This window comes from Opisthocomus hoazin, chromosome 4 (genome assembly GCF_030867145.1).
Source record: "Opisthocomus hoazin isolate bOpiHoa1 chromosome 4, bOpiHoa1.hap1, whole genome shotgun sequence".
Taxonomy (NCBI): Eukaryota; Metazoa; Chordata; class Aves; order Opisthocomiformes; family Opisthocomidae; genus Opisthocomus; species Opisthocomus hoazin.
In genome coordinates, this window is record NC_134417.1 from 4,441,424 (window position 1) to 4,685,216 (window position 243,793).

Here is a 243,793-nt window from a genome sequence, read left to right on the forward strand (position 1 = left end):
TCATGGACCTTCAGTGTCCATATCAGAAAATCACACTCATTCTATTGAAAATTCTAAGAGGTTCAGAGATTTACAAACACTTGGGGTGTTTCAGCATGCTTGCATACCTGCCTTCTGTTGTGAAGCAGTACAGGAAGAGCATATGGACCACAAAAAGGCTTTTCAGTAAACAAAGAATAACAAGATCTTACCAGAGGAAGCAATAAGAAAAGCTAAAACTAGAAATGAGACACATGGACTGAACAGCCAGCATAATTAAAAATTGGAATTTTTAGCAAGGAAAACGTTGCATGTACACGATGTAGATTCTTTAGGTTTAGGTTGGATGTTGTTCTGCAGGACACGTTGTCTTCCACCTGAAAGCTGGTAGAGGTGTCATGGAGGAACGTCGGCAGGAGCGGTAGGCCAGCAGTCTCGGTGTTACAATCCCTTCTTTACGTGAAACCAGTGATGGTGAAAACTGGGAAGGGAAGGATCTTCCAAGCACTGGCCCAAGTGCATGTGATAAGTTCTGCTGTCTGTGGGGCCCTGGCAGAGCTGCTGGTGGCACGGAGGGAGGTCCGAGTGCTGGGAGACCCATGGGGCGGCAGGCAGGGGTGGAAGCATTTGTGTTGCCTGAGCGATGCCAGGTAGCAGGATCTGTGAATCAGTGCTGACAAAGCTACTCCCTTTGGCAAAACGTGAGCCTAACACAAAGTCCTAGCGATTTCTGGTTCTCGTTTTCTTCTTGGGTGTTTGGTTTATCACTGCTGTAAAACAGAGTAACTACTCAAGTACGTGCCGAGAAGCCATGTGCATCTTCAGGAGATTTCTTGGTTATGATAGAGGCAGTCCCAGCTTTTCACATCGGAGAGTTCTTTTTCTTCTGTAAGTGATTTGCTGTTTCCATGCAGCTACTTGCTGTATGCTTATGATTATGCTCCAGTATCTTATGTTTTGTTTTCATTTGTTTTTGCTGGTTTATTTTGTTATATGTAAAAAAAAAAAAACCTGTTCATCAGGGTACAGCATTAATTCCCCCAGGTCACAACATACAGCTTTCCTATTGAACGTGCCGCTTCTGGTACCCACATTTAAAACACGTGTCAGTTGTCTCTAGATCGAGGTGATCGAGAACAGTCATTCATTTATCTTTTCCACCCACAAATCCTTCTTTCTCCAGATCAGCAAACCTCCCTCCTTCTTCCATAACTGATCAGATTTCTGTGATTTGCTGTCACATTTCACGGGATAATGTTTTTGTTGAACTTGAGATATTCAGTGGTATTTTACTTTTTTCTTCATGTTGCTTTATCTGAGGACAGATTTTTTTATAAACCACCAGGTAGGCTGACCCTGATGTATTAAACTTCTTTTTCTGAAACATTTACAGTTTACATTCAATATAAAATACAGACAAATAAACTCAGGAATGTATTGTTTTATTATTATTATTTATTACAGGGAAACTCGGAGTCATTCCTCTGAAAATTAATGACTTGTTTTACTCTGTGAATAGCATACTTTTTTGCAGCCTTTTTTTTTTTTTGGCTAGTTTATAAGATTAAATGTATGGAATTATCACCATCTTTTTATTTTGCTTTTTCCCAGCAACCTTTTGTCAATATTTATGTATTATCCCTTTTTAATGTTTCTTCTAGGAGGACTTGTTGGTATTGAGGAAAACTGTGAAATCCTTTCTGGCTGTCTGCCAGCAGTGTCTATCAAACGTCAACACTCCAGTCAAAGAACAGGTAAAGGAAATGTCTGTCACATGCTTTTAGAAAAGTGTGAATATTAAACTGTAGTAAAACTCAAGACGACACTGTATCAAACTTCAAGTAAAATCATCTGTGCCTTCCGTGTAAATAAAACTGAACAAACACTCCATAACAAGCGCTCTGTTAAAAGCACTTTGAAAGCACAGCTAATGTCAAATTCGTTTTTGATACAACAGTAAGGATTACCTGGATGTTTAGGCTCATGGTCAGCTGTCGTAACTTCAGGCATCTCACTCAATCACCTAAACCAAAAGCCTGTTCCTTTAGACACTTACTGTACTAACAGATGGAAATAGGCACTTCCACAGGGTGACTGAGATCTCAAATGCGCTGAATTTTTCTCTGTATATTTCTGCTTTTTTTTCCCCCCCTATTATTGACTAATAGAGAGTCTAGAGTGCTTCAAAGGCAGATGCCTCCAGCCTTGATGATATTTCATTATTTCGTTTTCCTAATAATTCAGTTAAATATAGTGGTGAATACTAATTATAGTATCGCTTTCCCATTGTGGCTAACAGCAGAAAATTGGGGCTTCTAGCAGTACAGGTCATACTACTGCATATTTTCTAGCAGAAAAAAAAATTTAATCCATTTTACAAAAATACTCTGAATAATCACTAAGAATGTAGTGTGCTCTTACGCTATGTAAAAATCATCACTTCACAAATATTTGTGTCTCCTTGAGAAATCAGAGTAAAATAGCTATTTTAGCAGTGTCTTCATTATAGAAATATAAAGATCTGCAGGGTTTTTTAGATTCTTGTCAGTATAACCATTACAGCTTAGGTTGCTGCTCTTCCCTGTTCGGTAGGCTGACGGAAAACTTAAGTGCGTGCGTCTCTGCCTCTGTGTGTGTACACGTATGCCAAAATTATACGTGGGAAATATGATTGCATAATAAGGTATCGGATTTTTTAATGGTTCAGTGTTGTTATCCAGTTCTCTGGTTTAGATTTTTGGAAAGCCACACGTGCATGGAGTGGGAAGCTTCTGCTCTATGTATTTAGAAATTGAAATAGAAGAAGTTAAATCCAAGGGCTTGTTAAAATAACTCCCAGTCTCTGAAAAAAACAATAGCTGGTTTGTTTGCTGAGATTTTATGAATATATGCTGATATATATCAAGTCTGTTAACATCTTTTAGTTGTCTATAAATTGTATTTTCGTCAGACCTCCCAAGATTTTGCAGAGACTGTGGGTTTTGCCTGTTTTTTCAAAGCTAATAGTTCATAAAAGACAGCTTTATTTTTTTTGAAAGATAGCTCTGCTTGGTGTTTACACTCTGTTCTGCAAGCTGATAAATATAAATATTAAAGGCTCAGAGATGTTGGTACTTTATGTATTTTTAAAAGTCTCTGACATGCCATTGTCTTCCAGCAGATTTAACTTCAGTAATTGTTTTTTTAATATTCTGAGTAGTTACTCTTGGCGTATTTTATTAATATTATATGATGTGAAAATGTCATAGTTTCAGGAAAATACCAACTGTTCTATCTTAAGCTAGCACTAATGTCTTTTCTGCATCAGCAAATGGCAAATGATCTTTCCCATCACTGCAATGTTTTTGTTCTTGATATATATTAACATGTTTTTATTCTCTTATCATTAGTGGCCACATTTTTTTTTCCATTGGTAATGTAAACTTTTCTTAGAAGCTCCTTTGCAGTTCACGATTCTGTGGAAGCTTTCAAACCTCAGCTAGACAAAGCCATGACCCACCAGACCTAGAGACAGCAAGTACCCCAATCAGAGTAGGTTGGACTAGAGACTGCAGAGCTCCCTTCCAGCTAACGCTTCTATGATTTTTTAATTTTCTTCCTTTGAAAGTATATTTCTGCAAGTGCAAGACTGTTCTTTAAGCCTTTTGTTTTACTGGATTTTTTTGAGAATTCTGTGTAAATTATATTGTCTCCCTACCATACTTGATGTTTAGTCTATTCATTCTTTCCAGAGAAGATCAATGTACATATCAAAGAAGCAAAAAAAGTGTGAAGTATTTATCAAAACAGGACTCAAACATTTCAAATTTTCCAAGACTATTGGAGTGAAATAAAACTCCTGTGACTAGAGACCTCTACAACATATAGACATCTGTATCCGAGTCCACTGCGGTCTTCGTATTGGACACTTTATATTGCACTTTCAGCGCATAATTCATATACTCTTTTTGTAGAGGTCCACATTAGAATGAGATTAAATTCTAGTGAGTATCAAAGGAGTTCAGCGCAGCTGAGGTCATCGCTGAAATGAATCACAACTGTTTGGATCCAATGGGGAAAAATCCCAAATACTGTCATCTGTCTCCAAAGTCTAAGTAAAACATGGTTTGCAATGTTACACGTTCTGTTCCTGCCCGAGTATAGCTCATTCAGATTTTATAACACACTCCAAGAAATCAGCGAGCCGCTGTGACGGTCAGCGTTCACAAAGATTTCATTTTGCAGGTTTGTGAAGCAGATTGCTCTCACTCACTACTTGTCCTTAGGCTCGGTTCAAAAATGTGTTTAAACACATATTTAACCATCTTTCTGTTCAGCTGTTTGTAGAGGGGCAATATAGGGCGGAATCAAAGCCTACACTGGATTTCATGACTCTATCAGAGCTATTCTACGATCTCTCTTCAGTTGGAAACGCCTTTGGCCTGCCACGTACCTGGGAATCATGATAGACACTGCCCTGAGTGAGACTCCTGCAGGCTTCTACGGGAAGAGACAGCACATCCAGCATAGATCTTCTCGGAGTCTTTTTGGCATTCATACTTCGAACCTTCCTCTCTTTCTCAGTTTTCAGAACCTGAGGTTAAAGATAGAGAAACTAAGATGATTAAAAGTAAGGTGTGAAAAGTGCTCAGGCGTTGAATGTAATGTAAATGGATCCAGCTGGCTGTGACACCCTGACCTGAGCCATTGGGGGAAATAGTGTTATTGTCATGCAGGAGAGTATGCAGACGAGCCCTTGAAAGAAATAAAGTTATTAATAGCTGCCTTCTTTCTGTGTTCTCAGGTAATAAGAGTATAACAGTAATGAGCCTACATCATTGAAAATTCCGCCCTGGTTGGCTTTTATTTAGATTTGAAAGCTGTGGAGAGTTACTTGATTCTTTATGTAGAAAATTGTGGATTAAATTCTGCAAGGATTTCTTTGCTTACAGCTGCTTCTCTGTTTTTGGGCTCTGACAGTGACTCAGCTTGGATTTTCCCTCATAACATGATTCATTTTTTTGCTTGTTTAACTTTTCTAACTGTTTATCTGAAGTGGTGTTTTTTCTTTACTGCGAATTTGGATACAGCCTTGGATCAGAGGTAGATTTAGAGTTCTTTTCATAGAGGAGAAATGGACATTTAATCTGGATCATCTGGACATGGAAGAGGTAGCAAATAAAGTTCCCTACATAGGATTCAAAGGCATTGTGTTTTAAAGTTAAGGGGAAACCCTCAGGAGCACTTCTCGCAGCACACAAACAACTACAGCTGAGTACAGTTATAGGAGGACATTTCATAATAGCAGGGGATATCTGGAAATTAGATAAATGGTATTTTGTTTTTTACTTACTTGACTTACGCTTCTTACTGCATTCATTTTCTTTTGCCTTGCAGGCTTTCATGCTGCTCTGTGATCTCTTGATGATTTTCAGTCATCAGCTGATGACTGGAGGTCGAGAAGGTCTTCAGCCTTTGGTGTTTAATCCAGATTCAGGCCTCCAGTCAGAACTTCTCAGTTTTGTGATGGACCACGTCTTTATTGACCAAGATGATGAAAACCAGAGCATGGGTATGTTTAGCTTTCGTGTTTTCTACTTAGCTTTTTTTCGTAACAGACACAGAAGAAGAAAACAGAATTTTCAGATCAGATTGCTCAAATGTTTTCACATTATTCCTTCTTTATTTTTGGGAGGTGTGAATATGAAATGTTCAATATTCAGTACTCCTTACGTTAAAGAAGAATAAGAACTTACAAAGTTCACTTCATGAAGAGATGTTTTCAGAAGGCATGGGAGTGGTCTGTATCTACATGCTATAAATCTGGATAAAATTATTCTTCCTTTACTGATCTATATTTTTCTCAATATTTATTTCCAAAACAGTACAGTCGTAGTTGTAGTTCAGCAGCAGGCTTCATTTAATATGGCTTCAAGGGAGGAAGTATGGTGGAACAGTACACGGAAGAGAAATCTTTTAGACTTACAAATAGAGTTATAGGATCCTGACGGCAAACCTCACCAGCAAAACTCTAGGCAAAGACAGCCTGAAGAAACTAATGTTACTAAATAAACACTCCTCCTGCTCCTCCCCCAAAATAATCAAATGAAGCTCAGGACATCATTGCTTTGCTTGGAGACTAGGATACTTGGGAAAGTATCGTGTGTGCTTGCTTGCTTCCTTGCTCCTTCCTATGCATGGGTGCGTGGCCATGCTTTGAGAGGCCGGAGCTTGAGGTGACCCCATCTCTACCTCCTCACGAGGATGACTTGAGATTTTTGGCTTTCAGTCGGGGAGAGGCAAATTTGTCATTTACGTCTGGTTTTAAATAACTCGGTGCTGCTGGTGTGTGTTATAAATGCCTAAATGCAAGTGCAGAGGTACCCAGTTTCTGAGTCCTGCATAGCTTTGGGAAGGAGGTGGATTCCAAGATAGTCAAACTATGTGAGAGAGCTGCTGAGTGCCTACTGCAGTGCACTTTATGGCACATTTCTGAATTTCCCCTGAACTCGGTTACTTGCACATTAGCATGACACGTAAGTGCTATTTTAGATCTTTTAAGATCTGAAATATCTAGTGATACATAGAACTAGGATCTCAGAGAACGTATTCTTGCTCTAAAGGTGCTTTCAGTCTTCTAGCTCCCCAGTAGCTAACATCTTCATTGAGCGTCTCTTTAAGGATTCCTGGGAAGAATACATTTTGAAACACTCCTGCACTAGAAATCTGTGTGCAGTTAATCATGCTTTATGAGTTCAATGTTCAGAATAATACAGCAAGGATAGATTTTAGGAGGACAGTGTCTGATTTTTTCTGCTCTTTAGCAAAACTGCTGTTCTTTAACATCCTGTGATTGGACTGGGAAGACAGCACAAAGATGGATGAAGATCTTTGTATGTAACCTCCATTCCCGAATGCTACTCTCACGCCGTGAAGTCAGTCTGACCATTTATAACTTTTGGTATTCAGAACACATCGGTCATGATGAAAAGAAATTAAGAAAAAGGAGGGAGGGGGGAGAGAAGGGGAGTGTGCTAACGGGCTTCAGTTCTGTGGGTTAAAGCATCTCAGGATTAAAACGTGCTTATATTAAAACGTGTGGATATCCACAGTCAACTCCACTGCTCGTAAGAGATTTCCTGTGATCAAATAGGAGACTTAGGTACTGTGGCTCTAGTAAGAGCGCAGCAAGAGAGTCTCAGTGACACTATCTCCCTTCTCCCGCCACCACAGGCTCTGTACTTCTTCAGACTGGTTAAAAGATTCCTTCCAAGAACAAGCTTTTCTATATAACACAGAATATTTACTTTTATCACAACTGTTATAGCTGATTAACTTATACAAGTTGTGGAATATACTTTTATTATATGATATTATATTTAACATTTTATGTGTGTAGTTTCGTTTTTGTTCAGAGTGGAGTCTTACATGGGGACTTACTACTTGGACACTGCCATTCAATGTTCATGTTTCTTACAACTGAATTTTACTTCCTGTTGTTATTGATGCTTTAGAGCCATTGATTTCATATTTGAAAATCCAAGGCACGCTGTGGAAGTATTGCTGCTTCTAATTTTCCTTATGTGAAATATTTATAGCTTAGTCATGTTAAAGACGCATCTCCAAATGTCCTGTGTTCAGAAGTTAGGCAAAAAGCATTCAGTAAGTCTTCACTGTGGCCTTTCACGGGGTAAAGAAAACAAGCGATTCAGGTCCGTGTGGATTACACTCAGTACCTACTCAGGACTACAGATAGCACCCTTGGTCAGCGGTGTGTCATGTTCCTGAACTTTCCTGGAGGTCCTAACATAGGCAAGACTCAAGAATTATCACCTTTCTGTTTAGCTTCTCCTGCAGCAGTCCTTACTGCATTTTAAAGAATTGATTTTTCCTAAAAGCTGCTCTTTGGTAATGTTGCTTTAGAACATAGCAGTTACTTGTAAACATTTTTGTTGTTGTTGACACTTTCAGAGGGAGATGAAGAAGATGAAGCTAACAAAATAGAAGCTTTACATAAGCGAAGAAACCTTCTGGCTGCCTTTAGCAAGTTGATAATTTATGACATTGTGGACATGCATGCAGCAGCAGATATCTTCAAACACTATATGAAGGTACAGCTCTGTGTATTCTCCTCTTCCTAACTGAACACAGATTGCAAGGTCAAGTCTCCTGTTCCTCTCCCTTCCAGTACAGTATTTAAAGGTTGAACGCTTTTGAAAGCTTTTCCAGCCTTACTTGATTTCTGGTAGTAGTTTGTCCTTTCTAAATTACACCTGCCACTGAGAAGCAGTAAGCTCTGTGCTGCCTCTCCTATGTAGCAGGAGTGCCTTATTAAGGGCAGCACTGAAAGTTGGTCCTACAAGGTGCTGAGTGTTTCCAGAGAGGCACCACTCTACAGAGAGTTTTTGATCCTGCTCCTCAAATTCATTCCTGGAATCCACAATAGCAGTTATCTGTTCAATGTCGTGTTTCACCAGGAGTCTCCCCATCTTGGTGCTTGCCATGTGGATGCAGATTTTTTTCTGTGGGAATGCACTACAGTATGTAGCGTACTACAGTATTTAGGCCCAATGAAATTCAGAACGACTTGCTGCTCAGCTACCACTGCACCCTGTACTTGCGAATTTACCTGCCAGAAGACAGGCACATCAGCAGTCCTGACGCTGCCAAGCAACCCAAAGCCCCTCAGGTTGTATCAGATTGCCAGGTATCCCTCTCCTGTCTTTCTGTAAGGGATTGTCATCATAACGACAACAATCAAGGAGGAAAACCTGGAGTGGGGAGCAGGTCCTTTACTATTACATAGTGTTTGAGATGTTGATGCGAAATATAAAGGATTTTATATATCCTCCTTCTCCTGTTCATTAGGAGCATGCAGTACAAGGGGATTTTTTTCCAGAGCAGGAGTTTCAAACTGAAGCTGTCACAATTCACATTAGTTTCCTACCTGCTGTTCTAGCTTGGTCTTCTCCTCTCTCCACACCCCACTTTCTCTTGAAGCTGGGGGAGAGTGAGAGAAATTGAATTTAAATTAGGATATAAATTAGAAGGATCTCTGTACCAAAGAAGGTAGGAGCAATATTTAAGGGAGAATGAAAATAAGTGGTTGCAAATGCATAAATATTAATCTGGTTATTAAATACAGAAGTATTCAACTGGTTGGTGGAGAAATATTCTCAGCCTGGAAGTTTTAATGATTATACAGGCTTTTCTACCCAAATGGTCAGTACCATAGGCTGGGGTTTTCAGCAACCGTTCTTCTAACACAAAGAAAAACAGCACTTCATACTGACTAATTCCTTACCCAGCTTTCTGGCTCCAGTGAATTCCTTTCTTGGCCACCTGACTCCCCGTGTGTTGTATGTGGAGCTTCACAGCTGTGTGGCAGTGTCTGTCCGCACCTACCTGTTGGAGGATGCGTTGGTTCAGGGTAATGTGGTTTCTTGGAATTAGCAGCCACGGGTCACTTTCATCAAACATTTCGTTTGGGGTAGGAAATACTCTTTTGTTTGGTTTTCAACATACTTGTTACAAAAGATAGTAACAAACACAGAAGTTCCTTACCTCATCACTGGGTGCAGGCTACCAATCAGTTTAAATTTTGCTATTGAAACATTACCTCCCACTCACACAAAAAATCTGGATTTGAGACTGGGTTTTTTGGCAACTACTGCGTTGTTCGAAACGAGAATTACAAGTAATCTTTCTATCAAGAAAACTGTAAGAAATTGTATAAGAGGTTCAATTTAAAGATTTAAAGAGCGTTTTTTCCACTTTTTTTTTTCTAGTACTACAATGACTATGGAGATATCATTAAGGAAACCCTGAGCAAAACAAGGCAAATTGATAAAATCCAGTGTGCAAAGACACTCATTCTCAGTTTGCAGCAGGTAAGAGTATTGATTTTTGTTAGAAATGCCTCACTGCACAAAAAATACTGGACAGGATTTTCTCTGGTGCCCTTTACAATGAAGCAAAAAATACCACCCTGCTGTTAAGAGATTGTCTTGCTCCTCAATTCAGGCTGTCACCGTTCATTTGTCCTGTAATCTCTGTCTCCTTAAGCCCACACTGGCAAAGCTTTGGTCAGATTAAAATGGAAGAAAGGGAGAGAAGAGCCTTGAAGGCCATGTGGTCCAGGCTGATTCATAGCATTTGTTTCCTGGTACCTAGTGAACAATAAGAACTAAGATGTCTTTTTGTTTTTATAATTCACTGGAAGTAATGCATCTTCTTGACATTTTGTCTAAATACTGATTGATTTTTTTAAAACTTCAGGCTAATTAGTTGAAGTCTTCCAATATTGTTAAACATGTTTTTTCCCTGAAAAATTTGTTCTACATCAACAATTAATTATTGGCTTAATGATGAAATCCATCCTTGTTCTGCTAACAGCACGAAGTCTGTGCTTCCCTAAATACCATTTAGGCCCTTGAAGTACCAGCTATATATCCATTACATATAGAAATTACTTCTATAAATTAGATGTTTTCAGATCAGCTGGACCTCCCAAAATTCATTTCAGAGCACTAAGGGATTTCCTGTAGCAATCTGGAAGCTGAGCGATATCTCTGAAAACTGGAGAATTCCAGAAGAATTGGCGAGTGTCAGAGTAATTCCTGCCTTTAAAACATGGAGAGAGGAAGAAGCCAGGTGCCATAGATCAGTCAGCCTAATATCATTCCTGAAAAAAATAATTAGACAAGCTATTTGCAAGTGCCGAAGTGATAGGTAACAGCCAGTATGAATTTGTCAAGGAGATATCATGTCAAATTAAGCTGCTTTCATTAATTACATGGTAACAGAGCTTGTGGATAGCAGAGAAAAAGTAGATTTAATGCAGCTTGATTTAATATTGTCACTGACACTGTCTCCCTTGGTATTCTCATTAGCAAGTTAGGAAAATGTGATCTAAATGGCACTACCAGAAGAAGATACAGAACTGATTTGAAAACTACCGAGTAGTTCATTATTGTACTGAAAGGGCATTATCAAGCAGGCTCTGAAGGCATTTACCCAGTAATGCTGTCCAGTTATTCATTAAGTCTTGAATGACGGAATAGCAATTTTGCTTCCTCAGTTGATAGAAGATGCTGATCTGATGGGTGATGTAGGTGTTTTAGAATACAGCATAAGAATGCAGAACCATCTTGATGAGTTGGGAGAATAATAGATGCAATGCAAGGAAGGTAAGTGCAAAATTCTGTTGAAGAGTTCTCGTCCCCACAGCAGAAGATGGGGGACAAATGGCAAACAGCAGTGACACAGAGGAAAGTCTGGGAACTGAAGCAGATTAGAAGTCGAATGTAAGAGAACTCCTGTTACATGTCTGCAAAAAAGTCATGGTAATGTCCACTCTTAGCGGTAACAGGCGAAGAACAGAAGTCTTTCTCAAGAAAAGCATTCTCTAGCTCTCAGATTTTAACAGCTGAATTCTTTCTCTAGCTGTTCAATGAGCTTGTTCAGGAGCAAGGTCCCAATTTGGACAGGACATCTGCCCACGTTAGTGGGATTAAGGAACTGGCTCGTCGGTTTGCCCTCACTTTTGGCTTGGATCAGATCAAGACAAGAGAGGCTGTGGCGACACTACACAAGTGAGTGGTGGTAAATAAACCAGATTTTTGTATTACTTCAGATCAAAAGTTTTGTTCAGCATAGCTCTTCTAAAGTTACATAATCTTAGCAGGTCCTGGAATAATGATATATTTTTTTCTAGTTTATGTAGAAAAATGGTGGGGGATGTACATGTATGAAAGAAAGGAATTAAAACGAGCTGCTGCCTAATGATTTGTGCGATCAGAATGTTTGTGTGCACGGTATCTAGCAAGTGTAGATAGTTTTTTGTACCACACCACTGTGGATTCAGTACGCACTGAGGGCTTTTATAAAAAGATATTCCAAAAATATTTCGGAAAACTTAAGTGGATTTAAGCTTTTTATGTAACTGCTGTGTAGGAAAGTGTAGAAAGGTGCTGCTAAATTTAAATTACGACTTTCCCATGACATAGAAAGGTTAAAATATTAAAGTTTGCTATCTCAGAGACTTAAGTCATTAAGGCTAAGATTAGCAAAGCATGATCAAAATGCTACCAGACGCTTTCCTGTGCCAAGCAAGAGAGATTTAAAAAAAAAAGAGGCAAGGATAAGGCAAAGATAAGGCAGAGATGCATGTATCAGTATACTGGTGCGTAAATTCTCTTGATGCAGAAGTGTGATACCTAGTTATTATCTTCCATATTATTCTTATTGCAAGCTTCTGCTTCATGCAGAAACAAGAGCGAGCCAACTGGCCACTCCTGCTAAGGCGGTGGCCTTCAGCACCCACCAAGTTTCTGAGATTGTGGTAAGTTCCTCCTTACCATCTGACTGGCAGTGTGTTGTCTTTGAGATTCAATCCTCAGAAATGGAGGGGCAACATTTGAGTCCCCTTTGTCCAAAAGCAGCTTTCGGCTAGTAATGAAAATAAAAGGTTATGATGGGACATAAAGATACCAAGAATTTCATCACAGTTCAGATTCTGGGCAGCATTTAGAAGCCATGGATGACTTTTTAAAATTTTGTTACAAATGTCTGAAAATTTTAATATTTCTTTACTGTAGAGATGGCATAGAGTTCGCCTTCAAATATCAGAATCAAAAAGGACAAGACTATCCACCTCCTAACCTTGCTTTCCTTGAAGTGCTTAGTGAATTTTCTTCTAAACTCCTGCGACAGGACAAAAAGACTGTGTAAGTAATGCTCCATTTTCTTCTGTGGGTTTTGCTGGGCTCTGTCAGTCACTGTAGTAGCGTGTGTTTAAGCTCTCCGCTTTGGGGATTTCTCAATCTAACAGGGCCTATTGGAAGTCCCAGTGAGACGTTTCACATACATAGTTATTCATTGTTTTGTGTTTTAAAGTAATAAAAATAAATGAGAAAAGGAGAATCAGCTCCAGTGATGAGGTGAGCTTGAGACCTCACAAAACAGTGTTCCTTAAAATTTCCCATGGGGCACTGAAAATAAAAAAGAATGTTTTTTTCAGGCTAGAAGAGAAACGAAATGAAATGTTAGCAGTGCAGGAAATTTACAGGCCTTTAAAATGCTGCAGTAACACCTGTTTGTGTTAGATATTTACATAAAATGTAAATATATATTTGTTGTTTATTTTAATATATTGAGTTAAACTGGGAAATAAAGGTTTGTCGAAGCTTCTGTTACTGGCACAACAGGGTAGAGAAAGAGGCTGAGAGAGGACATTTGTTGGTTGGGACAGAGCAGGGTGGTAACAGTCCTGGGAGGGTAAAACGAACTTGTTACGGCGGGTAGTTACTGCAGATGAAATACTGGAAATTAAATAAATCAGAGGTATTGTTGATAAGATCTGAATAAAGAGCAAGAAATCCTGTTTTATGAGCAACATTTGAACAGACTGTCAAGAGGGGCTTGCAGATATCACAGAATTGGCGAAGAGAAAACTGCACTAGTAGGGTCAAATCTGTAGTAAAGACATGTTGTCAGCATCACTGCAGAGATAACACTCTGCATTTCTACCAAGTTACGTAGCCAATATCTGGGATTTGGCCACAGCGTGGAAGTAGTAAGGGAAAAAGGACGAGGAGTGCAGTCAGAAATCAGCCAAGCACTGTGTGACCTCTGTAGAACTGAATTCTTTGAAGAACTTCATGACCAGTGAAAAAAAGCAATTCCCAAATTTTCTGATTTACGGTTATAGATATCTTTCCAGTCAATTCTGACCACAGTGAGTGTAAGTTGTATGTATCTGCTGTAACTACCTCAGCTGACTCTGTCAGACCTTTCTGTAGTTTTTCCTTGAAGACATTTGTTTTAAAGGACTTTTCTATTAGGGTTAACAAGTATGAATGCTATAGCTTTATCTGTGTTAGAAGAAATGCATCTTGGTTAACTTTGTATAATTTTTAATGTATACGCACTTGAGCCAGTTTGAGAATTGGATGGTCCAGTTGGGCTAGCTTGGCACTCCATTTTTGAAACAGGTCTTCATCATTATATCCTTGAATCTTGTCAACCTCTGTCTTATTCTTCAGGACAGGACATAAGAATAATAGGATTTTATGACTGTCTTCCCAGCTGAACCGTAGGTTCTCCTGTATCTCTTAGTTTAACTGTCATTAGCCTGATTCCTGTTTAATTTAGTGAAGCTTGTCCTTCCTGTACAGTAATCATCCTTTCCACAAGTTTCTGCAGTGTCAAAAATTTAAAGTGACATCATTCTGTACAGTTTACGTGACAGCTTAATTTCACCTGATCCTTTGCATGAAATTCAGTACTTCAGGAGATCTTGGTTTTCAGTCTTCTATGTTGCCATTTAAAAATTTTTCTCAAAGGTCCTCCTTCTCCCCTCATTGGTGCCCGCATACACAACCGCTGGCTTTATTCACAGGACTGTAAGGGCTGCTGTGATGGAGTCCATGTCTCCTGGGCTTAGCTGTCCGTATTGTAGTCACCAGAGCTATTTACTTTAGCTGAATTTGAAGATCATGAAAAGAAATAGGCCCTTAAGGACATGATGTGTGTGACCTGTGCTAAATTACTGCTTTAAGATGAGTTCAGTCACGCCCTAGATTCTGTTGGCTGTGGTTACCGTGAAATGAGTCAAGATAACTTTCTTCTATATGAAGATTTCTTGTGGAGGTGACTCCATTCCTTCCCTTGAGGGCTCTGTGGTGTTTGCACCCATCGGGCAGCGGCTGCGTTGCCCGTAATGCTTCGCTGACGCTCCATGCTGGGCTCTCCCGTGGGCAGCTGGTTTGCCCCTCTCTGTAGCGTGACCGCTTCAACCCCAGCCCCAGGGACCTCTCCCCCTCCCTCCGAAGGGGCTGCCCGTCCGCAGGAAGGTGCATGACCACCATCTGCTGGAGAAGGCCTCTCTGCAGGAGCGCTGGCCTCCCTCCCGGCCTCCGTCTCCCCAGACTCAGCAGCTGGCTCTTCGTCTGGAGGCAAAAGTGCTGCAGAATAACCCTGAAGGTCTCATCAGCGTGTGTCTGCCTCTCACCCAGAAGCCCTCCGACTTGGCTTCCCAACTCAAAAAAACGAATTACCTACGTGATACATCTGCATCCGTCATCTGCCCCGGGTGCAGAACACCATGCCGGCACAGTTCAGCAGGCACTGCTCCCATGCAGGGCTTCTGCTTCCATTCTGCTTTACTGCTGCCTTTTGTATTTGGAAGGAGAAAAGGGAGATGTTTCCAGTTTGGGAATGGGTCAGCAACAGTGGTTGAATTTAGTTTTCCTATCCTAGTTATTTATTCAGCTTCTTATTTTATGAGTTACCTCAGAATCGGTGATAGCCATTTATGGATTTATTTGCATCTATGGAATGAATATAAACTATACATTTAAGGTCCTAGGCTCTTCCACCTAGCAGAAAAAGATTTAGACTAGCGCAGTTACAAACAGACGAGGCGGATACGGGCAGGGAAATCCCGAGGAATTCCTCTAACACAGTATAGAGGTGAATTGCCCTGTGCAGGCATTAATTTCCATTTGTTTCTCTCAAATAGAGACCGTTAGCTTAGATTAGGCAGCTGACTGCTGGGTGTCTGAAGTCGGATGAGATGGAGCCTCAGCATGGTGTGCTTACTTCTAGGAGTTCAGAGTTTCTGTCCTCACTGAAGCTGGCGAGAGCTGCCAGCATGAAGCTCCTCTGAAACCCTGAGCAGAAGTTGTCTGAAGTTTGCCATCTACTTAGTAAAGAACCCCCAAGTGGTGTAGTTTTTCCTTCTTCACAATTTGGGCATAACCTGGGCACTCTAGTTTTATAAACATAAACTGGATGCAGGAAAAGTTCTTACTGTCCAAGACTATTCTGCAGATGAAGTCACGAAGCGCTCGAGTGCTGTACTGTTTGGTACTGTGAAAGAGAGAGAGAGAATGAACCAAGAATCTCCCGTTTGGTGCTAGGTGTGGATGTTACGCTGTACACACATGAAAAGGGGGAGGAAGAAGCGGTCACAATGTTGAACAAAACAGCAGACAGAAAAACTGCGGTTTCTGGAGCAAAGTCGTCCTATTCACTGAATCAAAACAAAACCCTGTTAAAAATTGGATGTGATTGTTACCCAGGCTTGTACAGTGTGGTTCCTTGTCCTGTTGTGATACCTAGGCCAGGTGAGAAGTTTGAGCCTGCCATGAGCTAACAGAGGAAAAGGGAGATGGCGAGTTCCTTTCCATGCAGAATTTGTGGGTTGGACTCCCGCTGAGTCAGCCCGGCAGTGTGGTGTGAAATGAAACCTGGATCGAAGTGTGCACCCTAATGTATTCGTGGGAAGGGTAGAGGTGATGTTGAAGAATCTGAGGTCTTTTGCCTAAATTTGGAATGCTTGGTTCTGCAGCTTGAAATTCATTAGAATCGCTTTTACGTGGACTTGTATATTCATTCTGAGGATTACTTTTAATACCATAATTAAATAATCAATGGAAAAAGAAAACAACCCAAATGCCCTCCAGACCATATACAGGAAGGAGACTGGTTCCTCCCGTAAGTTAACAAGTGTGCACTGGACTTCTCCATGGCAGTGGAACAGATCTTCCATTTTTTTACTGAAAAATAACTGCTTGCATGTGAGGAAACCGTTTTTCTTGTTCCAAGAAGCAAAAGGATATGCTGCATCCTCCCAGCAGGGGTTCTAATTCAGCCTGTCTGTTGACACAGTAGCAGTATATAGAAGTGGCTTCCTCGCTATGCAAAACAGAAAAGGAATTGAAGGAGAGTGTGCTGTGAGTGATCGCAGACAAACGTGGGAGGAAGATGTTGGGGAGAGAACGTTGTGTGTGGTTGATCTGTGAGTAAGGTGTAGGTGGTGAACTGCGTTACTTTGTTTTGAGGGAATGACGTGTACGCTTCGTCAGAGATGCAGTGCCCTATCAGCATACGCTGTGAAATTAAAATAAGGATTTGTGTTAAGCTCTCAAGAACGTGAAGAGGGCTTACAAATTAATTAGAGAAAACAACGTGCTGCTCCTCTATACTCACTGTCTGTTACTTTCAGTCACTCCTACTTAGAGAAGTTTCTGACAGAACAGATGATGGAAAGAAGAGAAGATGTGTGGCTTCCGCTCATTTCCTATAGAAACTCACTAGTGACGGGTGGCGAAGACGACAGAATGTCCGTTAACAGCGGAAGCAGCAGCAGCAAAGCCTCTTCAGTAAGGAATAAGAAAGGACGACCACCGCTCCACAAAAAGAGAGTGGAAGGTTTGTATGGGTTCAGGGTGCCGGGCAGAGCCATTTCTCTTTCTGTACATCTCTTACAGCCTTCCTTCTTAGGAGCCCTTACGGTTTATCATTTAATGCTGAAATATGTGATTCATTCTGCATGTAGTAAAAACAAGATGTCTGCTCTGCAAATTCCTATCAAGGTTAAACACTTCTTTATGAGAAATATCATCGTGAGTCCCTGTAAGAACAGGGACAAGACAGACAAGAGTCTGTCTTCACTGAGATCTGCAGATTCAGAACTATTGAAAGCTGTTGCTGAAGTTGGAGACAGGAGGTGTTTTGTGGAGTTACCTGCTCTGTGCCTTTCTCAGTCATGGACTTCTGGTTTTCTGCCTGTGCTTCAGGCCGGAGCCGTTGTTAATTAACAGGGTGTTAGAGCAAACCCAGGGCAGAAATGCTGACAGAGATCTGTGTTTCTGCAGGACCACTGGAGAACACTAAAAAGACACCTGTTGTCATTTAAAATAATGTTGACATCCAGTGTCTGTATTTACTTTTTCTCTGACTTCAGGCACGTTTATCAGGAATTTGGGTATGATAGCCCATCCCTTACAAGACTGCATCTGTTCCTGGTCGATCTGTGTGATGTAGTGTGTAAGTCTGTGGATATAAATTTACTGTTTCCCTACAGAGTAGGTATAAGTGGGATCTTGAAACTCCAGGGATTTTTCCAAGTTCAGTACCTACGATAGTGACTCCTCATGAGGAATCTAATGCCAGTTTGTCTGAATGTACAGCAGTTTCCAAAAATACTCTTCAAAAGTTTGTCCGTATGCATTTGTACAATCAGGGACATTCTCCACTACAGCTTACGTTGAGCAGTGCGTGCACCAGGTCCTTCAGTTTCTTAGAGCCAGCCTGGAGTTTAGGTAGATAAAATACTGCTTCCTTTCTTCAGACACTGTTTTGCTTCCTCCAGGATGCCACGTTTTGGGGGTATGGGCATGTCCTTTGAACATGACAAATACAGCTCTGGGTCACAGTGCAACATACTGGGACAGCACATTGTGAAGAACACGGGTTAGGAAGTTCTTCCACTCTCCTTTCTTCAGTGTGAAACCTATAGACCTTAAATTCATAGCTCACTATGCAGACCTTCGTTATTCACGAAAGCTTTGCTGTACAGCCTCACTAGGTAGGTCCAGGAAGGATGTATAGCTCATCGTTGTTTGTTTTAGCCCGTAACAGCATAACTGTCTGTTCCTTGATCGATGCCTTCATTGTAGAATTTGACTGCTAGATGACAGAACTGAGAAGTTACCAGCAAGTGCTCTCTAATGACAGCAGCAGCACAAGCTCTATGGCCTTTCCCTATATGGAAGGATATGTGGTGCAAGCACCAGAAGTCTCGGTTTAGACGTGTGTTGATACAGCACAATTGATATCATACGTTAAAAAAACCCACTCACAATAACATAAACAGTTGGAAGCACGCCACTTAATTTTTGGATGCTTCTTGGTGTGCAGTAGGCATTACTGTTTGCATTATGCCCTAGGTATACTTCCTTCTGAATCGTGGCAATAGGAAAGCCAGGAAAATCTGGAGTCAGGTTGTCTGTGTTTTCACAGGAAGACATAGATTTCTGTCTTATTTTCCATCTACCAATGATAAGATCATTAAATAATCAGAGATTTAATCCTCAGAAATAAGTCCTTACTGTTCACTCGTCTGTATAACCTGAGCTATGAAGAACCAGCCTGAACAAAACAGCTGGTTGCCTGCAAAGTAACTGATGCTCTGTACGTAGTCTAGACACAGGTCTGTGTTGTTTTTTCATCTTTACATATTTTTTAAGTCTTCCAAAAGTCATAGCTTTAGTCTTAATCTGGCAGTACAGTTACTAATTTGGACTTCCCTTTAAATCCTGCTAAGGTGTGGGGGTTTTTTTCTTTAAATTCCGCTCTACAGGAACTAAAGAAGGGCAGGGTCGCCACAGAAACTAGTCTTGCATCAAAAAACATAACTAGTCCCCTGTGGTTCCTTTCTCACCTCAGTCCAGCATATACTGGGTTCAGCAGACTGTCTGGGTTGGAGAACAGTCCCTGTTTCTAACTGAAAGTAAATCTGCTCTGTGACCTTTCTTCACAATGCCTTAAGGAAATCAAGCATAAATAGGATTTTAAAAAAGAATTCCCTAGCGTTATAAAAGGTTCAAATTAAATTCAAGAATAACTAGGCAACTTTTTAGACAACATTCATGCCCAAAGGGTAATGAAAGGCATAGAAAAAATGAAAAGATCCATTGGGATCCCTATCTACTTTCCCACCACGCGTTTCCTCCTGTTAGTAAATCCATGATCTTGTCTTCCCCTCTCTTGTCATCTCCACTGTCTTTCAGCTCCTCCAGCAACTTACGTGGTTTTTTTACATGTCTCTTGCCTGCACGCGTGTCTGCTCTGTCACATTCTCCTCAAGTCCCCCCTCTTCCTTCCTCTCGGGTTTGCTCCCTTCACAGCATGAGCACAGCATCCCACTTCCCCCTGCAGTCGCCTTCCATCTCCCTTCCTTCCATCTGCTCCAAACTCGCTGGCTGAAGTCACTCTCCAGCATCCGCACCAGCCAGACCACTCCTCTTAGGTAAAATTCCCCCTCTCTACTCCACCAAAATGGTTCTTACAGAAGTTTCTAAAGAGCTGTGCTGGCCACATTTTGGGGTTTATCCTCCACCCGAATCTGTATCTTGTTTTCTGTATGCATATGAGATTAACAGTCTTCTATTCAGATGGTAAACTCAGTAACTGGGAATTATCTTTGTTATATGTGTGCAAGACACCCGGCAATTTTAGGTAGTGCTACGATACAGTATTTGTTTGCAGCGTTGGGTTTGTTTAATATTTTTACTTTGATTTATTGTTATTGCTCAGAATCGCTGGTAGTATTCCTTCCTTAAAAGAGCATAAAATAACATTAGAGTGGAAAATTTATCATTTTGAGTGTTTGTCCAGCTGATCTCTTAAAGGCACCCTTGCTTTAAAAGACATGAAACTGTCGGAAATACAAATTTGGAGAAGGTGCCACAAGTCATGTGAACTGTACGGAAGCGTGTCGGTAGACGGAGGGCTCTCGTTGCTGATGCACGGTGGCCGTTGCGTGAGTTGGCTGCCCGAGCCCTGAAGGCAGTAGTGCTGCGCTGCGAATTGTCAGAGCCGCGTCGGTGATCTGAAACGTTCTCTTCCTAGATGAGAGCCTGGAAGGCTCCTGGCTGAACCGGAATGAAAACATACATACTCCAGGGACACTGCAAGCTCCGCAGCTCACCTCCACTGTCTTGAGAGAGAACACTAGACAAATGGGAGAGCAGATCCAGGAGCACGAGTCGGAGCAGGGATCTGAACAAGATTTTTTACACAAGTGAGTGCTGGAATTTCAGTATCGAATACAGTGAGCCAGGCAAAGGAGTTGCGTGTTATTTGCACAGGTAGTCTCAGCCTGTGGCTCCATATATGCAGTGTTTAGTAGCAAGACCAGCTGGAAATGTCTTGGCGGTAGCTCAGCAATAGTTCGGTTATTTTCAGTTCTCAGGAAAAATACGTTGTAATGAAATAATGTTAGAAATTGCTTATGTTAAAATCGTCTCATAGCATAACCATGCCATGATGGTTAAATCTTCCCAGGGTTTGTGGCCCCAGGCTGGATTGAACTGTTCCTCTAAAGGCCTGTTAGATGTTCGCTCTGCTTTCCCTCTGTCCTACGTCATAGTACCGTTCAGGTTCTCCAGACGTCCAAACTGATTTCTTGTAAATTAACTCTTCCATTCAAGCTGCTGAGCTAGTCACTCCTGTTTCTGGGGTAATTGCCTGCAGACAATTTTATTTTGCCCTAAATTATCTATACTTTTTGTCACTCAACTCCCATTTTACCACCTCCATTTAGAGGGGGAAAAAATGTTGGCTGTTATCTGTGAGCAGTTTATTTAAGAATAGAGATGTCTTCAGAGAATGCTGTTACGTGCTATTTCTGTTCATTTGAAGATACAGAATAACAATATCTGTTTTGGAGACTATTTTTATAACTTTTATAGCCAAAGTTACTGATCTGATTTATCTGTATAAAAAGGTCATATTGTGCTGGCCAGATGAATTGGGTTTCCACCACAGTTATTAGAGTATCAAATAGCCAGATTATGCCTCTTGGTTTTCCCCCAGCTTTTGTCCAGCGTGTTTTTCTTGATACACATTCCCCAGCTTCCCAGTTCTTCCTGAATGTGCCCTCACCCTGCTCGATCCTAAACTTTACCACTTCATCCTGCATTCTTCAATCAGAGTATTTCCTAAATGGAAATAATTAATAATGGTCGTTTTGCCTGGGAAGGTGAAATGTTCTCCAGTCTCAAATGGCAAGGGTAGATATGTGTACCACCGTGTGGTACATATCCACTATTAAAGTTTGCCAGCTTGTGACCGTGCGTTCTCATACAATCTGAGCAGCTTCTAAAGCCATGTCCTCTTTTGAAAGCACAACCTCTGCTTCTCCCTTGCTTGTGTGTGCAGCAGATTAAACCTTGACACGATCCATCAGTCAGTGCCCACCCCAAGGGATACTCGCAGCTCAGCTGGCTACAAATACCTACTAATCTTTGGAGCACGTAATATTTGGCATTTCCATAAATGAGTTCCACCAGCTTCCTTTCCCCGCGTTAGCCATCACCGTAAGAGAGCGTGGGCTGGGGTGCAGGGGCAGGGATATGTGCGGTCCCACGCGCAGGCCTGACTCGGGCGTGTGTGTTCCCAGCCGGTGCTGTCTGGAAGGGAGGAGGGCCGGCGTGTGAAGAGGTGAACACGAGGCAGGCCTGGGCGTGGATGTCCTCACCTCCACGGTTCAGACTGGTGGGGAATCCGAGCTGGCCACAAAGACAGCAGCGCTGAGGAAGAGCCCCTGTTCACGTCGGCCCCAGAGTATCTTTGCACTTTCATCCCATGGGGTGTGAGCTCTGGGTCGATGGCTCTGACTTGGCTTTCTGAGGTCAAGGATTTACCTCCCGATCTCCTGCCTCCCCAGATGTTGCCAGAAATTCTAGATTATAAGGAGGACGTTGTAGCTCTCAGTTTCTCCTTAAAATTTTTCTACTCTGCAGTAAAAACCAAACAGGTTTGTTTTTACGTAAGATTTTCTTCCAGTTAATATTACAGAAAGCGTGCTGGCTTTATATGAAGGCGTTAAGGGGTAGGATTTGTGCATTCTTTCTAATGACAAAGATCATGGTTGGGAAAGAAAAATGCCAAAGCAGAGCTTTTTTTCCTGACCCTCTCTGATCTCACCTATCACTAAGCTAAATCTCTCTCTGTGAAGATGCAGTTCGTTATGGAGAGAGGAACAGCTTCCAGTCACTGCGTTTCTCTCCTGAGCCTGGTGAGCAGGCACTGCCTTCAGCCGTGGGAGAACCTGCCCCTGTTCTGGGGGGCAGCTGAACCAGGCTCTTCCCCCTGGGCCTGAACCTCTGTTTCTGCGATCTCGGATGAACGCGGCGAGCAGAGAGCTGTTGTGCAAAGGCAGAGAGCATCGCTCTCCTCTCCGTTACTTCTGAGTCGAGTTCCATGTATGCGTTCACAGTGTGAACTGGCCGTGCAGAGTGCTTTCCTTTCAGCCTGGAGTTAGCTGCCACATGCATCTCCTGCGGGTCGGCTTAGGAGAGCTAAAAAATAAAATAAATACAGAGCAGGCAGTTGCTGAACAAATGGGGTTAATCATGTCTGGAAGAATATTTTTTTCTAGGTTGTTTTCACATGGGTTATCCCAGTTCATTATGTCAGTCTTCTTTGGGTACGAGGCTGCATAATGGAATAAAAACTGGTGTCGCTCTTGGAGAGCTGCACTTGGTTTGCTGCTGTTTCATGTGGCACGCATTGCTTTCTGCTGCTGGATGTAGGTGGTGGTGGAAGTACAGCCTTTCCGGTGTTCCCATGTGGAGATGCTGACTGGGGTATATATTTAAAAGCAATTTGGTTTTCACTTTGTGTGACATTTTTGTTTGACAGTGTATGTCAGTGATTAATGTGCATCCATTCTTGCTCATGCTTTGCTTGATCTGAGACAGCGAAGGAGGATTTAATGAAATGAATTTTAGAAGTGCTCCCACTTCAGGCGCGTGCCACACTAACGAATGAGTAATGTTAGCATTTTATGGAGCTGGTTTTATTGCAACAATTAATGGATTTTTTTGTGCACATGCAGTGAGAGGAGACAAGTTGTGGAAGGGAATCCAGAAGACATGTACCATGATGGATGTGATTTAAATACCTTCATCTGAAGCATGGCCAGACATGAAACTTGGAGACAGATACTGCCTAAAAATCGCCAGCTCAACACTGCTGGCGTTCTCAGTCCTAATGCTGCTTTGTGTTTGTTAGTCCCCAGATGCAGATATCATGGCTGGGCCAACAGAAGCTAGAAGATTTGAATCGAAAGGACAGGACAGGAATGAACTACATGAAAGGGAGAACTGGTGTAAGGCATGCAGTGTAAGTGTGCAGAGCATCCTCGTCTCCGCATCAGAACCGTTGTAGATGACTGTGCCGCATTTTGTGCTACCTTTCCTGGGTTGTTGCTGGTAATTTCTGTGACATATAAACTCTTGTTGATGGAGGCAGTGTAACAGCTTTGTACTGCTGCAATGGATGCCAGGCCGTGGGGCCCTCTAGCCCAGGGTTCTGCCTCGAACCGTGGCCACAAGCGGGTGCCTCGTGAACAGGGCCCACAGACGTGGCACAACTCCCTGCAGTTCTCTCTTGGCTTTCAACTGCTTTCATTTCGGGGGGGGGGGTTCCACGAAGCACTGTGCCTTGGCTGTGAAGTAATTCTCAGCAAACCCTTCCGAGGTGTCGTCCAGTCTTCCCGTGAACCTGTTTAAGGTTCTTTCATCCACCTCATCTCTTGCCAGGGCGTTCCCCTGAGCAGCTAACGGAGGGCACACGCGTGGGTGAATGCTGACGTGTTCTGCTGGGGAAGGTGCTGCGCGCTCTGGTGCCCATCCCGCCACGTCTTCCGGCACAGAAGCACTTCTCTGGGTGGGGGCCAGAGTCTCTAGCAAGATCAAGTCCTTGAAGTATTAGGAACTGGTCTTGGATTCACTGCCGGATTCCCTGGGGATTACCAGTGATCCTGGCAAACAGTGTAACTCCTTTCTGCAAAAGGCAAGCAAACACAGTGAGGTTATTGCCCTTTTCTTGTTAGGGACAAATTTAATTACTGTTTATAATGATATTACATGGGACTTCCTGCTTTAGCCTCTGCAAGTGCCAGGTTTGTTTCTACATAAGATTTTCTTCCAGTTCCTATTACAGAAAGTGTGCTGGCTTTATTCTCAGCATAAGGCTTTATGTGAAGGCATTAAGGGATAGGATTTGTGCATTGTTTTTAATGACAAAGATCATGGTTGGGAAATGTAAATGCCTGGAAATGACTTTTTCTTTCTCTTTATTTAATCAGACGAGGTCTAATGGAAGATGACGCTGAGCCCATCTTTGAAGATGTAATGATGTCCTCACGAGGTCAGCTAGAGGATATGAACGAAGAATTTGAGGACACAATGGTCATTGATCTGGTCAGTAAATCTTATTAACAACAAGTTTAAAATGGATAAAAGATAGTTTAAAAGGAATTTTAGAAGCGCAGACAAAAACTTAGAAAATTTTGAGCCGCTTTCCTGTTGTCTGAACATTAAAGAGCGGAAATGATCCGAATACTCCCTAGAACCTACAGCTGCAGTCTCAGGCCCAATTGATTTTCTTCACAGAAACGCAAGGAGCGTTGCTCAGCACTCTTCCTCTCTGATGCTCTGGTCTCGGGCAGCAGCAAGGGCCTGAAGCACCATCGTGCACCTGGGACGTGTCAGGCTAGGAGAATGAGGTTATGATTTACAGCGTATGAGGTGTCTCAGCGCGGGCCTCTCAGATGAGCGCCAGCAAAGTCGCTGATCCGACTCGCCGTGCAGTCAGCAAGGGTACGGGGAGGGCTGGTGGGGGACAGCGGCGAGACCAGCTCACCCCACACAAAGCCGCTGCTCGGCCTCGTGGAGTACCAGTGGACTCTGTAAAGCCCAGTAACGATGTTTGGTTCAGGTTGTTGGTTGACATTAATGAGGGGTTTGCAAACAATGTCATCTAAGGGTGCTCTAGGTGGAGTTGCCTTCCCTGTGACAGTGTCACGGCCATCATTAACTCGTTGGCTGACACAGCTCTGCCTGCAGCCACGCTCTGGTCAAACCGATGCAGCCAAGTTGCGGCTCCGTTTGTGCTTCCTGGTTCGCTTGGCCGCTGGGAGGTCGGTGGGCAGCGGGTCCTTCGTCAAGGTCTGGTTAGTGTACAGCCATGCAGAGCAGTGCTGGCACAGCAGAAGGGCGAGCAGGCAGCAGTGGGTAGGTGTGAGGCGGTGCCTGACACGGGGTTGCTCCCAGACGGGTCATCTCATCAGACGGCAGCCTCCGGTCCTGTCGTGGTAGTGTACCGACTGCAGGCACCGCTTCCTCGGTGGAGACCGTAACCCTCCTACCCTCTCCACGCTGGATGAATGCTCTCCGTGTAAAATGGGAGAAAGGATCGGTTTGCATTACACGCTTCACCGTTTTTATGCTTTCATATTTCTCCTTTCATATCCAAGCAATAAGGCATAGGTTACCTTAGGACTGGGCTATAATGCCTTGGGAAGAAAAGTTAGGCAATAATTCAGTTGCTGCCGCTGAGTACTGAGATTATTACTAGCATTCAGATGAGTATCAAGTAAGTAAAATCTCTCTTTTGCTGGCAATCCAAGGCAAGGGAGTGAAGGACTTCAGCCAGCCAGTGAAGCTCACGTCTACTCTTGTGTTCCTAGGGAAGGACAACACAGGGGCTGTAATCCTCAGAAACACTGTGATGTCTTAGGACCTTTTTTTCCAAATCCGCCTTTTGCCCACGTCAGAGCTAGAGTTTCACCATAAACTTGAAAGCATAAAGACAGTTTAAAAGACAGTTTTTATGCAGTCTGGCCTGCAGTCCTAATACAAGAACACCATTAAGTCAGCAAGAGCCTTAAGCAAGTCCTTAGCTATAAGCACAGACTTAAAATTACTTTAGAATCCATCAGCTTTTACCCCATTCCTTAAATAAAAGGTGAATTTCAGAAGTGCTCTCCTACATCAGGGCTGACACTTACACCTGAGCTTTTGTGGCAGCCCAGGCGCAGCTGCTTTGTGAAGGAACAGGGAACCACGGCAGCGCCCGTAGCTGCGGCGTCACGCGCCTGCGTCGCGCGCCGGTAACCGAGGGGCGTTCTAAGCCGTCTGACTCCTCTTTCCAGCCACCTTCGAGAAACCGGCGCGAGCGGGCTGAGCTGAGGCCAGACTTCTTTGACTCCGCAGCAATCATTGAGGACGATTCAGTAAGGCTTTACCAGTATCATTTGCTGTTTACCTGAGGTTCTTTTGATTATTATACCACCTAATTAATGAATGTCTTCTAAATCATTTTTCTAGGGATTTGGAATGCCTATGTTCTGAAGTCTGGTGAAGACATTTTACAAATTTGGAACTCTATTGTTTAGAGCTAGAGGCCTATATACTGTGATAGCTTGTATGAAAAACCACATTTTTGATGTGATACGGTTTGATTTTTAACCAAATGATTGAGGTCAATCCCTTTTTGTAGTGACGGGCAGAAGAGGAGCTTCTTAATGACACAAAGGAATGTTGGCCAATCCAGTCACCTCAGAAGGGCTGACCTAAAAAATCATTTGTATCCCTGTTCTTGACTGTCCTAATACAGACTTTTTTTTTTCTGGATGAGGAGGAAGTTTTAAATTGTTAAGACAGCTGTCAAAATAAACACTGTTCTACATACGTTTTCTGAAAACAACATTGAGTGAAAACAGAACTTTTTAACTTTATTTTTCTGCTGTACAATTTAAAACAGTTTTAACATTTGCCTTTTTATGTTTTAAAAGCTAGCCATTTTTATGAAACCTATGCCTATCAGCCATTGACTAGCAGTGACGCTATAAGCAGGTCGTTCTGGCTACGGAAAAGTGTTTTTGAACACACTGGATTTGGTTAACGTTATGGTACGCTTATATCCTCTCATAGGCATTGAGAAGAACACTCTTATAGAAGAGGGTAGAATTCTAATGACGTGCATCTCTGCCAAAAAATTTCAGATTCTGATATGATAAACCCAGATTTTATACTCTTGAGAAGATTTATTTTTATTTATAATGGGACATAAAGTAAGAGATGTCCATGAAGCCACTTTTCCAACAGATGCTGTGTAACATTCATTTTATATAGCACATGGGGACACAAAAACAGTAAATTTTCTATTGGTACTTGCTCTGTGCATTTTTAGCAACTTATACCAGCAAATAAAGTATTCTCAGTAAAACACACAAATGGTTCTCAAGTAATCACTTTGCTGTTTTTACTACCTACTTCAGAGCCCTGCCAACCCAAGGTACATAAACAGCAACTTTCCTATTAAAAAAAGTAATTCCAGGGTGGGGGAAAGGAATCACTTTAGCATACTGAAAGCAATTTTAACTGTACCATAAAACAAAGTCTACTTTCCATGCCGTAAATACCCTTTTGCGCTATTTTTGTAAATTAATTTTGCCAGTTAGAAGTACTGTATGTGCTGCATAGAAATTTGTGCTTAGATGGTGAAGTTCTTAAGCTTACAATGGCATACAGCTACATTATCAGTGTTAACTGTGCATCTTGAGAGTAATTCTTTCGAGAAGACATACGATTTTTCAGAAAAGTTAAAAACATCAGAAAAACCCCAAGACATTCTCAGCTAATTCATTGTAAGAAGAGATTTTTCAATGTCTTCAATAATTTGGAATTTCATTATGCTTCGAGTTTATGACTCTGCCTAGTAGCTGCTACTTAGTTAAAACTGGCCCGCTGTCAGAGGTGCTGCCATCCACGACTTGCACTGACTCCAGTATCTCCAAGAATCCGCCCCAAAATGTTCATCTTCCTGATTTTAGCATTTGAGATACAAAGCAGATTGCCTCACTTGGAGCACAGCCATTTTAGAGGTGGGTTTTGTTTTTTTTTAGCAACTGCAAAATAATCACGGAGCTTTTTTCTGTTACGAACTAATTGAAAAACAAAACAGCGTTAATGCCCAGTGCTTACTTGCTGGGAGGGAAAAGAATCTGATTTTAAAAACAAACCAGCGTTTCATTCGGCTGAGGTTTGTTTCTTACAACACGTGCAGTTCTTGGACATGGTTGCCAAAAATGTTTGACTGGGTAATTCAGCCATTGCTCAGACATCGGCTGGGTGATGTGCAAAGCCTGAGAGGTAGCTGGAAGTTCATCAAAGAACGTTACCTCCCTTCCTCTGCTGTCCACCCCGCATGGTGGGCAGGAATGGCTGCATTAAATTGTCGTCACAGTAATTCTGTGAGCATAGTAGCATAACACATGCTGCCCGGTTTGAGTCGTAGTCTCAGACAAACCTTGTGCTTCACAGTCCTCTGTGTGGAAAACTGATTCCTAATTTGACATTGTAGAATACTGTATAACAAACATTTACTATCACGGTACCTGCCATGGGTTTCCAGTTCAGTTTGCAGTCAATAGGTTTTTGTATTATGAGTGTCTCCTTGATTGGTTTTGCTAGTAATTCTGTAAATTGTACATTTACAATATGAGGTTTTTTTTTTCCTTTTGTACAATTTAAAACTGATGCTTCACCTTTCATTTAATAAACTATTCAAAATCACGAGTACGATGAGCACCCTCTTCACTATAACTTGCTTTTGAATGCTCGTTTGGGCCATCCCACCTTGTCATCCCATCTCTTAGCCGCCAAAGGAAGCACTGAAAGGTGGCTCTCGCGTAGTCCAGGCTTCCCAGCCAGATTCCACACCCTGCCCAGTCAGCCATCGAGCGCAGGAAAACCCTGTCTGGTCTTTTTCTTTTTTTCCCCTCCACTGCGGTGTATTTTTGGCTGATGTGGGGAGTTTTACTGCGAGATTGCTGTAACTCTGATCCAGTCATCACACAAGTTGAGTTGCATTGTTAAAACTTACGGGCGTTTGAACTGTCACGCGTTTTGAGAAAAATGTCCCTCTCCTGCCCTGTGCACCTCACGTCATCTGCACCACACGGGACGAAATGGACGTGGGGAAGGCTTGGAAGGGCTAACGATCCGCTGTGCTACGGGAAGTTGTACAGATCCCTGAAACTACACGGCCTCCTGTGAGTCCCACGTCTGGGAGAAAAAGGTGCGATTTTTGTCCAGCCTATGAATGACTTCGTCTCTGTAGCGCGAAATAAAACTGACTTGCTTATCATCTGGCCCACTTCCTAAAGAAAAAGTCGGAAAAAACCCTTTTCCCAAGTCAGAAAAAGTAACAAGATGCAGCAGGTGAGGAACAGGGATAGGATTCGAGGTCTGCACTGCACCCCAGGACTTCTCCTGAGACACAGCCCAAATGCTGGACCTCCAACTGCTCGTAAGTTACGCTCAACTCCTGCTGTGCTGTGGAACACAGTAAGTAACTTGTCGGGCTTCTGAGTTCAAAGACTGCTCTCTGTTGAAATGAAAGGCTTTTATTTCACATCTGTTGTTTCTGCAGGTGACTGGAATTCAAGAGAATCGAGTAGCGAAGCCAGAGCAGCGTGCTGGGAGAGCGACCGACTGCTTGGAAATCAAGAGGACAGAAAAGCCAAATTCCTGTGCTGGCGAAGGACAGACGAGAGAAGGACATTTCTAGAGCTAATGAGGTTAGGAGACAATTAAGAAATGCTGTGCTTTTTTCTTTGTGACAATGATGATTGGGTTTCCTATTTAGTGTCTCCTCCTGGCTCTGGACAGCCTGAAGAAACTAAGTGTGTATCACTTCACGTAACACAGCGTTTGCCTCTACCTCGGGACAGCCACCAGCCACGCCCAGCTACCAGTGACCTCTGAAAAATCCTCTTGGGCCTTAGGAACTCTGCCTCCATCCTTCCTCACAACGAACTGAGAACTCACTGCACCGCAATGACCCCCAACAGCGTAACGTTTCAGTTTACCTTCCCTTCTTGCAGCCGGCTTGAACGCGTTTTCAGCCAGGGCAGACAGTCTGTCGGTAACCTGACGCGTTGCCTCCAGCTATGACAAAACCCGCGGAGCTCCTCCCGCGCTGTGTTGTCAGATTTTTGTTTGGGTTTTTTCCCCCTCCAGATCCGGACTCCAAGCTCCATGGCAGGACTCGCCGGGGCACCAGCTGCACGCGCCTGGGAAGAGATGCTGCCGGGAAGTCGCCGTCTTTTCTTTCTTCCACTTCAGGCCCGTCCTTGGGGTGTGAACAGAAGCAGCTGCGGTGCGCAGGTAGGATAGTTCTCCGTCTTATAATTAGTGCCGTTAATTACTGAGGTTACTTACAACAGAGAGGTCATTACAGGACTTCACGTGCTTGGCAGCTGTTTGCAGTAGTGCTGAACTCAAGGGTAACCGTTACTCGCTACCTTCTGGGGCTGCAGCTACAACGCAGCTTCTAATGAGCGAGCACAGGCCCAGCGCTGATCAGCATTAACATCTACTGCGGTGATTCCTTGCCAGTCTGGCAAATAATCACAGAAAATATTATGCTGGAAGGGGCCTCTGGAGGTCTCTATTTCAGCCCTCTGCCAAGGAAGAAAAGCCCCTCACGTGAGCGCGAGAAGAATTTTTCCATCCCATCAGAAATGCTCTTTTCCAATTTGGGCGCATTGTCTCTTGTCCTTCATGAGGAGGTGGGCTCCATCTCCTCTGTCCCACCTGCACCCACAGCCTGGGGGTCAGTGATACCAACCTGAGACCAGCTGTTGCTGCAGCCAGCACATAGCCTTGCAACTCGGGACAGCCCAGTGGAGGAACAGAACGGGTCAGTCAGAGCGGCAAAGCCTGGGCTCCAGGGCACCGAACTCCAAGCCCAGGACTGTTCTCTCTGCGAGTCTGTGGTGCAGGAGTGGAGCTGGACCCATGGCTAGACCTGAACTCCACAGAGGTTGGGCTTCCCAGCTGTGCAGCCCAGCCTGTCCGAGCCACCTCCAGGGCCTATGGAGAGCGTTCGACCTTGAGCAGTCAGCAACAGCTCACTGGCAGCAGGCACTGCAGGTTGTGTTGATAATTATTAACCCACCAAAACGGGTTTATAGAGATGAACTGACAAGACCCCAAATTAAATGATATATCTACTATGATTTATTGATTAGCAAAATCAAAATGAAAAATACTAAACAGAGAGTATCTGTGTTCAGAATACGGCCACGTCTTCCAGCATGGCCAAGCCCCTCCTCACACTCACAGCGGGATATTAGCATGTTTCTTCCAGGGACTGGACTGTGCTTTACTGGCCAGCACATCTAGGTCATGGCAGATGCGCAGGCGGGTGCTCGAAGGTTGGATGATATCATCAACAAACCCTGTAAAAAAACCAAACACAAAAAAAAACCCCAGCCAACCATGAAGAGTTTGCCTCAGCCTTCTCTATCTAGGTTGTAATGTAAATTAGCAAAATCAAAACAGTATTTGAAATAAACAGTTAAATTACAAATTAACTTAGGAAAGTAAGTTACAACAGCCTGAAAAGGGAACAGCCAATAGTTTTTAAATTGGAAACATCTACTTTTTTAATTTTTGCAGAAGTTAACAAGCCAGAAAATGTTAAGGAGGGGGCTTTACACAAGCGAGTACCGCACCTATCACTGCCGAGCTGTAGACACAGCATCTCCTTCCATCTACTACCGTTAGTCTGGTTTAAAGGTTCGGAAGCACTGATGAGAAGAGACACCCTGTGACAGTGCAGGAGCCTGGTTTTTCTGGCTCAGGCAGCAGTAACAGAGAGTGTACTGCAAAGCCAGAGGGAGCGACACTGCACACAGTGGCCGTGGTGGAAAACAGCTTGGCTGTGTCTTCCTAGCTCTGTGGCAGTATTAACGGGACTTAAATGAAGCACAAAACCCATCAACGGTGTAAGTCAGCAGGAGTGGAAACAGGGAGCGCCGACTCAGGAGTCTACAGAACGGCCGCCCAGAGCACTGTTAATGCTTCAAAGCTAGAGTAAAATTCAGAAATAAGAACAGTTGAAAAGTTTACTCCAAAGAGTCCTGGGAACACCACTGAACTGAACCGGACTCTGCCCCTTTCATAAGGCCACTGCTCTGCAGCTAGGACTGTCAAACAGATCGTCAAAGCACCTGCACTTTTAAGGAGACGCTTTCCAGTATCTACAAAATTGAAAATACGCTTTTTGGTACAGTCCCCACATCTCACCAGTCTCCTTCCAACAGAGAATGTGTTTGGTGTCTGGCTGTGTTTTTCCTTCACAGGCACAAGCTATGGTTAAGCATCACCTTTCTGACTCAGATGCAAATGTCTTGCCAAAATAAATTGCACGTTAGCAAAAAGCTGGGTAGCTGCAAATTTTCCACATGCAATGGCAGACTCAAGCAAGGGGCACAATGTGGGAGATCACCGTACCTCTCACGGCTGCGGGAAAGGGGTTTGCAAACTTCTCCACGTATTCAGCCTCTGCGTTTGCCTCTTTTCCTCTGAAGATGATCTGGACGGCGCCCTAGAAAGATAAAGTCGGCAGGTTGGTGACAGGAGTGCAGCCCGCAGAGAGGAAAGCTGTCTGCTTGGCAGCCCCCTCCCCCCCACGGCACACCAACATGCGCTCAGGGAAGCCGCTCCAGGGAAAATCCCGGCTGTCTTCACCTTGCGAGGCCACCCCTGCGCCAGTGCGAAGCCGCTGACGGCTGCTGCACGCCCGTGCGAGCGTCAGCATGGATTTACCTTTGCACCCATCACCGCCACCTCCGCAGTAGGCCAGGCGTAATTTGCATCTCCTCTTAAATGCTTTGAACTCATCACGTCATAGGCACCCCCATAGGCCTGGAACATAAAACAAAGGGATTAATTTGTGTGGTGTGACCTCACAGCGGCAATAGCCTACATTCCTCCTGCAGCCTTTCAACGCCAAGGGGCATTGTATTTTACCTGCAAGAGAGCATCAGTGTCTCCGTTTTGCTACAAGAATGTCCTACGAGTGGAGGTCTCTTCAGCTAGAGCCACCAAAGAGCAAGGAAGGGGGCTGATGGAATCTGAAGACCGTTCTTGATGGCAGATAAAGAGGAATCGGCGTAGACCTGGAGCGCCAGGCCACGAGCTGCACCCTGCCTGTGCCCACAAACCAACCCGTCAGTGTGCTTCTGGCCAGGGACTGCAGCCCTCGGACTCTGCAGTGGTCCACTCTGGAACTGGACATGGTCCAGACAGCAGTGACAAAGAGGTACTGCACAACGGCAGCGCAAACTGCAGTAGGGTTGTTTCCAGGCATTACTGGAAACTACAGCAAGGCTGCACGCTTGGGAAGCAAAGGATGGTAATACTCAGAAGAATCAGAGAAGGCAAAGGGACAGAAAGAAGGAAAGTTCTTTCTTATTTTTGCTGTGGTGAGTCGAAAGCCTATCAGCAAAACAAAAAAAAAAGCTAAGCCTTTTAGCCTTAAGCTAAGCACAGAAGGTCCCTGGAGCTTATGGCGGCATGGTGTCAGGTACCTTAGAGAACAAGAGAAAGGAAGAAAATCAAGCAGACTGTAGCAAAAGTATAGGGAAGAAGAGAAACCATGCGAGCGTTAAACCTGCAAACAAAGCAGAAGAACGAGATAACCAGCACTGGCTTTGGAAAAGGAGGCTGGAGTGGCAAGAAAAGAGAAAGATCTGCCGTGTGCAGACAGCTGGCGTGTCCTCAGCCAGACCAGCTGGGTGACGGCGGCCGAATCCCTGACTGAAGGCATTCCAGGGAGGAAGCAGAGAGCAGCAACATGCGCTTGCAGAGGAGTGCAGAGACAAAAGGAACGAAGGAGCTGAGGTCACGTGCTGAGAATAGAAGAAGTGGCCTCTTGCGACCCGAGGTAAGAGGTGTTACCGGATGGGACAGACAGAGACGTGACAAAGACAGAAAGCAGAAGTGGGACAGATGGACGAAGCTTTGCGTAACTGAAGTTGCTACTAGCAAGAAGAGGAACTCTGACAGAACGTCATGGAGCTGCGCCAGCTTACCTTTCTGGTGATGATAGTAATTTTAGGCACCGTTGCTTCTGCAAAGGCAAACAGTAGTTTTGCACCATGGCGTATGATTCCACCGTACTCCTGAGCTGTACCTACAAGTGATAAACAATTTGTCTTACTCCAGGGAATTCACAAAAACCCCCATGTGCAGGTGGGCAGCTGTTACCATCCACTACCAGCAGCAAATCTAACAACAGCCAGAGCCAGGTCAACATCCAGGAGAAGGTAAGAGCCAGGCAATGTTCTTCATAAGATGCTGAGCAACCCTACGACAAACCTCTTGCCAAAAGCAGGATATATCTGTATGTAAGGTCACAGAACCAGAACACTCACCAGATGGTCTCTTCCTAGGAACAAAATACAGTTACATCACTTTTAAGACTACAAATGTGACCAGCAGTGAAAAACGCCACCTCGATTCACTTCCCCAGAAACCCACTCTTCCAAAACCCCTTTTTTCTAGGCCGTACTTAAAAGCTGCTTGGCTACCAGGATTTCAGAATTTCAGACCACTGGGTATAACTCTACAATCACTTTCTCACAGTTTATCTACCCCCTGACTTTTGCTTTCAGCACCTGAGATAACCTCTTGGAGTACTTCAGGATCTTTTTAATGGATGATTAATTTTTTTTAAATGTAAGATTTTTAAGTAAGAATTCTTCTGTGAGGTTTTTCTTTTACTAACTTAGTTGGTAGCCTGTTTGGTGGCTTGACTTTAGTGCTTCCCCTCAAGTGTAATTTGAGTGTCTAATGATTTATGCCTACACTTACAAATGTCTGTTCTCAAATGCCATTTCACTTTTGGTTCTTACATTTCCCTCCAGCCAGTGGGACTTGTGAAGCCTGCAGAACCTTCACAGCAGCAGCAATCAGAGCAGCCACAGCTTCTCGTCCCACGCAGCAGCCTGAACACCGCTGGGATGCTCAGCCTCCACCCAGAAGCTGGGGAGCACTCGCAGACCCTGTCACCTCGTCACAGCCACAGTTTCCAAGTCACACTCCAAACAGAGTAGCCAGTCACTTAAAATGCTTCAAGTGGTATTTGAACTATTCATGTTATTTGAACTACTTACAAATATCTGCAGGGTGGGTGTCAGGAGGATGGGGCCAAGCTCTTTTCAGTGGTGCCCAGCGACAGGACAAGGGGCAATGGGCACAAACTGAAGCAGAGGAAGCTCCAGCTGAACATGAGGAAGAACTTCTTCCCTCTGAGGGTGACAGAGCCCTGGCACAGGCTGCCCAGGGAGGTTGTGGAGTCTCCTTCTCTGGAGATATTCAAGACCCACCTGGACAAGGTCCTGTGCAGCCTGCTCTAGGTGACCCTGCTTCGGCAGGGGGGTTGGACTGGGTGACCCACAGAGGTCCCTTCCAACCCCCACCATTCTGTGATTCTGTGATACTTATGCTGTTTCTGGCCATAGATTGTCCCAGACTTGTCCTAACTATGTGTTTTTATCCAGCTGTAGGTTATGAATCCTTAAATGTCATCTCTGTGCACACCTACTGAATTGGGGGCTATTTAAAGTGTGGGGGTCACTAACACAGTGAGATGTTTTGTGCACCTCTGTGAGCCCCTGGAACAGATTCCTCCTCCTCCACTGAACAGGGAGATGAGGTGATCACCACCATCTGATTTTATTACTTAAACTGAAATTTCTAATGCTAATGTACTAATCTTGCTAAACTCCTTAAAATACAACAGTTTAGGATCGCTATCAGGCCTCGGATCTCCTCTCTTACCTTTCTCTGCTTTTACTTATCTTCCATTTATCTACCTTCCAACCAACATTCTGTTGTGCAACACTAAGTTACTGCTTTTGACTGGCTGTATGGAAACAGCCTTGTTCTTGGATCCTGAGCGCCTGCCCAAAGCTAGATTCTGCAGTGGCCCCTGAAGGCCAGAGGAGCCCCAAGGAGGGTGGTCTCTGGAGCAGGGGAGGGGGACGAGAAAGGTTCCGTTAATGCTGTCTGTATTGCCTCATTAATACAATGTATGTTGCATGTTTTAACATTAGAACTGGAATGTTGACAAGTGACGTTGTGATGCTTTGGTAACTGTAGGGGCCTTCAGCTAAACCTTGTTTTATGCAGCAGTTTTAATCTCACAGTCAACTGTAGGGCAGACTTACCACGTTTATCAGCGTAGCATTGACACTCCTCACACAACCTGCTTTCTAATAGGTCATTTTAACGTTAACTGCTCATATAGCCTATGCTGAAAAAAGTCTAATCTTGGACCCTTCCTTACTGATTCACCCAAAGCTTCTAAATCATGGGCATTTTTATCTGAAAAAAAAGCCTTGGAGCTTGAAGGAACCTAGGCTTTCAAAGACACGGGGGGGTGTATTATAGCTGAATCATTGGCAACCACGGACATACTTTTTTCCACCCCTGTAGCTCCATCCTTTTACAGATGTGGGCATCACGCACAGCAGATGAAGCTGGCGGGTGAGGCAGTTTCTCTTCTGCAGAGCCGCTCCCCAAAGCCCGGCCCGCGGCACGGCCCTGTACGTGCTCCGTAACTCCAGCGCCGAGCAGGTTTTGTTGGAAGGCATCATCACAGTGCCCTCATCTGCCGCTCCCTGCGCTGCTTTGAGCAGCAGCCTCCCTGCCCGCGGGAGAATCGGCAGTAGCCCTACCCGGGGGGCTCGGAAGCAGCATGTTGGACTGCTTCCCACCGCCGCTCAGGAGGCCACAGCCTTCACAGACCCTTCGGGTACCACACTATCCAGCACAGAGATACACGTATAAATAAAACAGCATCTAAAAAAACCAGCTGAGCCTATAAAGGGAATTGGGGTCTCATTATAATAAAGAAAACAGCGTAACTCCCACACCATTTATGAGGAGGGCAGCATCTCCAGGGAATGCAGTTTTCTCATGGCCAGGCCACAGTCACAGCTTTGCAGCTGTGCCGGGACTCCAGACAGCAGGGCACAGCTTTCCAGAGCGGGATACACCCACGCCGGGCATCCTAGCGTCTGTCGGACTGCTAAATACTGCAGCACTGACTTACAGCAGGAACGGGCCCTCTCCGCAGTGAAGCCCAGCAATGTGATCTCAGAACACACCAACAGCAACATCAGTGGCTTAGTTAGGCACTTACTTCATTTTTCTCCAATTTCTTGCATGTTTCAATATCCTTTTGTGATGATTACTGTACTTAGATCACAGAGTTTCTGTCCCAAAAAGTGGCATTTTAAAACCTGGATTATTTAAGTCTACTACAGTAAAGGTTGTCTTGCAGAGGTTTTAAAATGGATTTTTAACACCACCATCCTGCTGAAATATAATGGCAAGGCATACCTGGCAAAAATCCAGGAACATCCACAAAAGTTATCAGAGGTATGTTGAAAGCATCGCAGAAACGAACAAAGCGGGCTCCTTTCACAGAAGAATTTATGTCCAAGCACCCTAAAGTGTAAAGAAACAGGGCAAGGTGTTAACCATTCCACTGATCTGCTACTGGCAGTCATTCAGCACTCTTATTTTAGCTATATTGTCATCTTAAAACAAAAGCTTAGCTGCAGGTTATGTGGAAATAATCTGCCATGAAGTATTGCTGATCTTTCTATGTTCAACAGGCACTCATTTCATTTTTCTGACCACTGTGCATAGAGACTTTCTATGACAAAAAAAACAGCAATTTAAATTATATTCTTGTAATTTAAAGTATTACTCTGTAGTTTTCTCTTTACTGATATTTTTTCAGACCAGTCATATTGAAAGGCTAGAGAATTCTCCATTTAAATAAATAAATGAATAAATAAAAGGGCCACTAATATTTTGAGAAAGATCAGTATTTTTGGTAGACATGCTACAAAGTATTTATGTTCTGTTTCAGAATGTACTTTTTTTTCATCTATATATATTTTTTCATTATATTATATGCTATTACATTAAACCTAAACATATTTTGTATGAGAGTATCTATCTGAAACATTGAAAAAGTCTGTTAAAATTGAGAATACCAAACGAAGACTAAAGTAATGTTAAAACCTGCTGACTGTCTAGTATCTTGTAAAGATTATCAAAAGAATCGAACATCATACTGGGTCATCTGACTTTCCCAAACAAAAAGGCACAAACCTTAAGAACAAGGGGCGAAACAAAAAAGTCCTGATTAGAGAAAGTCACTTCAGAAATTACCTAGTTAGGAGAGAAAGCAAAATCCCTTGACAGTTAAAAACACAAGGATGACCTCAGCTATAGCTCCATCTTGTACCTTCGTCTCTCAATTATTAGAGGTCTCTTGACCTCTTGACCCCACACTCGTGTGTCTGAAAGCTTTGTGGTTTTCTAGCTACAGCCCAAAAAAGTTCCCCTGACCTACAGAAGTTTTGGGCGTGTTAATGCCGTGGCAGTACGTATGTCTTTTCCATATTATGCTTAACCCAGCCGATGGCAGGCTGCTGCCGTCCCCCCGCGTGTGTGCTCCCACCACTCCTCCTGCGCGGGACGCTGCGATCCTTAGCTACCCACGAGCAAGCTCACCATCGTGAGCCACTGGAGACATTCACTCTTTCACAGTTAATTTTAACACCTCATAGCTGCATTGCCATGAGTTTCGAGACAAAGAAAGTGGTGGAGAAACATAATGAGAATGAGTGGGGCACCACACACACCATGAACAGTCAATCTCGGAGCCGTCAGCCTTACCAAGTGTGGAAAAAAAAAAAAGACAGGAGACACAAACACTGTTAAAAACTCTCCCATGGGACTCACGCAGCCAGCTCTCACCTGATGCTACTTTGGGTTGGTTGCCCACGATCCCAACGGTTCGTCCGTTCATCCGGGCAAATCCAACAACAATGTTTCTGGCGTAGGAAGGCATGATCTCAAAGAATTCCCTTTCGTCAGCGATCTGCAAGAGTGAGAGTTAGGCAGAGCCCTTACGAGGACACGCACGTATATTTATATACACAGGCAAACACAAAGCCAGCTACGTTAGAAGTTTTAAAACATTTCAGAATTTCCAGAATTTAAAAAAAAAAAAAAGGCAGCAGGAAACCTTTTAGTCATGTTTGCAGCCTTCATTCCAGGACGTAACTAGTGCTGCACCTGTTATCAAAACTGCCCCTTAAGTATCCCATTGGAGAGCATCTTCATGGCATTTCCGCTGTAGTGAGCCTTTTTCCTAGCTTATAACAAATTAAAACTTCAAATCAGATGTTGAGAACGTCTTTCTCACAACTGAATTATTGGCAGACTGCACTTTTAAAGACCAATTTCCAGTGAGAGAAAGCCAACAGCACTTTCTGGAGCTCAGAAACTCTCCATGATACAATTAACATAGACTGATTCTGTGCAAGTTCAGAGCACTTGGTTATCGGTGGTGTTGGTCTCCCCCGAGCCACTGATGGTGCCCGCGGCAGGGCGCGCAGAAACACTTTCCTCTGCAGGCGAGGAACACGTGCGCTACGTCCAACACGATCTGGAACCGCGAACCCTGGGCAGCTGCGCTTCTCTCCAGGGCTGAAGTTCCAGCGTGCGCTCTGCAAAGTGACATCCGCTGGCGTATAAAGCGGGATCAAAATTCACACGTTCAAAAGAGATCACAATGATCCATGGAGCAGTAGCGACACCTACACATGGCTGCCTAGTGTTTCCCACTAGAATTCCTTGGTTTCAACTGTTTACGACAACTTTGCCTGTGCAGACTGCAGCGTGCCAGTCATTTCTGAGACTGAGGCAAGCGAAAAGTTGTGAAAAATCCAAGTATTATTAAAGTAGGTTTATTTCTTTCCTTAATACTTCTCAAAGTCTGCGGGAGGGTTTGGGGTTGGTTTTTTTTCCTAATTCACTTAAGAGGTTTTTTTTAAATGCCACCTTTTAACTTGGAACGGGAAGTACTGAAATTCAGAATGGAAGAATCTGGAGATTAAAAATATCCTGAGCTTGCTTTCTCCACTAACTGAGTCTAAACGCAGCCAGCTGCAAACCGGAAGGTGTTAGCTGAATGAGCGTCTGGGGAGAGAGAGTCAAATACAACAGCAAAAGGGAGAAATCTGTAAAGGTCCTACAAACACAGCTGAACTCTCGCCCATTTCTAGGCGCTGCCTGTGAAGTGGAGCTTCGTCACCCACCTCAGGACGCGGGGTCAGCTGCCACTCAACAGCCGAGTGGTAGAAGCAGTGGCTGCAAGTTTGAATAGTCAAAATTCGGACTCTCAGGGGGCTCTACAGGGGGCTGTAACAGTTTCATGTGACAAAACTTCTTATAATGGATTAAGTTGTTAAAACTGGAAAAGTGAAGTACTCAAAGTTAGGCAAAAGAATTACCTGCATTGCCTATGCTGCTTTAATAAAACCCCCATTATTTATACTTTGCAATACAAGCTTTCAGGTTTTTTTAAAAATAGGATGATGTTTCCATCCCTGCCACTCTCCCAAGAGATCTGCCTCACGTAATGAAACTTTAACATTGGAGTTTACAACCTTCTGAGTGCTTGACTTGTAATTAAAAAACAAAAAAATTCTTGTACTGTCTCGGAATAAATAGAGTAAATCTTTGAACGCACTCTATGTAGTTGATTACCTTTTGTAAAAAAATTACAGCACTCAAGACATTAATAACAAGGTGCAGGGAGGGAGCAAGTGACAGAACTCAAGACAAGGAGGGAGGAGATTTCGACCCCAGAGAGAAAACTGAATTACAGCACTTTTCATCTGTACAGTTATGCATGCAGCATAAGACGACGTATCCTGAACACAAATCTCAGGATTCCTTTCATCTGCTAAAATGTTTTTTTCCTGCAGTTTTTGATGTCCATTCATTCGTGGCTACTACAAGGACAAATATAGAAACTCGTGAAGACTAAAAAAATACATCTTCAGTGCCATTCTGTTGGTTTCTTTCAATTATTTAGACACAGAATCTAATATATCCGTATCAATCTCAAGAATGCGCACACGGGCAGACTTACGGAGTGTATGATATCCAGCATATCGTAGGCTTTTGTAGATTCAATTGGAACAACCGTGTCCAGCTCAGGAACCAAACGGTCACTGCAGAGAAGAAGTGTGATTAATAATATTTACAGATCAGATTAACACCAAGACAAAAAACTCCAGCAAACAATTCCACCTCTCCCGAGAATTCATGGAAGCTGCTGCTCAAACGCAGGAAAAGGAAACAGGCCTCTCCACCTCAGCCAGCTGCAGCTCGGGCCACCGAGCCCTCGTGCACCAGCGGGACAAAAGCCTGACCCATCTCGTCCCAAAGGAGACATCTCCTCTGCAGGCCCCTCTGCTGATGAAACCATCTCCTGGAAATGCCGTTTCTCCTCCTGGACTAAAGGAGCCAAACGCTATGCAGGCAGAGGATCGGCAGGAAAGTCGCGAGGCAGATGCTACCCACGGCAGTCTGCACGGGACACGGCAGGCAGTGGGACGCTGCGCTGGGGCACAAGTCAGCCATGGGGAAAAGGATTTGGCAGAACGAGGAGCAAGCAGCAGAAGCAGCAGAGCCTGCTCAGCCAGCGGCTCCAGTCCTTTCAGCCGCATGGGCAAAACGGTTTCTCCCAACGGCAGAGCAAGGTTTCCCGCCATACACCTGGATCTACCGCACCGTCACAGCGCCGACACCTTCCCTGCCCACGCTGTGCACTTGCAGTTTGGAGCACACTTAACTTTCCTCCGTCACCAAACAAGCCAAGATTCATGGGTGGGGAAGACACATCCGCCCTCAGCTTCTTCAGTTTAACGGCCGTGTTTGAAGAATCTTTACTGTTACTCCGCTTAACCCCACAGCGATGCGCTTCCTGGGGAGCTCTGCGTTTACCAAAACTGCTGCCTCCCTGTTGGCAGCCGACACTATTGGCCACCTCCATCTTCGATCACACTGGCTTCGTTAAGGACCTACAAATGCTAGCATGTGCTGGGTCTTTGGATTGATTTGATCCCAACAGGGCGGTGTCAATTTTTATGAGCCATCACTGAGAAGACTTCAGGGAGTATTGTATTTGTGCTATTCCATAAAAATACTCATCTGTATTTGTTATAAATGCTGTTTCTGTGGAGTTCTTATTGAATTACTGTTTTAACAGTGCTGTGATTTAGTACATTTAAAACAAGACAACACAAGACTCTAGACACCCAATTTAAAACTCAAGGAAGTGATCTGCAGTTTGTCAAAATCGTGCAAAAACTAATAATGCAAGCCCCAAGGCTGTCGCTGTGCTCCCTCACACTCACAGGACTAGGGAGGCACGACCCCTTGCCGACAGATACATCTATTAATAGAATAAAACTGACAGCAACACTTCAAGTATTTTTTCCACATGATTAAGAGCATTGCATGCAAATATTTCCATTAAATGATATAACAAAACCTTAATCTGATGAAAGCAACCAATTTTAACAGACTACACCCCAAGCTACAAAAGATTGTAAAACTTATTCTTGTCCATAGAGTAGATAGAAACATGCTCTAAGTTCTGTCCATTACCTGTGGTATCCCAAAGGATAAGAAAAGTGGAAAAATGAAATTATTACTCCCATAAATTCACAGTGCTGGAGAGCACTGAGGGAAATTATAACGGCATTAAAATGAATGACCACCATCAAAATGAAGAGATTACCCAGGACATCACAAGTTTCAAAACTTCCTTCAAATCATGACAGATAAGGGACATCTGGAGGTTGCTAGTAGAGTCGCTGGACTTAAGAGGTTGAGAACTGTGTTTCTTACAGATCCCAGTTACCAGGAAGGAACTGCTGCGCATCATCAAAGCAGTCATCTGCAGCCCATGATAGCCTGAGACACTCCCACCCAGACCGACGCTGGGTTTCGTTCAATAGAAAAGGGAAACGGTACTCTGTTACCAAGGATTGATAATAACCTCTCCCAGAAATGTGTATGCGTACTTCAGGCTTAGAGGAAACGGAATTTCTTTACAGTCAAAGACACATAAAGGCAAAATCACACCATACAATATATCAGATGCAATACACTAGACACCCCTCAAAGGCAGAGGACACATTCACCATGAGTCAGCTCGGTACTACAAGGAGCCTTCTAACTCTTTAGAACCCAGGCCACTGGCATCAAAAACCCCAACTGACAGAAGTTTGCAGCAACCAAGACCAACATTTTTCAACACCACAAAGCACCTACCTACCTAAAGGAAACCAACCAAACCAAACCAACCCCACCAGCTTCTCGACTTAATGGAGACAAAAGTATGTTACATTTAATTTGTATTATTCGTGCCAATTTTCTGTGGTGTGAAAATGATGCGGGAAGAAAGAAATTACTTCAGAGGAATGGGCTTTGACTGGAGCAGTGGTAAGGATCAAACACGTCAACTCAAAGCAAAAAGACTCTATTAAGAGGTCAGTATGTCCAGATGAAATAATACCAATGTAAGCATTAAGACCACAAATGAGAGAAATATTGGAGATGCTGCTATAAAACCAGACCAATTTAAAAAAACGATCTGTCTTCACATGTAGAAAGGCTACTAAATTGAAGTTCTTAGAACAGATTATTGAGCACTTATTATACTGTGATCTAATAATGTACCTGGTGCCACGTGAAAGATTGTCTCCCTTCAGCAAATTAAGAACTGATCTCTTACACATTAGTAGCTGCAACATAACTGACAGCTTCTCACAGGAAAATAAACTGCCTATTATAAGATACACTGATTAAAAAAATGGACTGTTTTTTCTATAATGAAATTAAAATATCACATTCAAGTCTATAGAGGGTAATTTTCCCAGTACAACTTGTTGAATGCTTAGAAAGAACATGATAACCTCAGAGATAATCCTCCAAATGTACCAAATAATAGAAGACATTTGCTTTGGTTTCTCACTATCAAACCAGGCCAGTCTTCCAGTTTAATAAACTCCTAAAGGTCAACACCTTTAAAAAAATTAGGACCAGTAACTAACTGACCCATTTGACCATTCTCTAAAAGCAACTGGCAAATTTATTCCTCTAATAGTGAGAAATGTATTTCAGGTACTGGAGCAGTGATTTGTAAAATGGATCCAAAAAAACCTCCCCAAACAAATTGTTTCAAAGACATTGCAGAGGACAGTCAAGCATGAAGAGAAGATAACCTTCCAGATTCGCACGTTAAAACCTTCGTGCGTGCAAGGACCACAAGACCTAGATCACACCCATCCATAAAACTGAAATGAACAAATTCAGGAGCAGCTCCCACACAGGAGAGGGTAGACAACCTCTCTGGGGTTCCCTACAGAAAGGGCTGAACTGGGGGTGCAGCTGAATCTCGGGTCAAAATGCTCTCCCTCCGCTGGAATCTCTGTCTTTAACACTGCTAACAAGGCTATCTACTCAAACACTCCCGTGCTGGCTCTCTGGCTGTCCCTCTATCTCTTGGAAAAATTCTCTGATAAAAGTCCAGACAGTTACCGTTGTTCTCCTCCTGAAATGACTCAAGTCCTTCCTTTGTTCTGTTGCCAACTACACAATGAGCCCAAGAGACAAGTACCCAACACATAAAACTTGCTGCCTGCTTTGCCTCCTTGTTGCTTCCCCACCTCTAACCTTAATGAATAGAACTAACCCAACAGACACGTAACTGACAAAGCAGGGCAAGTTCTCCCCATTTCTGTTCACTCTGCTATCTTCTGCCTCGCCTGCTTGTTTCAGGGGACTGTCACATCTGTACAGAGATTACTTTTCCCCATATTCTGTACACAGGCTGCATAACACTGCTTTCAGAAAATAAAAAAATTGAAGCTAACAGTGAGCATGTGTGTATGTGAACGTGCATGTTGAAACACCTCCCATATTCACACACTGCAGGGCAGATTTATCAGCCAAGATCCCAGATACAAAACACTCATCTCTCTACGGTCCTTGAGCCAGAGAAGCCATGAAATTCAGTGGTCAGAGACCACAGACCTCAGTCCGTCTCCTCTTACCTGGGATCGTGGCATTCACGGACTGGTGCTGGATCACGGTTGCTAAGAGGTAAATAATTAAAGAACTCTCGGAGATTAAGTAAAGCATCTATATCGTTCTCAAAGGCTCTGTGTGCAACTCCTGGAAAGACACAGTTAAGCAGTTGTTGAAGTTATTTTGCAAAGTTTCATTTTCAGGTATGTACCAATAAAGATACAAAGAAGTAACAGCAAGAATTTTTAAGCCTAGCTACTAACAATCCAGAGTTTTAAGCCACCAAATTTGAACAGCTAAAAATATCTAGAAAATGTGCAGCTGTATCAGACTTCCTAATTAAGAGGTCTGGACTGTTGATCTCATATTTAAAATAACGTAAACTGGTTTATCAGCTATGACAGACCTAGCTGGATCTCAGCCTTCTGGAATTCAATCCAGGATACTGCGCTGCACTCAAGCTTTGGACACAAGTTCTTTTATAAAGGCTGGATCTGAGCAGCATCTCTGTGTGTGGTTTTGGTGCATCATCAGTTCAGTTTAGACAGAATTTCAGATCCCATAGTCCTTCTGAGCCTCAAGAAGATTCATAAGTCAACAAGTTTTTCCAGAGGAGAGGAAAAAAAAACCCAAACAAACAAAAGAAAAGGCACTTCATCTCACATTGCCACTCAGTTTACAGTTAAGAAGTTCAATCAGTCATGTTAGTAAGCAAACAAGGGATTGTTAAGAATCTTTCAACCCATGCAAATTTATGGACAACAAACAAAAAACCTCAGACCACCCCAAGCCTGCTTTGCTAAGCCCTGCCCTCTGACAATCTTCCCACTTCTAGAATCTTTTGTGGATTTACTATTTTCTCTTCCAAATTCCATAACTCTCCCACACTCCCATTTTTCCTATTTTGTTTCCCATTACTAAAAAGGACCGGCAAGAGAGCCTTACACAGAGTGAGAGCCTGTGCTTAAGGAGGGTTTTATCACTTAGACTCAAGTGACACTCAGGAGTACAAAAATCTGCATTAGACAATCAGCTGTTTAGCCAGAACAACCATGTCATTTACTTTAAAGAATGGTTAGTACATTAATTGAACAATCCAGCTCTCACCAGATACAGCAGTGTGTGTCTTCGCACCCCCAAGCTGCTCTTGGGTGACATCTTCGTTGGTAACAGACTTAACTACATCTGGGCCAGTGATGAACAGATACGATGTATCCTGGGGGAGGGAAAAAAGCAAAAACACACAGTAAATGCCAGACCCAAGCTGAAAAAGCACCTAAGGAAAAACCACAGTCTTAAGAGACTTTCCCCACAATAAGCAAACAGTAGAATACGGGCAAATTTCTTTAAAATTCTTCATTCATTATATTAAAAATCCACAGAAAATGCAACTATCCACATTTTTGGGGGGGAAAGTTATTCTTGACTTTTCATTAAAAATAACCTTTATCCAAAGCAGGAGAACATCTCAAAAAAAGCCTTCATGTGGGGTCAGTTTGTGTCTGATCAACATTACCAGCAGCAGGTTGGTATATACTCCACCCTTACCTTCACCATGAATGTGAAATCAGTTAAAGCAGGCGAATACACAGCTCCACCAGCACAAGGACCCATAATGAGGGAGATCTGAGGAACTACGCCAGAACACAGAACATTTCTCTGTAAAAGAAAAAAAGAGACATCTAGTTTTACCAAAAAAACTGCATCCTTAAGTCTGTGCACAGATTCTGCAAGAATTCACAAACAGGAAAGGACGGCTTGCTTTATTTACTGGGAGACAAATATCTGGAGAGAACGTCTTGATGCAAACAGACCCAAAATAATTTTGTTCCTACTGTTTTGCTTCTTTCTGTCCCCATACAATTGATTTCATACACCATGCAATGACTGCAAAGGAAGATGGAATGTGCAACCTCCACAGATGCTGCAGAGGCAAAAACTTCACTGAGCCTGGAGTGGGAAGAAGTGTACGTATCTGAAATTTGAACATATAGGTACACTATCGCTCAGAGGTAGAAGTAAGCTTTACTAACCAACTATGGCAAATATTCTTTTAAATTCAGATTCCTGCGCCAGCTTGAGTTTTACACAATGGTGAACTACTGCTGTCCACCAACACGGATGGCATGTTGTCCACACAAAATGTTTACATTGCTCACCGCTCAACTGGATTACAGTGACTTCTGTAACTGTTCAACTGCATCATCCCAGATTGCACTAATCCAAAAGACTGTCAGCATCTGACTAACTTGTCATCCCACCTGCTCGCATTCCTACTGAAAGCACAATCATCAGTTTATGTTTTGTGTACTTACTTGAAAACTGTGTGGTTTGGTAGGCATAGAAAATAATGTCACTTCAGTGAAAAAGTTATCTGTAGCATATCTTTGGATTTTCATTGGATCCCAGTGTTCTACAGGGCTCAGCATTACTCGTTTAACACATGGATAAATGGAACTAAGAGGCACAGTAATTTGCCCAAAGTCAATGCAAGAATCAAGAGGACAGTCCAGGTCTCATAAGCCCTCATATATACTGCTTTATCCACCAGGTAACACTGGCTGAAATAGGATGATGATAATCTAAAAGTTTACTTACAAGCACAAACTTAAGAAAGATTTTGTCCATCTTTGTGGATGCCAAGCTTCCTGGTCCTCCAGCAGCTTACTTACCAAAAATATATCTGCGTAGCCTGCCAAGGACTCCACTCCCTCCTGAATACGGGCTCCTCCAGAGTCATTCAGCCCAATCACGGGTGCTCCAACCATGGCAGCTTGATCCATGACCTGGTGATGAACACACACTCCCTCATTATTGATCTAGCTAAGCTAAAATCCCAAAGCAACCAACCCCCAAAATGTGTACATCCCCTAGAAAAAAAAAATCGGTACGTGCCAGAATTTGAACTGCCTACATTGCTCTCAGCTTCTCCTTTATTTGTATCAGCTATCACAGCCACTAACTGCTTACTGAGGTATCATTTTTGACTCTTCAGACTGGAGGCTAAAAGATACACATTTAATCCCTCTCACGACCTTTAATATTAATCTGCCTTACCAGCTGTGCATCTCCATACTCGCACTGCGTTATCCAAACCCCGTGCTAAGTGACACAATCACAGGAGTTCGGACCGGGGAGGCCCAGTCTATCTCTGTTCACAAGAGTCTCAACTGCACCTTAAGCACTCCCTCATACACGTCTCCTCTGATCTTAAACGTTTATTGCAGTGGCGACTGTGTAATCTCCCTAAGCAGTATATTCTAATGCTTGATTATCCTTCTTAGAGGTTCTTTGAGAAGACTAAACTAAATCTTCTTCCCGAAAATTTAGAAAGATTACTTCTTTCTTGATATATAGTAGACAGGGACAGCAATTAACTCCTACTTTGCCTGCGCCTTCATAAACACTTAACGTACTTCAACCTTCCCTTCGGTCTTCTTTCCCTTCATGTTTCTAGACCAAGCACCATCAATTCAGTCATGCTGTTCTTTGCACATCCCATTTTCTACATCTCTGATCATTTTAGTTACTTGCCTCAAGGTCGCATGCAATACTCCAACAGAGGCTTAAGTGGGAGGACTGAATTCCTTACAAAAAATAACCCTTATTAGATCCCAGTGAAATATTTGCCATTTTTATAACACTACAGCACAGGCATGTTATGTTAAGATCTGCTTTAGCTTCTAAATAATTTTCTGTAAAACTACACATTGTCAGTCAGTCCCCATTTTGAATTTCGAAGTTGCTTTTCCCTGCCTGGCATTAGCCCTTTCAATCGTTGTTAAAAAACTGTATCTTATTACAGATAATATTTAACTTACTAAGATTTTTAAAACTTCAGCCCTGTCTTTCAGAGTGCTTGCAGCATCAACTTTGAATTTTGTCTTGCCTAGAAACGCAGTAACCATTCTCGGTTCCATTCAAATGAACAGTATCTTAGCAGTACCAAGACTACAGCCTAAACACCAGTCGGTGATAGCCACCTCTCCGTAGTTCTAAAGCTTATTCCTGCTTGCAGTCATTCAGTGTAAAACAGCGGTTCTTCACGCTTTGTGCCTGGGTGTCCATGGAAAAGCTGAAATATCGCTGTGGCAGACACACGGATACAATCTCACATTTAAAAAGCATCTGTGTGGATTGCAAACAGAGGCTCTGTGAGCCACGAGTGACCTCACTTGCTTATGTGAACGTTACACAAGGCATTATCAAATGTCTTAATAAAAATCATTGAGTTGACATTTCTTCCTAGAAAGCCTGTTACCCTACCAGGACAGGTTAGTGAAGCAAGTTCACTGACACATTTTGATGTTTCCCAGGGCCTTGTATACAGAATAATTATTTATTTCAAGGTTTTTCCGGACACTGAAGTTCTTCCTAAAACACACATCAATATGCACATTCAGGCTACTGAAAATGTGTTCATATATTACGACCAGATATTTTTTTGCCTTGCCAGTATTTGTAGGTAACATTTCAGGATTCATTCTCAAAAACACTTTTCTTCATCTCATGGACTCAACAGTTGTTGTGAAATACATCACAGATGCACACATAGGCTTTGAAGTCCTCCTCACCACAAGTGGGCAGATACTACTCTCGAAAGAGCCACATTGAACCTCTGCTGCCTCAGGGAAACCATTACAGGTACTTAATGTGGGCTGAAAGACCACAAGGCTCTTCTGCAAAAGCAACAGGCAATGTATAGCCCAGACCTACCTGGCTTGGAGCTTTGCTGCAAGACGCCAAATATTGCTGCCTCTCTGCAACTCCAGGAAAAAGTCCCAAATGGGAAACGATTACCACCAAAGGGGCAGATCTCCAGGGAAGTCTAGCTAAGGGAGAGCAACTTCATTTCCACGTTCCATGGCATTTTACACCCTTTAAGCCACCACTAAGCTTTGCAGGAGCCAAGACTGTCTCTCAGATCAGATTTCTACTTCCCAGAACTCAGCCCAATAAGAACAACTAAGAGAAGTTGTTCACATGACTCAGCCAGCCTTTTTTGAGCTCGCCACTGCCCAGGCTGCAGCCTCAAAGACTCTGAGCCCCAAAGGAATTAATGCATCCAAAGCCTTCAAACTCTGCAGGCCACCACTGACATCGATGCCAACCAAGACCAGAACCAACCAGGAAGGACCAACATTTTTTTCTAGTTCTGCTACCAGCGTTCTCCCTGCATCTTTAGAAGTAAGAGATCAAAAAACCAGCAGAAAGCATCCCAGTACCAGGACTTCAGTACCACTACATCTCTCCCCAACACAAAGAGACACTGCAAAGCTTCAATGTGAAAGGGTAATATCAAGTCTTTCCCAATATTAAGACTTGGTAAAGCCAAGTAGTAGTTATCCAGCCCAAAGTCTTTGTGTTTTCTAGTTTTATACCTTCTCACTGCTGAGGAGCCTATGCCAAAAAGTAGTTTTGGAGAGAAAAGGAGAAAAGGCCTTGCGCACCAAAAACCTTGTTTCTGATTCCACAGCAAGAAAATTCAGGAAGCTTTCACCAGCCCACACCACTGAACACTCATGCAAGAAAAAGTTTTGTCCTCCCCACCCCTGGGATTCAAACACCAGCTTTTCCAGCGAGACAAGCGGACAAATGAGAATAAACAGCCACAAGTGCCTGATAACAGAAGCTCTGAGTATCAAGCTGACCTCCAAGTTATAAAACTGTTTATCTTCACATTGTTTACTTGTTACATTTGCTTTTTATAAATATTACACACTTTCACATAGCACTGTTTATAGTCAAGTCATCTCACATTTCTCCAGTAGACAACAGCTAGTTAATTTACGTTTGTACTTTGCCAGTCTCTCTTGTCTTTTGCAGCACAGCACAAAAGGCAACTTAATACACAGTTTGTTTAAATTACTTGGAAAAGCTCTCCCATACTTGAAAAGCTTCCAAAGGGTACCTCTCTGCTCACCTGTGCTTTAACATCTTAACTGCCATGAGGAGACAGGTGTTTACAGGTTACCATGACATATGCCACAATCCACCACAGTCAGTCATGAATAATTTTTTCCAAAGTTATTAACACAACAGATCGGGGGAAAAAAAAAGGATGCTGACAATTTTTTGTTTTATTTTCTCCTGTGAAGCATTACCTTGCAGATCTTCTGGGCATGAGCGCCAGATAAACTGCCTCCAAATACAGTAAAATCCTGGAGGGAAAACAAATTTTCAGATTAGGGAAAGAATCACTTCAGTAAGATGTGGCACATAAACGATATAATCCTAAAACGCTCTATATTTGGTATGCTGCTCCAAAACACCCCGACTCCCTTACTGCAGCCTACAGATCAATCCTGTTCAATCCAAGCCTCCTCCATAAGCAGAAGGATCTTCTGCACTCATTTGCTATGTTTTGGATTCTGTGTTAAAATGATTCTATGTTATGTGGATTCTATGTTAAAATCACAAACTTACTATGTCTCATTTGCCTTTTTTTTTTTTTTTCTTCACAGAACCATTCTCTCTTTCTACAAAGGTATGTTCCTTTTTTGTGGACATTATCAGTACTGGAGCAGTCTGGAGAAACTTCACCTGTGAGGAGAGCCTCACTGCAATGGGCAGCAGCACGATATGCCTGCAAACAGGCAGAAATCAAAAACTGAAAATACACCATTGTTCTATACTCATGAGTTATGCTCCAAGAGTTGACTGTTCTTTCATGGGTGCTGCAGGGACTATGTCAGCCAAAACTGACTGCTTGTGCTACCCCTGGGGCCGAGCAGTAAGATCTTGAACAAGCATTGACACCTACTGGCACCAACAGAGCCCAGAGCCAAATTCTGGTGAGTTTCTCTGACGGATTCCCACCACGTCTTACTCTCAAAGAAGCCCTAAAAGCTGCGTGGACAGAGAACAGCATGACTGTGACCAGTAGTTGGATGAAACAGGGAGGAACATCGCAGGTGGCAGCTCGACTTGGAGGGCAAAAAGGTCTTTAAATATATATATATATATATATATATATATAAAAAGAGGTGTATCATGAAGGGGCACATTTAAATTCTTTTAATATAAAAATCGCCCTCTACTTGTGTTCTTCTAAAATGAAGGTCTGTGTTTGGCTCCTATCTTATGTTCACGCCCACACAACAACATCGTTCCTTGGAAGAACTACATATCCAAGACAAAAAAGGCAGGGTGTACGATTTGCTCCAAGGTCACACAGCAACAATCATTTTGGCCATGACAGCAAATTGAACAAAGGCTGCTTTGTGGCCCAGAACAGAGCAGCAGTCACCAACAATCTGAAACACAGCCTTTCTTCCACTGTGTTAAGACTAACCAAGACAAATCTCCAGCTATGGTGTGTCCTCTAAAATATTTTTATTTTACCATTAGAAGCTAATTTTAACATAAAAAGTGTATTTTATGTACCTATTTATACACTACCTATCACAACCCCTTCACCTAATCAGAGAGCTCGAAGCTGAGAAACAATTCAAGGTTGCTCAAGTGCCGTCTATCACGAATTCCACTCATTGCAACTCTAGTTGACGTCTCCAGCAGACAACCCCCATCTTGCAGCTCGAAATCCAGAAGATGGTTCTCAGAACTCGTATAGTCCCCACTGACACTCATGGGTCTCCACACACTGGCAGGAGCTCAGGCACACACATCCAACTGCACAGACAGAGTCAAAGCTTGCAATTGCTTTAAGCACACAGCGCTCAGTGACTTCTCCATTAATTCACTTCTTGGTTATCAAAAACATGGTTTGGGGGCATTCCTCCAGTCTCTCAGCATATCAACACGCAATGATGTTGCACCAAAATAAAAACAGATTGTTTTTTCAAAACATTCCAATATTGCACCAAAGTAAAAAGAGATTGTTCTTTCAAAACATTCCCACTGGCTCTGTATTCAGCACTCGTTTCACCTCACCCTTGTCCACAACTGCACCTCATGCCCAACAAAGTTTCTAGAAATGCTTTCTCGCTTTTTCTTGTCTGCAGGTGTCCTGTTTCCTCCAAGGATGTTATGTCTATCTTCTGCTTATTGGTAAAAGGTAAACATGTACTACATGGCCACACTGAACTACTGTGAATTTATTTGGAAGTATAAGTTCACGCTATTTCAAAAACAAGTAAAACCATACCTGACTGAAAACATAAGCTAGTCTCCCATTAATCCGTCCACGGCCAGTCACCACACTGTCTCCAGGATACTGCATTAGAAAGCAAACAAATTAAAAATAATAATTAAAAAAAATCAAAGCAACAATGATGTCCACTAAAAACCTCACAAACTTATATTGAGTACTAAGTCAAAGCATAGACTGATTCTCCGAGAGGACCGGGCTTTCGTGTTTGGCAGTGGAGGCTCCACAAAGATCTCCCCCAGCCCTGGAAAGGAAAATGGGACGCAATGCCACATATTAGTTGTGCATTAGTGCAAAGATTAGTGAATTTGGTGGTTTCCCCTCAAAATTCAGCACATCTGGAGCTAAGACAAATCATGTCCTGAGAGACAGGATGTACCTTTTATTAGGATCAGCTCATGTTTTTGAAAGAATGGGCACAGCACACAAACTTTTCTTGTGGTGTTCACACAGGTAAAAAAACAACCCTGCAAAGGTCAAAAAATATAATTACAGTCACCCCAGATACTTCAACTTGACCTGTCCCATTTTTCAGCCTGTAAATAAGGGAACAGCAAAGAGCTGGAAGAGGAAATGGAGCCTGTGAATCTTTACATCTGGTTATCTATGTTGTCTCACTTTTTAGTAAAGGAAATATACAGAAGTCTTTCAAGACAACAGTAGAAAAGGAACTTCACTGGGCTGTGATAAAGGAATTTCAGGCACTTAAATGCTTTGTGCTGTTTGGGGGCGGGGAGGAAAAAAAAAAAAAAGAAAAAACACAAGTACACTGTGCACTCTAAGGGCCATTTATTCTGAAGGTGATCTGTTCTGAGGAAGGCTATACCAGGCTGGGGACCTTTCTTGGGCTGCACAGGCAGCACCACTACCAACTCTTGGCACAGAACAGCAGGAAACACACCTGTAGTTCCAGCCACTGTCTCATACAGACGACTCCTAAAAGCCCAAGCAGCCTGTAGAGCTCCTGGATGTGAGTCAAGTCTCACTCTACCTTCAGAAAGTTCCAGGAACTCGGGGAAATTCACTGCTAAACTAATATTCCAGCTCACTGGCCACAGTCAGGTCACCTGTTGTGAAACTGTACTCTGTGAACAAAATCTGCAGCTCACTGAAAGGTGAATTCTGAAGGACAAGGAAAAAATTAACCCGCCTGTCACTCTCAGGAGTTTGATGCTCCTCATTTCTTCAGAAACAGCAATTTGTTAACAACGCTGTGAGATGCAGCACTGAATAGCATGATGCAAGGCAACACAGCAGTTATTTCAGTTTGCTTGTGGAACGGAGTACAAAATTACTTAGAGAAGAAAAGATGTTTGCCTCTACACTCACTGAGATGGGAGAAGGTCTAGCATGACGTCCTTCCCAGCACCAAGTCCTACCAGTCTCCTGGCTACTACAACAAAAACAAATCCTTCACCTTTGTCGGTTTCCAATGCCCCAGCTGCTCATGGTGGAAACCTGCTGATCCCTCCCTCATCCACAGGGTGCAGCCCTGCAACTTGAAGGACTGAAAACTGATGAACGGATTTAGTAATCGCAAAACCAAAGCTGTAGCCATTGTGCGCAGCATGGGGCAGTGGCACATACGGAGCAGCTTCTCACCACACCCAAACCACAATACTCCACAGCAAACAGGGCCTTTTGCTACTGGCACATTCACACTGAACAGCCACAACTGCACTAGCCACCCACACATCCTAGCACGTTCATTGGTCCTTTCTGTATTAAATCACAACAAAATACTTTTCCCATGTAGTGACTTATCAGGTAGCTGTGTTACGGTGAGAGACTTTGGGGAGCCACAGATTCTCCCTCTATATGATGAACCTCATGTACCATGTTGGTTTAGGATACATGACCATGTATCTGAAAACTGCGTAAGCAAGCAGACTGCAGCTTGCTAACAGACCAGTAGAAATGCTTGAATTTCCAAACAGATCAGAGTTCAAGGCCCTAAAGGATTTTTTGACTCTATAGTTTAGCAGATATAAATATGGATCCTGTAACTCTAATGTTACCTGTAGGGAGGCAGAAGTATCTACCCGTATTTGCTCTTCATATCTGACTTGACTGACACAGTTGTAACAACAAAACTCTGCAGCTCTCCTCTATTCTTTAAAATACAAATCTAAGACAATATCCGGGGAGGTATTTGAACCAAACAGATGACCTTAGAAAAATGGTATCAAGTTTAGATAATGGAAAAGTAAACCATGTAAGCTGTTCAATAGAAACTAAGAGTAATAAAAGGAAATTGGCAAAACAAAACAAAAAAATAAACAAAATAAATACAAGAAATTACACGTGAACAGAAGAGCCTATTTTCAACCAGCTGGCTGGCTAAACAGCAGAGGACAAAGAAACAAGAGTTACATAAAATAAAAATACCTTGTTCTTATCAGAGTCCATCCCAAAGTCAGAACATCTGTGTTCCACAAACATGTCATATTCATCAAAACTGTTGGGGTCCAACAGCAGCAGAATTCGTTCTCTTGCTGTCAGCTTTCCCTGAAATGGAGCAAGCAACAATTCACACAGCCATCAGGTGGTTCCGGCGCTGTTTACTGACCACCAGCAGATGTAGTTTAATCAAACATAGCCTCACTTGATCTGCTACATTTGGCCCACTAAGCAACCACATGCCCCCATAGCTGGAAACAGCCTATATAGCGATGATCCTCCTTAAAAACAAACATAATGCAAGCCAGACTTCGATAAGAAGGCTGACTATTGGAGCAGCACTACCACAAGACAAAGGAAACAATCTCAGAGCCTTTTCAACAAGATATAATAGCATCACAGCTATTTTTGCCTACACATTTAAATGCCACTATTAAGGCCTTTGTTCTATTCTTAAACACGGAATCCTTCCACAGCTAAACCAGTCCTTACCAACAGTTCAAGGCTCAATTCGCCACGCTCGATATTTGACCACAGCAAACGAGAAGAAAAAAGGAAATATAACAGCCTGCAGGGATTTACTGACAAAGTCCTTTTGTTCTTTTTCTGTTGGCAACTGGTATAGGTATGGGGTATGGGCCAAGAATGTAATCAATTGACCAGATACACGTTGTCCCTTGCTCAGTACTAATGATGCCATGCAGTAATAAACGATTGCAAAGTTCTTTCTAACTTAACCTTCAAAAGAAATGTGTTCTTTCCAACCCAGGTAAGCATGTCTACAAAGGTCAGGGCACCTGGATTGTCTTCTTTAGGGGATAGTGTGACCCTACCTCATCATGTTCAAAACACAGTTCAGCTTCTCTGCAAAACTTCTGACCGGTGGGTCAAAAAGTTCGTCAACATCAACAAATGCAGGAAAGATGAATGTAAGCCATAGATTTAAGTTATATAAAACACGGTGTAAGATGTTTGAGGCCCCTAGACATACAGTGACACTTGCGTATCGGTATGTCAGTGTCCTAAACGTAACTCGGTGAGCCTGCAACGCCTTTCAGATGTTGTGTAACTGCAGGAGGGAAACCGCTGATGGGCGATCACTCACATCGTCCTCAAGTGAACAGCTCTGGCTACCTCCTTGCTGCCTACAAGCCTTCCTGGTACCGCTAGGTCCTTGCACTAAACTGAAAAGACGTCCCAGCAAGAAACAATAAACGGAAAGAGGAAAACTATGTTGCCACCCCGCTCCGCATTGCCTAAACTCTGAACAACAGAGGTAAGAGACTAAAAATCCAGCTGTTGCCATCCTTCCCGTTCGTCTTTCCCACTCTTCCGGCTCTCTGCTCTCACCTCTCAGCAGACGGGCGTAGGTGCCGCACTGGCTGGCGCGCCTCCGAGCCCCGCGAAGCGTTAGGCAACCTAGAACTTGCCATCACACGACAGACAGAAGTCGCGACTTCCGTCTAGGCTGCCCCTCGCAGCCGGGCACCGCAGCCAGTCTCGGCGACAAGGGCGATGCAAACCCGCTACTCTCTCTCCCGCCCGCAGCACCGGGTAACGCGGTGTTTCACGCCGCTCTCCCGAGAGGGCCCCCGCAGCCGAATGGCAAAGGCGCCCCGGGGTAGCAGCGCGCCCGCCGGGGCCGCGCCCCGCAGACAGCGAGTCCCTCGCCGGAACCTGGGGGTCGCCGCGCCCGCCCGTCCCGTCCCCGCCCCGTTGCGGGACCCCGCCGCGGGGGCAGCGGGGTCGGGGCTCCCCTCCCCGCCGCTCACCCGCCGGTGCTGCGCGTCGACGCGGCCCTGCCCGCCGCCCAGCAGCGCGGCCCGCCGCTTCTCCTCGATGCGCTCGGCCACCGAGGGCGCGGGGCCCCCCGAGGCGGCCCGCCACAGCCGCGCGCCCGCCGCCCGCCGCGCCGCGCGCAGCGCCGCCATCTCGCGAGCCAGGCGGCGGCAACGGCGCGTGCGCGCGGGCGGCGGGCCTGGCGCCGGGCCCCGGGTGCCTGCCGCCGCCGCCTCCTCCTCCTCCTCCCGCGCCCGGGCGGCCCGGCCCCGCAGCAGCGCCGGGGGAGCGCGGGAGGACGGAGCACGGCCCCGCGGGTACCGCACGGGCGAGGCCGGAGAGGAGCCCCCGCGAAGGGACACTGTGGGGTTACGCAGCGCGTGTAACAGCGCGGTTTGGGAGGGCCCTCGGGCTCCGGCCGAACGCGTACGCGTTTTCACAGCGCTTCGCCGGTCGCATGGCGGGAGCCTGCAAGGGCAGAGGCTGGCACAGCTCTCCCAGTGCCCGGTCCGGCGCTTGGCTGGCCTCACCGGGGACCTCACTCCCCTCCCAGCCGCTGTTCAGCAGCAGTCTGCCCTGTTTCCCTGCAGGACAGCTGTCTCTTGTCCGCTGACTGCACGGCGGTGAAGAGAGGTTGGGGAGGAGACGGACAGGCTCTTCAGTACCAGAAAACAGCTATTATGGGCATCCCTAAAGTGTTCCCTTCTCCAGGCTAACAAAGATAAAGGCCAGTCCCTCAGCCTCTCCTCCTGGGGCAAGAGCTCCAGCCCCTCACCATCCTGCTATCCCTCCTCACCATGATGTCCCAACCTGGACACAGCTGTACAGTAAGAGACCCTGTCAAAAACCTTGCCCAAGTCAAGGTAGATGACAGCCACTGCTCTTGCCTCATCCACAGAACGAGTCACCTCATCATCAGTAGGCACTGAGGTTGGTCACACATGATTTACCCTTGGTTAATCTATGCTGACTGTTCCCAGTCACCTTCTCCTTCACGTGCCCAAAAAAGGCATCCAAGAAGACTTGCTCCACACTTTTCCTCAGAGACCAAACGGAGGGTGACTGCCTTACAGCCCCCCAGATCATCCTCCCCACTTTTTGTAGGTGGGTGCAACACCCGCCTTTCCCCAGCCATCAGGGATCTCCCCTGATCCGCACGACCTTTCAAAGATGATAGTGACCTTGCTACGACCCCTGCCAGCTCTCTCCGCAGACTTGGGTCATCCTGCCTGGTGCCCCACACTGTACGTGTCCAACTTTCTCAGTAACTGCCGACTCAGTTGTCCTCCACTACCGGTAGCCCCTCTCCTTGAACCCTGCCTCTAGGCACAAAGGCCTGGGGAGATCTTGTCAGCGAAGACCAAGACAGGGCAGGCACTGAGTAGCTCAGCCCACCGCCCACCCAGCACGTGGCTGTTTCAGCCTGTACGGTGTCCAGCCCCCAGCCGGAGTAACTGCAAGCTGTTAGCTGCATTCTTGCCTGTCTGCGAGACAGCTGCTCCTCTGCAGCAGCTAAACAGGCCCTTGGCACTCCCCAGTCAGGCTCAGTCAGTCAAAAACCAGGAAGCGTAGGTTCTCCCCCGTGGTGAAATCGCGCAAGTACGAAACAGACAGCAGGGATGTTGGAAGACAAAAGCCTCCACTGTCCCTCGGTGGGAAATACTTGTATGCTGCAGGTTGGTTAATTATCATTCAGGCTGGCTACAATAGCTTCTTCATGGAAAAGAAACGCAAAGAGCAATTCTGCAACTTTAGAAATTAAAGTGATGACTATTCAGAAGAGAGGTTACATGCAAAAAGGTTGGAAATCTGCATTCTGGGAGCAGGGAGGTTTCCAAAAGACCCCATCCTGGAAGCGGAAGGTGGCACACCTCAACAGCATGGCAATGGGGGTTACCACAAGCAAAAAGGCATTCTTCTGACAGTTCAAGTTCTGCACTATAGAGGAATACAGGGGAAAACAGAATTGTAAACTGTTGCAGGTTACATGTAAAAGACAGAGTGAAGAGGCCGAAAAATACTTCTAGGAACAACTTGCTAGAAGTATGAAAACTAATAAATTGTTTTTTCAAATACATGAGGAAATGGAAACACGCCAGAGAATCTGGCAATGAGGCAAATCAAGATTAAAGGGATTACTTGGAGACCATACAACCATTGCAGAAAAAAATTTTTTTGCTTTGTTTTACATCTGAATTGGAACTTAAGACGACACACTAACAAGTCTCCAGGACCAAACTGTTTTCACCTCAGTGTTACAAGATAATTCAGAGATGAACTAGCTTAAATATCAAGTCTCTTGCGAAAAACTCATATGGCAGGTGGCTATTGCAATGCCAATTTTTAAGACAGGCATTAAGGGATTTAAGAAAACTATAAACCTGTAAATCCAACATGAATTACGAAGCAAAATAGAAAAAATAAAAGAAAAAGAAAAAACCTACACAAAAACCCCACACCCAACCAAAAACCAGTATTTGTGAACATGTAAATAAATAGGACACTCTGGGGAGGAGTCGACACAGGTTTTGTACAGAAATTCCTGCCATGGAGATCTAGTGGCATTATTTAATTAAGTCAAACATACTTCCTTCATTCAGTTCATAGAATTACTAGGATTTCCAGAGGCCTCTCAGAAAGTTTCAAGAGCTTCCAATAAGGGACAATGTTGTCATTGGACAAAATAGAAGGTCCCTGTCATGAATGAACAGTTATTTAGGAAATAAAGAGTAAAAAGTGAATTTTCACAGTGAAACAATTTCACCAGCAAGTCCCACAGGACTCTTCAGCTGGGTCATCTTCCGTTCCTTGAGTTGGGACCTATTCTGTTCATCACACCTGTGAAAGATCTGGAAAAGGGACTTAGTAAGGTGCAATTTCCTGTAGAGACCAAGTGATTTGGTTAACAACAGTTATGATGCTTGACTGAAGAATCACCAAAGGACCTCACAGAGCTCAGAGAGATGAAATTCAAGTAGATGTCAAGTGATGCACCGGGGAAAAACAATCCCAAGAATGCATACATGTCAGACCCTTGAACTGTCTGTTACCAAAAGGAACAAGTTCATGCTACCTCTGCAAAAACATCAGGTCAACTTTCAGTAACAGTCAAAAAGCAATCTGAATATTAGTAGTGATTACAAAAGAGCAAGACAGAAAGCACATTAGGCCACAGAATACCTCTATGGTAAATCTGCATCTCTAATGCTGCGTGCAGTTCTGGTCTTCCATCACACTTTGTGCCCCACTCTTGAAAATATATTCTCTAGTGCATATATACATATATGTACACTCAGAAAGACAGAGAAAAGAACAGGGTTGACTGAGTGTATGAAGTGACTACTATAAAAGAAGCAAATGAATAATCCTCAGCCTGGAAAAGGGACAGCTAAGGCAGAATGACAGACACCTGCAAAATCAGGAGTGGCATGAAAGGAGGGGCTGGGGATTGACCATTCACCAGCTGTTCCAACACAAGCATCACAGGCTTCAGCTGGAACAGGCAGATGGATGATTTGTTAGGAAGAGGTGCTCCTCCACACCACACAGCTGAACTAAGGAACTGCTTACCACTGGGTACCCTGTATGCCAAGAGGGTTTGCAAAGCACCTGGACGAATCAATGGAGGAGACATCTACGACTATATAATGCAAAGGTGTCACTGCTGTCTTTGGAGGGTCCTGAGACACAAATTGCTGGAAGATTACATTAGGAAAATAACACTATATGCTTAGAATATTATTAGTGTTCCCTAGATATTTGTCATTGCCTGCTTTTGGAAGCAGGATACTGGACTTAGTCGTGACACAGTTGTTCTTGCAGTCCTATATTGTTAGAATTATTAAGTTAGATATTGTCTCAGAGATGCAACAGAAAGCAAAAATTCTTGAGGCAGTTTCTCAGGAAGCCCCCACAATGCCATTCAGTGAATAGAGGAGAAAGGATTTTGAGGCCCAATCCAGTTACAAAAGGACTTTAAACCCTGAGAAAACAGTCTCCTGCTATTAAGTTTTTCCATGTTCAGTCAAATAGTAATTTGTGTATACTTTTGGTGAACAGAAGTAGTCAATAAAAACTAATTCCATCATCAATTTGTATTCCTGTAAGAAACAGACTGAGTTCATCAATGTCGGTTGATTTGTTAAGTCAGAGAGGTAACTCAGGTTATAAGAGGTAGATTCTTGTTCCCAGAAAAGTACATACAGCAGCATTCTCACTAAACCCAAATTAAACTGGAATACGTGCAGAGCTGAACCAGTATTTCTACATTAGCAGTTTGGCTCAGAATCAGCTTGAATATTTAGCGCTAATCCCAGATCATCTCTTCTTGTTTTGTGCTGTTCCAAACCAAACTGAAGTCAAAGTCCTGTTCTGACAAAACTCCTGCACTCCTGGAAGCCCAGGTGCTGAACCACCTCACAACTCGCACCAGAGACGAGCTGAAGACTCACAAAAATAAGCAGACCTCAGACAAGATACAAAGCCAAAACTGGATTTGCAGATACTGAAGCCAGAAGGGACTGCTGTGATCATGTCAGACATGCTGTACAACATGAGATTGTCTCAGTAAAATATTGTCCGAATTGCATATTTTAATCGACTATCAAATACTGGTATGACATGGGGGGGGGGCAGGGAGAGAGAACTTTACATTCTTTGTCTGATACAGTGAAATAATCAGTCTGTACTGGTTTCTCAAAAAAGCCTGTCAGAAGACCTCTGAGTGAAGATAAAGAGTTTGTCAGGGAAGTAACTACAAAGTATCCGTTGAAAGAGGCAGTTGTCCTCTTCCAGCTTCCAAACAAGAAAAAGCAGCAAGGGGATTAACAATCCATCTGTCCTCAGGCAGAAGATTTTTCATTACAGAATGCCGGAAACGCTTTGGTCAAAGAAAAGTTGCACAGAGGACATACAGATCTAAGAAGTCAACTTTAGGAACTCACAGTAATACTTACTTGCCTGGATTGGGAATGAGGCAGTCCAGGAAACAAGTAAGACCAGGAGAGAGGTCAGAATATCCCTGCTTAAATAATAATAAAACAAACTACCAAGCTACAAACAATCTATTTTTTGAAAGAGGGGCTCCCTGTGTGAGCTTCTGCAGTACTTCTTAACCTCACAGCTCAGTGGGCAGCTGGGAAGATGGTCAAAGAGAAAGGGAAGGACGCTCCTGGAAGCAAAACTCAATGGCCAGTTCTTATGCAAATATAGAATTTGCTCATGCAGACACCCCAAATCATTAAAATTTAATAAGCTGTCCAAATTAATTTTGAGCTCTTGCTATGTGATTTGGAAAGAGTCATTATCCTGAGCTGGCTAGCACACGTAAGAGCTGGAACAGGAGTAAAGTGGTACTACATCTGAATTGACAGAGGACCTGAGATTTTCCTGGCATGCACAGAAAACAACAAGAACCCTCAGCCTAAACAAGCAACACTTGATTTTGGATTTATGGTACTATATCGGGGGGGGGGGGACACACAAGGGACAGACAAAAAAAAAAAAAAAACAGAGTCCGGAGAAACTTTAAATTTCCTTGTTTGGCAACTGCAGAAAAAAAAGAGACAGCTTCAGTGAGGAGATGGACTGCTGTGAGGTCTATCAATACCCTTCTGCCTTTAATATGCATGTTGGGAATCTGTTCTGTGATGCTTTTGAAAGGTAAGGTAAACACATTTTTTACATTAGCCACAATATAAAGTCTACTCACACAGCTTATGTAAATACCACTACAAGGAAAAAATAACTGAAAAGCGTACTTCTGCAAATAGAAAGCAGATCAACACAGAACATGTCTAGCATCTGGTAAAAGCTCTCAGGTCCAGTTCTGGAAAAAAGGAGGAATCGATCTCATCTGACAGAATTTAGGGTTGCACAGATCAACCCCATGACTTCTGCTTATACCTACAGAATTTACTAACAACAGAAGGAAGCTGATTACCAAGGATCTAATACGATATGCAAAATGCATGACCGTACTTGATGGTGATTCAAATAGAACAATTACTAGGCCAGACATGCTCACACAGCTGGAGAAAAGCTATTGCAGCTACACCCACTAGCCTGTTTCGAATTGGTGAAGTGCTGGGAGAACTAAAGGAGAAAGCTGGTCTGAATAATGAATGCTGGGGAACATGTCCTACAAATTCAGCCTATGAAAATTCCCTTTAAACATATCACCCAAATTAAGTGAATTGTGGGTGACTGGCTTGCAGAGAACAATAAGCAAAACCCATAATAATAGTGACTTAGTGGGTGGTTTTTGTACTGAGATCCCAGGGATCTTAAAATTGTTGGGGAATATTCATTCTCAAGTCCTCATGAATCTGAAACAGAAACAGGTTCTTGTGTATTTGCTGGGTGTTTCTGAAAAGTAGCAGACAGTTAAAAAAAAAACAAACCACAAACAACCAAACAAATAAAAAACCCCAACAACAAACCAAAACAACCAACCACACAAAAAACCCACACACAGTTGCAAAGAACTGGTGGACATAATAAACCTTGTTATAAAACTGTTTGTACAGCATTGTATATTTAAATGTTCAGCAACAGTGTAAGAAACTTGCTGGTTTAGAACTGGAAATTTCTCTGCACCGGTGAAGATACAAATTGTACTGACTACTCCAGGTCTCAAGCTTGATAACGTAGATGCCTTTATTCCCCCAAAAGGCTACTTGCAAAAATAGACGCAAATAAAAAAGCAGGAATTGGCTTCTTCATATGTGAATGTGTACTTGAATGAAAGGGGGGCCATCGCAGCCACTTCTATAATCTGTAAAAATAGGATGTCCCTAGACCTGGCAATGTAGGCACGAACTTGTCAAATCAAAGGTAACAACTCTCAGAGAGAGATCCTGATGTGAGATTACTCAGCAACCGAAATACCGTTTAGAAAACATGGCCGCTCTGGAATAACATAAGAGAATACTTTTCAACACAGAGGGGAAAAAAAAAGTTATAATGGGAGAGTCTACAATTCATTCATGAACATAAAATGAGGGAAAACCCATGGAGTGGAGGGTGCCAGTATGCTGTTTTACCAGGATTTTGAAGCCATGTCATGGTTGGACGCCCCCCTTGGACATTTGGGTGTTGCAAAACTGGAAGTACAATCCTATGAGACAAAGTACAGGGAGAATTAAAAATAAAAAGGTACAGACAAGTTAATTGATGCGGCCCATATTGCAAGGAGAGGTCCCTGCAGCTGTGGCTCATTGGGATGGTAACAAGGGTGAGCAGGTAGCCCTGGATCACTTAACAGAAAGGCCCACAGGCTTTGCAGAGTAATGCTAACAATCTTCAGTTCTTTCTGATTGCTGTTTGGCCAAATTCAGTCTTTGTCTCTCTTAGAAGCTGTGGGGAGGTCTGTTGTTGGTCCTTTCTTCTGTAGTTACTGCAATTTTGTATTTATTAGTGTTTGATTTGTTTTGTTAATTCACTAATAACATCAGCCCAGAAAACACAAGCACCCGACTATTCTAGAACTGTTACAATCACTCCAGTCTTATCGTGAAAAGAGAGGCAGAATATTCAAAATGTAATGACATCGAGGAAAACACACGTCAAGTCAAACAAGCAAGCAATTAGAAGCAAGTTTTCCATTGGCATTTGTCTTCTATTTGTGTGAGGAGAAAAACCAAACCTCACACCAAAGCAACAAGAAAAACCTACCAGTTTCTTCATGTCCAAGCTTTCAGAGGCTGCATATGTGGTGACCAGTATTTTTTTTTTCTTCTCAGTTGATAACTTCCCCTGAAAGATGCAGCACTGTAGGAATTACACACTTTAGGATGCTCCACTTCCACACGAGGAGAATCTCTTTACACAGGGAGCTCCTCCATCACTGCATGCTCTATGTAATATAAAGAGCCATCCGTTGAGATCTACATGGTTATTCTGTTCAAGCACTGTAGTAAAGAATCAAAACCTTACAGCAATCACCCAAGGACTTCGGACATTGGTGCAGATATTTGTGTGTGGCAGAGCTCCTAGGCTGTATTCTAACCTAAATGAAATGTCCCAAATGCAGCCATGGGTAAAATGTTGATAGGAACCGGAAAACGAAATAACATCCCTATTCTACCCTTATTCAGATTCATCTTCCACTGGAAAAAAAAATTAAGGGAGGTAAATCAAAAGATTAGCATGCAAGCTCAGACTGTAAGCGACCGAACTGATCCATGACCACAATCATCTGAGCATCAGACAGACAGACAGACAGCTCTACTGAAGGGCAGGGTCTGCAGTTGTGGAGTTAACTTAAAAGTGGTCTGAAATCTCCAGAATGAAGAAAAGGCACTTGTTTGCTGTCCAGCACCAAGGAATTCCATATGTTGAAACAGCACCAGGTTTGAAATATTGAACTGATTTTCAGGCACAAGGAAAACACCTTAAAAACTTTTTGCCTGGCTTTTTTTTTTTAAGTACTATTTGCATTAAGTTTTCTTAACAAATGTCCCACCTGTCCTGTTTTGTACTCTCCCTTCCCACTTCTGCATCTCTAGAAACACTAGTTCTCCTTCACTGATTTGAAGTAGAGTCTTTGCTTCCTACACAGGTCTCTTAAAATGGTCTCCCAAGGCAGGTGGGTTCAGGGAGGTAAAAGACATGGCACGGAAGTAGAAATAAAACCACAGTAGTTGGAACATGAGAGGAATCACACAGTAGGCCCTTCTTTCTACCACTCTCCCAGCAGAGGAGAGGGGATGGCTACTGAAAGTTACTTCCACTGGCATATGAAATAGTTTATTGTGCGTTTCAGGGCTTGTTCAATGTTAAGCACGTACCACTGGCTGGAGAGTAAATGAGCAGTGAGAACACTTGTGCCACAAGCCTTTTAGTACCAGGGAGCAGCAAAAGTGGCTACTGCACAGGGGAAAATACGCCAGGAGCAGCGTTTGTCACAAACAAGAAACACAGTCCCACAGTACCGGGACAAGAAAAGCAGAGGGGGTCCAGCAGCAGTAACAAGGGTGAGTCCAGCCATCATCAGACATCCACAGCAACAGGGCAAATCCAAGGTCAAAGTGGAAAGGCAGCAGGCCAGGCACAGCATAGTTCAGAAAACAGCAAGATCTTGTGCTTAAAGGCAGCTCCTAAGGCACAGCAGAGAGGGCCCAGATCAAACTTCTCACAGCTTGGCTGTTTCTCAGCAGCCTGATCCAAGGTCACACAGCTGCACCACATCAGAGCTGGCCTGATGCACAGGCAGGTGGCCAAACACCTGAGGGCAGGGGGGAGACCTTGCAGAGCCTGTTGGTGCACTCAGGACCCTAACATTTAGTCTTACCACTCTATTTGTCCTAGTGATCACAAACAGCTGAGGACCTAACCCAATCTGTTTGGATAGCAGGACTCATTCTCCAGAATAGTGATGCTGATAGACTAGAAGAAACAACCAACAGAGGTAGGAAAAAATTCTGTCTGTTTCTTGGACTCCACTACTAGAAATACAGACCCTCAACTCAAGGGTCTGACTAGAAGAAAAGTCAAATTCAGCAGATCAGCCAGCAATAGTGGAACAAAAAGCACTATAGGCTTCCTCTGGTCAAATGGGTACCACCTAGTCAGTCTTGCTACTCTTACAATTTTGTTTTTGATTATTCAATTATTACCATAATTTTGAAGAGTAAAATTTACTTAGAGAGTTTATAATATCTGTCCTGCTAGGATTGCAGTTGTTGCTAGATGGAATGCAAAGCTACTTATTTAGCTCTATCAGGGAATGCCAGAATAGCGCAGGTTAATGCTGTGGATAGGGATATTGAGATTTGGTCCTGGAACACTACTGATGGCAACTGCTGAATCCAGCTCTTGCACGGTACCCAGAGCATATCCCAGAATTTAGACAAAGCTGGTAAAACTCTTTGGACATCAGGTGTCAAGTTAGTTCCTTGCGTAACAGCCAGAGCAGTGTGAGATAAAGTTGGCAGGGGTTGAGATGAGAGGGTTTGGGACACTCTGGAGTTTGGCAGAGGGTGTGATGCAGGGAGGTGTATATGAGAATGATGTGTGCCTGGTGGGAGATCGCTTGAATGTTATTTCAGTTTGTTGGCTTGGTTCAGCACATAAGGTGTTTCTGCCAGTAAGCTGAAGAAGGAATTGGGCATTTCACAGGCAATATACATGTAGGCTGAGAGTGAGAATGAAGGTGCTGTGCCATGAAATGAAGTCAGCTTTAGGGATTGAACGTGTGCAAGGAGTTATGGTCCAGAGATGGCATAGTGAGTGTTTGCTGGGAGGTCGAAAGGAAGACCCGAGGTGTTGCAGGTATGCATATTAACACGGGAGATGCACCCAGTGAGCACACAGGGGCTGTATCTGGGGTGTGTGAAAACACTGTCAGGTGGGGAATGAGCTGTACAGCTTGACGAGGACCAGAAGTGCTAAATATGTATTTGGAATCAAGACCCACATTCCTGTATTTTGTATGCATTCTCATTTTGAGTTGGGCTGGAAAGCTGTGGGGGGATTCACAAGAACAAGGAACAGAAAGATACAGGTGGAACTCCTGGGTTACTTTAATACAAACAACTCTAGGGGAACACAGAGAGGGGCAAGTGGGAGGAAGGAGAAGTTCTGTCAGACAGCTCCCCAAAAGGCCACAGAGAAGGGAGCGGGCTGCCTTGATGGGACTGGCAGAGTTGCGACACAGGATCTGGAAGCGTGTGGAATGGCCTCAGTAGTGTTTACAGCGGAAATATCAGAAGTTCTCTCCACACGTCCCTGGTGATCTTAAACCTGGAGCAGGTCAAAAACCCCCTCCTGTGCCCATGTCTTGGTCATACCTGCCCCAAGCCTGAGAATCCAATGCCGTGCTACACACGGGGGTCTCCGAGTGCCGGTGTGGGCAGGGAGAACTCTTCTGACAAACCTCCATCTAGACAGCCGTGCGTGGGCAGCTGGTGTCCACCGGGCCATCCAAACCCCATCTGCTCCTGGGCCAGATCTTCCGAGAACCTCACGGGCCCTGCAGCTCTCTCACTCTGCAGGCAGACACACCGGGCGTGCTCCATGCCGGGTGGGACGGGGGGCCACTCGGTACCCGAGAACCCGAGCTATTCGACAGGCCCGGCCGCAGGCTGCAGGACGGCTTCGGGCAGAGGCGGGGTCCGGTTCCTCAGCCTGGGAGGTGAGCGGAGCCGCTCGCCACGACAGGAGCGCGAAGCAGCGCCCGGGCCCACCCGCTCTAGAGGCACGGCCTCCCGTGAGATGCCGGCGCGGGGCACGGAGGGGCGTGTGCGGGAGTCCCTGCCGGCAGCCGACCCCGCCCGCCCGCCGAGGGATCGTTGTGGCGGCCGCGCTGAGGCGAGGCGACCGCGCTGAGGCGACCGCTGCGGCGCGCGCGCGCCCGCCCTCTCCCTCCGGCCGGCGCCGCGCCCAGGCCGAGGGCGGCAGGGCAGCCTCGCTCCCCGCGGCGGCGCGCGGGGGCCCCGCTAGAGGGCGCCGCTCTCTCCCTCCCCCCCCCCCGCGCCGCGGGATGGGCCCCCGCTGCGGGGAGGGAAGCGGCCCGGCCGCGCATGCGCAGTGCCGGGCGGCAGACGGCAGCGGCGATGGCTCCGCAGTGACGGTCGGACCTAACGGTTGCTATTGACATTGCGGCGCGGATCGGGCGGCGGATCCTTGCCCGGCGAGCGGCCCCCTGCCCCGCGGCCGCGCAGCCAGCAGCCACCGGCCCCGCGGAGGAGGCCGCGGCGGCGCCGCGGTGATGCGGCCGCGCTGAGGCCCAGGTGCATCCGCCTCCCTCCTTCCCTCCCTCCCTCCCTCCCTCCCCCGCTGCCGGATCGGGCAGCGCGGCCCGGCCCGCCGCCGCCCTGAGCTGCCTTCGCGGTTCCTCCCTGCGGCCGCCGCCATGCCGGGCCGCCGCTGAGGCAGCGTCCGCTGGGAGAGGAGCAGGGCCCGGGGGAGGGCGGCCCGGCATGGCCCGCAGCCTGGAGTAGCGCCGCCGCCGCCTCCCTGCGCTGCGCGGCCGCGGGCGGGCCGAGGCCGCTGCTGGGGAGCCAGGCCCCGCTGGAGGCGGAGGAGGAGCCGGCGCGGCCCCTCTGACAGGGCCGGCGCGGCCTCCGCGCTGCCGCCGCCGCGCGGCTCCAGGTGGCCCCGGACCAAGGTGACACCCGGCCTGCCCCCGCCCCGGGGCCGCCTGCCCCCGCCCCGGGGCCGCCTGCCCGCTCGGCCGGCGCGGACTCGGCGCCGCGCGTTCTTCTCACCCCGGAGCCGGCGGCGTGCGAAGCGGCTGCGATGAACCCGGTGAATGCCACTGCTCTCTACGTTTCAGCGAGCCGCCTGGTGCTCAACTACGACCCTGGGGATCCCCAGTCCTTTACAGAGATTAACAAGCTCCTGCCCTACTTCAGGCAGTCCCTCTCCTGCTGCGTCTGCGGTGAGGATCTTTCTTTTGTTCCTTGCACAGTGACCCCCCCCGGGGCTCGTCGCGGTCGGGGGGCTCCTCCCGCACCGGGAGCCGGGCCCACGCACGGAGGCGGCCCGGGAAACTTTATTATTTCCCTCAGCCTTTGGGATGGGGGGGGGGGTGGCGGCGGCGGCGCCCACGTGGGCGGCCGGGGGGGGCTGCGGTGCGGGAATATCCCGCGGGCTGGGCCCGCCCCCTCCCCGGAAAAACACCCCGGGGAGGGGGGGCTGGGTGCGGGTGTAACGGGCGGGCTGTGAGGAAAACGTTGCGTTTGCGGAGACCGTTTTGCCCCCGACGTCGCGCGTGGTGGCTGTGGCTGGGTGCCGCTGGGGGAGCGGGAGCTGAGGGGGCTGCGGGAGCACCCCGGTGTCGGGGAGCCGGCTGCTTCACAGACGGAGCGAGCGTGGTGAGGGATACTCAAAACAACATCCAGGCCATGAAGGCAGGAGGTGAGAACTTTGTACTCCCCCCAGAAAATGTAAAGAACAAAAAAGTAACTCGGGTTGAAAGCCAGGAATTTTAAGCACACAGTGTTTAGGTTTGGGGTTGTGTTTTTTTTTTTTTGCACATAGCAGACAGTTGTCTTATAACCTTAAAAATTAAATAGGCTGAAAGTCTGCTAGGATTTCCCTGCTCCCCAAAAAAAGAGCGTTCTTCATTCTGCGGGCAAAAGCAGATGCCCAGAATTTCAGTATTGGGTCTGGGGAACACCGGGGAGGAATTGCGTTCTGTGGTGTTGGTGAAGTGGGGGCACGTGTCCGTTCCTGGTAGGAAGCTCTGGAATAAGCTGTCAGCCTTGCCTTAGCCTTCCCTCGAAGCCTTTGTCGGTGTTGGGAGAGGGAGTTTGAGCTGTTAGACTTCTCAGTTGATTAATTGTGTTAATTCTCCTTGTTTTTCCTCTGGTAGTTTTAAGTCCCGGCCCTGCATGTGTTTGTATTCTCTGTAACAGAGGGGACTTAAGTCCACAATATTTGCATGTGTTTTATCTTTACTAGTGTGTGTGGTCATGCTAAGATTTAATTGAATTACTGGGGTTTATAAAGTTAAATATCGTATTTATTTACAGGATCAGGATTTCAACTGTTGAGGCTGCTAAACCACCAGTGTTGGATGCTTCCTATCCTGTAGCTATTGGCTCCTCCCATTTAAAGTCTTAGAAAATAGAGATCTGTTTGTACTGGGAAAGAGGGAGCCTGTTCCCAGGATCACTGCGTCGTCATTTCCTGAAATAATTTGTCTAAGGTTTTTTTTTCTCACGTAACCCTGATGTCAAGATCGATGCACCTCTGTTCTTTATCTCTTGCTTGTTACCCTGTTAATTCCAATCCCTAACTGTGCTTTTTTTCTGTAAATCCTTCTTGCTTTTGGTCATTCATCAGACTGCTTTTGCCTAAAAATATGCTAATATTTTTCTGTTTTTTTTTTTTAATAAGATATTTACATGGGGACTACGTGTTTCTAACTACTGTGCTATCTGGCCTCTCCGCTTTAAGACTGGTCTTCTGAGATGTGTTCTTTGTTCTCCTTGCCTTGACTTCTTCCCTTCTTGGCCTTTTGCAATCTTGCTTTTACACTCCGTGCTATTGAAATCGTCTATCTTTAATTTGTCCCTGCCCAAATTCCTAAGCTGTTTTCCCCCACTTTGGCTTTTCTTGCTTGGCTTTTCTCTCACTCTCAGTTTGGTAGAGCAGACCACCCTTTTTAGTTTGTTCTCTCTATTGACTTGTGCTTCCGTGGCTATTCCTACTTAGAAACTACTTCCTGATGTTTCCACTTTCTCTCTTCATCCCTTCTTTTCTTTGAATTTTAAGGGTACTTGTATTTTTTTCCTCCTGTGATTAGCTTTCAGGTAACTGTAGCTGCTGTTTGTTTCAGGTATTTTGTCTACGAGTGATTCCCCAGTTGTCGCTGTGTCTTGGGCTCCTGTTTGTGGCGTGGCAGTGTACTGAGGCCTCGGTACATACCAGGCTCTCTGTGAAGCTGTGCAGTAAAAGACAGTTTCTGTCCTGCAGAGTTAGTAAAGTGTCTTTCTTGAACCTGCAGGCAGTTAGTCATGGGAGAGTGGTCCTGCCCGACACAAACTGTCCACTCTGATGTTGACTAGCAGCCATAAATCTTCAGCTCAGACTGGTAAAGGCAAATCGACTGTCTTTTTGTTGTTTGCTGTTTGTGTTCCGTTTCTTCCACTCTGTCATGGGTGAATATTGGTGCCTCTTTCTCTCTTTGGCCCTCTGGCCTTGCTATGAGATTTTTTAAATACTTTTTTTTTCCTCTCAGTACACGTTATTGCCAAGAGCTGTTACACCTTCTGCATATTTAAGGTCGTTTAAAGCCTAGCTGACCGTCAAAACCTTTTTAACTTTAGTGTTTTAAAAGGTAAGGTTTAAGTACTGAAGTAAAGATTACCTTGTGAGATGTCATGATCGCAAGAGTGAGTGCTATGACCACCCTAAACTTTACGGTGTGCGTTTTTTTAAATATGTAAAAACGTTTCAGATGCTCACTTCTTCTACCCTGTTTGTCTCTAGACCATGTGATCCAAATACCTGGGTATGGCTGCAGGTGCATGGAACTTTGTCTGGTAATTTCCTTGCACAGATCTTGGTAGGATGCGGGCTTGACTGTAAATGTTTAAAAATCATGCTTTGTTGGAGAAGTGCTGCGTGAATTATCAGTAATGCATAAAACCCCCACACTTGGTTAAAATCTCAAGTGTTGGAGTTCTAGGACTTCCCTTGGGAAATTACTCCCCAAATTAGTGCTCGTTATGTCATCAGCCTTTCCTCAGTATTTAATCTCTCTGAATGCATTCTGTAATGCTTTGTTATGCTGTAGGTATTAACTCCACAGTCAACATCATCCCTTTAATTTTAGAGAATTGTTTTTAGAAGAAATTAGTGACAGCAGTATAAATCAATTAACGTTATTGTGCTTTCACTGTTTTCTCAATGCACTAGACAGAAGCCAACTCATTTTCTTTTGACCTGATAAGTCTTTTAAACCTGCTCACACAGGAGGGGTGGCAGAAGTTTTTGGAAATTATGAAATTCTAATTAAAGCTCTGATTCTAGATTCAGATTGGCATATATGAAGTTCCATCAGCAGAAAGTCATAACTGTAAGTCCACTAAATCTGTTCTAGGTGAATTTGAGGTCTCTGCCTTACCTAATGGATTGTAAAGGTTAAATTATGTTGATGGTGTGGTGGTGCATGTTTCTAGGATTTAAGTGTGGTCATGTGATAGTTTCCTAGATGGTGTTGTAGGTAATGCATCATCCTTTTACAGGGATTTAGAAGACGGTATTCCCTAGAGCTTTTAAAACTTAAAAATAACTGCTCCCGAGTGTGCATTAGGCAGAAGGTATGTGCCGTATGTGTTCTGAGCATCTGAAATCTGAGTTTCAGTTTCTGGACTAAAGTGATGATTATTAAATTGCATGTTAATACCACATTTCATTTTAAAATAGCTTAGTAGAATTTATGCAACAAACTTCTGTGTTTTAAAAGTGCCGCCTATTGGGGTGAAACTCTTCTTAAAAGTGCCTCTCTGTTTCACATAGCATGTACGTTACTGCAAGTCATGCAAAGGTTCACTTGGCTTTTCAGCATTAACAGCCTGTTTTTGAAATACGGTTAAAGTGCTTGTAAGGAATTGCCAGTCAGACCAGCTTAGCTTTTTATCCATGGAAAACTTCATCCTGGAACCTCTGAAAGGCATTTTAAAAGTGTGTGAAAGATTATTATTGCTGATTTAGAATGTGAGAGTGCTTGAAAGGTTGCAGGGCTTTAGGACAGCGCTTTACGTTTGGCCTGGAACCCAGCTGCAGCTTGTGCTGTAGAAATACAGGATAAGAATATAGTTCTTGCCTGAAACATCCTGTAATCTAAGTAAGGGGATGTGAGACAACATGTGGTTTAAGGGAGATTAAGGGGTGGGAAGGAACAAAGAAACAACGTGATGGTACTGACTGGTACCTTATACAGGTCCTGTCAAGTGTTTTGAGGTCAATCTTGATAATTTTAGTTAGAGAGTTGGAGGCTAAACGGTAAAGCAGCACTATGGAAGCAACTCCTAAGCATGGAGAATGGCATAGATTACCAAAAAAACCAAAAAAACCCCCCACAAAACACCCCTTTTTGTCTTCCTATATAAAGATGTAGGGATGTTATTTCCATCCTGCTCTTGTGTAAAAGTATTAGCCTATTTTATGAAAGTTTTATACTGTAAGTTTGAGTCTTACGGAACTCACTCTGCTAGCTAGGTTTGAAATTTCTCTATAGTTGGTGCGTAAAATTGTCTGTTGTTGGACTGTGAAGGCTTCTCCTCTTCTTCCTTGCCCTTCGCAGACCTAGTTCTCCATTGCTTCTGCAGTTCTGACTGCCCCCTCCCCACACCAGTGCATGGTGTGACCTCCTCCTGAGCGCCCGTCTGTAGCTCTTTGTGGCGTGGTTATGGATCCCAAGTAGAGCTTGTTACTTCACGCTATACTTTGTCATTGGGAAATTGTGAATTAGACCTGTGCAATTTCATAAAACTTTCACACAAAAATTTCTACTAGTATCTAAGGGAAGAAGCACCACAAGCAAGTGGAATGCGAGTGAATTATAGCTCTACAGTAAGCAAAGTCTCTTTCTCACTGATGGTATTGAGGCAGTCTGAGGCACGCAGCAGTTAAGTGACATCCTTCAGGGAAGAGAAGATAGTTGGGTGACACCTAAACAGATTGAAACTATCTAGAAAATTCAGTTTCTGGTCACAGAGATGAAAGAAGGCAGAAGAAACAAACTCCCACTACTAATAAAATTTAATTATATGCATGATACTGGATTTTCTGTTTGGGGTGTGAGCCATAACTGAGTGAGTTAAGCCTGGATATGAGAGTTTTAAAGTGAAAAAGCATATTTAAGTTTTGTGATGGATAAGTTTAGCCTAGAACTCTTATTTCTTGTCCATTCTCTCTAGATTAAGGAGAGGGAAGGCCGATTCATGGTCGGTGCTGCCAGATCAGAGTTGCCTTTTATGTTTGAAAAGTGGTCTGGATCGGTGTCTATTTTTAGGTATTTTTTCATTAACTTTTTTTTTTCCCCCTCCGTTTTCAATGATGAAGAGTACTGTCCAGCTATCACATATTGGTAGTTTTTAAAAGTATGTTATTTTCCCCTTAAAAATTACATGAATGGTGATCAAAATACTTCTGAATTTCTGAAGACTGTGCAAAATAACCAGAATCTCTGAAACAACGTTCGGGGAATATAGACTATGGGTCTAAGTACCTATCAAATAACTTCTGCTACAGGTATTCTTTTTCCTCTTGTTTTGGAGATAACCAGCATGGGAAAATGTCTATAAAATGTCCACTCACACTTCTCTGAATACACCGATTTTTAGCCAAGAACACGCTGGCCGATTTCTCTTCCTCTTAAAATCTTCTTAAATTCACTGTTTCCCTTTCCTGTTTTTAAATCCTGCGTGTGACTCCTGGGAGAACTGCTTTTTCAAGGTTGTCTGCATTGTACTGCATATGTTTTGATAACATAAAGTTCTACCAGTTGAATTTAAATTGGTTTCTAAACTAAAAATACTCCTCTGTCTTAGAATAAAATTGGGGAGTAGGAAGAGAAGTAACTGTGGTTTCCACCTTGACAGCTGGTTGATACGGGGCTTCAAAGGAAGGTCACAAAGTGAAGACTGCGGTGTTCTCCTCTGATGCGATTTGAATGTGTTTCTCAGGGAGGCAATGGGAGATGATAGACTGGTTTTGATGGTTGCCTGAGGATATTGATTAAACGGAGTGCGTTTCAGAGTGTTTAAAGAAAAGTTAATATGTTGCCAAGAGGCATCTTTACTGGGGCAGCTTAGTTGTCCAGGTCTATGGACATAGTGTGTTCAAACACAGATTTCTTTCGTTTTGTTTTCTTACTATGTTATGATTTACCGGTTAGGCTGGCTAAATACGGAGTAAGCAGTTGCTGGATATTATGTTGGAGTTCTTTGTGAGGGCAGAAAAGATTCTTTGCATCTAGTGTATGACTTCAGAAAGGTTGTGCTGTGCATTCTTTCTTGAGCACTGTGCTGTCCAGATAGCAAAAATTTTCCTGCTCTTAGGAAGGAATTCACTTTGAAGTCCTTCGATGATGTAATTTGTTATTCTCTGTCTCCTGGGCCTTGCAGTCACAGCACAGGGCTTGCTCCTTCTCTGCTGGGCTTGAAGAGCACAGCGCACTTTAAGGTTGCGCGGTTGATGGCCTGAGAATTTTTGTGTGTCCGTGTTGGGGAACAGTTTTCATAACTTTTTTGTTTGTGATCAATATAATTAACTTGATCTATAACTTTCAAAGCAACTTTTAACTCTCTTGAGTGTGTATGCCGCATAGAAATGTGTTAAATTAATCTTATACCCATAGGAGAAATCTTCACTTTACCATTTAAAACCTCTTAAAATACAGCAACCTTGACTTCTGGAAGACATCATTATGTGAAAATTTTACAGTGGATGGTGATAAAGATGAATTTATCTTTTTAAAGCCCGTTTATTACAAAGCTTGAACTTTGCCACCTAGTTTGGTAACATGCATTTAGACTTTTTCCAGTCAGTGATTTCGTAAAGATACACTTTCAAACAGAAATGTAACTCTGACATAGGACTTGGTAAAGTCTCTTCTGTTGTTTCTTATCCAGGGGGTGGAGTCAAGAGAACAAAGCAGTCCCTTCTACAGTTAAAGTGCAATTTGTTGTCATATTTCTGTTTTTTTTTCTTGAACTTTGGCTAAAGAGATTGACTGTATTTCTCCAGATATGCAGAAAAATAGTTTAACTGTATTCTTATCACGGTTAATTTGGATTCCCATGGTGTTTGGATAAAAATAGTGCAGTTTTTATTTTTCTAGGGTTATACAATCATTAGTTCTTTAGTCACGATCATCCCTATATGAGGGTAATCATTTCTGTAGCTAATTTTTCATAGTTTGTTGGCAGAGGATGCTCAGAAACATTTGGCAGCCAGCAGAATGTTTTATCTGATAAAATTTGAAAGAAGTCTTTTTTTTATTGCTATTTGTGTCCCCCCCATGTTTCCATTTCACCTGACAGGGAACCTGTCAATGCTTGTGAATGTCTCCCGACAAATTCGAGTGGCACTGTTGTTGCAGCTGTGGTGGTCTAAGAGCAGGATGGTATTTTCAGGAAGAAATACTATCATTTAGCTCACGGGTAAACTCTTACTTTTTCAGATCTGAAAAAGGGTCGTGTGCTGATAGTCTTGGGCACTTATTTCTGTTTCTAGTATTTGGCTAAATAAAACTATTTCTGTCTACGAAACCTCATCTCACAAAAAAACATTCCAGGATAAGTACATTTCTAGTGCTGTCATTGTGAACTCCTCTTACTTACAATCCGCGTTTTGTAGACAGGTTCAAAGTTTTGTGCTAGTGATACCGCTAATGCGTCTTGCATCTTCGTGCCTATCGGCCAGGAGCGTGGCCGCTGCAAACGCTGGTTTGTTTCCTGAACGCTGGGAAGCGGGTGTGGGATAGCTGGGTGAGAGGTGGCACCTCTGCCAGGTGAGCCAGTAGCGTGATGAGAAGAGTGGCCAAACGTTTTTCTAACAGGGACAGTTTGTCAGAGCAGGGGTAGGACAGATTCCCAGCTGGTCAGTCTGCCTCTCGACTTCGGTGCAGTATTTGTGAAAGGTATCAACCAGGCCACGGTTCAAGCCCACCAGCTGGAGCGCACGGTGTGGAGGGGATTTTTGTTAGGGCTCAAGATCTGTGGAAGGAGACCTTTTGCTGTCATCTTGTCTGTGGCAGTCGTCCCTTGCACTGAGCTCTCTTGCAGCTGCTCTGGTTTTGAGTGTATTTAGTGGTCATCTTTTCTAGTAAGCATCCAGATCTTTCACCCATATAAAACAGATCTTACTTGTGTGTTTTATTTTTCTGCAGATGGTTAACAGGCCTTTTCACTACTTATCATATGCCTGCCTGCCTTTCTGTCGTCAAATAGTTTTGCAAATAGTGCTTTTAGGGTTTTTTTTTAATCAAACTCTGAAAATGCTACTGCTTTTGTGGTCATATTTTTTTTTTGCATGTTTTGCTTTGAAACCTCATTGAGCGACTTACTCTTCAGTCGGATCCAGCTGCTGATGTCCTAGGTGAAAAGATGCTGCGTGGGGTTGGAGAAGGGGGCAGTTGCAGGGGAGGTGGTGGCGGGAGCAAGCCTTTTCCTTTCAGAGGCCGCTTCAGCTGAAGCACTTGAGCTGCAAGTGAATGGGCAGCTGACCTTCAGGGAGCCTATGGAGCGGTGTCACCAGTCGGTGAGAGCTAGCTCCCATCAGGAGGTGGTTCACTCTCAGGCTTGAATGTAGCAATTTGTTAGCGCTTACTGCCTGTTGCTAATTATTTTAGTAGAAACAATCAGATCATGTTTAATCCAGAAATGGAAATGCTGCAAGTGTAGCAGTCTGGTTAATTGCCAGCTTCTGGTTATTACTTCGAGGTGCTTCTCATATATTAAGTGTAATATGGAAGCATATGTGTGCTTCATCAGGTTGATTATAGCTTCCTATTTTCTTAAACTTGCTAGATTTAACAGAGCTGTGGAATTTCTGTCTTGACTAATCCCAAGTTCACAGAAGCTTTCTGCAATAATTAGTTTAAAAATGCCATCGTGGTCATTGTAATGTCTGGTCTTAACAGATTAACTGGTGTGGGTGACCTTTCTTACCTTCCGTCTTCTCCCCTTCTTCATGGGCGCCAGTCCTCGTTTTGCCACTTCAGTCAGGTGGAGAGCGAGAGGAGCAGAGGGCTGTGCTGCTGAGCTGCCCGCTGCTTGCCGCGCACTATAAAACGAGGGTGATTTCCAGTGATATGAATGCAGTCGAGGATTAAAAACTTTGTTTTGGCAGACCTGAATGTTGGAGATTAACCCCAGTGATCCATTTATTTACACTTCTAACAAAATTTGACTTCATATTTTTTTCTACTTCATCAAATTAAGATTTAATAGTTACATCGTTCCTAAGACTGTGAGCTGTTAAAAAAGGCAGTACATAAAGTTTCAGTAGGCTTTTCCAAGGGTGCTGAAGTAGTTACTGGTGTTTCACCCCTTCTCTAGGGCATCGTATTTCTGCCTTTGCTGAGGATAGATGAGAATGGAAGGAGGTGACCTGTTGAAGTCTGTCTTCTCAGTGAATTTCATCTATCTGGAGCACATTTGCTGGATAAATGAACCTCACAATTGCTTTGATTCCCAATTCTTCTCCTGCCTTTGGTCTCCGAGATACAATTTGCAGATGCTTCCCCTCTTCCTGCAGCTGTGAAGTAATGCTCATTAAGGAACGCAATAGGAAGTATTCCTTGTGGTTTAAATGACCTCCCTGCTGGTAGCAGCTTTTCCAGGACAGCTGTGATATTTTGTAAATAATATATTAAAAGTATTTCCTCTGTATATGCAGCTTATTAAATGTAAGTGCTCATGTTAATGGAGGTGCTTAGTGACCTTTCTGAAATTTAAGAACTGATGTTGTTTACGGAAAGCCTGTTATTGGAAGCTTTGTAAGAATATGAGTTTGCTTTTGGTGTATTAATATACCCCTTGCAAAAGAGAGTGAGAAAAGATGAGGCAAAGTTCGGTAATACCAAGCTATTTCGGGTGGTAGAAATGAAGGCTTGCATTGAGCAACTGTGGAAAGATCTTATGTGGATGAATGACTGCACAATAAAATGACAAATTAAATTCAGCTTAGATAAATATGAAATTATAAACATGGAAAAATATTAACTTCTGAGAGCCCATCATTTTTATATCTTGCAGATCGATATGAATTTTTAAATTTATAGAGAGGGGTAGCACTGATGGCTACCAGCCAAAAGTGAGATCTTGGCCTTGCAATAGAAAACTCCATGAGAGTATCAGCTCGGTACCGAGTGTCAATCAAAAAAGCAAAGCAAATGCTGAAAATAAAGCCTGGAATAGAGAATGGAGAGGAGAACTTTATTATGGCACCGTATAAGGGTATGGTTCACCTGTATCTTACGCTGTTGCAGTTGTGGTCCCCTCATCTCAAAAAAAGAACCGTGGAAGAGTCAGGGGAAGGGTGATCCTATGTAAGGAACAACTCTGTACAGTCTGGGAAAGAGACAGCTTGGAGGGTTACGCGGTAGGTGTCTGCAAAACCATGAGTAGTGTGGGAGAGAGGGAAGGGGCTGACTGTTGCCTCATCCAACACAAGAACCAGAGGTCGTCAAGTGAAACTAGTAAGAGTAATGTTCAAAACAAAAGGTCATTCTCCGCACAATGGGTAGTTGACCGGGGAGCTTCTTGTCAAAGCCTGTTGTGACTGACGACATTTGAAATAGTTAAGGAGGAGATGAGGCAAGCCTAAGGAGAGAATCTGAGGGTAACTGAGTACATGGACACCCCGTCTCCTGCGGGAAGTATCTCTGCTAATGATGGCTGTTAAGTGTTAAGAGTTTGCTTGCCTTGTTCTTACTCTGTGCCCTAAGCGTCCGCGTTTGGCCACTGGTGAGACGGCCTACTGGGCTAGATGGATCTTTGGTCTGACTCAGGGTGGTTATTCTTGGCAGTTTGAGGGTGGGCTAGATAACATCTTGGAATCCTTCCTGGTTTTATTTTCTTGGTGGAGTTCATAATTTTCATCTGGGAAGATTCGGTAATTTGCACATCGAATGAACATTATGCCTTGGGAGCCTGTACAGTCCAACAGTTTGGAACGTCCCCGAGTTTGTACCTCCAGCTTCCGGGTCGCAGCTCAGGTGGTGTCTTTCTGGGACAGTGCTGCTGACTTAATACCGTGCCCTGATTATTAAAAGTAATGAAACTTAATTTTCTGTAAATTTGCATCTCATGGTTGACTCTTTTTTAGCTTAACGATACTAAAGCTGGAGAGAGTGATAGGTGCCACAGAATCCATATGAGAAAGACACTTTGAATATTCAATGAGATATGAGCTGAAACTGAAAATATTCCCACAGCTCAGGCATTCCTAACGTCTCTCCCGTGTAGGTTGCCTGGCATTTACTGAGAGTAGAACTTGCTCTGTTCTTTCCTTCAGTGAGAGCATGTGCAGTGTTTTGTCTTGTCTGTCCGTCTGTTTTTTCCTCAGAGCTTCTGGAAATTTAAATTTTTCAGTATCCACTTTTAGCATTTGTACCCATTCAACAGTTTCAGCCAAATTTATTTTGGGAGAAATGCACAGTTGGTGATGACTTTTTTTTTTTTTTAAAGATCTAATTAAAAGTTAAAGTTGTGACTGTATATTGTGGTCCCATCTCTGAAGTATTTTAGTGCTTCATAATCTGTAAAGCATTGCTCATCATAACTCATTATCACAAGCAGCAAACAGAGGCTAACGATGGACCACGGAGCACACCCAGCTGCTTTGTTTCATTGGGTATTAATGATGGAGGGCTTTCCATACCGAAGTGCTGTGGATGTGCGTAGTTATACGATGGCTTCTGAAGTCTGAAGGCATTAAATGAACGAGTGTTAGATGTGTTTGCCTGCTGCTCTGGCTGGGGCATGGCTTTCTGCGTGTGCCGTTGGAAAGACTCAAGATCCAGAAGGGATGGTCAGTTGTTTGTGAATGCTTTCTGCTGAAGGACGTGACTTCTGAGACAAGCTGATGTGATTTAAAGCTTTCGTTTGTTTTTCCTCATGGGGGTTACAGACTTTTCTCACAAAATGAGATCGAGTCTTAGCACCATGATGGACATCTTTGCCTGCACTGCTTTTTATATAGTGTCACTTAAAGGGAACTTTAAAAACAAAAATTTGCACTGCAGGTTGACTTGTGTGACTTCATGTTCCATCTGTTGGCTTTAAATCTTCACTGCTTAACTTCAAGAGTGTTTTGCTACTGTCTTCTCATGGTGGGGTCTTGTGGAGTCACTCTTCTTCAGTCAGCCCTTCCTCATTAGATCAGCAAAGAAAAGTTTAATACCTGCTCTTTGGTCGTGAAATGCGTTTCCCATCAAGTATTGCTGTAATTGTGCTTTGAACCCTTCTCTGTTCTACATCTTCTCCCATTCAATGCTCCTCCTGCATCTCGTTCAATTAGCCATGTTCAAATACTGCCTGTTTCCCTATGGCCCCTCTTCCAGTCGCGCTGCAATGACAGTTCTCATTATTGACATTGGGTAGATGTGTGCCACCTGCCAGCTTTCCGGACAAGTATATTTTTTCTCAATTTATTTAAAAAAAACCCCTACATAATGATGACTTCAGCACTGGCTCTTGTTATTTGTTGCTCAAAAAGCAGTTTACATCAAGCCACTTTTACTGAAAGACAGCTCAGGTGGGGCAGCCCTTTCTCCGAGAGGTACCAGGGAATTCAGATTTCAAAGGGAAAACGGGATAGTCTGCTTGCTCCTGGAATTCAAGAGTGTTGCAGAATCACTGTGCTAAGGCAAATATGCTATTTAAACACACACAAAAAGTTGAATTTTCAAAAGTGGTTTGAATAGCGAAAAGCACGGAGGGTTAGGTTAGGAAGGGGGGGGGGGGGGGAACATTTTGACAAAAGCTACAGAGCGAGGGATGAATTTCGTATTTTAAGTGCTCCTGCAGCCAAGGGTTAGTATAGTACGTCGTGTTCTTCTACCTGAGGCCTTGGGTTCTCGCCTAAGGCAACACAAGGTAGAAAGGGTGGGTTTTATTTGGTAGCTGATAACTCAGTCCACTCAGCTAGGCCCAGTTCATGGCATCTCTTCAAAGGAGAATCTGTGACGGAGGTCCGTGTGATTAACATTTCCTTGGCAAGTGAGTGATGAGAGAAAGTGTCTTTATATTTGATAGGATTTTTTTTATCTCCGTCTGCTTTAATAAATGCACTTTGCTTTCTCTTCCCAAATTGTTTAATTTTACTCATTTGTTGGTAGCAGCATGTTTTCACTTTAGAAAATCTGGGTGAGAATTCACTGAAGGTTGTGACTCATCCAGCCAAGGCTCCTTCTGGGGAGAAAGGTCTGAGCAAAGCTGAAAATCTGCTGCTTGGCAAGGAGGGGAGACCTGTTGCTGCGGATGACTAGAGAGGCTCTGAAATTTAGTTTAGGTGTTAGAGTATCTTTCTGGCCTAGAGCTGGCTAGGGGTAGCAAAGCAATACTGTCATTTTCTGGATGTAGTTACTAGTTGGATTATTTCTATACAGCATTTCGGTTACCTCTGTTCTTTCGTATCGTATCCTTATGTGTTATTTGGTTTGTTCGTAAATAAAACCAAAAGCGTTCTTCCAGGTTTTTACAGTTTCAGAGATCCGGAGACATAACCTTCCAGGCTGTCAGTGCTGGGTGTCTGAAACTTTCCGTGCTGTCAGGTGTGTTGATTCCTTTAGCAACTGGGTTTTACTGGTTTTTTATTCTCAACAGTAAGATCTCGGAGAAGATCCTTTCTTCTGATTTCTTCACTCCTGCCCAGGACACGCGCTGCTGTTGACACTTTAAAGTATCTGAGCATCCTGGCTGTGGCAGTACCACTATGTTAAGTATTATTTCACTGATACGTGTCTGCAAATTGGAAAACTGGGAGCCACTGCTCCCCAGCGTGTGTTAATACTCATCTGATTGCACCTTCTGGTTTGGCACAAGAGTAATCTATTAGAGAACAATATAGTCTTTGGTGTTTTTTTTATTCAAATACTTTACTAGGTGTTCTATTCAGTGTTTATAAGAATTCATGAGATCCATTTAACTGTTTTTGTTGCTTGCAAAGTGAAAAACTTTGTGCTTTATTCATGGCATTGACTGTCACAAAGCTTGGCTCTGTTTTTAGTCCCAGCTCAATGAAAAGTAAAACAAAGTCTGCTGTGTCTTCTGTCCTTTCGGGGTTGATATTTCATCATTTTTACAGTCCTTTTAGAGCTTCCCTCTGCTCCTGCCATTTGTTTTCTCTAATTTCATTAAAATCGCTGCGGTAGCTCTTCATGGGAGTTTATTGTTGCACTTTTGGTAAATTCTTAGAAATCTGGCGTGTTGTCTGAGTTTCAAAGGCAGAAACCGCTGAAGGGGACAAGGGGATTGGCGGTATTTGAGTTGAGAGTGTTTCTAAAGGCTGCAGCAGCACTGCAAACTATGGCGTGATGGTTTTCTTCTGATTTTTTTTTTAATGTTGTTTTAAAACCAGATATGGCACCTGGGAAAATTGTTACAGGCCGTTGTTTGGATGGGACGTTTCTTGTGACTTGCTGAATATTTTGAGGCTTTTTTTTTTTTTTTTTTTTTTTTGATAGTACAACAAATTCATCCCATGCTACCCTGGAAACCCGCCTTGAGTCCACTGTAATCTTTCTCTTTCTTTTTTCCTTAGGTAATTTGCTACAAGACCCCATTGCTCCCACCAACTCCACGTGTCAGCATTATGTCTGCAAAACTTGTAAAGGCAAGAAGATGATGATGAAACCGTCATGTAGCTGGTGCAAGGACTATGAACAGTTCGAGGAGAATAAGCAGCTAAGCATCTTGGTGAACTGCTATAAGAAACTCTGCGAATACATAACGCAAACTCCGCTGGCACGAGATATTATCCAAGCAGTTGACTGTTCTGCGGATCTTTTGGCTTTGCTCAAAGATGGATCACCACTCCACGAAGAGGCAGAGAAATCTTCCGACGCTGCCTTGGCTTTGTGTTTGACACATTCCCCAGTACCTTCGACCTCAGAACTCACAACTGATCCTCCAGCCAGTTTTACGTCGATACCGGAAAGCACACACAACATTGATATTAGGGGTTCTGTTATCAACGGGTTGCCCAATTGTAACGGGCTTTCGGTAGATAAACTTGGCGTGAGTATTCCTTCTCCCGAACACGCAAACACAATTGACGTCTGTAGCACTGGCGAGTATATAAAAACTGAAGACATCTCCAGCAGCCTGCAGCCTGTGTGTGACGCGGTTTCTACGAGCGACTTGTGTACGACAGGCATTGACATCTGCAGCTTCAGTGAAGACATCAAACCAGGTGGCTCGCTTCTCCTTAGCGTCGAGGAGGTTCTCCGGAGCTTAGAGACCGTTTCGAATACTGAAGTCTGCGATTCTAACTTGCAGCCCAGCCTGGAAGCAAACATGACTAACGGCCCTTTCCTGCAGCTTTCCCCCCCACCTCTTAGCCATAACATTTTCATGTCCACAGATGCTTCTCCTCACGGAATCTCGTGTACGGCGGCGACGCCCAAGGTAGTTAAGTTAAACAGAAAGCGATCTCGATCAGAAAGTGACAGTGAAAAGGTTCAACCTCTACCCATTTCCAGCATCATCTGTGGCCCAACACTGGGAGCATCGGCTCCTGTAACAGTGAAACAGGAAAACAAAATGTCTTTGCAGCCTATCGCAACAGTACCTAACGGAGGCACTACTCCCAAAATCAGTAAAACTGTGCTCCTGTCTAACAAAAGCATGAAAAAGAATTTAGAACACGCCCCTAAGAAATCTCACCCGAAAGCCAAACCGGGGGTGCTGAAAACAAAAGACAAAACAAAGGAGAAAGTTCCTAGCAGTAATGTTATGCCAGGAAGCCCGACAAAAACTGTGTATAAAAAGCCACAAGAAAAGAAAGGGTGTAAATGTGGTCGTGCCACCCAAAATCCAAGTGTTCTTACATGCCGTGGCCAACGCTGCCCTTGCTATTCTAACCGCAAAGCCTGCCTTGACTGCATATGCCGTGGCTGCCAAAACTCATACATGGCGAACGGGGAGAAGAAGCTGGAGGCATTTGCAGTGCCAGAGAAGGCCTTGGAGCAGACTAGGCTTACTTTGGGCATTAATGTGACAAGCATTGCGGTGCGCAATGCCAGCACAAGCACCAGTGTAATCAATGTGACAGGGTCACCAGTAACTACGTTTTTAGCTGCCAGTACACACGATGATAAAAGTTTGGATGAAGCTATAGACATGAGATATGACTGTTGAGTCTTTCTTTTCTTTTCCCTGCCGTCAGTAGGGGAACTGCTACAGTTTTAAGGCAGCTATGGTTCTGTTTAACTTGCTGGAGCTCCTGCGTTTAGATCACTTGTATCAAGTGTTTTTCATTGCTATGTTATGTGTATTAGTGTCTGGGAAATAGTTGCAGATAATGGAGGAGTTACCCTAAAACTGTTTTTAGTTCTTACAGCACCTCATAGTTTGAGATCAATTGCTGATGTAAATGATTTTATCACAAGATCTTTGGCAAGGAGTATATTAACCTCATTGTACTTGGTCATGCTTTGTGCTCAGTCAAAGCTTCTGCTGAAATGTAGAAAGGTGGTGTCTAGTTAGTCCATCTCAGCTGTGCTAGGTGATGATGTAGAAAAGTACTTACCGATTAGTTACAGTCACCGTCACTAGAAAAATCACCTAATACTCCCGTAGGAAATGCTGCATTGAGCAGGAGAATACTCAGAAGAGGGTAGATGATTTCTGATTGCAAGAATTGGTTATCTACTCTATGGAACAGTTTAAAAATAAAAAAGATTAGTAATATATTGAGAAAGCTGGTAGCCCAAAAAGCAGCTCAGTCTCCAGACAAGGGTCAGGAAGATCAGCTGGTTAGATAAGGATGTCAGACTGCCGTCTTGGATACACCGTCCCGTTAACAACATCGTTCATTTTTGTTGTTTCCTTGACAGCCCCACGGGTCACGTTCCTGATCTGTTACTCGCTCCGTGCCAGCTCCGTTTGCTTGGCGTGTCACTGACTATTTTGGCTGGGGCGACAAAATCACTTGTGCACGAAGAAGGCTCAAGTTTTATTAGTGCCAGTCGCTCCTTTTCTCCTGCCCCCCGCCTTTTTTTTGAGTTCCTGCCGATTTTAGTGCTGTTGCTTGCAGAAAACAGAGGGGATTTTGTGGGTTACAGAGAGACTCCTTGGCTGATATCTCCCCCCCCCCCGCCCCCCCGTTGCCAGTCAGTGCCTGGGATACAGAGAGCCTTGCACAGCAGTTACCACCATTGGGGCGGTGGTGTGTGTTTGTTTGTTTGATGAAGTTTGTACCACAACAGGCGTGGGACCCATCCCCTTGAGGGTAGTTCTTGGCTGACAGGCATCTGTCAGCTGAGGCAGAGGGTCGGTTCCTGTCGAAGGTCAAATATTTCAGAGGTTTGTTAGAATAACTCACTCCACCCAGAATCTATCTCCTTTTTCTCTAATATGTGGAAAGTAGCTTTCAAAGGGCAATGCTTTTCAACCTGGGCTGAAAGGCCCTAAAATGGAAAAATAACACAAAGTTGGCAGAGAGCTTATCTCAGAAGGTGTGAGAATGAAAGCGCCTTTGTAGGGCTTCAGCTTGGTGCACTGACGGGTTATTTCTGTGTAATCCATAAATAAGGGTATAAGCAGGATTCAGTCTTGCATTTAAGGCTTCATTGGCAGCCTGAAAAAGGCAGATTACTTCGTGAAAGCAGAAATTTCTCCCCTTTGAATGGTACAGCACAAATTAAACATGGGCTGACTAGAACACAAAACATTTACCTTCTAATTTAAAAGGCAATTCCTGTTTCAGCAGCATGTTAAATAGGATGCGAGTTCTTTGCGTTACTGTACTGCTTCCATCTTTCCTTTTATTCATCCAGCGAACCCCGCGGCGCTTCCCGACCTACCGTTAGGTGTATTTTGATTTGGCACAAAGCATGTACAATGATGGTTCCTCACCTAAGAAATAAGCAAAAACCTTTGGACACAAATGACACCTCCTTTTGTTTTGTAGTGTACCATGGTGTCATTTTCTGTGAATGTGGTCAGATCTTTTTGTTGGTTTTGGTTTGTTTCTCCCCCCGTCTGTTTTGTGGGGTGGGTAGGGTGGGGGGTTAAAGCCATAGGAAGAAAAATGTGATGTACGTGTCCAGTCTGTACTTTTTTTGTTTCTGTTTTGCAAGAAGAGTTGAAAAATATTTTTGATAATGAGTAAATGGTGGAAAATGCTTCTTAGTATTCTTGTCTTTATTTGCCAACCCAAGTACCCAAGATCTGTGTTTTTTAGCCCTCACGAGATTTAACGATGTCCTATTAAAATGTATTTAGTTAAACTTGTATGTGATTTTTGTGTTGACGCAAAAGGATCCTACCATTTTCTGATTTGGTGGTTTGATCGTGACCTGCTGATGTAAATCTGTTTATTAGTCGGCTCCGTGTAAGAGAAGTGGCCAAACCAGCGTCTGATGGAGGGCGAGTAAACTGCACAGCATGGGTTGTTTCTGAATGCTTTTGCAGAGCTGTTAAGTTTTGCTGAGATTGTTGATGGTACATTTGTTAGGACTTTCATTAAATGAAATGCGTAGTACCTTTGTTCCGGAAACGCGGGAGTACTTGGAGTCTCTGCTGTCTCACTGCTGCATTAAATATGGTACCAAAAGGTGGAGAAGTTAGGTCAAGTGCGTTTTGGAACTGTCGACAGGAAGAGCCCTGACCGTTCATGTAAAATTGCAAACGGTAGATTCAGGTTGTTTCTAAAAACATTTCCTTTTATGCTGCCACGTTCTTGAAATGTATATTAAAATTCAAATTGATTTAATAAATGTTAGTTTTCTAATTCTATTTTGCAACTGCTAAGGGCATCACTGTGGCATATGTTGAACTTACTGTCTAAATATTACTTAGTCTGTTGATGACTAATTCTGTAATTGTTTAAATTAGGGTTGGCTTGGTTTGGTTTTCTTAACCTCCTGGCTAGTTCTTCTGGAATCAGCTCAGCAATGGAAAGGATCGTAACGCTGATGAAAATAATTGCAGTGGTTCTGGTTTGAAAAGCGTTTGTTTGCATTTTATAGCAATACGAGCAGCGTCCCGTTCCGGGACCTTCCAGCGCCGGCTGCGCTTAGAGCAAAAGCTCGGTCCAGCACAGCCCTCTATAAGGACTCGCTGCCCGTGTGCGGGGAGTTGCTGAGGGAGAGCTGTCGTGGGGCTCCCCTGAGCCCAGCTTGGGCCGGGCTGGCGGGAGCTCCCCCGTGCCGTGGCTTGGGAGCCGTCCTCGGCGTTCGCGCAGAGGAGGCTGCCTGGGGGTCTTGTTCATATAGGAAGTGCGTGAGGTTTCAGCTTCCTTCACAATCCTCTTGAAGACAGGGACTAACTTCCAAACTTTATTAAAATCCTCTTATTTCTAGAGCTGCATCGGAAAGAAAAAGCAGCAGTTCGTCAGATGTTTCACTGTGGGAGTCTTCCCCACCTGAAAACCTGTTGCAAAGATGGAAAGAACAGAGCTCCTTTGGATCACGTTGTGACGTGTAGTGGTACAAAATCAGTCCAGGGCTGCTGACCATCTGAATCTGAACATGTGGAAGAGGCTCTTTCGAGAGAGAAGACATCTAACTTCGGTTTTGAGTTGAAAGGCTCTTTCCATGTACCATCCGTTGGTGAAATCACTGGTTGGGATTAATCCCAGAGGGAGGAGGGACAGGGGAACAAAACCGGCAGTGCACCCTTGGGCTGTGTTGGCCTCGACGCTCTTCCAGCAGGTCCCTCACGCAGGTGATGTTCTCGCGCTCCGGCTTGTCTTAACCCCACGGTACGGTGCCTGTGAACACCGGGGTCGCGACAGACTCCTCTGCTTCCACTGCGCTCTTGCACGCGCACAGGAGTTCTAAGACGTGATCGCAAACTGAGGGTGATGGCAAACTGAGGCGGCAGGTAGCAGACGTCGTCTTGCGCAGCTGCTTCCATTTGTGTCACCATCGCTGCTTAGAGGCTGTCCCCCTGCAAGCACCATAAAATTTTGTATTGTCAGGTAAAAAAAACAGTAGAGTTACAATGTATGCAGTCTGAAATAGAACCCGAGAAGCCCGCTTTCCGAGGGAGGTACCTGTGGCACAGCAAGGGGCTGCTTGTTTAAGGGAACTGGTAGACTTCCAAGAAAAAGGTGACGCAGATGTGGCACATGAATTGTGCAAAGATTCTGGTGTATCCACAATAAAAGCATCTTTCTACTGTATGCAAGAAGCACACGCCCCTCAGACATTTTTTATGTATTTAATGTTTATACAGATTATGTTTATAAATAAGCTTTTGATTGCTAACTAACCTGAAAAGCGGAACGACAAAAAGGAGCAGCTCTGTATGTTAGAATCACTCCAGGTATGCGGCACGGCTGATGAAATTCACTCCGAAAGGTATCTAATGCTGTTTAAAGTAGTGCTGATGACATCGCAGCCCCTCTTGTTTGTCTGGTCTTACCTATTTAATTTTAAAGTTGAAGTGCCCCTGCTATTTTGAAGACATCCAGAGGTCCCCACCACAAAGTGACTATGCTGTACGCAAACTGAGGCACGCGGGACAGTGCCGACCTGTCTGTCTTGCAGACGAAGTAACGCGATTGTGCAGTGACTCTGCTGCCACATCTGCATACAATGAAGTCAGAGAAGGCAGGACTTTTTCTTTCCTTCCCCCCCTTCCACTTGCAAAAGATCCAGGAGATGTATTTTTTTTTTTTTCAGGGGAGGTTAAAATGAGGGAGCTTGGCATTGTGGTAAGTTGGCACCAGACAGATGGTGCTCTGTGTTGAGGATGTGAGAAAGGTAACTGGTAGGATTTCTTCTCTTCCCCGGTGTTTTTGAGAAGTCCTGGGATTTTGGCTTTGGCAGGCCTGTGGGCCGGTAACTGGATGGTGTGAGCTCAGCAGCAGCAGAGAAGGCAGCAGCTGGAGATGAACAGTAACGTTCTGCCCCACCGCTACAAGACAGCTTTTACTTTTTAAATTCAAAAGTCCTTTATTTGCCAAAAAAAGGAGAAAATACAAAGTAAAAATACAAAGATAAAACCATGCCAGCACAAAATGTCTCCAAACTACTTTTACAAAGTATGAGAACCTTTATCATTAAATATTCAGTTTCTAAAACCATCACCTGGTGATGCAGAGAAGAAAAGATGGGAACAGAGGGGTAAGCACTGTTGGCGGGTTTCTCTTACAGTAGCTCGTGCTCTTTATTGAGGTGCAGTTTTGATTGCATAGACCTAAGATGCTGTGATGTAGAAATGCCGTACTCCAAAAGCACATACCATGAAAATGGCACTTCGGTGACCTCTGGTTTGGTTTGATTTTGTTTCAGAAGCTAAGCACAGTACCTTGGTTAAGGTATCTTGAGTCAGCTTGCTTAACTCCTCCGTTCAGGAGAGCAGGAAGGCTTTCCACAGCGTCTTCTGTGAGCCCAAGACTGATGGATTTTGCCGTCTGCGCCTGTTTTGCCACACAGCCGCACGGTGGCTGAGCTGGGGCAGCGATGGAAACCGTAATGTAGCAATTGCTACTGGGATTTTAGAAGAAGAAGGAAAAGCATCAAGCTAGTACCCCTCCAGCAGTAATTGCATGTGGTTGTATCGAGCCGTATCTCCCATCTTAGTACTGCAGAGAGAGAATATTTGTGAATACAAGAATAAAAAGCGAGGCGTTTGTAAGGGCACAGGACTTAATTTTGCTAGACAAAAGCAGACTAGAGAACAAATAAGCACAAATGTAATTTCTTTTTAACATGCAAAACTGAATTTCACTCACTTTTCTGACTACTCGTAAGGAAAAAGGAATCCAGCTCATAACAGACTTCAGCTGGAGCTGGATTTACAGTGCAGAACGCATGATCTGTCTCGAAAGGTATGCAACAGCGAAAGTGGCACCGACAGTTGGAGACGGGAGGCAGCGTCAGAGCGGAGGGGACTCCTACGAGTTTTCTGTGCGGTGATTCCCGGGTTGCTTCATTCTCGGGAGCCTGCTGCCCTCTGAAGCTGGCACGTGTTGCAGCTCAGCAGGTTCTGGCATCTGCATTCACGAACGTCCCTGTCATCTTATGTTTTGACTATCCCAGAAAGAAAAGCGGAGAAGTAGGACAGGAGGTCCCAAATTTATCTTGTTCATGTACTGTAGATTTGGAAACCTTCCATCCAGAGAAGCTGTGGACAGGGCTAAGTCAGAAATGAGGTGTAGAAGACCCCCTTCACTAATTAATCTGTGGCTGCTGAATTATGGTTATTTTCAAGTGTATTCATAAGAGAGAAGATTTCTGCTCTGGAGTAAAAAATACAAATTACTGCAAGTTTTGCACTGGTATCATTCTAGCAGTGGCTTCTGTAGCTTGTCCTTATAGCCCCATACAAGGCAAAACATTTGCTGTAAGTTGGTTTTGTTTTCTTCTTTGATTAGCTTGTTGTGTTGACCTACTAGAAAAAATGAATTGGGTCTGGAATTGCTCTACCTCGTCATAGCAGCAGCGAGCCTCTGTTTGTAGAAGAGTTGGGCCTTGGGTTTGGGGGCCAAAGTGCTCAGCAGAGCAGCTATGAGCGTCTGTCTCATTCATTGAAGCCAAACCTTGAAAAGGTAACAACTGGCCCTTTTTACCTTTTTCTTCAAAACAAGGCACCGGTTCAGGCAGACTGGTGTGGTGAGGTGCAAATCTGAACTGATATGATCGGTTGAGTGAAAGCCCCTCTGCAAAAGACATAGGAGGAAAAAGATGAAAGATCCTGCAGTGGTGGGTGAATGGAGAGAGCAGGAACAGCAGAAACGGGCTCAAGGTATGACCTAGCAAGAACAGAAATGCCAAACCCACAGAGCAATGCCCGAGGCGCTGCTGGAGTGCCAGCTCTTCACAGTCCGTGTGGGACCAACACACAGCTGGTGCATGAGAACAGGGCATCACCTGCTCACCAGGCGAGTCCACGAGTCCTTCACCGAACTCCATCCTTGTGTGAAAACAAAATTGTGCATTCCTGGGAATATGCACCCTTCCTGGAAACGGATGTTGCTCTGAACTGCCATAGGGAGGAGGAGGAAATGGAACATGCAGAGAGGTTCTACAATCACTGTCTATGGAGATACTTTTCAAAACTCAGCTGGATGAGCTCCTGAGAAACCTGCTCTAACTTTGAAGTGGCAGGGCTATCGCAGGTTAAAAAAGAGACAATCACTAAGTTATTCTGGAATGAGACTTTACATATTTGGCAAAATGGACATTGAGTACTGCTGCTTATGGAGCTAAAGGCTCGCAGTGCTGAAGTAACGTGAAGGTTCAGTTTCAGCCTAGAATGGGATCAGCTACTTCTTGTTCCGTTGAGGAATCTTTGTCTTTGGAGAGATGTAAAATTTTATCAAACTAAAAGACCACTCTGGACCTAGATAGTGAAGAGGTGAACTGTTCTGCCTAGGTTCTTTCAGGTAAGAAGTGGATGGAGCTGGTAACAGTTAGTGGCTGTGTGACTTCCATCCTATGTTCATTCCTGCAAGCATTTCCTAGTTTCTTCTGCATTTGGGCCTTTGTGGAATCATCCCCAGTAAAGCTTGTCCCTGCAAGGTTATAGCGATGATGGAGATGCGATTCAAACACCCTGGTGGCGAACAGAGCCGCTCTCAGCTGCTTGTTGCATTCAAAGAGGCTTATCCCGCTTTGGTTAGTGCTCCCTGCTTAGATCTTTTACCATGGAATGGAAGTTACCTTGCAGTGCCTCTGCTAAGAACCTGAGCATCCAGAAGTTTCCCGAATACCAAATCCAGGATCCTGGGGTGCATATATGCATCTGGGTAAAACAGCAGCTTTGTCCAAGAAAAAGATCTCCAAGCCCAGTACAACTGGAAGCTTCCTCTCGTTCAGGTTTCGATCCCAAGGGGAGAGTTACTAACCTCAGCAAGGCAGCAGTATATCCCACCCGGGCATTGGGAGGCTGGCACGATGCGTCAGAGGCTCCTGGGAAAGCTGAAGCTGCATTGTAGTCACCAGCCAATCACTTCTCTGGTTACTAACAGTAGCACTGAGAGGTATCATCTAGGGATTACTGTTCCATCATGCCAGCATCTGTATGTACAAATACACCAGTGTGCACGTCTGTATACAAGTTCTCTGTTCGCTGGGTGGGTTCTGCCTTTAGTGCAGGTGAGGAGGGGCCCGCTTGGAGATCTGATCCCGGCACTGGCAGTTGTCTCTTGGGTATTCCAGCAGAGATGCACACAGGGATGTCCTGAGGAGGCATGGTATATACACACCGAGAGGCAAGAGGAAATACAGTGTATACATGCCAACCAAGCATCACATATTTGGGCACAATTACAATAGCTGAAATGAAATACGACAGCTGAAACCTCTCCCAAGCTGGAGAAGGTAAGTACCAGATCTATTTGTGTACCTACAATGGCTAAAATCCTGTACTGGTAAGAATATGTTGTATTCACCTCTGTGCTGGATCGCAGAAAACTACTAGACAAGGAGGAGTAGCTCTAGCAGCAGAGCACCTGCTATTACCAGAGATACCAGCTGCAAGTCTATGGGGAAAGTCAGTTTAATTTTGCACTTATAAAAAGAATCAGTTACAGCGTTTCGTCTCTGAGACTGGGGCCTACTTCATGGGTGGAAAATAAATTTTTTGCAATATTACAGACTATTTCCTTTCCCAGTTAAAGGATGCCTCTGGTAACAAAAATTTAGCACACATGGTTAGGGTTGGGTTTTTTCTTCCATGACCTCAGGTTAGTCTCCCGGAGAAGGCTGCAGGTTAGCAATACGAGAGAGGGGAGGAGCACAGGGAATGGACAGAACTGGTGCACACAAGACACAGCAGTTTCAAAACACCAGCCAAACAGCATATGTCTTTTTTTGTAAATATGCTAGAAAACACTTTTGCAGAGATGAAACACTAGCCCTAGGAAGATCTTCGGCACAGGAGTATACGTAGAAATGTTAACTATATCTCCAATTCTTAGAGAAACGTTACATCATGCAGTGCTTTAACTGTCCACAAATTCATACAAGTAAAATGTGTCCAGTATCAACTGTAAGAGGTTGTGGTTTAAAGCGCAAAAGGGGACTTGCCTCTCCCCACGCACAGGCGTGTTGCCTTGGCTTCCAGGACACTAAGGCAAAAAGGAGAACTTCACTGTGTCTTGCGTTTTAAAAGCTTTCTAGATATACATTTAAATACAGTTCATTTGGCAGCTCTTTTGTCACTCCTGGGGTAACGTCGAGGGGTCAGAATGGCGCAGGGCTGAACTGACTGAGAAACGACCACTGTAGATGTTGCAGGCAGTTGTTGCAGTTAATCATTAGATGCTGGCATTTATTGCACATCTGGGGACATAACAGAATTTATATATAAATGAAACAAGGTGCAATCACCATTTTTAATGAGCGTGCATGATAACACATTGTAAAAAGCCTTTTTATAGAAATTACCTTATTGCAATTAAACAGGAAGAGAAAAAGGGTTCTCAAGTTACAGTGTACAAAATAAAGCACATTGCTCCAATGACGGATTTAAGAAAAATCCCTAAGTGTCTCGGGACTGAATGCTATCCAGTTTGAAAGATATTGATTAGATGTCTTCCATTCTCTATGCTGAGAGATCTGAGATAACTAGTTTGTCTGACTTGTCTCCAGTTTCAGGGGGAGATAAGACTTCATCTGTGTCATAGTCTTCTTCAAATGATCTGCAAAGATAAAAGGTATGTCTTTACAAGCCATGTTTTGGTGAGAGCATTTTCAGGTAAGTTATTTCAGCGGCTACTAAAGCAGCTGGCTAAAACACAGTAGCATGCAAGATGTTAACCTCGAAGAGGGTATTTATAAGGCACTGAAAACAGTGCTGTAGTGATCAGTATTCTGACAGCTGACATGACTCTGCTCCCATCCATCCTCATTTGTAAGTTCCGAAAGAACTTTTCACTGGTGTTCAGCATTATAACCTTTGAATGCGGCTTCAGTAACAATTGTCATTAGCTTACAGTAGCCTTAATAGTTCACTGTAGAAATAAAGCCGCCCCGCCACACATCCAGGCCCTAGAGGAGACTTGGCTTGCTCAGAAACACCTGGTTTCCAAAGCATCTTCTGGCTTAGGGTATGTTTTGACATCCACAGAAGAACAACTGTGGTCATGCTGTCATGCTCCTCTCTCACTTGGTTTGAAGTTTCATGTCCAGGTCTTGGCATTTATGGCCCCGGGAGTTTTGGATGTGAATTCTCAGCTCCACCCAGTTGCACTATTCGGGCTGGCTGGGTTCTGTGCTCTACAGCAGAGGGTATCGCTTTGGGGCTTTTATCCCATTCCTGTTCCTGAGAAATTATGTTTTTAAGATGTTTTCCCTCCGGTCCCAGCACACTACAGGTTAGTTTCTCAGGGCTCCCCAGAAATTCAAATTCTTCCTTTTGTTCTGAAGGCAATGCTGCTTATGAAGGAAATGTCACAGCGGGTGTTCCAACGGCAAGCACCGGAATAGCTTTAGTTTTGTTCACTGGTAAACTGTGCTGCAAAAAGGTTAACTCCTTTGAGACCCCAGCACGGATGGTGCCAAGGAAGAATTGTCTACCACTTCTTGTGCTGTCTTTCCTTTCACTAAGCCATGTGCAGGCACAGCAAATCCTTGGGAGCCTGTCAGTACGTACATCCTGCTGTGGGGAGGATTCTGTGCTGTAGCCTGGTGGTCCCTATGTGAAGAAGAGAAAAACAGCATAGAGATCTTCCCGGACAACATTTTCATTTCTTCCATAAAGGAAAGCACCTGCTTAGTAATTCTGCCACCTTCTGGATCCTTGCATAGGTGGGAGAAGGGAAGCAGCGGTCTGGATCCTACACCAATAACTGTGCTGATCAAGCATGCAAGGATACCCAGAAGTACGCAACATGCACTCTTTTTGCTTAAGCGGTACCTGTGGGGAGTCTGCATGGCCCTGCCTCCCTGCATTCCCCGCCTGGGAACGCACTGTGCGTGTCTGCACGTGCCTCAGTTTCTCTAATGGCTCCTTCGTTTCAGATGATGCAGCTGAAGAAAACTTTTTATTTCCATTTGAATGCTGTTCCTAGGAAATGTTCCTTCTGTGTTCCCTTTTCCTTCAATTTTACCAGCTTCTGTTAGCTTTCTTCCTTTTTCCCCTACACGCGGAATGAGACCTCTTTCCTGTATTGTTTGTCTTGCACATTCACCAGCACTTGGAGCTCCATTATGATTTTTTTTTTCTGGCACCTTTTGCTTCTGGACTAACCCTTCTCATGTCTGCTTCAAAAGGGGCTTCCCATTGCCCTCTCCCATGGGAGTTACTTTTCCACTTCACTCTTCTCTGCTCCTTAAGGCTCAACAGTGCCTGCCTTTCCCATCTTGGAAAAAGCGCTTTCCACCTTTATGGCTGGAAGCATCCAAGGGACAGCTTTTCCACAAGATTAGCACTAAAGATAATCAACTTCCAGGCCAGTTTCAAACCTTCAAGTTCCCATAAATACACATATGGGCTCATGTAGATTAAACACCCATTCCTCAAGACTCAACCATGGCAACTCTACCTTGTTCGGAGAAAGCAAATTACTCCAGGAAATTTTTTGTCCGGCCTTCTGGCAAACACACACATTTTGTCACTGGGTGGTTCAGCGATGCCCTGCTTCCCCCTTTCCTTTCCTTATGCTGCTGGGTACATGAAAGTGAGCACCTGGGCCATCAGCCAACTTGAGGGAGACAAGAAAAGCGGTCTAAGCTGCCTAAATCGACATCATCCGATCCTGTGTGTTTGTCCCACCTGTCTGCCTCTGGGCAGGATTGCTCTGCATTGTGCCCTCGCTCCTTGCTGCTCAGGTGAAGGGGAACCTCTCCTATCAGCAGCTGATAAAAGATGGCCTCTTCCTCCTTATTTCCCTTCCTATGGACAAAGATCTCCTTCCGTGAATGCAGTTCTGTCTTCCACGTACATCAGCTGGCTGAAACTTGGTTTCTGGAACAGTGAACAAAGCGATGCCCACTTCCGCCAGGCAGACAAGAGCCTGGACTGCAGGACAGGATTTCTGCAAAAACAATGCTTGTATCTGCTTTAAGAGCTTGTGTTGGTCAGATTCAACTGTTGGTTCTGCCTTCAGACAACAACGTGTGTACACATTCACCAGGGAACCAACTCTCTTCACTGCATCTCATACACAGATGTACGAAGCAGCGAGAAGTGTTCCGATCAGCTTCAGCTTCTAGTGAAACATGATGCTTCATTGCTGTCTTGAGCAAGATGACACCTTTCTCTTATTGTTGGCGACTGTAGCTCTTAATAGTGAGTCACAGCATCGTTGAAGTCACTCTGAGTATCCACTGTGCCTTGAAGCGATTCCCCTTCCAGGAGCAGTGCTCTCTCATGGGCAAGCCTGCAGACAGCCAGACAGACACTGACTGGTTTCGTAAACCTTCCCCTCAGAGAAGCTATGGACAGGGCTAAGTCACAAATGTGCCACGCACTTACTAATTCATCTGTGAGTGCTGAATGATGGTTATGTTCAAATGTATCAATAAGACAAATACCAGATTTCAGATTCTGCCAGCTAACTTCGTCAAAAATCTTCCGGTCTCTCACAGAGCTCATAAGCTGTCTTGGTTTTGTCCCTGATCCCTGCTTCTCTCATCCTCAGAGGACAGCAGAAATAATGTATGTGCAAAAACTCAATGCCTGTTTCTGGCAAATTTGTCTGGGCATCCAGCTCTTTGTTTTTCTTTTTTCCTTCCTTTTTTTCTGCGTGGTCTGTTGCTACGCTCCACAAATGAGATCTAATCCTGCTGCCATGACTACAGAGCTTTTCAGGGGCTCTTAAAAGCAAGCAGCAAGATTGCTGACATGCTCTTTACAGGAAGACACAGAGCTGTTTCAGATAGACTTTAAAAGTCTGACATCACCTGCCACTTTTCCTCTGGTTTTGGTGAGTTTGGGGATTCATGGTCCTGCAAAGCCTTTATGGCAGATTCCCATTTCTTTTCTGTGCTGAGGACACAGGTGTTGCAAAGCAGCTGCAGGGAATACAGCAATTTTATCTTCCATCCTGCGTTACCTCATCTTCCATTGTGAACGCCACAAAAAGGCAAGGCAGCTCAAAGGAGATGAGGGAGCAGCCCAGAGCTGCTTGGATGCACATCACAGGGAAAGAGGAAACATAGCTCTCAATGGCTTTGCAAATCTCTGTGGCTAATTAGTAGGTGCTACTGTTATCCCAAGCAATTTCCAGTGTGGGAAGTTTTGAAAATTATGCAATCTTCTCCATACTCTTACTTTAATGGCTCTACAAATACTGTGCAAGAATGGATGAAATCCTGAATCATGCAAGATTAACACAGGGTAAGCACTCTTTGAATGTTTGTGACATTAACCTGGAGACTTCCAGAGAAGTGTTCTCAAGAAGATACTGACACAGACACAGATACCAACAAAGATAATTATGCTGAGTCTCCATTAGGAACCTCTGCAGGAAACCCTTGCACACAGCAAGGTTCTGGAGCACCTGCTCTGCATAAATTCATTGAGTCTAAGGATAGCTCTAGCGTCTGTCCATAATTTTATAGCAGGCTGCAAAAATGAGCGTATAGGTATTGCAGAAACCAACATTGTGTTAAAAAAAAAGGCTCAACAAACTTAGTAAATGAATGAGAACATTGAAACACAGCTTATGAAGAGCACAGACTAATAGGCATCAAGTTTGGCAGAAAGTAAAATTATTTGACTGAAGAAAGTCTCTGCTAGGTATAACAAATGTAACAGAGCTACAGCTTCTAAGCTATGATAGCGAGACGTGGTCAATACATGGCCAAGACTAGCAAAAGTCACTTGATCTCTTTTTTGTATGGTTGCCAAAGGGAAAAGGCTTTGTCCCTTTTCCCAGCTATCTTCATTACTGCCGTGTGTGTAGCTGATTCAAATGGCTGCCCACAAAGAAGCCCATTGTGACAGATCCACCAATACCGCCTTTTGGAGCAACTGTTTCGGGCTTCACATGCCCCAGTGTTGAGTCCAAACGATAAGTCCACTAATCCCCTGCCTCTGTGAAAAGTGGCGTCTGCGTGCTCCTACCAGACCCCAGCTGGAGCCGAACAGCGTGTCCCCAGGGCAGCGCAGTGCCTGTGCTTACCCTTCTTGCAAGTGGTCGTTCCCAGACTCCTCCGCCACAAGAATCTCGTACTCTTCAGCAGCGTATCTGTCCCAGTCGGAGGGTTCAGGGCCATCGTTTTCAACGTCCTACAGAGATCAGACAGTCAAGCACGCTATGGCCATACCTCTCTACAGCTGTTTACAGTAGGTCTAAACATGTGAAACAGCAATTCTAGGAATAGTAAGCAACTGTATAGAAACAGCTTGTCAGAAATTGCCTCAACTGAAAGATTCACAATTATCTTAAATTATTTTAACATCTGCACATAAATGACTGAAAAAATACATCCCTTCGTCTATAAAGCTCAGCATGTGACCTGGGCTGCCAACAAACTGGGCCTGCTTCATTTCCGAAATGCTGAACATTAACGACAGCACATTTTCTGTGCTCTAGCTCAGCAAGCCCTGCATCTGTGCACTTTGTAATTGGCTAAAGAACTTAGTGATTTAAAATCTTTTAATTAAACGTTAATTGTAACTGATCTTTTGAGGAACTCTTCACAGTTTGCTAAGTTTGGGCCAGTTTGAGAGAAGGTTACAGAGTAACATCCTTAGAAACATTTGGCCCTCTGCCATTTACTATAAGATGGGAAAAATAGGTTATCCCCCCTGGGCCCACATGACTGCTCTTACGACGATACGGTTTAAACAAACAAACAAAAAATAGGGTGGTTCTGGCTGGGGATATATTTAAGCCTTGAACCAGGGAACCACAAAGCTCTTCTTACAGGTTATGTGGGAACAGCGGGGAGGGAACCAGACTTGTTTTTGGCATCCCCTCCACTTTACTGTACTTTGACCAGATAAGAGGCTTCTGGGAGATAGTCTTCAAGCCGTAGTCGCATCTGGTTTCACTGGATATGCAAGGGCAGCCAGGAGGGAGGGACTTTACATCAACAGCTGACAAAATTCCAGTCTCTCAACATCCCACAGTTAGTGGTGAGCAACAACTGCACAATACAAAAGCCACCATCTCCTCCTGTATTTTCTCTGCTTGGGAAGAGAGGATGATGAAAGACACCCTCAGCAAGTTTGACGATGACACCAAGCTGTGTGGTGTGGTTGACACGCTGGAGGGAAGGGATGCCATCCAGAGGAACCCTGACAGGCTGGAGAGGTGGGCCTGCATGAACCGCATGAAGTTCAACAAGGCCAAGTGCAAGGTCATGCATGTGGGTGGGGGCAATCCCAAACACAAGTACAGGCTGGGTGGAGAGTGACTCAAGAGCAGCCCTGAGGAGAAGGATTTGGGGGTACTGGTGGATGAGAAGCTCACCACGAGCCGGCAATGTGAGCTTGCAGCCCAGAAAGCCAACCGTATCCTGGGCTGCATCAAGAGAAGCGTGGCCAGCAGGTCGAGGGAGGTCCTTCTGCCCCTTCACTCTGCTCTCGTGAGACCCCACCTGGAGTACTGCATCCAGCTCTGGAGCCCCCAACAGAAGAAGGACATGGATGTGTTGGAGCGGGTCCAGAGGAGGGCCACGCAGATGATCAGAGGGCTGGAGTACCTCTCCTATGAGGACAGGCTGAGGGAATTGGGGCTGTTCAGCCTGGAGAAGAGAAGGCTGCGGGATGACCTTATAGCAGCCTTCCAGTACCTGAAGAGGGCCTACAGGAAGGATGAAGAGGGGCTTTTCACAAGGGTGTGTAGTGATAGGACAAGGGGGAATGGCTCTAAACTAAAAGAGGGCAGATTTAGATTAGATATTAGGAAGAAATTCTTCGCCATGAGGGTGGTGAGGCACTGGCACAGGTTGCCCAGAGAAGCTGTGGCTGCCCCCTCCCTGGCAGTGTTCAAGGCCAGGCTGGATGGAGCTCTGAGCAACCTGGTCTAGTGGAAGATGTCCCTGCTCATGACAGGGGGGTTGGAACCAGATGATCTTTAAGGTCCCTTCCAACCTAAACCATTCTATGATTCTATGACAGCGCAGCCAGGCTGACAACCAGGTACAATCTGCAACATCCAAACCTTCCATCTAGTCTGCCACATGCGTGGCCTGCTCACAGAGCTGGCATCTCATCTGCCTCAGCCCCTGTGTTCTCTCTGGTTCTCTTCAGGCAATGGGAAAATTGCTAGTGCTGTTCTAAGCATCAGACTCCAGCCCGGGTGTTTAGTGAATCTTCACATGTAGCCTACTTATTTATGACTGCAGCTCTGTAGGGGATGGGAAGAGACAAACGAGATCTCTAGTTCTGAATCTCACAGTTCCTTTCTAAACCGAGCAAACCCAGGAGGGCTCTAGTCCCAGCCTCTGCTCACATCAGGGTTTGCTACGAGGTCAGATCAGGGGGCTCAAGGCTTTGTCCAGTCGCATCTTGAAAAACTCCAAGAATAGAAGCTGCACACCCTCTCCGGGCAGCCTGTTCCAGTGTTTGACTGGCTTACTTGTGAAAAAAAGTTTTATTATATTCAGCTGGATTTTCCCTACACCCAGTAGCCTTCCAAAGATGAGTTTGAGAAGGCCTATATTTAGAAATAAAGATGATTCATACCTTTTGCACTGCAAAAGGATCCCTCTGTTCGTTGTCCAGATATTTCTCTAAATTGAAGAAGGTGTTGTAGAATACATGAGCCATTCTGCACCTCTTCAGGTCTCGCAGTGTTACTCTTCCTACAGAAAAAACCCCACATTATTGTGCTACTCAGTTCTTAGTGAGAGACTGGACCTGTTCCTCGTCAGTCTTATCGAAGTTTTAATTATAACACCAGTGTGCTACAATATTACAAAATTTCTTCCAACGTCAGTCAAGGATTTTAACATTATTCAATAAATGAGTATATTTATTGAGCTTAAATCTCACATACATATGGAGGTCTTTCACATTCATGTGAATTTGAAAGAATGTGAATGGGGATGGTCCACTTTCATAATCTAAACTGTCAGCACATCCCACAGCTGGAATATACAAGACTTGTTGCTCCAGTTCCAGCAACTTAATTCACAAGGTCTCTTGTTACAGTATTTCAAACCTCCTGATGCACAACATAATGGCACAATAGCCACTGTTCAGACTTTGACCTAGTGCAGTAAATCAGGCCTGTGATCCTAACACAAGGCTCTAGCTATAGATGGGTTTCACAGTGACATTACTTTCTCAATCTACCATGGATCAAAGAGGATGGAAATGCCCATTAAACAGGACTTACCTTCCCTCTCTGGCTTAACGAGATCAAGCATCTGACACAGCAAATCATGAAATGGCAGTGGTTCTATGCCCATCACTTCCATCCGTTCACATTGCTCCTCATAAAAGTACTCCAGTTCATACATGGAGAGCACTCCATCCCCATCCAGGTCCATGCACCGAAACCAGTACTCAATGCTAGGAAGAAGAAACAGGACTAGTGAAAGCACAGCACTGCACTAGGAAATCCATACAGCAGAGACTGCAGCAATGCACTTTCCCCTTCCCCCATCCTCTAATGCTCTTCTGTCCAAAGGCTGGCATAAAACCAGGGATGAAAATACCCTTTGGGAAGTAGCAGGGCACAGGCCAACACTCCTGTTAGTCTCCTAGCTGGCTTGTGAGCACAGCCATGCTCGTGACCCATTTCACCTGGTAGCTGTAGCAAGTGTCCACTGTGCTGCAGCTCAGCTGTCTCAAATAGGTTACGGTGTCCCTATCTGATTCAGCAGCAAAAGTTGGCCAAATACAACTAGCTCTGAACGCAGGACACTGGCCATCCCTGAGTGGCCCGGTGAGTGACGAGGCAGGTGTGGTATGCACTTGTCTCCTCTACTCCTTTGTACAGACGGCAATGCTTTCGGGCCGTTGCACTCCATGCCCTCCTTTCACCTCTGGATAGTCCAACCCTGCATTTATGAATTCTCCTTCTCATTTTTATTCATAAGATTCCTTGTCCCAATAATCGCATGCAGATCTAGTTCAGCTCTGTGCAATAGTGTCCCACTGGCTGTATAAACCAGGCACACGGGCAGCTTTTACAAAGCGACACAGTGAAGTGGCCCTACAAGCCCTTCTTACGCACGTCCTACATGCATGAAGGGAACATGCCTACCTGCTGCAAACATCTCACCGGTTTATCCCCAGAGCCAGTGCTTCACGGCATGGGGTAACCAAAGGTATTGATGACTACCACGGCAATTAACATTACAAAAAAACTCTGCTTCTACACAATTTCTCCTCAAGAAAGGCAAATGATTTGACCAAACATTGACAGTAAGTTACTTTCTTCCTAATAATCACTGGAACCCAAGCTGCCGTCTCCTGTAGAAAGCGGCAGGTCACTGAAGTTTCTATAATCTTATCTGCTCATCTCAATACTTCTACTAAGACACAGAAATCAGTCAGACCTTGTAGCACTCCTTTTGTCTTCCTCTGAAATTAGGAGCCACACGAAATCAGCGTAACTCATGCGGCCTTCCTTTTGAACTTCATTGCCTCTGCAAGACACAAAAGAGACAAAAAAAAACCAAACAACAAATCACCAGGCTCCTAAATACTCAGAATGTTATCAAACGTATTTTTCAAAAGCCCCAGATCATTGGTGAGAGAAAACAGGGCATCGTCACTCATTCAGCCTGCACTCCCCACACTCCCCAGCACCAGCCCTCATGTGCTTCCCCACAGGGACAGCATTCTCTGCCTTGCTGTCACTGCAGAGCTGAGGCTCCTCCACCACATCCCCTCCCACAACAAGTGCTGGGCTGTTCTATTTTTCAGAGACTTTAAAGCACTGCTTTCTAGCTATCCCTGTGCCACTGTCGGGCACAAACACACAGTGCTTGCATGTCCCCTCTGGCTATGCCCAGCTTGTTCTACAATGAGGTCTATAGCTGGTCATCCTATGGTGTTTTTGGTTTTCTTAAGATACCTAGAAGTCTTACTCCACTTTCAGGCAGCTCCAGATGGAGCACCATGTTTGAAACCATTCCGATCAGGGGGGGGTTTTAAGAGTATCTTGCATTTCTAATCAGCCTGACAGAAATTCCCTTCCCTTCTATCCCCAACCAGTATGCTACTCCTCACCTCACCACGGCGCCGCTGAATATTCGCTCAATAATCCTGTTTGATAAAGCTGGAAACGAAGAAAACACAGAGAAAATGAAGCTACAGGCCACAGGAATAACTACCATCAGTTGTTTAAGCTGAATCCACACCAAGCCATTTCCCATTACTAAAAGAACGCTCTATCTACACTGCCTAACTACTTTACTGATCTCTGTTTAGCAGCATTTTGTAAAAAACAAAGATAATTCTTCCAGTGTGTCTGCCTTTGTATCTTCCTAAACACCATATTTCCCCACAAACACGGCAACTGTGTGTTATATGGTTTCTTGGACATGGGCAGCGTTAGTTCTACTTTGCTGCTGTAGGATTTGACACACAGGCAAATCCTGCTGATAGAAGGAGACTATTTCAGTGTGTATTGCAAAAGAAGTTTCAGTTATCAAGCAAAAATCCCACACCAAATCCCCACAAAACACTTCTTAGCAGAGCATTAGCTGTGGCAATCCTACTGCAGGGAAGGACAATTTAAAACAAGCATTGTTTTAGGTGAGCGGGAGGGCTTTGGCAGCCAGGAAATGTGTGGGATAGATTGTTATAGCAGAGGCACTCCAGCCAAGCAGCAAGTACCAGTCTTGGGTTGGATCTGCACGCTGACCTCACCCTCCCAGTCACACTGCTGCTGACACACTCCCTTCAGACCCCACCTTAGCTCCTCCTGCATGTTCTCTACCACTTCTGTAGTCCTGGCACGCTCCCAGCACACCAGCCAGGCAGACCCGACCTGCGCCACCCCTCAGATCCCGCTGGCACAGCGCTGACGGGCTGCTGCACCGCCGCACTGACGGCTTCTCCCCTTCACCCTGCCCACAGCACCCGTTCCATCTTTAGCTCCCTGGCACCCAGTGCTCTAAAGCCTCCTGTGCAAGAAATACGCCATCCTCGCATTCCCAGCAGGGACCAAGTCTCCCGTATTACCTATCTGAAGTTGGGCACCCCTCATCCTCACCCCATGCAGCCCTCGCACCAACTCTCCTGACCCCTGTGACTGCCACACTCACGAAGAATCCCCACGGCTTTCCCTGCTCTCAGGACTTGTGGCCCACCGCACCACTCTGACCCGCACACACACCTACAGCATTGTCATTCTCACACTCCTTTCCTTCTTTCTTACTTCAGCCCACTAAGATCTTGGCTCCTACAAAATGTTGTCCCCACCTCCAGAGTTCCAGCAATGCCTGACAACTCATCACACCTCCAGATCCCTGTAGCCCTAAGCACTACAGCACCTTACCACACACTTCACCTTTCCTACCGCCTCCAGTCACACGTTGTGTCCAAACATCCCGTTCCCCCAAATCTGATTCTCTGTCCCAGGCCTACTTTCCCAAAAACTGCAGCAACCATAGGGAAGAGTCCAAGAAGGCTTTGTCTTCAGGATTGCACACACTGGTCAATAACTTAGCTTTTGTCCAGGACATCACGAGTCCCAACAGGTAAGCACACCGGCATATCATGCTCTCAGAACACGGACAATCCTAAGAACAACTGACCTGAGTACCTCCATCTAGCACAAGCATACAGAACAAGTGCCTTTGGATTTTTTAGCCCTCTGTGGATTTGTATTCCATTAACTTATCCATAGACCCTGAACCTTTAAAAACTCACAGCATCTGCTCAACTTGTGGAAAGGAGTTCCACACCCAACTCAAGAGACATTCTCCAGAGTGCATCTGCAAACTGAAATCCACCAAGCTTCACCGGACTCCAGAATTTCTCTCATGTGTAATGAGACTGCACTTCAGCAATCTTTGACGTTCACATGGGCTTGTCCTTCTTGTCCCTACTTCCCAGCTCCTGCAAAACCCTTAGCACATAATAAAAAGCAAGTTCCAGGACATTATTTCAGCTTGTCCTTCTGACAGTGACCCACACATGAACAGAAGCTCCCTCTCTAGCTACTCATGCAGAAAATAGTGTGTACTGCATTTCTCCATGTCTAAGCCCCTACAACCGGCTCTGTAAATCAGCATTTGTGTAAGAGATGGATGGCTCCAGTTAAATTTTTTTGAAGCATCAAATTAACCAGATAAAAGCTAGGCTTTACTCTTTGGTGGGAACATTCTACTTTCAGCAATCCCCTTCGTCCCACCACAGCTTGCAGGCAGCATACCTTGATCACTGTACCTAGCCAGATCCTTCTGGCTGATGTAAAGATCATGGTCAGTGTCCAGCTCCCAGAATTTACAGTATATAACATAGAAGTGCTCGTAGGAGAAATAATCTGTGATCTGATTTATGTCATCCTCTTCTTCCAAAAGAGCAAGAGTCTGAAAGAGTACAAATAAAGTGGGAAGTTACACCTAGACGAAGAGGCAGTTCAGCAGCTGCAGTCCTCCAGCCTCCGTGGAAGTTGGGTGAACACAGCTCTGAGAGCTAATCCAAACTGCAGCCTTTCTCCCCTGCAGGAGATGTTGTTGCTGCATTCCTTAGCATGCACTTACAGAGCATTTGGCTTGGCTATCCTGTTCAGCATATGTATGCACAGTATTTCTGCCACTCTTGTGAACAACTCCTGCTAATTTTCAGCTACAGTGAAGACTGAGGCAGAGAAACAAGAACACAACTGCTGTCCATTATTTGTGAAACATCTCTAGCCTGCACCAGAGACTCCTACAGCCTTTTACCACAGCAAGTCCACAGTTCTCCATAGGAACCAAGATATATCTTTACACATCACACATCCGTGCCTGGCTCCCAAAGGGCAAAATCAAGTCTTGCTCCGGATTCATGCCTGGACTGGGGAAGGAGGGATGGATCCCAAGCAGATCAAACCAATCACACTGATTTTCCCAGGCTGTCGCTGACAGAAATTAGTCTGGTTTAACTGGGAGGCTTAGACAGATTTCCAACCATGACTTCTGTTAACATGTCTTGTTAGAAAACACTTAGTGACAACATCCTTGTTTCATTCCCACTTCACACCCACAGGATGGTATCACTTGCTTACCAGTGCGACCTCCCTGGTTGCCTTTCTCCTAGTCCTGAGGCCACAGGACACCAGACAGCCTTTCCAGACCAATAAATTCTGTCTTCAGGAACGTGAAAAGACTAACAGACTCAAGTGAGCTATGGGTCTGTCCTCCCCTGCCCTTGCAGTCTCTCAGAGGGGACAAGGTGAAACACAGACTAAGAGCCATCCCAGGGAGCTTTGTCTCTCAGAAGGCAGGCTTAGTGGCCCTTCTATTCGTAACCTTGAAGCCAGATGCTGTGCTGTATGTAGGCACTGATAGTTCAACCTCAACTTTCAGTCATCGCCGCATCCAAGGGACCCAGCCGAGTCTCCACAAAACTCTCACTTCCGGCTATCCACCAGGTTCAGTGAAGTTTCAGGCAGGGACAACGGGATCACCTTGCCAAACCTGCACTATTCTCACTTGCTGGCACTCAGGTCTAAAAACCTCTGATCAATTACTCGCTAGCCTCTTCAGACACTTCACGAGTCTCTCCCTGGGGAGGTTTTTTAGTAACTAATTTTTTTCTTTTATAGCTCATGCCAAAATATGCCATTTACATATGCAGCAAAGAGCTGCCCAAGCAAAATTACGGTCCCAGGGCTGAACCTCCCTGCTGCAGGAAATGAAAGGCAACGGTAGACATGCGAAGAGAAAAAGGGAGGGAGTGTATAAAGGGAGAAAATAAGTGAATAAAGATGCAGAATAAATTGGAACGGTTTGTTTATGACAGAAGTTGGGGAGGAACTGGGATCAGAATGCTTGGATTGGCATGAGCCAATCCAAGGGAGCGCTGACTTTTTCATTAGCTGATGCGATCAGTGGGGCAGAAGTCTGAAAGGAGGAAGAGCGTGAAGTCATGCTGAGGCTTTCGAGGAAGACTGCACAATACATCTGGAATGGAGAACACGACGCAGTAGGGAAGTCTCACTGCTTTAGCTAAGTCCTTGACCCTTCATCCTAAAGACTTTGGCTTTTCAGGTTGGGCTGGAGTTCAGCAACCTCAGTTTTAACGTATTGCCTTCTTGGCCAAAATATACAGAGAACAGAGATCCAAATCCTGAAACCTCTGCCCAACATAAGGATGCATTGCAGGGGTTGTGACAAGAACTAAGCTTCATTTATTAACCTTTCTGAAGTCTACTGCAGCAGTGGAAATCAGCTCCTGAGATGCACGGTTTTGCAATTGCACAGTACAACGTGCCTGACCAACTGTCAGTGGGCTGATTGCCGGCTGGGAGTCAGGAAATTGGCTGTCCTACCCGCCACGTGTTGTAGGCAATCCACCAGCTATTCTTGGCTGCTCGGTGAGCCACTTAACATAGGTGCACTGCTGCATCTTGCTTCCCTTGCTCTTTGGCTAGACCAGCAGCCAAGAGCCAACCTGCCTGATGTAGCTTCAGAGCCGGCGTGCAGTCACCCCTCGACCTTCTATCAGTGCACTCTTGGCTACTCCGGTCCCCGGGCTTCTCCCATCTCAACTCAGACACAACTCCTCCCCTGGCTCCAGCATTCTCCTGGCACTGAGCATTTGGCCTCCCTCACTATAGCATATACAGCTACAGGAACAAAGGTAGGATGCATTCTATATCTTGTTCAGGCAGAAACCAACGTACTTGCAAGAAGTTGCTTTTCCTCAGCTCTGTTAAAGTGATCTTCCCAGACCAGGATCGATTGACTGTGTAGAATATTCTCTGTATGACCTGCAACACATGAATAGTGCTCTTTAAATCAACTCCTGAAATATACCAGTGTGGGAATTCAAATGCAGTAGCTTTATTTTGTTTATTCACTCATCCTAAGGGGACTTCTTTTCGAAAACTGTTTTGTGATCTTTTTTGTAGACACTACTACCCTTAATTCACTATGCAGTGTGAAAGTAACATTTGTTTGTGAAACAGTATTGTCCATTTCCACTCTGCAAATGTTTTCACTTCTCTTAATTCACATTTTTGAGCACGCAGATGTATTATTTATGCCAGCTAATCTGTTCAAAGCACTGACAAACCACTTGGAAACTGAATTTTTCAGGCTTTAGGCACTGTAGCTTGCATGGATCTCAACTGGAATAGTGTTCTGCACTTCAGAAAAAAAAAATCAGGACTTTTGAAGAGGAAATAGGACATGTCAAGGAAAGCCACAATTGATGTGTGACCTATTGTGTCTGTAACAATGCCTCATCCTCTTGGTGGCTCCGCTGAAAGTAAGCAACGGAGACTATCTGCCTGCATTTATCTTAGGTTGGTGTTAATCTCATTCGTCTCCTTTACTGATCTGCCTCTGGTGAAAGTGAGTAAAAAGCGTGGGGGGAATGCACAGACTCCAGAGAACCCAAGAGAAACAGTTCACAGTATGAGACTGAGTACTCCCATGTAGCTAAAAAAGCAAGGTGATCCCTTCCCAGTCCAGTCTTTGTTAGCTTGTCAAATTGTCATCAAGAAGTGGGGAAAACGCAAACGTGTGATCAAGCACATGCAAGAATAAACTTAACAGCGGAAACAACATCAAATAAACATCTTCAAGATAAATTAGAGACATAATTAATTTGACGATCAGCACTGAAATCTATAGAATACAAGTCTTGTCGACCAAAACTAATACAAACAGACCTTTGATGTCTCTGAGATATCCTAGAATTTTGGTAAATCTTCACAGCGCATGCTATTCCAACACAAAAATCAACTGGACACAACAATATGGACATTATAGGGATTAATCTGGTTAACAAATGAAATGGGATGGGTTTGTTTCTTAGCTAGAGCTAGCTTCAAGGGGGCAGTCTCCATTTAAGGACCATGCTTTGACTCAGTCACACAGGCACTGGTTCTCAGTCCAGAACAGCTCTGGAACCAAGTATGAGATTGTTACTAACAGTCTGCTTTGGATACACAGACAGGTGCGACAGTAAATGCTGATGAACACAAATAATTTTGAAAGCAACAAGAACAATCTGAGGACTCAAAATGTATCCTGAAAAAGAGAGAACTAATATATTCAACTTAGCTGTACGTGACACCTATTGTTAGCTATCCTTGTCCTTAAAAGCCTACATGGGGAGCTGTGGGACAGCAGGAGGACTTTTTGTCTCTCATGAAACACATAACTAGAAGGTGAAATCACCCTAATTCAGACAGGTAAGTGTGCACTTCTTTTCTGCTGCCATTGATTAACCACCAGGACAACTCTCAAAGAAACACTGCACTCTTTATCACTCCAGACTTCAAAGATGGATGTTCTTCTGAAGCTGGGTGTCAACTCAATGAAAAATAAACAAACAAACAAATCTATCCTAACTATAGCAATAGCTGAGCAATGTTCTATGGCCTGTGTAATGCAAGAGGTCAGATTAGGTAATCATAACGATATTTTCTGGTCTTAAGCACAATGAGAAAGCTGTATGTTTGTTTATTTTTTAATGCCTCTGGCAGCCGCTGCCATTCTGGACTCTATTTTGGGACTTTGTTTGGCATTTGCTTCCAGATTGCACAAGGTTTCCGAGACTGAAGTGGGTCTCACCTCACTCCTAACCCACTATCGCACCTGCCAGCTCTGTAGCAATTCTTAAAGACACAGGGTTTTCACACCATTCCAAGGACTCAAAAATAACAATCCTAAGAATCAGAAAAAGAACCCCTAACCAGCAATTTTTGTATTTTCCTCTGCCTGCAGGGTAATAAAAGACAACAAAATATCCCCGTTTGTGACATGTAAGAAACTGTTCCTCTATCAGACCATATTGATAAAGACGTTCCATCTGCTCTCTCCTCACCTAGCCACAAAAATAAGGTATTCAGAAGTGAAATGGGATCTCTTTTCATCTTTTTTTTTTTCACGTTCAGTCACTTGGTACAGGCTTTCTTATTCAAATAACGGTCCAGTTTCAACTGATAGTACACAGTGTATATAACAGCATAAAATGTCAATACTTCTCTTTCTTTTCCAGGTCGTGAAAACGAAGCTGCCAAAAAAGGCATTTGGCAAACACCCTAGCAGACAATTAAACAGCCAGAGATTATTTGCAGCATTCAAGCCACGCTTTGCAGTTATGCCTTAGTGAAAGCCATAACTGGCTTCGTTTTTCCCAGCACGGAAGAGATTATTTATTCTGAATTCAGCACATAAGCCTTTGGAAGGGGCAGTCCCTCCCTATTTGCCTATTATCCTCATGTAATCTACCTCCAGGATCCAAACCATTGACCGGTCAGTTTTAGACCTTTCCCCAGTCTTCCCACACATGGACAAAAGCAACACCATTTCTGGGAAAACCCACAAAGCTTTATTAAACCCTGTAGGCCATCCTCCCCTTACATATTCACATTACTGCATAAGCTGAAGCATTTTTCAACAAGCAGTATGTTTTGCCATGTTGTTTTCAGTTGACCCAGCCTTTCAAAAACAGTGTGCAGTGCTAACACGGAGCCTTGTTTGAACATTCTGGGAGAAGTCACGCTTTAAAGCTTTTACAATAAATGCCACATGATCTTCTGCATCGTCTTCACCAGCTTAAGGAGTCGGTCTCTGGTGAAAGAAACACAAGTAGTTTAGTATACTGGCAACACAACAGCTCACAGATACCGATACAAATTAAATTACAGCCTATTGTATCCAACAGACACCTCTAAAAGGTGCAGAGATAGGCAAAAAAAAAATTGAAATGTGCGTACACATCTTACCCATACTAGACTGTCAGCTTACTCTCCAGGTGATTTCAACCAACTGATGCTGTATCCAGCAATGAACACAAAAGCCAGTGTCTCCTCATGGCCCTCATCTGTAACACAAAAATGAAGTGTAATTCTTGCACTTGCAGCAAATACAGCATTCTGTCACTGTAAGTAGGTATAAGGCACTCTACCTTGAAGGGATCAAAAGGATCCAAGTAGTCTCAAAAGTCTCAAAATCCAAGGACAAAGCTGCTTCCTTCATTACCTCCTGGTGGAAATACTGGATTTTGTAATCTTAAAGAGAGAGAAGTGCCAAACTGTCTGTGAAAGGAGATGTGACAAATAGGAACTCCTGGTATCAGAGAGGAGAGCCACTGCTGTAGTGGGCCAAGTATTGCCACTCCAGATGGAAACAACCGGACCCAACAGACTGACTGTCTCCCGAGGTCTTGACTCTGCTCCAACCCAGTCATCTGGCCAAGGCCAAACACACTGAGCTCAGAAGGAATCTGTCTGTCAGCACAGACACCCAGAATGGCATTGTCCTGCCAGCACGAGGAGTCTGTGAAGGACATTGCAGGTTTGCAAGATTGGCCACTACACACCATTCGCCTCAACCACAATCACCACTGTTTCCCAGCTGCCTGGGAGCAAACCTAGGAAGCCACCTCTGCCAGACTATTGCAAGTAAGAGCGCCTAAGGGCTCAGACTGAAGGAGGAAAGCACAGTGGAGACACAAGCAGAACCAAGAAGCACTGAGGAGCTTCACATACTCATGAAGGGTCCGGTTCTGAGACTGCTTTATGGTGATCACAGAGGACCTCACCCAGGCACAAGGGAAGATGTGGAAAAGAAGAGAGGAAGAAAAAAGGTGTTGCCTTTTTGAGCAGCAGCCTGCACTTCAGTTATCTTGAAGTGGAACCTCAGCTCCACACAGCTGGTGTCTCAGATCAGAACATGCATTGCACCCCGATGACGTGGTGCTGCTTTAGGACACCAAGGGTGATCATTTGGGGGAGTATTCTACAAAGACATTTGTTTCTTGCCTTTAGTCCCTTCTTTAGACTCGAAGAATACAGGAACAGCATGTGACTTGATGAACCTGGAAAAGCAGATGCACAGAACTGCCTTTGTCGCCCAACAGCCAGCACCAGGACAACCACGCATTGTGTCTTGACCTACTCACCAGCAAAGAACAACTAGTTCATACTGCAGTCAGAACCCAATGCTAGCGTGACCTTAAATCTTTCAGCTCTCACCCCTCCATGTACTTTAAACACCAAATACCAGGGTACACGTGCCACAGGCACCTTCCACACTCATCCATTCATGTGCCTCCATAATTCTCTGGGCATTGTTATACCTATTCTGGCCAGTTACTACACTTAATGTATCTGTTGTCTTGCTCCATGGTGACTAAATATGTTGATACTACACTGATGTTCACCATCATGTTCAATTGCACCTAAACATTTGAAATTGATTCTTGTTATACATTTTAATTGAACAGTAGTGCGACAACTCAAGGTTTGCCCAGAGCAACGGTGTCTTTCCACCATCTGCTCCTTCATCAGGATTAAAGGCCAAAAAAATTGGTTTTATGTATTTGCTTAAGACCAAAAAGAATCTTTATTAACCTTTTGAATAACCTCTTGAACACACAGGCAGATTCATTTTTCTTTGGAACTAGTTCTTAAAATAACTCATTGCCAGTAATATTAACACCACCTTATTTTTGAAGTAACTGAAGGATTTGCTGATGGGAACAGTGACAAATCACAAAGGGAGGGTTGGTACAGCAGTGTCACAGGGGATAAAAGGAGCCAGCCTACCGTCGTAATATATCGGGAATGGAACTCCGGAGCATCCTTCAGGAACGTCAGGCCCGGATGCGTTTCCACCACATCCTGCAAGATAAGACCAAATAAAATGAAATAGATTTTCTTCTCCTTTTAAAGTTTAGAAGTTACTGGGTTTACAAAGCAATAATTTCGCTTACTTTTGAAACTGCATTTGCAGCATTAACAATAAAATTGAAATTACGTCTTTTTATCTATAAAGTGAGCCTTCTACAATTATAAGTAAAATACATTTTCTGGGCAATACGCACCTGTTGGGCCTTTTTGATTTACTTAAGGACAGAAAAACAAAGGAAGAGAGTTAGTGAGTAGACGAAAACTCATTTTCATTGAATGAGACAAAAAATTAGTTAGTTGACCATGCAACTATCTCCTCTCCAAGATCTTTTTTTTCCTCCATCCACTGAAGATATTAACATTTATTAGAGATAGGTTTGAGAAATAAACATTCCTTGAAAGGTTGAGAAAGTTGCCTTTTATGTCCTCCACAACAATGAAAGCTCTTGCAAACCTCAGAATTCATACAGGTATGATCAGTGCTTTACCAAAATTTATTTGAACTACCTGTGGAGATGCCTCTTTCTCAAGATCAGCTTTTTGTAAGCCAAACAGTGGCTCATGATGCCAAATCTGCCAAGAAACACGTAGCCAAAAAACGTGGAGAAACTGCTCAGATCCTGCATGAATCAGTTCTGATCTTGTATGAATCAATGTCTGTGTAATTTCTACATGTTTTACTCCTCTATCCTTTAAAAAAAGCATTCAAAGTTTTGCTTTGTCTATACCATGACACGTCAAAGGGATAGAGCTGACAGAGTGCCCTTAGGGGTGCGATATGACTAAATTTCAGCCAGTCTAACCTTATGTCTAATATGATGGTGTAATATGGTGTAATACTCCTAGTCTTTGGTTGACTGACAAACAAGATTGTACGTGCCTTGATTGCACCAATACGTAGAAAGCAGAGCTGCAATCAGTCATGAAAGGCAGTGTGCCCAGTGGAGCAAAGATGAAAAGGAACATGAGAAAATGTACCCATCACAGTCCCAGTTTTGTTTGAGACACAGAAACATTCAGTGCAGACACAAAAATCTTTCCCCAAAGCAGCATCTCCACAGAGGTTTTGCAGAGGGCGAAGCAGTGTGAGAAATCTAGGGGCATGCTGAAAAGCTCAGAAAAAGTATCAACAGATGATTAGAGGAGCAGGTGGACCTGATTTATAGAGAAACTATAAATCTGATTTATAGAGAAACTATAAATCTGTCTAAAAAGGACTAAAGCTGTCCAGAGCCTGCCTAAATGGCCAGAAATAATTAACAAATGATACTTTGTTAAAAATACCATAAATGAATAAAAGGAAAAGAAAGAAATGAAATCAGGACGCACAGATTTAGCCTGAATATTAGGAAAAAATAAATCAGCAGTAAGACTAGTGCACTAGCAGGTTCAGAGGCATATACAGAACAATTGGAACTGCAAAATTTTTTGCAAAGATTTCCACATGATATTGTATCTGGTAGTCTTGATAGACAAATTCAATAATAATTGTCTTGTCAAGCAACTTTTACAACTTTTCTAATAAGCTTTTATGCTGTGCTTGAGTATCAACAGTGCCATGCACTTTTCCCCAGTAACGACCTAGAGAAATGGGGCAAATTTCAGCCTGGCTACCAGGCACTGACAAATATGAATCCTACCAAAAGACCAAATAAAGCTTTGACGATCCTCAGCGGCTTTAGCAAGATGCGTAGCTGGTTGGCACTTCTGCAAAGAGCCTATGTAAAATGCTTATTTCTTTTTCATGCCAAAATAAACCCCGCCCAGGTGCTGTTCAAACCAAAGGTCTGCATGTTCTGTGTAAACATTTAAAGTACTGAAAATAAAGAAGGTATAAAATAAACATAGTGATCTCTCCTCATCCATTCACTGCTCAGCTGCTACAGGTACCTGAAGCAGCGGGATGAAGTCCTCCTGTTCTAGGTAGTCACAGCTAGGCTTCGCTAAAAGGTAAGTGAATCTCGATGCATCATCATGGCAGTTACGTAGGATTCTGTAAAAGAAATGAAGAGTTACTCCAACGACTTTGTACCCTCACAGGACAATCACAAAGTACAGATGGATTATGAAGTGCCTTATCACACGTTACACAATACATCTAACACCGTGAATTAGGCAAAGTTGATCTCAGACTATCAGCACCCATTTTCTTCAATATCCTTCAGCAACACCAAGGTACTTCCACCCAGTGGAGTTTTTTTTCCATGTTAACATTTCTGTGGTAAACAAGGTTTCTTACTGAAGACTGTTCTTTGATTCCACAACATCTTAGTAAGTAACCTGACTTTTTAAAATGCTGCAAGCTCACTGATCTTATTTGAAGATAAACCTAATGGGATGCCATAACATACATGCCCTCCAATTTAATCCTTTATTACATTTTAATATTTGAAGATATTGCCAAACTATAGCAACTAAACTTTCAACCAGAAAAATCACTCCCCAGAAGGGAAAAAAAAGCATCCCTTGTTAATTATGGCACAGCTGGCTGCTGTGCACTGAAGTCACGGAGAACAGCCTAATGAAAGAATTGGTAGGACCGAGTATTTAGAGAAGCATGTAGACTCGTTCTTCAGGTTGACAGCTTGTATCAATGGCACCGATTCTTGTCTCTGCTTTCTTCTAATACAAAATACTACGCTGGCCAAAGCTATGACAATTACTTAATTCACTCCAAATGAATAGTCATGAAAATGGAAACTCCATGACATTTACCAAGTCGCTACTGAATACCTGGAACAGAAGACATTTGGATATATCAAACACTAAGCTGTTCATATAGTATATGGGAAACAATAAATTACTCATAAAATTACCCTGTATTCTTTAATAACTGTGAAACTACAAACGTTAACTATTTACTATAAGTGATTATTCACCCCCTCTCCTCTCCTGAAAGTGTATGAACTTATACTGAAACATAGTACTGAAATGCCTGTAGTTTGCCTGCAGAGATCACACTGTAACTGGCTTGCCGCTAATTCTGGCCTCACTCTTTGCTAAAAGAAGACTTTGTGACTGTGTTCAGATAGCTGTAGCCTAACCTTACCAGGAACACTACATTTCTTTCTATCATGTTTCCAGAAAAAAAATTGTAACTGTCAGAGGGGAAGAGGAGAGAAAGAAAAAAAAAAAAAAAAAAGGAGCTTTCTAGAAGAGCAATTACAATGAGAAAAGCATATGAAACTTGGCTTGGAAACGGTGTGGTTAAAAGAACACAGAAGAGGGGCATGACCACAGTCTGCAAATATCTCAAGGATGTGAAAGTCAGAGGATTGAAAATGGTATCACACATGAGGGATTAATTAGGAGTAATTGGAGGAACCTAAAGAAGGAAAAAACGTTGCCTTTGTGAAGAAAAACTTACTGATCACAGTCACCCCTAATATTTTTGCTATTTTGCCAGGGTAACTAGAAGTTGTTTTGACAATACTATCGCAGGAAATACTTTGGGAACACAGGGTTAAAGGCTACTTTAAGAATCTGAAGAGCCATCATTAAGTCAAACATTAGAACACCCTCTGGATATGAGAGGGAGACGTTGTTCAGGTGTTTTCACATAGTAGACTAAAGCCCGAATCGCCCTGGAAGGCAAAAAAATAGGCAAGAGAGCAAGCCTGTTCCATCTCACACCTCTGACTCCAAGCACGATAGATCCAGAGCTCTCCATTTCAAGAAGAAGCCTGGACAAAGGTATGTGGAAGTGACTGTCAAATCCCACAGATTACACAGCGTGCTTGAGGAAGGTAATAACTATTAAAGCTCCAGAGTATCCACTTACTGATGCTTCTTTATTTTGCATTCCTCCTTCCTATCCTATAACAATATTGCATGCCTCCTCTCTCCATTCCCAAATGGCACTCACTTAGTGCACTAGTGTAGCAGCAATAAGGCCTCGGAGAGATGTCAGTGGATTTTGGATATATTTATCAGCTGTCTCATGAAAGGCTGACACGTTTCTAGGGAGCGCGTTAATGTATTTTATATGCCAGCCAGACCAAAACATCTCCTCATCTATACAGTTGCTCAAAGTTTGTTGATGCAGCATGAAAACAATCATGCGGGGAGTTCTGGGGAAGAAAACTTCAGCTGATGGAGATTTTAAAGTCACTTATTTTCTTCTAAATAAGGGACAATGATTTGAAAAGTCTGAAGGAAGGAAAAAAGCGGGAAGAAAAAAAAAAAAAGAGTGGCTTCTATGGTAAGCTGTTCTCTTTTTCCAGAAAGACAATTTTGCATTTGTTATACTCACTTTCTCCACGTAGATACAAATGAGTGTACAGACACAGATCCTGTCCTTTCTCCTCCTGATGCATTGAACATTGGCGCTTTCCAGTAGAGTGGGCAGCCACATATCTGTAATGAAACACCGGAGCGAAGAGGAATACAAAAGCAGTCGCAAGAAGAGCCTGCTTGTTTACACACCGAATTCACCATCGAGATTTCACACAAAGGAAATAAGGCAGTAACAGCACACAGATTAGTCAAAAAGCTATTTACTATATGCCAAGGTTCAGAATCCACCAATAATTTTCTACTTTGTCATATGCCGTTTTGAATGGCTGAGAAACACATCCTTTCTGGCTAAGAAAAGGATCAGAGACTATCAAGTCCTTAAGCTCTGTCTTTCAGCTGTTTACAGCAAGATTCCCTGCAAAGTGCAGTGGAGAGAGACAGGCACCTCCTTCCAGGAGAGCACTCACACCAGCTACCTCGCCGACCTACCTTACAAAAGGGTGACCCATTCTCTACATGGGCTGACTTCTCATTGACAGCAAGGGAACTTCAATTCTAATGATAGACAATTAATGCTTAAATGCCTGAAGGTGAGATGATTCCTATCCTGTAGTTTTCAGCGCAGTACCTTTCACACAGACCATCCCATTTTCCAACACTACTAGATCTCAGAAGGATAAAAATTGAAAGCACAAACGGAAAGAGGCCAATTCCAGCAACAGGACTCCCCGAACACAACTTTTTAACTACTCTCTGCAGAGGCTAGCTGAGCTTTCAGAATGGTAATTGACGAAAGCACAAGCATTTTGTACTCTTTAATGCCTCAGACAAGCAGGCTTGAAAATGGCTTCAAACATTCAGCTGCTGACACCTTCAAGAAACCTCCTCTTTACCCCAAAGATCCTTCCAGTCACCTTTGTGACTCCAGCCAAGGTATCGGAACACCTGCAAAACACTGGCATTGGAGAGAGCGCAGCTGATTCAGGTCAGGCACAGGTAAGAAGGATATCACACCAAACAGAGGGAGGAATATTTTGAAGAAGTAGTAGAGGCATCACTTCTGCTTTCCCCACAAAGCCTCTTTCACCTCTTCTACTAAGCAAGACCATCCCACAAGCCCATTCTCAACATTTTCTGTGGGCCTGCCTGTTTCTTTGTGAACCCCAACCAGCATAAGAACTGCTTTCGGATTTACCCATCCCCGTGTCAGGTGACTGTACTTCTACAGGTGCTTAGCTACTCTGATGAAAGAATGACATTTACTTTCTGCTGTTTTCTTTGTGCAGATGGTTCTCCTGCACTTATTTCAGAGCCCCAAAACTGGTACCATTATCAGTAATCCCCTGGAACAGAAGCAAGCCTGACAACAGCTAAAAGGAACAGAGCATATCCATGTAGAGACAGCTGCAGAGACCAGACAAAGGCAGAGGTCTCTTCTATACCACCTTCCCGCTTTTCCCAGTTTGAACATGACAGGCCACACACAGTTGCCTATCTCATCATAATATCAATTTCAAATCTTTTTTTGGTCAAGTAAAGAAGTTTTTCCATTTATGTTTTCAGAGATGGTTTACAAATAATGCCACTCAATTCACAGAATCACAGAATGTTCGGGGTTGGAAGGGACCTCTGTGGGTCATCCAGTCCAACCCTCCTGCCGAAGCAGGGTCACCTACAGGAGGCCGCAGAGGACCTTGTCCAGTCAGGTCTTGAATATCTCCAGAGAAGGAGACTCCACAACCTCCCTGGGCAGCCTGTTCCAGGGCTGCGTCACCCTCAGAGGGAAGAAGTTCTTCCTCATGTTCAGACGGAACTTCCTGTGCTTCAGTTTGTGCCCATTGCCCCCTGTCCTGTCGCTGGGCACCACTGAAAAGAGTCTGGCCCCATCCTCCTGACACCCACCCTGCAGATATTTGTAGGCATTTCTAAGGTCCCCTCGCAGCCTTCTCTTCTTCAGGCTAAACAAGCCCAGCTCCCTCAGCCTCTCCTCGTAGGAGAGATGTTCCAGTCCCCTCACCATCCTCGTAGCCCTGTTTTTTCTTCCAAAAACAAGCAACCAACCAGCCTAGTCTCTCCTTTTAGAAAATTCTTCCTTCTTAGAAAACAAAGATGCATTCAGGGCAAACTGAACATATGAGATGCGTCTGACAACTGCTAGTTTTAGATCAGCATTACTAAAAACCATGGGTGACGAAGAAAATAGAACCACCCATCTGCACCGTGCTCCCACACAAGTGCTGTGTTTTACTCCCTGAAGCCAGGAACTCATTAGCAGCCTGTACCAACTCCAAGTCTGCTGACACCTACATTATGAATATTGAACATACGCATCTCAGCAGCTGAGGGTTGACAAAGCATTCCCCTCTTGTGTCCTAGGAGACCGAGGTTGGAAACTGCTGTCACAAGTGACACTATGGCAGTATCCACAGATCATGCCCAGGTTAGTGGGACAGCTAACCAGAAAGAAGGGAGCTGGCACCACTTGAAGCCAGAGAGGCAGACTAAGCTTCTGCTGGCTTCTGAGCACAACCATGGCGGAACAGAAAGACAAAAATCCAATTTGTATTTGGTAAGAAATCTGAAAAGAACCATTTCTCAAGTCAAAGCAAGAAAGAGCATACACATCAGATGTAACAAACAGCAAAACGAGCTCATTTTTGTTTACTATTTTCTTCATCTAAACATTCAGAGCAAAAGGATATTGGTTCTTTTTTTCCACTAAAGATTAGAACAGCTGTGAGTTACTTTATTAGCTTTAGTTTCAGTCTTTCTCTCCAGAAAATGAAAAACCTAGAGAATAGTTACCTTAGCAATTTTCCCCATTTCACAGATGTTTGCTTTCTCATCTTCAAACTCTGTAAAGGCTTCTTCAATTCTGGCAATGATTTCCTCATGATTAGTGCAGACACTCGGAAGTCCTTTAGGGAAGTAGAAACGTGGAATGTTTATCGACAAAGGGGTACTGCTGGTGGCTTTATTCACAGGCAGAGGAGTGCAAGGGCTAACAGCGGAGTTCAAAGGGACTGGGGATGAAGTTCCAGGTTTCTTTTCTTGCTTACTCTGAACCTGAAAATATAATGAATAACAAACACTTTTTAACAGCACGGCATACCGAGCGGGAGAAAAATAGTTTGTGCTCCCAGTGATTAGGAAAAAAATTTAAAACCACCAGCAATTAAATTATAGCACAGGGATAACAATGCATGTCTTCAGTAGCCAATAAAATTTTCTGCAGTATCAAACATTGCAAATTTAGGATACGTCACATCTGCTTTTATGTAGTTTCTGTGCAGTGCACATACGTAGCTGTGGATTATGATATATTGTTGAACCACAAGAGAACACACTCTGCAATTCAGCAATACCATAGAACAAGGACATCGCTATTTCTTCTCATGCTGGCCACTGCGTTGTCATTCTGACCCATAAACAGCAACACATCAAAATCTGGTCTTCAGTATTTCCCCTTAGAACTTGAACACCCACCCACACAAATCTCGTCTCATGTATGAGCAAAACTACACTCATAACATCGACATTTTCCATCCCTTGGGAACATAGTTTTGCCAAAGTATCGCTTCACAGATAAATTAAGACAAGACTTGCAAGACACTCTTCTAAATTTCAGGAAGTCTTTTCTTCTATGCCCAACTTAAGCAGTCCAAGACTTGATTTTGTTTGAGGTATTAAGTACTGGCAAATCAATTTTTACATTAGGAGTTATGAGCAGCCATCAGAGTCTGTCATTTGGTACCCACATGATACAGCACACTGAGTGAGTGCAAAATGCAAAGTCACACAGAATCACAGAATGTTCGGGGTTGAAGGGACCTCTGTGGGTCACCCAGTCCAACACCCCTGCCGAAGCAGGGACACCTACAGCAGGCTGCACAGGACCTTGTCCAGGCAGGTCTTGAATGTCTCCAGAGAAGGAGACTCCACAACCTCCCTGGGCAGCCGGTGCTGCCAGTGCTCCGTCACCCTCAGAGGGAAGAAGTTCTTCCTCATGTTCAGACGGAACTTCCTCTGCTTCAGTTTGTGCCCGTTGCCCCTTGTCCTGTCGCTGGGCACAGAATCACAGAATGGTCGGGGATGGAAGGGACCTCTGTGGGTCATCTAGCCCAACCCTCCTGCTGAAGCAGGGTCACCTACAGCAGGCTACACAGGACCTTGTCCAGGCGGGTCTTGAATATCTCCAGAGAAGGAGACTCCACAACCTCCCTGGGCAGCCTGTGCCAGGGCTCTGTCACCCTCAGAGGGAAGAAGTTCTTCCTCATGTTCAGACGGAACTTCCTCTGCTTCAGTTTGTGCCCATTGCCCCTTGTCCTGTCACTGGGCACCACTGAAAAGAGCTTGGCCCCATCCTCCTGACACCCACCCTGCAGATATTTATAAGCATTTATTAGGTCCCCTCGCAGCCTTCTCTTCTTCAGGCTGAACAAGCCCACCTCCCTCAGCCTCTCCTCGTAGGAGAGATGCTCCAGTCCCCTCATCATCCTTGTAGCCCTCCGCTGGACTCTCTCCAGTAGCTCTTCATCCTTCTTGAACTGGGGAGCCCAGAACTGGACACAGTACTCCAGATGAGGCCTCACCAGGGCAGTGTAGAGGGGAAGGAGAACCTCCCTCGTCCTGCTGGTCACACTCTTCTTGATGCACCCCAGGATCCCATTGGCCTTCTTGGCAGCCAGGGCACACTGCTGGCTCATGGTTAACCTGTCGTCCACCAGGACACCCAGGTCCCTCTCCGCAGAGCTGCTCTCCAGCAGGTCCACCCCAAGCCTGTACTGATGCATGGGGTTGTTCCTCCCCAGGTGCAGGACCCTGCATTTGCCTTTGTTGAACCTCATCAGGTTCCTCTCTGCCCAACTTTCCAGCCTGTCCAGGTCACGGTGAATGGCAGCACAGCCCTCCGGTGTGTCTACCACACCTCCCAGTTTGGTGTCATCAGCAAACTTGCTGAGGGTACATTCTAACTCTTCATCCAGGTCGTTGATGAAGAAGTTGAACAAGGCTGGGCCCAGTACTGACCCCTGGGGGACACCACTAGTTACCAGCCTCCAACTAGACTCAGCACCGCTGACGACAACCCTCTGAGTCCTGCCATTCAGCCAGTTCTCAATCCACTTCACCGACCACTCATCCAGCCCACACTTCCTGAGCTTCCCTAGGAGGATATCATGGGAGACTGTGTCGAAAGCCTTGCTTGAAAGCACCACTGAAAAGAGTTTGGCCCTGTCCTTTTGCAGGCAAAGCACCCACAGGTTTCACTGAATCAGGACCTACATAATTTGCTGAAAAACGAGGAGAAAACTGGGAATTGTAACTGGGCCTTCCAACTGCCTGTTTGAATGTGGTTCTTCCCCCCCCCCCCCCCCCACCTCATGTTTCATTAGCTTTACCATCTTACCACTCCTCTCCTGTCTGTAACAAACGTATGGCTGATTGGTGATCCCCACTAGATTACCTTTCTAATGGATCTCTGCAATCTTCTAGTTCTAGCTACAAATCAACACATTTCACAAAAGGCAACATTTGTATTTAAGTACATAATGAGATCCTAAAACAGGCAATTTTTCTGACATAGCAGGGACTATTTTTTAAACTTTGAAAAGTTACAGTACAAGCAGGAGAAATGAGATGCTGGAATGCTGGGGGATGACGAATTCCCTACTCCCCCATGAATACACACTTTCTTGGGAAAAGGCGACAGGCTTGCCTATTGCACAACGGTTCAAATGCAAGAGTCATTATTAGTATAACAACATATGTGATAAGAGGCTAATAAGGCAATAGCGAAGTAAATACAGCTGCAGCTTTCAGTTTGTTTATTCTAACTATTTCAAAACAAAATGGTTTTAGGATAAAGTAGCCAAGTCTGAGTTCAATAAATACAGAAGAAAGTATATAATGAACTGTCTAAACTCATTGCCAGCAGCTTGTAGCTTTTTTCTTAACACATATTGAATACCCCAACTTAACATGGGTTTGCTTTCTGGAAGGTGAAGAAGTGAGAATTGTAAAAGCTTCCTTAAGCCTTGTTTTTACCTGCAGTTTAGAATCCTTCATAACCCATTCTTCAGAGACCTGTAAAATGAGACAGATGGAAGGATCTTCCTCCTCTTTACTCCTCCACTTCACTGCTCTTTCTTTAAATGGGGAGTACCTCTTCCTTCTCCCAAATGCTGTCCCATTTAGGAGCAGGAACACATGCACTCACACACACACCAGCCGAAGCATGCTTTTGTACTGTAACCATTAGGTACAGAACACATTAACCTGGAGCCTGGGTTTCTTCAAGTCCTCCTCTCCCGTGTCTTGCAACACAGGAAAAGCTGAAGACCACTTTCAGCCTTCAGGATTTCTGAGTCTACCAATACCAGTGTCCAGAGTCTGTATGGTCCTCAATACATCTCTCAACCTTTGGAGAACAAGCCTGACTACCACCATCCGTTCTTCCTCCCGTCTTCCTTGACTTCTCCTCCTTGCTCACGCACTGCACATCGTTGTGTCTGACCCTGAGTGACGCTGGAGCTCAAAGTGGGCCGTGTCCGAGGCTTGAAGTGTTTACTGGGGCTGAAGAGGGCTGTGGGACGGGGTAAGCATCAGCCCTGGTTACTCTGTCCCACAGGACAACAATGCAGGTAGGTGACCTGAAACGATGGCAGAGGTTAAGCTGGATGGAAGTTGGTCACACGCTCTGGGACTGGCAGCTCACTGCGTTAATAGAAGTCAGCCCTTCTCCTGGCTTCCTTTTGCTCTCTACTCAGTAGAGTAACAAAAGGAAAACCTAAAGAGGCTGAATGTGTCTGAGGAGGGAGCACCGGGCCCCAGAGCAGCCACTGCTGCATGTCAGAGGTAGATGAAGATCAACTGCCCTCCCATGGCTGTCTGCTTCAGTAAGGGAGGCTAAGCAAGCAGGATGAGTAGAGCTCCGAGGCAGGACTTCTCGAGAAGCCTCCATCAGATTGGGAAAGAGTGGGTTAATGAATTGGACCTTGGTGCCTAAGTCAAGCTAGCAATTTGACTTGGAGAACTCACACACCCTATCTCTCCTGCTTTTACCATCTGCCTCCTACCCTGTCTGCCTTGCCTAGCTAGTGGCTTTTCCCGTCACGACCCAGCTCTACTCTGCAGTTTTCACTTTCTGGATCCTGGCAGAGGGGAAATCCCTGCTGGTCTCTCACAGCACCATATTCATACAAACAATGCAAAGCTGGAACAGACAATGAGGTGCCAACTGCAGCCACTTGACTTCTATAATAGGACTTCACATCAGTTTGTCTTGAAGATCCACTTCTCAGAAACAGGTTTATTGCTCATTAATCTCTTCAATGCATGCATGCACTCGGAGCTGCCAGGACTGTGAGAAGTGACTCAAAGTTAACAAAAAGGTCCACAAACCAAAATGAATCAAACCAACACATTGTTCTCCCAAAGGACACTGACTCTTCACTTTAACAATATATCCCATTTGCTTACAGTACAAGAGAATGATAAAATTATTGTTGTTTTGGTTTTTGTTTTTCTTGGAATACTAAGAGGCATCCCCAAAGGAGACCACCACAACAGCACTCTGCCATTTTCCTCCTCTTCTGTATACCACATACATCCCGATATGGCACAAGACTCGAGGTGATCATCCTGTAACACATCTCATCCACTTTGCCCTGGCCTCCACCTTCTGCAAATCAGAGCAACTCCTTTTCCTCCAGGTACTGCTGAAGTCTGCAACGCTTGGTACCAGCTCACATAAGGCACAAGTCAGGACCCCAGAATCTACATTAATTTCCTGATCCACAACCACAACACAAGGCAGGCTGGACCTCTGTAGGAGAAATACAAAGAATGCTGCTAAGCTTCAAATTAGGGAGCCAGTTCAGACATAGGCTTGCAGCTGACCTTCCCAGTAAGACTGAATCACTGACTCCTGCTCAGTCCAAGGCAAACAAGCATTGCTCACAGATGGCTTCTTTTCAGAAGATTCTACTTCAGGAATAGAAATAACACTTTTGAACTTTGTCATCTTCCCTCTCATGTAAGAAATGAGCTGTCCACAACAACACAAAGAGAAAACAACAAGCAGCAACCCGTTTTTGTTCTAGGGAACAGGATTCTCAATCTTGCAAGTTAATATTCTGGGATGGGTATAACCAAATGTCAACCACTACAGAGACAGCAGGGAGTTAAATACAACTATTTGTGAAGCAATAAAGAAAGTTATATGACAGGTAATTCTTAGGAGTTCCTTGGGAAAAAAGTTTCTTCTTGCAAAAAGTTAACTTTAAACACTGTTTGCTTAGTGGAACATACTTCAACAGGGATGTGCATTTTCAGAAAAGACATTTAAGAAAAGAAACTACATACACTATAATAAATCACAGAATGGCACAGGTTGGAAGGGACTTCTGGGGATCATCTAGTCCAACCCTCCTGCCGAAGCAGGGTCACCTAGAGCAGGCAGGGTTTGAGTATCTCCAGAGAAGGAGACTCCACAACCTCCCTGGGCAGCCTGGGACAGGGCTCCGTCACCCTCAGAGGGAAGAAGTTCTTCCTCATGTTCAGCTGGAACTTCCTATACTTTGTGCACAGGGTTTGTGCCCATTGCCCCTTGGCTGTCGCTGGGCACCACTGAAAAGAGTCTGGCCCTGTCCCCCTGACACCCACCCTTAAGATATTTATAAGCATTTGTAAGATCCCCTCTCAGCCAGCCCAGCTCCCTCAGCCCTTCCTCATAGGAGAGATGCTCCAGTCCCCTCATCATCCTTGCAGCCCTCCGCTAGACTCTCCCCAGTAGCTCCTCATCTTTCTTGAACTGCTACCAATAGCTAATAGACTTATTTTTTCCCCTGCTAAAGAGGAAGGTGAGATTAAAGCCTATTTTTTAAATACTGCTCTATAGCGTAGCGTAATTTACACTAACTGAAATCTGTCTATCCAGTGTATCACCTTTTGCCAGTCATAAAATTTATTTATGGACAGACTAAAATAGTGACATCTGCATTTATAAATAAACCAGACAGAACTACAGCCTCACTGCAGCTACACAAACAAAGCACAGAGACTAAACCTCTGCCATCCAGGCCTGTCTCTCAGGGACTTGCCAGTCCCAGCAGAAAACTCCACAGAAGGAAGCAGTATCACACTAAGCGCTCAAATACTTTCCACTTCTTCCTCCTGGCCCCAATCTTCGACAAGATCCTAGATAATAAGCTTACCAGTTTCGTGGTTTTTTTCGAAACAGGATTCTGTAATCCTCTTTTCTAGGGTACAGTGACTCAGCCTGGTTTCTTACAGTCCACAGTGCTGACTTCATGTCTCCTTCCATTTTTTACAGTTCCTGTATGACTGAAGTCTGATGCTAACTGGACACAAGCCATCCTCAAGGATCATCAGTTCTCCAGAGCTGATTTGTATCTACTGCCCGAGACTTTCTCCTCCTTCCCTTCCCTGAAGCCCTTTCCCACCATTGTATCTTTCTGCTGCCTTTTTCTTACCCATCTCTAGGGACAGTAAGAACAGCAAAGATTCATCTGCACATGGGTCCCAACAGCATGAAGAGAAGAGGGTGTGAGAAAAAGCATTTCTGGATAGAATCTTTTCCTGCTGTAAATCATGAACTCACCGACAGAAACAAAGTCCAATTGCAGTGGAACAAAAATGAAAACAAACTCCACCTAAGCAACACAGAATCACAAAAGGATTTAGGTGGGAAAGGACACAGGGCTAACTCTAAGGCTAGATCAAGTTCCTCATGGCCTTCCCCAGTTGAGCTTTGAAAACACAGACGTCACATGCTTCCACTGACAAATATGCCTATAGATCTTACACTCGCGCTTCCCGCGACTGATATACTCCAGCCCACACTCCAAATGCTTCCCTGAAAGCTCCATGGAGAAAACAACCAGTGTGCATCCAAATTAACTCAGACAGAAGAACAGTAGGCATAAACCCCACTCCTCAGAAACCCCGCTGCAATTCTCATCTGTCCTGATTTGCAGATGACACTTGCCTAGGGGGAAGGCTGGCCTGATGAAAGGTAGAACCTCAGGTGGAGAGGCCTTGACCAACTGCTCAACTACGTCCATGAAAAAAGGCACCAAGTTCTCCATCTGCGTACAGCAATCCCAAGCATCGATTCAGGCTGGGAACCCACTGGCTGAGCAACAGCTCTGCTGAAAAGGACATGGGGGAGATGGTGTGCGCCAGGGTGAACATGAGCCTGCAGCACTGGCTAATTACAAATAAGGCAAACTATGTTCTAGACTGCATTAGGAGTAGGGCCAGGAGAACGTGGGAAGTTATCTTCTCTGCCTGCCACTAGCAAGGCTCCACCTGGATTACTGTGACCAGTTTTGGGCCTTCACTTCAAAAGGGATGGGGAGAAACCGGAAAGAGATCTACAGAAGGCAAATCAGATAGCCAGGTTCAGGAGCACGTGGCAGGAGAGACTGAGGGCCTGGGCCTGTTTAGCCAGGCAAAGAGGAGGCTAAGGGATGGGCTAATCACAGCCTACAGCTCTTTGAAGCACAGTTACAGAGATGATGGAGCCAAACTCCGTAGTGGTACACGGTGTCAAAGGCACAACAGCCATAAACTGTCACTTCGGGAGGGTTAGGCTGGTGGATGAATTCAACTGAGGGTAGTACAGCCTGCAAGAGGTCACCGGAAGGGGGTGGGGGAGTCCCTGTCACTGGCGAGTTTTCAAGACTCTGAGAAAGCCAGTGCTGATGTGACCTAGGCTGGCCTGACGAAAGTCAGGAACAGTGTTCCTACAAGTGAGATGTTGGATGAGAGATCTCCCTAGCTCTCCTCCTACCAACACTGCTGTGGGAGGCGCTCTGATCCTTCCATAAACAGTCCCGCAAAAGATGAGCCCAAGAACTGAAATTTACAGCTCTTAAAAGAGATATGGGTTTTATAAAAAACCTTCTCCTTCTTTGCCTTCCTGGCCACAAACTGCCTATCACTCATCTCTCTGCTCCCTATCACTGCCTTTCCTTTTTTTTTTTTTTCTTTTTTTTTTTTATTTTTTAGTATTTTCTTTCTTCCTATTACCTTTCTTCCTGCTAGCACTTCTGTACTTAAGTGAGCCCAACTGCCTCTACTCTCAGGTCATCTCACACTAATGCACCTAAGCCACAAGGTACAGCCCTACAAGGCACAAAAATCAACATCTTACTGCTGCCAGGTAGGAAAACTCCCATCTCTGTCCTCCATCCCCAAACTGCACATTGCCACTGCGTACTAAGTGCCAGCTCCAGAGCTTGCCAGACCCCTTTGTAAATCGATTTAACCCACTTGGAAAGGCAGAAAACACAGTTTGCTTTGTTGCTGGCTGATATTCTACCACGTTATGAGTTAAGCCAGCTCACAGAATCGCCCATGGGGCTCAGCGCAAGACAGGGGTGATGCATGGTGAGGAGACAGCAAGAGGGAACAAGTACTAGAAGCAAGAGGAGAGGAAGTAAAACCATCCTTCTTTCAGCTGCAATTGCCCACTGCATTAGTTCACTTGCCTTGGACCTGCAGCCCCAGAGCAGTTATTCTCGCCACACTCAACGGTGAAGGTCGCTGCTCCTCCTTCAGACCAGGCAGAGTGCTCATGTACCACAGGCTTGTCAATTTTTCCAGTTGGCCTACTAGGAGATCGTAACTCTCCCCACAGACCATACCCTGATTATGTCCTTAGGTGATCACACTAACTCTGGAGAGGAAACTTAGCTGTGCTGCATGGTTCTTGTTAGTCTCTTCTAAATTGCTCGTGGTCCCCACCCAAGCTATTACTACACATTATTACTTCATGCAATTCTCCTCTAGGGAGTGAAAAAACATGTTCCAGAGATTAACCTCGTATACGTACTTTAACCTGCCACCAGAAACCATGAAAACAAAATGCGCTACAATATACTCTGGAGCAATTTTAACAGCTGTTTCTTAGGAAACAGCTGCACTGCTCACAATTTCAACTTTTTAACTTCCTCACTGGGTCACTGATTATTTAAATATAGATGAAGCTCAAGATGGGCTGATTTCAGCATATTGTGACCCCCTGTAAATCTGGGGTGGCTACATGTCCATTTGGTGTCCTAACAAACTACTCCAATCTTTTGCCAGTTGTCTCAGAAAGCGAGTACAGCAGCTGGGATTTACCAAGAAATATAGCTGTGGTACAATTTCCATTTCTTTGGCTGTATCTCCATGATCTTAAAGGTCTTTTCCAACCTAAATGATTCTGTTATCTCCTTCAGCCACAGCCCAGAGACAGGAGGAAACAGCATAAAGAGGCACCTTGTGATGATAAAATCACAAAAGCCAAAGCGAGGTAGGCTGCTCTGTGCACTATTTTGCACAGTGGAGAGCACAACCCACTAAATACAGCAGAATGTTGTGGTTGTTCCCCACGCAACAAGAGACATTCAGAGCAATCACACACGCAAACAGGCTTTTTCTTACCAAAAACACAGAAAAGATTTAATAGTCTTACAATGCCTTTCCTTATTAAATCACTGCCCTTGCTGTTAATTTTTTCCCCTTGTTTACAAAGACATTTTAACTCTGCAATCTAAGCCTGGAAAGTTTATTTTTAAACCTGTTGGTATCTAGCTGCAAATAACTTTCTGCAAATAGACACGCCTAGAGGGGACACAGTTTGATTCTCTGATCCAATAAAAAGTACAAAGCAACAGAAAAAGAAAAAGAAACGCCAAGTGTTCAAACCTGGGCCTGCTGGAATGACTTCAGCCTCCTCTTGAATCGAGATGGAAGAACAAAGTCACAGCCCTTCGCAAGGAAAGCTAGCTCCCCTCCTAAGTCTGGGTCCCTCCGCAGAGAACTCTCCTTGATCATCATCCTGGTCAACTTCTAAGCAGATGTTGCCCTTTCCAGAAGGGGCACAGGGACTCTGTAGGAGACCACGTCAAGACCAGCACGTTGCTTTCTCGATTTTGATTTTTACAGGCAAAAAATGGCAAATGGCTTCAACATAGTATGTCTTCTCTCTCTTCACAAGGACAACATCTAGAGATTTTATCTCATTCCTGAAGCCAAACCTCCCTTTTTTAACTGATATTCAAAGTATCTTTCAGTATCACCAGGATCTTCTGCCTTCTTGTAATACTTTAATTGAGAAACATGATCTACAACAGAGTCTATTTCCCTGCTGGCTACATGACAGACAATCTGTCCTTGGCTTGTAATAGGCCAGGGGTAATATGGGAAAGGAAGCACCCACCACCACTACCAAGAGTGCTAAAATTAGATGCACTGCAGAAGTGGCTAAATATACCATCTTCCCCAATAGTTCTTACTTTATGTGCTTCAGCGCTGAAACCTGAGGTGCAGACTTGCATCAGTCAGACTCAGCCAGAGTTAAACCACATGCTCTCAGCCAAGGCCCGTGCGCATATGGTGCTAGTGGTTTGAGGTCCCTCCTTCTGAGGTGATGAAGCAGGAGATCAGCATTAGTTCCCACTCTAGACTAAAGGCTGTAATTTTCAAAAGCCATCAATTTTTCCTTCTTTCTTGGAAAAAGCAAATCATCTAGTTTCTTTAATGCCAAGCAAGCACATAAGGGTGATCTTGGATAATAAGCTCAGGCATTCTAAAGCAGTTCTTCAGAAAGCAGTTTCATAAAGGCACCAAAATGCATCGTTCTCTTCATTCACTTTCCCCATGATTCTCACAAGGCAAAGGAAGTCTCAGTGGACAACAGTCTACTCTTTCTCTGCACGACCTTGAGCAAGTAGACTTCGAACTCTTGCTCAGACTGTGTCTAGGCTTGTTAAAAGTGCATTCTGCCTTTCCTGCCATGACAATGGTGCTGAACCAAGGCCTAAACCCAGTTCTTACTCCACAAAATGAACAAACACCTAGTCCCATGGCCTGCTTTCCCTGCTTGACTTTGAAAGTCCTAGCTATTCTGCCAGTTCACTTTCTAAGCTTAGTAACACAAAACAATATCCAATTTCTAGCTAGTAGGGCTTGCTTTTATCAAGGTACTGCATTTGAAATGAGGTCTCACTAAGCCTCATGAACAGAAAGCTTTTATTGGACATGTGCCTCTGATGTCCTTTTCTCGGTTTCCTGTAGAAGGCCCAAAGTCACTTAATGTGACTGGAAGGCCCAAAGCATCACTTAATGTGACTGGACCACAGACAGAGAAACAGCATCTCCAAAAGGATGCTCTTATTATCATAGATTTGTTCTTGTGCAGTTAATTAGGCTGTTTGCCGAAGGAGAGAGACCCCCACATAACATTCACAAAAGGAATTTTTTTAATGTCTTCATAAATCTGTATCAAAACGCCCAACCTTATTTTCTCTCCTATTGCTTCTCAATCATCAGGCCATGGTCCCACAACCTGGGCTGTGGAATGCAGTTCTTTATGAAAGGAGATTTGAACAAGAAGTATGCAACAGTTTTGGAATAAGTTTTGCTTTTCTCACTCTGACAGTTTTTTGTAAACATTAATGCAATGCCTAAAGAGCCCACAGGGCTCCACTGTACTGGGACTCCTGCACATCTCATATAGCAGCATGTCAGAACGTGATTTATTTTATATCAACTGTGGCAAGTGTACTTTCTTCATCTTCAGTTGAACTCTCACCCTGCTTACAGACTGCTACTCCTCTTACAGACTTCCAGAGGAAACGTAGTCCAAAGAACCTGTCGTCTCTACAGCTGCATCCAGACCAGCTACAGGGGGCTTTAGAAGATGTATGCATGAGAGCGACACACTGATCTAGCAGCCACTAGCTGTTAGTTTAAAAACAACAACAAAAAAAATCAGCTACGTACTTTTCATTCACAAATTAACCAGTCACAAAAGACCCCAGGAGTCTGGAGTTTTTTGCACTGATAACGTGGAAAAATACAAGTAACTTGGAGACAAGGCTTGCTGTGTCTGAATTGCAATTTTTTGCACTATAGCAGGTTCCTAGCATAGTACTTCCTATCCTCAAAACACACAAGGTGGTAGAAATAAAAACAGAAATACACAGTACTATGAGAAAGTGACAGTAAGCGAATCTTGTATCAACAGTTCAAAGTTGTCAACTGGACAAAATCCACAGCAGAAAAATCTGCTGTCAACAGCCTACAGATCAACTGAACAAACCGTAGTCCAATTTAGAAATTCCTCTGCTATAAGTGACCGAGTTTAAAGCGTGAAGGTGAGAGATGTCAAATCTAAAGAGGTGTCAGATTGCCTTCCTTAGCCATCAGAACACAGAAAGAATCTCACCTGTGCCTAAAGCTGGAGGCTCACTCCCAAAAGATTTGATGATTTAACCATCATAGGACTTAGCTGTACCCCAAAGCCTGGTTGCAACAATTCAATGCACCCTGTGTAGCTGAGAAGGGCACCAGCTTCAACTGTTTTCACAGACTTCTCCAGCAACAGCATGACTTTTCCTTGGTTTCAGAGTCAACAAGGCTGAAAAACTCAACACGTATCACTAGGCTTTGTTTCACCCACCTTTAGACGTCTGCTTCAAGATAAATCAACTTCACACAAGCAGAGACTGTATCTGCCCTGATTACAAAAGGTGCCCGCATGCCATCAACACCGTCCCTAAGTGTTTGGTATCAGTTCTTTTAATTCTTTTATTTCATCCGACTTAATTTTTTTTTCCCCTGTGTCATCTTTGATTCTGAGATACTTTAAGATTCACTTACTATTTTCATTTATTCCAATAACTATTATCAAACAGAAAAAAATGCCCCTTTTTACTATTTGGATTTAGAAGTAATGAATAATTGATGTTCGAAGAGAGTACAGATTGTGTGTATAGCTTAACTGACAGATATAACCCATACCTGATCAAAACAATTTGTAACATATGCAAGATGAAAGCTGATTTTCCAGAAAAAAGCTTTACATCATATTTCAGATGCATTTTGAGAAAATGTGATTATTTCATGACAAAGTTAAAGTCACTATGATGCTATAAAAGCCACTTTTTACAGTTAATTGCCCCACACAAGATCCTGCATAAGCATATCATTAAATTTTCAAAACGAAGCAGCACACAGAATTATGAAGTAGCATTTTGAAGGGGCAGAATTACGAAGTTGCCAGGTCAACCTTAACTTTACATATGATTATGAAACAGTCTTAATTCCACGCAGAGCCATCTTTGGGCCACCTGTTTAAGCATGCAGTGTAGATGCTGTGACGCAAAAAAGCACGGAGTGTGGCCTCAGGACAGTGTTTTACGGCACAGTGAGTTAGGAACAATTCTGAGAGTCCCAAGCAATACCCACCCCATGGGTCATTAAACGAGGCAGGATTAGTAGATGCTGCCTAGAGCCAGCCCAGAGGAAACAGCCTCTGGATACTTGACTCAAGGCTCTACCATCTGAGATACAATGCGGTTAGAGAAAGTGGTCTAAAGCAATTTATCAACCCTGCAAACTGTAAACCCTCTGCTCCCAGATCCACAGTCCCTGTTCAGAAATGGTTGTATCTAACCTCAGCGTGAGCAATTTCACTTACTAACTGGGCAGAAAACAAACCTAACTAAAATTTATATCATGTATACATGCATCGTAGTCAGTGTAAAGAAAGATTCAGAACCATGCAATAGGAAGTAGAGGCATGGGGGAGAGACAAATGGGAAAGCAGGACTGCTCCTTCTGGCTGACTACATCATAAGTAATCCTTTTGAGAAGGTATACGCAACAGAATAGGGACAAAAAAAAAAGTGTGAGGTCTCTTTTTGTATCAGACTCTGGTCCTGGTCTCTGCTCCCAAAATTATTCACAAGCTTTATCGAACAGCTCTTAAAACAAAATACACGAGCAGAGCCCTGCACTACTCAAACTTGATTCTGAAAACAAAGGAGTAAGTTTCTTACAAATTTTTCTAAGGTACTTTCACAAGAGTACCAAGTATTCTGCAAGCATTAACTGAATTTAAATACTTTGTCAAATTGGCCATCCGGAACAGGTGGTAGGCCAAGGGCATAGAGAGGTTAAGGTCAAAAACATCCACCACTGACTTTTCCGAGGACTTTGCACAAGATGACATTTTACTCAAAAAGTAGCACCCTTTACCTTCCAAAAAAACCCCTGACACTCCACACTTCCGCAGATCAGGTTAGAGAATCCCAAGAGCCCCATCTCCACCTTCCTCACTACTCACTGGTTCCAGCTTCCCACATTTCCCTCTCACCTGCCAGTCCACCCAGGATCCCTTATTGCCCTCCTATCTAAAGACAAAAATACAGATAAACATTTGGGTTTTTTTCTAGCCTCTAGCAGACAACTGCACTGTTTTCACTGAACTATTTCTTTCAAAAACAACATATTAAAAAATCAGCTTAGGCACACAGAACAGGAAATTTTAAAACAAATAGTTGGAGGTTTAAAGATAAGCAATTGAAAACTGGATCTCAGAATGGGAAATGTTGGACAGTCTAAAAGTATGCAATGCTTCTGGCCTGCCTGAAAGAAGTGTGATGCGCTCATTATGTGCTCTGTAAAATTGATGGACTCCATGGGTATTCATGTCCTAGTTTCTAAATATTTTGAGTTGGAAAATAAAGAGGCAAGTAATTCTATTATTCTCTGTGGAGAATCATAATTGGTTTTATGATAAAAGGAAAGTCTGCTGCCGACATAAGCTGGCATAGATTGCAACACAGATAGGCCAAGTGAGCCAGCAAACAGTCTGGTCTGGGGTGGCTCTTCCTTTGCTTTTTCATTGCTTAGGATTTGAGGGGTATCAAAACTGTCACAACCTTCATAAATGAAAGCTGTGTTGTGTTTTCATCAGTATTAGATCTCTGGCGTTTTTGTGTGCACACACAACTATTTGATAACAGTTTTATGAGCCCTAAGAAAATATAACAAATACTTCACATATTATTCATTCAGGCACACACATGTAGTACTGAATGAGCAACCACACAGAGCTCCAGCCAGACCCAGAGTTATCCAGAAACACGGACGTATTCGCTAGGGCCTTGTGTCCACAGCCAAGTGCGTGACCACATCCATACCATAAATGACACCAAACCTCAGAGTGTAGAGCCAGCAGTTCAGATGAATTTTGCCCACTCTGCTATGGGCTAACTCCCTCTAAAGCGTACCAGGCGCATCCATGCTGCGCAGTGCTCAGCCCAGGCCCCCTCCAGCTCCTCCACGTCCCCACGACACTTACTCTCTGTTCTGATCTTTGGTTCTAGGCACCTACACAAAGCAAGGGTTGTGCTGCTGCACAGAAGAGAAGAGCTCTTGTAGTATGGGTGCATGTTATATGTGTCCATAGCAGGCAGTCTGGGAGCAAACTAACACACAGGCTAGGTGGGTGATTAGGGAAACAGAAGCTGGTAAGGGACCAGACTGATAAGCTATTTGACAGTGTAAATGCATCCTATTTTCAAGTACTCCAGAAAAATTGCCACAAAGTCAGTGTCATACTTCATCAAACACATTTTTGTTTGACGTTCACATGCTAAAAAATTTTGTAAATTAATATACAAGGCAAGAATAGCTATTATAAGCGATCACTTGAGAGCTTTTGGAGCTGCTTAACTGTACACTCTTCAAGGAAAAAGACTCTTTCCCATGCTGGAGATATTAGGTAAGGTTAAGCTCACCATTTTCTGTAAGCAAAGATGCCCAGAGAAACAGCAGAAACACTTGGAGAGCCTAGTGTAGAAAGATCTCAGCACTGTCATTTAGGGTCAGACACACCCCACCCACCCAGTTCCTTTCAGAATCGCACCAAATACCTGTATTTTCGGGGAAGTGGACAGCTTTGAAGACATGTACATCATGCTCCAGCTGGAAGGAGCTGTGAAAGTTCACTTATAATTTAAACACCTTGTAAGTGCCTATGTGGAAGGTAGGTTTTGGAGACCACAATCTTCTCCATACTTTCTGTGCATTTGGAAGTTTGGCACCAAGTTGTCTTGAAAATTTGGCACTTCTTATCAAATGAAAAGCACTGAGGGCTGGACAGCCAGCCTTGGCTTCCTTCTAAAGCAGGCTCCCATCAAGACCCTTTTTCCAGGGAAAACCTACTCCTCACTTGAGGGACACAAGCAATGCAGACTCCACAATGACTCTATGCACTGGGGACAGGGAAAAGAAAATTACATTTTCCTAGATTCTGACCTTTGTGCCATGGAGGATGTCTCTCTTTCGGAACTAGTGATGAGGAAGACAACAAAAGGCTGCTGGAGTCTGCTTGAAGATGGGAAAGGGAAAGGTGGAACAGTCAGTTCTTATTGAACTGATGAGAGGCAGTCCAACACCCACTCCCAGGAATAAAGTAGTTAACTGAAAAATTGTTTCTCCCCTCTATTGTATAGGACCCATTTAAGCCACAAGCAAACAGCCTACAGGAGCACCAGCAGGAAAGGAACAAGCTCAAAGGTGAAACTGCACGAGGGCATATTTTGTTTGCTTAAGGGCTTTAGTTTCCTTTTTTTTGTTTGTATTTAAACAACTGCTACATTTCTGCCAGGTTGAGCATGTTATTCCACACTGCAGCATCCAAAGCACAATGAATCACTTAGCAGACGTAATATTTCCCCCCCCGCCTCACATTTTCCCGTGTTTCCTTCACTCACTATCCCATCAAAGGTTTGGTTCTCTTACCTTAATCACTTCTGGGGCCTGCTGAATGGAAGCTGGAACAGTGTCTCTGGAGGCAGTCCCAGCACAGCTTTTTTGCCCTGCAAGGAGGGACTGTGAAGGAGTTCTTAAAGTTTCCTGAAGAATCTGCATCACTTCCCTCTCCTTGGACAAGCTCCCCTTGCCTGTCTGGAATTCCACCAGTTCTTGGGCAAAGTCCTCAATGCTTTCCAGGATACGCAGTAAAAGGGCTTTGTCATCTTCTTCCATTTTATGACCATTGGTTTCCATGATTTTTGACAAAGGGGAAGTGGGACTAATGGGTTTACTTTTGGATTCAAGAGCCAGAGGTAGTACCTGCCTACCCTGCCAGCCAGGTTCACTCTCCTTTAGAGACGGTTCCCTCAAAGTACTCTCCATTTTCTGTGAGAAGGACTCCAAGTCCAGCAGCAGTTTCTCTATCTCATCCTTGTCTGTCCTGCTGCGCATCTGTTCTCCTTTGGAGACATCAGCTTGGGAACCACACAATGCAGAATCTGAAACAGGTTTTAAAGGGGTAATTTTCTGAGAAGTGTGGCAGAGCTCAACATCTCCCACTCTGGCACGTTCTGCTTTAGCATCCGCAGTTAGATCTGAACAACCAGCTAGCTGGTAGCTGCGCTCTAAACTCTCCCAGCCTCCTTTCTGCTCTGCCTTCTTTATTTTCCCCAATGTTCTTTCCCCATCAGACTCCTCCTCAATGTACAGAGCCTCAGTGGAAGATGTGCAGTCAGAAGGGCTTGTGGCTGGTAACTGAGGTAGAGCACGAGCATCTTTCACAGCTCTCGCACTGCTCTCCTGCGGGATGCTGTGAAGGGAGTTTGAGGTAAAGCTCACAGTACTTGTTTGGACGGACTGAGAGGTGCTTGTTACCTCACACAGATCACCTGATAATCCGAGAGGAACTACACTTGAAGATGGCAGCTGAATAATATCTTCATACCTAGGTGGCTGCTCATCTCCAAATACTGGTGGGAAGGGAGTTTGCTGAAAGCCATGAAAACAGTTAACTAGTTCTGCCAAGTCACTAGCTTCCTTCTGTCCTGGTGGCTTGAACTCAAAGGGCAGCTTTTTCAGGTATGAAGAAAATCTTGTCATCAGATTCATATATATCATTTCTGAATTAGCCAGGGGATCATTGCTGTTCCCTCCACCAACACTATCTGCAGATTTCTTTTTGATGCAATGTTTTATTATGTCTGTGCACTTTTTCAGATCCTCTGAGCACTTGAGCAAGATGTCTAAGCACACCTTAATATCTCCACCAGAAGAACCATCTAGCTTGTGTTTTTCCAAGATCTGGGTAATGAAGTTTTCTTCAGAGAAGGAATGAGGGGACAAAGGAACCATGGGATTCATGGTGGCTTCTGGAGCATCATTGCTCTCCTGCCATTTTTCCACAGGTGAGGGACTCTGCAAAAAGCCACACGGAGGGCAGTTCTCATCATTGCTGAAGTGTCCATAAATCAAGTCAAAATCAAATGATCGTCTGCTGAATGATTCTGACCGAACTTTCCTTCCTTTTCTGTAGGCCACGTGACTGGAAGAGTTTTTGAGCTTTTCAAAGGAGAATTCCTTCATTTTGCCACTAGCAAGGTTTATCGCCTCACCGGTAATATCTTTTAAACTGCTGGAGGCTTGGACTGAAGAGCCCTTCTTGATTCTTGGATTATTTGGGAGGATTTGGTGATAGTCCTCATTTCCAGGCAAGGCAAGTCCATTTTGAGGAGCAGGAATTTTATGGTCTAGGTTGGCATCTTGGACACTGAGCTCCGCGCAGACACTGTGGTGGGCAACTATGCATGTAACTCCTTGCTTACACACCTGGCAAGTCCCTGTGCAGTAATGCACGGTGTGCTGGAAGTGCTGGTCTATCACCACACTACTGTAGCAGTTCACAGAAGTGACCATAAGCCTGTAGGTTGCTGCCATAGCACAGATCACACTTGGAAGTGAGGCTTCAAAATTCACCATGAATTTAACAGCAAAAAGTTCACCCCACACACTTCTCACTGCCACACCAGATTTAATAAAAACATTCAAGTGTCAGCTGAAAACATTCAAACTACATGACAAACTACTGCCTTGGAAAGCCCTAGTGAAGTCTGGAGTGGTATCAGTTACAACAATTAGTGCAACTCACATATGGTTTAACTTAAGGCAACTTGATTCTTGTACTCCATGCAGAAAGCTTTGCTGATCAGAGATGCAGCACGAGCTGCTCCATTTCTAATGGTCCAGGCAGCTTCTCCAGCAGGTGTCTCAAAATTCAGCCAGTCTTAAGCAGAAGTGACAAGACAGTGATTTTTGTTCGATCCTTCTCTCTTTTAGGGTGGGTCGGCGAAAGATCATCAAGTTGCATGTACAGACAAAAAACCCACAGTATGCTTGTGCGATTTCCCTCTCACAATGGTAAGGTAGATCCCTGTAACAGAAAAAAAGGTGAGAGTCATTATAATTTCCATGCAATATGCAGCCTTGTCTACTACCAAACATATGGCACCAGACCGTAACAACCAACATGCAGGCTGTACAGAACAAGAGTGGGCTGATATTTTTCCTTCACTCAGATCTACCATATAAGAACACTGCTGAGCAGCTAGCCTATATTTATACACAGACAGCCTGTGTGTTGCCATTTTAACAGCTCTATTTTAACCACTCTTTAGGGTTTTTTTTTCAGACTCGCTTTTCTTCCCCTCCCCGCACTGAACAAAACACTACCTTTAATTCTAATGGAGCAAAACATTTTGATCATGTTGTGAATTTCTGGCTTTCACTTTCCAGGCTCTAAAGATATGGCAAAGAGCAGCAGAGAAAAGTACTTTCAGGATTTCCAAGCTCTCTGGATTATAAAAAGCTGCAAACAGCCTGGAGCAAAGTAGATGAATGCCTCTTATAATGCATGGCCTTTAGTAAAGGCCACACTGGCTTCCATTAGCCTTTCACCAAGGTCTCTGGGAACATGGCAAAATATTTTACGGAGGAATAACTGTTTTTCATTCTCTTACAACCCATAAATAGCAGCAGACTTTATTAAATAAGTCTGCTTGTGTAGACATTGAGAGCAGAAAGTAACACTCATATAAAGGTTAATCCTGTGAAAACTAGGAATGTAGTGTTTTATACGTAGCATAGCCATTTCCAGCTGCATTTCCTATCATCATGGTCACAACTGCACCAGAAAAAAAATAAAGGCTGCTTAAGTTTGTTATGACAAGATAGGAAATCCCAGATTCAGGGGTCAAATTTCAGACATTGCTTCATCTTTCTTTAATACTTCAATAACCAAATTAAAACACCCCAATGAAATTCTGAGCACCCTCTATTCCCGTACAAACAGAAATCCATTTCATAAAACATGATTATATCACAGCTAAGTCACACTACAGCATGGGTTTATCTTATTGTTTTCACAAGTAAATATCTAGCACTGTGCAAAAAGCCAGACCTGCATCTGACGAAAGGACTGCACTCTGTGCATGTTACATCCCCCCTATCTTAGCTCATAAGCCTGTACAAAAGTATCACACAAAAGGGAAGTACCTTAGAGTTTGGTGCTGTTGTAGTTAAGGACTGGGGATGGCACAAGACTGCTGAACGCTCACATTTTACATATTTTAAAGCCTTAATTTGAAAATGAGAAGCACTGATTTATTTGATGGAATTTGTAATGTGCCACATCTGCTCATTGCAACCAGGTAGAACGGCACACTGTAAAGAAACCTTCCCGATTTGTTCTTTGGATTATAGAAAGCGTTGAAATGATTGCATTCAGGATTAAGAGCTAGCTGCTCCAACTGCCACGCTGGTATCTGTAACAGGCTGCCACCTGCCTATCAAACGCCGCAGGCCAAGCTGCGTGTTGTACCAGGGCCAGCTTCTCAGTAGGCTTCTGCGCCTGTCCTGCCCCCCGCTACGCCCACTGGCACTGCCCCAAAGCCCCAGCGGCACGGGAGGGCCTTCCAGAGAGATGATCAGAGGTACGAGGTGTGCCCCAGCCACAGCAGTGAGTCAGGGTGCCAGGGGATAAAGGGCGTAAACAGAACCGTTTTTAAACCCCGGGGTGCTTATACCATTACCTAGGTAATAGGGCTCCACACCCTCCAGCCACTGACTCTCAGGCTTTGCTATCAAGTGAACTGAACACTGCTGAATTGGAGCCATAGTTTAAAAAAAAAAAAAAAAAAAAGTACTATTGGCTCCCCAATGTCTTCATCTTTTAGGACTTAACGGGCTCTGTTCAGACAGGAAAATCCATGCTCCCGCGCCTCCAGAAAGTCTAATGATCCATGGACTCCCTGAGAATGCCTTCTGTCTAACACATCAAGGGTAAGAGGTCTGCTGCTCTTCCTTTTCTGAGCCTCCAGCAACTACAAACAAGCTTTCTGGCATTTCCTGAAACAAAAGTAATGTAATATTTAGAGAAAGTAGAGGTCTTCAGGACAGCAGATTTGATGAAGAATTAATATTGTTTCTGAAAAAGCACAGGACTTTCTCACAGCTCCTTCCTCCCTCTGTGTCGTACACAGCAAGGAGAGACAGGTCTTCTTTTTACCACCAAAGAACAGTCTGGGTTTATATCTATATAAATATCTGTGTGTGCTGCATTCTCTAATCTCTTTCCAATTTGTCTGTATTTCTCTGGCACTACCACATATCGACATAATCCAGACACAAACTTGTCAAGCCTAACACAAGATTGCTAGCTCCTGCCTCTGTCATCGGCACCTTTTTCTGCTGTGTCAGGGAAGAAACTAATCAAATAATCAATATCAAAAACCTGATATTCTTTTTTCAACTAGATTAACTAATGTTTTCTCAGTGATTATTTACAACTTGCCTTATTATGACTGTCTGCAAACACATACTGAGGTTATTCAAGGTGCTGAAGTACTTGACTCCAGTTATGCAAGGAAAAAAAAAAAAAGAAAATTGTATGGGCAGCACAAATGCATATAGATGCAAAGCAGAAACTATTTTTCTAATTTCTTCACTGGCTCGACCAAGGCAGCAGACACTCAGCTTGCAGCTTTATTTTACAGTGATCCATCAAACATGATCCAGCATGTAAACCTAGTCAAGACAAAGCCTAGGAGAAAAGTATTCATGTTAGCAGGTCTGGGAACCTGGTCTGAAGCTTAGCTTGAATGGGCTTTTGTTGTAACTTCCGGCTCGTGACTAAAACCTATTATTTATGAACAGCAACAATGGAAAGACTGAATGTGTTAAGAAACATTCATACTTTGTTCTTTTCAGCCCACCATTTCGTTCCAGCTGTGGCTCTAGAACAGCCCCCAGTTCAGATATACTGTAGAAAGATTCTGTAATTAGTACTGCTGCCACGAAACCAACTCCAACCCTGAGGATACAGGATTGGCTTCACAACATAAACTCTGAATGAATAGAGCTTCTTGTGCGATTGCAGAATAATGCTTTATGTCTTTCCTATCTGCAAGAGGACATGAATCACTTTCTAAAGGGAAAAATCACTGCAGATACTAATGATATAAAAGGTTATTCTATAAGACACACAAGAAATTCTATTCATGCAAGGATTATGCTGGAGCTAAATAACTGAACAATGACAAACTGTTAGGATGGGGACTGTCAGCCAGCGCTTGACTTACTTGCAAAGTGAAGTCTAGAAAGCCATGGGACAGGCCTCTACAACCTCTGAAAGTCTCAAATTAGGCAAAAATCTTCTTGAACTCCTATCTCCAGCACTAGCAACAAGGTTACTAGTGATCAGAAGTTAGAAACCATCACCACATGCAGTATGGAGTAAACTAGCCCCTTCTGCACCAGGAAAGTGCTCATTTCTAGAGGAAGAGGTGGTAGAATAAGCCTTCCAGCTTGGTATTCTCTCAAGAGACAAACAGAAAAACAGAACAACAGTTTTGCCATTTGGACAGTCATCAGTATAGCTTCAGAAGTACCATCCTAGCTATGTAATCAGGTGTCAGGTCTTACCCTCTCAGAGGAGCTTGTGGTGCCAAAAAGTAGCATATAGCTGCATCCCTTTATTTAGAAATGCTTGACTTTCCTTTACAGTAAACAGATTTGGGAGCAAACCATATTGAATATAGAAGACAACAGCAGGCAAATAACAAAGCAATGTTTTCTTGCAAAGCACAACTTTCAGCTAATCTTTGGCACTTTGTCAAATGATAGGGGAAAAAAAAGTATTAACCTTCTACTCAAATTCTTTCATTCCAAACTCACTACAGAACGGTGCTATAGGACACTGAGCCACACTCCACAAAATCCAGAAGGTCTCTGATCACACAGCCAAGTGGTCACCGCTCCAGTGGCACAGTCAGCCACTGTCAGGATCGACTGGGTTCACATGACCACTAGTAATGTTATACAGCGTTCTGCACAGTCACTGAAAAATCTTTAAAAATCTCATATTCAAAACATCAGCAGATGCTCCATCTATGATAGACTTGCATCAGCAGTAGCTGTGGTAAGAAATTTTTGTAACAAATCCACTGCTGAATTCAGCAGAAATGTTACAAAGAGCCATTTACACAAATTATTTTGAGCCCCATCACAAAGGAACCAATTTACAATTCACTATCACTTGCACAATTTACCTTCTAAAATAGTTTGTACAGGAGACTAAAAAGAGTAACTTTTCCTTCTACACTGAAGAAGTTCAGAAGAAAAAAAAAAATCTAACCGAGTTGCTCCTTTGTCCTGTGTTTCTAATATATTTACAGCTTATAACATTTCGATGTCCTTAACGGCAGCATGTAGAGTTAATCCAAAAGGATTTTTTTGTACATAGGACTCAGATGGGAACTAGAGCTGTGATAACTTCTCAGTCCTCATGACCAGTGGGAATTTCACACACATGCATACTTTTCAGCTCTAGTAAAAGAAACCATTTACAAATCGCACCTGTAAAGCCTTAGAGGCATTTGTACCACTTACACTGGCAATGCATCCTGAGTTTAGTTTTAAGACACTTTAGCACCAAGCTATTTCATGCTCTAGAGATGGCAACGGACCGTGATGGCTACAAATCCTGCCTCCCCTCATAACCTAAGTGAGAGAACCTAACCTAGTCAAACTGAGAACTCCTCTTTGAATCAGAGTACATTTCTTCATATGCTCAGCTGCTTCAGTATTTAATTACATGCACTATAGAAAAGGGGTCATTATTTCCAAGTTGAGTATGTTCAACATTAAATTTCAGCAAATGGGCACAGGCTTTCTTAAGCTAACTTAAAAAAGCTTTCAGGAAGATACATTTCCTCACCTACGAGTACTGACACACTATAATCAAACCATCTCTCAGCCTTTTCCAGAGAGTGTGGAAGAGAGATGTCTTCAAAGTCATTGCTATAGTCCTTTTATGAATTGTCTGTAATTTGTTGTTGTTCTTACGAAAACACGAGGGAGAGGTAGGATTCATCTAATTTAAGCTAGCTACCTAGAAATGAAGGGCTAGGTACTCTGCAGGCAATGCAGAGAGGCAGGCACCTCAGAGAAAATCATCCCACTGAGCTTAAAAAACAATTTCATTTTGAGATGACAAGTTATATTAGATGAATCCCATTCTTCAGGATTAAACAAGAACACAGGAACAACTATATTTGTCTGGATGTGCTTTCTGTGTACTCAGTAACCTCTCAAGGATTTCCCTCCCATGTGCTTGGGCATCCCCCAGATTCCACAGGAACTTTTTGCATCCAGAGCATCTTTTGATGAGACATTTCACCACCTATCAATTCTATCACTCACCAGCTTCAGTATGTCAAAATCTTGCACTGAAACAGAGTACAAACACTAATCCTGTACACACATTTCCACTGCATTCCTGAGTTTACAGAATTCCATGTCATCCCTCTGTCTTCTCTTGTCCAGGATTATTATTCCTTGCTTACTCAGTTGTTATTGTACAGAAGCAATTTAGCAAATTTGATCACTTCACTGCCCCTCATAAGCTTTTCTGGTTCAGCTACACACTTTAAAACACAGGAACCCAAACTGCACAATATTCAGAACAGATGAGAACCACATTCAGACATGAATTTTTGAACTCACTTTCAAAAATTTTAATCGCTGTACAGGGCTTTCCCCTTCCAAGCCTCACTATTTTCAGACAACACATTCTCAAGTGTCTGCTCTCATAACCACCTGGGTTAATTCATACCTTCTGTCCTTCTTTCTACCTATCTTTCAAGAGGAAACAATGATACTATTGTCCTTCGTAAAATGTGCAGGGACCTGCTCATAGAATGCTCTATGCAAGAGGAAGGCATTCACTCTTGGAGACCAAAATTTTCATACAGTCTCAGGAAAAATGTTAGAAGATGGGCAACAACAACGATCCAAAGGTCTTGAACAGCTTGTCTGTGAGGTATGACTGAGCAGGACCGGGCATTTCGAACTGGAAGAATATGATAAGCTTCTACAAAATCATGAATGGCATGGAAAGGGTAGATAGGGTCTGACTGCTCCCCTTCTCCAAGATAAGAACTAGGTGCAATCAAGGAATGCTACAGGAAGCAGGTTAAAACAAATACACATGCAGCAAACCTGTGAAGCTTCTCATCAAAGGATGCCATGGACGCAGAAAGGTTCTGTGGAACCGAGGGGTCATGTTTTAATATTTCCTCTGTCAAAAGTTACCAACTTTTGCCTAGGCAACACTTGATACCTTCCATTCTTCCCTGTTTATTTTGTCACCCAAACATGGCAACAATTGGTTCATATTCCCATGGCTGCAGACTGCTGTCATAATCCCCCTCTTATCCACCCTACTTCAAATAATGTATTTTCCAGGCTAAGCTCCAGTTTATTTGGTTACTCTTTCTACACAAGCTGCTTCAGTCATGCTCTTCTGTGTTTTTCCCTAATTTTATTACATGTCTTTGCAGTGGGGAGAATGTCTGCCCCTAAATTTGAGGGGGGTATGTTATTCACTACACAAACATACCACAGATTTATACCACAGCATTCTGTTTTGCTACATCTCCTTTTCCTAGAGATCTCTATCATTTGTATTCACCTTTCTTTTTTTGACTGCCGCCCAGAGGGTTTCACAGAGCTTTATCTGCAGTACTTAAAAGGTCTCTTTCCTGAATGGCACAGATTCTTAAGAGCTCATCACTGCATAGGCACAGTTACTTGTTTCTCCCTGTGTACACTGTTTTCCATCTACTAGTATCAAGTACCACTGGCCTACAACCAAGTACTGCGAGAACCTTCTGCAGCTCCAGCCACCTTTTGTTTCTGCTACCCTAATTTTGTGATTTTCAGCCCACGCTGTCACTTCACTACTCAGTGTCTCTTCCAGATCATTTATAACTATGTTGAACCACACAAGGCTGAACACAGATCCCCCTGGGATTCCACTAGTGATTACTCCTCACTATAAAAGCTGACAGTTCTCCCTACACTTCAACCAGGTATTAATTACCGAAAAAGCTACACTTCTACTCCATGGCAGTTCATTTGACTTAAGAAGCATTAACAAAGAACTTTGTTAAACTCTCTCTGAAAATCCAGAAACAGCAGAACACTTGCTTGTTTGTCTCTCATGCCTTCTTGTTGCATAGCTTCAGAACCATCTAACTTTACCAGCTGAAGCTGGACTTCAGCATTCTTGCAGTGAACCATGAAGGCCACCGCAACGGCAGCACTTATCAAGGCAGGCTTCCAAGTAGACATGACCTTGAGAATCACCATCCATGACAGGATGATAAATAACGCTTTGCAGTCAATATGGATTTGGAGAAGTCAATTTTTACATTAGGAAATCTGTTTCAGTATATTTACCCTAAAAAAAAAAAATCTCCCCACACCAACTTAAATACAACCTCTCCAGATTTACAGTGGCAATGTAGAGCAAGTCCAAAAATCAAAAAGATCTGGGCTGGTATCACACTGCTTTTTGAAAACAAACCTGGCACTGGACCCTAAACTATTGTTCTAAAATACTGACTCGCAGTTAGTGGATGCAGTATTAGTCAGTGTAATTCCTTCAGGTTAAGTCACAGGGTTATCTAAGACTCCAGTGCTGCTATACCCTTCACAAACACCAGCCTACAGGGTCCTTGAACACAACTATACTAGAAACTCTGCTGTGGAGAACCAATGCATGGGACTTGCAAAGCCTGTCATCATGGTTATCAGCTGGCGAGGAGGACAGTTAACAGTATCCAGCAAGATTTCACTCTTTTCAGTTTTTCTAAAATACCTTTCTTCAGCTTTCCCTTTGCACAGAGACTTGGAACTAAAACTGACCAGACAGGAATTTGTGTCCCATGAGACTGGTTTCCAGTTATACAGATGAGACGGCAAGAGAGTAAAAGCTCACACAATTTTTCCACATCACACCAATCTGCTAAGTATAAACAATTTGTCAGCTAACTATTGTTCCAGCTCCATATCTGTACAGAACTATAGTTTCACCTCAGCTGATATAGCAGGACCCCAATATATTAGCATATATGTTGAAGCTTAGCAAAGCACGAGTTAGTAAGAAAAATCCTATTAAGAATAAGCCTAAATGAGCTTTATCCTGCTAACAGAAAATAAGGAGATCAACCAGCAAACACTAGAGGTGAACAAGATTCAAAAGCACATAATTAACAAGGATCAGGGCAGAAGTCAGAAAGACAGCTTGATCAAGTCATGTGTCTCCTGGCTGTTTATAGCCTTACAGGGAAAAAAGACAATTTCGTATTAGCAAAATATGTCTATTTTCACTAGTATTGGTTAATTTAGCATTAACATTATCCAGTTACTTCACACAAATTAAAGTTATTTTAATAAAGTGTTAAAATAACACAAGAAGAGATGTGTCAAAGATGGCATTCCCTCAGTCTTTAACCTTTGTTGATACTGAGGTTACAGTCTACAGATTTCCCAAAACCATCTCGGAAACTTACTTCTAAGTTAGGTAAAATTTCTCCTGTAGCAGACTAGCCATCTGCTAGCGTTCTGCAGGGTAAAATAAACTTTTAATTTGATAACAACTAAAACCAAAATGTTTTTCATTCATTACCCATCTATTCAGAGCTCATACATTTCTCATTGCTGTCCTGTCCAACTTCTTCATGTCCTGTCCGTACTCTTTGTTCATTTATTTCCCTGTGCATTCAAGATTTCTGGTAAAGTTCTCTTTGTCTAAGCTGACAGTCCACTTCTCCAGGGCAGCCTCAGTTCCCAGCCCATACCTGGCCCCAGCTGGAGTACTACAGCTCTTCCATTGGCAGCTGTCAGCGATGAGAACAGTGAAATGCCAAGCTGGGGAGAAGTGCTGTGACTCTGTGCTGCACGCCCATCATCTCCTCTGAGGCATAATCACGGGAGCAAAAAGCAAGCAGTCATTTCCACCAGTCATACCTTCCACAAGCCCATTCCTGCCAGCCTCCATCTCACACTCCGAAGAGGAGCAGCTGTTGAAACGTAACAAATGACACCAAAAGGTGCAGCATGTCCTAGCATTCAAGAAGTTTGGCACTGCTACAGCTTTTACTGCTTGTGACTCTGGTAAGCCACACCAGAGGCACAGATCAGTGTGATCAAAGCAACACGTAATTTCAGGGAGCAAAACTTTTCTATCCCCTTTCCTCTACCAAGGAAAATTGAGGGTGTTTTAGCCTGACATCCCAGTAAGACAGAGGAAGTAATTTCCCCTGTACCTTTACTGACCCAAGGACCTTTACAAAACAAAAAAAGAAGTTACATTGATTTATGTCTTTTTCCCCTGTGTACTTAAACAGAAGCAGATTAAAGAGACAACTGACACGCACAAGAAACAGAAAAACAGATAAAAGTAAAGATTCCGTTATTCTAATTTGAGTGAACAGCAGTGTTCACATTCATGAATCTGAATATTCGTTAAAATGAACTGTCATTTTTAACAAGCTTGCTTGTTACGTGTGTGACCTCAGGTATTGCTTACTGCATCCTATTCACACACTATTCTGCAATCAGAATCAGTATAGTATTTACATGCTACTTAAATATTATGTTATTTTCCAGTATTGTCCTCATTTTACCCTGCAAGAATTGTGGCAAAGTGAATGCATCAGTTTTTGGTGCTCAAGCCCTGATTTTCCAAAGTAGGTAGCATTACAGAGTGTTTCATACGGTCACAGCACCTGCTCAGTTGCAACTGCCCTTACAGTTGTACATCAGAAAATCCACAAATCAGATCCAGGGACATAAGCAGCAGAGCAAATACAACCGTGAGATCTGGTGGAAGAAGCTTGTCTCGTAACACACATGAAATCAGTTATTTAAGACATCGCTGAACTACCTTAATAATGAGTGAGCAGATTCCCTTCCTCCCACAGTTCTACTTTGCTACCCAGTTTCTGCCAGAATTGGAGCACAAAATCCAACCTCCAATTTAGTCTTCAGAAAAGTTCAGTCCTGTGTAATAAGAGAAAACCTAGTCTTATGCAGAAGAACAGCATGCAATCATTTCAGTAAAGACAATATTGGAAAACGTTTATACAGAGAAGTGAAGTACGACTGCACAGCAACCTCTGTGCTGGGCCAACCTCAGAGTTACTGTTTCAAGTCAGGTTTTCTGTGCAATTCAAAGGGAGAGAGGTGTCCACTGGAAGGATGGAGAAAGGTCTTTAAAAAAAAAGGGGGGGGGGGAACACAAATTCCACTGTGCAGCATCATATTTACACTTCCAGGACTACCAGCAGTGAGTGTCAGACTACAGAGCTCCACTACAGAGATTTCTGAACAGCCCGAGCCACAACATTCCTCACCTGCTCCACAGGCTGCAGCTGAAGGAGATGAAATAGATGCTTTACCAGTGAATCTCTGTAGTACTTGGCAGTCACACATCGGTCAACTTTAACTTGAGGCACTTTGCCCATAGCTACCTTTAATGCTGCACCTCTGTGCAAATTGTGAGTACAAAATAATATGACGCATGGCAGTGCTTGCAAAGGTCTAGGCAGTGGAAACTGGCTATGTGCCATCAGGGAACTCAAACTTTTCTCTTTCATTTTGTATGAAGTCAAATGTAAATCAGCCTCAACTGACACAATGCTGCCGTTTCCAGATACATAAATATGGAAAAAAACCCACTACTCCTTCTTGCTTCAACTTCTCAGAATCCAGCAGACATTAAATATATAATTTTACGAAACTGAGAGAAGTCTAATAGTACTGACAAACTCCTTAAAGTCCTCATGAAAATGCCTTCCTCCTACATAACCTGTCAAAGCAGACCTACCAAGCTTCAGAGATTCACAAGGAATAGCCAAGAAAGGAGGCAGCTATTTTAACTAAATGCTTGGAAAATATAAATGTATTTTCCTGGAGAAGGCATCAGATCATGCAAGGTAAAGCCATGAGACCACCACCAAGAAGAACGCACCCAGCCTTTCAGGCAGCACTTGGATGGCAAACAGCTTGGGGACGACCTGCCTCTTCTCTTGAATTCCTCCCTTTGCCCTGCTAGCCTACCTTTACAGGAAAGATTGGGGCGCAGAGCTGCACGTCTTCCAGGGCTGCCTTCTTTAGTGTGAAGAACAGAGGCAATAAAATTAGCCCTAGGCTTAGAAATATTTACATTACTTGAAACCAGCGCAAGTCTGCGATGACCTTCAGAGAGAATTACCCCGGCAGGAACACGTCTCTCAGCAAATTATCCCATTAGTTATTCAATTCCAATTTCACAAGTTAATAACCAACTTAACCGTGGTCTGCCCGTGAACCGAGGAGCCCCGCAGCCAACGCCCCCTTTCTTAACCATGAAGAAATACCTCAGAAAAAAAATTAAAATCCTACTTTCGTGAGCACGTACGAACAGTTGCGCTTGAAGAAGACCAGGGGTCCAGCTACGCAGGGCCCTGGGGCAAGCGGCAAAGGGACAGCCGAGGCAGAGGTGATCCTTCCCCGGTGCCAGCCGCCCGCCTCACCCCAGCGAACAGCTCCGGGCCACCCCGCGGGGAAACGCACCCCGAGCGCTCCGCCGAGCAGCCGGTCTGCCCCTCGGCACTTCGTCAAAGCTCCTCCGAGGCAATTTACAGCCTCGGCCTCCCACAGCACCGCGCAGAAGCGGTGTTCGCAGCCTAAACCCCCGCCTCCGCCCCGGGCGTTACCTGCTAACTCCATTCAGCCCCCGCTTCCACAGCCGCGGCTCAGCCGCCCCGCCCGCCCCCCGTCAGAGCCCCCCGTCGGCGCCCGCGCCCGCCGGGCCGGGCCGCTCGGCCCGCAGCTCCCTCCCGCACCCTGTCAGCGCCGGCACCGCCACCCCCGAGACGCGCCGCGCCGGCGGCGGGACGGTTCGCCACCGGCAGGCAACGCGCCGGCGATCCCCACCCCGCCGCCGAGCCCCTGAGGGGAGCGCCCCCCGCCCGAGGCCTCGCCGCCGCCGCCGCTCCCTCACGACGTACCCGCCGGGGCAGCGCCCCGTCCCATGCCGGCACCGCCGCTCCCGCCGCCGGGCGCGCTCTGCCGCCCTCCCCGGCCGGCCCCTTCCGCGCGGCGGGGGGCCCCGCCCCGGAGCCACGCGGGTCGCGGCCGGGCGGTGAGGAATGGCGCTGCCCGCGCTGAGGGGCGGGGACGGGGAGGAGGGCGGGGGAGGCGGGAGAGCGCCCTCCGCAGCCGCCCCGCCCGCCGTCAGGAGCCGGCGGGGCCTTCGCTTCAGCGCCGCGTCCCTCGCGTTCCGCGTCGCCGGCCGCAGCGGCCCCGGGTGGTGTTTTTTGTTTTCCCTCCGCCGCTCCAGAAACCCAGCGCGGCGGCTGCTTCGTCGCTGGGTTTCAGCGGGTTTTCGGCTCTCGGCCGTTAGTGGTGCCCTCCAGCTAAACTGCGTGATGGGCGACTCCGGGAAAAGGTAAAAATGAAGAGGGAAAAGAGCCAAAGTGTCCCGAAATCGCAGCTGGAACACATCAGGTCTCTCTCTTCCACCTCTGTTCGACCTCCCTCACAAACACATGCATCGTTTCCCAGCACTTCTCCCTCGCACCTCCCTCCTCGGCCATGCTGTCCCTCCCCAAAAGTCACAGAATCACAGGGGTTGGCAGGGACCTCTGTGGATCACCCAGCCCAACCCCCTGCCGAAGCAGGGTCACCCAGAGCAGGCTGCACAGGACCTTGTCCAGGCGGGTCTGGAATATCTCCAGAGAAGGAGACTCCACAGCCTGCCTGGGCAGCCTGGGCCAGGCTCCGTCAAAGTCAGATACAGATGCTTCCCTTTTGCTGCTCCCCTTCGTTTTTTTTTCTAAACACACTAGAAATGTTTTAGTATCTTCTCAAAGCGCTAGGAAGCACCTGACAAGAAAGTCTCCAAGAGCTCTCTTTGCCTTCTCAGAGATGAGGGAAGCCACCCCATCACCCACAGCACCTTCGGGTGCCTTCCATTCATCCTCATTTCTCTGGGGAGGAAAACTGAACCACTTCCACGGCACTGCAGGCCACAGCTAGTGGGGGGAGAAAAAAAACAACTGGTCAGCGCAGGCAGGCAACAGCCAAAGAGGCAAATGCTCCCGCCCAAACAATCCGCTGGTCTGAGCCGGTTTTTGGGACTCTTCCCTCTCAGTCTGGCCGTTCCTTCGCCTGTCGCGCAGCACAGGGTGTGCAGTCGGTCGCTTCGGAGAAGCGCAGGTCCTCTGCTGCAGGACAAGACATCCGGACACGAGCAACATCCACGAGCACGCCAGGGGTGAGGGACTGTGCCTGCAAAGCTCAATCCGGAGCCAAACCCACGTGTGTCACGTGGTGGGGAAAGAGCTGCACCTCCGTCACATGTTTTTATAACCAGTCCTGAAGGATTGAACAAAGTTACAGTAAGATAGTTAAGCATTAACTTGCTGCGGCTCACCCTGTAAATACAGCATGGCTGCTTCTCTTCGTGGTCCGACTGCTGCGGGAAGTTCAGCGCGGGTTTGCTCAGCGAACACATGGAGTTAAACCAGGGATGTTGCGATGTGTAATGAATAGCGTACAAATACTTAAACATTACAACGTAAAAAAAACCTTGCAGGCTTTACTGTGCACCAGTTCACTTGGGATCAGTGGCACACAGGGTACGAGAAATGAGCCCGAGCTCACAAACCCAGGAATTACAGTGTCTGTTTACCTTGACTGACCCGGGATGAATTTGGGTAGGTAGGCAGGACGATCATCTGCTGGCAGTCTCAGGGAGCTGATGGTGGTGATGCCACCTTACCCAAGATGGTGTAATTTGGGTGAGGTGGTATCTTCCAGAGGCTCCAGGACTCTTTCTGTCTTTTCACCCGCTGCCTTTCAGGGAGCCTGAGACGTGGCAATGTGAGGGGCTGCTCTTCTTCCCCAGGGAAGCTGGAAAGCCATCCTGGGAGATGCGCTGGACAGGCCGAGTTCTCACACTACGCCCCACTAAGTCTCAGCAAAGTTGTCAGAAAAGCTAAGCACACCTACGGACACGTTTGCCTGGGCTTTTACTCCAGAGACTGCGGGGATCAGAAGTGAGAGGGACTTTCCCCTTCACTTCAGCTGGGCTTGGGCAAGAGCCCTGAAGAACGTGCAGTAACCCAACGCTGTGAAATTGTAAGATGTGTTAGAGAACACTTGTCTCTTCACAGAATCACAGAATGGTCGGGGTTGGAAGGGACCTCTGTGGGTCATCTAGCCCAACCCTCCTGCCAAAGGAGGGTCACCTACAGCAGGCTGCACAGGACCTTGTCCAGGCGGGTCTTGAATATCTCCAGAGAAGGAGACTCCACAACCTCCCTGGGCAGCCTGTTCCAGTGCTCCGTCACCCTCAGAGGGAAGAAGTTCTTCCTCGTGTTCAGCTGGAACTTCCTGTGCCTCAGTTTGTGCCCATTGCCCCTTGTCCTGTCGCTGGGCACCACTGAACAGAGTTTGGCCCAGTCCTCCTGACACCCACCCTGCAGATATTTATAAGCTTTTATAAGGTCCCCTCGCAGCCTTCTTCAGGCTGAACAAGCCCAGCTCCCTCTCGCAGGAGAGATGCTCCAGTCCCCTCATCATCCTTGTAGCCCTCCGCTGGACTCTCTCCAGTAGCTCCTCATCTTTCTTGAACTGGGGAGCCCAGAACTGGACACAGTGCTCCAGATGGGGCCTCACCAGGGCAGAGCAGAGGGGGAGGAGAACCTCCCTCGACCTGCTGGCCACACTCCTCCTAATGCACCCCAGGATCCCATTGGCCTTCTTGGTAACCAGGACACACTGCTGGCTCGTGGTCTTCTTAAGCATCACAAGAGAGGGCATTACCGGAGAGCTGCTACCTCAGGGGAAAAAGAATGGCTGCCTGGTTCCATGGTTACAGGGTACCGAGCAGAGCAGCAAGTTGACGCCTAACTACGTTCCTGTAACTCTGTTCAGTCCCTCAAGACTATCAAAAAAAGAAGCCAAACAGCGGGCAAAGCCTGGAGCGGTTTTATTAGGCAACACACGACCACCCCCCACTGACCGCCGTTCCGACCGAGGGGACGGGCGGGGAGAGCGGCCGGGCCCCCCGCGCCATTGCTGCCCCCGCCGCCCGGGGAGCTGCAGGGAGCCGACGCTGCAGGGAGCCGACGCTGCAGGGCGCTAAGCCCGCGCTCCGCCCGATGCCGGGCCGGTAAAACCCCCGCGGGGCCGGGCTTCCCTCCGCGGCCCCAGCGCCGCCCGCTCGGCGCTTTGCGGCCTGGCCCGGGCGGGGCGGGGCGGTGCGGGCGGAAGGCGGGCGCGGCGCCTGCGCGGCGGCGCGGAGCGGAGCGATGAAGGTGGCGGTGGCGGGGTGCTGCCATGGCGCCCTGGACAAGATGTACGAGACGCTGGAGCTGCTGGAGCGGCGGCACGGCGTGCGGCCCGACCTGCTGCTCTGCTGCGGCGACTTCCAGGCCGTGCGCAACGAGGCGGACCTGCGCTGCATGGCCGTGCCCGCCAAGTACCGCCACATGCAGACCTTCTACCGGTGAGCGCCGCACGGCCCGGCGCGGCCCGGCCCTGCCCGCGGCCCGGCGCGCTGCGGCAGCTGTCCTGTCCCCCCCCCCCCCGCAGGTACTACTCCGGCGAGAAGAAGGCCCCGGTCCTGACGATGTTCATTGGCGGGAACCACGAGGCGTCCAACCACCTGCAGGAGCTGCCCTACGGCGGGTGGGTGGCCCCCAACATCTACTACCTCGGTAGGGTCCCCCGGCGGCGCGTTCCCCTCCGGACCCCCCGCCCGGCCCCGCCGTGACCGGCCGCACCCCCCATCCTCCCCCCGTCTCCTTTAGGTTACGCGGGCGTGGTGCGGTTCCGCGGCGTGAGGATCGGCGGCATCTCGGGCATCTTCAAGTCTCACGACTACCGGAAAGGTACGGCGGGACGGAGCGGGCCCGGCCGGGGGGCGGCGGGGAGAGCAGCGCTGGGCAGGGTCTGCCTGCGCCTCCTCCGCTGTGCTCCCAGCCGGCCGCTGCGCTGGAAACCGCTCTTGGCTCAACGCTGGGGTTGTTCTGGAGGTGGTGGTGGGTGAGTCGGCAGCAGCTGCCTGGCGACCGCAGGAGGAAGCGCTGCGCCTCATGAACGTTGTCGTTGGAGCAGCCTGGGTTTTTCCCTGGCAGTGTCCTGTTAGCGTGCAATGCAAGACTGTTTCGTCTTCCTTGTGTAAAACAGTCAATTTATGAGCGTGATACTTGGAAAATATGCTGTCCTGAGCTGGGGCGTGGGGTCGGTACATCTCCAGATCGGTTCCTCCTGGTTATATGTGCATTCAGGAGTTCTTTATTGGAAGGGTCTCCAGCAGCGGACAGAAATCTGATCACAGATGATACCTGGCGTCAGCAAATGGAAGATAGTTTAGCCTTTATCATCTCCTCAACACGTGAGATAGCGGTCTCTTACTTGCAATTACTGTACATCTTTAGTAATTCACTGCTTCAGAGAAGCTTTGCAGATGGCTTTCAAGCTGCAAAGTGCTGAACTAGTTTTCTGGAACACCTGATTGTGTCTAATGCTAACTAAATCAATGCTAACTACATTTGTTGTTATCAAGCATACAGTTTTGTATGCCTAAATATTGCATGTGGGAGATGGGACTTCTTTGACAATAATGCTAACTAGTGAAAAAGTAATTTTTCTCTTCATTCTGAAGAGTAAGTAGGAGCTCGGCTTGATGGTCAGGTTTCTTGTCCCGAGGCAAAGTTGGAGACTGCATCCCTTTTGTCAGGGTACATGTTTGCGCTTCCGGAGTCTGTGGTGCCTGTGGGCAATCACAGGCATCTTTAAGCTGCTACTGAACCAGTTAAGCTGTGGTTTCATGGTTGGTGGCAGCACTCTCGAAGAAACATGAAAAATCACAGCATCGGCGGCCTGAGTCAGACCTCATGCAGTGCTTTGTGATCTTTTTGTTTATACCTCTTTCCAAACTGTTACATCCTAACTTGTGTTTTGGCCGCTGACCACTCGTAGGAGGTGGCTCTGTGCTCTCTCTGTGTTGGTGCCCGTCATTTACTTGTTGCTGTCTACCTGATGTTCTTTGGCTGTGCCAGCACGTTTGCATGTGTAGCTGTGATATTAGCAGGTCCATGTGTTGCATGGCTATGCAGCGAACAGCTCGCTCTGTGTGATGGCACGTGGCTATGCAGTGTAACTCTGGAGGTGAGGGGTGTGAGGAAGTAACGAGGGGTGTTATCTTACCCGGGAGCTACAAAATCACATTTGGGAATTAACCACACAAATCCCTCTGCCAAAAGTTACTTGTTTCAGACGGGTCCTCGCTTTTAAGTATCGGAGTCAAATGCCTGGTTTTTGTTTCCACAAATGAATTACTGTATTTTCTATACTTGTGAAAATAAGACACAGAATGGAAGAAATTTGTTGTAGACACATGTTTACAACATATTTGCCTCATGCATAAAAAGTTAGCAGCCTGTTGGTGTAGGCCTTTTGTGAAGGAAATGCAGTATCTCCTTCGGTTGTTGGCAGCCTGGTATTTGGGATTGCTCTAGGTGTCTGTATGACCACAAGAAGCCAACTTGCAAACCGCACTAGGAGGGAACTGTTGGTTCAGACAACTATTCTTTTTTTCCAATGTTTCAGGCCACTTTGAGTGTCCACCGTACAACCAGCAAACAATTAGAAGCGCTTACCATGTGAGGAATATCGAAGTCTTCAAACTCAAGCAGGTTAGTGAACAATCTATTTTTCAAACAGTGGTAAATAGTTTTCGTTAATTCAGAAGATGTTAAAGCTACTCTGAACAAGTACACAGTTGGGTAGCAAATCTTACCAATGACTCCCAGCTGCTAATCTAGACAGGCCATTTGATGCTGGGTGTTACTCCACTGTTGTTCCTGCTGAGTATCTTGTCCAACGCTTTGCGTAGCAGTGCAAATTTGATCTGAATCAGGCACAGGCAGGAGTGTTTTTCTGGTGTGGGTTTTTTTTTAATTGGATAAAATTCCCCGAATGGAAGGCACGCCAGCTATACACCCCTGTTCCAGCTTTTTGTTAGTTTTAGGAAGATGGATGCTACCTTGTCTAACATGCAGGCTGGTTGGTGCAAAACTAACTAATCAAAATTGAACCAGCTTAATAAACTGATCCCAAATTCCTGTGGTTGAAGTATTTTTGACTCCAGGGTGAGAAATTCAAAGGACGGATTAGTTTTGAGCTGTTGCCTACTCCTGCTTTGTCACAACAGCTACTCGGTTTGGCTGGGGTTGTGGTGTGAATACATGTATTTATAAGCATCATGTGAATGATTATTCAGGATGCAGTTGCACACCGAAGTGTTCGGTAGGTGTGGGGATGCTGAAGATAGGACAAAGGTTTGCTGTTGTTGTAAAGAGTTTAATGCAATTTGCTGTAAGTTTCGTATTAGTTGGACTCTGGTTTCATCTAGAAGTGTGTTCTGATACAGCTGGTGGAAGTAGGCTGACTAGTGAACCAAGACATACTTAAGACATTGATTAGACTTCTGAGGGGTCCGCCTTTTGAGAAGGAATGTCATGCTTTGCTATTATGCCTTTTAAATAAAGCTTTTAAAAATTTAATGAGGAAGGAGGCGCCTTTGATAGCGGGTAGAGAACTTGCTCCATAGCTGTAATTTTTAAGAGTTGTCTTCTGAGTGCCTGACACTTGCTGTGATCTCTTTTATAAGGCAGTATATGTAAAACACACCTGGCTGTCCCAAGAAAGTGTAGTACAAACCGTGGAGACTAGAGTCCCTTGACATTTTCAGAAGCCGTCTCAAAGATGGGGCTCGCTGGTATACTTACTTGTTTAAAAAGCGAGGCTGTTGGTCACAGCTAACTCTGTATTGATCTCAGGTAGAACTTGTTACCTGTGTTCCATCTTGTGCTGTGTAATTTTGAAACTTCTTTATCATATGTGTTTTATTTATACTGTATGCTTGTTTGGCTTGACAGTTAAAGCGACCAATTGATATATTTATGTCACATGACTGGCCAAGGAGTATATATCACTACGGAAACAAGAAACAGCTGCTCAAAATGAAATCTTTCTTCCGTCAAGAAGTGGAGAGCAACACATTAGGAAGCCCTGCTGCTTCAGAGCTTCTGCAGCACCTAAAACCCACCTACTGGTTCTCAGCACATCTTCACGTTAAATTTGCAGCTTTCATGCAGCACCAGGTAAAGGAGGAAAAAAAAATAAGATCAAGAATGTATGTGTCCCAAGCCTATTTCAAAATTCCAGTGCAGGTAGTCATGTCCAGAAAAACAACTTCTTAAAATGTTTTTGCTCAGTTATTAAATCTCAGCTTAAGCCCGAAGACATTAAGTGGTGTTAAGACTACTAGTTTATGTGAGTTAAAGAGATGTTATAAATCAGTGGTGTAACTACCTAATCATCTTCAGGGACAGTGTGAAATAGCTGATGTTGCTGGATCTGAAACTTGTTAATGTAAGTTTATAGAAAAGTACCCTCTCTCCCACTTTACTGGGGAAGGAGACCGCTTCAAAACAAGGTGATAGAGAAGCGACTGAAAAGAAGATAGTGGTTAGCCTGGGTTGGGAGGGTACCTGTAGTAAGGCTTGGCAGATGAAGTTGTCTAGTGGCCCAGGAAAAGCCAAAAACCAGCCCCTGTAGGTCAAAACTTCTCTGTGGCTTGTTCCTGAAAGTGGTGTGACATGTGATTCCTATTTGCAAGTTATTTAGCTGTAAAAATGTAACTCTGAACCTTCTAGAATCAACAAATCTCTTTCTAATTATGTTAAAAGTTTTTCTTTTGGCATCGGGGCTAAGTGTGCTCAGCTGCCTTGGTTGAGGGAGACCTGTGACAATTGCTTTATCTTGCTGTCATCTGCATCCAACTTTCTGTTAGACTTTCACTGAAGTCTGTCCTTCTCTTTATCCCTCCACCCCTTTCTTATAATCCCATGCTTACTTTGTGTTTCAAAAAGTTTTTTTTCCGTATAAACTATGCCTTTAAATCTCTATATAACTTGTTTAGAATGGTCAAATTTCATAGAAATGCTAATGATTGTGTTTAACACCATTTGTTTCCTAGGCAAGCTCCAAGGAAGAGCTACCAAAAGCAACCAAGTTTTTGGCTCTGGATAAATGCCTGCCGCACAGAGACTTTCTGCAGGTGATGAACATGTGTAGTGGGGTTTCACTTTTTAAGTACTGAATTTGTCTGGCCTGCTAAGTGCTGTGTTTAGATATAAGCTGAAGAATAGTTCTGATAAATGGAGGATTGGAAAGAAACTAGGAACGGTGCATGTGTGGAATGGTCTTGTGTAATACTGTCTCGAACTAAGCAGACCTGTCATGCAGGTGTGGTGTTTGCTTATTCCTACTGTTAGCTTTCTCCGTAGAACTAAGTACTTGACTGAATTGAAGAAGTAGCTCTACTTTAACCTGAATTGAATCTCCTGTTGTGGTTTTTTTGACACGTGAAACCTATGAAGAAAGCCCATCTTGAGGCTTTTGTTTTTACCCGAACCACTTTGGGTCAGACAGTGACTCTTTCTTCAGTTCCGTAGTCATTAATTCAGACAGGATCGAGTCATAAGTTGAGTACTGCAGTTTCCTTTCGGTATTGTGGATGCCAGCAGTGGCTGTTTCTCTTTGTTTAGTGCATATCTTGGCTAGGAAGGGCAGTGGCTGAGTGGGAATTTTTGGTATGAGTGCCAAACTGATTTGCCAAGAGCAAAAAAGTGTTCATGTCCATGGCCTGTGTGTGCTGCCTGCAGTGCCATCTGCAAAATCTAAAATGGATGAATCTACAATCCTTTGCTAGGAGAGGGAGCTGCTGACAGCATGTTTCTCAAATGCAGTCGAATGTTGTAGTAGTCTTGTTCTGAAGTAGCTTGTATTTGTCAGCTTAAAGGGAAGATGGTTCATTATCTGTCCTTTGGATGTGTGGTGGGATCCATTTGCCCCCGTAGTTACCTTCTGAAGATGGGAGAGAGTATTAGGACGGGCTTCTGCTATGCAAAGGTACACTGGGGTGCTAGTCCACACGTCGAATTCTGTAGCAAAACTGATCTGGACTAGTACTACCTCCAGCAGCGTGGTAATCCACCTGTGTGAAGCTCTGGTTTAAAGTATATATATTTTTTCTTTTTTCCTTAAAGCTATCTTACAAGGTTGAATTACGTAGTGGATTATTTAAAATCAGAGCCTGACTAGTGCAGTTTGGCTTAATCAAATGGTTTGATGAGGTTATTGTCACTGAAGACAAAGTGATTTGGATTTCAGTTCATCAGCTGTTGAAAAACGTTTTGTGTTAATTTCATTGCTGTGCTAAGAATGTGCGTTTATCCAGCAGAATAACTGTTGCTATCAATTCTTGGTGTATATCTGCTTAGAAGGTGGCATGAATTTCTGAGTAGGCAAATTCTGGTTTCTAAGTTGCATAACTGTCCAGTAGCTGGCAATAGGGAGGAGGGTGTTCTGCCCTTTGGTTGCTGTAAGCTTAAATACAGAAATGCCTGTTTTGCTGTTGTTGATTGTCCTTTCTTAGGCTCTTACTGCTAAAAACTTCCATGTAGGGCTAACTTGAGAGGACTTGTTTGATTGAGACCACTAGCTCAGTGTACTTTAAACTTAATTAAAACTCTTTGTCATGAAAGTAACACTTGAAACTGTAATCAGTTTTTGCTGTTGAGAGAAATAACTTGCCTCATCTGTTTTCTGTGGTGGGTTTTTTTTTTTTTAACAGATAATAGATGTAGAACATGATGCTAGTGCAGGGGACTCGCTGGAGTATGACGCTGAGTGGATTGCAGTCCTCAAGGCCACCAACAGTCTTGTTAATGTGACCCAGAGCTCATGGAATATGCCTGAAAATAATGGCCTCCATGCAAAGTAAGTTGCATGCAAAGTCGAGAGGAAAGTGTGATTTTTGCTGAACTGGAAGTAAACTTACTGGTTAGAGTTGTGATTCTCTGTTCTGCAGCCTGTAATGCCTGTAGGACTTGCTAAATGCCTTGGAAAACAAAGGGGATGGTGCGAAGACTTGTGCTCTAGAGCATACAGCTTCTTTACTGCTCTACATGGGCAGGTAGTTTTTGTTTTCCAAACTTTGATACCACCATTTGAGGGGCAAAGAATACACGGTGGCTGATTGTCTTGCCAGTTACACTGTGAGACTGAAAATCGGGCTGGATTATGGGGATGGGCGGGTGAATGCTTACTGAGTGGGCTGACATAATACGCAAGTCCTTGGTGGGGAGAGGGGAGTCTCAGTCTTGACCAAAGGTAATATACTTGCTTGTGAAATCATCTGAGAAATTAGGGGTCTGTTGTAAGATGAATATATTATCCATCTGTAAGTTTCTCTTTGCAGTGGGAACAGGAAATACCTTTTGACTAGCTGCACTTGTTTTAACTTTATACGCTTATTTAGGTGGGATTACAGTGTGACGGAAGAAGCCATCAAAGAGGTGTTGGAAGAGCTGAATCATAACCTCAAAATTCCTTGTAACTTCACATTGACAGCTGCTTGTTATGATCCCAGCAAGCCCCAAAAACGCCTGGAACCAGTTCATACCATCAATCCACAGACCACTGAGTTTTGTGCCCAGTTTGGCCTCACTGACATCAATGACAGGATCCAGCAAGCCAAAGAAGAGGGCTCAGTACGAGGCGAATATGAAGAGGAGGAGGAGGAAGAGGAGATGGACAGTACTGGGTCAGCAGAGGAGCCCAGTGAATACAATACAGATACTTCTGGACTTTCATCCATTAATCCAGATGAAATAATGCTGGATGAAGAAGGTGGTGATGAAGACTTGAGTACATGTTCTGTGGATCCTTCCCCTGATCATCCTTCTGATTTTTCTGCAAGTTTTTCTGACATCCGGATCATGCCAGATTCCATGGCGGTATCGTCTGATGATGCTATGGACTCCACTAACGAGGAACTGGAGAAGTCTGGTGTGAATAAGCAGGTGGAAGAAAAGAGCCTAAATGAGAGACCATTAAAGCGCCTTGGTGGTGATGAAAATGGGAGTAGTGGCATTAAAAAAATTAAGAGAAGGAATCAAGCTATCTATGCTGCAGAGGACGAAGATAAAACAGAATAATACTTAATATGATGTATAACTAAGTTCTCTCCCCACCTTTTTATGGGAAGGTGGTGAGAACTGGTGAACTACTTGTGCTTTTAATCTTACTTGATCTTACTCATACTACTTTCGTAAGCTGAAGAGGCTGTATGTACCTCTCACAGGGAAGAATATTTATCCAGATTAAACATCTAAGGCAGAAGCAGACTTTTCCAACAAAACACTTCGTCAAAGGATTTAAAGCTCATGTATTATCAGTTGATTTTGCTTCAGTTCTTGGTTATTAGTGTATACCACATATCTTCAGCTGTATTGCTATACAAGATTCACTGTGCTTGTTTAACAAGAAAAGAACTCTTAAACTATAACTCAAGTCAAAGTGAGAGGATGTCTGACTTACAAGACCGAATGACTTGATTTTATTGCTTTTGTCTTGTTTTATACTGAACTTTTAATACAAAGTAGCATATGCAATAACTCTGTGAACTAAATTTGAAAATAGAATTCCCATGATAACAAAATACCAATAGAAGAATGAAGATTTTTTTGTTTCTGGTGATATTCATGCCTTAGAAAATCATGATTGTAAACAAAACAATGTGTATTGTCCAGTATTGGCTTTTAATTACAGTTTTGATAGGGAATCAAGTCTCTTAATTTGAAGTATGACAGTTTTATGGGGACTGTGGAAGAGGGCATCTCTGTTCTTAAAAAAGAAAAACCACCTCACTTGTGTGCTGTTTCTTAAAACTTGAGAACCATGTCTTAGAATTAAAATGCAAGTAGTTAGGATGAGCAGCTTCCTAAATGTGGACATCATCACTGTCTCAATTCTTACTAATTAAGGGTGAGTTGTATTTTCATGTAAGGCGTTTGATGTTTATAAGTTGCTTGAGACAATGATGCCTGCCACTAGCCTAAGTTTTCACCTGTCATTTCTTTTCAGTAGTGTGCAACTTGCAGAATTCTTAGAATTGGATTTGGAATCTTCCAAAGTCCCTTCATAAACTTCAGCTGAGGGAGAACAGGAGCTGCCAGAACATAGATCCTCCTGGAAGCTGGCAGTTTTCTTTTTATTGTTCTGGTTTGCCCTGAATTATTAGCTAACAAATTACACTCCTTTGGCCTAAAAGGCTGTGAGGATAAGAAAACTTACTGAATTAATGAAAATGCAGCATCTGTCATTAGACTCATTAGTCTTACAGTCAAGTTCTGCTGGCATTCTGTGCTGAGCTTTCTGAGTCCAGACAGAGCCGGACTTCCCCATGACTGTGCTGCCCTTGAGAGCAGAGGTAGCTCTGGTGCGCTCTTACTCCTGTAAGGAACAGGTGCTGTGGAAAGCATCCTGGCAGGAAGAGGGAACTGGATGGGGAGCAATGAGTGAAATGGAGTGGTGAGCATGCGTTATGTAGCAGGGAAACACTTCCAGGTCAAGATGGCCGTCTTTAAAATCACTTCCGCGTTCTGGGATTCATCTTTGCTTCTCTCCTGGCAGCAGTTCGCCATGAAAACAAAACCTGTGTAAGTATTCAACAGCTAGGAAATAGCAAAGTTACTGCTCTCCACAGTTCTGATTAATGGCTTTATACCGGTGTGTTGATTGCATTAAGGTCCTGGGTTTTTGGTTTTTTTTTTTCCAGAGGATGCTATCTTGTTTACTTAATGATTAGTTGGGCCCTGTTAATGCTCCTCCTGTCTCTCTGTGCCTGCTCCTCTGTCAGAACACCCACCAAAGAGAACTGTGGTAAAATGTGATGAAAAATTGGAGGTGTTTGGTGTAACCCTCAGGTTATCTAAAGTAGCTGTGAACTAGCAGCTAGATTACTGAAGATAGTAGAGCATCTTTTAAGGGTCCTGAGTCTGCAATGCTAAAATCTTAAGCATGCCTCATGATCTGAAGACTGTAATGGAAATAAAGTATTTTAAGTATAAACTGTGTTATGAACTTGAAAAGTCTTCCAAGAAATCTGAGCATGGTATTCAGCCATTGAATTCTACATGAATTGGAGTGGAAGGTGTAGGTTACGTGTAACAGACTTTTTAGTCTGATTTCGTATGTTTTTAAGGCAAACTTCTGTTGTGTATTGTCCCCCATCCTCCTCTTTCTGATAAATGTGTTTTGGCTTTCTAGAAGGCAGAGACTTTGGCAAGACAGACTACTGATTTTATTTTTTTTAATGTGGACGGATTTTTTTAATGAAGTATTTCAGCACTCACTGAGCAGAGTGCAGCTGGTAAATACACTTAAATTTTTTTTTAATATGAACCATGCCAGATCTATATAGAGTTACTGTGCCCTTTCGTGCAGTTCACACCCTCTTTGCAGTTTGAAGTATCCAGCTCTACTGTGCTGTTGTCCATTATACATTTTCCCTGTCAGCAAGATCCTCTGCTGCATCTACAATTCAACTGAAGTTCTGAACTTGAAGCTTCTGCAGTAAATAAGACCAAATAATACAAAAAGTATGTAAAACACTAGGGAAGGCTGACAAAGCTCAGTCGGTTCTTAAGACTCAGGGTCTCCAGTCCTCTTTAAAACGAAGCTTTAGAGTCCTTTAGAAAGTTTTTGACTCTTTAAATTTTGGTGAGAAACATCTGGAAATTGTTACTCTGTCAGACCCTGGTATAAGTTATAATCACAAGTTCTCCAATATATCAGACTTGCACTTAGAGTAAAAATGGTTTTGCTTTTACCTGTAAAGTGCTTGAGAAAAGTGTTCACCTCTTTTATTCCAGACCAGTGTACAGAGATTTTGCTCAAAGCCTGTTATTAATCTACTGAGAGAAAAACAAACTAAGAGAAGGGATATAGATTTTTTTCATGAGACGTGTTTGTTTATATTTTTATTAAAGTTATAAAAGTCAACTTCTGACAATATCCTGAAGTATGTTTATTATGCTTCCGTTATCCTCTGCAATCTCTCCAACAGCCTGCAAAGCTGTGTTTAGCTTGCAGTAGCATAAGTTAAGATGTGAACCCTGACCTGTGATATTTTTACTATCCTCCCCCCTTAATTCCGTCCTCAGGAGCAATGAGCTGATAGAATTAGTATCCCCATGCCTCGAGATGTGAAATACAGGGGGGGCTAACATAAAAATTTCAGATGTTATAGCAAATCTCAGTGACGTTTGGGGCTTTTTTTGGGGGGTGTTTTCGGCAAAAACGGAACTCAAACGCAACCAAATCCCTGCAAGTAACAAAGTCAATAGCAGCAACAGGACCCCAAGCCATCTGCTCTGCGCGCAGGAAGGCAGAGGCCGGGAAGCGGCGCGCCACGCCTGTGTCCCAGATGAAGACTCTGCCCAAGGGCCCGGCTCTCGGTCTGCCACCCCACGCCCCACTCACGCCGTCTTCATCGTGTTCCAGGGACTCCACGCAGGCTGGGAAGACCCAGGGTGGCGACGCGACAGAAGGACCCGCAAAACTCCACGGCTTCCACTAATGCAGTCGGAACATAAGGTAGCCGAAGCTAAACCTCGTTGCTAGTAATAAGAATGATATTAATAACAAAACAGGGTCAGGCTCTTGTTGGGGCAGCTGAGGGGCTGTCCTGAAGCCATGCTAATGACCCTCACCCACAGAGCAGCGGGCTGTGCCGGCTGTGGTGCTGCGGGAGAAGCCTGGGGCGAGCTCAGCCACAGAGCCAGGTGGAGTCAGTCACCCGGCGCCTTCCCGGTGGGGCGAGCCCCGCTGAGGGGAAAGCACAAGGCCGAGGTGCGTCCCCCGTCCCGCCTGCCCGTGGCCATGGCGGCTGGGCCTGGCTGCAGGCGCATGCGCGCAGGAGGCGGGAGCGCCGCCCGGCGGCTCGCAGCGGCGGGGCGGGTGGCGCGCATGCGCCCTGGCGGCGGGCTGGCGGAAGGTAGCGGGGTTTCGGCGTCGGCCGATTCGCTGGGCGGGCAGGCGGCGGGCCCCGCCCCTCCGACCCCCCTCCCCGCCCCTCTTCCCCCCCCCCCCCCCGCCCCCAGCCCGGCGGCGCCGCGCTCCGCTCCGCGATGAGGCCGTGCCCGCCGGTGGCGGCGCGCGCGCGAGCGTGAGGGCGCCGCTCCGCCGTGGCCGCTGCTGCTGCGTCCGCCAAGATGGCGTGCGTGCTGGAGGCGCCGCTCCGCATGAGCGTCCTCTCGGTGAGTGCCGCGGGCCTGCGCCGCCGCCCCTCAGCGCGGCCGCCGGGGGGGGCGCCCGCCCGCCCGCCGCGGGGCTCGACCTGACCTTGGCCGCCGCGGGCTGCGAGGGGGCACCGGCACCTGCCCGGGTCCCTTTGTGTGGTGGCGGGGGGGCCCGGCGGGCCGGACGCGGGGGCGGGAGTGGGCCCGGCGGGCTGCGGTGGGCCGCAGGGGTGACGCGGGCGTTGGGTTCCCTTGTGCTTCCCCCCCCCCCTCCCCCCGCAACAACTCCTTCCCGGGGGGGTGTGCGTGTTCTCCTCAGCGCGGCGCTCCCCTCTGTTCTGAGGCGCCCGCTCCCATCCCTGTGAGAGGCACCGGCCCTGCCGAGTGTCTCTTTACCTGGTGATGCGACGCGCGCTCCTCAGCCGCCCTCCTTGAAGTGTTTTTCTTCGTTCCCTCGAAACTCCTCCTCGGCAAAGAGAGGGGCTCCCTGTCCTTGCTCTGAGCTGCGGTGTCCGAGCTGCCGCGGAGGGGCGCGGGGTGTCCCCGGGGCGCGGGCCGGGCCGGAGGCTGCCGCCGGGTTGTGCTCCCCCGGCCCTGCGAGCCGGTGCCGGGGGGGGTCGGTGGCAAAACCGCCGGGCTCCTGGCAGCGCTCCGGGATCTCAGCGCCCGGCCCTGCTGGGCTTTGCTGCAGGGAGGAGGCCGGCGCGGTGCATCCGTGGGCAGGGCGGTGGTGCTGCGGGGCTGGCGGGGGGGGGGCCCTTCCCTCAGGGGGAGCGAGAGCAGCCGCTGCCGGCTGCCCGGTCCTGCTCCTCCTCGCAGCCCTGCGCTGGGGAGCGACAATGCCAACGGTGTAGCGTGGGTACGGCCTAAAACAGCCGAGGTGTGGGGCTTTTCCTCCCCCCTCCCGCTCCCCCGTAGAATTCCTTACTGCATAAAACAACCGTGAAGCTGATGGTGTTGATAAATACTTTATTTCTGGGGACTGCCTGCAAAACTTGTTTGCCTGGATATGAATGCCCTTCTCCTACGTATTGCAGACCTAGTAGTCAATAGGGTGAAAGCCAGGATACTGCAGAAGCAGAAGGCAGTGGGATCTCTCTTATAGGCTTTTGCATATAAATACATAGATCAGGTAGATGAAAGTCTACTGCTGTTCTCAAAAATATTGTCTTTGATTATATGGTGGAAACTTATCTGTAGAATTTATATGGTGTAATTTAATAGTAGTCTTGGAGACAAAGGAGTATTGCTGCCTGTAGATGATTCCTCTTCTATCAGAGTTATGTGAGACCACGGGCAAGAAGCTGCTGCGGCTTCTGACATCTGGGTGGGGAAGCAGGAGCAGATTCAGCCCAAGAGTAGATACTTGCAAAAGCAAGGAAGAGTCTTCAATTACCTTACAGCTTCTTTCAAGGAGAACTCATAGGGAAGAATGGGAAAAGCCTAAGAAGTTGAGCTGGCAAAAAGAAAAAAAAAAAAAAAAAAAAAAGGTGAGATAATGGAAAAGCACCCTGGCACATTTTCATGAGAACCTGGAGGGAAAATTCCCTTTCCCACCCTTGTTTTTAGGAACACTTGCCATCTCCAACTTTGGCTCTTCTCAAAGGGAATAACAAATCATTGGTGCATAAATGTTTAGCTTACAAGCATGGTCCTGTTGCTGAGAAAAGAGTTCACTTCGTCTTACAAAGTAGCTGGGGGAATGTTGTGCTGTTGTCCCTGTTGGAGTTGTGTGGGACAGTATGTAGAAGTAAAGTCTCAGAAATGTGTAGGTATATTACGATAAAGTGAGTTACAGAAAAATGTCTTCATATGAGCTTCCTTATTTTCGAGAGCTTGTTTGTGGGTATGCTTCTTGAGCAACATTAACTGCTCTTAGAAACTTTTTCTTCCAGGAGTTTGTGTGGGTTTTTTGTATGTAGTAATTAAACGTAATAAAATCGGAATGTAAGGCAGTGCTGATAACTGAAGTAGACCCCTTTTGCGTGCCCTGCTCACAAACATATTAATAGCTGGCAGCACTCTGTTAAACGTAACATGTTGTTGCCCACATTAAGTACATCATCTTCTTTAAATCACACTTAAACACAGGGTTATTTCTTTGTGTGGATGTCACCCAGCAGTAACGTACTGCACATTTAAATATGATTCTGTGGTTTTGCTGATATCTTGCCTGGTAGGTTTTGTAGACTTGCTGCTGAGTTAGCGATTCCTGTTTATCTGCCATTATATGAAGTGATGTAAACTTTTTTTTTTCCTCCGCAGGAGGTAACGGCTAGTAGCCGCCACTACGTTGACAGATTGTTTGACCTCGATCCTCAGAAAGTCCTGCAAGGTGTCATGTAAGTCATCTGAAACACGCTTGGGCTGTTGGTTGTGCATAGGCTAGGTTTACTTGACTTCCACGGCAGTTGTATGTCAAGGGCGAGAAGCTCTTCCTATCTTTTTTTGAGAAATCTTGTTGGAAAATTTAAATGCAAACTCAATAGTATTTTTTAGCAGATTATCACTCTTTAGCACTTATGGTTCATAACGCAGCCTCTCAGTTGCCAGAAATGAGGTTAAACATTCTGTGAGCGTTCAAGAATTTTTTTGATGAGTTTCTTCCTTTTGGCCACCTTTTGCTCCTCTTCCAGGTCTATTGAGACTGTTTCCTCTTATTCCAGTGCCAAGTCAGTGTACTTGCCTCTTGATTTTTCCCTGCTGCCGTGCCTGAGTTTTGGCTTTTATTTTTAATCATGGCTTCTGTCTCACCAGTGGGAACTGCAAGCTGAAAGAAAATGCTTCCACAGATATTAATTTGGATGCAAATTATATTTCAGTACTTCTGTTACATGCCAGTGATAAGGGGTAATGACTGAAAGAGCGAGTAGATGATTTGCCCTGCTAAACAGGTAGCAAAACTGGTGCAAAGATCTAGTTGTTTTCTCACTGTCCTTGGGCTATAAGCTTTCAACTATAACCACAGAGAAACATGGCAAACAAGTCCTTGCCCAGGACTGGCTTTTGATGGTGAAACCAGACTTTTTCAGGCTTACCATAAACTTGCTGGCTGTGGCTATCTAGCAAAGCACCAGAAGACATCAAAGGACTGAGTGGATCAAAAAGCCAAGAATGTTGGTTGTGTTGCTTAGGACAGTCTGACGTGTTTTCCGGTAGCAGATGAAAAAAATTGTTCCACAAGGTGTCCCAGGGGCATTGTATCAGAATTAGTGTCCCTTTGAAATATGTGGAAAATGCAATATATGTAAAACTGTCTTGGAAACTTTACTGGTTAAAAGACTGCCTTACCTGTATAAAAACTTCTGGTAGACCACCCGTAACTATGTCCAGGTTCTTAACTCTTCCCTGTAGTAGAGTCTGGCCTTCTTCGTCCGCTGCTCATAAGGGCTGGTGTGATGGTCCCAGGGGCAAGGATGGGTCTCGTTCCGTGTCCAAGTGGGCTGACTGAGCCCCTCTTTTCTCCTTGGCCAATGCTTTGAGTGCTGGGTGGTGATCCATCCCTGCTCTCCTTTCTTTTCAAAGGACTGGAACTCACAACCCTTGATAATGCCTTCCCTAACTTTTGAGGTGTTATTCATAGCTTTTGAAGTATAAGTGATTTCCCAGAAATGTTAAGTTCTAGGCAGTATCTCTGTCTCAGCTAACATCCGAAATTCTTCATCTTGGCCATGGAAGTCCATCGATTCTGCACTGAGATGCTTTTCTTGCAAGACAAGAAAATACCAATTTATTTCACAATAGCTTTCAAAGGGCACATTTGGATGGTAATCCATATTTGTGATACTCCAGTTAAAATCCTAATTCTGAGAGTTTATCTTTCCTGACTTTGAGCAAATCCTGTGTGGTTTGGTGGATGAGTGTGAAACAGTCCGATTTAGAATAGTCTATGTATATAAAAATAGAATTTAGAATAGTGTATCTATAAAAAATTTCTGCCAATCCAAGATTCTCTTTGGGCAGAAAAATACAGCTTTGCCATTCTTCAGTGTATCAGAATAGGTGTTGAAGTTGGAATGAACTGATATTTGGGGTGGAACAGAAGAGGTTTAAAGTTTTACCAGAAGTGTCTGTCAGAAGCTTTACCAGATATTCTGCATACTTTGCTGAAAATCTTTGGTTCCGAAGACATGCTGATTTTTTTCCTTGCATCCTGGCTGAAAATACTGGTGACCTAGATTTTTGATTGATGGAACTGTACGAATATCAAGGATCAGAAAATAGGCTGTCTCCAGAGACTTTGTTTCTGCAGATGGTCTGCAGTTACAATAGTCCTGTTCTTCATATGCTGTTAAAGACACTTGAATGAATAACTTGGATTTGGGCCTTTTATTAATTGCATTCTTGTAATTTTAATGAAAACCAACTTCTGAATGAGGTTTGATAAAGGTAAGATATAGCTAAATGCTTCTTGAACTTGAAAATCGTGCCGGTCCAGTTGTCAGCTTGTAACTTGAGAAAGCTTTTAATTACATATTCTGAAAGTATTTAAATGGTCAAATATCTTCTTTTCCTTTTTTTCCCCGTGAATTGATAGAGAGGTGGTGTTCAGAGACTTCTTTTGTCCAAACAGTGAAGTCTTACCTGGCTAGGAGCTTTTTCCTTTTCCTCCTCAGGGGAAACCAGAGAAACCATTTCCCTTTTGTCTGCTGCTGCTCTATGTGGTTCTGTTGATCTTGTTTCAAAATGTTAAGTTTCCTGCAGAACTTTTGTTCACATAATTTCTGTCATATTCATCTGGGTATTGAGAGTAGGAAGGAAGGAAGGGGTGAATTACCTGTACCTGCCAGTAAATGATGAATTTCAGGATTTGAGATGTTGAGATTCTACAAGGATGACTACTGCCTTTTACTGTACTCGATGGCAAACTGAAGTGTGCAAGGCCCTTTTCTGCATACCCACATCTGTATGGCAGTGTGTGTATTTACCTTTCTATTTACTGTCTTTATAAATGAACAAACTTAATATAGTAGTTTCCTTCTGTAGACACGAACTCTACATTGTGGCCTTGCTTATGCGTGAGAGGTCTTACAGGTTTGCTTTGTGTCTGCTTAAGTGCCCTTCTAAACCTTTTTCATCTTCTACATACTGTTGCACAGTTCAAATATTCTCAAATACGCTTTGACTGCATTCTGCAAGGTCAGCATTAAGGTCGGGTATGCAGCTATCGAATATATTTAGTGTCGACAGTGCATAGGCTACCTCAACCAGATACTGTAGGGGATTAAATACTGTATTCTCTCAGAAGTTCTCTTAAATGTTTTGCTGTTATTCGCAGAGGGGCAGAACATATATAACTCTGTAAATTTCTGCATTGTTGTAATAGCTTCATTTGTCCCAAGATGGTTGCTGCAACATCATCTTATGCTTTGAAGTGTGGCAGTATTTTTTTTTTTTTAAACAATTCTGGGTGGTGATCCTTAGACTATCATTTGCTTTTCACCTGCTCTTAAGCTGAGGACCACATTGTTCAGATGCCAGACTGAGACCTATTTTTGTCGTCTCATTTATTTGCTGGTCAGGGGCTGCTTTGACAGACATTTTGTCATGCTTACATTTAGCCTGATATCTTCAAAGAGGCAGTCTATAATTTTACAGAGAGCTATGTAATTCCATCTCAAGGGCTGGTTTTGAAAGGAGCATTGTTTCTGACAAATCTGGCTTACTCAAGGTTCCAACTGTTTCTCATCAGACTGTTCCTCAGCAGTCGGAGGGTGCCACCTTTTAAGGATTGTAAGTAACCATCTTTTTGGAGCACTGAGAATTCCTATGCTGCTGGTGTTTCTGTCCTTTATGGATATGCTTATCCTGTCAGCTGGAGTTACTAGACAAGCACTTTCCAAACTTGCGTGAGCATTTTATTTCTGAGGAGAATGAAAGACGCGTCCTATAGAAATGGCACTTGATACCGAAGAACCAATTTCAAAGTGTATGTCTACAATATCTTCCTTTTTCCCAGGGAGCGTGTCCAGTGCTATGGTGGGAATACTGGTACAGATCTATGCAGTATATTTAATTTGAGTTACATATGGTTTCTACACTGTATGATTTTGAGTGTTTGAGAACTGATGTTGTTGGTATGGAGCGTATAATAGTTGGCATATGGGTAAGAACTTGTGGAGCACTGTGAATCTGACAGTTATGTTTTTAGGGTCCCTGAGGCTTAGACTGACAGCACTGCAGTGGTTAGTGGTTATGCTCAGTGTTTTGAAGACTCTGAAACTGACATTTTAGTACAACCAAGATGTAATTGGGCTTACCTTTGTGGTAGGGTCTTGGATGCAAAGTTAGGTAGGTTGTAAAAGCTCCTCTGAGGAACAATCGACTTGTACTGGCATTTGACTGAAGATGTTTTAAGATGCTTGTTGATTTCTGCCTTCTTCGAACAAAAGATACTAGAAGGTAGTCACAAACCAGAAAAAAAAAAAGCGCTTATATTTGAAGTAGTAGCACTGCTTTCGTGGAACCTCTCATATCTCTTTTGTGGTCAGTTGCTTTGAAATTGATTTGGAACACCTCCAGCAGTGTGCGTTTTTCACATCCAACTTTTTGCATTTGTGTATCCTTGGATTTGAAAAAAAATGTTCCAGGCACATGCTTAGATGACTGTATAATAGCATCTTGTATTTCTCAGCTGTGGCAATTGGAGTGAGAACATCAGTGCAGTGTTCCACACATACCTGCAGGGAAAGCTGTGTGAAATATAAGAGGCAGCTTCGTGGAGTGGGAAGAGAAGAAATTCCTATCTCCGTTCTAATGGAGCAGCAGGTACCCCCTTCAGACAGTTATGAAGAGTCCACTTCTGCCTCTTGTTGTTCATGTCGTGTTAAACAAACCTTCTTCAAGACTAAATAATGAATAGCACTTGTTTTCACGTTGTGCATCCTGAACACACGCGATCACATTTTCAGTCTCTCAGTGGGCACTTCCATACCTAAATTTTCTGTAGGAACCATGTTTTGTTCTTTGCAGAATGGCCCTGTGGAAACAAAGCAGTCCTTAAAGGATTGTTCCTGTTGTACTTTGCCTCTGGACATTTTTGATCAATTCTATTACCTGCTAGACAGTACTTTGTAGTAAGTGCATATTCTTTCAGATGCAGTGGGTAACTTTGAGGTCTAATTGGGTAGGAACTAGTAATCTAATTTTCTGAAGTGCTGTTCTTGTGCAGTGTCATTCATGTGTTGAGGGAAGAGGCTCCTGAGTCTTTTCTGTTGATACTCGTGAACTGCAGGATAGAATCTTTGCTGCTTGGAAATGGAAAGCATGTTCTTTAGGTTGCAGAATCTGACAGAAATTTGAGCAGGTTTAGGTGGTGCTGAGAGCACTACTCCATTTGTTCATGTCTCCCATTCAAGAGGTAAGCTGGGGAATCTGATGGCTAGACAAGCTTTTCACAGTGATAGATGAAAGTGAAAGACCTCAAACATAATTTGAAAATTAAGTACTGCTCTGTGAAGAGTGGTTTTCAATGTAATAGGTTTTGTGGAGTCAAATGGAAGAATAGTGTAGACACAGAGAGGAGAGAGGAAGATGCGATAGGAAGAAATTATGTTCCTGTTGTAGAATAGGACATTCTCTTGCTTGTGTGCTTTTTTTTGTAGTGCTGCAAAAGGTACAAATGCATAATAGGATTTTTTGTAAGGAAATTGTTATGTATTGTAACTCCTGGTCTAATATTTAGAGGTGGGCTGCATTTTGGGAAATTAGGTATACCTATTACATTTAGCTAGCAGTCTTCAGCCTGATAGGGTTGTTTAATATTTCAAGCCTTGCAGTTGCAACTCTGAGTCTGTGAGAGAGGGTTGATGATTAATGAATCTGTTTCAGTGCTTCCTTTCAGCAGGGCACGAAGCCACTTTTCTCCAAAATCCCTCTCTTGATGCCATGCCAACCTCAGAGTAGTGATACTGTTGCTGTGATGATTTCAGGCTGTAAGTAGGATGAGAGAGGAGAAACAACTTCTGTCAGACTAGCTGATGTAGCTGGAGAAAATCAAGTGAGTGTTGGTCGCAAAAGTCTTGAGGTCTGAGTTAGAAGTGGCAAACTTCAAGCTGAGCGCAGTTGAGTACTCTGAGGTCATTCAGAGTTTAACTTAACTTTATTAATCTGTTAGACAAATGCAGAGGAGAGGTGGTTGCCTGTAAGGGAGGGCAAAATGTAGCAGGCAGCTGAGGCAGAAATAGTCGTGACACCCTTTGGGGGGTGTGCGTGGGGTGTTATTAAGACTGAAGTAAAAGTTAGGCCTGAGTGATGCATGCCACAAAATCGGCTGTGCTACCGAGTTTGAGATTCTTAATATTTGGAGTTTGATTTGTTTTGTTCTAAGCTGCCAGTTCAAATTGATCAGAATCAGCATTAAAAAAAATTGAATTTCCAAAATAAGCTCATTTTCAGTTTGCAGTATGGAACTATGTTCTATTAGGCTAGCTCCCTGTAAATGTGTGTTACTACATTTCTAGTAACATTCAAAGGACAGAACTCTGTTTACCAGTTAACTTGTCTGCCAGATAATTAAAATGGTTTCAGTAAGTATGCTGTATTGCAGGTGCTGAACTTGTAATTTAAATGTGTTGAGACTTTTTTAATTTTTTTTTTTTCTTTGGGAATGGGAAAGTAGCAGGAAGGCTAGCTGTTAAAATTATTTGCTAAAACAAGCTTCAAACGTGCATTGTCTGAAATGCCTAGTAATTCCCACATATGTAGACTGAGTTTGTTTGGATATAGATGAATTACGGAGTTTCTGTCCTAGTGAGCACTTACTAACACCTGTTTGAAAGAGGAAATGTAGACATGACTAAAGCATATGGAGGCCATTACATAATCTTAGCTGGTAGCTATTTGGAGCTAAAAATCTGAGGCTATACTTTCATGTCGGAAAGACTTTATTATAATCTAATGTGTAATATGTATGTCAAATCAACAGATTTTGGTGATCCTTCAGTGGTTGCTGCCCTAAGCTGAAGTGGACATTGTGTCATACAATATTATGAGCTCACACCCAAGAACAGCTGAGCAGGTGCTGGAAGGCCCTTGCTAGTTATTTTCCTGTACTGAATGAAACTTAAGAGTTCTCCATGTGAATGACTTGTGGACAACATTCTTTTGATAATGAGTGGTGGTCTTAAAATGGGGGAATGGACAAAAATAACTCTAAATCAAGAGACAGTGGATGAAAAATAGTCCTAGAACAATGTAGTGTTACAGGATGCCTATTTGCTTAATGAAATTTCATTTGATTTTTGCTTCAACTGTGGGATATACTGCTAAATGCTGAAGGCACTGCTTTGTGCTGGGAAGGGAAAATATCTAGAGATAGAGATATTAAAAAAAAATTGACACAGTGACTTATATTTGATGGTTTGGGTCATTCATCTGAAGCAACAATGGTGGAGGCTGTTCTTTTGATGTGGTTTGGCAGTTTCAGGACTGCTGTGAAAAAAGTATTGTGCTGATCTGGTGTCACTGAGCAGGAGATCTCTTGGTTTCCGAGAGTTCTGTTGAACTGCAGCTGTTTTCACCAAACTGCTCTATGGGTAATTCTCTCCTGTTATGGCCTTGTTTATTTAAATAGCAGAGATTGATGCTGGAATTGAAATGCTGAAAATACAGAACTTTAGTTGTGTTTTGTGTGGTTTTGGGGTTTTTTTTTAGTTCAAAAAATTTACAGAATAAAAGCTAGCTAAACTCCCATGCTTCACTGACTTCAAGCATTTTAAATTTGAGCTACGTCTTGTTAAGGTTGAATAGGCAATTTTTCTATGGATTAGTGGTCTCATGCAACTTGTAGCACAATTTCCAGACTTGGTGCAAAGGATGAGGCAATAAAACATGCTTGAGAGAGAGGTGGGAAAAGCAGCATCTCTGGTTCTGTCGGTCATCCTAGAGATTTGAAAGGAACTTGAGTTGGAACTACAGTCAAAGACATGGAGAGCTTCAGCTGTAGAGCTTCATACAGAAGGCTGGCATGTGAGTTGACTGTCGTAAACTCTTGTATGGAAGTGAAGATTTGATACGAGAGGTTTCTTCAGTCTGTCACACACACGTAGCAAGCCAAGTACTGGAAACTGGAGTAGTTTCAGGGTAGGAATAAATATTTCTAACTACAGATACAGATCATTGAAACAACTTACCTTTCTATAGGGTAGACTTCCCTTGGCAAGAAAACTTATGACAAGGTAAGTTGCCTCTCCAAAGAGGATACTTCAGATAGGAGTTCAAGCGGTTTCTGTGGCATTGTGCTATGGAGAAGTTGGATTAAATGATAACTTTCAGCATTCTGTATGTTAAATTCTACTGTTCTGTATTGCTGTTACTATAGCCATATGCTATTTTTCTACAGCACTTTGATATTATGCAGTGGCTTGAGAGTACAGGATTAAGACTGGGAACAACCATGGATTTAGGGTTTCCTTGTTTAAATGTTGAGTTTGGCTGGTTGGCACTGTATGTTAATTGTTACAGTTCCTTAGTATTAAAACTCAAACAAGTTTAGCAACAGTGTCTCTGTGCTACTTTGTTTTTTCCTGCAAAATCATCTTCTTCTTTGCATCAACTGATATTTTTTGAATGGGATTAGAAATCTTGAAACTTTTCTTCCTGACCTGATGACTAACATTAAAAGTAAGCTGATTTATGATTTCTGTGGTTTGCTTGAGTTAGCGGGAGTTTTTAACATCTTATTCACTTTGTTGGGCTAGTAGTCATGTTAGTACAAACATGCTCCCTGCTAAAGGGGTAGAAAACAGCTCACTTGTTGGATAATTAACAGATATTCAAGCCGTAGTGGTGTCCGTCTTGGAAATAATTTCTGTCAAAGTAATGATGGACGTGTTTTAACGTGCAAAATTTGTTCTTAATTCCTGTTGTTGATTGTTTTGCATGTGTCCATAAAAATGAGAGGGTGGGAGGAAGGGAGAAGGAAGAGGAGGCAAAAGCAGTGGAAAGCATGATTGTGAAAACTTTAACTTCACAGTTAGTTTCTGACTGGAGTCCAGCCAGTCCAGGTACCATTTGCTTATATGATACTGAAACTTGGCAATTCTCCTGCAGCTGGTGCAGACAGTTTTCATTTGGGCTATGTCCTTGCATCAGCTGCCAGTACCTCAGATTTTTATATATTTGCATTTTGAGTTTTTGAAAACCTTTTCAGAATGATGCTTTGCGTCATTCTATTGTTCGTAATTGGATCAGCCTCTGGGATATAAATCTTCTGGTCTGACAAAGTATTGTTCTGGATGCTTCCTCTGTGTGCGGAATTGTCTCGGAATCTCTTGGAACTATTTCATACTAAAAGTGAAAGCATTGGCTGGAAGTGTCTAGGACTACTTTTCCTTCTGTGATTGTTCATCTCATGTTTGACATCCTTCTCTGTATAGGAACCTTGTAAATATGGCCGTTTTCAAAAGACATGAGATGATGTCATGCAGGCTATTTACTTCCTCCTCTTCCGTGTAGTTCCGATTGCTGCTTCCTTATCAAGTCACTCTAGCTTGTTTCAAGATCTTTTGTGTTGCTTTGCTAGAAGGTGACATAGGAAAGCTCTGGGGCTTGCTATAGAATTTTATAATTTCTTATGTATATGCTTGATTTACTGTATTGAAAAATCTAGGCGAAACCAAATTCTCACTAAGGAGTCCATGTATGCGTGTTGCTGTGTCATGATCCATTTTGCAGAAGAGGTGCCAGTATCGGGGCTTGCCAGGAACGCTTTAGAGGTCTGGTCTTTCTCAGCTGGGAAGTTAGCTCACACCAGTTCAGAGAACTGCACAGTAACTACTGGACATTTCTGGTGTTTTTGTGGGAGGACTACCAAAGTTAGAGTCAATTTCATGAAGATGTTGAACTTCAATAATTTCTGCTTAGGACAAAGTTCAGCACCTAAAGTTGCTTCTGCAATAATAATGTACACTGACAGACTAGAATTTTCTCAGGACTTAGAGATTTCATAGTATTATTTTTTATTGGCTAGGAATCATTAAAACTTAAAGGCTGTATTTTACTTGCAGATTATTATATTTAATGTTGCTTCTTGCTTATCTGAAGAGGGCTATATCTGGTGCCTTTAAACAATTACACATGAAGCATCAGAATAAAAACATATTAACTTCATACACAAATGGCAAATTAGTTCCTCTTCTAACTCTTGTCGAGCTGCACTTAGATGGAAATTAGATTTTTTTGTGTGAGTTTAATGCGCTCCTAAAATATTTTAAACACTCATACTATGCTAATACACTTATGAAACTAGCATGCACTGCATTTTATTTGTAGCTGATTAATTGAACTGATTGCTTCTGGTTTGCTATGTTCCAAAAGATGGTTAGAGCTGATAAACGTCACCTGATAAATTTTTTCCCCTTTTTCTAGAGTTTGTAGGAAGAAAATAATTCTTTCTGCTTTTTTCTCTCTAGTTAGTTTCATAACTTAAAACTGAGTGATCACGGAGTTGAACTAGTGAAACTATACTCTTATTTCTTTAAGAAGCAATAAGAGATGGAAAAAAGTTGATTTAGCACTTCAGGAAGCAAAATTTCCAAGCACTTAGCTAGGATCTCTGGCGTAATTTATTGTTGGCAGCCTACATTACCCTGCTTGAAAGTTTTTTTTCCTATAAATTACTTTATTGTGTTGTAGTAAATATAGGCATACATAACAGCTGTCAGATTTTAAATCTATGCATTGAAATTACTATAATTCAGGTTATTTTGTTAAATTACTTTGAATTGAGTTTGAACCTAAACTGTAAGATTTAATACATAGGATGAAAAAATAAATACAAAAACCCAACCAACCTCAAATGCATCTTCAGACCTCTGTCATATAAAAGCTTCATGGTGTGTCTTTTGGCTCCACAGAAAGCTACCTTTATGAGGCTGAGCATCTAAGTAGTGCTGGAATGTACTAGGTAGATGGGTAAGATCTGAATTTTTCTTCTGAAGCTGCTCCGGCTGTGCTGTTGCCTGGCAGTAGGGTTGAAAACTTGCCTGAGAGCTTGGAGCTGATTGTTGGAAAGCCTGTGTGTCTCCCTCTTCTGGAGCATGGTCTTCTCACAGATTGGGCCTAGAATCACCATAGACAAGAGGTTTTGAATTTCTAATGTCTTTGTAATTGTGGTTTTGCTGCTGTTTCTTGCTTCCTCATTGCAAAGACTCTCTTCCACAGTAGGAAAGGGGAGCAGTGTGCATGATATTTGGAAATAAAGTGGATATCAGGTTTTGGGGTACAAATTTCTGAAGTTTATTTGTTACTTCTTGTAGAAGATAGTGATCTCTACCGGTTTTTTTCTTTGATGAATCTCATATCATCTTGGATCTGAAGTCAGTCAAGCTCAAACTTGTTGGAGATAAGGTTTTCAAATAATGGAGTTGCCCTCAGGTTTTCCAAGGTTCATGATTCACCAAAGAACAAAAAGTAATTATTTTTCATAGTAAACAAAAAGAAGTCTACTATTATTCAACATTGAGTTATGGCATTTTAAGGATATTCTTGGTTTCCGTATTTGCCTGCTTCCTGTGTATTGAATAGGTTCAATTCTGTAAGTGGTAAATTTGAAGAGATGAGCATGACGTGGAACTTGGGAGTGCGGAGGCATAATGCACACAAACATGGTGAACCTGAGTCCGATCTATGACAGTTTTTGGTCATCTTACCAATTTGAAGGTATTTTACTTGCTTGCAGTTGAAATGGTGGAATGTACGTATGTTGGATTTGTCAGAAATCTCAAGCTTATGGTATTTCTTGTCTCTCTGCTGTGACCTTTCGGAGGATTTTTATGAACTAGGATGGAGAAACTCATCCGAATCATTTACAGATCAGGACTGTGACATCACTAAACCTCTCAATTTGAGTATTATGGAACTTGGCCATGTTCCTGCCACTTCTGAAAGGGTCTCTAAATCAGATTCTAATAGGCAGTACTGATTACATATCAAATGGTTATAAGGTTAGCAAGCCATTCTATTGTGGAGTTGGTGCAGGAGTCACAAAACTTTGTTGCTGGTGTTTTGTTTTGTTCTCTTAGCACAAAATAATGTGTAAAATCACTTGAGCAGAGCATTAGAATGTCACCAAAATCTGTTTGTTAATGCTTCAGAGTGCTTGGCAAGTGCCTTCTCTTTAGCTTCTCAAGATGGCTTTGCGAATACGTGATGCTGTGCAGCCTGATGACTTTGAGAGCTGGTGCCTAAGGGTGACAGGGAGAGGTAGCCTTTTTAGTGGCTTGAGCACTTCAGTACCTGAACCTAGCACACCTGTTGGTACAGTTTCCATTCCTTTGAGACTTCTAGATCATTGCTTCTGCCACTGTTTTGGACTGACTCTTGTATTTTACAAACCTTTAAAAATGACCGGGATACTTTCATATCAAGTGTTCAGCATAGAAACCACTGAAGTACTGTTTCTGAGTTTAGTGAAACCTTCAAGTCCGTTCCTTAAATTTTCTTGGGCTTCCACCTTAGCCTGTCTTCTGATCTTGCTTTCTCCTCTGCCTTCTGTCTTGTGGTGTAAAGTTACCAAACTTAGGGGAGATACGACAGAAAGGTCCAGGACTTTCTGCTGATACTCAGCTGTGTAAAGCTGTGTGCTGGGTAGGCAGATTCCTGTTAACTAATGGCTCACTTGACAAGCCAAGTGGTTTCCTGACTCTTGCTGTGTTAAGAGATACGCAGATCTGCAGTTCAGCTTCAGCTGCTTTTAATGCTGCTCCCTTGTTGAAGCTCCAAGATTGCTAGCCAGACCTGAGATGTTAGGCAGCCTCCATTTGCTTAAAATTCCTAGAGCGTTCTTCTGTGGCTGGGTAACTGTCTGCAGCGGGAGAGTGAGTTACATGAAGAAATACTTCAGGAAGAACGGGCAATTACCCTTAACTGATTGAGGTTTGCAAAGGTTCTGTTTATGCCAGTCCAGATATTGCCTGCCTTGGCTAAGAAGTTTTTTCTAACTCTGATGAAGTGAGTTTAACACTTGGGAGGACTGCTTATTGCAGTGGAATTTACACATTCAGTGGATACATAAGGATTGCGTAGTTTTGGTTTTTGTTGATAAAGAATTGTCTGAATTTGGACTGCTTTTGTTCTCTGCTCTTAGAAAGGTCCCTACAATTAGGAAGTTTCCTAGAAATGTGTCATCTTGGTTTTCTCATACCGGTCATAAGTTGCTACCTTTCTTTCAGATTCTCTGGATGTTCATATGAAGAAGAAAAAAAAAAAATCTTTAAAAGGTGGTGGTGGTTTTTAGGATACAGTAGCAATTTCCTCAACAACAGTGTTGCAAACCATGCATTTTCATGGGACTTCTTAGTGTGTGCAACCAGTGTCCTCTTTCCAAAATGTTTCCCTTGTTCCTTTACTGTAGTATGAATGCCTTTAATGTATTTAACCTTGCAGTAACTCTCTGACAGGAAAATGCTTTTGTTTCCACTTTATTCCTGGGATTTGGACATACAGATGTTTAGGTGTCCTACTGAAATTCACAAAAGGAAGCCTGTGGTGAAGAGGAGAGTGAAAGCCTAGTCTCTGGAGACTGGTGATAGTTCCTTGTTACTTTTTTATTTTTTTCCCCCAGCTTGTCTTTTCCTGCACCCAGTAGAATATTCAGTTAATACTTTAAATTGCTGACATTTGATTTTGCAACCAGTAGAGTTTTTTTTTTTTCTTTTAGAACTCCAGTGAATATATGGGCACAAAGAATCAGTTTATCTATTTTTCTTCAATAATGAAACTTCATGTCTGGTGTGCATGTGAGATAGCTTGGGCTTTTGCTTACTTGCATAAGCTGGGACGTAATGGAATCCCAGAGCTCTGGGATATTTATCAGTGGGCTGTGGACACTGTGCCCTGAAGCACTACTCAGTCCTGTAGGTGCAGCATGGACATGTGGAAGACTGCTTGATAAGCCTCTGTGGAAACAGTAAATTCTATAGATTAAGCCCTCAGTACCTCAGCATAATTTACCAGGGTTTGTTTTTCTTTCTGGATTTACAGAGATATGAAAAATGCTGTAATTGGAAACAACAAACAAAAAGCCAACTTGATTGTTTTGGGAGCAGTTCCAAGGTATGTCCTTTGCTACTCTCCTTTTCACTGATTCACAACAGGTCTGGAATAATGATCCTTAGATCACAGGCACTTTTTTGTTTTAACTTTGATTGTAGTTGACTGCATACTTTCTTTAATGTATCTGAGAGAGAACTGAAATATCTGTTAAACTCCTGTATTGCAGAACAGGCTGTTGAGTAATGCTTTTAATTTAGAATGTCATAGAATTCTCTGAAGTAGTCTTGGTGATTTTTATTAAACCTTATCAGCTCAGGAATGAAATCTTATTTCTGACATTGATTATATTAATGATGGATGAAAGTGGTTGTATCTTAATCCTGTTCTTCAGCCAGTTGCCTGGTGAATTCACAAGTGAAAATGTGTAAGATTATGTTAAAAATATAATTTAAAAATAGTAAAAAACATCTGAGATAATTTGCTTGTCTTTTCCACCTGCTTCAGAGGATTAAAAACCATTGCTCATACTTTATTGCTGAATTACTGTTTCAGCTGATGTTAATATTTTCTGGATCCCGATTCCACTGGTACAGATTTAACAGGTAACTGCAGCTACTGGATTGCTCACTACAGCTTTCATTTCACCCTCTTCTCCAGCTTTCTTTCAGCCACAATTTGCGGCAATGGAGAAGGAAAACATTGAGCACTGCATTACTTATGCTAGCAGTACGGGACCCACCTACGATCCTTTGGCTTAAATGGCAACTAGATCCCAAGCTGTCCTGATTGAGAAAGCTTCTTCTGGCTTCTGAAAAAATGTGTTTTATTTGCAGGGAATATCTTCTTATTTACAGATTGAGTTTGTGTCAAGGTTAGTCCTTTAAATTCTCTAGGAATGAGCTGTGGGAAACCCTCCTCTACAAAACCTGCTGAACTGTCTTCCGTTTTGACTAAATAGAAACAGGTGAAGAGAAGACTTCACACGAGACAAAAAGACCGAAGTGGACATATTTGTTGAAAATTATACAAAGTTGAAGGATTTATTTTTTTTCTGCAACAGGCCCTTAAGGGATTCTTGCGATTGCTGTTGATTCTTGTGGTTCCCATTTTAAAAGTGACAGAAGATCTCCAACTTCCAAACCTAGAATCTGCGTGTTCTTAAATTTTGTAGGACTTCATGTTCCTTCAGTCATCCTGCTTTCTGCTGTTACTTGTTCTGTGCCAAGTAATGAAAATCCAGAAGTTGGTTTTTTTTCAGTTGTTAATGCCTTCTGGCTGTCCAAGTAAATTATATGGTTAACCTATAACTGCAAATAAATGACTGGGTTTGGAGAATCTTAAAAGGTAACCTATCATGCTTGTCCTCACTTTAGTATGAGTTATTCTCAAAGGACAGGAAATCTAGTGTCAAGGCTTTTCAGGCTAGAGGTAAAGATGATGGTAAATGGGCTGGGTTATTGTGAGAAAAGACGGTTCTTACTGGCTAAAATTTAAGTGGCATCATCTACCCCCAGGTGTCTTTCTGAAGGCTTAGAATTTACTCAAGGTGTTGCAGACAGACTTAAATAGATTATAGACAATTTGGATTAGGTCGTAGGAATTCACTGGCTTTTTTGACATGCCTTCTAAGTGGTGAAATGGCTGCTGAAGCTGTTAAGAGTACTGGAACCTTTGGAATTCCAGTCTACAAAGTCAAACCTTTCTCTCAATGAGAATGGGAGTAAGCTAGCTGGCATTCTTTCTTATAAGTCTCCTCTGCAAAGTTAACGAGAACAGTTTTCTTTTCACAGAGTTAGATTGCAGTCTCCCAAGGGAAGCTGATTCTTTTCTGTAACGGCATGGGGATTGTTAGAATTCTTCTGCTGCGCTTTGTCCTGTGGTTCAACTTCTTGTTTAGTCATTTCTTGCTTCTCTTTTCTTCACCAAACGTTCCTCCAGCAAGCTTTCAGAAGAGACACTTTAGACCCAAAGAACCTCTTCAGATTTCTGTCACTTAGTGGAAAACAAAACAGTATGTTCAAATATTAGAACAGACTCATATGAGGTTTGGAAACAAGTCTAGGAAGTATCTTTTATTTGAAATTGGGCCAGATACTACTGGTATGTATGAAGTAACCCTATTATTTTAACATATTAGACTGCTGTTTGCTTGGAAAGAAATGTAAAGTCCTTTGAAGATCTCCATACAGGAAGAAAACGCTGGGGAAGAATGGGTGAATCACAGTCATTTCTAGGCCAGTGGCCTCCTGAGTCCATGAGCTGACTGCTTAGTGGCGTCGTCTTTAGAAAGGGAGATATATCTATACTTTAAATGAAATTTTATTATCCCTTTGAAGTTCAGTCTGACCCACAGTCATTTCTTGACCACTTGTTCTGAAGAGGGTACTGAGAAAAACAAAGTTGAATGAAGTAAGCTTGCAGAATTGCTATGTCTAGACTTAAGAACTAAAAATCATTAAGAACTGTACAAATGTGTACACAGACATGGTCCTAGATGTTAAGAATAGAAATGTAGCCTGCCTGTATGTGGATTTTGTTTCTTAAGAAACGATTTTCTATATCTCTTCCTCTCTACAGAATGAGAGTTATTCCTTTACATTCTCATGAAAGGCTGGCCTCGGGCACCTCTGTCAGGACTGCAGAAATTTTGCTTTTTGAAACTGTTGCTTTTTAGTAGCAGTCCCAGAAAATAAAATTTCTGAAGCCTGGGGAGGGGGAGGAGAAAGGTATTTTAATGCTGTAATACCAATTTCTTTCAGTGGCAGGCCAACTTAAAACAAAAAGTCAGCTTTGCCTAAAAATGGCTTCTTACTTGTACTATCCTTCAATTTTCTACTTTTTTTCCTTCTACCCCACATAACGGCTAGCAGAGAATGAGGAAATCCATACTAATTGTTGGTGTGCTGCTTCACTTGACAGTTTTGTAAGAACAAATACCGTAGCTCTTGTGCCTATCAGCATGTCAGATGCCTCTTCAGAGTCCAAGTTCAGTATGTAAAGCTTTTTATCAGTTGGTCTTATCTCCTGAATCTCAGGAAAATGATTGAATCCTCAGTTCAAATGTAAATTGTTCATTTCTAAGTCATCTTGATAGGACTTCTGACTTAATGAAACAATATTCATTTGGTAGCAGTGAGTCTGTAGTGCTGCTGGCTCCCAGTCCTCTGAGTTGTAAGCGAAGCCTCTTTCTGGTGGAGTTTACAATAGAGGCTAGAAAAACGCTTGTTTACTGTGGAGTCCAGGCTGACAATCACATTGTCATGATATTCATTACTACTTAATAACACGTAAGGCATAGGGGAACTGAAGACTCTCATGTAAGTGGTTACCAGTACCACCCAGATATCTTGCCATTCTTTGACATAACTTGAGAAGCTAAGTAAGCTGTCCCTCCCTGCTCGGTGGTACCTTGAACCCTCCTTTATGCACTTTCCCGCAAACTGCACATCAGCTATGTTGTAAGGCCACTGAATTAGTGAGTAGGTTGGGTTCTGTGGTAGGCAAAAGTTATTGCTCTTAAACTCTTTCTGAATTCTGCAGTAAACAGTATAAAGCCTTTGGCTTATGGAGACGTAATTATAAAAGAAAAACATGCAATGAAATGAACACATGAGTAAGTTCGTGATAACTCTGTTTTGCAAGTCTGTGGACCACTTTTTGGTACCCTGAAAGTTGCAGTGTTCAGTGGTTTGTAATCCAGTCAACAACTGGGCCTTTCAAGCCTGTGATGTATTTCCTCTCTTCCTTCATCTGGTGAGTGACAGAGCGTAGAGAAGGCAATGTTAAATTCCAGTCATCAGAGCATAGCTTTGTCTTCCTGTACATTCTGGTTACCTGTTAAAGATCTGACCTGTGCTATTTTGTCAAAAATGTTAGCTGAATCAAGTTATTGCTTATTTAACCATTACTGAGAGTTAAATATTTAAAGTCTAATCCACTTCATTAAGAGCTTCAGTTATTCCTTTGCTCCAAAATGAATAGTTTTTTAAATCCAATCTTAAATCCAGCTGTCCAAGACCTTTAACAAAACTAGTAAATCATTCTTATCATTTACCTAAAAACAATTTTCTAACTTCCAGCTGATTGTTCTCCAGAGTCTTAAGGCTTAAAGTCAGCTGTTTGGAGCTGTAAAGTGGTAGTGTGTTTCTTCCCAAAGCTAAAGGCCTATGTCTAGGTAGGTGCACCTCAAAGAACTTTATATAGTTAATTTTGACCTTTCCCTAAGTCATCTATTAGGGATTCTTTTTCACTGTTGGGGTTTTCTTTAAATTTTTTTAATTTCTTTGGAGCACATTTTAAATGATATGTAGAACAGTTGATGAACTCGTATCCGTTCCATCGTTTGAAATTTGAGTTCTGTTAGGCATACTGATAGGTTGTCTGTGGAAGTGAAAGCTAGTAAGTATTTGTTAGGGTTTTAACTTGTTTCTAGGGCTGTGAACACACCAGCAGGGACACCCATGAAATCGAATGTTTCAATTTACTGTTAAACATAATCAAATTCCTTCTGGTAGTGTTCTTTTAGAGTTTACGAAAAGTAAGACTGCTGCTTTGGTAACTCCGTAACCTACTAAGAAGATGGGAAGATATCTCTGTTAACTGGAAGGTTCTGTTACATCCCAACATCTGTCAGCTAAGGAAAAGGATTTTATATAGGTTAGTGTCTACATTAAACACGAGAAAAGTATCTGTAAAGAAGACTTTGCATGCAGTGTTGGCTGGCAACTGATGTACTGATAAGTAACTAGAGGATGGTTTTGCATAGCTCACAAGTACCCTGATCAATTCTTTGTTTAAATGCATGGTACTACAAAATCGTAATGACCACGATGTTGATACTTGATCCTGCATGGAGCTTAGCAGCAGATCACCCTTACGCATTGAATACTTTTGTACTGGGATGCAGACTGTTGTGAGAGCAGTTGTAGGACTGCAGCATGAAAAACCACCCTGTTGCTTTCTGCTTTTCTTGGAGTTACTCAAATAAATGTTGGATAATGTTCTTAGTTAAACAATTCATTTACTGTTTAAGTAGAAAACAAGCAATAAACTCCCTGTGTTTGGGTATTTAGGAATAGAGACACATGCATATAGCAAGTATGACTTCAGTTTAACATCAAGAAAGTATGTCTGTTAGTTTGTGTCCTGAAATTTTGGCCTCATGGCTGGAATATTGAGCAACCTGCTGTAGCTGATCCTTCTTTGAGCAGAGGGTCAGACTAGATGACCTCCGGAGGTCCGTTCCAACATCATCTATGCTGTGACTCTGTGATCCGATTTAATGAAGAACTGCCTTGATATCTGTTTTTTTCCTTGGGATTATCCTTGAATTCAGGCACTCACTCTAGAAGTTAAGTTAGGTAGTGTCTTTTATAATGCTACTCCTAAAGGACTGGCCATCCTTTAACTGTAGGAATGCAAGTATCTGCTTGACAGAACCATCTTGTTTACACGCAGGATGTATTGGCACCTGCCTGAGTATTCAGCTCTAAATCCATCGTTAGCTAGTGTAAGGAAATGCTCTCTTATGAGGGAGGGTATGGTTCCAATAAAAGTCTTAATTTCTTAATTTGTAACTTTATAGGTTGAAATTACACATGAAAAATGTTTTTGTGCAAATATATGTTGTGCTTGGTGCATGTGGTCATGCAAATCACTTTAATTACTGGCTGATTAGTATTAGCCATAGCAGAATCGAACCCAGTGCTAGCCCTTATCTTAGGATCCTTAAAAAAAATCCTTAGTAACTGATGATTATTTTTGTTAATGAAGAATATTGCAGGGTTGCTGGTTCTGATGAATTATACAAAGCCAGGATTCAATACAGTAATAGAACTGTGAATAACTGCACTTTTGGGGGAATTCTAGATTCACCACACACTTTCTTGTGAGGAAAAGGGAGCTACCAGTTGCTTTCATGACATGGAAGAGGGAGAAGAAACCTCATCATGGAGGATTTACCCCTTTTGTGGAAAGGAGATGGCAACTCCTTCCTGTCTAATTTGCCCACACAACGATACGATCTTTGTTTCTAACAGGAATGAACAGTGTTTAGAAATCAAGCTGGGAGGAACACAAAGAAGGCATAAGTAATGCCAAATGTGAGTATCAGGTTTGTGTGTTCTAACTTGTTTTTCTAGACTTTGAATGCTTACCAATAGAGGGATTAAACTCTCTTTTAGGATAGCAAAGTTGTATTTTACAGAAGGCTAGGAATCTGTTAAGTTTCCCTTTGTCAGTTGATGTTCTGGCGTACAAAAACATTTTAAAACTGGAGACTAATATTTCTGAAGAAGAGGTGGTTTGATGGTTGTAACAAAAGCCGTAGATCTATCAGTAATCATTACATGAATTGTTTTGGCACAAGGTGTCTCTTAACTGCGGAAGAAAGTGTGGTGTGCATTTCTATTCCAGAAGAGAGACCTGGTGTGCTTAGTGATGCACAAAGTAATTATGATCATCTTAGCTTGTTACATCTTTTTCAAAGTAGTTTTTGGCAAGATTGTGTCCAAAGCCAGAAAATGCTAGGATCTACTCAAATTCCGATCTCCAGTTTGCCTTCCAGTCTTGGTACCTTTTCAACTTGGTCTGTTTCAATGGGAAACGATTTGGATACACAGCACAAGCATGAGATGGAGTTGGGTTTGTTTGCAGGTGGGATTTATTTCTTAGAGAAGGGTTGCTGAATATGCAACATGCTAGCACCATGTCCTCATGATACCTTCCATTTTAAACATACCGTGATGAGGTGATGACTTAGGTTCGAATGGTCCTTCAAGCTTCATGCTTATGTTTTGAGGTTTTTTAAATTTTTGCTTGGCGTCTTTCTTCTCTGAAATTAGTATTTCTGGAGTAATCTTGTCTCTAATACATCAGTGCTTAGTAGCAACTCCTTTCTTGCCATCGTTTGTATGAAAACTTTTGCAAAAGTGCAGCTTTTGTGGCCTACATCTCCTCTTTCTGCTGCCTTGGGATTAGGACTTTGTTACCCTACTGAAAATGCCTTTGGTGGCCCTGGCCCAGGCCGTTTGTGTAAAGGAGCAGGTGAAAAGCCAAGCTGATTTAACAGGCCGCCTCTTCTGACAGAGGATTATCTTACAGAAGCACCCCTCTATGCTCCTGATCATATCCTACCACCTCTGGTGCTGATGGCTGTATGACTGCATGACTGCACAGAAAAATGTGAAGCAGCTCAACAATCACAGAAAAACTAACTTTTGTAAAAGTATTGTTCTATTGATTTAAAAAAAAAATTGGACAGATGAGCACAGACATAGGAGAGAGCAAGACTGCTCCATAGTAGCAGAGAACTGTATGTACATCTGCACCTCACGGTGCTGAAAGGCTCCTGTTGGTGACAATGTGATGAATCTCCACCAGTGGAAGTACTGAAACACAAGCAAGACAGTCACTTCAAATAATGTAATGATTGATGATCCTGCCTTGGAGCAAGGTCAGTGACTGGAGGATCTGTCAAGATTCCTTATAGCTCTGGTTCTGTGATCCTCAGTTCCCACCTAATTGACCTGCTGACCGCAGAAGTTGTCAAGGTCGGCTTGTACGCCACTGCTGCTGGTGTTAATAAGTGTACTGGTTATGAATTATGTATATCTTTTGAAACATTTAGGATCTCTGGCAAGTTACCAGCTTTCTTTCAAGAACTTGGACAGTACATTTGGACATAGTATTAGTAGGTCTGTCATGCACGTGAATGAAGTGTTTTGTCCAAACTTCTCGGACTTCCTTACGAGTGCAAGGCACAGTTGTTTCCTGATGCCTTGCTCTGTTCATGGCTGCACTTGGCATCCGTATTTTCTGTGTCATGTACTCCATAGGGTAGGGATCTGTGCCCAAACCTAGTGCTTTTTGTGCTCAGGTGAAGGGCCTTCATCTGCGTTGCTGGTATTTTTAAGGGCTGCTTTGCTCTAGAGTGGTGAAAGAGGTGGAGAGCAGAGCCCCTAATAGGCCTCCTATGGTTGTCCTTGCTTTTTTCTTCAGAGCAAGTCAGGAGTCAGGGCCTGTTTACATAATTATATGTCTCTCTATGAGGAATAACCCTCACCATGAGGGTTATGTTTAACTGGAACGAGGTATTCTTCTAACCCAGCTGTGAAGTTTGTGTGAGTCGAAGCAAAGATTTGCAGTCAGCAGAGTTGTATTAGAGCTGGTTTTGTTTAAGAGCTGTGCAGCCCTCTGTCTCTGAAGTGCCTTTTCTGTTAGCAAAAAGGAAGTTTTTAATATAAGCTGTACTGCTAATGTTACTTTTTCAATTGCGTATTTTTATTAGAATTTAAAGTTTCAGGTTTAAAAACATCATGTAAAAGGTAGCTTTGTGATATCTCATGGTATCAGTTCCTGAGGACCTGTAAGAGTCGAATCTGTAAAAAAAGTATTCAAAAATGTGTTCTTGACACCCTCTTTCATGTGCAGATACTGAATGTCACGCAGTGATGTCAAACTGAGTGGGAATACAGCGTAGCCATTTTGTATACAATGGAGAATTTCAGAATGCAAGTGAATTGGAAGTAAAAATGTAGCTTCATTTTTGTTTTAAGGTTGCTTAGCATCCTCAGACAAAAACCTTTTAAAATTGGTTTGTCTAGGTGAACAGTAGTTTTTCAGATGGTGGTCATAGGCCGTCTGATTCACTGATGTTTTAACACGATAAAATATTTCCACAGAGGAATTTCTGGAAGACTTAGACTGAAGTTTGCGTGTTGGTGGTTTAGAGAGGTAAACGGAGTGAGCGGTTCAAACTTATTTGACAGCGGTCTTCAGCAAAGTAGTAAGGTGATTGAAGCAGGAGTGAATGAAGATGTTGCTTTATGTAATGCCTATTAACACATTTCTTGTAAAACAAAAAGGTTGTGTCATCTCAAAATGAGTCTTACTTTGATGAAGGCAACTGACCTAGTCCTATAAAATATTTGAGTCTGTGTCACACTTTAAAATAATACTAAACTGAATCAGTGTAATTCACTGTGTAAGTTAAAAAGCTTTGAGTGTTGTTAGTGTAAATTTGTCTCTGTTGGGCTTCAGAGGCTGTGTGTTGATCCCATATATTCTCGTACAAATGGTTGCAAACAAAGGATGTATTTGGTTTTTTGGTAAATGGCTTGTGGAGTGGTCTTGGGGTGGGGAACAGAATAAATTTAGCTCATACAGACCACAGATTTGACAGTGCTAATGCACTTGGATGTGAGCTTTTTTAGTCTAGTCACACAAAGGAGAGGCCATACTGTAGCAACTTCCAATATCCTTCAAGTTACTCTAAAAGTGCTTGCATGTGAACAACTTCAGAGAGCTGGCAGCACCTTGGAGTAAAACTAGGAAGGCGATTAGTGGAGTGTTATATGCTGAATGCAAGTATTCCTTCATAATCAGATGAATCAGACTGCACTGGCTCAATGTAGAGTAGCAAGAGTTATTTTCAAATGAAACTGATGATTAAAGAGAAAGGTGAGGAAAAACTTGGTAGTAGTCCTTATTTACTCCTACGTCAATAATGTTTTGTTTTGTTTTTTAAATTCAGACCTCTTACTCTTAGCTGTAAATACTGCAGTGCTCCAACATTAGATTTCATTGAGTGAACAAAAACCAGATTAGATGCAAGTTATGTGATGTATATAGAACAAATCATAGATTATTAACGTAAGTGAAGATGTCTAAGCGTTAGAATAAATTCCTAGAGCTGTAAGCTGAGACTTGTTTTGTTCATAAAGGAAAAGCTTGTTTTACAGCTCGCTTCCGCATGGCTTTCAGCACTATGATACTGTAGAAGTAAAAGGGTGTTTTTCTCTGTAATCCACGTGTCAGTGGACTGTTTGTGTCACTGTTTCCTTTACAGACATAGAAGTAGTCAGAACATTTTCAATAGTATAGTTCAAAGCTGAGTGCTACCATCACACTTCCTGACCTGGCTTTTTAAAAAAACTGACAGGTACTATTTACTTTGTACGAAATGTTTCAGTAGCACTTATCTTTGCTTTGTATGTTATTTTAGCTTGGCAATAGAGTTAGTCCAGGCCCCTTGGATCCAGCTTTTGGAGGTTTTGAATTAACTTGTCGCTTCCAGAAGTGAGACTGTGACATCTCAGTTTAGGATACATTTCTTTGACCAACAGTCATAAGAATTGCTCATATTTTTGAGTCTTTGTGTGTAAGAAACCATAGCTATTTGATATGTCACTTCAGATATTTCACAGAAATTATTCTGTGTACTTTTAAAATGGTACGTAGTTCTTGCTTTGTAAAATTCTGTGGCCAGTGATTGTTTCCTGTTAACACTGTTTGAAAAGTAGTGCTTAATATGCATTAAAAGGAGCAGTGTTTAAAAAATTTGTATGTTGCCCTACTTTGATCTATTCTCATACTTTAATTCAGTTCACAGCTTGGGATAGATGCTCACTGGGACTCCCCAAGTGTTCAGAGGTCAACCTCTACACAGGCATTAACTTTTTAGTCAATATTCTATAAGCCAGCAGTAAAAAATAAGCCGCAGTAGTACCTTCATCTGTATACTCATCACATATGTTTCCATGGTATAGTTTTCAGGCCTCCTTGCAATGGACTAGAAGACAAGCATCTTCGAAGTAAATAGTGTATTACTCTGTTTTCCCAGAGGACTAATAAAAAGATTCAGGTAATCATGATTGAGTTAAAGCTTTTATGCATATACTTTGATGGAAGGTATCTTCAGATTCACAGTACTATAACTCAGACTGTTACCCTGAGCTCTTTTTCCACATGCCTGCTTGTGGGGCTTGATGAAGTGCTGAAAATGTTCTGTTTCTAACATCTGAGTTTCATCCCCTTCCCAGGTATTTTAAGAACTCTAGACTTTTTTGTGACAACTTGTAAGTGGGATGGATGTCAAAGAGTAAACTTCTGTTATTTTTAGCTAACTGTGAGGTCTGTGTTCAGACTGGATTGATGAGGTCTGAATCGTGCAAGTCTGTCTTACAATGCACAAGTCTGGACCACACCCATCTCAATAATCTTCAAAAGAAAGCAAAATCTGAACTGTTTATCTTCCTTGCTAAGCCACTGTAGTTAACATTTGTTCAGCAGCTACTCTCCTTGAAAGTTTTCTACTTTATCTAGAATATTGCATGGTTTTCCTAGGTGAATCCCTATCAGTTGTTCAAAATACATCATGCCTCCAGCTGACCTTTATTTTTGGTTTCTAGGCATAGTTGTTCGTGGAGTTCATTGAAGTATCTCTCTGGGTGGATTTACTGTCCTACCTCACTTAGATATTATTGCCTGGATACCATTACTGACATCTGAGAAGGAGGCTTTAATCAGTTAATTGCTCTTAGAAGTGCAGGAACAAATGGAAGAAATTGTTTTCTGTATAAACATTAGAGGAAAATATCTTGCAGAAGCTTTCTGGAAGTTTGAAAAGGTCCAAATACTATGTTTTAAACTACTTAGCATCAAACCTTGGATTAGTGTTCACGAAGATGCTGCAAGATCTTTCAGTTAGCTTTATTTGATTTCCTCTCTCATTGTAATGAGCTTTACTGCAGGATCACAGGCTGAAGAGGGAGTCAAAAAGAACATTAGCACCTTTTTGGTGTTTTGGCATTTATGTTCTGTGCTTTTTGTATCGCCTGAAGTTCTCAGGCTCTATCAAAGTGAGTTATGGTGGTTCCAGCAGAGCCTTGTTCCAGTATTTCTCCAGGTTTGGTAGAAGTTGAATGGCTGGCTCATAAGGGGTAAGGCTGGAGATAAGGGATCCAGGTTAAACAAGGATGTCATGTTCTTAAAAAACGTGGACTAAGAACAAGTACCTTATTACTTTTTTGTCTAAATTTCCCAAATCCAAATTATGACCTTCCCTTTTGTCCCCTGCACGCACATGCTATTTTTCTACTTTTTATCCTTTTAATATTATTACATGGGAGGAATGTATTGCAAACATCTTTGCTGAATTTGTCAGTGTTAGACCCTGGAAACAACAAACGAGTCTACGATGTACATTAGCGTGCTATCCCTGTGTTTCTTTTGACGACAGAAAGTAGTGGTCTTTGTCCTTAATGTTTAACAGTAGCTTATTAATGCACAGTTTCATCTTTGGCAGTTACATGGGTTCTTTTCACTTGAAACTTTTTCTAAATTTATAGTTTGGCTTTTAGCTACTTAATTTTCGATGTTACTTGGTGTCCATTCTGTCTTTTAAAGAAAGAAACAGAACATGGTATAAAAGGATATCTAGCTCTGTGGAAAACCTAAAATATGGAACACGAGTATTTTAAAGACTGGAAAAGGATATTATAATTTCAAAAACTTATTGTATGTAAAATCTGAACTTAAATTTTCGTCTTTACTAATTATAAAGCTTAGTTAAGGATTTCTATTGTAAACACATAGAAAGACTATAGATTAGTGTCAGTGTGTTTCATTTTCACTCTCTAGCATTATCATGGCTGTAACAGCTGTTCCAAGTGCAGAGTAGTTAGAGCTGTACTTACCAATGCTTACATCAGAGAAGCCTCCTAGTATTCCCCAGGCAACTCCTTGTCTGAAAAGCTTGTTGAATGTCTTGCTAAGCTTGTTAGAAAATAATCAGTGGAAGGATTGGTTTAGTCTTGATTCTTAGTTTGGAATTGTTGTTGGTTTTTTTTTTTTTCTTGGTTGGGGGTGGGGAATTGCTGGTCTTAAATCATCTAATCTAAGAATAGGTATTTTTCTGTAACGGTACTCCTTCAGATAATTCTGAAAGGAAGCTTAGCATATCTCCAAGTTAGTAGTGGTCAGTAATGTAAGTGAGGCCTTTCTCACAGGAGGACAGATGCTAATGGCCAATTGTCCTTGCCCCAGCACTCTGAAATACATTTCACAGGTTAGTCCACAAAAACCAACCCAACTTAAAGCATGCTGCAGAAACACTTGTCTTGACATACAGTTGTGGACTGAGGGAAAACGGAGCCTTTTATTCCCACTTTGGAAGTTGTTTTAGGTTGCTTGATGGCATGTTTGTTCTGTACATGCTGATTTAAACTATACAAGTCAGTTTTATGTTCCTACATCTTAAATAAATCTACTTACTGCAGTGTAAGCTGTGAGTGAGCCTGGGTATGTCCTTGTGAATGTGATCACTGAAGGGTTCTAACACTTGCGCGTTTGCAGGAGCAGGTTGAGAAAGCATAGTGAAAACAGTAGGAATCAAGTGTGTGAAGTCTTTTATCTAAAATTACTATATCATATACTGTATCATTTAAAATAATTGTAAGAAGTAGCTTTTAATAAACTACTTCTACCTGAAGCTCAATCATTTTGGTAACAGACTTAAAACTTTTTATTCTTTACTCCTTGTGCAGAGGTGAAAGTTGTATGTGTGTTGTTCCGGATATCTGTTCTTGACTGATCTGGGTTGTTGTCAGTATGTTTTCAAAATTGCCAGCTGTTTCAAGTCAAATCTTTCAGCCTGCTTTTTAAATACCAGGAGGGGGGAAAAAAAAAAGCTTAAATTTTGCTGTGAAATAAAGTAATACAGATTATAAAAGATACATAACTGTTTCTAGCAGTGGAGTTATAAATAGAATATGTTGAAAACTGTTCTGCAATGTTAGCTTATAAAATGTATGTGTGTAAGAAAGGTTAGAGAAAAGTCAAGTCTTTAGTGTTAAAATAAAGCAGCTGTACAGGTTGCTGCAGTGAATTAATTTGTCTTCTGATCTGCTCACAGAAATTCGTATCAAATTATTTTCTACAGTAAGGGATTTTCCTTGGCAATTAATGGATGTCAATCAGAGTTAGAACACTAGATGAGATTGCACTTTCCATACAGTAGCTCAGTGTCCAGAAAAAATTTAAAACCTTTTCAAGGACGAATTTTAGCCAGGATCACTCAGTGAAGCTTCTGCTTCCTGTCTGTCCTTACCTGATCTAGAAGGCAGAGAACAAAACCAGCTGTCTGTAAAGAAGTAGTAGTTGTGCAAGGTTATTCTGTCCCATTTGGATTGGAAGTGGGATGCTTTTTTTCCTTTGTGATGATTTTGCATAACATTGATTATGTATTTTGCTTCTTTTGTAGTCGTTCAGAAACAGCACTAATCTTTACCTTGAGCATAGCACAGCTGGTACTTCAAACAATACAGTACCAGAATTTGTAGCTTTAGAAACATGTAATTTAATTTCCTTAAGTATAATTTTTGTTCCTTTTCCAGAAGCCGATAATATAGGTACGGTTAATTTGGAGTTTGCAGAAATTATGTGTGAAATGCGCTTTTGTGGAACAACTGATAATCTGAGCCTTTCCTACAGTAAAATGAAGAAAAAACAGCAGGCCAGCTCCGCCGAGCCATGTGGGCAGTCTGGGCCAAAGTGCCTCAGGACCGTTAGCTGGTCACTGTAAGAAATGAGAAGAATTACACAAATTAAAGGATAATATGCATGCAATACCAAACTGATGTAAATGTGTCAGGAATAGGTTTATACAAGAAATTGGAAGAGGTTTCTAAACATCGGGAATAAATGGCCTTTCAGATAAAACAGGTAAGCAGGGACAAAGAACCTGGATGCCTTTGATGTTTGTGGAAGGAGTGGATTCAAGAAAACAGCAATGATTCTGGAAATCTCTGCCATTCTGACTTCATGCCAGTCTGATCCTTTGAATCTGAAGGAAGTTGAAAGGAGAAAAGACATCTGTGCTTTTGGGGTAGCTTGCATCTCACATGTTAATTTTGTGCCACATTTCAACTGTTTTGTTTGTGTTCAGAAAGAAATTATATTATTTAATCTCCTTTGTATGCGTTCATGTTTTGGCTTTTTTTTCCACCATGAGATTAGCTACATCTCAAAAAGGGTACATGTGTGCTTGGAGGGGTACTAGCATACCTCTGCTTTCTGGCTGCTGTCAAACCTGTGTTTAGAGCAAAGCAGATTCCTAGCAGATGTGCAATCAGAAAATTTTTCATCCAAATAAATTGTTAGGGCATACTGGGGGATTATTTTGCTGTTCGCCAAGAGTTTGGTAAATTATCTGTTGCCTGGGATAGTTTGAATTTCATGTAATGAATGTTCTGCTTGTAGGTATTGAAGAGACCTTTGGCCTCATAGCTTTCTTCCAGTGACATGCCATAGTTCTGTCTGTTGGCCTTTTACTTTACGTTTCAAATGTAGGGGATTCTAAGAAGCAATTTCTGCCTTATGTAAGTGGGAAACGTTTGGAGTGTGTCTCAAAGGTTCTCTGCTGTGTTACTGTCTGTTGTGGGGCTGCTCGCACTTCCCTTGGTGGCCTGTTCCAGTTCCGTGTACCTAAATTGCATTTAGCTACTGCGTTTCTGGTTTTTTTTTTCCCCCTTGCCTTTGATTTAGGAAGTCAGCTTTTGGGGCGTTTTGTTCAGGGATCTGTTTATCAGAGTAACTACTTCTGTCCCCTTCAGCAGTGGGGTATCAGACAGTTTATTTTTGCTCCTAGAGAAGGCTTCAGTATATTGCCTGGCTTTAGGGAGAGACCTTTTCGAACTAGACAGAGTAGTGTGTTACTAAATTGAAAATATTTCTATCTTAGCTAAGTGAATCTAGAAAAGTGACTAAGTTGCATATACAGAGAGAATTGCATCTCAGTGTCCAAGTCATCTTACCTGTTACGGTTTTGCTCAGACTTATATGTAATGTGGTTAAATGGTTTTCATCTGAGGCTAATAAACCATGTGAATCTTAAAGTGCTTGTCTTCTGTGCTGATGTGAGATAGGAATGTGGTTGCTGTCAAGGCTCTCTGTATGACTCAAATTTAGACTGGAAGTGTTCGGTGAGCTCATCTGTGATTCAGGTGCTACTGATGTAATCTAAAATGTGTTCAAAGGGGCTCTGAGGTATCTTGATACTGTATAAAGAATTCAGCTTGATTGAGACCCAAGGTATGCATTTGGCAAGAAGTGTTTTAGGCTCAAAGTGATCCTTTCTAGCTACAGTTCAGCTGCCTGTCTACACATAAAACTTTTCTGGGCTTTATGTCCATATGTGATCATTTCTCGGTGTTCTAAATTCAGATTACTCTCAGGCCCCATGCTTGTGCTTGATGATGGAAGTATTTTGCAACTGTGACCCAGAAGAAATCACTGCCAAAGATAACAACTGTTACGACAGCGGTAATCGTGTCCCCTAGGTGTTAGGGGAGATGCATGAGGTTCCCTTTCCCATTGACATCAAACTGCAGACTCGTTTCCTTTAATTGAAATTTGGGATCTTCCTGGTATCCTGAAAGACCTCATCCCAGATATCACTACTGTGACGCTACATTTTTAGAAAAAACAGTGTGGTATCTTTCTACCATAACAGCAAGTAAAACCTGTGTAGGAACACACAGTGTAAAAAGGTTCTTATGAATGAAGAGTTCACCTTACACTTTTGTTCAATCTTCATTTTCTATTAAGAACTTGATCTTTACATAGCAAGATTCAGGTTGGTGGTTTTTTTTTTTTTTATTAGACTTATCTCTTCCACCTGAACTTTCCTCTAAAAATAATTCTATTTCCAGGTTGCTGTATTTACTTCAGCAAGAAAGCTCCAGCACAGAACTGAGAACAGAATGCGCAGTCGTCCTCGGAAGCCTTGCGATGGGGACGGAGAATAATGTCAAATCCCTACTAGACTGCCATATTATCCCAGCCTTATTGCAAGGTATTTTTCCCATAATGGATCTATGTTAGTAGATATTAGTAAAGTACTCAAATAAGCAATGATAATGAAACTGAATAGTAGTTTTTATCTATGTAGGATTACTGTCACCAGATTTGAAGTTTATTGAAGCATGCCTGCGATGTCTCCGTACCATTTTCATCAGTCCTGTAACTCCAGAGGATCTACTATACACAGTAAGTTGTAAGCAGATTATTATGTCCTTTTAAGAGTTAGTGGGAGTGAAAGGTCTTGTCTGCAGTAGTAATGAGGACTTGTTTGACCAACAATGTTAGCATTTCTCACCTGTGTTCAAGGCATCTGGCTCACCTAACACTTATAGCAATATTTGATATGACATGGTCAACAAGGTAGCACACTAAGAAAGAAAAAAACCCGAAAATTTTCAGGTTTGTATGCAATTTTAAGGAGTAAAAACTGTCTCTAAATGGTATTTACAAGTACAATTATCACAGCTGTAATGGCAAAAATTAGTTTCTGAAACTTAAAATTTTACCCGACACTGTCCTCCCACACCAGCTGTAAGGATGCTTGCTTTGTTTTTGCAATTCGTGTGGTAGACTGTCACCTCCAAAATTTCTCTACTTTTTGTGAATATACTTGTGGTTTACATGTAGCTGACAGGAAGACAGAAAATGTCCTCCACAATTGGTGTAATCTGGAGTTGAGCTTGGAGCATGTGAGCAAGAAGGCCGTTGGTGCTGACCTGGTTAAGGTGACTGGGCAAAGCCATTGATGTGGAGCCGTGTCTGAAGGTGGTGCTGCCTCTTGGCAGCACAGACACAAATGCCTTGCCCGAAATAAGTCACTGTCTCTTGGAAGGAAAGCAGGATATGCACGCTTCCCTTTTCCTTTGTCGCAGTGTAAGCAATGAAGCAGGCTGTGGCCTGAAACCACACTGTACAAGCAGTCGCTTTCTGCTAGGAGTAGGGTAGCATTGCACTGGTCTGTTGACTGGAGGTCACCGAGCAGATCCAACTTCTGCGCTTAACTGGGAGTCCACAGTGCTAACCACTCTGGTCCCACCACTCAAAGGGATGACTGTCGCTTGCTGAGGAAGACTCGATGTTTGTAGAGAAGGGCACAGCTGGCCTTTGATTTCATACTTTCTCCGCAGTTCAGGGGTCCGTGTCATCGCCAGAGACAATTTCTGTGTGTTACTAGTCCTCAACAGATTTTCTTCACAATTTGTTTGTGTGATTGTTACGCAGTGCTGTAATGTCTGTTTTGTTCTCTATTCCTTTTCTAAAGATTCCTTATGTTTTCATACCAGAGTGGCAACAGGTATGTAAACCTGTTGTTTTCCATGGTCTCATTTTTACCGTACACTTACTCTGAATTTCGTCTTCTAATTAGTCCATCTCATGAAGTCTTTCTGCAGCTCTTCACTTCTTACCCTTGTGTTTAGTATGCGTAGATAATCAGCCAGCTTTGTCCTCCACTGTTCACTTCCTTTTTTGTCCAGTTGTTTTTTGATGGTTCAGCAAGGAAACCCTCAATGCAGATTGTACGTGTGACCACTGAAGGCACATCTCCTGAGTGATGTGAGAGTTTCCTCGTTGTGTCTCTGTTCCTTCCTTTGACTCCACTTCATGCTCCCAGATTCTCCCAAGTTGGCCTCTGAGAGTTCGTAATTGCAGGGGAATCTACTTACTGCTCTCAGCATCCAAAGTCAGGGCTTAAGACGATCATCTCCGTTAACAATCCATACTTCTTGCTGGGGATCAGTGCTCAATAAAGACATTAATTGTTCCCTATTTGGGGGAGAGATTTGGTATCTTGAAAGGAGAGGAACTGGATAAGTATGTACAGAAATGTGAAAGAACCAGTGTTAGCATATAAATTACCACTAGCATTGTGGGAACGATATGCTTAAGGTACTGATGTTCTGTTTCATCCTTTGCTTTCTCTGCTGCACAACAGTGACATTAGAACTCTGCCACCCCGTTCCTTATTCAGGCAAATATGGTTGTAATTAATCATAGCTACAGGAAACGATCATCTGCTGAGGATGCCCTTTTTCTTTAGTTTCAACTGTATAATACCCATTTTCTAATCTCCCATTCTGGTTGGGAATACCCAAACCCGTGCTTTGAAAAGTAGTGAATGCAGATCCTTTGAAAAGAGAAGACTTTTTTTCTCTCTTGGAACGTATAGCCACAACCCCCACTGCTGCAAGCTGTGTTTCACTATGCAGCAGTTGAGCAGTTGTCTTTGCAATTCAAGAAGTAATCATGGGCCTCATCAACACTTTATGGCAGAGACTCTGCTTTTCCAACATTGAGAATAACAGGACAAACTTAAACTTATTTTTTAGCCACCCTGCTCCCTCTTTGATTCTGATCACAACAGCTCCAGGGAGACAGTCAGCATTTCCAGATAGCTTCAAATCTGGAATGAATGAAAGGGCTTGTTCAGCAGCCTCTCGAGTTCTGCCTGTAACAGGTCCCATTTTGAAAAGTAAGAGATTAAGTTTGTCAGTGGCTTTTCATTCTTGTCCAGCAGTTCTGGAGAAGACTTCTGAAAAGTTGGATCCTGAGTGGTATCTAAGATAGCAGTTTTTCCCAGAATTTCTTTGCAGTTTGACTGTGTGGAGGATGCTGTCTCTCAAGCCTTGGCCAGGACTATTTCCAAGACAACATATTACGACTTAGCTCAATGTCTCCAAGGATGTTACAGTCGCTCTAGAGGTTTCAGAGAACCTCTCACTTAAGATCTGGAAGACACAAGTGCTTTAAAGGGAGCTGCTGAATGGCCCTTGCACACATTTCTATCTGCTTGTAATAGGTTTGGGAGAGAATAAACGTAAAATCTCATTTAAAAAAGAAAACCATGTCGTCTGTAGTAACCTGAATATTTCTCCCAGCAGAAGTGATAGGTGTCAGAAACTACACCTTTCCTCTTGAACCTTTCCTTATAGACAGGAGCTTGAAGGATAAATTACTGGCAGTTTTGAGCAGTTATGTTCAGTTCCAAAGATAAAACAGTTCATCAAAGGTGGAAACATTTGGATTGTTTACTGTAGGAACTTAGGACCTATTCTGAGAAAATGTGAAGACCCATCCGTATGTGTGTTGAGTTGAACGAACACTGAGCTCTCAAAAAGGCCAGGCTTTTAGTGCCTGATACTGAGCTCTTACAGCAAGTTTGCCACAGAACAGTAAGCTGTATCCAGACTTGCTGTGCCAGGTAAATACATCTTGTGGAGACTTCCTGCACTGGAAGGTGCAGGCTTTGGTACTGCGTCCAATTTAGTGACCATCCTGCAGATGGAAATGAGGAGTGACATGGAGTCCCGGGGTGAGAGATCTGTTGAAATGCAGATATAGGTGCAGACTTTTTTTTTTTAATTGTAAGAAGATGTTTGGAGGTGTTTTGTACATCTGACCTAGCCAGCTCAGGATAGCTAGGTGTGTTTTGGCTTGCTGAGTAGATTCAAGCACTAGGTCAAATCCAGTTTGACTCATAGCCTGTTGCTTCAGCTCTTGCTATTCTATTCAAACCAAAAAGAATGGATTCAGTGGCAGAAACACTTCCCAGGCTTGTTTCCGTACGGATTTCCTCAGTTGTGATCCCATACTCCTGTCTTGGTAGGAGACCCAGGTACAATTTTATTCAGAAATTGCTAGCTGTGGCTGCTGTGTTGACCTTGAAGGAAGGGGCAGGTGGCAGGTACGTTGTCTGCTGTGAACGAGTCTGTCCTTATGGGAAGCTTGGAGAATGGAGGCACTGCAGCAGGATGAGTTTCTCCCCGCCACTGAGGCAATGAGGAATGAAGTTTCAGAGATCTCGCTTTTTCCGGCTTATGTGAGCTAGTGATGTTAAGTGAAAGGCATTCCTCCTTACTGTTCCAGTAGGAGATGGAAAACCTAGCGTCACCTGGTGATCGACCAGGCTTGATGAAGGGGAGGAGGAGCGATTGAGAGGACAAGGCTAGCGGATGTGTTATGCTTATTTATAACCAGGTGTTTAACAAGCAATGAAACCACACTGCAAAGTGTACACATGTTCCACCATGGCTCAGTGATACGCAGTTGCTAAAGGAGGAATCTAGGTCATCTTCTGATGCCTTTTGTTCCTCATGTTTGTGATGGCTGAGCCCATGCAGCACGGCTACGTGTTGTCTAATCTGAACCGTTTCCTAGAAGTGATAATTGTAAAATGATGAATTCTAGCTTAAAGAGCTTGAATTTAAGTTACTTGGATGAATATAAGAATTTAAATTCTCTGACTTGGAAAAAAGAATAATAATCTTCTGTTACAAAGAAATGTTTTAAGACTAGATCTTGCAAATTTTCTTTTAGTGTTAGAAAGGAATATGAAGAAAGTAGCTATTGGTATCCAAGCAGGTAAATGCAACTCTGTTAATTTTCTCTTTCAGAATTCTGTTTGGATGGGCAGTAATTTTGTTACAATACATGTGACGTATAGATTTTTATCTTAAGTTCCCTGGAACTAGTCTTCCTTAGCAGGCAACATTTTAATGAATTTGTGAATCTCATTGTTTTAACTGCAAATTGTGAGTGTAGACTCAATGTCTCTTGCTGGAGTTGCTAGGAGGATCCTTGTTACTTAGATATTAGCAGGAGAAAAGTGGAATTATGTAGCCTCATACTGACACATAATTACTATTTGCATTTAGTTGAAGTTGGTAATGTCCACACGTCTTTTTTATTCTTTCTAGATTCTTTTCTGATAAACATACCAAAATTATTATAGAAGTTGGATATCTTTTAGCAGAATCAAGGGACAAAACAAAATTTTCTCACAAGTGCTAAGGAAGCACTTTTGCAAATTTCCAGGAGTTTTTAACCTTTTCATACCCGCAACATTTCGGATTTGATGGAACAGAATGAGAAAGCGTGTATAAGATATCCCCAAAGAATCGCTTCGCAGATGTGTCCTTTTATAGTCCAGAATATCTAATAATACAGTTCTTTATGTATTGGTAGACTTTCAGGGAAAGATAGCAGCAGAAATCTTCTTCATTTCTCTAGTTTCAAGGTGATTTCCAGTGGCTCCTGAGACAAAGCTTGCCTTCTTGCACTTTTTATAGATTTCAAGTGCTTACTTAGTTAATGAAGAATAATCTAAATGTTATTCTTGTGTACTTTCACTGAAATATGATTTTCATAAGCAATTCCCCAAGTTCAAGTTTAAAAATAAAGCAAGACACAAAACCTTTCAACCAGCTTGAGGGAAGGGGCAAAGTCCTATAGCCTTTTATAGGACCACTTCAGAGCTGGTAGCATTATTCAGTATCCAGATTTGCATTGGTCATGCAGTAAAGGTGATGGATCATGTGAGTGAATTGCATTCACTGCCTGACAGAAATGCAGATCTGTACCTACCAGTCTCTCTCTGTAGACGAGACAGCTCTACAGAGCAGTCTGTAAGAACTACCCGATTGATGCGAGGGTGAAATCTGTTTGCAAGCTAGTCACCTATGATCTAACAAATAAATTAGTTGCTACTCTTCTGGCTTGCTTTTTCTCCATAAGAGCCTGGATGGATACTGACATCTGTAAATTCTTATCTAGAATTTCCTGGTTAGCTGAGAGAAAACCAGTTTTAAGGTAAGGACAACATACAGCTATACAGCAGTGTACAATAGTGAGTGCTTATAAATTAGAACCCTGCCTATTTGGGGAAGAGACCAAAACAGGATAAATGTGTTTTCTTCTCCTTCCTGCACCCCATTTTCTACTTGCTGACATCGCCAAAGTTTGCAGTGTTCTATGGTTTTCTAGATCATGTAGATAGAAAAACCTATGTCACTAACGTTAGGGAGCACCCTTGCCTGTGCTTCTTTAATAGTGGCAGTTTGAATCCTTTTTAGCTCATGGGGATCTCCTCTGTCTAAGGATTACTGAGCTGGTGAGGATGTTTTCACTCTGCGTATATTTCTTTAGTTGTGAATTCTTGTACTTCTTCCACAAGAGCAGTATCTCTATCAATTTAATTGGAGTTTAACGTTTAGACCAACATTTGCATTCTTCTAGTTGCAGTTTTTGAAATAAACCAGATTACGTGGTCAGTGATTTCCCTGCAGATTTCAGGTCTTGCATCTTACGTTTTAAGGGTCCTTTTTTTAAGCTTTACTGCCTCTGAATACCGAGGTGTCTCTTTTCTCTGCCCCCTACCCTCCTGACTTCTTGATTGTTTTGTCTAAGGTATGCTTTACCACTGATAAGCCTCTTAGCAGGTATATATGTATGTTGTGTTGAACACTAGTGTGGCTTGATATCTTCAGCTGCCTAGGATTTACAGAAAATGACAAGAATCTGTTTTAATGGGTCAAATGTGTTAAGCCACAGATGAATCCTGGGTATATTGTCACTTTGTTTTGCTTTAACTCAAAGGAGGAGACACTTAGAAGTGACCTGCGTAACTTTGTAAGATTGTACCATGTTTTTCTTGAGAACAAAGTTGCCATGTTAGCTGCTTCTGTTTGATTTCTCCTGGAAATTTGCTGCTTTTCTTGGCATATGCCCAAAACCCAGTACCCACTTAGTGTACGCATCGCTGCAGGCTTCCCTCTGTCAGGGAGGGTGAAGAGACATCGCATTATGGTTATGAACATCAGCGCCATTACAACATACTTGTGGATTTAGTGTCTACTATTGCTCTGCATCCAAACCAGTTCCTTGCAGGCCTTTGAGTTCCGAGGTTGCAAAGAAATAGATGTGTTTGTGTATATGCCATGTGTAAAGGCAGAAGATCAGATGAAGCTACTGTTGACCAGACCTTAAGAATACTGCTTTGAATAGTTTGTCTCTTGCTTTTCCTGTGCACAAAAGCCTGCTATGAGCATGGATATATGGCTGGTGTGCCTGGAAGAACACCAGTCTCTAGTAAGTAACTTTCTCTCTGTAGGATGCTGAAATGGCAAATGAGGCTGTTGCACCTTGATGCTTTCCAGTTATTGAGAAACAAGCAGTAGCAACAACTTGGTTTTATTCTCAGTGTGTTTCTTGGCTCTGTTGTCCTGTTGTTTTCTGTTGAGAATAAGAAGGCTCGATTGTTGGTAGCAAAGCTTTCTAAAGTCAGTCTGCTAAATTATATATAGAAATATATAAATATTTATAAATATATAAATATTAAAAAAATAAACATTGCAGAGCTTTGCCTGATCTCAAATATATATACAAATAGGAGAGACATGCATGTTTATTTTGCTAGTTTAAAAAAGTGTGATTGAAATTTCCCAAGTAATTGGGAAATAAAACTTTTTCTAAACAACTGTGTATATCTGAAGCTGTAGTCATTCAAACAATCAGGCTAGTGCTACTTTCATTACTGTAAAAGTAGCTGAGGAGCATGAAGATTTTGCTCTAATTTGAATCCACCTCTCCCTAGGCAGAGGGTTGCAATTCATCATTCTCCTGCAGGTAAAACAAAGACTCTGGCTTACTGGTATAGGGTCAATATAGCATAAGTCCTTTGGAAAGGAAGACTCATTCAGTCTTCCATCTTCTCTGTTCAGCACCCTTTCTCTCATTGAAGCAATTTATTTTACCACCTTTCCAAACTGAAATGACTAGTGTTTCTTTTAATATAACTGCAGTGACTAAAATGTACTGGTAAAAGTAATTGAAAGCTCTAAAATGTTGCAATTTTTTTAACTTACCACAGTGCTTAAGTAACTGGATGTGTTTTCAGAAGGGAACTTCAGTATAATGATTTTCTTTTGCTGATTTCTTTGTAATTCTCTGTCATTAGTGTCATGCATACTAGCAGTGTCTGTAGTGTGTGTTTGACTTAGACAAAAGAAATTATTATCCTACATTAATCAGTTAGAAAGTGAGTGCCACAGAATTCCGGGTGGACTGTACATTGTTCAGTCTAGCACCTTGTTCCCCTCCCTGCTCCTTTCTACTGAGAGCTGAAATGAAGAGGTAAGTAAATCACACTTCTAGTAAGAAAATACAAAGACAGCTCCTGGAGTAATTGCTTTCAGTGGCCATGTTTGCAGTTGGTATGGGTTTTTTTACCCATTCTTTTATTGTTTTCTCAAGAAGTAAAGGTTCTGCAGACAAATCTCAGGAGTTTTATACCTAACTTGCATTGATGTTTTATTTTTTGTTGTGAGGGTTTGGCTCAGAACTGTCACTCATGCCTTGAAGTCTCTCCTGCACTACTTTAATTGCCGTGTCTTGTGTCTGTAGAAGTTTCAGTGGAAGGAAGAACACTGAATGCAGAATCAGGAGTACTCTTTTAAGTAACAAACTGTGAAGAAACTATGCTGAAATACGGTGTTAATAATTTTTTTATTTTCTGACTTGTTTCCAGGATGCTACAGTTATCTCCCACCTCATGGCACTGCTCAGTAGGTCTCGATATACACAAGAATACATATGTCAGATCTTCTCACATTGCTGCAAAGTAAGAAAGAAAATGCACATTCTTTATGCAACTTGTTGTGTTTCTGGCATATAAGAAACCGTGTAAGATGATACTGCCTTTTGTGGCAGGAACATTAGGACAGTAATGACTGAACTGTTATTGCTTTGGATTTGCTGACAGATTTATTGGGGTTGATATATGTTTCTCTACAGTAAAACAAAATATGCAAAGAAGTGCTTTTTTATAGGGTGTGTATCGATATTTATACCTTTGGCTACTAAACAAAGTCACCAGTCTAGACAAATATCAATCCTCACTATTATCAGTATCAATTTGGAAGCGTTATTTATTTTTTCTCTGGAAGTCTCGAGACTGTGTGAGCATCTCTTTGCAGAGAGGTCTTGCGTCTGCTTTCAAAACAGCTGTTTTAAACCCGAAGAATATTTTCTAAGCAGTACTGTAGGTTGAGAGGAAGAAAAATGCTCTTCTCAGTGGAGCTCTACCAGTTACAGGTTTATCCAGAATACATGTTCATTCCTGCTGTATAATGCAATTCTCTTGATATGGGAAAACTAATTGAAAAACAGCAGCAACCCCACCCCACACCCTACACACACACACCCCGTTTTGTTTTCCTTCCCTCCCCTCTAAGTTTCCACTCACCACTGTTTTTTTGTGTTACTGTTGCATTTTTTTTGGTAGTTAGTGTACCCATGGGTTATATAGTAACTGTATCAAAATAATTCAGTGCAGGAAATCAGATTTGTAAGCATCTTTCCCTTTTAGAAAGAGTTTAAAACTTAAAGATCATAGATGGTGTTTATTTCCCAGACTGACAAATGAAAAAGTTTGAGAATTTATGAGTTTGTAAGTATTCACGTCAAAAAATATCTTTCTACCTTATCACTTACAAGGAGTCTTCTGGAACTCAGAATTATTCTTTTGTTAAAAATATATTTTTCTCTACCTTGACTGTTTATGTGCATAAGTGAAACTGAGGACTGAAAACTGTAGAGTTGGTGTGATACAAAAGCATAACTCAGCTGCCAATATTTGTAGAATTGTTTAAAGAGAACATTAAGATAAAATCCTACACTGGACTGTGGAAGCTGAGATCTGTAGTTAATATTGGGAAAAGAATTTGGTATTTTAAGAATGCAAATGCACCAGTGAGACATCTTGTGCTTAACTGGTCTTTGAAAGTCTTCTTAGCAGGCTGAGTAGCTTCAACAGGTGAAAAATCGGGCCATGCTGATTTACAAGAAAAATAACACAGGACTGATGGCAGGGTGGTATAGAAGTAAGTTCATACAATCAGGGGTTAGCTCTGTAGCAATATCAACCCTGTTGGCTGTGTGAGAACTGCTGAGTAACTTCAGGTAATTAATCCAACTTGAAAACAGTTATTGTCATCTTTTTCCAAAGGAGTTACTTTGTTGTAGCTCCATTAACGCCCGGTGACTTTCATATCAAATACATTGTTAACAAAGGAAATGCCCAGTCACTTAACAAGAGTAAGGAACTTGCTATACTGTTTGGAATGCCTCCTCCACCCCCAGAATCTCTCTTGAACACATTTTACAGTGAATGTTTTGAAAAATCCAATATTTTGGAAAGAAAGAGTTGATTGTATGAACAGATAGAAACATGAATGCACAAGAAAAGCAGGGTGATGGGTATGAGTATTAGGAAGTAGTTGCATTTGCAGAAGAAACATTAGCTGTGCAACAAAGGAAAATGTTTGAGGTTGAGTAAACGGATCATCGCATATTTTAAATTAATCAAGAACTCATTTTTCTCTTGCCCAGGCAAATGCAGAAACCTAAAATGTGCCCTTCTTTTTTTTGTTTGGTTCTTGGGTTTCAGGTCTGATTATCAAGGTCAATTACTGTATTTTCAGACATAACAAAATACATCTAATACAGTGAGGCAGAATTTGCAGGGGATTTTCTGATTTATGTGGATAGGCAAAGTACGTTCTTATAATTTAAAAAAAAACAAACTTAAATACTGAAAGTTTCAATATTCTCTACAGTTTTAATGAAGAGTCCATCTTCCCCCAAAAGGCCACGAGTGAGAGAATCTTTCTAATTTTTTCCTGAAGAAATAAGTTACTATAAGCTTTAGTATTTAGGTAAAGCTTAGCATATATTATAAGAGGTATTGATGCTTTTCTTCCTTTTTTGCCCCCTCATCTTAGCAGATTTATTCATTAAACTAATAGCAACATATCACTGCTCCTGCTCTCCTTGTTCCTACATACTCTTCTCTGCTTAATCTTGTGCATCCATTTTCTGGCCAGTCTTGTTTGGTTGGGCTTCTCAGGTTTCTTTCCTTCTTGTCTGCTCAAACTGCCCTGGAAAAGCTCAGACCTGTTCTCTTCAGCTAGGAAATCCTTAAGTCAGGTTCCTAGCATTTTGCTGCTGTTTTCTGCTTTTACTGTTTACTTTTACTACTTCTCACTGCATTTTTAGAGTTAAAATTGACTGATGGAAAACATTGACCCTGGAGAAGAGCCGTCCTAAGGAAGGGAAAGTGTTGATTTACATGGGGGAGCAGATACAGTTCTTAACACACGGAGCCAGGATTCTATCGACATATAAGCAAATTAATCTGAAATCACATACTTACTGAATGCGTGAGGCATGATAAATCTCAAAATCTGCTTTTTAAGATTCTCTCTATCACAGTTGATTTATTTCCAGAGAAAGTGACGTGAGTAGGTAAGCTTTGCTATTATAATGGTCAAATTAAACAGATAAGATGTGCATTTGGAAACACAAGGTTGTAATGGATAATTTGAAAAGGTAGTTCTGGAACTTATATTTGAATGTGGTGACAACTCTGCATAAGTAATGACTTAACCATCGGTTGAAAATTAAAATCTTGTGTCTGGGAAAGATCCAGCATAAGGCCTGTAATCAAGGCAGCTTCCTCCCAAGCCCGTTCTGAGAATGTTTTCTTACGTGAGCTTAGGCCCGAGCCAAGGTACATTTGCATTTAGATACCTGCTGTTAAATTTTCATTATGGAATGTATTGTTACATTGTTCTATCCTACTGCTTTCTTGATAATTTCAATTTTTTTATGGAAAATCATGCAAGAAGTGTGATTTCTGTTCCTAAAATATTACGTTGTTTAGCATATTTGGAGAAAAAGATCACTGTAATAGGACCGGCTCCTGGAATGCTGTCGGTATACCCAACGAAAAACAAAAGCGAAAGACCTTGCTATTGAATTTGGTGCCTGAGCTGCTTGGCATTAGGAAGGAGGGATACATTGTATTCTTGAGTTTTCACATTTGTATTCAAAGCTGTTGGTATTTATGGGGTAGTGTTTAACCTGATTGTGCATTAAACAAGCTGGATTGGTGTGTGCAAACGTAATGTGTACAGATTAGATATTTTCATGTACATCTAGTTATGCAACTAAGAATACACCCACGTGTCACCTCTGTACATGCTTGTCCTGTTTGCACAGAATTTGCTGTCTGAATCTGATTGAAAAAATCACTAATACTTGTGAATTAGTAAAACTATCTAGGTCAAGATGATTTCTTTTACTTTAATTTCATTCATTTTTTTCACATATTTTAATATCTGTTCTTCAGCTTCAACACTGGCATAGCTGCGGCTTTAAATCATTGCCTCAGCCACTTCTGTGTGCCAATGTAAGTTGTTTTCCTACTTAAACCATGCTGTTTTAATTGCATTTTTTGGTAGAAAGCTGTTGGTGGCAGTAGCAGCTGAAGCATCTCTTAAAGCACCAGATATGTTACATCTAAAAGTAATTTTATGCTTTTTTTTCTTAGAGGTGAGGGAAGTTTTAAAATGTTCTTTTGAGTATAAGAAGGATCTGATTTCAGCTGTATCTCAAATGTGAAAATAAAGCATCGCTCATGTGTGCTAGGGTACGTAGATGTGCCCATAAACTCAGATGGATTTGAACAAAAGATTAAGGAGTGAAGATACTTTCTTCACCTGCAGATTAGTCAAGAAAATGCATCGAGGTATGATTAAAGCTGTGACATTCTAAAAGATGAATTTTAATTGTGCTTGGCCCGTGCTTAATGCAAAGGCGACTAGAGTCATGAATCTCCTTCTAAAGAGATGTTCATAAGTCACAGATCAGATTTGACAAGAGATCTGTTGTGGGTTGCAGGCCCCATTGAGATTTCATGTTGTTTTTTCCAGCCTCAGCGAGCCTTGTCGTACTACAGAAGTTCTGAGACCTTTCTACTCCAAAATTCAGTATTTGTGTTTAATTCCAAATGCGTTTTAAATCATAGAAAAATATTGACGTATCAGCCATTGTCAGCTTAGATCCTGAAGTCAATAAATGAGTGATGGCTGATTAGATCTATGGCTAAATATGTTTGAAATTAAAATAATCTGTAGGAGGAAAAAGTGAATTTGTTCTCATAGTACTGTCACATTCTGTCTGGAAACGGTTTCAGAATTAATTCCCTCTCTTCTGAAGTTAGAATTGTTGGAAATGCTTAATATTACCAGTAGTACCTGGGAATCTTTTATATGATTTGTTGAGAAAATCAGGAGCTTTCGGTTGTTTCCAGTATGAAGAATAGTAATATAAGTACTCTATCCATGTTTCTGCATTTGTGAAGACTTAATTTCATTGCTGCTGAAGAAAAGAGTAGATATGATTACTGGAAAAGGACAAATGCTATAAAAATAAGAGTTGGACTACTTTATTTAAAAAAAAAAAAAAGGTATGGCAGCTGATTACAAAATAAATGTTAGGAAATCTACCTGTAATACTTAACAATAAGTTGCAGAGAGTGGAAACATCTTACGGGTTCTTTAAAAGAGAGAAATCATGTTTTATGTTTTCCTTTGAAGGGTCCAGATCACCAGACAATCTTATTTAACCATGGAGCCGTTCAGAATATTGCACATCTGTTAGTCTCCACCTCCTACAAAGTAAGATATGAAAATTATTTGGTGTATTTCATGTGTTTATGAAAGGGATCCAAATGGAGATTATAAAAACTATGTCTATGCATATGAACTAAAACTATAAACAGTTATAGTGGGTAGTTCTAGAATAACAGTTGTTTTTACTTGCCATATGGATTTCTGTCAAAACAAGACAATGGCTTTGAGTGCTCTGTAAAGTTAAAACACCATTACTTAAAATGGAGCTGGCTTTCGTTGATCCAAAGAAGAACAGTCACTTGGCAACCAAATAAAAGTTTGGTGAACAATAAATGTGAAAAAGGAATTAAGCAGAAGAGAAGCAGAGGTGAACTGTCCTAAACAGAAGTCATACCTGTGCAAACATGGACAGGATATGTGTGGAGGCCACCAGGTACCTGTATGTTGTGCTTGCTGAGTCTCCCGAGTCTCAGCTCCATCCTCTGTTATGTTTTGGAAGTCTATCCTGGGCTATCGGAAAGTACTGCCTCTGGGGAAAAGCATCGTCCTCTAGCTGTAACTTGGTGACAAGGAGGGTCAGCTAGCTCTGTTCTGTCTAAGGCCAAAATTTCAAATCCTGAGCGCAGCCTTAGGAGTCTACTGTATGGATGTAATAATTCTGAAAATGAGAAATACTCCAAAGTATGCAAATTTATCTTTTTATTACAATATCTAATACAAAATATCTAATAGGTTACCATGCCATTTTTATTTCATTGAAAGTAGGCTGTTCAGTGGTTGGTTGAGACTAGATGAGATAATTGTGCTTGTCTATTTTGATCTCCTGCCTAATGCAGAGCATTCTTGATAATTAAAGTATCTTTGAGTAGGAAAACCAGTCTTTAAATGAGCATTTATGAATTAATGTTTCTATGAGTATCATTATAAGTGTGCATCTTCACCACTGGTGGAAGGGTCTACAGCTTTTACAGTGGCATTACAGATAATGATTTAAAGACCAAATATATGTATTTTTCCAAATGCTTGCATTCCCTGTTTCTCATGCAACTACCTCACCAAGTGCCCTTAAGTAGACATTACTAGCAAAGAAAGTAGCCACTGTAGTAATTTTAATATCTTTAATTAATAGAACAATATTATATAAAATAGTTAACTTCCAGCTAGACTTCAGTTGTGCTCATTAGAACCTTTACCCCTCTGCCGCTGCCTGCCTTCTGGCTGGAACACAGCTTTTGAGCTGTGGGTTTGACATTTTTCAGTGTTTTTTCGATAAATAATCTCTGCTTCCTGCTGCTTTGAAGCATACACTGTATTCATTAGATTGTCTAAGTAGTAAATGGAAGTGTTCAAACAAGGTTTGTGTTCTGAAGCCAAGTAGCCTGCTATCCGTTCTTCTTGACTAAGACTTCGCTACTGCTGGTGGGATCTTACCATGGCTGTGATTAGATGTTATAAAACTAATGCACAAAAGTGTGATTGTCTTTGCTGTTGTTTGTCTGTCCTTGGACTTCCATGTTTCTAAGACTTTTTGTTGTGGAGGGTAGGATGGGCCTAAACCTAACTTGCAGTAAGTGCTTTCTGCAGTGACAGGATTCTTTAGGTCAAAATCATGTTCCTTTTGCTCTGCTTTCACACTAAAAATGTGGTAACAGAAACCTGGAAAGACATGGACACAGTTTAAATATGTGGAACTGTAGAAGGTGAAGTTGAAGACTAATATCTGAACTAAATTAGGTTCTTCATCTGGGAAGATGATAATCTGTCTTCCCTCTATCAAAAAGGAGGTTATAAAGACTTCGTAGCCTAGCATGACTAGGCAACCATGAAATATTGTTTGATTAAACCAAGACACGATTTTCGACAGGAGGAGGAAGATCCAGTAAATCTGTGAATCCTCTTTGTGCAGGTGATACCTGAGGCTGTGTAATGGCGGTAAAAGTTATGATATGTATTTGTTTCAAGATGAGTTTAGAATCACTTCAACTGGATGCTTCTCATTAGGCATTTTATTAGACTCACCTTTAAAGGCTTCTGAAGTATAAATCTCAACTATATGTGTTTCTGATTGTTATACGTACTTATGAGTCCTGGCAAGAAAAAGTACTTCCGTTCTTTTGTTGTTGTTGGCACGTTTGTGAAGCATCGCAAATAAGACCAGTATTTCTGACTGTCTGGTTCCCAAATTTTATCCTTCCTTGTCTTTTTCACAAATAGTTCACAACATACCTTGTAGAAGGCTAATTCCAACAGGGAGATGGCAGGAGTCGAGGTGTGAGATGTTTTCATCTGCATTTTATGTGTCATCTACATTTCTCATTGATTACACAGAATTATTTTCTACAAGCCTATACAGTAGTATAGACCAATTTTGCTTTTAAGTTAATGTTTATATTTCTACTTCATATATGTTTGATTTTTACACAGGTTCGAATGCAAGCATTGAAATGCTTCTCCGTTCTAGCCTTTGAAAACCCACAGGTATCAATGACTCTTGTAAATGGTGAGTATCGTGCTGCTGTTGCCTATTTGACACTCATTTTATCGACTGGCTGAGTTAGAGTTACTTAGAGCTCTCTTTCATTGCTTGCAGTGTCGGTTGATGGAGAGTTGTTACCACAAATTTTTGTGAAGATGTTGCAAAGGGACAAGCCTATTGAAATGCAGCTCACATCAGCCAAATGGTAATTTTCATCAGGAATTAGAATGAAATAGTATGCGATTTAATACTTACTTTTTAACTGTTCCCTTTTTGCATGTTGCAAGGTAATAGCGATCTAAAATCTTAGGAATAATTATAGATATTATTTGCATTATATAAATCCTTGAAGAAGTGATTCTTGCCTAATAATCTTTATAGCATAACTTTCACTCTTTGCTTTACATAAACAGGAAAAAATGTTGCTGGGCAGCAGTTATGGCAGGAACGTGTATTTAGACATCTGGATTTTCATAAGCTGAACTGCAGTTTTCACAAATAGCTGGGATTTTATGAGAAGTTTTACTTTGAATAGGCTGTGGTCAATCACATGTCCTCACAGAGTATAATACTGAAAGATCATCATGTAATACACGTTAGTGTCTTTGTTGCACCGCTGTTTGGAGGACTCACTTGGGTGACTGGGGCTGTGGGGTGTTCAGAACCGCATGCACTAAGATGATGAAAGAGCAGAGCTAGTTCCTCTTCCCAGCTGTTTTAATTATAACAGATTATTCTTTAAGTTCCACGCACTCATACAGCAGATTTAATGTTATTAATTTTGTAGTCCAAGTGAAACTTTCCCTTCTGGTGCGGGCACATTTCTGTGTGCTCATATTCATAATGACTTTCTACCCTGTGACAAAATGTGCCTGTGTTCTGTAGCAGCAACTCTAGGGTTATACTCACTTCGTAAGCTGACCTTTTTCCTTTTGTTGTGTTGATAATGATGGTGATAATGGAGTAAATGACTTCAGGGGGTTAAAGAGATAAAATTACCCATCACTATAAATGACTATAATCAAACGTAACTGAAGAGTTTGGTCACTGGTGTATTGTTTGATGATTGTTTTAGGTTATGATGGCTTGGTTTTGACCTGGATCAGTGAGTTCTCTGATTCAGTTCACCAAACAATTTCATTGACACTTGTCTTAGTGCAAAGTGTCAAGATTTTGGGTGAGGAACAAATTGGGTAGGTAGGGTGGCTTCTTTTGTAATGTTGCCAGGTTATGATGACTTAACCCATTCGTGAAAGCAGTTATAAAGGCATGTATATGTGGGGAGATTGTTTTAGGAAGGTAATTGTAATCCCACTCCGTGTGGGAGGTCTGTCTGGGGACCTCCCACGTTCCTTTCCAGCCACAATTGGTCTATGCAATCTGGTTTTACTGGTTTGTTAGGTAGCTCTTAGTGAAGAAGGCAAATTAAATTAACTGCATTGTAGCAGTCTTAATTCTAATTGATTTATGTGTTTCTGTGAGAATTCAGAGAATATAGAGAATTAACTATTAGAATTTTTTTTTTTTTTTTTTTTTTAAACTGATCTCAGGATGTAAGGCTGTTGGTAAGTCATGAAGGCAGACGGGAGTTAAAATAATTGTTCTGGCCCTGGACGGGCTCCTTGTTCTGGGATGAATGCTCCCAGGTCTGTGGATGTTGGTGTTTTTTACTGATCTGCTTCACATTGGAAGGAGTTGGGTAGACAATCCCATCTTTTGCAGTTGCTTTGCAGTGCTTTGGCTCAAGTGGTTCTTTGGAAGTGTGGAAGACAAAGATGTGATGAAAAGCAAAGAAGAAAATTGCAGGGAGGTGGAAGACAAACCAGTATCTTGAGTTTCAGACTGGATTTCTAACTGGTCCACAGGCAGTCATCCTTCTTAGTAGGGCACTTAAGGCCTCAGTTTCACGACAGTCCTGGGGCCTAGCAGAGACCTACTGGCTTTTCTTCTATACGCCCATTCCCTACTTGATTCCCTCCAAGTCAGACTATCTCTCCTTTCTTTTTCTCTAATGAGAGTAGTAGCTGAAATTGTCACGGGTCCTCTTTTTTTCCAGCTTCTTAATTAGACTTCACTCCTGTCTTGCCAGCTGTGGTCAATTAATCTGCAGTTCCTCTCTGGTTTGTTAGTAGAGTCCTTTGCGGATGTAGAAGGATTTTTATGCATTTGTGAAATCTTTTGTGAAATTTCTGTTTGAATCCTGACTGGTATTCGAGGCTATCTTAAGAAGTTTCCTTTGTTTTTCAACAATTGAAGTAGACCTGGAAGACCCAAGTTTATACCTCTTGATTGAAATGGGGTGAGGATCCTTCACTTGAGCAGCAGTGTTGGCACAGAGGGAAGAGCAGTAAGCCTCATGGGAGAGAGTTTTGCAGCTACAAATGGAGCAGTAACCTTTTCTACTAAAATTACTGGAATTGCTTCCAGCTAAGCCAAGCCTATTTTACCTGAAGTAAAAATACTTTAACTTATTTTTGAAATAGAGCTACTTGTGTGGCAAATAGGGTCTAACTGGATTAAATGACAACTGCAAGGTGGGTGCTTTGCTTCTGATTGTTCAGGTGTGAAAATGAGTATTTCCTGCTGTCAGCTGCAAGGCTTGGGCAGTAAAGTTTATAAAATGATCTCTATGCTAACAGTCAAGTCTTATCTTTTCACTTCAAGAAATAATATATAAGACGACTGCTGATAATGGGATTTTAGCAATGTCTGTCACTGGTAGGTGTTTGAAATGGGGTCGGTGATGTTACCTTCTAAGAGGTGAAAGAACTCTCTTGAGGCACTGAGAAGGAGCTGAGGAATGCAGTGAAACATAATATGGTTGCAGTGTGTTAGCATGTTACTGCTCCTTAGCTGAGCAGCTATCATTGACCCTGTGTATACTTCTAGTCTGTGCAATTGAGAGTTGAAACATGTTAAAGTTACCTTCACTGAAAATCAGTCATTCTTTTAACATCAACTGTGGCATGATAAAAGCCAGTTACAAGGGCTTAGTTCAAAAGCTAAAACAAAAAACACTTGACTATTCCTGCACTGAATGCAGAGCAGTTATCCTCCAGCTTCATTCCACTTCCTAGTAGCAAAGCAGGTAAAAAGTATAAACCACTTAAATGTAACAACTTCTGTTGGTGGGTGAACTACTTTGCATTTCTGAGCACGTGAACAGGTAGATTAACAAAGCAGCTTATGCATTTGTCTGATGATGTGTGTCAACAGTGTAGTTTGAGGCCCTTGGAGTTGTCATATCCTCCTCTAAGCAGATATCCAATAAAGAGCAAACGCTGGTTTGGTTCAGTGTCAGAGACTTAATTGGGCAAGGATGTGCTTTCCCAGCAGAGTATTAAGACATGCCTGTGGACAAGCATCACGATACTGCATCTCCTAGGCTAATGCAAACCTTGAACAGTTTCTGACTGAGCTGTCAGGCTACCAACCATAGGTAGTTTTAAGTGCTTGCCCATGCTCTTTGCAGCACAGGACAGGCCTGTGTATACTGCTCGTTTATCTTAATGGAAGTTGTTCATTTGGGGGTTTTGTGCTTGTAAAAGAGGTTTGTGAATCAATCAAGTTTTGTAGTTAGACCCTTTTTGACCAGTGTATATATTGATGGGTGCTCCAGCAAGATGTCCTGTACTAGAAATCTGCTTAAAATTGTGTCTGTAGTAGTTTGTTCCTGTGCCCAAGTCTAGTAAGCACAAATGTATTGAAATCAATGGTAGATCAAAGGGGAGTACGTTTTATTAGTACAGTTGGTTGTTCTGCAAAGTCTTAACTTAAGTGCATAAAAATCAATGATAGGTGAATGGATGTTTTATTATGTTGTTACAGTCTTACTTCCATGTGCAGAGCTGGAGCAATACGGACAGACGATTCTTGCATCGTTCTTAAGGTGAGCCAGTTAAACAGCGTTCTGTTTAAAATGTTCTTCTCACGTAAGGCTATTCTTCATTAAATACCATAGGAACGTAATCTTTTTCTTAACAGTCATATTTTTATAGCTAGTCAAAAGAAAAGAAAAAAAAAAGCAAGCTGTTGATGAGCAAGCATATCAGCCAAAGATCAGATAATACTAACACTGCTTGTTTCTTCAGGAGATACTGAAGTATTGCTGTTAATGCTGCAACAAGAAAACATGTTTGCTTTCTTTAATAATTACTGTAGCAATATGGCAGACTCCAAAGCTTTTAGTATGCTTTTAGCATCCTTCATTCCAGAGAATAACACATAATTCAGACTTAAGGAAATGCAGTTTAAATGCCTGAAAATAATAATTTTTTTCCCCATGTGTGGCCCTGTACTGAGATTGAGAAGACAACAAGTGTTCTTGGAATGAGTCTAGCATGTGTGTACTGCTTAAAGCAACAACTATTTCTCACCACCAAAGGCTACTGATTAGCATCTCCTGGCTGTAGTCTGTTGCAAACCACTGATGGCTCCTGCAAACTTACATTCTGAACTGGACAACTGTCACTGGAGCGTCAAGAACTGTCCCAAAGTCCTACTTTTTGATAATGCTGGGGAAAGGGTAGTTTGTAAGTAAGATATGGCAGTAAGAAAGCATATTCATTCCTTTTGATTTCCATGGCAGTAGAGTCTTTCTTCTACAGCTTTTGTTAGTAGGATTTTGGTATCCATCATCTCAGGTAATGACAGAGGAAAAATCCATGTGTTGGCTTAGACAAAGGCCCATCCCTCCTGTCTTTTTACACAAGAAAGTCCAAAATGCAATTCATTCCAGTGATGCTGGTGTTGATAGTGGCATCTGTTCTGCACAGGCATCTGGTCTTACAGCAATTAAGGAAGCCAAGCTGCATCTCTCTCCCTTATTCTCCTACTTAGCTTTTTTCCAAATTGACACTCCAATTCTGTGATCTCTCTTCTTTCTCCTTACAACACCTGCAAACTGAGGACTACAGTTCCATGCTCCCAACCTGTCTCACTCCTGCAAAACTCGTTCTGCTTTTGAAAGTTTCTTCCCTGCAGAAATTCCCCACTGTCTGCTTAACCCTGGGCTGTCTCCTGGGCACGATGTGTGGGTTCCAGACTGCTCTGCTCTGGGGAGGAGAAATCAGGGGAGACCACTGCTATAGGCAAAGGCAGGTTGTTGCTGATAGCTGGCTGCTGATTGCGTGGAGCTATGCATGCTCTGCCATGTGGGCCGAATGGATAACTACAGTCCTTTCAAACCATGGTGAACTGATTTGCTTGCCAGCCTACAGCAATAGGAGCACTTTCTTTCTCATGGAAGCTGCTTCTGTGCAAGTAAATGTTTTAAAATTTGGACTAAAATTTGTTGTAGTACTTCAGAGTAGATGAAAGAGTGAGGTCAGAAGGCAGGCACGGAACCTTGCCCTCTTGTTAAAAACAGCTCATGTAATTTCTTCTTTTCTTCTGGGGTCGCTCCAGGATCTCATAGTTTTAAGATATCACACTGTCTCTGTCTGTGGGAAATACAGTCACAAATCGTTTGACCTCTGGTAAACTAAACCGAAGTAATGCCCTCTTCAGTTTTCAGAAATCATCAAAGAGAACTTCGACCCTTTGCTACCAAACTTTCTTCAGTTGGAAGACAGTCAGGGATGTGTGTTTCCCAGATGGTTTTGATTTATTTTCATTGTTCAGTTTGAGTAGTGGGTTGGCTTGTAACATGCGAAAAAGTAAGATCAGTTGGGGTGGGGAGAAGGCAGAGGAGGCTGATAAATAATGGATTTGATTGGAAGGGAAGTGATTTTTCTGGAATCCTAATAACAACAGTGACCGTTTGTCCAGATAACCCTGATGCATCCCAGCGATACCATGCCAACTAAGTATTCCATCTTTGCAGTCTATTTTTGACTTTTGTCTGCTGTCTAGAAAAGGTCAGGTGTGCTTTGTGGCACTTCAGCTTACACCTCTAATAACAGACCCCTACTCCTCTGCGTTCATGACATTGTACTGACCTGAAGGCCCAATGGAACACTTAAAATGTGTCCTTCAGAATTCTTGATTTTGTTTAATTTTAAACAGATGGAATTGCTAATATTGAAAGGTGTGAGATTTGTGTTTCTTGGGTGCTTGCAGCCAATGACTTAACAGTATCCAGCCCTTGAGTTCCAAGAAATAGCTCATTTGACCTTGGAAAGAATTGGGAAGTACAATATCTTCGTGGTTTAGGCATGGAATTCCACTTCTGTTCTTTCTTAGTCGACCTGAACATTGTTGTTTGAGAGCTTATGTTCAGCTTTTATGATTTTATTTATGCCATTCTCAGTTTTTAAATATACCTTATGCCAGCTTGGTAGTTGAAACTGGTGACATTCAATCATTATGGTGTAGTTCTGAACTCTACAGATTAAAAATATTATAACAATTAAATGCCTGAAGGCTTTAAAGCAAACTTTGAACAAACTTGCAGAGGTCCTAGGAATCTTGCTTTTGCAAAGAGGTGATTTCTGAGGGCTGCTTAAATTTACCAACCCACAGCAGCTATCTCCTCTTTTAAAGAGTTTTGCGTAACTTCCTAAGGAAGCAGAAGGTCCTTAGGTGTGCCTGTGCTATTAGAACCAGTTTTCAACTATTCAGGCTGAAAGTCTTCTCTGATGTCTTAGATGACAGATATGCATAGAGGAGGTGCTTTGGCTCCCTGGGTGAGGTGCAGGATTAGATGATAATCCTTGTGGTAGCATCTACTTTTTTTAAATAAATGTGGGCAAATCCTGTAACTCTGCATCCTGACCTGTGGAATGGAGATATTTTTCTATTTAATCATTTGAACAGTCAATGATTAAATGTTATTTCAGGTCCCCAAAAACGTAACTCTGAGGAACAGTTTCTACAAGCATAATGCTGTTGAAGTTGGTGGAGTAATGCAAGGAAAAACCTTGATATTATTCCTCGTCTCTTTTCATACTTCTGTTTGAGGCTTGGGTGAACAGAGTCCCAACCATTGGAAAACTGGTCTTTGCAGAGTTAAGTGCCTTTCACTGAGCTTTGGGTAAAGAAAGGTTTGATTGTTTTTAATATTTGAAGTAGAAAGGTACGACAGACGTGTTGCCACGTGACTGTAACCAAGGTAGGGGGCTATGACAGGGTGAGGCGTAATGGACCTGGATTCCAAATGGACTTCATTACTCGTTGCCCAGACATGCTACTTACGAGTAGTCTTCCTTTCCCTACTACTCCTAGCAGCCAGCATGGGTCAAGGAAGCCCTGAGATTTTTTTTGACTGCATTATCTTTAGTCAATCTGTGATCGCAAAGGGCAGGAGGGTCAAGTACTTATTGAGGGCAGCTTGGGTACTTTTCGTTCTTGTGTGTAGTAAGAATAAACCTGAGCAAATACAAACTTTTGAGAGGATTTTTATTTATTTTAGCTTTTGTGAAACTTTGAGCATGGTCACTTCTAAACTTTGCATTCACGCAGACTAATTTTGACTGCATGAGAACTTGGTTGAAAGTAGCTTACTGTGTACTTAGTAATGCCTGCACAATTTCTCTGTGTATGTAGTCTTTAAAACCACAAAAATCTTTTTGTCTAAAGGTAGTGATCTAGAGAACATTGTTGAGAATTGCTGTGGGATAGCGGTTTGATTTTTTTTTTTTTTTTCTTTTGTGAGTTGCTTTATGAACATAGCTGCACTAAACAATGATGGGTTTTTTTTGTTTTTGTGATTTGGTTTTTTTTTTTTTACTTTTCAGACTCTGCCATGCTTGGTTCGAATGTGTAGTAAGGAAAGACTGCTGGAGGAGCGAGTAGAAGGAGCAGAAACATTGGCCTATTTGATTGAAACAGATGTGGAGCTCCAGAGAATTGCCAGCATTACTGACCACCTCATTGTCATGCTTGCTGACTACTTCAAGTATCCCAGCTCAGTGAGCGCAATCACTGATATCAAGAGGGTATGTTTCCTTACGCAGTTCTGAAGCTTTGAAAATGTGCAAAACCAAGAATAAATGGGCTTAGGATGTTTTTTTATTCTATTTAAACCTTATGTCTGAGTTCCTGAATAGAAAGGTGGACAGAGGTCCAGCAGGACTTGATTCCTGTTGGATATAGTCCCCAGGTGTTTGCTTGCTCACTGCTTATTCTGAAGCCTGTACTATGCAAACTAAAATCATTTTGTATATCTGGACCCCTTCAAGAAGGATGCTGCCATTCTTCTATGTCATGGATAGAAAGATGGGCTATGAGTAGTTTAATATAGCTTTGCTATGTGAATTTCATTACATTTTCCAGAGATAGCAATGAAGTACCAGACTGCGACACCTGTCACGTTTCTCCTTTGCAGACTTTAAAAGACTTACCTTCAGGAACCAGTACATTTCAGCTTCATAAGAAATAATAGTCCATGTGATGAGAGATTGATTTCAATTCTTAGGTCCTGCTGGTGAAAAATGTTAACTTCAGAGATGGTTCAGTTCTGTTAAAGCAGAAAAACATGTGGATGTCATGTAGCATTTCGTATTATGAGTTATCTGCACTTGCAAGAGGTTGGGTAAACAGAGACCCATACACCTTGGAGACATAGTTGCATAGGTCTCGTACTAAGAGTTCTCATCCGGGAACTTTTTTACAGCTTTGCATACACTTTCCAAAGCACTGGTGGATCATTCAACCTCAGGAGCAAGATTATTTTTGATATTCTGCATAGGGAAATATCCATTGCCTCTTTCATTCCCCTCTTACTGTGTCTGATTTTTAGAAAGTACACAAAATAACGGGTTACAGAGCCTTTGTTTTTCTCTAAAACTAGCCCAAGGGGTAGGCTTACTTCTCAGACTTACACAGAGAATGGGATTGATTCTGCATGTAAAGCTGCCTTGATTTCTGTGTAAAAATATATTTAAATATAAAAAAAAATTAGTTGCAGTATAAAATTAAATAAGCAGAAGGAAGTTTAACAGCTGACTGGGGATTAATGGACATTGGCTGTATCATCAAAAATATGATTAGGTTCCAGATGTGAGTGGGGCAACTATAAATATTATGGCATTCCTTTGAGTGTTCAGAAAGTCTGTAAAAACAGTCAGCTGGGAAGCCAGGGTGCTTACTTTGTAAAGAATGCTTTGAATTACACCCTGTAAGGTAAAAACTACATGAATGAGGACTCTGCCAAACAGATTGCTTGTCTATTTTAAATACTTTTAACAATGATGTAATACATTCTGCTCTAATGTAGTTGCACCAGAGAGAATTACTCATACAGCTTAATTTTTGACAGGTCTTTTATTTCAGTGCTTTGCTGCTTAATACTAACATTTTTTTCTGGCATTCTGTGTAGCTTTTAAATACTTCAAACTGCATCGTTTTGTGGAACTTTTAGGTATAGAGTTTTGAGGGCAGTCAGAACCATAGAATCATTCTGCTTTGGAAGAACGTGAGGTCTGAAAGTCTTAATTTTCTGTTCAAAGCAGGGTCAGTGCTGAGCTCAGATGAGGTTGCTCAAGGCTTTGTCCAGTTGGCTCTTGAAAACTGCTAAGAATGGAGTTTAAACAACCTCTCCGAGCAATCTGTTCCAAAGTTTTGACTGTTCTAATGGTGAATTTTTTTTCTTTCTTATATCCAGTAAGAACCTCTCCTGTTTCAGTTTGACTCTTGTCTATCCTTTTCTTGCTGTGCACCTCCAGAAGGAGTCTGGCTCCATGTTCTCCTTGTAGGTATTGGAGCTCTTAGGTCTGTGCTCAGCCTTCTCTTCTCCTGGCTGAACAAGCCAGGGTACACCCCATCTGCTCCTCCGGGTCTGTTCTACTGAGCCAAGGCTCTGTACTCTGCGCCGTGTCTTTCTCACACCTCTCAGGAACTTGACCACCACTATTTTAAGATCCCTATAGCTCGTGCTCCCATGAAATATCATACCCCCAAGCAGTTTTCCCTGATTTGTGAGCGGCCTGTCCTGTGGTGCGTCACCCTAATTCACCCCTCTAGCACGTGTGTTAAGAAGTTACCTTCCAGAAACCTCCTAGACAGCTTGCACCCTGTGGTGTTACCTTTACAGCAGAAGTCGGAAGTTAACATCCACCGTAAGACAGGTCCTGCAATTCAGAGACTGGCTTTGATTCCTGCTTTTGCTTCAGTTCTCCTGATAAAACTTCCCTTGATTATCTCCCAATTTTTTCACTTCTGGTTTGTTCCTGTAAGTTTCTGTTGGGTAAATAAGAATAGTTTCTACCTGGGTATGGTCTGGATAGAGTTGTAGGTTTATAGAAGTGTTTTGGCCTCAAATTGTTTAAGTTGACTTATCTGTAACTCAGCAGAGAAATTAACCGTATTCTTAACTTCTGTTACTGTATTGGGTTGATAACTGTGGAGATCAGCTAGTAGAACATCAGTTCATGTATGTTTCTGGCTGCCCTTGGTGTGGTAGACAAAATCCCAGTAGATAAGCAGTTGTTTAAAACAAATAAGAAAATAACACCTGTAAATTTTTAGTGTCTAAATTTGATATCTGTGCTTTATTTAAATAGCTTGACCATGATTTGAAGCATGCCCATGAACTGCGCCAGGCTGCGTTCAAGCTCTATGCGTCCCTGGGAGCAAATGATGAAGATATCCGAAAAAAGGTGAGCCTGTGAAAAATGGTAGCAGTCAGGCTAAGACAGCTGGAAGTTGGCCTGAAGGGCAGTGCAAGAATTTCCACTCTTCCTTCCCCGTTTTTCATTGTGGTATAAGTAAATTGAAACAAGAAGACTCTCTATTACGTTCATATAAATTTTTACATTGCACTTTCTTTGCATGGGATTTGAACAAAAAGTAATGTCTTGCCATAAGAAAATATAAGTAAAGTTTATTTATATAAACATCTTCGTGTGATGGAACTAGATTCTCACAGTAAGTTGTCTTTCAACACATTGTGGTCCTTGCTACTCATAAGCTGTGCAGGGATATTGTGGCATATGAGTAATTTGTGAAACCTATGTTCTGAGGGACAGAATATACCTCTTGTCACATCCTATGTGACACACAAACGTGTGTTTTTCAAAAAATAAACCCTAGAAAGTCTAACCATAGTGGGAAACAAAGTTGAAATTTGTTCCATGATTCTGAAGTGACCAAAGGGGCTTGCGCTGTTTTAATAGTGCAATTGATATGAAGGAGGAAAAACTCTACTTGGACATCACAGGAAAGAGATTGGATGGTTGGAGCACTTGTATAGTTAAAAATTTGTGTGGAAAGTGCAGGGCAATTAAACAGTGACTAAGTAAAAGCAGCATTTTTTTTTGAATTAAGCACAGAATTGCTGTGTCAAACAAAAATGTCAGGTACAGGAAGCAGCAGAATTTCCTGAGTTTATTTGCTGGTTAAAGGGGAAGAACAGAAGGAAGAAATATACAGACAGGAAGGAGGCAGGAAAACACAGCACTGGAAGGATAACTAGCAGCGAGATTTGTATGTGGGGAACCATTCAGGATCTCTAGAATTCAAGCCCATAAATTTCTCTTTTGTTGAAGGATGAACTTCTTTAGTAGTAAGAATCCTTCTTTTACATATCAAAGCATAAATTTTAGTAAAAGGATGGTGTGTACATGACAAAGTTGATTTATTATACAAAAGCCCTCTTTCATCTTGGTTTTAATTCCGTTTTGTCCTAGCCTTAAGTGCTTGTACTGGCAATGTCTAAATATGGCAGATGAACTACTGTGTATTTTTTTCCAGATAGCTCCACGCTGTGTCTCTGATCTGTAATTGTATGTATTGTGTGCACTCACACATGCTGTCTTTTGTTTTGACATTGAGTTATTCATATGCATATAACCCTCTTCTTTCTTGATGATTAATAAAATAATTTTGAAAGCAGTAGTGGAGCTGAGAATGTAGGGGTTTTTTTTCCTAAATTATATGCAGATACACACTGCTTTCCACTTAAGCTGTTTTTAGCTGCAGTTTTTATATGCGATATTTAAAATGTTGCAGACAAAAAAACCAGCAACCCGTAAGTGCTCATACTATTTTATTCATGTAACGTGAATTCCTTTTTGCTCCAGATCATTGAGACCGAAAATATGATGGACCGTATTGTTAATGGCTTGTCTGAATCTAGTATCAAGGTGCGATTAGCTGCAGTCAGGTAGGAGGTTTTTCTGATTCATACAAATAACTTTGTCCTGTCAGGGTCCAATGTTGCACTTGTTAGAATTTCTGCTAATTTTTCAAAAACTAATCTGAAGAAATTTCTACTGTTAGAAAATTTATTGAGTGAGGGGAGTTATCCTGGACTAGTACAATATTTTCTTTTTGCTATTTACAGTCTACTACTTACCGAATTCTGAGCTGCATCTTTGTGTGGAAGCACTGTATACATTACAGTAGTGTACATGTGAGTGCGTATGTTTCACAAGGAGTTTCTTTTCCATTATAGATGTTTGCACAGCTTGTCCCGTTCTGTACAGCAGCTCAGGACAAGTTTTCAGGATCATGCAGTATGGAAGCCTTTAATGAAGGTAAATAAAGAGAAATCTCATCTACTGAGGTGTTATGTCCCATTAAGGAGGATGTGACGTCTGTATGTCTTTCTGTAGAATCATAGTAGAAATTACCTAGAAATCACAATTCCATGACCTTCTCCTAAGAGAGTTGTAAATCAATACAACCCAAGCAGCAGCGGAGGACTGAGGTCCGTGCTTGAATTTTTGGTTGGATTCCTGATATAGTCCTCCTAGTGTCCTATGTAAATATCTCCTTTAATTTCAGGCTCAGTCTAGATGGTTCAGACTTGGTCTATAAGCCCTGCAAGAGAATTCAAATCTGCGTTTTCTCCTGTAATTCCCTACCTTCTAGATCTCACTGCAGATTCTAAAGCTGAAGGCAAAGAGCTCAGCAAGACCTTTAAAAAGAGACATTTTAATATAATGCAATTATCCACATGATTGAATGTGGTCAAAGTGTGCAATGTATATATCATCTCTCATTCCGTAATGTGACCACCGTTAAGTGCAGATAAATAAACCATCTTTTAGACCCTGAAAATGGGGAACAGACAGAGTCTGCTAGCAAGAAGCCTGGAAGCTTGAGCAGCAGAGACATCTATGAGAATCACCAAGAGAATCACTTCAAGTGAGCTTGACTCTCCATTCAGAAGTAAAATAGCCAGACCAGAGAAAATATTGTTGGTAAAAGTGAACTGATGAGCCTGGTAGCGAGGCAGTTACGCAAGCTGACTGTCCAAAGCTCCCCTCAAGAGCCTGGAAGGAAGTAAAGCATCAGGAGATCCTTCAGTTATTTCTAGTGATATTTCAATACAAGAAAGATGCTTGTTGGGCGTACTACTCAGTAACATTTTGTTCAGGCCTGCCTTTCTCTGTTCTACTTATGTTCTAATTGGGACAAGTTATGGACTTTAGAAAACTTGACTCATCTTATGCTCTCTGGCCTTCTTGTTGGCTGCAGGCCGAGAAACTTTCTCGCTCTTTTATGTTGCTTGCGTGAATTAGAGGCCCTAAAGTATAGGCCTACTTTTTTTCTGCAGTTTCATGATAGAAATGATGGGAAGTAATTTTCTGACAATATACGCAATCACTTACTGCAAGTTAAGCATTCAGCCTTGGATTGGGGGTGTGAGTTGTGATACTAATCCGTGGATGTCTAATTCATTAGTCTTATTGGGAGGTCAAGGGAGATTTGATCGTGCAAGTTTTGTGCTATCACTATAGCGTAATAATCCTGTGATGCAGGACTCATGATCATCTCCTGAAGGGGCTTAGAGGGAAAGGTTTGAATATTTTAGGAGTTTGTGAAAGGCCAAACATGAAAACATCAAACCCTTACAAATGTAGAACGCACAAACATCAGGATTGCTTGAAGAAGCACAAGGAGAAATAGAAAAGGAGGGCCATGTGAGAAAAACAAATGTGGATGTCAGACTTCAGTGTAAACGCGGCTGGTGGCAGTTGTTTTGATTTGTATTAAATAAGCTGAAGTCAGACACTTGTATGTTCATTCCAAAACGCCAAGAATTATTCTTAATAGAAAAATGAAAGTAATATTAAATAAAGATAAATTAATTTTCAGTCAAAGTTAATAACAACTGCGTAAAGTCCTTTCTCTCCCCCCTAGTGTGTATAGCTGTATAAGCCATGGAAGAATAAAGTCTGAAGCTGTAGGACTTGCACATACATACTTTAGTGCAAGCCACTGTAAATGCAGTAATTGTTAATGTTTGCAGTTTGCTCACTGCTCCAAAACAAAGGGTGGCACAGAACAACCCCTCCATTCCCCCTTCCTTTGCTGAAGGAGCAGCTGTATCCTCCGTGCCTATTTCCTCACGGAGTTTTCTCAGAACATACAAGGGAGATGCTGTGTTTGAGAATGGCGTGTATTGGTCCTGCTGGAGACCTAGGCACAGATCAGAGAGAGTGTAACTGGTTCCAGTCTGCTTGCTTTTCTGAAAGGATGGTCAGGAGGAAATTTGCTGTGGTGTGCTTTGCATGAGGTACGGAAGTGCTGAGGAGGCTCCTCCTGGAGCTTCCTCCACTTTTCTGTAAACTATGACACAGAGGTGCACTGCAGGACACAGCCTGCTCCCTGTTGAGAGAATGGCTGCAGAGCTAAATGACAACTGCCAGCACATGTGTGCTTTGCAGAGCAGGGATCTGCTCCCACTGATTTCTTTCAAATTGGACCTGAAAGCTCTCAAATCTGGCTTCTGTGAAATAATCTTGCATTGCTCCAGCTTGTCATGTAATGTGTATCATCACACTGAGTTGAATGAGCACTGTCTGGACCTGCACTGCGAGCATCAAAGCATCTCCTAAAGTATGGAATATTGAAGTGCAGCGTAATTACAGGTATTCCATTTCAAAACGATCCCTTCCTTATCCTACTAGTTAATGGAGGTTCCTCACTCTCCTCTTTGTGACTACAGGTTTTACAGAATGCTCCAAATGAAATTCTCGTAGTAGCATCTTCCACGCTATGCAATCTTCTTCTGGAATTCTCTCCAAGCAAGGAGGTTAGTATTTATCCAGAAACAAGTAGTAATAGACAAAATTACATTATACGATATTTCAGTAAGCATAAAGGTATCTTAATTGGTAGCCACTGCTTGTGAAGCATTATAGAATTGTAATGTTAAGCAGACTGTAGCACTGGTAGCTTGTGAATAAAAAAACCCAAAACAACAACAACAAAAAAAAACCCAAAAAACAACCACCTGTTGCATTTTAACATGCTTAAATATGGTTGAATAGTTAAATGTAGACTCTAAAGAAAAGAAGTAGACATGATATTTTGGCATTTTTTACTTGTAAAACCCTATTATCTAAAAAATTCATAAGCAAAAAGACAAAAAACTGAGAATTGGCAACATGGTCCATTGTCTTAGAGAATTACTGCTGTGATCTTGAAAATGCTGGCATAGCTAACTCTTGTGGTTTTTGTTGTTCTGGAATGAAGGATCCAGGATATCTGTTCTTGGGTTCTGCAATGTCTGTATTTCATACAGATAATACATACATATCAATACTTAATAGCAATGGAACTGTTCCCCAGATCTTAAATATTTCTTAATTACAGAAAACATTTGCAAGATTGTGGTATTCTTGGGGCTCCATGCCCCTACAGGGCACTTTGGATGACCTTGGTTTGATCAATTGATCTTGGTGGTTTTAGTCATGTCTGCGAGACAGGAGATTAACTGAAATAACGCCAAGCACAGTTCACTGGCCCGCGGGCTTTCTTGTTCATACTGCAGGTCACAGGCAGCGTAGTGTTACCACTTCAGATTGGATTGTAATACTGAATTTTCTGTCAGGACACATGGTTCATGTGAAAAACGTAATTGCCAGAAGAAGATACTGCTTATGCAAAATGAAGGAATAGTTAGAAGTGTTAGATTTGAAAGTGTCTATAAGCTATCTCATCTTTATTTGATATGTTGCCTTTTTTTTCTCCATAGTATTTTGAGAATTGTATGTAAACTACCAGTGACTGAAGTAAATAAACAAAGCTGAAGTGGATCTGTATTTTAGCTTGTAAAAGAGCTGAGTCAAAACCAGTTTTGGAATGTCTCCCACCTGCAGTGGCTGTGGAGAAGTCCCTAGGAGCCAGCCAGCTACCGGGCCTGTGGTGAAATCCCTGGCAGCTTATTGCAGTTCCCAAGTGCCTGGGACTGGGTGACCTTCGACACAAACTGCTGCTGCCTGGTTCTGTTATGGTCTTGCTGCTACTCAGTGAGACGAGCTTGTTCCTGCAAAGGGCAGCCTTTTCCACACATTCCTGTTTTCTGATTAATTCAGCTCTTACGCAAGTTAAAAACCACACAACCCCCAAAACTCAAATATGTTTAATTATTCATTGCTTCTGAAGCAGCAACTTCTGGCAGAAAGGAAAACCTTACAAACGAGAGCAGCAGAAGTCATTGGATGAATCCTCTTAGCGCATGGGCTCTGCAGGTCTTAGATAAAACCACTACTTCAAATTCGGTTCAGGTTGAAAGTGGTTGTTCCAGAGTTACCTTTTATTACGTTAATGATTTTCAAAGAAAAGGTGCATGTATTGGTATTTTTCCTGTCATTTAACGATGTGATATTGCAAGATTTTGCACTTCAGTCTGATCATTAAGAACAGTCTCTGGTTTCTTTATTATGCTAAAGTTTTTCTGTTGGATTTTAGTTTAGTCTGATTGCTAAACATAAAGATTAAATGTCAAGAAAGTTATCAAGTAGCTTTCATTGTCCTTAAGCTCTTGTAAACGGTCACATATGTCCCACTTGATACCCCAAAGGATGTCATTGCTCAAGGACGACTGTTTGTGGTGAGCAGTCCCAAGCTGAAAGTTGTAGGGGGAAACCTGTTTGCTTGGGTGAGTGTGGCAGGCGTGTATGTAGTATCACAGCAGTATGTGTGTGTGTGTATGCATGTATATACACACACGTGTATATGGCTGTGCATATAGATGTGTACACATACATGGGTACACACAAGAATAAAACAGTCTTGAGCTGAGGTTTTTTGTAAAACCCTACCTTTTAATACTCATGAATATAGGGTATGGCTTGGCCAGTTCATGTGGGTGGAGCGGACATGTTGTAAACTCAAGAATAAGGTATAAGCAAGACTTTTCAAATTATGTTTACATTTATATATATGTCTAATTAGTCTAAGTAGTGTGTTAAAGATTTTCCCCCCCCTCCCCCCCTCTTCATTTTAGCCTATTTTAGAATCAGGAGCCATAGAACTTCTATGTAGTTTAACACAGAGTGAAAATCTTGCCTTGCGAGTGAACGGCATTTGGGCTTTAATGGTAAGTAGAACACACTGATGAAATACCACGTGTGATTTCGTTTCTTAAAAAGTTTGTGAATGTAACTTAAAGAACTTGTTAGTTGTTATTAAAAACAACAGCTGAAGTCTAACTTGTCTTTCCACCTAACTAGAGAAAGAAACCAGTATCAGCCTGGAACAGTTCATCAATTAGTCCGTAAAATAAAATAATCTCTTTTTGGTTGCCAAGATCATTCAGGGAAACAGTTAAATAGCGTCAATAGTAGCATGCCAGGGGACAAATAAAAGCAGGTAATAACCAAGTCAGCCATAAGACTGTGTGGAAACTTAATTCACTGTGTAGCAATTCCTCATAAATGATAATCTTTGCAAGATTAATTTTAGCAAGGGTATAGCTTGCAGGTAATAGTCTGCTAAAGTGTGAAAGCTGAAGTTTAAGGTAAAAAAACCAAGCAAAAATTTTATGTCTTTTTCAGAACATGGCTTTTCAAGCGGAACAGAAGATCAAATCAGACATCTTGCGAGGTCTGAGTACAGAGCAGTTATTCCAGTTGCTTTCTGATTCCGATGTAAATGTTTTAATGAAAACTTTGGGACTCCTCAGGAATCTTCTATCTACTCGCCCAGTAAGTAGAGCTGTCAAGGTCAAACAGACCTTCTTCTGAAAGCTGATCAAACATGCAGACAATACCAATCAATTCTTAATCTTTTTTGTAAGACAAGTTATTTTTCTGTTTAATATTAATGTTCGATACATTGCTAAAACTGAGGCCTTTGGAGTTATCCAAATATCTGTAACCAAACATACAAATCGGTATAAGAAAACATTTGAAAGAATTCTCTACATCCAGTGAAACCTTGTATTTATTAGCAAATACAGAGCTAGACAGTTACGTGTAATGTTCGATTTCATTGCATTTAGCTTTCAGCAAAATTATCTTCCTAGCAGTCTTTCTGTGAAAGTTGTCCGTAAGAGGGTTGCACTGTTGAGTCAATATGTGGAGAGGTATGTTATCTTAAGGAAACCTGTGTTTCTTCTTTCTTGGCACCTGAAATATTTCTGTTCTTATCCAACTATATAGATAGTACTGGCTTTTTGAATTTGACTGTGGGACTGTGCACTTGCAAAATGCATACAATCATTTTACGCACTGAAATAAAATGGTTTGAAAATGTAAGCCCATGAATTGTTTTTGACAGGGAGAAAGAGATATTGGTGGAGGAAAAGAAAGGGGTAATCCCCTGTGAAGAACAGAGGGAAAACATGCAGCAAACATTTGGCAAGCCAACATTTTTGTGGGGGAAAAAAACCACGAAGCATCTACTGTGCATTTATCACGTATTGTGTTTCTACCATAAAAAGGTCACTGCAAAACATCTTCTAATATTTGTACTCGTTGAGTCTCAATAAGCTTCATAGAAAATTAGCTCTGTCTTAATGTGGAAAGATATTTAATAACCAGTCATTCATTAAATTCGCCCTGAGCTCTTGACAGCAGAGTCTCATTATCACTTAAGCTGTTCTTCATCTGAAACTATGTCCCAGCTTCACCTACTTTCTCTAGTGTGTTTTAGAGCCAGAACCAATCATTCTCATTCTCTACCCAAAACTCACTCCAGAATAACTCATCCAGCAGCTTTTGAATGAAGTCTCGTAATTAGCAGTTTTAAGAAGTCCTACAAGAATCCCTAACATCTTAAAAAATTGTAGTGTGCCATGTGCTGGTAATCTCTGGTGGCTGTTTGTTGTCACTCTTGAGTTTTGGTATCAGTTAATCCAGTAGATCTAGTTTTGTCTTTTTTTCTGTTACTCCTAATGATCAATTTTATTCTAGTATAGGGGTTTATAGTCTGTGATCAAATGACCTTTTACCTATAAGTCTCAACTTGAAACAGTTTTCCTAGATGATAAGTAATGTGTATGGCTTATTTCTCTGAACCTTCTCAGACTTTGGAAATGTGGGTATCGGACCTGGTCACAGTGTTCCAGTAGGAGTAGCAAATACCAGATAAGAAACCTCAATTTTCTTACCCTTCTCTGATATTCCCCCATTATCAGAAGCGAAGTGTTTTTTTCTAACTGCAGCATCATACTTAGGGCTTGGGTCTAGTAGGATTCAGTCTTCAGACTGGCGTCTATGCAACTGGGAAGCCAGTGTCTTTTCTACAGGTTACAGTGAAATCAGAACCAAGGCCCATATCATGCTCTGTCAAACAAGACCAGGCTTCAAATGAAGAGGAGTGTTATGAAGCATTTCTGCTGTGATAAGTTCTTGTTTTTGGGAGACCTCACTAGGAGCTAGGGTCTTTGTGCAATGTTGCTACTACTTAGAGCAATTCAAGTAGTAATGCCCCTTCTTTGTCTGGAAGGTTACGCTGATTGTATTTCATCCTTGCTTTGGCAGCACATAGACCATATAATGAGCACTCATGGGAAGCAAATCATGCAAGCAGTGACCCTCATTCTGGAAGGGGAGCACAACATAGAAGTCAAAGAGCAGGTACCCTTTTTTGTTTCATGTTGTCTTGGCAGAATAAAATTTAAGAAACAGCTAAGAATGCTTACTCTTCTCAACATACCATTTTTGTTTGGGATTATGATGTGCTGTGAATATTTTACAGAGATCTCTCAGATTAATAACTTTAGTACCTACGAGAATGCTGCTCTTTCTCATGGATTATTACAAATGTGTTTGAATTTAATTCAGAATTTTTTTTTAAATGTAGGTTTGGTAGAGAGGAGGGCACTGTATGTGAGAACAGAAGAATTAAATCTAAGACAATTGCATGGCAGAAAGGGGACAGTAGGAACACAGGAAGAGAAAGAAGCCAGTATTTCACCCTGGGGAAAGGGTCATAGTTATTTGCTCCTATAGCAGCCATGGGAGCAGTCAGTAATGAAGAATACCATCATCGCCTGCCTTGCAGGCAGTAATACATGTTCTGCTGGGAGATGTGATAACTCAGCTGTTCTTGGGTGCCTGCAGGAGCCAGCAGTGATTAGAGGAGGAGAGGCAACTAGCAGGGAAAAGAGCATGCTGATGTAGCCCAGGAAAAAGTGGGGAGGGATGTGCCCTGACAAATTGAAACTTAAGAAAAGCAATATGCAAGAGGAAAGGGAGAAGGAAAGAGGAGATGACCAGTAGGGAAAAACGTCCCTGGTTTGGTGGTAGCATAAGGGGGCCAGTGTACAGGGATATCTGCTGCGGGGATCCTAAAGCAAAAGTAAGAGGATAGGTGGGCAGAACGTGGCTGATTGACTCTTGTGACAGACAAGACAGTCAATGGGAGAACCCTGTTTCTTCCTCATACAGGGCATGTGGTGATGAAGAATGGGGACAGCGAGAAGCTGAGGGAAATTCCAGAGGATTGCTTTGGTTTAGGATGTATATTGGTGGCAAACAGCATGGCAAAAGAGTGTAAGAATACAGCTAAATCCAGACTGGACTAAATACCTGCTCAGTGAAGGCAAACAGGTGTTTTATGGCTGCTTAAGTGGAAAATTAGCAAAAAATCCCCCAAAGGCTCTTAGTAGATAGCAAGTTTAGTGATACCATGGTTCTGAAACACCTGAGGGGTTAGCCAGTTGTGTCTTTCTAAACAGTTATTCCTGACAACGCTCTAGTGACAGGAATGGCCTTCATTGCAATAGAAGGTGATTTATCTTGCCAAGCCTCTCGGAATTATTTTGCGCAGAATCGGTGTGCCTGAGAAATACTCTTGGAAAGGGCTAGTAGGCTAGGGTTGATTGTGGCTTTTATACGTAGAGCATTTGCTTTGTCCCTGTGGTGTGATCAGCAGCTTGCTTTCATTTCAGAATCAAGCCATACATCCAGTACTGCCTATCTGCATACAAGAGCCCATGCTTCTAGCAGGACAGTACTTGTCTCTGTCACTGACTAACTCATCCGTACGTAATTAGCAGCTTCAAAGTAATAAATCTCTGCAGCTGCTGACATGAGTGCAGTGCAGCTTAGACACAGGCATCATACAAGTGATGATCATTCTCCGGTGTCCTCCTGTAGTTATCCCTGCATGTCCAGAAAACATGGTTAAGCTCTTCTACAGCTCTTTTGGAAAGAATGTGTAGACCATCTCCCGGTGCCTCCTGAGAACCGGGAAAGCTGCCAGTGCGAGTCTTAATGCCGTGTCCATGTAGTGCCAACATGGGTCTGGATGCTTCAAGGTTATTCTGTAGGATGGCTTCTCTGATTTGCAAGAAATAACCAGATGCATTAGTAGTTTGACTTATCTCTGCAAGTAAGATGAGTGATTACACTTGGTGAAAACAAATTATGACTCTTCGAGATCAGCAGAGGCCTCTGTCTTTCCTTTTTCTGGCCTGAAGAACTAGATGGCTATGTTTGGGGTTTTGGGTTTTTTTTCCTTTCCAAGCCACTGATGCAGAATAGGCTGCTTTATTCTCCCATGTATTTAATCCTTGCTATATGCTGCATATTTCTGTGAGAGGCTTAAAATTTTACTCATTGAAATGAATTAAGGAATGTTGCTTTTCATTTTAAAATTGCAGTGACTGGCTTTTGCCAGGGCTGTTCATCTATAGCTGTTAACTCTTTGGCATTGGGCCCAGATGTAAGCAAGCTGGAAATTCCAGATTAAAGATATTAAAACTAATTAAAGAAATTGTTTGTCACAAGTTCAAAGCTGTCAGGGAAACTGTATAAAACATGGGATGTGGTCTGTAGCCAAATAACAGTTTTTCTCTCTTTCAGACTTTATGTATACTTGCCAATATAGCAGATGGAACGACAGCAAAAGAACTCATTATGACCAATGATGACATCCTGCAGAAAATCAAATACTACATGGTATGGGTAATTTCTCTTAAAGGTTTTATGTTGGTCTTTTGCAGGAATGAAAAAAGGGTACTTAAGTGTTTTGTTGTGTAGATTTTTCAGTATCATGCACTTAACTTTCGTATACCCTGTTGTGTTTAAGAAATCCTGTAGTGCAGTTCTATATGGCAGAGGTGTACTGAGGATCTGATTAAAAGGAAAATCCAGTGACTGGTTCCCATAAGAATGTTACAGTGACTTAAGCAATACGATTTTATGATTTTGGAAAAGGCATATCTTGTAGACCTCAATAAATAGTTGGAAGGAAGTGATTGAATGCTATTCAAGTGCCGTATGTTGTGGCACTATCTTTGACAGAAGTTGTAGATAAGAACTAGTCCAAACTTTGGTAGCTTATTTATTACAAGATGAATGCCAAAATGTAAGTGAGAATTTCTGAATTTCTTCTAAACTTGCGTACTATTTTTCTGTATTTAGAGTCATTCAAATGCGAAACTTCAGCTTGCTGCCATGTTCTGTATATCTAATCTCATATGGAATGAAGAAGAAGGTAAGAAAGCCTCAGTATTAATGCATATACAAGTTACTATCCTATTCAAAAGACTAATGTTCCATAATAATCAATATTTGCAATGCTCAGCACAGTGGGATCCAAAGCATGAAAGGAGACATCATTACAGGTATAACATGGAATAGTGAGAGTGGTCAGGAGGACACTGAGGAAAGTGTAGAGCTGTTCGAAGGCAGGGAGACACAAGAAGAGGGTGTCAATAAATGGAAGTTGATGAGAGTCACACAGTGTGAGGTTTCCACCTGTGGCATTTCTGTAAAATTTGAAAACAATTGGAGTGAAAGAGAGTCCTAGTAAGAGGACTTCTGAGTCTTAAGGAGGCTGTGGAAACTCATTGCTGGAGGGAACAGGTTCATTGGAGGGGATAAATGGATTAGAAGGGGGATTTGTCGCAAAGAAGTTTTCCCTGGCGTGGATGGCTTGAATGGGTTGGGCTCTGAGACTCTGAAACCAGTCAAAGGCCTTGTGAGTGGAACTGGAAGGAATGGGGAAGGCATTTGGTAAGAAGAGTCATGGCCTGGAACAATGGAAGGTAACAAGGAAGGAGCTGAAGGATGCTACTGCAAAGAGAAAATATATGTGTGTGTGTTGAGGGTTGGAAAGGGCAGATGGAGGCAGCAGTGCAGAGCTGGAGGAAATGGCAAGGGAAGGAGTGGTGGAAGGTGCTGTGCTTTGAGGAATGGTGGGGCTGGGAGGAGAGCTCGCTTAGACGGAGGATTTACAGACCCTCAAGTTGACCATGCTGCTCTTCTGCAAAGAAATCGGTGTCTTTACTTGTTTTGGGGATTTATTTTTTTCCCTACTGCGTAACTACTTTCACATCTCTCACATCACAGAACTTCATTCACTGTGTGACACGTGGCTACGCTCCTGGTGGCTTTCTGCTCATTATACTGGCATCATACAGTGCTACAAGTCAGACTCAAAAACACACCTGCAGTTAAATGTTCTCTGTGTCCAAATCAGAGAGATGAGAATAAACCAACTGAAGTCAAGCTTCTTACTTTAGGATAAAATGCGTTCAGGTTTTTTGCCTTCAGAATTTTCTTTTCTTTAAACGTATGTACATGGAGTACAAAAGAAGAAATTAGAGCTCTCTTGGGAAGTAGCCACAGCTGAAGGAGTCTTTCGATTGCTGTGTTCTGACTGAACTGTGTTCCATACCCCTCCTGAAAGCTGGCTTCTGCTACCACTCCTTTCTTCTGTTCTACAGATGTTTATTTTTGGTGGTATTCCCAGCAATGTGATTTATTGTTTTAGGTTCACAAGAACGCCAAGATAAACTACGAGACATGGGAATAGTAGATATTCTACATAAATTGAGTCAGTCATCGGATCCAAATTTGTGTGACAAGTGAGTATAAAGAAAAATGCAAGAAGATTATCAGAGGGAAATCTTTGCTTTTTATTTTATAAGTATCTTTTTCTGAAATCTTTTGATTATAGAAAAATTCCCCAGAAAAACTGTCTTTCATTGCACTGAGTTTTATGGTGTATAAAAAAAATTGTGATGAACGCTTATTTAAAGAGCGGGTTTTGTATTGCTCAGAAGTAACAAATTTTGCTGAGGTTCTCAATAGTATTAAATATGTACACTTAAGATCTTCTAAACCAGTGGAGGGTCCTCTCTGAAATCTCGCTGATACACAAATATTTGTGTAAACCTTGGACTAATAACAAAGTTCCAGAGGACTGGAACAATGGTGAACAATGGTAAAGCATCACATAACACTATGAATTAAAAAAATAGTACAAGATCACCACTGTTGGTAATCGCAGTTAAATTCTTTTAAACTAACTAAACTCAGCAGTAACTTTTCCTACATCTGTTCTGTTACTCGTCTACACAGATCATCTAGCTTCTTTACAAACATCTGTAACCAAAACAGCTAATGACATTTTCTGGTGGGTTTTTTTTTGTGTTAATCTTTTGCAGTTGTCCCATCTACAGTTAGTAACAACCCATATAATTTTTGTGAACTGAAGGATATGGTCTGCTTTTTTGACGAGGTCATACACAGACAATACAACTCAAAACAGTGCAGTGTTTTAAAATGCATTAAATTTGTGTTTCTTGCTTTTATGAAAGATATTCTAGTGTTCTTAGAGATCTTTGTAGTAAAGTTAGGACTTCTCTGTTTGATATCTTTGCCAAAGTGTCAGTATTGAATGTGATAATTAGGAAAACGTAGATATAAGCAGGCTCACAGAAAATCATGGAAAAACTAAAGAAGTTTTTCAGACAGTGAGAAACAGCAATTAATGTTACACCAGTAAAAATACTTACTGGTTAATGGGCCTCGCTTGTCAACACACCTTGGTTTTAAGAGACGGAGCTGACTGTGCTTAGCACTGCTTTAAGTCACTGTCCCTCCCATTTCTTCTGGTCACCTGCTGCCACTGTTTACCCTATCCCAACTCTGCCTCATCAGCCCCCTCGATGACTTGTGAACGTAGCAGGAAACTTGGAAGAAAAAAAATGTAATCTTCCTCTGGGTTGCTGGGTTGTATCAGATCTTGGAAAAGTCTGTCAAGGTCACGATAGCATGGTTGGGAGGTGTGGGGGACAAAGGAAGAGCAAAGCTGCTCACTTCAGATGGTAGGAAACACTGAATTAGCTGAAGTGGTGATGAGACTGTAACCCTAGACTTTTGGGAGGGTTTTTTTTCTTAACAAATATGTTAGACGATGTTAGATTACATTAATTCCAGTATTACGCTGGCTGTTGCTTCTTCTTTCCCTCTCAACTTAGTGTATGTTTTTGGTTAGGCCAGTATTCCTGACAGAACTAATGTGCTTCTAGTATGTTCTGAGTTACGACACCTCTTTTATTTCTCAGCTCAGACACCTGCTTGTCATGGTACATCTGTATTACAGAAAAGTAATTGCTCTTCACAGTTACTGCTTGTAAGGGGGCTTTATAAGGCATGTTGGTAATGAGCTTCACTATACATCTTAAGCCCCACGGTATTTGAAAGTTGCTCAGTTTATGCTGAGCACCTAATATCATCCTATTCTTAGATATAAGGTGAATTCATAAATTGTTGTAGCATGTGCAGAGCACTCCTGCGCCATGGGCTAGATTCTTCCAAACTGAAGGAGCCAGCCACCTGGCTTCCTTTTACCTCAGTCGTTCATCCTTCCTCTCTTGCTGTCTTGTACATAAAGCTGTTGGTGGTGTTGGGTTGATAGCTGCGCTTGATGATCTTTTCCAACCTTAATGATTCTATGATTCGGTTGATGATAAAGCTGAACCCCAATAATTAACAGGTTGTTCCTTTATTGCAGGGCGAAGACAGCACTCCAGCAGTATCTTGCATGATCAAAGACTAAATGAATCTATGGACACCCCTCATGTCTACTTAAGGAAGAGCAGGAGATATTCCTGACTCCTTATATTTGCACAAGTCACCTTGGGCTGCATTTTTCTCAGGTGCAGGGAGCTGCTTTGCAGAAACAGTTTAAATGATCAGGTCTGCAGTGCACTTGAGAATTTTCTTGAGGTAGTTTCTTTACTCAGAGGACTCTTGGGGGGTTGTTTTGGTTTTTTTGGGGTTTTTTTCCCTGAGCTACCTGGACTTTCGGATAGAACAATCAAGTCATCGTTTTCCTTTTGGGCCTACAATTTTCTGCTTTTGCTGCAGCCTGCGTGTGTGGATGTGTGTAGGTGTGCTCGAGTGTGTGCGTGTGCTTGGGTGAACGTGTGTGGGTGTGATACCTCAATTTTGTTTTTTCTTTTTTTTGGTGAAAATCTTTTTCTACAGGTTTTCAAGGGTTAACCATTGTTTGCTGTACGAATACTTCAATGAATTATATACAGTTTGAATGAAATGTTATTTAAAAAAAAACCAAACTGTTGTATCCCATAAAGTTTATTTTGAATTTTGAACAGATGAATGTTTTTAAGTAAAATATATGCATTTTCTGAACTTCAGCTTAACTTACATTATACTTCTTTTTAAAGACAAAAATAGAGGGAGACAGTACTCCCCAAATTCTAAGAGGCGCATTCTGTACTGATAAGGTCCAAGAGGTTTTTTTACCACCATACAAGGTCACCTGGTACTGATGACATGCTCAAATCCATGGGATGGGTCAGCTGAGTTGTTCTGGGTTCCTTTACGTGTTTAGAAGAAAAAACTCATACTTCAGAGTTAGCATGACTGTTGGCTTTTCTGGAAAGGAATAGGTGGCTGCACTGTCAGCAGGCATAAGCTATTGCTTTAGTAGCCAAAACTTGCTCAGATAATTGCTGAAGGGTTAGCTTATTTCACTGGTGATAAATATTTGCTGATCACTAATATCGATAGAGCAAACAGTATGTTATGGAAGGTAGACTTTCAAGAGACCAGAAGGAGCTGGCAGATTAAGGGATTGCTTTCATTTGCATCCTTTACCTCCGGATATAGTTAAGAGACTTACAACAAATTATTTCTGTGAAAGATCAGCTGGGTGCATTAAGTTCGGGAAGGGATGGAAAAATTGGGGGTTTGTTGGTTTGTTTTTGTTTTGGATTTTTTCTTTTTATTTTAGCTCAGTAACGTTGCTACAGATTTTGTGTATATATGCAGATATACACACTTGCATGGATTTGGATACCTGGATAATAAGCAATGGGATTTTACTGCGTTCAGAAGCCTAGATTGTCCATAAGTTCCTGCAATTGTGCCTGTAAGGGTAGAGAAAAAAATACCAGTACAAATGAAGAGGATGGTAAGGTTAGACTGGAATACGAGGCCCCAGTGGCTTCACAGTCAGATATGCATAGAAACAAATGAGGGCAGCAAGGAGCTCTCCTTCATACAGTTCAGGATTCTTGCTTTCTTCCTGTATCTACTTTCTGACTTCAGTTTAGACCATAGTTTTAGTAGTCAAAATCTCCAAACACTATATTTACATAGCACTAACAGGCACGCTAAAGATTGCAGCCAATGTCTTAAACCAAATCTTTCTTTTGTTACATTGAACTTCAGGAAGGCTGCAGCAAGAAGAGAGGTCTGTAATTTTGCTAACCATTTTTGATAGGTATCTTAATATTTGCTTTCTAATCAGAAGGTCAAATTGTGATAGCCTTACTTTTTTCCAAGGTAGCTACTTGTGTCAGAAAATGTGACCACACTTTGGCCTGGAATTTGAATGTGCTATGTATCAGATAACTGTTATCACTTGGTTGCAAAGGAGAATATATACATTTCATGTAACTTCTTCCACTCTTGAAAGACAAATAAAAGTGAGCACCTGACACTTTTTCC

At 43.0% G+C, this 243,793-nt stretch overlaps 6 protein-coding genes across 13 annotated transcripts in view; 4 read left to right on the forward strand and 2 right to left on the reverse strand.

Moving 5' to 3' along the window:
- The window catches only part of STAG1 (STAG1 cohesin complex component), a 198,063-nt gene extending 168,709 nt beyond the window's left edge, over nt 1–29,354 (forward strand). For all 3 annotated transcript variants that reach the window (XM_075417654.1, XM_075417653.1, XM_075417652.1), the window contains 12 exons: nt 1,641–1,733; nt 5,356–5,530; nt 7,930–8,069; nt 9,747–9,848; nt 11,404–11,552; nt 12,558–12,686; nt 16,970–17,175; nt 20,380–20,551; nt 23,548–23,658; nt 24,626–24,740; nt 26,474–26,554; nt 26,649–29,354. In XM_075417654.1, the coding sequence (XP_075273769.1) occupies nt 1,641–1,733; nt 5,356–5,530; nt 7,930–8,069; nt 9,747–9,848; nt 11,404–11,552; nt 12,558–12,686; nt 16,970–17,175; nt 20,380–20,551; nt 23,548–23,658; nt 24,626–24,740; nt 26,474–26,554; nt 26,649–26,672 (1,497 nt within the window). In that variant the 3' untranslated portion in view covers nt 26,673–29,354. The remainder of the gene's footprint in view (nt 1–1,640; nt 1,734–5,355; nt 5,531–7,929; nt 8,070–9,746; nt 9,849–11,403; nt 11,553–12,557; nt 12,687–16,969; nt 17,176–20,379; nt 20,552–23,547; nt 23,659–24,625; nt 24,741–26,473; nt 26,555–26,648) is intronic.
- Nucleotides 29,355–31,326: 1,972 nt separating this feature from the next.
- PCCB (propionyl-CoA carboxylase subunit beta) lies at nt 31,327–57,536 on the reverse strand. The gene is made up of 15 exons (XM_075417666.1): nt 57,378–57,536; nt 55,594–55,713; nt 53,203–53,271; nt 51,200–51,256; nt 47,768–47,881; nt 46,644–46,754; nt 46,203–46,311; nt 45,122–45,242; nt 41,146–41,227; nt 38,961–39,084; nt 37,527–37,634; nt 34,211–34,311; nt 32,943–33,041; nt 32,628–32,721; nt 31,327–31,570 (listed from the first exon to the last, which is right to left on the reverse strand). The coding sequence occupies exons 1-15, from the start codon at nt 57,534–57,536 to the stop codon at nt 31,449–31,451; spliced, it is 1,590 nt and encodes a 529-aa protein (XP_075273781.1). The 3' UTR covers nt 31,327–31,448.
- An 11,979-nt stretch (nt 57,537–69,515) lies between these two features.
- Nucleotides 69,516–87,805, forward strand: MSL2 (MSL complex subunit 2). Its single transcript, XM_075417673.1, has 2 exons — nt 69,516–69,766; nt 84,115–87,805. The coding sequence occupies exons 1-2, from the start codon at nt 69,625–69,627 to the stop codon at nt 85,710–85,712; spliced, it is 1,740 nt and encodes a 579-aa protein (XP_075273788.1). The 5' UTR covers nt 69,516–69,624; the 3' UTR covers nt 85,713–87,805.
- A 2,675-nt stretch (nt 87,806–90,480) lies between these two features.
- On the reverse strand, nt 90,481–152,521 carry PPP2R3A (protein phosphatase 2 regulatory subunit B''alpha). 2 transcript variants are annotated; one of them, XM_075417674.1, is made up of 14 exons: nt 152,436–152,521; nt 138,031–140,470; nt 121,228–121,488; nt 118,439–118,542; nt 116,077–116,179; nt 114,103–114,177; nt 109,222–109,308; nt 106,765–106,921; nt 104,613–104,661; nt 103,937–104,026; nt 102,769–102,944; nt 102,114–102,232; nt 99,601–99,707; nt 90,481–95,172 (listed from the first exon to the last, which is right to left on the reverse strand). In XM_075417674.1, exons 2-14 carry the CDS (start codon nt 140,017–140,019, stop codon nt 95,076–95,078), a joined length of 3,414 nt encoding a protein of 1,137 aa, XP_075273789.1. In that variant the 5' UTR covers nt 140,020–140,470; nt 152,436–152,521; the 3' UTR covers nt 90,481–95,075. The 2 variants fall into 2 exon arrangements, with proteins under 2 accessions (XP_075273789.1, XP_075273790.1); XM_075417675.1 differs by lacking the exons at nt 138,031–140,470; nt 152,436–152,521 and adding an exon at nt 131,140–131,561.
- A 3,200-nt stretch (nt 152,522–155,721) lies between these two features.
- DBR1 (debranching RNA lariats 1) lies at nt 155,722–165,593 on the forward strand. Its single transcript, XM_075417682.1, has 8 exons — nt 155,722–155,941; nt 156,028–156,152; nt 156,246–156,326; nt 158,050–158,135; nt 159,381–159,605; nt 160,484–160,564; nt 162,143–162,288; nt 162,830–165,593. Exons 1-8 carry the CDS (start codon nt 155,745–155,747, stop codon nt 163,506–163,508), a joined length of 1,620 nt encoding a protein of 539 aa, XP_075273797.1. The 5' UTR covers nt 155,722–155,744; the 3' UTR covers nt 163,509–165,593.
- Nucleotides 165,594–167,449: 1,856 nt separating this feature from the next.
- ARMC8 (armadillo repeat containing 8) lies at nt 167,450–242,432 on the forward strand. 5 transcript variants are annotated; one of them, XM_075417676.1, is made up of 23 exons: nt 167,450–167,612; nt 169,860–169,936; nt 183,579–183,650; nt 200,081–200,223; nt 200,305–200,417; nt 208,534–208,626; nt 212,197–212,256; nt 213,446–213,526; nt 215,906–215,981; nt 216,072–216,162; nt 219,786–219,846; nt 223,634–223,834; nt 226,400–226,495; nt 227,918–228,000; nt 228,292–228,373; nt 230,794–230,880; nt 233,080–233,172; nt 233,630–233,779; nt 235,559–235,654; nt 237,887–237,982; nt 238,448–238,520; nt 239,802–239,895; nt 241,830–242,432. In XM_075417676.1, exons 1-23 carry the CDS (start codon nt 167,568–167,570, stop codon nt 241,861–241,863), a joined length of 2,097 nt encoding a protein of 698 aa, XP_075273791.1. In that variant the 5' UTR covers nt 167,450–167,567; the 3' UTR covers nt 241,864–242,432. The 5 variants fall into 5 exon arrangements, with proteins under 5 accessions (XP_075273791.1, XP_075273794.1, XP_075273792.1 ...); XM_075417677.1 differs by having other exon boundaries at nt 167,451–167,612; nt 200,320–200,417; XM_075417679.1 differs by lacking the exon at nt 183,579–183,650.
- The last annotated feature ends 1,361 nt before the right edge of the window (nt 242,433–243,793 follow it).

Coding starts and splice junctions, on each gene's coding strand:
- PCCB (XM_075417666.1), bottom strand. CDS start 57,536: ATGGCGGCGCTGCGCGCGGCGCGGCGGGCGGCGGGCGCGCGGCTGTGG. Junction 39,085..41,145: donor TGCTGGATATCATACACTCC/GTAAGTCTGCCC, acceptor TCACTCTTGCAG/ATCGCTGACGAAAGGGAATT. Junction 33,042..34,210: donor TTACTATCATCACCAGAAAG/GTAAGCTGGCGC, acceptor TTTATGTTCCAG/GCCTATGGGGGTGCCTATGA.
- MSL2 (XM_075417673.1), top strand. CDS start 69,625: ATGAACCCGGTGAATGCCACTGCTCTCTACGTTTCAGCGAGCCGCCTG. Junction 69,767..84,114: donor CCTCTCCTGCTGCGTCTGCG/GTGAGGATCTTT, acceptor TTTTTTCCTTAG/GTAATTTGCTACAAGACCCC.
- PPP2R3A (XM_075417674.1), bottom strand. CDS start 140,019: ATGGTGAATTTTGAAGCCTCACTTCCAAGTGTGATCTGTGCTATGGCA. Junction 118,543..121,227: donor AAATGGGGAAAATTGCTAAG/GTAACTATTCTC, acceptor GTTTCATTACAG/ATATGTGGCTGCCCACTCTA. Junction 99,708..102,113: donor ATCCTTTTGCAGTGCAAAAG/GTATGAATCATC, acceptor TGATCTCTGTAG/GACGTTGAAAACGATGGCCC.
- DBR1 (XM_075417682.1), top strand. CDS start 155,745: ATGAAGGTGGCGGTGGCGGGGTGCTGCCATGGCGCCCTGGACAAGATG. Junction 155,942..156,027: donor CACATGCAGACCTTCTACCG/GTGAGCGCCGCA, acceptor CCCCCCCCGCAG/GTACTACTCCGGCGAGAAGA. Junction 160,565..162,142: donor CGCACAGAGACTTTCTGCAG/GTGATGAACATG, acceptor TTTTTTTAACAG/ATAATAGATGTAGAACATGA.
- ARMC8 (XM_075417676.1), top strand. CDS start 167,568: ATGGCGTGCGTGCTGGAGGCGCCGCTCCGCATGAGCGTCCTCTCG. Junction 226,496..227,917: donor ATGAAGATATCCGAAAAAAG/GTGAGCCTGTGA, acceptor TTTTTGCTCCAG/ATCATTGAGACCGAAAATAT. Junction 228,374..230,793: donor TATGGAAGCCTTTAATGAAG/GTAAATAAAGAG, acceptor TTGTGACTACAG/GTTTTACAGAATGCTCCAAA.